Genomic DNA, 279052 nt, shown 5'->3' on the forward strand with positions numbered 1-279052 from the left:
AGGCCCTGCCATGCCACTTCATCAAAACCAGAGCTGCCAGATTTTGGCAAATTGACGCTGTTCCCAGAACTGCCTAACGCGAAGCTAATCGCTGGTGGGTACTGGGGGAAAGGCCTCTAATGTAAGGAAGAAAGGAGACCGAGGCCCCGGAAAAGAGTGTCAGCCTGGACCCCAGAGTATCCCTACGGTTTTTACAACCAACGAAGAATGAGATTTCATTCCCTTTTTGAGACACCAGCAGCCAAAGGTTCAGTGAGCAGGCCCCTGGGAGCCAGTATGGGATTCTAAATTATAGAATGAGAGAGACCCTCAAAGACTTTCAAAGAAAAGCGAAGACCGCGAATCAATGAGGATATTTGGAATAAATTTGTACTTGATGATGTGTTCATCTCTTTGGTGAAGATGAAACCCCTCTCCCATCCATATACACCAACTTACAGAAGAAAAGACCGAGAGGTTAAACAGCTTTCCCAAGACTAGAAAACTAATTCGTGGCAGAATCAAAACTCAGGTCTCTTAAACCTCTGGTGTCCCTTGTTTTGTTTTGTTTTTGTTTTTGTTTTACTAATAATCACAGCTGACTTAAGACTATAAAAGGGTTTGCACATGTAGACAAAATTTAACACTGAAGAAAAAGAAAAATATATATAAAAGTGTTAAATATGAATTCTATATTCAATCTCAGAATGGTTACAGAATCTATTTCTTCTTGTTCAGGAAATGCCACAGCCTCTTGACATTCTTTAAAAAAAAAAAAAACAGCACGTACCTCTACTGTCTGTCATGTCCAGATCCTTGCATAAAAAGCAGGACAAAATCTAAATGAAATTGATGATACAGCTTAAAGAAGTTGCCAAATTGTTGCTTTTCCACTGATTGAAACCACAAGTTGCTTTTTCCATTACTTTGTCTCAGAGAATATAGATCACTTCAGAGTATTGGCTGAGCAAGTAACTTGAATTGGAAAGGATTAGAGTTTCTGTAAATACTTTTCCTGAAACTAAAGAAGTTTTATGGGGGTAAAAAGTCCATATTCAGTGATATTATGCCTAGCAGTATTTCAAATAGCTTTTCTCTATTTGAAGAGAATATTTTTCACCACTTAGCAAAGACAGTGTGTCCTCTTCAAGCTACGAAGATATACCACTGTTATCATGGGTAAGGGTTTTAATGAATCTACTCACAGAACTATTATTGTTTATTTTAAATGAGTCAGTAGGTACTCCAAGTGATGGAAAGATAGATGATTATTGTAATTGTTATCTTATGACCAACTACAATATGCAAATCCATGAAGGATAAGATAAAGTATGTGAGAAAGCTGTCCAGTAGTTGTATGTCAAGAGAGTCTTAAAAGTACAATGAAAAGGAAAGTGTTTTGTGATGAGTATCTTGAAAATAGGGCTGCAGTGTATCTCAGGATAAGAAGTTTAAGAATTAACATAAAGCCCTGGTTGATGTGTCTCAGTGGATCGAGTGCCAGCCTGCAAATGGAAAGGACGCTGGTTTGATTCCTAGTCAGGGCACATGCCTGGGTTGCAGGCCAGGTCCCTTGTTGGGGGTGTGGGAGAGGCAACCAATCAAATGTATCTTTCACACACTGATGTTTCACCCTCTCTTTCTCCTTCCCTTCCCCTCTCTCTAAAACTAAATAAATAAAATCTAAAAAGAAAAAACAAAAGCATGAACATACAGTGAAAGTTAATACTACAGGAGTAGAAATCCTGGGATGTTGGACTGCCCAAGGAAAACAGCTTCCAGGCCTCCTTTTTTTTCTGGTGCCCCAAGAGATTTTTTTTTTTTTTTTTTTTTTTTAGTTAAACTAAATGGAAAGGTAATATATTATTCAAGAACCTGTACCGGAATTCAAATATATTTAAAAATAGAGAAATGTGGTAGTCAGCCACTAAGAAGGCCTGTAATGATTCCTGCCTCCTGGTACACAATAGTCCTTCCCATACTGAATTGTGCTGACCTGTGTAACCAGTATGTTTTGTTGTCTTTTTTTTTTTTTTTTACAAATTATGATGTGTAAATTCCAAGGCTAGGTCATTAAAGACTGCAGCTTCTGCTTTATCCTCTCTTGGATCGCTCACTTAGAAGCCAGTTGCCATGACATGAGGACACTCAAGCAGTCCATTGCAGTGGGTACCTGGCAAGGACCTTAGTCATTACACCAGTTAATCAGCACCATCTTGCCAGCCATGTTAGTAAACCATTCTTGGAAGTAGATCCTCCAGCCCTGGCCAAGCCTTCAGAAGACTGCAGGCCCAATTGGCTTCCTTTCTTTCTTTCTTCCTTTCTTTTTTTTCTTTCTTTCTTCTTTCTTCCTTTCTTTTTTTTCTTTCTTTCTTCTTTCTTTCTTTCTTTCTTTCTTTCTTTTTCTTTCTTTTGTTCTTTCTTTCTTTTTAAGGTTTTATTTATTTATTTTTAGAGAGAGGAAAAGGGAGGGAGAGAAACATCAATGTGTGAGAGATACATTGACTGCTAAAACTCAGGCATGTGCCCTGACTGGAAATCGAACAGGCAACCTTCCAGTTCGTAGGCCGGCACTCAATCCACCGAGCCACACCAGCCAGGGCCAAGTTGGCATCTTGACTGCCACCTTGTGAGAGATACCCTAAGTCAGAATCACCCAGCTAAGCCACTCCCAAAATTCAGACGGACAGAAATTACGTGATAATAAATGTGTACTCTTGCTTTAAGTGTTAAGTTTTGGGGCCAATTTGTCATGCAGCAATTGATAATAAAGTAAGATTTAAAAAGAAAATAGGGGAAGAGAGGAATGATTCAAGTCTATAGATGTGTGCCCTAGATAATTGAGTCTGAAAGAATAATACTCTGATCTTGGATCAGTCTTAGAACATATTCAAGGATAATGCGCAAAGTTCAGATTTATACTGAATTCTAACACAGGATAGAAAGCCCCTTTCAACAGCTTTTCTCCTAGCACAGAATAAAAAACATACTGGAGAATCCCTTTCTTCTTTCTCTTTTCCTCCACTTGTGGCCTCCTCCACCTATCTTTAGATCTTCCTATCTCTTTAAAAGCAAATCTTTCATGTTGTACACCTGAAACTAATATATGTTATATGTCAACTATAGCTTAATAAAAACTTTCAGAATTGCACATTATATTTTTAAGTATATTTTATTGATTGTAGTGTTACAGTAGTCCCAATTTCTTTTCCTTTTGCACCCCTCTGCCCAGTTCCCCCTGTCCCTCTAGCAATCCCACCTCCCTTAGTTCATGTCCATGGGTCATGCATATAAGTTATTTGATTTCACCTTTTCCTATATTATTCTTAACATCCCCCTGTCTATTTTGTACCAACCAATTATGCTTCTTAATCCCTGCAACATATCCCCCATTCTACACCTTCCCCCTCCCAACTGATACCCCCCCCCAAAATGTTCCCCATACCTATGATTCTGTTCCTATTCTGGTTGTTGGCTTAGTTTGTTTTTATTTTTTAGATTCTGTTGTTGATAGTTGTGAATTTTAGAATTGTACATTTTAAATGGGTGGATTGTATGGTATGTAACTTATAGATCAATAAAGCTGTTTTTAAAAACTGCACAGTCCTTTGAAACATGAAACTCAATAGTGAACTGATTCTCCAGTGCTTTCACAAACCAACAAACAACCCTGTTTTTCAACTTTTTGTCAGTCTAACCAGTTTCTGTTTGAATATTACTTAAATTACTAACCAAAAAATTTAGAACCTATAATGCCACTACTCTGCTGGACACTGGGAAAACAAATATGAATAAAGTCAGTCCCTCTGCTTAAGGGTTTTATAATAGATTAGCAAACATGTAAATCCTATTAAAATACACTGCAATAACTGCTTTAATAGAGGCATATTATGTAACATATACAGATGCTCCAGAACAGGGATCAGTAAGCTATAGCCTGTAGGCCAAATCAGTGGGTAGAGATTCTCTGAGAGTTTGACCTATTTTGACAGAAGTGCATTCACACAAGATATATTAACTACCTCAAGTGTTTGTGTGTTTTTTTTAACTTCATCCTTTATTTCCAATTAATTTCAAACAAATAAAGGAATTTCAAACAGAAAGAAGAGAAACGGGGTGGAAAGCAAAGTAATCTCAATTTGGGGTATATGAGTCTATTGTCTTTTAACGTATTGAATATCAATTTGTGTTTGATGATTATTAAAATAGAACAAAATCAAGAAGGACATTGATTAGAACTAAAATTAGAAAATAAAAGTCAGTTCAGATTGACAAAAGTAATTCTTAGTTATTTCTTGATCTAGTTCCCATTTATGCTTAACTTTTATGAAATACAAAACTATACCATTAAATGTTAAATTTTTGCAAATTTTATTCTAGCAGGACAGTGAATTCTATACATATTTGCTCAGTCTTTTAAGTTTTGTCTTTGTTTTACAAGGTCATCCATTAACATAGCATCCTTGTATACTCACAGTTTTCAAGCAGGATATTGATGAGGTGATAATGTGATTTCTGATCTGTGCCGGTGACAGTCTGGAAAAGTTCAGTGACTTTCTGGTTCAGAGATTATCTACACCAAACACTGGACATCTTAGTGATTTTCAGGCTCTACTTCCAGAAGACTAACTGGATGGCAAAGCTAATAGCACATCCTAGTGATCATAATATTCCACTGCAACTGTATTTAAATAAAACAAAATGGTCTCTTCTATTTGTCTTATTAATTAAAGTAGACTATCCAGTCATGGATTTTTAAATAATTTTGAGAGATCTGATGATAAAGATGACAAAAGAAGATCTTTAAATATTTTTTCTGGTGGTATTTGGGCAATGTATGTTCTACAAGATAAAATATATTTGCTAGCAATTAAAATTTCCAGAAATTGATCAGGTATCATATCAAGGTACTGTAGACAGTCTATGGAGGGATAAAGAAATATAGGATGTGGTCCTTATATAGGCTATTTTGAATTACAGGTTTTTTGGCATATGCCGTTTTTCTTTCTTTAAGCTATAGAGCAATTTCTTTTTATTTATTTATTTATTTTGCTGGTTTCCAAGTGGTTGTCCCACTTTATTTTTTTAAGTATCTTTTTTTTAGATTATTTATTTATTTATTTATTTTTAGAGAGAGGGGAAGAGAGGGAGAGAAACATCAGTGTGTGATTGCCTCTCTCACACCCCCAACTGGGGACCTGGCCTGTAACCTAGGCATGTACCCTAACAGGGAATCAAACCAGCGACCCTTTGGTTTGCAGGCCAGCACTCAATCCACTGAGCCACACTAGCCAGGGTCCACTTTATATTTTTTATCATTGTTCTACTACAGTTGTCCCAACTTTCCCCCATTGCTCTCGCCTGCCCTGCCCACCCAAGGGATCATTTCTTATACTGCATATTTTCTATACTTTCTTCACTCTAGAAATATTTGTTAAATACATTCAGTGTTTTAAAATACATGAATGTAAAAAGTTAAGTACTAATAAATACAAAAATACAAATGTCCTCATACTTGTATTAACTTCAAAAAGTGTTACAGAGACCTCTGAGTTTGTTTTTTTCTGCATCTTCCATATTTTTTTAAAGATTTTATTTATTTATTTTTAGAGAGAGGGGAAGGAAAAGAGAAAGAGAGGGAGAGAAACATCAACATAAGAGAAGAACATCCACTAGCTGCCTCTAAAATGCACCCCAATTGAGGACCAAACCTGCAACCTAGGCCGGGAATTAAACCAGCAATCCTTTGGTTTGTGAGATGACACCCAACCAACTAAGCCACACCAGGCTGGGCTACATCTTCCATATTAAGATGATTATATATTGCTCTCTCATTTTTTTAAATTCATACCCAGAAACATAACAAAGCGTGATTATTTTTTAAAATTACAACAAAGAAAAAAATTGCCTTGTGTGGAGGCCTAGAAGAGAGAGGAGAGAGAAAAGGTCTATTAAATATACCTTAGAAGTGGTAACAACAGTAAAAAACTAGAGACTGGAATTTTTAGTTTCCTGAGCCAATCTGTCTTATGTGCATAATTCAAGTGGAGTCCCTGTCTATCCTTAGCACTGTGTCCCATTGTATGTCATATGTTAAGCATCTCAAATAAACGGACCTTTATAGAAATTGTGTTCAGATAACCAGTTATTTGAAAAATATAATAATAAAATTGAATCACAGATAGAAGTAAATTCCAAACGGATCAGAGATCTAAATGTAAAAAATGAAACCATACAATTATTGTAAGAAAACATGGGTGAATTCCTTTAAACCTGGGTGTGAGAAGAGGCTTTCTTCTAACTCTGACCCAAAATTCAGAGATAATAAAATAATATTTTTAATTCAACTACAAAAACTTTAAAGATCTTTTCAGGGCATGAAGCACCATAAATAAGTCAAAATGACTGAAAATTATCTTGAATATATTAAAAACTTTAAAAATCAGGGGGAAAAAAAGAACAAAAAACCCAATACGAAAATGGACAAAAAACAACACACCCACAACATGGCTAAAATTAAAAAGACTGACAGTATCAAATGTTTATGATGATATGGAGCAACCAGAACTGTCATACATTGTTGGCTAGAATGTAAAGTAGTACATTCACATTGAAAAGAGATCTGAAAATACATCTACCCTATTATTTAGTAATTTCACTTCTAGATATTTACCCAAGAGAAAAAAAAATCTATGTTCAGATCCCTGGGTTTTCCATCTTCTAAAGGCTGTCCATATCCCTTGGCTCTTGGCCCCCTTTTTGCATCTTCAAATTCAGGAGCACCAGTGGGCCAAGTCCTCTGACCCATTCTTTGTCCTCCCTCTTCCAATTTTAAGGACTCATGTAATTAGATTGGTCTACCTGGGTAATCCAGGATCCTCTCCCCATTTTCAGGTCACATTTGCAAAGTCTCTTTTGCCATGTACGGTAACATATTCATATTTTCCAGGATATTTTTAACAAGGACATCTTGTGTAGGGAAGGGAATATTATTCTGCCTACCACAGGGAGAGTTAAGAAAAACTTCCAAGAAAAGTGATACTTGAGTTCACTCTCAAATTTTCTTGCACCATTTAATTGGCATTCATTATACTATTCATTTATATATTCTTGCTTTAAAATTTTTTAAAATTGTTTTTCTATTAAAGTTGTCCCACTTTCCCCCATTGCTTCCCCCTGCTCCCACAGTAAGTACCCACCCATTGTCCATGTCCAAGGGTCATTTAAACTAGTTCCTTGACTAGACCCTTCTCCTTTTTACCCCCCTTCTCTTCCTGTCCCCCTTCCCGCTTATCACTGTTAGTCTGCTCTTTGTTTACTGTATTAGTATCTGTTCATTAGTTTCCTGTATTAGGTGATATCATATGGTATTTTTCTTTCGTTGCCTGGCTTATTTTGCTATGTTCATTGTTCTCAGTTAATGTCTTGATTTCATCGCTATCAACAAAGTGGTCTGCCTGACTGTGGAGCATCATCCAACGAAAAATCTCCAGCACAAAACTTTGCAAACCACTTTTGACACATTAAATTAGTCACAGCACCTTCTCCATACACTGCATAAATCTATTTTGCATTTTGGTTGCATTTTTACCTTTCTTGAAATAATAAAGCATAACATGATGAAAATGTCACTTATTTTCTTCCATCTTCAATATTAAAATGGCTACACAAAAATTTATCAATTTTGACTTCTGGTCAAGATGGCAGCATAGATAAACATGGCTTGCCTCCTCACACAATCACTTCAAACTTCAACTAAAATATAGAACAGCCATCACTCAGAACCAACAGAAATCAAGTTCAATGGAAGTCTGACAACCATGAAATTAAAGAAACCACATCCATCAGACTGGTAGGAGGGGCAGAGACATGAAATGGACTGGTCCCACATCCATGTGTGGAGGGTAAAAAATCAGGAGGAACAGTTGGCGAAAGACAAATACTATATGACCTCACTTATAACTGGAATCTATGAACAATATAAACTAACAAGAAAAATAGAACCAGAAACATGGGACAGACTGATAGCTGTAGGAGGGGAAAATGTTGGAAGGAAGGGGAAAGGATTAGTCAAAGATCATGTATGAATGACTCATGGACATGGACAATGGAGAAGGGATTAACTGAGATGAGAGGGGTGGGCTGGGTAGAGGGTGGCAAAAGGGGAAAAAATTGTGACAATTCTAATAGAATAAACAATAAAAAATGAAGTAGAGAAAAAGAGAATGTTTTGAGACACACACCCCTCCCCAAATAAAATAACGAAATAAAGAAAATCAAACAAACAAAAAATTCAGGAAGGATATCTCAGGAGTGAGGAGTCCCAGCCCCACACCAGGCCCCCTTCCCAGTGTCCCAGTGCCAGGAAGATAAGTCCCCACAACTTCTGGCCACAAAAAAAAAAAACAAAACAAAAAAACAGGGATTGAGTTGATGGAAGAAACTTCTGGAGTCCTAGGAAGTTCCTCTTAAAGAACCCAACACTGACTTACTTAGACTCACTCCCTCTGAGCTCCAGCACTGGAGTAGCAGCTTGAAAGGTACCAGGAGAATACAGGCAGGAACTGAAGTGTTTGACATCAAGGCGAGAACTGGGGGACAGCTTTCTCCCAGATAGAATGGTGAGCAGAGGCCACTGTCCCTTTTCTGAACCAACCCCCCAAATGCCGGCAGGTCGGTGCCATATCTAAGACTCCATTAACCTGGCTAACACTGTTTGCCCCACCCCAAAGACCCCCTGAGGCTCCATCCCACCCAATTTATAGCTGTTAATAGTGGCTTTTCCATATGAATGCCTCTTCTTGGCTTATGCTTCACAACTTACTAAATTCTCTCAAACGAGCAACAACCAAGCCTCATTGAATCCCCAGACTCCCATATCTCTTACTAAGTGGTCCCAGGCCTTGCACTAGCAGCAGCCAGCCTAGATTCAGAGCTTGGCTTCACCTGGGAATCTCCAAGCCCAGCACAAGTAGCAACCATCTCAGATTGCTTTATAGTTCAGGCAGGGTGGTCTGGGGAAAAACACTTTGGCCTGCACCACCCAGGAAACCCCAGAACCACTGCAAACAGAGGACAGCTACAGACAACATCAGAGCACCACCACCCTGCCCATGTATAGCCGATCCTCGATGGAGGGTGGAGGTTGGTGGTAAGTGGTCATAGTCAATTTCCACAGCTGACTGGCTTGGGTAAATCCCTCCCATTGACCTGCCAACAGCAACCAAGGCTCAACTACAAGAGGAGGGTATACGCAACCCACACGAATGGCACACCTCGAGTACCCAGCTTGGTTACAGGGGAGGCTGTGCCACTGGACCCTACAGGACACCTACTACATTAGGCCATGCTACCAAGACAGGGAGTCATAGCAGCTCTACCTAATACATAGAAACAGACACAGGAAGGCTGCCAAAATGAGGAGACAAAAAAACATGCCCCAAATGAGAGAACAAATCAAAACTCAACAAAAAGAACTAAATAAAATGGAGATAAGCAATCTATCAGATGCAGAGTTCAAAACACTGGTTATAAGGATGCTCAAGAAACTTAGTGAGGAACTCGGAAGCATAAAAAACATCCAGTCAGAAAGGAAGGATACACTAATTGAAATAAAGAACAATTTATAGGGAAACAACAGTAGAGTGGATAAAGCCAAGAATCAAATCAATGTTTTGAAACATAAGAAACCAAAATACAACCAATCAAAACAAGAAGAAAAAGAATCCAAAAAAGGAAAAACAAACAAACAAAAAACGAGGATAGTGTAAGCAGCCTCTGGGACAACTTCAAACGTTCCAACATTCACATCATAGGAGTGCCAGAAAAAGAAGAGAAAGAGCAAGAAATTGGAAATCTATTTGAAAAAAAACAGTGAAAGAAAACTTCCCTAATTTGGTGAAGGAAATAGACATGTAAGTCCAGGAAGCACAGACAGTCCCAAACAAGTTGGAACCAAAGAGGACTAAACCAAGACACATCATAATTAAAATGCCAAAAGTTAAAGATAAAAATAAAATCTTAAAAGCAGTAAGAGAAAAGAAGAGAATTACCTACAAAGGAATTCCCCTAAGACTGTCAGCTGATTTCTCAAAAGAAACTTTGCAGGCTAGAAGGGATTGACAAGAAATACTCAAAGTCAAGAAAAGCAGGGACCTACAGCCAAGAATGCTATACCCAGCAAAGCTATCATTTAGAATTGAAGGGCAGGTAAAGAGCTTCCAAGACAAGAGAAACTAAAGGAGTTCATCATCAACAAATTGTTATTATATGAAATGTTAAAGGGACTTATTAAAAAAAAAGAAAATCAAAACTATGAACAATAAAATGGCAAAAGTACAAATCTATCAACAACTGAATCTAAAAAACAAACTAAACAAACAAGAACAGAGACAGAATCATGGATACAGAGAGCATTTTAATGATTGCCAGATGGGAGGAGAGTGTGGGGGAATGGGTGAAGAGGTGAGGGGTTTAAGAAGTACAAACAGGTTAGTCATAGGGATGTAAAGTACAGTAAAGGAAATGAAGCAGCCAAAGAACATATATGCATGTCCCATGGACATGAACAATGGTGTGGGGATTGCCTGAGGGAGAAGGGCAAATGGGGGAAAAATCAGGACAAGTGTAATAGCATAATCAATAGAATATAATTTACAGAAAAAAAGCATTAGAAGTCACAGGAAGAACTGGTCTGGATCAGAGGAGGAGTTCAATTTTAGAGTCTGTGAGTTTGAAGATCCAGGGACACTACCAGGTAAAAAGTTGGAAATGTAGGCCTGACGTCAAGGCTGGACACATAGATTTGAACATTTTCCACCTAGAGACAGGATCAAAGCTGTGGGAAATGCTAATAAGTGTGGCATTTACTAAGGAGGAAGGGAGGACTCAGGGCAAAAGGAGGGAAGACTGAAAGCAAAGGAGGCAGAATAGTAGAAAGAGGCAGTTCCAGAGCTATTGAGACTTTGGGTAAATGTGACAGCTAAGTTACCTGACTTTGTCTTTTTACTTAACTTAATTCAAGTTTTCTGCTTTCGTCACCTCCTCTCCTGCTTATAATGTCCTTTTTAGTTTCTAAATTGGTATAACCTTGCTATTTTACTATCAGCTAGTGGTAATTTACTTTTTTCAGTTCATCTATATTGCTAATCAAGAACCACATCAACTATTATTACAATTTAGTTAACCAGTTCTGAAGCTGGCCTAAAGAACTTGTTACCTGCCCTGATTGAGGCATGTTTTCATTTTATATTTTACATTGAATCCAATAGTTTTATTCGTTTTGAGTCATTTTTGTTAACAGTTTGATAACATTCATTAAAATGTTCTTTTTAGTGGTATCTTGCTTCCCTAAAGGAAATGCCTACCCTAAAAATGGCTTGAAGTGTGCATATCTTTATTGATGGGCTTACTAAAATCACACTTGATGTGGACTGAGTGAAGACAGACATATTTTGTCTTTTAAAAATCAATTATTCTCCATTCCAATTGCTACTTCCCTAGCTTAGGTCTCCACTTCTTATCTATATCACTTTAAGAGTCTTCTAATTCTAACAGGTCTTCCTTCCAGTCTTTCTTGGTGACTTTATTTTTTCCATACTGTAGCCAGAGAGCTCTTTTTAAATGCAAAGTTGACCACATTCTTCATCTGTGAAAAAATTCCTCATTGTCCTTCTTAGCATCACTTGCAAAGCTCTTTATGATCAATTTCCACTCTTGCCTTTAAACTGCCACACACTAATACTCCAACCTGTGCAGTACGAGAAGAAAAAAGGATAAAATACTGAAAGGGAAGATTTAAAAAGCTATATTTATTATCTATCTACACAGTACATCCCAAAAACATCTAAAGAAAAAATATTAAAATTAATGGGACAGTGAGCTACTGCTACACACCTACCAGAATGGCTAAAATTAAAAAGACAGACAAAAACCAAGTGTTGACCACAATACAGAGAAAGTGGAACTTTGGAAAAACATTTGACAGTTTCTTAAAAAGTTCAACATGACTCAGGCCTTCATATATATAACATATATATTCCACAATATATATACACATCCATATACACATACAGGGTGTGGCAAAAGTAGGTTTATATAGTTGTAAGTATACTAAATGCAGAGTTTATTCTTGTATTATTATTTATTATTGTATTATTTTCCATATGAACAACCCGTTCTGTATACACACATATGCAGAATCTCCAAGAGAAATAAATTCATGTCTACAATGAAACACTTGTATAAAAATGTTCTTTATTCATAAATAGCCAAACGTTAGAAACAACCCAGATGTCTATCAACAAAGGAAGGGATAAGCTTTTGTGTATTCAAAGTTGAATATTACTTAACAATAAAAGGAAATAAGTTCTGGTTCATACCACAACATGGATGAATCTCACAGGCAAAAGAAGCTGGAAATGAAGAGTACATATTGTATGATACTATGGATGGACATATTGGTATTGTGCACAAAGTGTGAAAATTTTTGCATTAGATGTTAATGCTCACCAGAAAGCATCCATTCCAGAAGAGCTACTAAATAATTAAGTAGTCAAAATAACTCAGACTTTAGTGCCCTTTGGCAACTGACACAATAGGCACACCAATGCAGAGACAGAGGTCAATCATGGGCCCAACAGCATGGACTTCCACTAACCAAGACTCTTAGAGCTGCCGCCACCTTTGAACATCCATCCTGTCAGCAACAGAATCCATTGCTCTATTAGTAGGGCTCTGTTCTTCAAGGAGATCAATCAGCTACTTGGTAGTCAGTGCTTCATTCTCACAAGATTAGACATCTGTTCGGGTATGAGTTTGCCTTTTCTGCCCACAGAGCTTAAGGTAGCACCACTGTCTGGGAGCTTAAAGAGTGCCTGTTCCACTAGAATGGAATCCCTCACAACATGGCATGCAATCAGGTAATCCACTTCCAGGCAGGAAGGTGCAGGAGTGGGCCCATGGCTATGAGATAAATGGCCGTATTGTATGCTGCACTTCTCGGGAGCAGCTGCACTGATAGAATGTTGGAATGGCCTGTATGTAGCAAGTGCAGTTGAAGTGTCAGCTTACAGGCAATGCTTTGTGAGGGTGGGGTCCTATACTCCAGGATGCAGTATATGCACTGAATCAGAAAACTTTATATGGTGTTATGTTTCCAACAGGAGAATACCTGGGCTCAGGAACCAAGAAGTAGCACTACCCATCATCACTACCAATGACTCCCTGCAGGACTCTGTACTTCCTGTTCCTGCAACTCTAGGCTCTTTAGGGTTAGAATTCATGGTCCCTAAGGGGTTCACCCTTGCCAGGGGACACAGCAAGAGTTCTACTGGCTACTATGGCTGCAGCCTGGGCTTTTGGACTGCATGTAACCAGTGCCTAGCAAGCAAGAGGTAATTTACACTGATCAGCAGAGGAGTTAAGAGCTGCTGTTAAAGAGCAGGGAGGAATGTGTGTGGAGCTTAGATGGTCTACTTCAGTACTCCAGTGCCCAGTTGTGACTGAATGGATTAGTGCAGCAACTTGTTTTTCGTGCTTCCAAAACCATCTCAGGACTCAACTAATGCACTAATTATGTTGTTTGGCTCTACTTACTATATCTTTATTAATTTTTTTCTACATTATGTATCTAGGTTTGGGAGATATTTGTTAAAGTCTCCTTTATTAATGTTTCTGTTTATCCTATAGTTTTGCCTGATGAAAGTCCTCAGTTTGTACAGTTCCTAACTCCAAGATTTTCAATTAGCATGTTTTCATTAAAGTAACACTAGTCCTTCAACAACACAGTTCAGATTTTGTTTATAGTGGTATATTAACTCAGAGTAATTGCATAAATTGTGATCTTTGCAGCTACTTCTTCAGTCTACAAATCACTAACAGAAGCAAGTCATGACCAGTGACCAATTACGTCACTTCTTTCAAAGTCTGTTGGTGATTGGACATTGCACATTGTTAATTCAGTTAAGGGACAGAGAATGTCATTGTATTGTCTCCTCTATCCCAGTGATACATCCATGTGACATTACACAAAAATGGATAATTGGTAGAGCGAATTAGCCAACAAAGATAAAAGTGCAGCAAAGAAACTAAAGTAATAATGCTGAAAGTGAAATTTGGGTCACATATATGTTACAGAAGAGACAGTTTTGGGGAACTGTGGACACCACTGCTGTTTGGGAGACTCCTGGTATACAGGCAGAGAAGCTTAGTGAAGAAAAATTTAGGAGAATAAGTAAGTGGTTATGATGAATGTCCCAGAAGAAATGACACTGGCAAAAAACTGCACATTAAAGGAACTCTTGGAAGTATTTCACAACATCAAAACACAAAGGACAAAATGTTGGAAGCTGATCCAAACTTAGAAGTATGACAATTTGCCAAGACATAGAAAAGATGCTCATTCTGTACCATAAGTTATGCAAAGAGAAGTAAGCACTCTTGACTACTTTCTTGATAATTTAAAGAAATAAAACATTTTAATTTTTAATGTTTGTTATAAGTGATATTGATACATAAATATTGGTTTTACTATTTTCATTTCCTTATTTATAACCAACAGTAAGTTTCCAACCAAAATTTTTGAAGGCCACGGAACAATAGTAATGTTTCCCGTTGATTATTAGGATTGCTTTGTACAGTTTCGGCCTGCATGGCCTCATTTGCAGTAATTCACCACTATGCAAAGTGAAGGACTGCCTGTGTTTGATTTCAATTTTCCACATCCTTACCATCACATTACTGTCTTTTTGATAATAGTTATCCTAGTAGGTAGGTGTAAAATGGTATGTCATTGTGGTTTGATTTGCATTTTGCCAATGACAAATGATGTTGAGAATCTTCTATTTGTACACCTTTTCTGGAGAAAAATTATTCAAATCTTTTGCCCTCTTTAAAATTGGGTTTAATATCTCTTTATTTTCCACCTAGGCCTATTTATTAGCTCATCTGATATTTTTTCCTAAATAGGTTAAGCCCATTTAAATTTATCAATTGGTCTAAATTTTGTTATAGTTTCACTATATAGTCTTTTTGTTGCCTTTTTCCCTCCTTTTGGTATTGTATTATATAATAGTTCTAGTTGTAAACTTTATACTAATCTTTATGCAATACTCTTAGTACCCTCTTTAAACACCATTTCTTTCCTAATATATGAGCAATTTTCTTCTCACTGGCTAGCCACTAATTTTATCCTAGTGTCAAATTGCATACTGAAGTTTTTATTTCTTGTTAGCTAGCTCGTGTTATCTTTTTAGTTCTAGCTAGTACCACTGATGCAGTGAGCTAATTTAAACTTTGTACCTACTCATCCCTTTCCTCCCATTTTTTGCTCATTGTATTAATTTTACATTATCAGAGCATCTGATTTTGTCTTCCTCTTGCAACACTTACTGTACACCAAAGCCTCCATAACCATTTTGTGATTTCTGAAAATTGTTCTCTGGTAAAATCCCTCAATTAAGGTTCATAAGAAAAAATATTTCCTGAATATTAACTTGCTTTTACCTATCTGTGTGGACTTTTATACTTGGAGAGTTTGACTGAATATACAAACCCCTGAAAATCCTTTAAGTAGCTTTAAAATGTTGCTCCCAAGAAGTCTAATGCCAATCTGACTTTATCTTATAAGTGACTTGGACTTCTTGCTGAATGTCCAAATAACTTTGTCCCTCTTGCTTTTAAGATCAAACAGCTTTACTAGGATGTGCCTTGGTGTTGCGTCTTCTGGGTTGAGTTTTACGGTGTTAACTTTCAATGTGCAAAATCAAGTTTTTCTTTTTTTCAATAGTTTTACCAAATTGTGTTCTGTTCTATTCTTTGGTTTACTTCAGGGACTCAGGTTAAAATTCATTGAATCTTTGCTTATCTTCTGTATCTATTGTTTTATTTCAAATACTTATCTTTGATTTTTCTCCTTTTGGTCTTTTCTTTCTTTACTGTGGTTTCCATAACTGACGTGCCAACTTGTATTTCTTCTAAAAATTTCCCCTAATTTTACTTGAATTTCATTCATATCCTCCTGTTTTTTGCTATATCAATTTTGACATCTTCCATTATATTTGAGTTTTTCTTCTGTCAAAGCTTTGACTTGATCATTTTCTTAATTTCTTGTAATTCATTGATTACATTATAGTTTTCATTTGCCTTGGGGCCACAATCTTTTACTATATTCTCTCATCACTTGTTACAATTTTACTCAGTTCATTTTTATTTTTTCTTGTAATAATTTGGAGCTAGATTATTGTATTTGTCAGAGTTCTCTAGAGAAACAGAATCAATAGGAAATATATTTATACTTCCACTGCACAAGTCCTGTTATAAATATTTGTTTAATTGTGGAGGCCAAGAAGTCCCACGGGCTGTAGTCTGCAAGCTGGAGAATTCAGTGGTATAATTCAGTCTGAGTCCAAATGTCTGAGAATCAGGAACTCCGAAGTCAGAGAGCAGAAGATGGACATCTTAGCTCAAGAGAGGGAGTCATGGCACAGGGAATAGTCAGTAATACTGTAATAATTATGTAGGGTGCCAGGTGGGTACTGGAAATATCAGGTGGACCACTATGCAAAGTATGTGATTGTCTAACCACTATGCTATACACCTGAAACTAATACAGAATATTAAATGTAAACTGTAATAGAAATATATTTTTAAGAAGATAGGGAAATTGTTGATCCTTCACCTTTCTGTTTCATTCCGCCTCCAATGAATTGTATAATGCTCACCCACATTGGTGAGGACAGATCTCTCTGCTCAGTCTGCTGAATCAGTCTACTCATTCAGAAATATTTAGACACATCCAGAAATTCTGTTTTACCAGCTATCTAGGCTAGTTGACATGTAAATTAACCATTAGTTATATTTCTTTTTTTTTTTTTTTTTTAGTTATATTTCTTTTTTGTATGAGACGGATTTTCTTGACCATTAGAAGGTGCTTGTCAAATGGGCAGGGATGGGTCAAGGAAACTTTCTTAGTTTCAGGGCACTAAGGCTCCCTCTTCTGTTAATGTCAAGTACTCAAATATTACTTTTACCTACATCTTTAAATGCTGCATTTTGCTAATATATTACTTTATATACCACTCACGCACACAATCTGAACTTTATCTGTTACTCACAGTATTACTGCTGTTCTCATTCTGGTTTCTGTTTTTGCAATCTTCCACAGGGTGAGGATCTTTCTTTAATGAAGCCAGTATTTATTGGTTTTTAAAAATAATATAGAGGACTTATACCACCACAGCAGTTTTTGCACCGATTTTCAATTTAAAGCATGTGAAGACTTACTATGTTGGCTGGGAATGCTCAGTTCTGATTGTCCAGGTTTCCTGTTGAGTGGGCTTCTCCCTATTTGGGGGTTGTTGGCAGCTTTTCAGTTCTGCAACTCTTACTCAGTATCCCCTTTCATTTTGCACCACTTCAACTGCACACGTCTTCCTGATATTGATGTCTTGAGTATATCTGCCCATACTTGGGAATTCATGGAGATTCCCTGTTATCTAGTTTGGTTGAACTATGGATTTTTATTTTTTATATCCTGGTCAGTGTATATGATTTTCAGGAAGTTTTGAGGGGGTTCAGAAACTATACTGTTGAATGATAACATCTAATTCTGAGTATCTTTTAACTTTATTAATGCAGTCAAGTTGTGAACAAGATGTCAGGTTATATGATTTGTTTTTCCTAGTAGTGTCCAGCTACTCTAGTACAAGCATGGATAAGACTCCTTAGTGATCTCTCCCTGCCAACTACAAGTGTCTTGCATTTTCATTTCCTCACCCCCAAACCCTTCTTTCTGTCTTTAGTTAGTGTTACCCTCCTAGAATATTTTAGTCTTAAAACTACAGCCATGGCTTAAAAAAAAAAAAAGAAAAAAAAAAACCTGCAGGTAACTTTTCCTTAAATGAAAGCTTATGTAGAAACAACCTGAAAGCACTGGGGTAAAAGGAAGTTCCAAAATTTTAAGTGAAGAGTCCTGGTTTAGAAACAGAAGGAAATCACTGAATAGCTTAAGGCTCAATCCCAGGTGACTCCGACTCAGGACCTAGGGTGAAACCAGAAATTTGTATTTTGTTAACACTCTCTTGGTGGTTCTAATGCACAGCCACGTTTGAGAACCATTACACTGGACTTACACTGTCCAACACAGAAGCCCCTAGCCATACGACTTAAATTAATTAAAATTAAGTAAAAAAAATTAAGGCCCTTAATCATACTAGCCACATTTCAAATGTCAATAGGTGCATGGGGACAGTGACCACCACACTGCAGTGCAAATACAGATCATTTCCAACACCGCATGGAGTTCTTCTGTATATAGTACTGCTTTACAAAGTTGTCTCCACATAGTGTGTGCTACCCAAAGGGGTGTAGAGATTTACCTGGAAAATATTTAATATTAATACTTAATATTTAAATAGAAATATTCTATTTTCCAACTGATTTTTTTTAAATTCCCATTTTAGGGCAATGTACTTAATGCGTTAGTGCAGTATTCCATGAATATGGAAATACATAATGCATATTTTTAAATTATTTACTGATAGAATGTATGATTAAGAAATTTGGAGACCATTACACTAAATACCTATTGTCATTTAAAGAATTTGGGCTGACGATAACTTTTAACTAGAGCTCCTTTCTAAGCATAGATTTTTAACACTTAAAACCCAATCCTCAGGATTATACCCGAAGAATCTTGAAACACCAATTCAAAAGAACTTATGCACTCCTATGTTCATTGCAGCACTGTTTACAATAGCTAAGTGCTGGAAACAACCTAAGTGCCCATCTGTAGATGAGTGGATCAAAAAACTGTGGTACATTTACACAATGGAATACTATGTAGCAGAAAGAAAGAAGGAACTCCTGCCATTTGCAACAACATGGATGGAACTAGAGAGAATTATGCTTAGTGAAATAAGCCAGGCAAAGAAAGAAAAATACCATATGATATCACCTAATACAGGAAACTAATGAACAACACAAACAAAAGAACTAAATAGAACTAAGAGCAGAATAGCAGTCAATAGGGGGGAGGGGAGAGGGAGAGAAGGGGGATAAGTAAGGGAAGGGTTTAGTCAAAGAACCTGTATAAAAGACTCATGGACAATGGGGAGGGATATGATTGCGGGAGAGGGGGTGGGTTGGGTGGGGGAGAGAAATTAGGGGAAAAGGGGACAACTGTAATTGAAAAACCAAAATTAAAAAAAAAAAAAGTCATTGATAGCTAAAAAAAAAAAAAAAAAACCCAATCCTCAAACATAAGAAGTTCTCTTTTTCTTTTAAATATACACATGTAAGATGTTTTATTTCAAAAAGCACAAGAACATTATACAAGTTTAAAATTTACATTTTGCAATAAAAGATATCAATATATGCAATATTTGTATAATCTCATCATGGATGGCATTTGAATCAGTGGTATAAACATGATGCAGTCACTAAATACAGATCATCACAGTGAACCAAATGCATAGTTGTTATGAAATGACAGATGACCTGCAAAGGGGGAACTCACAGCCCGTACACCAACATAATAAATTAATTATACAGATACATGTTTTTCTTCACCATGTCATAAAAAGTCCTGCCAGCCGCTTACCAAACACTAGAAAAACACAGTTTTGGAGCCATCCTGTTGAACTAGCTCCTCCATTTTCTACATTAAAGAAAATAAAAGTGACTTTTTGCTCATTCTGTCAGTAAACTTCATGAGCATAATTAAATTGTTTGCAATAACGCAGACAAACCACTAGGATATTTTAATATAATTAGAAATCCCTTGGCTTGGGGGCAGCACATAGACACATGCTCACCTACAGTGTAGTGATCTGAATTAACCTCAGCAAGTGGAACTCAATATGATATAGTCTTTGGCAGTAAAGGTCTGACTGGCCATTGCAGGATAGTCCCTCTGGCAGTTTGAGAGCTTAACCCCAGAATTTATGAAGTGAATAGTAAAAGACTAGAAAAAAAAAGTTTTTCTTTGCTAAGCTGGGGGCAATCAATTGCGGCATAAGTCAGTGTCTTATGTTGCCTATTCTGGCTCAGAATTCCTAGTCAGCCAATTAATCCAACAAAATCATTTAAGAAATAAAGGGAAATGTTCTAATCACTTAATCATACTGGCAAATTTGACAAACAATACTGAATTTTCTGATTCTCACCCATTTATTGTTACAAATTGTTCAGTGCAGTTGATTCTATTTCCTGATACCTTCTCAATAATTGATTCAAGTAGAAAATCATGACTGTGATTCTGATACCTCTTCACACCAATCCCTTACTGCAAAATCCACCTTTTCTTTACTTTACATAGAAATAGCAAAAAGGAAAAAAAAAAAAAAATCTAACCCCAAATGTGCATCATCAATCACTTCACAAACATATTTTTATTTGCTTGCCTTTGCTGAGCACAAAGAAGGCAGGAAAACATTTACACACATTAATGACAGTAGTCACCAAAGGCAGATGGTCTTTGAACACATCTTTCAAGTTCCTACCATTACTCCAGAGACGACAGAAGCTAAAATGGAAGATTTCAATTTATTTTGTGTCTGCTGTTTTATATCACAAGTTCTTAACAAAAGTTAAAGTTTGTACAGATTTTGGAGAGCCTGATTATTTATAAACAATATGGCTCAAGCACAGCATGTTATAACAGGACACAGACTATTGATCACATGGCTTTCTTGGTAGTTTGCACTAGTCATAAAAATCAGAGTTTGTGAAAAGGTGCACAGATAACAAATGAAGAATCAGTCTTTTACAAGGACATAGGAGGTTGCAGAAGTGGCTTAAATCTGACTGTTCTAACTTAGAGCAGTCATCCTTCATTCACTGAGGGAATTTTCTTTATTCTACAGTTTACATCAGAAGTGCATCAGGTTTCTACGAGTCAAACAGGATGGTACCACATCAAGAGATAAAGTGAACTCATTTTAGCAACTCGTTTTTGGGAAATGGAAAGTGTAACTTCAAAATTCAACAAAGCTACCTGCTTTGTCAGAGGGGAGGACTATAGGTAGACTCTCTCACGGGGGATGAATAATGAATGCACTGTCCTCACTCCCACTGAGGTCTGCAGTGGGAAAACAGCTTTTCTACACTGGTAGAAATTTGCCTTAGAAGTGGTAACTGTCCATATACAGATTTGGTTTAATTTCTGACTGGAACAGTAAGTGGCACATTAGGGATATTTCCTTAAAAGAGAAATGATTAAAAGTTTTGATAACTTCTTCAGCTACAGAACTTTCTTAATTAAAGTATACTGCATGATTTCTACAATTCTTCTTTAGCTGCAAGGAAGAACATCACAGATCTTGTCAGTGATCCAACTAATATATAAAAATGTACACAACTGCTTGATGTGACTTCATTGATCAGGGAGATGAAATGAAATGGGACAGATTAGGAAGGGAAATGAGTTTTCGGCATATATTAGCAGAATCAGACACTTGGGGTAAAGAAGCATTTCTTTAGTGTTTTAGAACATAAAACAGATTAGTCTATGTTCTTTTTTCCTTTTAAGCATATGTTCACTAATTGAAAGCAATACTCCATTAAGGAATATTTTATTGATTTTATATCAATCTGGACAACTGGACAAGAAGCAAAATACCCTCCCAACCCTTCCCCAGACCTCAGAAAAATCTCCATAATTTTGAATCAGTCTTCAATATAGCCTTCATTCGTGATTGTCCCGAGGCAGATTTGGAGCTCATCATAATGACTGCCAGTTGAATCCAAATAACATCTGATTAGTTTCCTGGCTTCTAGCAATCTCTTCTATTATGCAGTGTTGTTGCCACACCAAATGGAGCTTGCGATACCTCTCATGAGATAAATGAAGGGGGTTGCCCCTCCTTCAGGGAAAGAAAAACAACATGTAAGTTTGATCAAATAACTGCCACACTTTACTTCCTACATTAGCTTGAACTCTTGAGTTGTTACTGGAACTGGGAGGAATCACCAGGAGAGGGTTTTGAAAGGGATATTTTCCCTTCACCATTTATCACTAAGAACTTGATACACTGTTTAGCTAAATGAAGCATAAATTTACTCCTTGATTATTCAGAAAATAGGTCAAGTATAACACGAGCATTACAGGACCTCATTTAAATGGCAAGATTTATAACTTGAAGCAGCTCTATTCTTTCCTGGGTGGTTAGTCTGTTGGGAGCTCTAATGACTTTTTGGGTTCACATATTGATAGCTTACCTAGCTTTGATTTCTGACTTTTTCCTAGTAAAGTTTAGGTCTGAGATGTAACACCAAGCCCTCAAATTATATTCTGCTCCTCAGAAATATTTGGTTACAGCTTTCTTATTAATAGTGGTGTGGTACCCAGAGTTACCCTGGCTGGTTTGGCTCAGTGGATTGAGCGTCGGCCTGCGAGCTAAGTGTCGCTGGTTCGATCTTCCAGTCAGGGCACATCAGAGAAGGAAAACTCTGACTCCAAAAAACCTCCGCTGCCTTGCGGCATACCTCTTCAGGGGAAAGGCTAAGGGAGTAAACCCCGACAGAAAATCCGGAGCCGGAGTCCCTAAGGCGGTTTGACGTTGTAGTCAACACCGGCAACTCCTGCGGCGCACCTGAAGCCAAGCTGTATTGCCTCCGTCTTTCCCTTGGATCCTTCAGCTGCGAAGAGAGGGGGGGTCTGCTGCATGGGCAACAGCAGACCCTCCATATCACCCTGCCCAGGCTCTGTAGCTTCATCGCAAGATGTCGATTCAACACGGGAGGAGACAGATACCGTGTCACTCCCGAGTCGGACTGCACAGCCATTCTCGACGGTGCAGATAGACTCTTAAGAAGCTACACCATCGTCTCTCCAGACGGACGGCTGCCGACGAGGTACCCAGAGTAAGGTAAAGGGTAAGTGGCAGCTCATGTTGCCTTGACAACAAAGCTAGTGTGGTGCCAGATGATAGATTGCCCACCCCAGGGCTGAGATCCAGCAGGGGGAAGCTTTGCACAGAGAGTCCACTGATTAGCCCTCCTACCCTCTTCTGGTTCCTGACTGAAGGGGAAACTAGCCGTCAGAGAGGCACATGTACCAAAAGGTTTACCTGGCCACAGGGGAATGTGCAGACCTGCCAGTCTAACCTATGGGATTGACTGGGGTAGCTACACATTTCCAGAGCACATGGAATTTGGGGCCGGAAGATTTAAATGGAGGGAGGGCAAAATTTGCCCCTTCTCTTCCTCTGAGATCAGTACACAGATGCACGGGCCAAGGTGCTTGCTGACGCTGGGGGCTGGGGCAGCCTCTGGTGCTGGGCCCCACACAGAGCCCCTAAGTGCCCAGCTGCAGAGGGTGGCAGTGGCCCTGGGCCCTGGAGTGGGAAACTGTGGCGTGGCAAGCGTGCTGCTGGCGGCACATGCACAGACTCCAGGGAGGGAGCCTGAAGCCAGATAGCAGTACGTTGAGCAGCCTTGTGCTCCAGAAGGACAGATAAGGATGGAGTCGGATTTTTCGGTTTGGTCTTGGGTTTCAGTCTTTTTGGGATTTCTGTGTTTTGCAGAAGAGAGGAGCCTGGAATCAGGGAGTCCCCCAATCCCAGAAATTGTGCAAACTCTTAATAAACACCTTTTCCTTCCCCATTAACCTTTGTTTTATGCCTGTGCTCGGCAGCAGGCAGCCAAACCCCACTTCTGTATGGTAACACTGTGGCACAACAAATTTGGTGGTGATTAGCAAATATTTAAATCAAATTATTCCACAATAATTTTAAGACTGAACAGTTTGTAACACTGTGTAATAACTAATCCAAAATGCTCAGTTTGGCTGTTGCCATTGGTGGAAAACTGTGAAATTCTCATTGCAGAGGAACTCGAGTGTCTCAGTTAGTTGGGTATTTTTTAATTGCCTAATTAATTCTTTTAAAGATTTTATTTATTTATTTTTAAAGAGGGGAAGGGAGGGAGAAAGAGAGGGAGAGAAACATAGATGTGTGAGAGATACATCCACTGGTTGCCTCTCACACACCCCCAACTGGGGACCCAGCCTGCAACCCAGGCATGTGCCCTGACTAGGAATCAAACTGGTGACCCCTCAGCTCGAACGTCAGCACTCAATCCACTAAGCCACACCAGCAAGGGCAAACTGCCTAATTAATTTTAAATTTCTGCTTCTTTGTACCTTTTTTGGACAACTCAGACCTCTTTTCCTCAGTCATTAACAACTCTCATGACTCAGATTACTTCTCTCTAAATCCAGAGAGTATCTCTATAGGTCAAATGCTGTCACAATAAAAGCAAATCTCTGTTTGATCAAAGAGGTTTCAAGTCCCATCAAGTAAGCCTATTTATTCCAAGTAATATTTCAAAAGAACAAAATTTCAGTTAAACAAAGAAACACTTATGGTAGGAAAATCTAATCTTTATCTATATATACTTTGGGGATCATTGTGCCTTATCACCTCCTTCTCATAAGTAATAAGTAGTCTTCCAGTACCCAACACCAGGAAGGATACAGAAAAATATAGGATTATAAACATTCTGTTTTGCTAAAGCTAAGAAGGCATATATAGCTGGCTAATAAAAAGTTTCAAGTATTGCAATGGAAACAATGAATAGCAATTTTAAGCAGAAGTCCCCTCACTGGACACTACAGATTTCTTTCTTTTATGTATCAGTGTCAATTAAACCTCCCATGCATGATGAAGAACAGCTGATTAAACCAATAGAGCATGCAAACATTAGAATAGTTAGTATCTTTAAAAATTCTAGAGATGCATAAAGTTGTTGAAAATTACGTGTTACATTTAGGATGACATATTTAATATTTTAATTTGTGGCTCTTTAAAATATCTCTCAATATTTAGCATTAGTTTTTGTGTTTAAAGAACCATTACCATCTACATATAATAATGTGACTAAAATTAAAAAATAAAACAAAACAAAAAGACCTTACTTCAGGCCAGGATCTGTTTCTCCATATTCATCCAAGTAAGGAGCTGGATAGGCACAGCCTCTGGCTTTACCTTCAACTAGGACCACTCTGCATTCTCTGATTCTGGGACAAAACAACCAACAGGAAATATTATTAATGGCACATGTGCGAATAATAGGTACTGCATCAAAGTTAACCTAGAGAAAGGAGCTTAACACAAGAACAGAACCACATTTCCCAGTCTGATTACCTCAGGTTAGACAGGTCAGCTAGGGAGCCTTTCTGGTTAGAACCAGCCTCCAATAGTATAAATTATAAAGAACCACTGCCACTTTGAAGGTACTTGGGACTTTTACAGCAGAGAAACATAAGACATGAAAAAATAATGCTTGTGGCCCTGACCAGCATGGCTCACTTGACTAAGCGTCATCCTGCAGTTCGATTCCCAGTCAGGGCACATGCCTGGGTTGCGGGCCTGGTCTCCAGTGTGGGTGCATAGGAGAGGCAATTGATTGACGTTTCTCTCCCACATTGATGTTTCTCTCCCTCTTTCTCCTTCCCTTCCTCTCTCTCTAAAAATAAATATAATCTTTAAAAAACAATGCTGTGTACATAGGTGGTAAGTACTATAGAGAGAAATTATAAAATAAACAGATGGACTAGCTGTAGGTTCCCTAGAAGAAGGAAACAGGTGTTGGGGTTTGGCTTCCATAGAGTCATTCCCTTTATTATTCAAAATAATGCCTACTAACAATGATTATATATGCCATACGTAGTGAGATATTAGTGCTTAAATAGAAAGTATATTACATGGAGAGAATGGGGAAAAAAAGCACAAGCATCCTTCTGAATTTTATCTCACAAGAGCAACTTACATTGTTCTACTCTCAGTCTTGCTGAGAGACCAGGGAAAACAATGGTTGGTTGATAGGGAAAAATGAAGAAAATTAAAGTACTCAAAGGATGACTTAAAGTAACAATTTACATATACTTTTATTTTTTATTTTACTATTTTATTCTAATTCTCACCCAAGGATATGCTTATTGATTTTAGAGAGAGGGGAAGGTAAAGAGAGAAACATTGATCAGTTGCCTCCTGTATGTGCACCGACTGACAACTGAACCCTCAACCTAGGCATGTGCCCTGACCAGGAATTGAACCTATGACCCTTTGGTTTATGGACGAGGCTCCACCAACTGAGCCACACCAGCCAGGGCTTACACATACTTTTAAAATATCAGCTTTAGGACTCTAAGCTCTTTTACTATATCTGAGTTTTATACAATACCAGAGTATTCAATATAAAGTTTATTATATTTGTTTAAGATTTTCCAAAAATAATGAACATATGAGTAGAATCCTACTTTATTTTTCATTTTTTACTACTCCTTCTGTAAAATCTTCTCAAACACAATCTCAAGTGAGCAACTGGTGTCTAACATCTGCTATCATTTCCTATCAACACACTGTCCTGCCATCATGGCCTCCAGATTAAACCCAAATTCCCTAAATTTATTATGAAGCTTCCAGATCACACACTACTCACTTTAGAAAAATGCAGACTCCAGCTCCACAGTGAAGTGCATGAAAAATGCAAGCTCCGACCTCTTCCCCATTCACAGTTTCTTGGCAGCAAATGTTCTGAGAACACAGTATAGACCCACAGAAAAGACAAAGAACAGGATTCTTCCGCTCATCATCTGCAGACCGTGGACACCTCAAAAGGGAAGAAAACATTCAGTATGGTGGAGAAACCAAAAAAGCATAATATATCCAGTTGGCAATGAGACATATTTTCATTACTGGCTGCTTTGCAGCAACAAAAGCTCTTAAAACACAAGGAAACATTTAATGGATGATTCTTCTTTAATGTTTCCTCTTGGAAGACTTAACCAAAAAATATTCTGATTAATCCATAGCAAGAAAACTTATTATTAAATATAGTGTCCTGATAATTCTCATAAAATTTGGCAATTAAATATGCCTTCATTGAGATGTATTTATAGAATCCAGTCTTCGCTCTGGCTGGTGTGGCTCAGAGGATTGAGTGCCAGCCTGTGGACAAAAGGGTCACTGGTTCTATTTCCAGTCAGGGCACAGGCCTGGGTTGTGGGCCAGGTCTCCAGTTGCGGGCACATGAGAGGCAACCACACATTGATGTTTCTCTCCCCTTCTCTCTCCCTCCCTTCCCCTCTCTCTAAAAATAAATAAAATCTTTAAAAAAAGAAAATCCAGTCTTCATCTGACATAACCAATTTATAGTCAACTGCCTCCTCTTGCTTGGTTTAGTAAGGCTTGTGTCCTGTTTTGGAGGAATATAACCTTGTAGATATACAATTTTCTAAAATCACAATTTTCAGTAAGGGTTCAAACACATTTCTCCCCCCATTTCTTTGAGGTATTGAGATCTTTAGGGTTGAAATGAGAAACTGCAGTCTTTCAGCTGATGCCCCTTCCATCTGAAAACAGTAATTCTTAGGAAGGAGGAAGTGACAGAGGTGACTTACTTGAACCAAGCAGTACTTTGAGATCCAACCATTTTATATAGTGGCATGGTATAGCAGTTATAATGTCCCTCCAAAGTGGGTACTACTCTCTGAATTAAAGTGATAATGTTTATCTTTTAAAAAAGAGGCTTCCTGCTCTGACTGGTGTGGCTCAGTGGTTGGGTGTCCTGCAAACCAAAAGGTTGCCGGTTCAATTCCTGGCCAGGGCAAATGCCTGGGCTGCAGACCAGGTCCCAAGCTGGGCGCATGCAAGAGGCATCTGATCCACGTTTCTCTCACACACTGATGTTTCTTTCTCTCTCTTTCTCCCTCCCTTCCCCTCTGTCTAAAAATAAATAAATAATAAAATAGTTAAAAGAAAATAAAAAGGAGCTTCCTAATGCTCCTATCTCTGCTGCATACTGGACATAATCGAAACATCAAGAGTTCCTTAATTTGGGCAGTAAAAAGTAAATGAAACCATAGGAGATATGCAGAAAGGCCAACAATGAGATCAGACTCTCCAATAGGGTATTAACAATTTATTCCCTGACCCCCAGTTTCTTAGGCAAAATGAGATAACCACCATTGTCTACAAGGGAGTTAAGGGGCTCTATGCATAGGTATTCCATTCCTGTCTCCTGTAGATGAGTGGACTGTTTTCACTTCCAGGGGGTTGCTCCAGATTGTTAATTATAGCTTTTTTAAAAAGTTAAGTAAAGCCAACATCTTCTTTCACCTTTAGCACAGGATGGCTAAGTCTGAGTCACTCGCCATCTTAGAGAGGAAAATGGGGGTGATGCCTGAAGTATAATAACAGTGGCCACCCTACACTAGAGGTGGCTCTGCCTTAATGCAAACTGGTGGTGGAAATAAAATTGGAAGAGATCATAAGATTTATTTTCATTTTTGATTAAAACCAGTAAGTAGTAATATCATCCAGGAGGATCTTCACTGTGATTAATGACTAACACTCTTTTCAGATCCTCCTAAGAGCCAATTAGCATGATAGACACCTTTTAAAGCCTGGGAGATAACACCTATTCACTGGGCTTCTGTGGTAGCAATGCAGCCCTAAAATTAGGAAAATCACTGAATTTAGAGCTAGATGCAATCTTTGAAATAATCCAGCTAATTTTTTGAGGGCTAAGAGACAAAGTGACTCAATCGCTTCTTTAGTCAGTTGATCTTAGTATAAGACAAGCGTCAAGGAGCCAACACCAAGATCAAATTTATCTGTTAACAGAGGCTGGAATATAAGCTGACCAAGCCCTGACTGGGCCATCTAAACCCCCTGGCTTCATGGCTCAAAGCATTCCTTAGTCATTTCTGTAGGGCAGTGAGTCTCCAAGTAGGCCAAAGAAAGGCTCTTGAAGCCCTCAAAATGATCTTAAAACTGCAATCCCTTACTTTGGTTCTTTGAAATGAAAGCAGGTTATTTAACCTATGACTAAGGACTACTAATCGTCACCTTGTACAGTAACTGGTATCTTTAAAACAAAATTTAGGAGTTAGTTGCGTTTACCGGGAATTCTAATTTAATTAAGTTTTCTAAGAAGTGTGGCTATAGGACAATGCTTAGTAACATTACAAACCTCCTAACTTTGCTTTGGAATTTTTGCAATTTGGGGAAAGGATGCTTTGTTACTAGTTCATCATCAGTAAAGTGTTGAATGGGCTTTGACTTTCAGGCTGCTGAAATTCAGGCCTTTTAATTATAAGTCAGGGCTAGTTTCATGTCATCATTATCAATCTGGTGTTTGCTATGGATGGTAGTGTGGTGCCACTTGAGTGTCAAGGATACATAATTACATCAATAGTAATTTTGACTTATTTTCAAGACAGGATGCATTGTGATTCAAATATGAAACATTCACGTACCAATGGCTAATGCAGATACAAGGTATGCATATAATTTCCCCACTCAGTGATACTTCGTTGGCGGTGTTCTGCTCAAGAATTTATGCTACTCAAATACCTTACGTCATATTATAGCAAGGTAAGTGCAAAATAAAAATTATCATTAACTTTACAGGACGTTATTTTACCATAGAGAATCATGTGTTTAAGCTCATATTGTTATCTTACAAAAGTAAGAGGTAATTAATACATGGTATTAGTAATAAGTAGAACATAACTTGTTTATTTTGCTTCTTGCCAGTCCCAATTATTCAGGATTTTTTTTTTTTTTTTTAAATTTGAAAGTGGTCCATGAAAAGGAAGAGGAATTAGAGGAATGTTTGAGAAAGACTGATTGAGGTAGAGGGGACATGGTACCAAAAAAGGCCAAAAGGGTATATTCCCTCTTTCTAGTATCCAGGCTTGAATCTGAGTTTCAATGCTATAATCTGTTTTACTATTGTAATGGGAATCTATATACATTTTGTTTGGGGGAAAAAAGGGTTCCTCAGTGTTATGTCAGTGAATGCATGTGGTCACCACACTGTAATGCATGTAAAACAGTGTTTAAAGATATATAATCATTCTTAGAATTCTAGAGCAAGCAAGCGAGCGAGCGAGTGAGAGAGTTTTAGTATCTTTAAAAAAACTGAGGAAGGACATCATGTATGATGGTGAAGTAGGGAGCTCCAGGAATCAGTTCCTCTATTGAACCAACTATTAATCTGGCAAGAACTGTCTGAAGCAACTATTTTGGAACTCTGGAGTATAGATGAACACTTGCGCTGACAGCTGTCAAAAGGGAGGGGAGAAGAGGGACTGGATGAAAGAAAGGGAAGAGATTAGCCGAAGAACACACATGCATCACCCATGGACACAGACAACAGTGAGGTGATGGCCTGAGGGAAGGGGGCGCAGGGGCTGGGTGGAGGCAGGCAAAGGGGAGGAAAATGAGGACCTCTGTAATAGTGTAAATAATAAAAATAATGGAAAAAATAAAATAAGTTTGCTAGTGGTGATGTACACCAACTGCAAGCTCAAAAAAATTTAAATATATATCTTCTTACCTGAAATGAGAAGCTTGATTTAGAAGGCAGCTATAGTCATCGGGAAGCTCTATCAGTCTATTTCTTTTTCTAGGGAACCTAAAAATGTAATTTAAAAGGCAATTTTACTTAACAGAAAAAAGCCCAGATCAAAAATTGACCAATAAAAGAATGTCTAAAAAATAACAAAAGGGTCCATACTTGCAATCCATAGTAATTCACACTGTTGACTAGATTAAATCCAAATTTCTCAGCCTAGAATCCCAGATCCTTCATCAGCTAGTTCCTTTCCAAACTCAACTTCCACTATTTCCTAAGACTAAATTGTTCCAGCTAGATTTCTATATTGTCTAGGAGGGTAACAAAAAATAGTGGTTAAGAACAAAACCTTTGAAATCAGACAGATCTGGTTACAAATCGTAAATTCTCTAACACCTGGTAAGTCACTGAACCTACACCTATATTTCCTGGTCTGAAACTGAGGATGAATATATTATACTTTCTTAAACATTGGCATACCATTAATTTAATAACATATTTGAGGGGGGAATAAAAGACTCATGCTGATTTAAGAAATTCTATATGAATATCAAAGAACCTCATGGAGTTGTTGAAGGCTCAGTAAGATACTGAAGTGAAACAATATACTCAGTACTTGATGCATGTTTGCAAATGTTATCATTCATTGTCATCACACTGGATACAACAAAAGCCTTGCTTGCATGCCTTGGGTAAAGTCACCTGAATAACATAAAATTCTTTTCTCAAACCTCAAGCAATTTAAATTCTATAATGCTTTCTATGTTCAGCTAAAAATGATCTCCTCTAAGACTAACCTTGTGTCATAAGAATCTTTTACTCTTTAAATTTCTATAGCATTAACAGTGTATTCCATATATAGAGGAACACAAAATTATCAACCATTTTTACCTAGAAGATGAATCACAAGGCTACAAAATAGAAACAACAATAAAACAGATAATGCGAATAATAGAATAAAGAATAAATTGTTTCACACCCACAACTGTAAACCTACTTTTGCCCACCTCTATTACTGTACTTTATCTTATGTCTTGAATTTATGTACTTAATTTGATTGTAAACTACCCATTACCAAGAGCTGTACATGTTATGTCTTTTAACTCTCCCAGAGTATTAAGTACCATGCTGGGGAAATAGGAAATGTCTAAAAGGCAAACAATAATTAGAATAAAGGAAAATGGTATGAGATTAACAGTCCTAAAATACATACTCATCTTTTAAACTTTTCTCTCTACTCCAAGATCTTTCTTTTCTTGGTAATGTGAATACTATTGCAGCTGAGCACAGGTGCTGGATCTGTAATCTCTAAATCACTAAAGCTGGGTTAAAGCGTGAATAGCATATGTACATTTACATGGAAGGTAAAAAAATGTTCAAAGGGTGAGGAAAGATAAGAAAAGAAGGTGGCAAATGTATACTGTCTCACAATGTTTGCTTTAGCCATAGGAAAATGGTGTTAGTATTTAAGGCTCCTCTGCTTGTTTATTGATGCAATTCAATTCAATCTGGATAAAAATTAGATACTACACATAATATAAGCCAGGCTCTGGAGGGGACAGAAGATAAGCATGCACTTCTGGCCCTTGATGAATTTACTGCTTGTGATGTAGGGTGCTGGCAGATACACATGCTCACATGTCAACATGCACAGGAGATGATATATTATTAGGGCAGGCCTTCGGAGGAGGTGATATATGGATTGGTCCTTAAGGAAGAGGTGGATTTTGACTGAGCCATAACTAAAGAGAGACAGGAGGGCTAAAGGAAAGTTTTGCTGGATAGTCTTGAAGCATATAGATAGAAAGGGAAAAGGAGAGAAAATAGCTCTATTTATATCACACTGTATTCTCAAAGGAAAAAAGTAGTTTATAGCAATAATGTCAGTACCCTCTAATTTTAATATGCTAGCAACTCCAAGATGCCATCTCTTCCTTTGCCTTTTAATAGGCTTGCAATAGCTTAAGGAAGAGGAGCTGGTGGCATCAAACCATATGCGAAATGGGCAGCCCCCTCAAGAAAAAAACAAATGTAGAAGGAATCTGATTTCTGGCAAAGACCTAACAAAAATGTAGGAAACAATGTACTGAGAGAGAATGAAGAAGACAAACTAGAAAGCATGCTCAACAAGCCAACTAGTTTGGAAACACAGTTTGTTGATGGGGTGGAGGGGAGGATTGAAAAGCAAAACCAACCTGACTACGGGACTTTTTTGCTTCAAACAGTTCAGTAAGGCAGGATCTGCACACCACCTATATGAGAAGCCAAGAGAAAAGGCAAATGGGTCATCACACTTTAGTACAATATTCATCATTGAACTATTCTCTCCGAATCTTTCTGTCCCTTCTTTCCAAGTTCCTTCTTCTAGATCTCTTTTATCTTACATCTTGCCCCTTTTCTCACCTACTTTTTTTGAATCTTCCTATTTACATTCCCCCCTCTTTTTATTAATTTCTTTTTAAAAGGGTTTATCGATCACAGTCCTGCTAAAAAAATTAAAACAAACAAACAAACATTCTGAGTACTTCAACAAGAGGGACTTTAATAATAGGAATTGGTAATAAAGGTAATAGGTCTGAGAAGCCAACCTGAAGAGAAAAAGGCAAGGAAACCTAAAGAACAGCCAATAACCAGAGGCTCCCACCTCTCTTCGGCTGGAGGAAGAAAAGGAAACCAGTATCACTGAAGCCCAGGGGCTAGGGTCACCAGTGGATGCTGGGATCACAGCAGCCTTGCCTGGTGGGAAATGGAGTCAGAGAAGAGCTACAGCCACTGCCAGAGATGTCCTGCAAGACAGAGAGAGGCAGTCCAAGCACTTAGGCTTCTTCTATCCTTCCAGCTTCCAATATCCTGCCAGTGCCTCCCACTGACTGAACACAGGCAGAAGCCAACTGACAAGGGAAGGGAGGCCTGCAGGGGTTGGTCTCCTGCACTACAGGGCGTAGAATGAGGAGGAAAGGCTTGGACGCAAGCAGGGCCAGGAATGGTACAAGGGGCAAGGACTTTCTGCTTCAAAGTTTAAACTTTTACCACTTGATTATACTAGATATAGCAAGTTCAAAATGTATCAATTTCAAGAATATAAAAGTAAAATTAGTATAGCCTACTGTGATTATTATACTCAACACAAAGCATGATACTGATTCTTCTGATCCACTTTAATTCATTTTTAACACACTGGAGATCAGAACACCTCATGAGAAATGAGGAACCAGAAAAGAACCTAACAGAAGAGAGCACAGAGAAAGGGGACAGCAGACAGGCAGGCAGGCAGTCAGTCACACAAATCCTGACCTGGGCATGGAAGGGGAAAACGCACCGATTAAAGAAAAAGGCAGACAAATTGAAGAGACTAAAGGAAGCCATAGGGGAAATAAAAGAAAAGTAACAAAAAATTCATTACATAAAAATGATTGAAAATGGTGGCAGCAAAGATAAGGGTAAGGAGACTAGAGATTAGGAGGGTGAAGAGTGACCACGAAGGCCAGTAAGTAAGGGGGTAGAAAAATTTTTTCTGAAAGAAAGACACACTTCTCCCCAAGAAGTTTAACTGATACATCTTAGATCTACAAAATGACATTTTTTTCCTCCTCAGTCAACCTCCTGAAATGTGTGCCATCATGTGAGATGTGCTACTGTTTTGGATACAGACCCAAATGGGGTTCTTTTTAACACTAAGGCTGCCGACAACATGATTTTTACCAACACCCTTCACCACCACCAATTTAAAACTGGGATGATGAGACAGTAGCTATGAGGAAAGTAAGTACAACGAATGTTAGTCATGCTGGAACAAGCAGAAATTCCAGCTGCCTGTGGCTGTTAGTCTTATCCCCAATTCCTTCCCTTTCAATCAAAGCTAATCAATTTAAAAGCTAGCAAGTAATTTTAATTTAAAAATTTCAAACTGTATAAGAACTCAATAATGATACTTTGTAGCATAGTACCTCTGGAGGAGGGGCTTTACTGTATGCCAATATTCCTGGAAAAGTAGGAACAAATTTGTGGGTAAACATAGATAGCTGCAGAGTGCACTGTACTCTCCTTCTGCAGAATCTGCAAGAGAATAAAAATACATTTAATGAGCACATTATTCTTACCTGGTCAACCTGTTAACAGAGTTTCTTCACTGTTTATATTCATTTCTAAACTCTCTCTATAGAGTATATCTTATACTCTCTCTAAAACTGTGTGTGGCAAATAAGCTGAAGTGGTACTTTTTAAAAAAAGATTTTATTTATTTATTTTTAGAGAATGAAAGGGAGAGAAATATCAATGTGTGGTTGCCACTCATGTGCCCCCAGTCAGGGACCTGGCCCACAACCCAGGCATGTGCCCCAACCGGGAATTGAACCCATGACCCTTTGGTTTGCAGGCTGGCACTCAATCCACTGAGCCACGCCAGCCAGAGCTAAAGTGATCCTTTTAAAACATAAATCTGATCGAGTCATTCTCCTGATCAGATGTCTCCAATGTCAAACCACCACATGATATGAAATACAAAGTTCTTATCGTGGCATAAAGGCCCTACATGACCTGCCCCCAGATGCCTCCTGGACCTCATTTCCTACCACCCTCCCCGCATGTTCACTACGCTTCAGTCACATTCTTCTCTTTACTCTTCTTTGACTACATCAAGCAAAGCCTTAGCACTTATTGCTTCTCTTGCTTAGGAATACTGTTCCTTCAACTCCACTCAGTTCAGCCCAGTTCTCTCTTTTGACTGTCTCCTCACAGAAAACCCTTCCATGTCTATCTGTCTAAAAGAATGATGCATTCTGGCCCCATGATTCTCTATGTCCATGGTCTGCTTTATTTTTCTTTGTAGAACTTGTCACCATTTGACATAGCTATCAGAGGTGGATTTAATGGTGGGTGCACTGGGCACGCACCTTGGGCCCCGATTTCTGAAGGGTTCCGCAAAACCCCAACTTTACACTTTTTTCTAATGACACCAAGTTTGGTTTCATATGCGCAATTTTAATTATGTGTAAGTTGTAAACTTGTGGGGCCCTTCAGAATTCGGGGCCCAGGGCATGCGCCTGGAGCGCTGCTGTTAAATCTGCCTGATAGCTATTAATCTGTTTATATTCAGTCTCCTCCCAAGAAAAGAAAGGACTTTAACTGTCATATTACAGCAGCAAATAGATAATATATGATTTTTTAAAAATGCAAACAACATACCTGTAATAGTAGTAACTACTTAGAAAGTAACATCCTATTTTATATAGGGTCTGAACAAACCTAGATCCATAAACCCAACTAAAGCTGACCTGGTTGGTTTAATTGCAAAGGATAAAAGGAAGAATCTATGAGCAATTTAGGTGACTCTTCTAAAATCACATAAGTGTTTTGATTTTTACCCACACAAAGCCACAAGGAAGCCTTCTCTACTTTCATCTAGATTTAAAGCAAGTAAAGGAGAAAGAAAATGACTCTGTTAAATATGCATGGCCTTGGTTTGATACTGCAGTTCTTTCCCAGGAGCATATTAATTTTTTTAGAATTTAGACATATATTCAAAATTTAAACAACAGAGTATACAGTAAAGTTTTCCTCCTACCTAGTCAAATAGTTCTCCCTAGGGGCAACTAATGTTTCTAATTTCCTGTATATTCTACGCTATCAGTTATATTCTGCATGCAGCCATTTTATAAATTCAAGCACATTAACTACACAAAGAAAGGAGCCACAAGTACGTTTTGTAGATTAAAATCTGGTTTTTGGCCTGACATTTAACCTATACCAAGACAGGGGCACACATGTTCAGAATGAAGGAATGAAGAGTTGGTATTGTGTGCTCTCATCTTGTATTCTTGAGGCTGAAGGTAATGAAAAAAGTCTTTCATTTACTACTCTCATTTCATTTTTCTACTTACTGGTAAGCAGGTCTTCAGGTGGAGTTACTCCAAGTAAATAGTGGAAAAATAATGCAGCACAACGAAGGTAAGGGATGATGCCATTCTTCAATGAGACCCACAAATACCAGCCAGGGATCTCACACCCAGCGCAGCTAAGAGGCAATAATTCCAGAATAGAACAGAATACTGGTGAGAATAAAACCCTAGATTTTAAGCACCCTTTCAAAAACATAGCTAAGTGTTTAAATAATTTTATATCCTTTTTAATTTTTAAACATTTAAAACCAAATATTTAACTAGCTATAGCTTCAGTTTTTAAATCTCCTAAGGGTTTCCTAAAGAAAACCACAAATCTTGCATCCTTTACCATGTAGATTTTTATTTTATTTTATTTTAATTTTCATCCGAGGACCTTTTTTCATTGCTTCCAGACAGAGAGGAAGCGAGGGTGGCAGGCAGGAGGGAGGGAGTGAGGAGGAAAGAGAGAGAGAGAGAGAGAGAGAGAGAGAGAGAGAGATTAAGAGAGAAAAAGAGAAAGAGAGAGAGAGAGAGAGAGAGAGAGAGAGAGAGAGAGAGAGAGAGAGAGAACTTTCATGTGAAAGAAAGATCGATTTGTTGCTACCATATGCACCCTGAGTAGGAATCAAACCTGTAACCTGAGTTATGTACCCTCACCAGGGATCAAACTCACAGTCTTTCAGTCTATGGCATGACGCTCCAACCAACTGAGCCACATTGGCCAGTGCTTACCATGTAGATTTTTAAGACAAAAAGCTAGTTTCTTCTTTTTCCTAATCCTTATGATGAAATGGGGAGCAGATTCATTTATCAACAACTAACCAAAGTAGCTAAGTTAGCTAAAAATAATTAATATTTTCCTGATTTCTGTATTAAAATTAACTGGTAATTTTTAGGGCAGTAAAAACTATTATATATGATGATACTATAACAGTCAGATAAAAAGAGTGAACCCTAAATGTAAACTATGGACTTCAGTTAATAATAATGTATTAGTATCGTTTCATCAAATGTACCACACTGAAGTAAGATGTTAATAATAGAAGAAATTGGTAGATTGAGGGAATAAATGGGAATGCTATACTTCCTGTTCAATTTTTCTGTAAACTAAAACAGCTCTAAAAAAAGTCTATTAACATAAAACAAACAAAAACACATACACACTCAGTAGCCAAAGTAAAAAATAAAATAAAATAAAATAAAATAAAAGGACTTATGAGGCAGCAAGTGAAGCTCAGCAGATCACTCCTATTTGTACTTTTGGTTTTAACCTCTAAATTGCCAATATATTTCACATATTACTCATAACAGCCTTAAAAAAAAAACTCTTAATTAGGTAAGTGCATCAACTGTATGAGTTGCTTTAAAAAGACAACTTATTTTCTATTTTCTACACTTATTTAAATTCAAAATGCTGCCATTTATTAAAATTCTATCATCCTCTGCCATAACAGTTTACAAGAGGAAAGATGTGCCAAAACTGGTTTCAGTCTTAGAAACAAATAAATGGCTAGGTGTTATTCCAAAAGCCCTTAATTCCTTTTTATAAATTGGAATTAAAATGGTTCAGGGGGTGGGCAGAACAGGGCAGGGCAGAGCCAAAAGAGGAAAAATTGGGACAACTGTAATTGAACAACAGCAAAAAGACAAAACAAAAAACATAAATAATTAAAATAAAATGGTTCAAAGTTATAACGCCCAACAACTGAACAAAGATATGGAAATATTAAAACAATAATGAAGCAGTTTAAAAGAATAGACTGCTGCTACTCACCCACTTATATACTGAGAAAGTTCTGCCAAAAAAGAAGTTGCAGAACAAGCTTCTTCACTGTCTTCTTGAACCTGAGCAAGTGGGAGGCCTGAAAAAGAAATTCTGAAAGATAAATCTATAAACTAGCTATTCAATTTATAACTTATACCTCAAATTCATGGTTCTAGGATACTAAATAATTTCTATTCAATCAAGGCTCATTCCCTTGTTCTCAATCTAAATAGTTGATTCTGATATTAAAACTATTAGGTAAACTTTATTATTGTATTGCCCGGAGAAACAAGTAAGAGCAAAATGACAGCCTTGTTTAACATGGATATTTAATAAATATTTATTATCCTATAAGAATTTATAATTATATATATTTAAAAAGCATCCACAAAGAAACAAATGACTGATCCTTCAACAACAGACGTAATATAGAACTTAGCAATATATGATTAACCACAAGCACAAATTCTGTCAATAAATCATGGGCAAATGTTATGTATAGTTAACAAATGATGGGAGCTTTACCTGTGTCTATGCTAAGAAGTATCTGAAGCACGTGTGCCATGGTAATCAAATGGAAGAGATAGAGGTGGTTATAGGAAGAACTAATTGATGAAGGCTGCAGATCAACGGTGTCATCCCAATACAAGGATGGGAATGCTAACACAGCACCTACCTATGAGAGAAAATGGATATCAGCATGGGTAACAACAGAGACCAACACAAATTAATCTCATAATTAAATGTAAAGGGCACCAGGTGCTACACTGTGTTTCTATGGTTTTTTAAAATAACCATCATATTTTTCCAAATTATTCAAGAGAATACCTTAGAATACAATGTATCATAAACAAAAGGACAAAAGTCATCACCAAACAGGTTATCCCTTTCCTGGGCCTACTTATTCTAGTTCTAGGTAGTGGTCTCAACCCTGTGGAGTTTAAAAGATTCAACATTATAATCACTTGGGGAACTCTTAAAATAACACTGATACATAGGCCCACCTAGTCCAACCAAATCGAAATCTCAGGCATTAGGGCCTAGTTTACTAGCATTCTTTTCAATCACTGGAAGAGGCCTGGAAAATGGGGCATGAGGATACCGGCTAACACAAACTCCATGTTCCCAATCTCATCACTGTTAACCCTAGAGAACTTGTTTTGAAGAAACAAAATCATTACAAGGATAAAAAGTTCTTCAAGGAACTCACAAAACAGTTGCCACCCATCCAGAGGTGCTTATGGGAAGCCTAGTTGTGTCCTTGCCTGGTTCCTATCACCAAATAACTAATAATTTTAAGAGAGCTAATGCTGTCATTCACTGCTTATAACATAAATAAATTAGGAAAAGGGTAGAGAGAAAGCATTATATATTAGAAAAAGATTGCTTGTATAGACACCAGCTCATTATAATCATGGCAGGACCTATTATAAAGAGTAAATGTGCTTTCATTTTTAAAGTGATTTTTTTAAAAGATTTTATTTATTTATTTTTAGAGAGAGGGGAATGGAGGCAGAAAGAGAGGGGGAGAAACATCAATATGTGGTTGCCTCTTGTGCACCCGCAACTGGGGACCTGGCCTGCAACCCAGGCATGTGCCCTGACTGGGAATCAAACCAAAGACCTTTTGGTTTGCAGGCTGATGCTCAATCCGCAGAGCCATACCAACCAGGGCTAAAGTGATTTTGATGGTTTCAGTCAAATTTGTATCTTTTTATAAGCGAAATGGACAAAAGAAACAACTTCATAGTTTGAACACCAATAATTTATAATATTGAACAAAGAGCATAAATTTGAATGAGGAAAACATATAAAATTATAAACTTGAGTGACTTTTAATAAAATTTTATTGAACACTTACCAATACATGAAACAGATCTATAGATAGAAGGCAAGGTGTATCTTCTGATTTTAGATTAGGAAGAACAACTAAAATAAATAAATAAATAAATATAATCCAGTCAGTCAAATAGCAATATAGTTAAATATAACGCAAAATTTAAACGTCTAAAACAAAAATAGAATTTGGTTATACAATAAAGAAACTGACACTCTGGTACATTATGCCTTTAAGACACAGGAACCAAAATTAAATATAAACTAAACTGAGAAAAGGCACCTGGAAGGTTTTGGATTCAATTTAAGGGCTAAAAGATAAGATATAGGAAGAAAAGGTAAATAAATTAGGATAACTCAAATAGCAATTGTTCAATAAATGTTTGCTAAATGAATAAGAATTACTTTTATACAATGTTCTCTACTAATTTTTCCTCTTAACTACAGATTTCTAAATGTTCTGTGATCAAGTATGTGGATAAGTTTGAGATGGGAAGCAGGGAGAGCATGCAAAGCAGTGTAAGTGAAATGAGGATGGAGAAGACTTGCCTCAACAAAATAACAGTTTATATGAATAGAAGATTGAAAGGCAATGTAGATCTTGTCTTTCTAATTTGATTAGTTTCTAAATTCACAAGTGAGGGAAAAAGTGACAAAGAAGTAAAATCAAGAATTTAAAACAACGCTAAGGGTTGTGTATATATAAAAATGAGATTAATTATGTTTCAATAAAACTGTTATTTTTGCAAATGAAGGCAAGATGACTTTTTCCAGACTAGGTCAATTTCTTAACACCCAATCCAAGAGTCTAAATGAAAAGCATTCAAGTTAAGAGCATAGGTGTTGGAGTCAGAAATGGGTTCCAGTACTGGCTGTAATGTTTGTCATAGACAAGGGACTTTACTTCTCTAAGTTCACAGTATACACAAAATTTGGGGGAGGTTCATTAACATATGCATTTAAAGCACTTATCCCAAGCCTGGCATAGAGTAACCATTTGATAAATGTTATTAATATTGGCTTTACAAATCAAACTAAAGTGATCACAGGGCTTTGTCACTAACTAGCTGTTCTTGACAAGTCACTTGCTGTTTCTATCTCTTGCTTCCTCATATTAAAAATCTTAGTAATATTTCTGATATATCAGTTAACATGTCCATGACACTACCTGTCTTATTTCATTCTGTACTATAAACTGTTTTGTTCTTGGGACATTTTAATAACTCCTAATTCCTCCTGAATTCTATCATCTTTTCTGCCAGGGGAATACTTTATCTGTCATCAATTTTTCTTTTCTATTTTTTAAAAGATTTTATTTATTTATTTTTAGAGTGAGAGAGAAAGGGAGGGAGAAAGAGATGGATAGAAACATCGCTGTGAGAGAGAAATATCAATCGGTTGCCTCCACACACACCCCAACTGGGGACCAAACCTGTAACCCAGGCATGTACCCTGCCCAAGAACCAAACCGGAGACCCCTCACCTGAGGGTTCCCAAACAAGTGAGCCACACAGGTCAGGGCTGCCACTAATTTTTCTTACAGGCATTTGTGAAACTTCTTTCTCTGGCTGCTGAATATATCATTTTTAAACTACTTTGAAATCAGGAGTTAATTTTGGCATGCATATTTTCATTTCATCTATGCTAAAACCTTCCTTTTATAGTAAATTAAAAATCTCATCAAAGCTCATGGGATACAGCAGGAAAAGCATGGGCTTTATGATCAGGGCTGGGTTCAAATATTTGTTCTGCCTCTTACTGGTTTTATGACCTTGGTCAAGTCTTCTCAGGGCCTTAGTTTCCTCATCTGTAAATGCAGATAATGACTTCTTTGAAGGATGAAGAAATAAGATTATATAAAAAGATCCTTGTACAGTGCCTAGCACATACTTGGCTGTGAGCACTGTATGTCCTATTGCTACTGCAGAATCAGTCTATTAAAAACAATATTCATTAGCTTTCACATGAAACAGCTCTCTATTGTGGACTTCCCTATCTCTCAATCACGGTTAATTTTTAAACCATTTTAAAAGATTTTATTTACTTATCTTTAGTGAGAGGGGAAGGGAGGGAGAAAGAGAAGGAAAGAAACATTGATCGGTTGCCTCTCACATGCCCTCAACTGGGGACCTGGCCCACAACCCAGGAATATGCCCTGACTGGGAACTGAACCCCAACTGGGGACCAGGAATGGAACAAGCAACCTTTTGGTTTGCAGGATGATACTCAACTCACTAAGCTACACCAGTCAGGGCTCAATAATTGTTATTAATTTTAATTCAATATCTTGCCCCTGCACAACCCACCCCATTCCCTTCCCTAATTTCTGCTGCTACAGATATATACACACACACACACATACATATAAATATATATATAAAAGCCCTATAATTTTTCCTTTTCCAATCCAACCTATATAGTATCAAATTAACCTTAGAATACTATTGTCCAAAACATTTAAAAGATTTCTAATAAACTAAAGAATTAAGTTCAAACTTCTTACTGGGGCATGTAAGACCTTTATTATTATCCGAACAATTCCATCTTTCTCTGCCTACCAGTACTGCTACTCGTATCAAACTTGTCTATTTAAATGTACTATATACTTCTCTGCCTCCTCAATCTCTGTTCAAATTGTGCCCTGTGCTTAGGCTTCTTTCTTTGTTCCTCTCAACTTATCCGTACGAACCATCCCTGCAAGACTCAATTCAAAACCCACCCCATTAGAGAAGAGCAGAGCCTTATAGTGATCTCTTCCATGTCTCAATTCCTGATGCAAATATTTGGAACATATATCTGGTATTTAGCTACTTTATAATGTGTTTTCACAGAAGTTCTGCTTCTTAATTCAATCATGACCTTACAATGGAAGGAACCGCATCTTACACCTGTATACAGGGTGGGGCAAAATTAGGTTTACAGTTATTGGTATGGAAAATATAATAAATTAATAAAAATACAAGAATAAACTGTTTTGCATACTTCATACTTGTGAGCATGTGAAACGGTTTATTCTTGTATTACTTATTATTGAATTTCCCATATCAGCTGTAAACCTACTTTTGTGTCACCCTGTATGTAGTTTATAGTGCTATCACCTTGCAAATAAAGATGCTGCTGCTGGGTTCTGGCTGCTGTGGCTCGGTGAATTGAGCATTGGCCTGCGAGCCAAGAGTTGCTGGTTCGATTCCCAGTCAGGGTACATGCCTGGGTTGCATGCCAGGTCCCCAGTTGGGGGTGCGTGAGAGGCAACCACACATTGATGTTTCCCTCTCTTTCTCCCTCCCTTCCCCTCACTCTGAAAGTAAATAAATAAAATCTAAAAAATAATAACAATAAAAGCTAACAATAGAAAATATATTTTTAAAAAAAGGTGCTGCTGCTAACAAGTTCTCACATGACAAACTTTTATATATAGGCACATATCTATACTACAGAGCAAAAGCACATCAATTCTGTTAGTTACTACTAATTAGAGATTATGCATTACTATTATAGTCCCTGCCATCCATAACGATGTAAATTATAAATTAGTCTCCTTGTTTGCTCATTTGGAGGTATTTAAAACATCATAAATCCTATAATGTGTGATAAGTGCAAAAGCACAGAGATTATTTGGAAGTGCTAGTAAAACAAGGTATCCAAATTAAGAATGAAATGAAAAGAGATACCAAAAAATTAAAAACACACCAAAATAGTACTATGTAAATAGGACAAACTATTCAACATAGCAAAGACAGGCATATGTAACATGTGCAAAGTTCTGGACCTATCCAACTGACTAATAAGAAAAAAAGTAGGGGGCATCCAGTCAAGATGGCAGCATAGACAGACATGGCTCACCTCTTTGCACAACCACATCAAAATTACAACTAAAATATACAACAACCATCAGCCAGAACCATCAGGAATCAAGCTGAATGGAAGTCTGACAACTACAGAATTAAAGAAACCACATCCATCCAGACTGGTAGGACGGGCGCAGATGTGGAACAGGCTGGTTCCATACCCACACATGGTGGAAAAAAATTCAGGAGGGATATCTCAGGAGCAAGGAGTCCCAGTCCCACACCAGGCCCCCCAACCCAGGGTTCCAGTGCCAGGAAGATAAGTCCCCATAACTTCTGGCTGCAAAAACCAGTGGAACAAACTGCTGGAGCCCCAAGCAATTCCTCTTAAAGAACCTACACATGGACTCACCTATTCAGACTCACTCCCTCTGTGCTCCAGCACCACAGTAGCAGCTTGAGGGACACCACTGGTATACAGGGAGAAACTGCAGTGTCTGACATCAAGGCCAGCAGAGGACATTGCCTCTCTTCTAAACCCTCCCCCCCAGAGCCAGCAAGCTGGTGCCATATCTGAGACTTCATCAACCTGGCTAGCATTGATTGACCTTCCTTGGAGATCCCCAGAGATTTCACCCCACCCAATTTATGGGACCACTCAAGCTGCTTTTCTATATGAATGACTGGTCTTGGCTCATGCTTCAGAACTTCCTTAATCCTATCAAACAAGCAATTGCACTGGCTTCAATGAGCCCCAGACCCAGCACTAGCAGCAGGCAGCTTAGATTCAACAGTTTGGTTTCACCTGGGAATCTCCAAGCCCAGCTCTAGTAGCAGACAACTCAGATTGCTTTATAGATTAGATAGGGTAGCCCCAGGCAAAACACAGGTGGAGGCTGACTTTGGCCTGCACCACCTAGGAAACCCCAGGGCCAGTGCACTCAGTAAACAGCTACAGATCACACTGGAGCACCACCACTACCTGCCCCTGCACAGCTGATCCTCCACGGAGGGCAGAAGTTGGTGGTCAGTGGTCACAGCCAGTCCTTGGAGCTGACTGGCTTGGGTAAATCCCTCCCATTGACCTGCCAACAGCAACCAAGGATCAACTACAAGAGGAGGATGTACTCAGCCCACATGAAGGGTGCACCATGAGTCCCCAGCTTGGGTGAAAGGGGAGGCTGTGCCACTGGACCCTACATGACATCTATTACATTAGGTAATACTACCAAGACACGAAGTCAAAGCAAGTCTACCCAATACACAAAAACAAACACAGGGAGACTTCCAAATTGAGGAGACAAAGAAATATGGCCCAAATTAAAGAATAGATCAAAACCTCAGAAAAAGAACTAAACAAAAACAGACATAATCAACCTATCAGATGCAGAATTCAAAGCACTGGTGATCAGGATGCTCCAAGAAATGATTGAGTATGGACACAAAATAAAGGAAGAAGTGAAGGTTATCCACACTGAAACAAAGAAAAATACACAGGGAACCAACAGTGAACGAACAGAAGGAACCCAGGATTCAAATCAATGATTTGGAACAAAAGGAAGAAATAAGCATTCACCCAGAACAGAAAGAAGAAACAAGAATTGACAAGAATGAGAAGAGGCTTAGGAACCTCTAGGAAAAGTTTAAATGTACCAACATCTGAATCATAGGGGTGCCAGAAGGAGAAGAGGAAGAGCAAAAACTTGAATTTAGTTAAAAAAATAATGAAAGAAAACTTCACTAATTTGGAGAAAGAAATAGATATACAATTCCAGGAAGTACAGAGTCCCAAACAAACTGGACCCAAGAGGACCATACCAAGACACATCATGATTAAACTGCCAAAGATTAAAGATAAAGAGGGAATCTTAAAAGGAGCAAGAGAAAAGGAGAGTTACCTACAAAGGAGTTCTCTTAAGATTATCAGCTCATTTCTTAAAAAGAAACTTTGCAGGCAAGAAGGAACTAGCAAGAAGTATTCGATGTGATAAAAAGCAAGGATCTACAACCAAGGTTATTCTATCAAGCAAAACTATCATTTAGAATTAAAAGACAGATAAAGTGATTCCCAGACAAGGTAAAGCTAAAGGATTCATCATCACCAAGCCCTTATTATATGAAATGTTGAAGGGACTTAATTAAGGAAAAGAAGATCAAAACTGTGAACATTAAAATGACAACAAACTCACAAGTATCAACAACTGAATCTAAAAAATAACAATAAACCAAAACAAAAACGAACTAAGCAAACAACCAGAACAGGAACAGAATCATAGGTATGGGGATCATTTGGAGGGTTATCAGCTGGGACGGGGAGGGGGGAGAAATGGGGAAATGGTGCAGGGATTAAGAAGCATAATTGGTTGGTACAAAATAGACAGGGGGATGTTAAGAATAATATAGGAAAGGGTAAGCCAAAGAACGTATATGTACAACCCATGGACATGAACTAAGGGGGGCTGGGACTGCTGAGGAAAGGAGGGTACTGGGCAGAGGGGAGCAAAGGGGAAAAAAACTGGGATAACTGTAACAGCATAATCAATAAAATATACTTAAAAAAAGAAAAAAAAGTAAATAAAAAAAGGAAAAAATTTAAGTGTGTGGCTAGGAGAACTGCATCAATATTAGATTCTTATTAGTATGAGGTTAATTAAGGATATATAGCTGGAAGTTAATTTAAAAATATAAAAACTGGGCATGTTGGAAGTTCTAATAAAACTTAGGTGGCAGCCTTGTATGGAGCCGTGGAATCCCCATGTCATCAGAGTGAGCAGAAAGCTGCTCAGGAAGAACTGCTTACGACGCCTGTGGGCACTAACAAGGAGCAAAGTGACTTGTCTCAGCAGACATTAAATGTAAAGTAGCTGGGCAATCTTGGAAGAAAATAAAAAGCCTGCGAGATCAGCTGGAAGAAAACTATGCCTGGCTTTAAAGCTTAAACAAAGTCAGTGACTCCCTTATTTTGTGGAAATATATTTGGAAAGGGCAAGCTTACACCTCTCTACCTATGCTATTTTGAACTTATGAACCAGCAGACGTATAAACAGTTACTTTTAAACCTGACCTGTTTAGGTGCAGAGGAGCTCCTGTAATACGAATGCCCAAATGGAAATGCAGATAACCAAGAAGAAAGCCAAATCATTCTACTACTGTCTAATTTCTAATTCTTCTTTTTATTTTTATAGAGAGCATCATATGAACTTAAGTTAATTTCTAATCGTTAGAATCTAAGAAAACCAACTGTATAAAGCCTGTCTCAAAGGGCATGGATGCATAAACCTGCATTTTGAGATTATTACATTTTATTATTTTACATAACTTTGACCTAGATTCACCAACAAAATTAAACATATTTTATTTTTTCAATCATACTTTAAAATGATTTATCCATGTCATTGCTCCCCTTTTTAACCAGATTGGGATACAAGAATATTAGTGGTTGTGGATGTTGGTTCAAGAAAATCCCTAGGTGGGTATAAGGGAAATATGCTGAAAACATTTGGAAAATACCTGATACTTAAAAAACCAGGTGTTACAGGGACAATTGTATGTCTTACTTTATTTTTTGTTTTTGTGAGTATTAAAAATGAGTGCAGTATGTGGTTTCCTAACAAAATACACTCCCACAAATGCGATGGAAAAGAGATGTATATGATAAATAATAATAATAATAATAATAATAATAATAATAATAATAATAATTCAGAAAAGGCTCTACCTGATAGGAGACGGATCAGATGCTTCTGTATCAGGACCTGAGGACAGGTACTCCTCTGTGCAACGGCAAACTGCATCAATGCTTTCAGACCATTATGCTAGATTGTAAAAGAGGGGAATATAAAAAGGGAAGATAATAGACTTAAGTCATTCACTGTAAAAATAAACCCCAGTCTGCAAGAATTAGTTGCAGACTTATTATATACTGTATATTCTTGCAAATAAATTACAATATTTTTAATACTTCTAAAATGTTTTATAACCTTGCCAAATTTTTAACAGATTTCCCATGACAAAGAGTTATTAAAGCTATAATCATTTCAATTCTCATTTAAGTATTCATTTTCTCCAGTCAATTTCTTAAATGCCTGGTCTAATTTATTCTATTCAGGTCTGTACAAATAAATATATTAATAGAAATTCTAAAATTATAGGAACAGTGCTTCTATTTCCCAAACAGAAAGAATTGATCAGAAGCCCATTGTGGACTACAAGTCTCCTGTGCCAGCTGTCAGAAAAATGGGAGGGCAACTGGCTAGGAAGGTAGTGGACTAAGAAATCCTCGGTTACCCAATCTGTGTTTACAGGGCTACTGAGCACATTCCTTCAGGGCCATTTTCAGGGCCCACATGTTATGAGGCTTGGGCCTGAGGCAGAAGTAAGAGTCCTGCAGTGTCAGGATATGCCCATCCGGGAGCCTGGGCTTGGTTTTATTCCTGAATTCAGTATGACGATTTATCTAGAGCTAAGCCAGCATTAATAATTAATGTTACATGATGATGACAAGTTAGTCAGAAAGAAAAATGTAGGTTTCTATTTGGCAACAAACAGGGAAAGGGAGAAAAACTAACCAGTATCATATGAAATCTCTCTGAATTACACTGAACCCCAAGATTGAGTAAGGTCTGAAGAGTGTATAATGGCCATTCAGTCTCTATGAAACTGAAATTGCTCCTTAAAAAACAGAAAACATAGAAGTGTCTGCTGATTTTACAGAAAAGGGAATGAATAAAGAATTTTTTAAAAGATAAATCAACTGTGGACTCTCTAAAAAAGCACACCATGAGTTACATGCAGTCTGTAAGAACATACATACCTGTCTATTTTGAAGTGCTCCAAACAGAGGTTTTCCTTCATCTCCCAAGAGGTTTTCTCAAAGAGTAAGAAAAACACAAATAATAAATTCTGAATACTTGGTTTCCTTCTCTCAGATATTGTTTCACTAATTACATTTTTGATTAGATGAGGTACACTTTTCCACCTCAAAGTTTCATGTTGAAGTCTATGCCAAAATTTCTCAATTTTTGAGTGAGGGAATGTTATACAAGCCAAAGACAGATCATTTACAAATTGCAACTATATACAATAATTTCCCTGCAGCAATCTAAACATCCCATTTTGGGGAAAAAACAAAGCTTCTTGTTTCATTTTTCTCCTTTTAACGTCTCTTCTATGTAAAAATTTTTAAGTAATTTTTATATAGTCATAACCTATTTTTTTATTATAGGTGACATATAAGTCACAATCTAGTGCCCTGAAAAGTAATTCATAAAGCAGATGCAAATAACTTCATTGCTCTTATAGACAGTATTAAAAAGAATTATAAAAAATTAATAGGAAAAAGATAAAAAATACAAAAAAATGAATTCAGAAATATATTCTGCCTTGTTGGCTAGTGTATTATTTCTAAATTTTTTTTTTCACGGATTCTCAGTATCAGATACATCTATGTATGAATAGGGAAGGCTCATTTCCTTTTTTTCCATCTTTGAATGTTCCCAACTATGACAGTACAATCTATGTCTCTCCACACTCACAGGGAATGAGGTAAATTAGTTAGCAGCTTATGCACTAGGAGTAAAGCACACCATTATGCCCACTGGATGGAAAAGCACTATAGTGAAAACAAGGAAACAAACAGAGTCCAATTACTAGGTTATAGGACTATATATGAAGATTCAGCCTTGTTCTCCAGTGACTTTCTCATCTCTTTTATGACAAAACTGTGACCTTTTTTATGTTTACTGTCTAAACAGAAATTTTTTATTCCTAATGCTTATATTTTGCACTGAATGTCCTCAAGAGAGAATCAGATTTTATTCTATTTACACTTCTTGTTACTATTTCTCATTTTATTTAATCTTTGTAAATATAAACCTGTGTATTATCTTTTACTCATGATCTAAGTTTCACAGGTTTGGAAGTAACTCTTAAAATCTGTTCATAGAGACTGATGTTTAAGGGATTTCATGCTACTTAATTCAAATCATGTAAGTGTCTTGTTACAAAAATATATTTAAAAGAAGAAAATGTGGTAGACCCCATTTAAACAACTACCAAAGATATATATTATAAATAAAGACTGAAACTGGCTTAGATAAAGATGATATGGAAGAATAAATTATTATTCTTTTTCATATAGTATTATATATCTTATAACGGTAATGAGCAATAAATGCTAATTTAAAAATCTAACTGCTATACTTTTCCTTTCCCTTCCTAGCTTTACTAAGGTATAATTAATGTATAACATTGTATTAGGTTGGTCAAAAAGTCCTTTTAGTTTTTTCCATAAAAGATACATTTTTTATTTCCACGAACAACTTTATCAACTTGTATATTTTGAGTATGTCGGCTATCTCCCGCTATTGGCTTCCAGTGGACAGAGGCCAGGGTTGCTGCTAAACACCTTCCAATGCATAAGACAGCCCCACAGCAAAGAATTATTTGTCCAAAATGTCAGTAGTACCAAGACACTTCATAAACCACTTCTGACATGTTCAATCATTCACAGCACCCTCTCCAAACACTGCACAGATCTTTTTGTGTTTCAATTGCATTTTTACCTTTCTTGAAATAATAAAGCATAACATGTCAAAAAATATTGCATGTTTTCTTTCATCTTCACTAGTAAAATGGCTGCACAAAAATTCACCAATTTTGATATGTTTTTAAAAAATGCACACTGATATGACAGTTGTTACAATTCAATCTAACAAAATTGTTTTGAATGAAGTTAAAGCCAAGTAAGCACTACTAGAGCTTACCAAAAAAATGTAACAGACTTTTTTGCCAAACCAATGTAAGTTTCAGGTATACAACATGCTGCTTTGATTGCTACATTGTTCTACAGAAAGCTTTTAATATGACAAGTAATTTTACTGTAGGTTTCCTTTCAGACTTGGTTGGCTTCTGCCTGCTGATCTGTCTGTCTCTCCTGACCACCTCAGTCAGTCGTCTTTTCCAGTTATAGGTGACTTTGGTTTCCCTTTCTTTTTCTCTTAAAATATAAAAGAAATAGTAATTCCTGAACCTTTCTGCAGTGAATCTTTTCCTTTTGAGCCTTTTCTTCTTTAATTTCTAGTATTGTAAATTTGCCATTTTTTCCATCTAGCTTGCTTCATAGTGTACCTTTCGCATTTTTTTTTGCTTATGTTGCATATGGCCATTATTGTAGTTAAAAAGAGACCAACGAAAAAATTCCCAGACTAAATGGCATCAGGTTGCACTAATCTACTGAAATACTTTGTTCAAACAAGTAATTGTTTGAGGCTATCAGGGAATAAAAAAGAATAATTTTTATTCAGTCAGTGTTAATTATGTTTCTATAAAACCTCCAAACCAATTCTCTTAAAGGCTGTACCAATTGCCTGGATAGTGAAAGCACATGTGCTCCAGGTCATCATGGGGATTCGAGGATCCATTTCATCAGGAGGCACTTTCAGTCCGATTCTATAAACTGTTGTGGCAAAAAGAACAACCATTTCCTTGATGCTATTAGAATATTTTATCCTAAAAATAAAACAGGAAAAACATATAATTATTTAGTAAAAGGGACTAACTACTGAGAAGTCTCATTAGGTATTGAAACAACAAACAATTTAACCCCTTTTGACAAAATAAACTGCTCTTTGTCAAGTTAGAGATTAAAACCTCTGCAGAAAATTTATTCATTAAGAAAAAACGGGAGCCCTAGCCAGTGTGGCTCAGTTGGTTGGAACATCGTCCCATAAACCGGAAGGTCATGGGTTTGATTTCTGCTCAGGGCACATGCCTGGGTTGCAGGTTCACTCCCCAGTCAGGGTGCATATGGGAGGCAGCCCATGGATGTCTCCCTCTCGCATAGATATTTCTCTCCCTCTCTTTCCCTCCCTTCCCCTCTCTCTAAAATCAATAAGCATGTCCTCAGGTGGGGATAAAGACAACTAAAAAAAAAAAAGAAAAGAAAAAGAAATGAGAAAAGCAAAATGGTGTCTCCTATAAGTTGAAAAATATCTCTTACAAAATGGTAATGGTCCATATAACTTCACTTCCTAAAGAAAATGCAATAAATGATCCCAGCAGAAAAGGATCCAGGCCCAAATTAAGGGACAGACTAGACAGAAAAGGAATAAAATTCAGAGGAAACAGGTCTCACATAACATGTTTTAGTGTCTGGAAAGGGACTAAGAAGTACTTATGTGTTGATAAGTAGTGTGTGGGGAGGGGTGAGGGTGGACAGTGATAATACCATGTACTTGGAGGGATAACTTCTGGTTTCCTGAACTTCCATTTGTAACAAGTAACATGTATTTTCAGAAGCAGTGGGATACATAATATAAACAAGGACCACAACTAGAAAAATTTACTGCAGATCATATTCATTAAATAATACCTTATTTAGATAAATTATATTTTTCAAAATGTCTTCACATGAATATCTTTCCAATAATTTTATGAGGTAGGTCAAGAAGCCACTAGCTCAATTTTACAAACAAGAAAAATGAATTGGGGAGGGGGAAAGTTGATCTAAGGATTTTTAGGAGTTACAGAGTGAGTCAGATATGACTTTAACTGAAGTCTCTCAAATTCTGCTTTTCTGTTGGTTGGACTAAATAGAAATGGCATGTTTGTTGCTCAAAAATGGTTAATTATAGGCATGGTCCACCCTACTCTATAGTACTCCAGTATTCAAACCATTTAATTTTATTAATGTAAATAAAACTCCAGGGAGAAAGAAAAAGGATAAAAATGGGATAAGAAATAATTCTACAAATAAAGCAGGAAGGAAGGAAGTATGAAAGTAAGGAAAGATTGTTCTCCACTCTAATTTTCACAACCTTTTAAAAACTTCTCTTAATTGTTTAGATACTTACGAAGACTCAACTCCATAACTCAGGATAGAATGGAACTCAAAAGTGGAATCACCCATTCCTTGATCAAATAAGACTGGAATTGTTGGGTTTTCTCCTTATAAATTAAAAGGAAAAAGAAAAATGATGAGAGTTTAGTCTGACACAGACCTTTGCAGCTTATAAAAATTATACATGATTATTTTTAAAATTTCAGAAAATGCTAATAAGCTATAAACGATCATTCAAAATTTCTCCATACAGATAACATTGTGTGATATTCTTCTGTTTTCCCCATAGCCCTTTTACACATCAATAATTTTTTAAAAGGACATCTATAGTACTATTCTGGGTCTTGTTTTTCACCAAAAGATCAGAAATGTCTTTCCATATCAGTAACTCTACACCTATATTTATATTTTTAATGAAAGCATAGTATTCAATTAATGAGGCAGAATACACCAGTGAGTAAGAACAAAGGATTTGTAGCCAGACTGCCTGGGTTTGAATCCTAGCTCTGCCATCAACTGTAATTCAAGACCATGGGTAAATATTAAAACTTTGTGGCTCCATTTCCTCATCAAATTATAATTGTTGTTCTCCTATATGAAATACGTTTTTTTCTTCTAGTTGCTTTCAAGACTTTTTTTTTTTTTTTTTAATCTTTCGTTTTTAGCAGTTTGCATTTGATCTATCTGGGTATGTTTATCTTTAAGTTTATTTGTTTGAGGTTTATTAAACTTCTTAAATCTGTAAATTTAATGTCTTTCACCAAATTTGGTGAGTGTCCAGCCATTACTTCTTCAAATATTTTTTTTTCTTTACCAGTTTTTTGCTTTTTGGGACTTCAATGACACCAATATTCGGTTAAAGGAAAAAATTATTCCATCTGTTCCTGAAGCCATTTCTCTTTACTACATTGCTTTTTCTGTCTATTCTACAGACAGGATAATTTCCACTGATCTAATTTCACTGACTCTTGCCTCCCAATCTCCATTTTACTATTGAGCCCATCCAGTTAATTATTACTTCATATAGCATTTTTTCAATTCTATTATGTTTAATTTTTCTATAGTTTTTTTTTTTTCCCTGCTGAGAACTCTTATCTTTCCATTCATTTCAAGAGTGTTCACCTTTACCTTATGTTGGTTTTTTAAAAATCTTCACCCAAACATATGTTGACTGATTTTAGAGAGAGAGAAAGGAAGAGAGAGAGAAACATTGATCAGTTGCCTCTAGTATGCACCTGACTGGGGAGTGAACCCACAATCTTTTTTTGATGTATGGGTCCAACTAACTTAGCCACCCAGCCAGGGCTACCTTGTTTCATAATTATATGGCTGCTTGAAACTTTTTGCCTGAAAAGTTCAACATTAAAACATTTCAGGATTGGTACTTGATTGTTTTTCCCTTGAGAGCTGGTCAGATTTTCCTGGTTCTTCATATACCAGAGTTTTGGATTGTATCTTGAATATTACATGTGAGCTTCTGGTGCCAGTTAAATTCTCTGGAAAAATGTGCTTTGTTTAGGTTCAACAGATTCAGTCTCACTGCCTGTGGGCGGTTCCAACGTTTCAGTGCCTTTGCTGTTTGCGTCTGTGAGGACACAGACTACTCAGGTGTTAGTCTGGGACTTGAGTGGTGATTTAATGCAGCTTCAATCTCAAAGCTGTTGCTATGCTTCTTGGGCCCTGTTCTGCACGATGTGAAGCCTGGACGTGAGCCCAGAACTTGTACTGGTCTCAAAAATAGATTACCCTTCTACAACTCTTTCCTCTCTGGAATTCCCCCCTTGCTCTCAAGCTTCGAGGAGTCCTTTCTCCTAGCTCCTCTGGTTAAAATCACAAGTTTCTCTCAGTTTTAGCCCCTGTGCTGTTGTCAGCTACCCTTTGGGGTGAAGCTGTGAGGCATAGAATAAAATAAATGAGGATTCACTCTGCCCTCTTGGAACAGAGAGGTCCGCTTTTCCCAGTTCCTCTAACTGGAGAGATTGGTTTTCTCTTGTGATTTAGGTGTCTACACAGCTACCATGGCAGTGCAGCTCTATGACTGGGGCTAACTTGGGGAAAAGGTCAGAAGTGCAGGGGGTAGGTAGGTGGACCACAAAAGGAATCCCCTTTATATTCTCCAGCTCTGAGGGGCTTCTTTTCCTTTTCCTGGTCCTCTGGCCAGAAAGAGAACATCGCTTTCGGACTTTTTGCTGTTCCTGTCTGTTTACACAGTTCTGTGACTAAGGTACCCTGGGGTCAAAGCTGGGAAAGAAGAGGAAAAAAAGATAACCAGGAAAGTCACCATCTATACTAATCACTTTTTAAATTGTGATCTCTTTTTTCTCTTAGCATTTATTTTTTCATTATTCTTTAATTTAAATTATATTTTATTGTATACGCTATTACAGTTGTCCAAATTTTTTCCCCTTTGCCCACTCCACCCAGACCTCCCCCCACCCACATCCCTCAGGCCATCCCCACACCATTGTCCATGTTCATGGGTCATGCATATGTCAATATATTCTTTGGCTACTATACTCCCTATACTGTATTTTACATCCCCATGACTATTCTGTAGGAACCAATTTGTACTTCTTAATCCCCTCACCTTTTTCGCCCAACCCCCTGGCCCCCTCCCATCTGGCAACCATCAAAACACTCTCTGTATTCATGATTCTATTTCTGTTCTGCTTGTTTATTTTGTTTTTTAGATTCAATTATTGATAGACATGTATTTATTGCCATTTTATTCTTATTTTTTATCTTCTTAGAGAAGACCCTTTAACATTTCATATAATACTGGTTTGGTGATGATGAACTCTTTTAGCTTTTTCTCGTCTGGGAAACTCTTGTCCTTCGAGTCTAACTGATAGCTTTGCTGGGTAGACTAATCATGGTTGTAGGTCCTTGCTTTTCATCACTTTGAATACTTCTTGCCTGCAAAGTTTCTTTTGAGAAATTAGCTCACAGTTTTATAGGAGTTCCCTTGTAGGTAACTAACTGCCTTTCTCTTGCTGCTTTTATGATTCCCTCTTTGTCTTTAACCTTCTGCATTTTAATTACGATGTGTCTTAGTGTGCGTCGCTTTGCGTTCATCTTGTTTGGGTCTCTCTGCATTTCCTGGACTTGTATGTCCATTTCCTTTACCAAATTAGGGAAGTTTTCTGATTATTTTTTCAAATAGGCTTTCAATGTTTTGCTCTCTCTCTCCTCCTTGCACTCCAATGATGTGTTATTATGCTTGAAGTTGTCCCAGAGGCTCCTTTGTATTCTTTTTTTTTGCCTTGTTATGTTTGGGTGTTTTTGCTTCCTTATACTCTAAATTGCTGATTTGATTCTTGGCTTCATCCACTCTACTGTTGATTCCCTGTAAATTGTTCTTCATTTTAGTTAGTGTATCCTTTGTTTCTGACTGTATCCTTTTTATGCTATTGAGGTCCTGACTAAGTTCCTTGAGCATCCTCATAAACAAGTGTTTTGAACTCTGCATCAAGTATATTGCTTGTCTCCAACATGTTTAATTCTTTTTTTTGGAGTTTTGTTCTGTTCTTTTGGGCCATGTTTCTTTGTCTCCTCATTTGGCAGCCTCCCTGTGTTTATCTATTGGGTAGAGCTGCTATGACTCCCTGCCTTGGAAGAGTGGCCTAATATAGTAAGTGTTGTGCTGGGTATTCAAGGTGTGCCCATCGTGTGGGCTGTATACACCCTTCTCTTGTAATTGAGCCCTGATTGCTGTTAGCAGGCCACTGGGAGGGATCTACAGAGGCCGATCGGCTACAAGGACTGGATGTGACCACTTACCGCTAACCTCCAACAACTGTGCAGGATCAGCTCTGCAAGGGCCCACTCCAAAAAAGCAGGACTTACTTCAACAAGGCTCTGGTGTCTGCTGTGTGTGCACCTTGAGTGTGTGGCTTGTGGAGGCTGGTGGCGATCCAACATGGTATGTAGCTATTCATTGCATGTGCAGACCAAGGTCAGCCACTGCCAGTGTTCTGTTCCAGGCCACCTAGCATTAGCTACAAAGCAATCTGCAGTTGGCTGGTACTTGTGTTGGGCTTGGAGGTGCCTAAGCAAGTCCAAGCTGTGAACTAAGGCCAGGTGCTGCTAGTGCTTGGCCTGGGGCCACTAAACATTAGGCATGGAGGATGCTGAGGCCAGATGCTGCTTGTTTGAGAGTACAGGAAAGTATGAAGCATCAGCCAAAACAAGCCAATCCTATGGAAAAGCCACTGGAAATGGCTCGGTTAGGACAGAACCTTAGAATCACCAGGGTGGGGCAAACAGCATGAACCAGGTTGATGGAGTCTCAGATATGGTGCCCACCTGACCCTTCTGTTGGGGGAGGGTTCAGAAAAGGGACGGTGGCCTCTGTCTTAACTTCTGTCTGGGAGAAAGCTGAACCCTAGCTCTCGCCCTGATGCCAGATATTTCTGTTCCTCCCTGTATGTTTCTGGTACCTTTAATATGCTACACACCCCTTCTACCCCCGCCACTGGAGCTCAGAGGGAGTGAGTCAGAGTAAGTCTGTGTGCAGGCTCTTTAAGAGGAACTGCCTGGGATTCTCCCAGCAGTTTGTCTTCCACAGCCTCAATCCCTGCTGGTTTTTACAGCCAGAAGTTACTGTGACGTATCTTCCTGGCACTGGAACTTTGGGCTGGGGGGCCTGTTGTACGGCTGGGACCCCTTGCTCCAGAGATATCACTCCAAATTTTTATCTACCACAATGGGTATGGGACCAGCCTATTCTACATCTCTGCCCCTCCTACCAGTCTCTATGTGATTTCTTCTTTAATTCTGTAGGTGTAGGACTTCCATTCAGCTCTATTTCTGACAGTTCTGAGTAACGGTTGTTCTGTAGTTTACTTGTAATTTTGATGTGGTTATGCAAGGAGGCTAGCTGTGCTTACCTATGCTGCCATCTTGAATGAAATTCTAAAATTTTATTTCCCTCCCTAATCTGTTTGCCATTGTTTTCTTCTCAAGTCTTTAGGTAGTCTTATCTCTCAATTATAAAGAATATATAAATAAGGTAACAGTTTAAAAATGTTTGTTATTATTATTAATGACAATGTACTAATAATATTAATAATAGTAATGACGAACACATATAGTATTTACTATGTTCCATGCATGGTTCTACTTTACATAGGATAACTCAACCCTTTAATCAATGAGATAGGTACTATTATTATTCCCACTTTACAAATAAAAAAGTTGAGGCACAGAGAGGTTAAGTAACTTGTCTAAGATCGCATGAACAGTAAGTGATGGATATAAGATTTAAATCCAAGCAGTGTGACTCTGGATTAATCACTGTCTATACCGCTTCTCAGTATTAAAAAAAAAAGTACTTGGTCAAGTAAAGTGATTAAAGCCAAACTTAGCCAGGGCTTCAAAAATCGGTATTTTCCTAATATTTAAGAAATATATATTTGCAAATCATATTTTAGAATAAGTACATTTAAAACATTTTAAGATTCTGACACTTAAATCACACATAGCTAAATAAAAAATAATTTTAAGCAAACCTTTAGCATGTTTTATATTATAACCTGATATTCTGGCCAAAACAGTCGGTATCCATCGTGCCAGGGTCAAAAGTTGAGCTAGAGCTTCAGCATTCTCACTGAAAAATGATATTTAAAAATTGTTAAAGCCATTGGCACAAAGTCAAACTGAAAGTCTTAACTTGTGGAGTTCTTCCCTGGAAAAATGACTGTATGAAAAAGTCCAATTCCTCCAGATTAACTGCCGAGGGTCATAGAATACATGTGTCTAAAAAAGTAGTTTTTGGAAGGAGAGGAATTCTAAAAGTACAGGGAATAAAACTCCACCCATATTCCCAACACCTAGAAGTAATTAATGTCAGTAAATGAAATCACCTAGTCAAATACTACGTGTTGCCACTGATTTCTCTAATCTCCTCAAACCTCACATTCTAATTTCCCAGCTAGTCTCACAAGTTTTACCTTCTAAACATACCCTAAATTGATCACCTCTTTCTACCTCCATCATTATTACTCTAATCCAAGTCACATTATCCCTCACCTGGACTAATTCAATAAACTAACTGTTCTTCCTGCTTCCACAATGTAGTTTCATTATTATCTATGTATTCATCATACAGCAGAACCAAAGGGATCTTTTAAAAATGTAAATCAGATCATATCACTCCCTATTTACAATACTCTACTGGTTTCCCATCACACATAAAATACAACTCCAACTCCTAATCTTAGCTCATTCATAAGCCCTTTTATGATCTGGCTCTTTGCTCTTTCCAACCATGCTGCCTTCTTGCTGTGCCTTAAACATGGGGACTGTGTTCCTACTTCGGTGCCCTTGCTCTTGATATTGCCTGTGGATGAAATTCTCTTCCCCCAGAGAGCAGCACTGCTTGTCCTTCACTTCATTCACATCTCTACTGAAATGCCACCTTCTTGCAGAGAAGCTCCCTGACAACTTTGCCTATAAATAGTTTCACGCACTGGTCTGTCTCTAGCCCTTTACGCTGCTGCTTTAATTTTTTCATAGTATTTCTCACTCAACACACTGTATTTATGTTTACTGTTGGTCTCTTCTCTAAGTAATTAAATTCCTTAAGTGCAAGGGCTTGATTTAAACTATTAACAACCAACGGGGGCCACAAATGATGTTATTAAAAAAGACTTTAAAATAAATTTTTGCTTATTATACAGTCTTGAGAGAAGTTAAAATACATAATTAACTTTGCCCAAATTCAAGTATCTGGGCACAAACTTGACCTAAGAATTTTTTTAGTTCTCAGAAATCAAAGTGTACTGTACTGATTGTAACTAATTTTCTTTAAAAATACTAGCTTATTATTAGTTTTGATAAAGTTTCTATATGCTCATAACTTTAACATCTTAGGTTACACTGATGTTCATTTTCTAAAAAATAAAAGTGGCAAATATTATTAAATACATAGTTAAGTTCAAGTGTCTACTAAAAATTTATTTATAATTATGTATTTCAGATCCTAAGTAACAAAATTGTTACTACAGATTAAAAACATCACAGGATTCAAAGAGAATCAGTTGTAACAATCAATTTAACCTGAGAAAGAATTGCCCTGAAGCATCCTATTCTTAAAGACATCAAGGAAAGAGATGCTGAAAGAGAAGTTGGAAAATCACTATATTTTCTTATGATTTAGTTTATCTTTGTCATCATGTGTATAGTTAGATAACGGCTTTAGAATCAGGGCTAGTTTTAAATTCTTGGACTTTTTTAAAATAAGTAAAAACTACTCACAGTTTTCAATTCCTTATCTTTACCTATTTCATTCAATTATTTAACAAAATAGCATAGCAAGTGTTTAGTAGAACATATCAACTACTCAAAGAAAAAAAAGATAAATCTTTCTGACACCACCTTCTTCTAAAAAGATGACATTCTATGTTTCAATATGTTGAGTACAAGACAATTTCCAAATTGGGTTTTCTGATGACAGGGACTAGTACAAAAATAGTAAATACTTATTGACCCTACTTGCCAAACCTATCACCTTTGAATTCTTTTGGTAGAGACATGAAAAGTATTTTATCAACAAAATCATTTTCTTTAGTGCAACTTAACTCATTATTACAAATTCAATGAATTTTAAAGAAACCGAAACAGTAACAACACATAGTACTGTCATCATCATGCAGAACAGTGAGAATAAAGAAATATACAGTTGAGTGTCCTAGTTATCATTAAAAACTAATGAATTTGCTGTTAAACTGTATTTACAGATGGTCAGATTATAAACTTAATGTAAATATTCAAAAAATATCCAAAGATATATGATGACTTGGGTGTTTTTATAATTAATATTTTGCCCGTGTATCTAAAACTATAGCATTTAGATCTGCAGACAAACAGAATTAAAATTAATACTACAAAGACATTTAGAGAAACCAAACTTCAAATAGCAAATCTAATGGTGGCAAAGGACTATTTAAAAAGAATAAATCTTCTTTGCATCTTTTCTTTTCTGTGAGTGCTACAATAGAGATTAAAGTTCTATTGCTTTAATGGCAATTGAAAGATTTACACAAAGCATATACATTTGAGTAAATGAATAGTCCAGTTATTTTAGAGACTAAAAACTGGGAGTTAATTTTAATCATGTGTTTAAGTAGAATGTTACGAAATAAAAAAGTATTACTTTAATTAGCAAAAAAGAAACTAGTAATCTAACCAAAACAGGCATAATGAAAAGATTAAAGACAGGATTTTACAGAATTAACCAAAACATAAATTAAAATATACCTGTTTATCACTCGAGGTTGCAAAGGAATAATGGGGATCACAGTATTACACAAAGACTTGCAGAGGGGACAAAGATATTCTCCACTTTCTAAGTCAAAAAGGTCAACGTGAATACGCTGTTGAAAGCTCAGCTGTACAGCTTCAAAATATCTGCAAAATTCCAAGACATAGGTCCCATTCAGAACTACACATGTATCTTTGGTCTAATCCAAGTGAGAAAAATCTGAAAATTTTGTCTCAATAAATGTCTTTTAAATACACATGCAAAAATCCACAAGTTATAATTATAGAAGAAACAGGATGCCCATTCTATTGGGGTAAAACTGAAAGACTCATTAGGGTAGGAAAAAAAAATTTAAATAACTTTACTGAATCATAGCTTGTCTCCTACCTCAACAACACTGAAATACAATGTGGACTCTACTTCAGTTTCCAATGACCAACTGAAGTAGTCACTGGCTATTAAAGAAAAATCATGCATTTTATTCCAAAGCCAAATTGGCAAACCCTATACAAAAGATTTCCTAGGAATTATATTTGAGTTGTTATCTCTTCCAGAGGTACAACTAGAATTTCTTGTCCAATTCTATCTGTGAAGTACTTTTCACTCTGTTTTGAGGGGAATGAGTTTTATAAAGAGGATTGCTTCTTTTACACAAATATTGAGCAAATAACTAGTTTGTGAAGAGCAAGTAAAAGGAATAGTGAATTAAGTGAAAATTTAAGTTCATAACTTGACATACCAATTCCTAAGAGTGATAATGTAATAAGTATCATGCAAACAAAATTAGTAATTAAAACTGCTTCAATTATTCAAATAAGAAGGAAGGAAAGAAGACATTGGAAAACATGCCTTTTTGTGGCCGTTAGTGAACTTCAATATTCCTAGTTTCTTTCAAGAACATGTCAGAAGGACAACTTACTTCTGCCAGCACACTGCATGCATTACATGACCACAGCTTCCTGTATAAGTTCCATATGCCAAGTCTGAATCCATGAAAAGTGGGTCCAGTGATTCTGGTACAGGAAAACAAAAATAAGAGGTATTATATTCATCTCTCCCACAGTCATATAAAGGGAAAGAAAAAGAAAAAAAGAGGTTTTTAGGTATGCAATTCTAATCCTAAGCTTTCTAAGGAATGTCTAAGTGTCACAATATCATGATAGCAAGATTTATATTCTTAATAGTAAGTAAAAAGAGAAAAATATAAAACTAGACTTCCAGGTATCATTCTAAAATTAGTATGGATTAATGACTAGTTCTATTCTTGATTTGCATTTTAATTTTGAACACTAGGTTTAAGTCGCACTATCTTAGTTGTTGAAGTTATTTTCTATGACTCAAGCAAATTTACTTTTATAATTTTACAAGTAATTTGGGTAATTTTAAGGGATATTTAGTGGCATTATAATCCACTGGATAAAAGCAGACTACGGGATTCAAAGTCTGTTTTCATCAATTACATTCATGGTCTTGGGCAAGTTATTAATCTGTGCCTCAGTTACTTCATCTATAGAATGGAGCCAAAACTGATACCTAATTCATAGGGTTATTGTAAGGATTAAGTGAGTAAATACACAGAAGGATTTGATCTGTACCTGGCATATGGTAAACATTCAATAAATGTTACCTTTTTTAAAAATGTCAGTATTATCACTCCAAGGGTATTTTAAAAATACAGGAGCTAACTCCTGATGTGATGTAAGAAGTGCAATACATCAACTAATTAGTATTCTTGCCAAGAAAATGCTTACCATGAACCTAATCATGAGACAATCATTAGACACATCCACACTATAAGATGCTATATAAGACTACTGGCTTGCATTCTTCAAAAAAAACTTATCACAGAAAGAAAAAAAGGCAAGTGACTAGTCTAGATTTAAATATGATGGGCTAAAAGAAACACAACTGAAGTAACACATGAAACATTTCTGGATCCTAAATGATAAAAAAAGTCTACTTAACAAAAGACATTCTGAGGGTAACTGGGGAAATTCAAATATACATTTTATCAATATATGTTATTAATTTTTTAAATGTTGTATTGGTATAAGTACAATAATAGATTGTCCTTAGTTTTAGAAAATGCATGTGAAAAAATTTAGGGATGAGATGTTATGATGCCCGCATACTACTTTCAAATGGGAGAGCAATGAGAAAAGGGGAAAGTCGGGGAGAAGGGGAGACAGAGAGAGGAGAAGGAGAGAGAGAATAAGCAATGTAGCCAAGTGCTAACAAAATTAAAACAAAAAAATAAAACAAAGGAGCCAACATGGCATGTGAAAACCAAGAGTCCCTTTTACATATAGGTAAACTGTGATTTGACCAAATAAGGCTAAATACAATCTCTCCCCCAAACTTCTTTCCAACAGTATTTTTTCTAATTACGTAAGTATTAAAAGAAATGTTCAAAAGCATATTTATTAAACAATACATACCCCCTGAGAATTCTATGGGTTTTCCCCTGTGCTGGGTTAAGACGGTGGATTTCTGGACACAGGCCGATAATACCATGGCATTATTTTCTATTTTCACCTCTTGTTCTTCTTGGCAGAGGATGCATGTCAGCACCTCCTTTTCAGTAACACACGGACCCCGTTTAGGACCCAAAGCAATTCTAGAGTAGTCACTGACTGCTGGGGTTCTACCAAGAGAAATGACCAGAAATGAGGACACATGTTTTGGTCACTTGTCTTTATATTTTGGTAGATTTTAAGTAACTGTAGGGCAAGTACATAAGAATAAAAAGCAAAATAAAAATTATATTTAGCAATATTAGCTTAAAATCTCCCCCCATTTTTCTGGCTTTTATCAGTTAATTTGCTTATTAGAAAATACATTATGTGATGCTAAGTGCAAAAAAAAAAAAAAAAAAAAAAAGAAAATCAGATCACAAAGTAGAATGTATAATTACATATTGAATTTATTCTTCCAAGAAGCTGGGTTATCTGTTTTTTTTTTCCGTTTCTGACTATAAAAGTAACACATGCTTATTAAGAAACTTTAGAAAATCTAGAAAAGTATAAAAAAGAAAATAAAAAGCATTATACTCTCACAACCTAGAGATAATCACTTGTGTTTTCTTTTCAGTCTGTTTTCTATTTACAACATTTTCTACATAATTAAGATAATATTACATGTGCAGATTTGCATTCTGCTTTTATTCACTTATATTTTAGTTGTTTTCTCATGTCATTAAAAGTTTCTTTAAAAATATTATTTTAAATGGCTGCACAGTACTCTTACTATATGTGCTATAATAATTTTATCAATTCCCTCTTATTAGGCATTTAAGTTTATATTCTATTTTGGTAGCTATAAAAATTAAAAGTTACACTTTAATGATTTAGCAATTCTTAGGGTCAATGTGTGCAATAATAATAATGTAATAAACAATAAACATTTATAAAGCACTAATTGTAAGATGAGGCACTCTTTCAAATTCTTTACATTATGTTAACCCATTTAATCCTTCCAATAATCCTATGAGGTAGGTACTATTGTTACCTCCATTTGTCAGATGAAAAAAACTGAGGTTTAAGATGATAGGAAACTTACCTAATGACTTGTCACTAGGAAGTAGCAGAGCAAGGATTTCACCCAGGTGATCTGACTTCCCAGTCCATGCTCTGAACTACTCTGCAATACTGTCCCTCTGTCTATGAAAGAAGCTCCCTGAAATGTCACAGATCATTCAATAAACTGGGAATAACTTAAATGTTCATCATCAATGTAAATGGAATTACGTAAGACAGAATACTATGCAATTTTAAAGAGGTGGGTCTCAGCTAGGTGTGATACTATGTCCTAAGAGGTATCTAGCAATATGTGGGTAAGGTTTACTTTTTGGTTATCATAAGGACTAGGGGACACTATTAGAATTCAGTAGAGAAGGGGCTAGAGATGCTAAAAGGCCTGCAATTCACAGGGCATGAAAAAGAACTGCTGCTCAAATGCCAAGACTGAGACACACTGAGCTCGTCTCATATATGTAAGAACATATATATTTCTGATCAAGAAAGAGCTATAGGTAGACACGCTTCGCCACCTTGCACAACCATAGAAATTACAACCATATCTCAAAAACAAAGAACAACCAGAACCATCAGAAAATCAAGCTATATGGAAGTCCAACAACCAAGGATTTAAAGAAGCCACATTTTTCCAGATGGGTAGGAGGGGCGGAGTCACAGATACAGGGCGGAGAGTGAGTGTGGTTTGGACAAGTGGTGGCGGTGGAACAGAGGGTATCACATTCATGTGCGGCAGATGAAAAACAGGAGAGATACCTCGCGAGCCAGCAATCCAAGCCCCAGGCCAGATACACAGCCCAGGGAACCAGCACTGGAAAGATAAACCCCCAATACCTCTGGCTGTAAAAAAACTAGTGGGGGTTGGGGTGGCAAAAGAAACTGCTGGATTTTCACCATTTAAAGGACTGGCATGACCATAGAACATACACAAACCCCAGGGCAGCAGCTGGAAGGGTGCCAAATACATACGGGAAGTGGGTGAAGTGGGTGAAGTGACTGGAAAGAGGGTGAGTGCAGGGAAAATCACGAGAAGCCAGGCAGCAACACTGTTCCCGTTCAGAGGCCCCCCATCCCCACCACAAACAGAAACAGAAAGCAATGAAGTAGATGACCCCACTCTGGGAATTACCTAAGGCTCTGCCCCACACATTTTACAGGTGCCTTTGCTACACCAGCCATGCTACTAAGACAAAGAGTAAAGGCAACTCTACCTAACACACAGAAACAAACACAGGGAGGCTGCCAAATTGAGGAGACAAAGAAAGATGCCCCTAATGAAAGAACATAACAAAACCCCAGAACTAAACAAAATGGAGATAGCCAATCTATCAGATTCAGAATTCAAAACACTGCTAATAAGGATGCTCAGAGAACTCATAAGAGTACATCAAAAAAAGAAAGAAATGAAGGTCAGACAAAGTGAAATAAAGAAAAATATACAGGGAATCAACAGTAAAGGGAAGGAATCTGGGATTCAAATAGATGATTTGGAACAAAAGGAAGATATAAACATTCAACTGGAACAGAAAGAAGAAACAAGAATGCAAAAGAAGGAGGAGAGGCTTAGGAACCTCTGGGACAACTTTATTTATTTATTTTTTGGTTTTTCAATTGCACTTGTCCCATTTTTCCCCCATTGCTCCCCCCCACCCGGCCCATCCCCTCTCCCACAATCATATCCCTCCCCATTGTCCATGTCCATGAGTCATTTATACACGTTCCTTGACTAGACCCTTCCCTTACTTATCCCCCGTTTCTCCCTCCCCCCTATTGACTGCTATTCTTCTCTTTGTCCTATTTAGTTCGTTTGTTTGTATTGTTCTTTAGTTTCCTGTATTAGGTGATATCATATGGTATTTTTCTTTCTTTGCCTGGCTTATTTCACTAACCATAATTCTCTCTAGTTCCATCCATGTTGTCATAAATGGCAGGAGTTCTTTCTTTCTCTCTGCTACATAGTATTCCACTGTGTAAATGTACCACAATTTTTTGATCCACTCATCTATAGATGGGCACTTAGGCTGTTTCCAGCACTTAGCTATTGTAAACAGGGCTGCTATGAACAGAGGGGTGCATAAGTTCTTTTGAATTAGGGTTTTAGGATTTTTCGGGTATAATCCTAGGACAACTTTAAACGTACCAACATCTGAATCATATGGATGCCAGAAGGAGAAGAGGAAGAGTAAGAAATTGAAAACTTAGTTGAAAAACTAATGAAAGAAAACTCCTCAAATCTGGCAAAGGAAATAGATGTACAAGTCCAGGAAGCACAGAGAGTCCCAAACAAGTTGGATCCCAAGAGGACCACACCAAGATACATCATAATTAAAATGCCAAAGGTTAAAGATAAAGAGAGAATCTTAAAAGGAGCAAGAGAAAAGAAGAGTTACCTACAAAGAAGTTCCCATAAGACCATCAGCTGATTCCTCAAAAGAAACTTTGCAGGCAAGAAGGAACTGGCAAGGAGTAGTCAAAGTGATGAAAAGCTAGGAACTATAACCAAGATTACTCTGTCCAGCAAAGCTATCATTAGAATGGAAGGGCAGATAAAGTGCTTCCCAGACAAGATAAAGCTAAAGGAGTTTATCATCACAAAGTCATTATTACATGAAATGTTAAAGGGATTTTTTAAGACAAAGATCAAAACAGAGAAAGGACAACGAACTCACAATTATCAACAACTGAATCTAAATAAACAAAAATGAAAACAAACTAATCAAACAACTAGAACAGGAACAGAATCATAAGTATGAAGATCATTTGGAGGGTTATATCTGGGAGGGGTAGGGCAAGAATTGGGATATGGTACAGGGATTAAGAAGCATAATTGGTAGGAACAAAATAGACATGGGGATGTTAAGAATAGTATAAGAAAGGATGAAGCCAAAGAACTTACATGCATGACCTATCGACATGAACTAAGGGTGGGGATTGCTGGAGGGCAGGGGGCTACTGGGTGACGGTGGGCAAAAGGACAAAAATTGGGGCAACTGTAATAGCATAATTAATAAAAGAAACTTTAAAAAAAGAACATATATAGATTTCCAAGAAATATCATCACATGAAAATGTGAAGCTGTAGAATATGTATGTAATAACATTTATGCAAATAAACAAAAGACTGAATGACCTTGTATGATTCCTATGGCCACTGATATTTTTATGTAATAGGACAGTAAAACTTATGACATCTATATAAAATTTATATCTCTGAGAAAGGGCAGAAGGGGGCCCAGGATTTGGGTCAGTGCAGAAATAGAACTTTAGCTTATCTCCCTAACATTTGGTTTTTTAAAGAAAAATAAGTTGATATAATTGTGTAATTAGTTTTATATTGCCCTGGCTGGTGTGGCTCAGTGGATTAAGCGCCAGCCTGTGAACCAAAAGGCTATCGGTGCAATTCCCAGTCAGGGCACGTGCCTGTGTTGCAGGCCAGACATCCTGCTGGGAGAATGAGAGGCAGCCAATTGGTATTTCTCTCACACATCATTGTTTCTCTCCGTCTCCTTCTTCCTCCCTTTCCCCCTCTCTCAAAATAAATAAATAAATCTTTTAAAAAAATATGATTTTATTTTAAAAACGTAAGAATATATCTGTGACTCTGGGATAAGAAATGCCTTCTTAAACATAATACAAAATTTACAACTCAAAAAGACTAATAAATCTGTCTTTATCAACACTGAATACTTCTCATTGGCTAAACTTCATAATTAATCTTAAAGAAATACGGATATGAGAAACATATAACAAGGTTAATATCTATAATTTTCAAAGACTTCTACAATTCACTAAGACAAAAGCAAAGCACCCAATAGAATTGGACAGAGGATAATAACAGGTAATTCCCAGAAGACAAAATGGAACAGGCTAGTGAACAATGATAAGAAAAGATATTCAACCTAGTACTAACTAATAATTAGGGAAATTCAGACTGACACCAATTTATAATTTTGATTGTATCCAATATTTTTTCAAGTACTGATAATAATAAGCATTGGTGAGAATGAAGAAAATAGACACTCTCATACACTATTGGAAGTAGAAACTGGTAACATTACTTAGAAAGGCAATGTGGAAGTATCTATCAAAATTTTAAACTATTACTCAGCTCCTGCACTTACTAGATTCCACTCTTAAGAAGTACTTGTACAATTGCATTAGGGAGCACATACAAAAATGCTCTGCACACACACAATATGTGAAAATGTCCAAAATAAATAAAATATTGTATATACATCCACACTGTGGAAAACTATGCAGCAGTCATAAAGAATGATGTAGAATCTACATTACAGATCTACATATACTGAAATGAAAAAATTTGTAAGACACTGAGTTAAAAAACTGCAAAACAAAAGGTATGGTAAAGTAAAAATAAGTCACTAAAAAGCACAAAACAAGACTCATTATTTCTTTACATACACCTGTTTATAAATGCATAGGAAGAGGTCTAAAACAATAATTATACCCATGGTTATCTATGGAAAAAGATCAGAAATGTAGAGGATGGTCAAAGGGGACTTAACTGCATTAATGTGAGTTGTTTTCACACCGAACATATTCATAATTTTATGTGTGCAATCAATCAGGCAATAAAAATAAATGATGAAAGCATCAAAGCCATTAACTAACCCTGAGCATACTTTCGCTTGCATTTTCTTGTGCGGATAAATATATAGTAGTCTCTTTTCCATTACTTTATATATAGGATATTGTTAATACATATTACTGATATTAGAGGCTTGGGACTTTTTGTTTCTTGTTTAAAGTTCTGCATTACTTCCTAGTTTTGTTACCATAGTCAGCCAAGGATAGCTTACCTTCATATCTTTAAAAAAAACCTTTAAAATATATAGTTATCATTTTTTGTAGTTTTTGTTAGCATACTCAACTTCAGGATTACAGACATATTATGCAGAATATGTTTCTATTGTTACTGCAAAACCACAATTTACTAAAAATATCCACAACATTCATTGTTTTAAAGAGCCATGAAAGTTTTGTTTTTAAAACTTAAGCATAGCACCCTGACAGGTGTGGCTCAGGGGGGTTGGGTCATGTTCTCTGAACCAAAAAGTCACTGGTTCGATTCCTGGTCAGGGTGCAGGCCTGGGTTGTAGGCCAGGTCCCCAGTTCAGGGTGTGTGAGAGGCAACTGATCGATGTTTCTCTCCCTCTTTTTCTCCCTCCCTTTCCCTCTCTCTAAAAATAAATAAATCATATCTTAAAAATAAAAGCATTGGCAGTATTTTTAGTATTTTAAATGGGAACGCTTTTCAAACTACCATTATTTTGCCTCCTCCCTTTTCTTATTGCATCTATAAAACAACTGAGTTTCCCAAGAGCATACCATACTCAGGACTCAGGAATCCAAATTTACAAACTCCCATTCCAAGGACCTATCCATGTCTATAATTATATGCATTGTCTTCTTGCTTTTTAAGAAAAAAAATATATATTTAAGCCACCTTTATATGAAGAATTTTTTTCAATCTGTAATAACTGTAGTCATTTTTATCAAAATCATAACAATTATGTGGCATATATGAACTGATGTGTAAATGTGTATCTAAAAAAAGTACATGGATATAAAATAACAGGTTCAATTTTTATTTCTCCTGTTCACATCTTCATATCTTTTTGTGCAAATGTTCCCAACAAACTTTATAAGCACTTGAGCTGTTTCTCAAAATAAAATTATATTTGATACACACCTTAAAACCTTTATTGTCCCTTTTCTACCTTAAAAGTAGTATAATTTCTCTTACTATGAAATTTATTTTGGAAAAACATTATCTAAAGAGAATATGTAATATTTCCTCCAAAAAACTGAGTTGCTAATTTTGTGTTTTGCTTTGTTTTACCTCTCTTCCTCAATAATGGAGTCTTCTTTCTCAGACATTTCTGATGTACTATTATCATACATGAGTTTGTGAGTTTCAATGAAGTTTTTCTGTAAGGCAGACATCTGAGCCATAATCTTCTGGCGATGCAGCCTAGCAGCTTCAGCTTTTCTTTTTCGTTCTGCTTTTTCTTTATCATGAATAATCTGGGTAAGAAAAAACCACAAAAATTAGGTAAGAGTTATTGTTACAATTTATATATACTGTTTAGCTAGGCAAAATTTCCCAGAATAAGAGTCTGATAAAATTGATTACTCCACCCCTTATGCCTAGGTTCAATCTTAAGTCTCAAAATTAGCATACAGTCTCCATCACATTACACAACTAATTGCTCCTTTGGTATTTCAATAATTTAATATAAAGGTCAACTACTTTAAATACTTAATAAACTGCCTTTTATGCTCAATGCAGGCAAATTAAGAAAAACATTAAATGAAACAAAATTTTGAAATAATCTGTCAATCATTTAATCACTGACATTTAATCAATTTAAGCCAACGTAATATGTCCAACAGTTACTCCTAAACACGTTGCTAAGACTGAGAACTTGAACAATATTACTGAGATGTACTGGCATTGTTTTATTGTGTATTCTAATTTAAACCCCATGTCTTCCTTTTATGAAGGATAGTTAATAACTACAAGTAATAATATTCTAATAATTTTATTTTGATTAAAATAATCAAAACCTGATTCACTATATTATTTATAATCTAAATATTATTGCATTTCACTGAATCTAAGCTGTACCATTATTTTACATTCCACTAAGAGTACTGCTGCTTAAATTATAAGGATCTGTGGATTATAAGGTGTATCCCACTCTCAGATATTAAAACACTGTTTAAATTAACAATGTATTTCCAACAGAGCTCCACTGCACCTCTGTTTCCTGTGACTTTGTAAAATACACGTATTATACTGGAAACTACATGGCAAGTACCACTAACCCCTGCAACACAGAAACTTAATGAACAACAGAAGGTGGACATTTCACATATTTTACAACAAACAGGTTCTTTCTAACAAAAAGCAGCAGCTTCCTGATAACAGCAAAGTTCAAAGACAGAGAGATGAATGTCACCATTATTATAAAGTTATTACCTCATCATTCTTATTACATTCTGGTCCTGATGTAGTTGCTACACTTAAGCAAGATTTTTCTCTTAATTGCTTCACTGTGTCAAACATCTGAAAAGCAAATAAATGTTAAAAGATTTGGTTATATTAACCAGAAACAGAAAAATGCACTAATCTGATTTTGTCACCATGTCTCCAATGTCTTTGACTTTAATATTGCGTGCGCACGCGCACACACATTCACACGCATGCGCACCCACATGCACAAAGTGACTCCTGAATGACAGACACTTCCCCCAGTTGATTAGCAATCCAGCTAAGGAGGAGGCTGCAGTGCAGGTAGCAAAATCAACTGATTCAGTCTGCAAGTATGATCATAACTCTGATTTTGCCATGAAAAATAAATTTTAATTCTTTATATTTATATTCTCATAAAAAGCAATCCTGCTATATACAGGATTGCTGTTTCCTACCTTCCATTTGCACTTAATCATTTATCTTTGCAGATGTTTCCACAACAGTTATCTCATTCTTTTTACCAAATATCAAGATTTTAGCACCACAATGGTATATCCAGAAACTTACTAATATTTTGAAGGAGCCTGTTTCATGTGGAAAAATCTCCCACAAGAAACTTACAACACAACTTTCTATTAAGCAATTGGATAAAATACCTAACATTTATAAGAGCAGATACTTGGAATAAATCTTCAATTTATATAACACCTTGTCTGTAGAAGGTAAATATTGAACTAAATGACAATTTACTTCCTTTTAAATTTATTTCAAATTTTTATTTATTGATTGACTTAAGGGGGGTGGGAGACATTGACTTATTGTTCCATTTATTTATGTCATTGGTTTATTCTTGTATGTGCCCAGACCAGGGATTGAACCTGCACAGTGGTATTGTACCAGGACAACGCTCTAACCAACTTAGCTAGTTACCTGCCCAGGGCCTTCAATTTACTTTCTTAATAAAGGTAGAAATACTTAACTACTTCTTTTGTTTCTGTTTTGGTTTTACATTTTTAAATGATTATGTTGGTAAATTTAATATTAAATATTCATGAAATCTATTTCAAGAGAAATCTTAATATCATTATCTTATAGTTACATATCTGATTGTATTAAGCTTGCTTAAGGAGTGTCTCTGATTAATAAAAAGGGCTGACTTCTTGAAGTACAAATCAGTACAAAGACCTCCTTTTGATATGAATGTGGAAAACAACCATTCTATATTCTAATTACCAAAACAATTATCTAGCTGATAACATCAGAATATTTTTTAAAATACAGTGAGGAGAAACTCCACAACCTTGGCTTCATGTTTCCATGTGGAGGGTTTTCTATTAAAGCAACATTCCTGGCCTCTCTCCCTACCCCTTAACGCACTCCTCCCCAAAGGCACTGTCATCCACTCAATAGTTCAAGTTCCAGATCCAGGATCATCTCTGACTCCTTGATTGCCCTCATCCCTTTCCATCAAATCTATCAGTAAGTTCTATAGGTTCTACCATCAAATTATACCTGAATCAGTTCAGCTTCCTGTCATCTGCATCCTAGCTTAGGTCATGTTCACTTCTACTAGGAATACTGCAATAGTCTTCTAATGGTTTCCCTGATTTTACTCTTGTCCTTTATAATCCATTTATCCCATAGCAGATAGTGATGTTATAAACAGATGTTATGATCAGATATTGTCAGTTAAAATCCTTCAGTGGTTCCCACTGTACACAAAAATAAAATCCACCACTTTACCCTGACCTGTAAGGTCCTATATGACCTGGCTGCTGGCTAACCCCGACCTTGTTTGCCTACCCTTCTCTCACTCTCCCCTTCGTATGCCAGGCACACCGGCCTTCTTTCTGGCCAACTTAGAGTTTTGCTTTGCTGTTCCTTCTTTCTAGAGTACTCTTCCAGATTCTTATAAGACTGGCTTCATATCATTAAGTTCCAAAGTCACCTCCAAAGAGAGAACTTTTCTGATTACCCATCTAAAGTTACCCTCTATTCATCTGAATTATCCTGATATTTTCTTGTTCATTGTCTGTGTCTCAATTAGTATGTATACTCCATGAGAGTAAGCACCTTATCTGTCTTGTTCAGAGTCTACAAATGAGCACAGCACATAGTAAGATTCAATACATGTTAACTGAGTGACACATTTTAATATAATTCTTTTAAAAACTTCACAAAAACATAGCAAAAGTAGAATTACTAACATGAAAACATAGGAGTAATCATAAAAACAGTAGTAAATTATTTCACAAGAAAATAGTGGTTTAATTTTTGAGGAAAGCGGAGGATTCTAAAATAATTAATCCAAGATATAATCAGTTATTTTCCAGGTTTACCTGTAGTATCCATGTTATCATGTCCTTCTGGCCTTCTAACTGGGGAATTCCTTTGAGTTTTTCCAAAAGCATTTGTATGTTATGAGCATTCATGGACGAACTTCCTAATCCTTTTTTAAAACACAAAAATTACATATCATAATATATATCTTCATAATTATGTATTTATAGTTAAGGTTATTCACATTGATAGCCAAAGTCTACCATCAATCCCTTAACTACATTAAGTTTTTAATGGAAGAATCTGCAATTACACAAAGTACTAAGTACTGAAATAAACAACTTGAAATTATTTTAGGTCTCCCTTATTCATTTTCTTTTTTTTTTTTTTTTTTTGAGCAGCAAAGCGAGGCGTTTATTCACGAGTCTGTCCCTTATTCATTTTCCACTGGGGCTGCTAAGTGAAAGCTACTCTTAGTGATCTGTCTCCTATCTTTCCTCCACACAGATGTCTAATAAAAGTACTTAAATAAGAACCAAAAATATGAAAGTGGGAATGGCTATATCCATAAATGAATAGATTTATGATGTCCTCAAGGATCTAAAAAATACAGTGTGGAAATAGGAATAAGATGCTTTTCTCTTCTTGGTCTTATAATCTATATCCCTGAAATGTGCTGTGAAAAAACTGTCTTAATGAGGTAGCATTTAGGAAAAATGTAATCTAAACTTATCCTGTTCTTCCAGGTAGAAGATGGTGCAAAAAGAACACATTATCATTCACTTAGACTAAAACGTACTTGAAGCCTTATGGTAAAAGTCAAATGTCACTTCTTCTTCAGGAACTTTTTGAAGCTGCTGTTTTTCTTCTAGTAAGCCCAAGGCCAGAATATGAAATGCCTAAAGGAAAAATATATGAAAAGATCTTTAAAATTGTGCTTCTTCAGCCCTGGCTGGTGTGGGTGGCTCAGTGGATTGAGTGCCGGCCTGTGAACCAAAGGATCCCAGATTCAATTCCCAGTCAGACACATGCCTAGATTGGGGGCCAGGTTCCCAGTTGGAGGCGTGAGAGAGGCAACCACACACTGATGTTTCCCTCTTGCTACCTCCCTTTCCTTCTCTCTAAAATAAATAAATAAAAATCTTCAAAAAAAATACTGTGTAATATTTTGAAAAAAACTGTGCTTCTTCAAGTAAATATATTATAAACGAAGGTATAAAAATAAGCAATCTGATAGGTAAAAAATGGGCCGAGTTTACAAACCAGAAATTTACAGAAAGAGAAATGATAAATACACATATAAAAAATGTTTAGTTTCACTTAAAATTATAGAAGTGTGAGTTGAAGCAACATTATCCTATTTTTCACCTATTAGAGTGGCAAAAAGAAAATCAGCATTCAGTAAAATAAAAACCGATAAGGTGTCGAGAAGGTGGCATTTTTCACAACACTGCTGATGGAAAAGTAAACTGGTGTAACATTTTTGGAGGCCAATTTGACAATATCTATCAAAAAAGTAAAGATATAAACCAAGTACTAGAAAACAGTATGATAAATACATTCACTTAAGTATACAAAGACATTTGCACAAGGCTGCCCATTTTAGTGTTCTTTGTTATACAAAGACCTAAATGTCTATTAATAGGAGACTTGTTAAAGGCATTAGATACCCATACAATGGGATATGCAGCTATTAAGGTTGAGGTAGGCCTATGCACATTAATGTAGAATGATTTCCAGCAGATACAAACCTTTGACAGTGCTTATCTCCTAGGTAGAACACTGAGAAGCAGGGAGAGGAATTTTAACTTTTGATTACAAATATATCTGTATGGTATCAAAATTTTTTACTGCATTTATTTACCATTGTTGCAAAAATTAAGATACACATACAGTATGACAGCATTTAGAGCCTCCAGACTAACAACAGCCAAGGATAAAAGAAAATTTAGTTAGGTAGGTGCTAAATAAAAGTATCTAATAACAGGTACCAAAGGTGACATTTTTTGAGTAATACATAACAGTATCAAGAAAAAAATACCTGCTTTCACCTACTGAGCTAATTTTCATAACTCTATGAAATAACTATACTTATACCTATTTTACCAATGAGAAAATTAATCATTCCTCCTAAATAGGACATGGGATAACCCAAGATTCAAATCTAGACCTGTCTGCATCAAATCTTTATTATACTGTCTCTTCATAATACAAGTGAAATAAAAAATAGAGAGAATTATGATATACTAGTAACATGCCACTGTGTTATTAGCAGGAACAGGTTTAAAAATATATATATATATAAATGGTTCCCAAGAATAAGAATGTTAAAATATGAGAATGTGTCACTAAGAAAATCTGTGCCACACCTAAGCTATTTTTAATGACCTCTGGGTCTCAGGTGCACTAGTTATGGTGCTGACTCAAATTAGAAAGTTAGACCAGGAATCTTCTCCAGACCACCATGAACTCTATAAAGTAGAGAAAATAACTGAAGTAGAGAAAATATTTCAGATATACATACCATCTGGAGCATCCCTTCAGTCCACAAGTTAGAATCTGTGTCTAATGCCCGCTCAAATGTGGTCCTGAGAATGTACATCATGATATCACAATTTAGAAGGTTAACCACTTTGCTGAAAGCAGGGCAGAATTCAGGAGGTGGTGGTGGTGGTAATGCTATAGTGGGTGGGAAATGGATGACAGAAGAGACAAACAGGTACATTTTTATTTGGGCTATTCTACATGCTAAATTGCACATGTCAAAATCATATATTACATGCAAAAACAACATATGATTTTTGTTACATTTAAAGCACTAAAAACATCAATGTCAAAAAATATAAGTCACTATGTCAATTACCCAAAATAAACTCCATCTGCTATAAATTTAAAATTCTATCGCCATATCTTACTTAGTATGTGAATAAGAAACATATGATTCTTTGTATTTGCATCAACTGCCCACTCCAAATAAACAACAAAACAAAACACTGTACACTTGGCTGATAACAAAACCACAGAAAGTAGTAAAAAATGAATCAATTCAGAATCTCACTTTTTACCTTCGTCTTTGTTTTCTTGTTTTCTCTTTTTCTTCTGCATATGCTCAGCCTATATATTAAAAAAAAAAAAAAAGGTCTATCTTTAAATATCCTGCTTGTCAAGCATGAAACAAATGGAATACTGTGAAAGAGGCAGGAAAGATCCATCAACCTACCAAAATACTTTATATACTGAAGTGTATATTCAAAATGCTACCTTGTTCTGGGAACAAAATGTCTGTCTAAAGGAAGGCCACTGCAAAACAGATGTGTATCATCCCTCCTCCAGAATTTAGTGCCCACTGTTTCAGTCAACAATAATCACCTAGAGTCTATTTTTGGTATAATCATGAAAATCTGAATATTGCCTATATACTTGATATTACTGATTCAATTTTCATTTCTTGGGTGAGATAATGGTCACTATTAATTAGAACCAGTATGAAGCTCTGTGGACTCAGAAAAAACATAAAGTATTTTAGGTTTATTTTCTGAAGAGGACACCTCTTCCTACCTTGCTATGTTGTGTTTTGGTGTAATGATAAAAGTACATATTGAAGTCTTTCAATGATTCATCTTTCAGTTCATAAACTCCATGGCCTGATACACCTGGTTTCCTAAATAAATAGAAAGTACAGAGATGAACTGGAGTGTCATTGAAGTATAGAATACAGACAAAATAAGAACCTAAAAATTAAAAGTCAAAATCTAGAGGAAGAAAACATAATTATATCTCACTCAGCTTGCTTAAATTGAAATGACAAATTTCATTCCAATAGTAAAACTAGAAACTTACACTGTGTGCTCAGAGTCCTGATAACAGCTAAGCTGTGATTCATATTTATGAAATTCAAGCAAATCTGAAGTTTATTTTATACTACACAGAACTTATAACATGCCCTTCTTAAATCCCACAAAGGTTCTTTTTTAGCCTCTGAAGCCTAAAGGTTGTCTATTCAACTAAAGCACATTTTATTATCTAGGATCAAATCTAAAATGGTAGTGAGACATCATGTCCTCAGCAAATTGTAGATAAAAATATAGTGTTGAATCCTCTACACATCACTAGGAGAAGCATCTAGATCAAAAGAAGTACACCATATTTCCTCTGCACATTTAAACAGCTTTTTGTTTCTATCTAATTCTTAACTAAAATATTTCATTGAACATTTTTAGAGCACTGAAAAAGCTACATCCTATTTTTAAAGTTATTTGAAACTGGTAATTTATCTATAAATGCAATACTATAACAAGTAGAAATTCACTAACACTATCAATTTTTTTTTAATTTCAAGAATTTATCCATTTAAAATCTTATTTCCATTTTATATATCTCAAAGAATCAAAGGATTATAAAATATTGTTTTAAACCTGCTAAAGGTTTTCATGTTCAGGATAAACAATTTTTCAACCTTAGGTGAAAATATTTGCAATAGGTTAAGGTGACTGTGTTTTACCTTAAGGACAGAGATTTTCAACTTTTTTCATCTCTCATGCCACATATAAACTAATTACTAAAATTCTGCAGCACACCAAAAAAAATTTTCTTGTCCATCTGATCAAAAAATAGGTATAATTTTGACTCATTCATACCAGATGGCTCTTTTTGTGTTGCCTGTTGTCATTTGTTTATTTGACAATCTAAGGAAACAGAGGTCAGTGCCTCTAGATAGTCAGGTATTGCATGTTTTAAAAATTCTCGATGGCCGTGGTTGGGGTAGCTCAGTTGGTTAGAGCATCATTACATGCCAAGGTTGCCAGTTGGATCCTCAATCAGGGCATATACAAGGATACAAGAATCAACCAGTGAATGCACAAATAAGTGCTAGAACAAACTGATGTTTCTCTTTCTTTCTCTCTCCCCGCTTCCTCTCACTCTCTAAATAAAAAAATAAAAAATTCCTGCGACACACCAGTTGAAAATCGCAGCCTTGGGACAATTGCTGCATGCCATGTGTTTTGTGTGTGTATGAGGAAACACTTCCAAATTGAAATAAAATATGTAAATTTAAAATTGGCTGTGTATCAGATCTGCTCCAGGCTCACTAAATAAACAAGTCTTTTTAAAAACAAACAAAAAACAAAAAAGTCTAAAATTAATACATAAAATGAAAATTTATAAAATAAATTTAACAGAATAAAATTTATAGAATAAATTTATAGAATAAATAAGTCATGCCCTGAACGGGTGGCTCAGTTGGCTGGAACATCATCCTGTGCACCAGAAGGTTGTGGGTTCTATCCCTGGCCGCTGTGGCTCAGTGGATTGAGCATCGGCCTGTGAGCCAAGTGTCCCTGGTTCGATTCCCAGTCAGGGCACATTACTAGGTTGCACGTCAGGTCCCCAGTTGGGGGCGCGAGTGAGAGGCAACCACACAGTGGAAAAAAAAAAAAAAAAAAAAAGAAGGTTGTGGGTTCAATTCCTAGTCAGGGCACACACCTAGGTTGCAGGTTTGATTCCCCATTCAGGGTGTGTATGGGAGGCAACTGATCGATGTTTCTCTCTCACATCGATGTTTCTCTTTCTATCTCTCCCTTTCTCTCTCTTAAAAAAAAAAAATCAATTAAAAAAAATGCCCTCAAGTGAGGATTTTTAACAAATGAAAAGAAAAAAGAAAAAAATATATAGAATAAGTAATGGCTTAGTTATGGGAAAGGTTTCTTTATTATGTACTACATCACTTAATATACATACAAGTATTTCTCATTCACTTGCCCCAAATAATCATTTCTTCAACAAACAGGTACTAAGTGCCTACTACGTGTCCCTTGTTCTCCTAACCTGTACTCCATTCTCGTTCTTGGGAGTTTAGGCCCAAACTTCAGAACTACTACAAAGTATCCAAAGTACAAGAACAAAGATCCTCTACTCTCAAGATAAGTATAACGATTAAGTACTTACTTAAATGTGGCCACTTTGTTTATAACATTCTCTAAGCCAGTTTCATTATTTTCCTGTTGAAACAATATTTTTGTCATTTTTACCTTCATGTAATGACTTTTTCTTTTCTTACTGTGAACTAAAATACATTTTCAACAACATTCTTAAAGTACTTTACAGACAAAAAATAAAAGATCAATTTCCAATATAAAAAAAAATTAGTTCTAAACCAAATTAGCTTTGTTTGGAGAGAACAATTTCTTAAGAGAGATAAGACTTATGCATAAACTGCTTAAGAAATTTTATTTAAGTTTGCATTCATATGCATGTACACACATACACACAATCAATAACTCAAAGATAAGAACTTTTCTTTACATAGTATTTTCATCACCTGCACCATTTAAGCACATGCCCTTGACGTACTAATTCCTAAAATCAAGGTAACAAAATAAATGTGATCTATAGCAAACATTATGTAGATATTCAAATGTATTCTGGCTTCTGCGATTTTATTATTATTTTTTTTCTAATTGGCCTGAGCTTTTCTTTGAACAAATATTTTTTTATGAAGTAATTTAAAATCAGGATAAGGACCTAGTCAAAACTAAACTAAGATTATAGATTCCTATAGTCTTTCAAAATTAAGAAAGACTCCTTTAGCCCTGGCTGGGTGGTTCAGTTGGTTGGAGCATCATGCTGTACACCAAAAGATTGCAGGTTCAATTCCCAGTCAGGGCATGTATGGAGGCAAAGGATAGATGTTTCTCTTTCACATCAATGTTTCGCTCTCTCTCCCCCACTTTTCCTCTCGCTCTTAAATCCATAAACATATCCTCCAGTGAGGATTAAAAAAGAAAGAAAGAGAGACTCCCTTAAAAAAATATACTTGGGGTAAGCAGTAAAAAGTTAGGTATACCTTAAAGCTTTAAAAATTTTTTTTACAAAGTATGATATGTGTATTACTAACAGTATACAAAATTACTTTAGATGGCACACACAGTTACATATTTTTTAAATTGATTATTCACTTAGTATAATATGTATTCAAAAAAAAATCCAGAACATCAAGCCTATTTCACTGATGTTATTGCTTAGAAAGATGCTAAGGAAAATGCAAGTAAATTGATTTTAAAATGTATTTTTAATATAAAATTGGTGAATGGATATGCAATAATTACACAAGTGATATGACAAATGGTTACAGTTTAAGAATTAATTAACAATGAAACAAACTAGACTTATCATGGTGATCACTTTGTAAGGTATGTGTCTAATCACTATGTTGTATGCCTGAATTTAACACAATACTGTATGTCACTAGTAATTAAAAAATAAATTAATTTTAAAAAAAATGAAGCTGGAAAAAGTTACAAATAATTTGGAGGGAAATGACCAACAGTCAAAGCTTCTCTCTATTCTACTTCTATGGAAAGCCCTGATAGTACCAACAAGACTAATTCTCTTTTAAGAATCACTGTTCTAATGCATATTAAATCTCAGGGGGAAAAAAATGAGACTCATAATCTTTAGAACTATTACTTAAATACCAGTATATACAAAACATAAATATCACCCATGGCAGCCATGAAAATGTACCCTACAGACCTCTAATCAGAGGAAATAGAGATACTAAAACAGGCCCACTCTAGGAGAAAAAAACTAAGAGTTCATCATCACCAAACCATTATTATATGACTTACTTAAGAAAACAAAAAACATCTAAAAGATGAGAAGGGGGTGTGGGGGAATGGGTGAAGAGGTGAGGGGATTAAGAAGTACAAATAGGTAGGTAAAGAATAGCCATGGGGATGTACAGTACAGTATAGGACATGGAGTAGACAAAGAATTTATATGCATGACCCATGGACATGGACAAAGTTGTGGTGATAGCCTAAGGGAGTGTGGGGTGCTGGGTAGAGGAGGAGAAAGGAGAAAAAACTGGGACAGAAATAATAGCATAATCAATAAATATAACTAAAAAAAAACAAAAATAAAAACAGGAAAAAACCCTTCTTTAGACTACCCAGCAGTCGAGGATGCATCTACCTAACCTTCCTTACCTTCTTCCTTCACCTGGAGTCAGACGGTTCCCCTCCAGGCTTTGAACAGCTTCCTCACCACTTTCTCTCCTAAGCATTGTTGCTAATAAAATCTTAAATGTTTTGTCTTGACATCTGCTTCTCAGAAGACCTAAATAATCTCTATATTTCAGATAGCCCCCACTATCTGAAATTTATTAGTTTTTTGCTCTAAAAGGTCTCCTAAATAGCCAAAATGTTTCTGAAATGTTTCCTAATGCCCCAAAGTCCAGAGTTAAAAGTTTATACCACTAAAGAATGAATGATGATAGTTTTTCTACATAATTTGCTAAACAAATTTTCCTAAAACTTCAAAGAAAAAAAATAACTATCCCATCTTGAGTTGAAGGGAATAAAAAACAAAATTGGTCTTACATTCTCGGGTAAGTTTTTGGCAATGGCACTGTGTGGCATGGGTTCAATACAAAGCAAGTGAACAATTTCTCTCATTGTGACCTCTTCTTTGGTCACATTTCCCACTCCAGGTACATAACGCTCTCCTAATACAAACAATGAGAAAATGTAAAACAATTAATTGTTTTCTATTTAAATCTCCTCCCACCAGGAGCAATTATACACAGAACACTGCATTAAATTAAGCCTTTGAGAGACGGACTAAAAATTATTGGACATGTTCCTAAAACTGAACAACAAAAGTCTACTTGTGGGAAGAAGGAGGAAGAAAAATGAAGAGATCTAAAAAACACAGGCCTTCTCTTTCTTTTACACACACACATACGTATACATACACATACTCACACATTATAAACAAGGCCTCTCAATTAAATTAGCATGTGTTCTAATCCAGAAAACAAGGCAGATGGCATTGAATGAGCAGTGGCCATCATTGAATAATAGGTTTTCTTTCAAGATCTTCCTCAATTTTGTCTTTACTTGTTATATAAGAAAGAACAAAGTGAAAACTGAAAAACAAAATACTTTAAAATGTCTTTATGAGTTAAGTGACAAAAGACTAGTATGTATCAGGAATGACTTGGTGTTGATAAAATAGCCACATGATCAGATTTCCATTTTCCATCTCAATAAACTATCAAATGGAGAGAAAATACCTAAATTAACAACAAGAACTTCATTGATGTTAATAGCATCTAATTCTCATTGCCTCAAGGCTTAGAATATCTGGCTTTATAACACCACTATACTTTTCAATACTATAACTTGTGTACAAAATTCTATAATATATACAAGAGGTTTATTACAAAGATAGTAATCCTTTGCCTAACAGACTTGATGAATTCCACATATTAGCCAGAGAATGACTTTCTGTTAAATGATTTCCAACAGACTCATTTTTCTTTATATTTGCAAAGCATTTCGTAATTTTCTTTCATTTTATTTTTTGTTACCAAAAACAGTATCGCTTAGAACTACAGCATTAGAAGGAACCATAGATATCTCATAGATTACCTTCACAGTTTACAAATCAGGAATTTGAGGCCCAAAGAATGTAAATGGAATGCTCCTGATTGTTGATAGTAAGGCCAAGACTAGATCTTCTGATTCCTATTCTGAATCTTTTCCTATTTTTTAATGTTTCCTCCATTATAAAACCCAAAATTATATATATATTTATTTTTAAAAATTTGTTTAATGTTGACTCCTGAAATTACTGAATTTAGGCATATAGCAAGATTTAACTAAAACTCAAATTACATAGGACAAAAAATTCCAATAGAGTGAACACAATAAAAACAAAATAACAGAATAGTAAAAATATAAAATAGCAAAAATAATTATTAGAAATTTTTTCACAAAGCATTCCAAGAACAAACAAAACTTGCCCTCAAGTTTTTTAACTTCATAAAATATATCATCAACTTTTAAAAATCTTTTACACATTTTAATTCATCCATCAGTTTCTTAAGGAATATTCTGGACAAGAACAGTTAACGCCTGGAATATTTACATCTCACTTAGCAATGAAGGCTTACCACACCTGCTGAGATAAGGAGCTAGTCTGGCAACTAACTCTTGACAAACAAGTAAAATGAGCTCATGTTTTCAGACTTAGCTAATAGCTAGAATCCTCACTAAGAACTATTAATATAAAACAGAGTCTGTTGCAGTAAAGTAAGAAAGGAGAACCAGAATGAGAAGTCAAGGACTTTTACTTAGCTGGTAAAATCAATAGCGACTATAACATAGGACATACAAAAGTAAAAGTGTGGCCAGTATTTGCACAAAGTAATTTAAAAGAGTGACACAATAAAACATATTTTACTTAGACCTATGTTACATTGACATTTCACATATATAAAAAGATTTTAGTACTCAATGTGTAAGTATTTTTCATCTATATTTCTATCTATAATAATTATATCCCAGGCCTCTATAAACAAGTCCAAACAATTGCAAGTCAGATTTTGAAAAGTAAAGATGTAATAGCTGTGCTTTTTTTAACAGATGAGTTTCTAAACATATTAATCACATTAATAAAAATTCTATGCTATATTTGGGAGAACAGTAAAATGATAAATTACAGCTTTGATTAATGTTCTCTTTAAAACGTATCCCGTGTTCTATTCCAAAACATGTTTTAATCTTACCCACAATATAGATGAGGACTTGAAGCATTTCTTCTATTAATGTATTATATTGTTTAATCAAATCCTATAGAATCAATAAACAATAAATTAGTTGCATAAGAACCAAAAACCTCCATACAATATACATTTCTAGATCAGACTCATGGTCCCTCCAGTCCAATATTTTCTTTCAGACCATAGCAACAGAGAATTATGAGGTGAATAATTCCCTTTTGACATCAAAATTAAAACATGTCTTGTATATCTGGCATGCAAAAGAAATCGATAACAACTGTTAAATACTATTATTGTGTTAATTATTCCCCATATAGCCTTAAGTCAACGAACTACTTCTAATCTTTAACTTTTCCTCTACTTTGGGTTTCTTTCTTACCTGGGTTGGTGAGGCAGTGACTTCAAATAGACACCAAACATATGTAGTGAAAGTACCCTTCCCTAACACACCTCTCATTAAGCACTGCTGCAAATTAGATATTTATTTTCACTAAGTATAAACATGAATGAAAAATAAACTTTGTATTTTATATCCTATTTTTCAGCCCTTTACAAGTGACTTCTTATTTGAAAGTAGTCAAGAGCTACTTTATAAGCTAATATCAAATATTAAAATAATGAAGATGATAAAACTCCATGAGACAAATTATAAACTGTGAAAAATATAACAAATACAATAAATGAAGAATATCCTTACTAAATAAGAAACATTTAGAAAAACAGAAAAAGGGCAAAGGACAGAAACAGATAACACAGGGGGACAACTTTTAACTTAATTCCTGTTGAGTTAGACTTTTCAGCTGTTTTAGACTTAAATAGGCATGCTTATTTCAAAACTGCAGTTAGTATTCTTGTATCATGTCAAGTTTTTCTCTACAGCTTATCTTAATGTGACCACTCTAGGCTGAGAGCAAACTGCCCTCGAGTGGGGAGGGGTGGGAATGACCTTGGAGACCAGCGACAGGTTCATACTTGTCTAGGCTATTCAGTTACACATGAGGTGGTGAGAGGTTGTGTGCCGCTCTATATAGTGAATCGTATTCCGAAGTGTAGTCCGAGTTCTTGTCTGTATACAAGGAGTTAGCAGAATTTATTTTTATATTTACATACGTACTTATTTCCTTTCCTTCAGATCATGTCTGCCTCTGCTATTTCTCATCGTAAGTGCCTAAACAACCCTGATTCGTTTTGTTATAGCTGTGGCAGTTTCACCATTCCCAGTCAAAGGACAAACATCAGTGCATTTGTCAGGCAAGTCTATTTTGCATACTTTAAAGTAAAACTTGATGATCAAGATAAGTCTTAGGCCCCTCACTAGGTGTGCAAGCAGTGTGTCAAGAGTTCATGAATGTGGACAAAGAGAACACGTGATAAATTGCCATTTGGTATACCTATGGTTTGGTGAGAGCCCAGAGATCATTTCAAGCGGCTGTTACTTTTGTATAGTGAAAACATCAGGATATAACAAGAAAAATAAATGTAACATAGAGTATCCTAGTCGACCATCAGCTATACGCCCAGTGCCCCATTCAGCTGAAATCCTAGTGCAGTTTTCATTGAACTACCCTCTTTCGAAAAACAGAAGTATGGTGAAGAACTAAGTGACAGCAATGATGAAGATTTTGAAAATGAAGATGACTCAGTTCATAAGGAATTTGATCAGCACTAGTTGAATGATTTGGCACAAGATTTGGGACTATCCAAAGGGGCTTCAGAACTCCTAGCATCAAGACTGCACAAGAAAAACTTGCTTGAAAAAGGAGCGAAGGTATCCTACTTTCGATCAAGAGAAGTGCATTTCTGCAGTACTTTTGAAGTGGCGGTGGCTTTCTGTATTGCTGTTAACATACATGGTTTAATGGAGGATTTGGGAATTCCAATCTATAACACAACTGAATGATGACTGTTCATCAATAGCTCAAAGTAGAGCTGGAAGTGTGTCCTCCTCCACAATGGCAATTTATTTGGTGCAGTCCCAATTGGCCATTCAGTTAGTTTTCTGAAGATTATAAAGACATAGTCATTGATCCGTTGCAATATCACAAACACAATTGGGTCATCTGTGTTGACCTTCAAATGGTCTGCTTCCTTCTTGGTCAGCAATGCGGATACGCCAAGTGTCCCTGTTTTCTGTGTATGTGGGACAGCAGAGCTCATGAAAAGCATTGGGTGGAATCGAATTGGCCCCCAAGATCTGACCTCAAACCTGGTGATCCAAACATTCTACATGAGCCACTTGTTGACAGAAAGAACATTATATTCCCACCTCTGCACATAAAACTGGGTCTCATGAAGCAATTTGTTAAAGCTTTGCCAACTGAAGGAGACTGTTTCAAGTGTCTCATTTTGGCATTTCCTAGCCTATCATCTGAAAAGAAAAAATACCTTAATATGTATGTTTGGTAGTAGAACTTTACTACTTGTACACAGTTGGACTTACAGTAACAATATAAATATGCCTTTATATGAATAAAATGACTCTAAATAAACAGTACATTGAGGTGATTTTTTCTTAATTTTCCTTTATACGTACATTTTGTATGATTTTTGGGACAAAGGGACGGTATCCTGTACCTTAACAAGTTAATGTGATAAGAGAAAAACTGTGATCATTTTGGATTCAGATGCCAAAAGTTAGTCAAAAACAAGAGTCAGATCTATCTCAAGGAAAGTTGTGTTCCCCAGTGTAATTCACTACCAAAAAGAGTGGTAGAAAGGCCAATAATCATGACAACATGGTCAACTTCACAGATAATTGCAATTTACAGCCAGTGGGCAAAATCTAGCCAAAAGCCTGTTTTGTGTGGCACCAGTAGCTAGGAATAATTTTTACAGAAAAACATATGCCATTAATCTTATAAGAGAGAACACTAGTGCTGAGCCTCAATTAAGTAACATGTTTACAAAAACAAAAGAAATTATTATTTTCATTAGTGGACTTGCATTACAAAAACTTGAACTCAATTATTATTATATTTTTAATTTCAACAATAAAAATTGTTCAAATTTGTATATTTTTGCTATTTAAGTAACTATTACTTATTATACTCAATTTGGCCTCTTGGCCCACAAAGGTTAGTCGGTATTATTATTAAAAAGGGAACAATTATGGTTTCACTAATTCTAACTTTGTATTAATTTAAGTATGCTATTTTGTGGTATCACTTTTGAAATTTATATTTATTCACTACACACAGGTTTTCTCTTTTGTGATTGTTATTGTTTTTCATTTTCAAAGGATGCTCACGTTTTTAGGTTGTATGACAGGTTTTTTTTGGTGGGTGCCAAATTATGTGCGCCATGCTGTTAAAAGGTAATCAGATAATCTAAATATATGCTTCACACCCCACATAGGAGCACCGAAATATATAAACCAAATCTTGATGGACATAAAGGGAGAACTTGACAATAATATAGTCATAATAGGGGATTTTAACACCCTATTGACATGAATGGATAGATCTTCCAGACAGAAAATCAACAAAGAAACAGTAGCCTTAAATGACACACTAGATCAGATGGATTTTTTTGATATATTCAGAGCATTTCACCCCAAAGCAGCAGAATATACATTATGTTCAAGAGCTCATAAAACATTTTCTAGAACAGAACACAAGTTAGGACATAAAACAAGTATCAATAAATATAAAAAGACTGAAATGATATCAAGTATCTTCACCGACAACAATGGCATGAAACTAGAAATTAATCACAAGAAAAAAAGTGAAAAATACACAAAGACACAGAGGCTTAAGTAACAGGTTACTAAACAATGAATGGGTTAACAATGAGATCAAGAAAGAAACCAAAAGATAGTTTGAAACAAATGAAAATGAGAACATAACAATGCAAAACCTATGGGACACAGCAAAAGCAGTCCTAAGATGGAAATTCACAGCATTACAGGTAAACCTCAGGAAAACAGACCAAAAAAAATCTCTAATAATCTAACTTTACACTTAAAACAACTAGAAAAAGTACAAAAACCAAAGACCAAAGTGAGTAAAAGAAATGAAATAATAAAGATCAGAGCATAAATAAATGAAATAGTCTAAGAAAAAAGAACAAAAACAAAAGATCAATGAAACCAAGAGCTGTTTCTTTTAAAAGATAAACAAGATTGACAAACATTTACTTATTTATTTTATTTTTTAGAGAAAGGACAAAGGAGGAAGAAAGAGAGGGAAAGAAATATTGATGTGAGAGAGAAACATCGATCTGTTTGTTGACTGCTGCACTCATCCTGTTCTGGGACTGAATGTGCAATTGAGGCTTGTGCCCGGACTGGGAATTGAACCAGCGACCTTTCGGTTTGCAGGATGACACCCAAACAACTGAGCCACACAGGCCAGGGAAGATTAACAAACTTTAATTAGACCCATAAAGGAAAAAAAAAAGAGAGAGAGAGAGAGAAGATCCAAATAAAATCAGAAATGAAAGAGAAGTAATAACTAACACCAAAGAAATACAAAGGATTGTAAGAAAATATTATGAACAACTATATATCAACAAATTGGGCAATCTGGAAAGAATGGATGAATTCCTAGAAACATAGAATCTTCCAAAACTGAATCAGGAGGAATCAAGAATCTGGACAGATTCCAACTAGTAAAGTTGAAGTAGTAATAAAAAAACTCCCAAAAAACATGTCCTGGACTGGATGGCAGCACAAGTGAATTTTACCAAACATTCAAAGAGCTAACATTTATACTTCTCAAAGTATTAGAAAAAATTCAAGAGGAGGGAAGACTCTCAAGCTCATTTTACACAGACAGCATTATCCTACTTCCAAAACCAGATAAAGACACTACAAAGAAAAAAATTATAGGCCAGTGCACTGATACACATAGATGTTAAAATCCTCAACAAAGTATTAGCAAACTGGATCCAGCAATACATTAAATGATCTTTTATGATTAAGTGGTATTTATTCCAGGGATGCAAGGTTGTATAACAATATATGCAAATCAATAAATATGATACATCGCGTAAACAAAGTGAAGGATAAAAAGCACACAATCATATTAACAGATGCAGAAAAAAGCACTTGATAAAATCCAGCACCCATATATGGCAAAAACTCTCAGCAAAGTGGGAATAGAGGGAACATATCTCAACGTAATAAAGGCCATATGACAAACATGTGGGCAACATCGTACTAAACGGGTAAAAACTACAAGTTTCCCTTAAGATCAGGAACAAGGCAGAGATGTCTACTTTCACCTCTCTTATTCAACGTAGTACTAAAATTCCTAGCCATATCAATCAGACAAGAAGAAACAAAAGGCATCCAACTGGAAAGGAAGAAGTAAAACTCTCACTGTTCACATATGACATGATACTATAGAGAGAGAATGCTGAAGATTCCACCAAAAAAACTACTAAAACTCAAATGAATTCAGTAAAGTAGAAAAACACAAAATATCTAGAAATCAGCTGCATTTTTTACACCAATAATGAACTACCAGAAAGGGAAACTAAGAAAACAATGCCATTCACAATTGCTTAAATATATATATATATATATATATATCCAGGAATAAATTTAATCAAGGATGTAAGACCTATACTCAGAAAATTATAAGACACTAAAGAAAGAAACTGAAGATACAAATAAATGAAAGCATATACCATGTTCACGAATAGAAATAATTAACATCATGAAAATGTCTATACTGTCCCAAGAAATCTATAGATTCAATGCAGTTCCTATCAATATACCAATGAAGTATTTCACAGAACTAGAACAAATATTCCAAAAATTTATATAAACCCACAAAATGCCCTGACAGCCACGGCAATCTTTAGAAGAAAAAGACAAGTTGGAGGAATCACAATACCTGATATCAAACTATACAAGACCACAGTAATCAAAACAGCATGGTAGTGTCATAAAAACAGACATATAGATCAAGGGAACAGAATATAGACCTATGAATAAACTCATGCTTTTATGGTTAACTAATATTTGACAAAGGGGGCAAAAACATACAATACAGTAAAGATAAGTTATGCAATAAATGGTGCTGGGAAAAATGGACAGACACATGCAAAATAAATAAATAATAAAACCAGACTACCTTCTTATACTATACAAAAGAATAAACCCAAATGGAAAAAATACTTCAATGTTAGACTCAAAACCATAAAAATCCCAGAGAAAAACATAGGCAGTAAAATCTTGGACATGGCAATATTTTTTTCTGATATATTGTCTTGGACAAGGGAAACAAAAGAAAAAGTAAACAAATGGGACTACATCAAACTTAAAAGTTTTGCACAGCAAAGGAAACCATCAACAAAATAGAAAGATACCTACTGAATGGGAGAATGTATTTGCTAATGATACATCTGGTAAGGGGTTAATGTCCAAAATTTATAAGAAATTCATAAAACTCAATACAAAAAAAAAAAAAAAAAAGACACCCAAACAACATAATTAAAAAATGAGCAAAAAACCTAAAGAGACACCTCCAAGGAGGCCAACAGACATATGTAAAGATGCTCAATGTCACTAATTATCAGAGAAATGCAAATTAAAGCCACAATGAGATGTCACCTCACATAAGTCAGAATGTCTATCATCAATAAATCAACAAACAAGTGTTGGAAAGATTATGGAGAAAAGAGAACCCTTGTGCACTAAATGCAGACTGGTGCAGCCACTGTGGAAAGCAGTATGGAGTTACCTCAAAAAATTAAAAATGGAACTGCCTCATGACCCAGCGATTCTGCTTAGGGAACATATCTGAAGAAATCCTAAACACTAATTAAAAAAAAAAAAAAAGCACTATTATGTTCACTGCCGCGTTATTTACAATTGCTAAGATTGGAAGCAACCTAAGCGTCCATCATTAGATGAGAGGATAAAAATGCTGTGGTAAAGCCCTGGCCAGGTTGCTCAATTGGTTAGTGTCACCCTGATATGCCAAGGTTGTGGGTTCAATCCCTGGTCAGGGCACATACAAGAAGCAACCAATGAATGCATAAGTAAGTGAAATAACTACTAACACACTCTCTCTCACTCTCTCTCTCTCAAATCACTAAAAAACAAAACTAAAAAAATTTTTTTTAAGCTGTGGTACATTTACACAATGGAATACGACTCAGCCATGAAAAAGAGGGAAATCTTATCCTTTGCGACAGCATGATGGACCTGGAGAGCATTATGCTAAGTGAAATAAACCAGTCAGAGGAAGACAAGACCGTATCATTTCACTCATATGTGTAATCTAATAAACTAACAAAATAGTAGCAGACACCCAGATAGAGAACGGACTGACAGCTGTCAGAAAGGAAGGGAATTGCAGGACTGAGTAAAAAAAGTGAAGGAATTAAGGGAAGAAAGGAAGGAAGGGAGGGAGACAGGGAGGGATGGAGGGAGGGAGGAAACTCACCAACAGAGACAACAGTACGGTGATTAACAAGGGAAAGGGGGTTGGGGGCTTGTAGAAGAAGATTAGTGAGACTTGACTCAGGGTGGTAAACAGATAGTACAATATACAGGTGATGTATGATAGAACTGTACACCTGAAACCTATAATTTCATTAACCAATGACACCCTAACAAATTCAATTTAAAAAGTAAATAAATACTTCAATAAACACAATCTGGAAAGGAAAAAAAAAAAAAAATTTTTTTACCAGTGCCATTATGGATGTACATATACTGCTTGAGAAAGCTTAAATCAGAGTAACTTTTCTGAGAGCAATTTGACATTTAATATTAAGTCTTAGAGTCTTAAGAAAAAGCAGTTTCCTCCAGCAAATTCACTTCAAAGAATTTATCTTAACAAAATAATTAGGCAAGTGTTTAAACCTTGAGGTACAGAGATCTTTATAAGACCAAAAAGTTAAAAAACCTCTTCAGCAAATAAGGACTAAAGTACAGTATAATTCACTCATTAAGTGCAATGGTATACAGCCATTAAAAATGATGATTTAAAAAATGATGTAGCTGTATAACTATTTAGTCACAAGAAAAAACCTATCACAATATTTTACTAAACACATGAAGCAGATTACAAAATAGCACATAAAAATGATCCAATTTTTGCTTTAAAAACAAACAAGAGCCCTGGCTGGTGTGGCTCAGTGGATTGACCGCTGGCCTGAGAACCAAGAGGTTGCTGGTTCGATTCCCAGTCAGGGCACATGCCTGGGTTGCAAGGCCGGGTCCCAGTTGGGAGTGTGCAAGAGACAACTGATTGATGTATCCCTTATATATTGATGTTTCTCTCCCTTTCTTCCCCTCTTTCTAAATGTAAATAGTCTTTAAAAATTAAAAAGACACCAAAACTTTAAAAGTGACAATTTCTAGGAGGCGGTGTTTCATGTGATTTTTCTTCCTTTCTTTAATCTATGTATTCTAATTTTTACAGAGTAAAAAGAATACACATATGTACATATAAAAGTCTTAAATATGACTAAAATTGTTAACAATAACACTACTTGGAATTAAATCACATCTCAGTTTCTGTTGCTTACCTGGTCTTTTGTGGAAATAGTCTTGCTAAAAGCATCAGCAAGTTCATACCTCTGAAGTACCAGTAATAAGAACTGGTTGGGATCCATTAAAGATGCACCAATCTGTGAAAGACACACAGCGTCACAGTTTTTGTGTCTTAATTGGGAAACATTTTTGTCTCCAGTAGTACTGTCAGAAAAATTATAAACTAAGTATGCAGAAGATAATGTAGTAGACCCTTCCATTCTTATGATGCCATATTTTAACAGTGAAAAAAACATTAAGTAAATAAATTAAAAATAATTACAATATCTCTTCTTATTACAAGGAATCTAAGTAGGTTGAGACATAAATATCAAAAGTAATTCAAATAAGTACCTGAAGCATGATGATATCTTTATCATACATTTCTTCTCTGCACTTAACATCTTGGTAATAAAATACCTATAAAATAAAAGGTAGAATAGTAGCTACAAGAATGAATTTATTTCAAACAAAATTCTCAACAAAACTATTCTTAAAACTTCCTCTAAACTAGAAACTCCAAGAACTCCTTAGTGGCAAAAGAAAAACAAACAAAAAAAAACAAAAGCAAAAAAAACAGTAGGCTGTAAATATACAAATCATTTTAAGGGATTTGTGAGAACAAACTGAGAAAATGTGGTATAAAGATATTTCACAGTTAAAACTGCTCTATATTAGTTATTACTCTCAACATGCATAGTAGAAATATTTATTTTCCCTAAGTTTAAAATAACTACTTAAATAAAAGTAAACCAATTTCTACAATCAATCATAACACCAATTTTCTCCGAAGAGTTATGTATATTTATAATTTCTACTTTCCCACCTTTTAGGAAATGCACTTCTCTTTATTTGCTCTAAAACAGAAGGAAAAACCATAAGGTAGCCTTCAATTAAGACAGGGAGTGGGAAGATTACAGGTCCCCAAGTAAGGTAATCTTCAGAAAAAACATATGTTAATGGGCAGGTTTCTGGTGGTACTACTGGCTTTCACCTAATCTATCCACTCAATAGGGTAAAATGAGAAATGTTTACATGATCACTAGAACTTTCACTTCTGACTTTATACAAGAAACTAGAAAGCAAATATTTGGCAAAATCCAGGGACACAGGGTAAAATTATGTATTTTTTAAAAATGAGAAAATTAACACATTCATAAATATGAGTAACTGGCCTTGCCATACCTGGCTAATGAGAGAGAGCCCATTTCTTCGCCACATCTCAGCAACAACCTGAGCAACCAATACCAGACAACGCAATGGATATTCCACTAGAACCTCTACTTGAAAGTCCTCCTGAAACAGAGTGAGGTCAAGTTCATAATTTCTCAGAAGGCTTAGATATGTCTCAAAGTTATAGCAGTATATATTCCTCAGTATTTTCATCTGTAAAAAGGAAGGGCTTGGACTAGATGATTCTAAATCCCTGTGATTCAGATTTCAAGGTATTATATGTAGATATAAAATTACTAAGTGGGAATTATTCAGGTGGGTTTCAAAATATTATTTTTCTTCCCACTCATTAACCAAGAAGTGTTTAGAATAGGATATAAACAAATCAACACTTAGTATAGATACTTACAAAAGGCACAAATTCATGCAGTCTTGCAACAGCGCCAAGCCTGCTTAAACGCACATGAAGACCTAAATGTTAAAAAAAGGAGAAAATGAAAAAGCAATAAACCCAGCTGAATTTGTTTATTAGTCAACTCACCAAATTTAGAAACTTGTGAGATTTAAATATATATTTACTGAATTTAGAAATGACACCTCAGAATGTAAACCTTTGATTTCTAATTTTGAAATAGTATTACTGATATATTTAAGATCTTACACTGTGTAAGGTATGCTTATACATTATATAAAAATAATGCTGCCTCTCAAGATATGCTCATTTTGCTCTTAACAGAGCATCAACAGAAACAAAAAACTTATGTATTTCTTTTTATAAAAATAACAGTGACATAAAATGACATGTCAATTATACAACATATACAAGTTAACTAGAAATGAATCAAAGACCTAAACTTAGAAGTTAAATTATAAAACTATTAAAAGAAAACTCAGGGAAAGGTTTCATGACATTAGATTCGGCAATAATTTCTTAGATATGACACCAAAAGCACAGGTAACCAAAGGGAAAATAAATTAAACTATATAAAAATTAAAACCTTTTGTGTGTCAAAGGACACTATCAACAGAGTGAAAAGGCAACCCACAGAACAGGAGACAATATTTGCAAATCATGTAGCCAATAAGCAGTTAACATCCAGACCATGTAAAGAACTCCCAACAACACAATAACAACAATAAAATCTGATTAAAAAATAGATCAAGAACTTGAATAGACATTACTCCAAAGAAGATACACACATGGCCAATAAGCACAAAAACAGATGCTCAATATCATAAATCACTAGAGAACTGCAAATCAAAACCAGAGTGAGATATCATTTCATACTCATTAGTTGGCTATTTAAAAAAAAGAAAAGAAAAGAAGTGTTGATGATGATGTGGAGAAACTGGAATCTTTGTGCATTGCTGTAAAATGGTGCAGCTGCCATGAAAAACAGTATGGCAGTTCCTCAAAAAATTAAAAAGAAAAATTACCTTATAATTCAGCAATTCCACTTACAGGTATACAGGTATACCCCAAAGAATTGAAAACAGGACTCAAAGAGATATCTGTACATTCATATTCATACCAATATTATTCACAATAGCCAAAGGTGGAAAACAGTAAGAGGATCCATTGATGGATAAATGCATAAACAAAATGTGATATATACATATTATAGAACATTACTCAGCTTTAGAAAGGAAGAAGATTCTGATACACGCTACTACACAGATAAACTTCGAGAACATTCTGCTAAGTGAAAAAAGCCAATTATAAAAAGACTGTATGATGACACTCACAGGAGGTACCTAGAGTTGTCATGCCATAGAGTCAAAGTTAAATGGTGGTTGCCAGGCACTGCTGGAAGTGGAGAATGAGGAGTTATGCTGAATGGGTACAGAATTTGAGTTTAGGGAGATTAAAAACTCCTGGATATGGATGTTGGTGAAGCTACACAAAAGAATGTATTTAATAACACAGAACTGAACACTTACAAACCAGATTTCAAAAACAAAAAATAATACCCAGAACTGTCAGATAATTGAACTATATGGAAGTCCAACAACCAAGTATGTAAAGAAGCCGCATTAATCCTGATGGGTTGGAGGGCCAGAGTCGCAGAGATGGGGTGGAGAAGTGGTGATGGAACAGATGCATTCATGTATGGTGGATAAAAATCGAGAGGGATACCCTGGGAGCAAGCAATCCCAGCCCCAGGCCAGACTGTACAGCCCAGGGTTCCAAAACCAAGAAGATAAACCCCCAATACCTCTGGCTGTAAAAATAAGTGGAGGTTGGGGTGGCAGAAGAAACTGCTGGACTTTTGCTGCTCAGAGTGTATGAAAACCCTCGGGCAGCAACTGGAAGGGCACCAACTGCATATAGGAAGCGGGTGGAGTGACTGGAAATGGAATGAGTGCAGAACAAAGTGCCAGAAGTCAGGCAGCAGCACTGTCCCTTCTCCAAGCCCCCCATCACAAACACAGCCACAAAGCAGTGAAGTGGGTGGCCCCATGCTGGGAATTACCTACACAATTTACAGGTCCCTTTGCTATATAGGCCAAGCTACTAAGACAGGGAATAAAAGCAACTCTACCTAAATACAAAGAAACAAACACAGGGAGGCTACCAAATTGAGGAGAAAAAGAAATATGGTCCAAATCAAAGAACAGAACAAAACCCCCCCAAAAATTAAATGAAACAGATAGACAACCTATCAGATGCAGAGTTTAAAACACTGCTGATAAGGATGTTCAGAGAATTAATAGAGTATAGCAAAAAAAATAAAGGAAGAAATGAAGGATACACAAAGTGAAATAAAGGAAAATATACAGGGAACCAACAGTGAAAGGAAGGAAGCCAGGATTCAAATCAACAATTTGGAACATAAGGAAGAAATAAACATTCAACCAGAACAGAAAGAAGAAATAAGAATGAAAAAAAAGTAAAAGAGAGGCTTAGGAACATCTGGGACAACTTTAAATCTACCAACATCTGAATCATAGGGGTGCCAGGAGAAGAGAAAGAGCAATAATTTGATTATTTGAAAAAATAATGAAAGAAAACTTCATTAATTAGGTGAAAGAAATAGACATACAAGTTCACGAAGTACAGGGAGTCCCAAACAAGTTTGACCCAAAGAGGAGCACACTGAGACACATCATAATTAAGACTCCAAAGGTTAAAGATAAAGAGAGAATCTTAAAAGAAGCAAGAGGAAAACAGAGAATTACCTACAAAGGAGTTCCCATAAGACTATCAACTGACTTCTCAAATGAAACTTTGCAGGCAAGAACGGACTGGCAAGAAGTATTCAAAGAAACGAATAGCAAGAACTTACAGACAAGACTGATCTATCCAGCAAAGCTGTCATTTAGAATAAACGGGCAGAGGAATTCATCATCACTCAGCCATTACTACATGAAATGTTAAAGGGACTTATTTAAGAAAAAGAAGATTAAAAATATGAACATTAAAATGACAACAAACTCACAACTATCAACTGAATCTAAAAAATAAAAGCTAAAAAAAACTAAGCAAACAACCAGACCAGGAATAGAATCATAGACATGGAGCTTATCTGGAGAGTTATCAACTGGGAGGGGGAAGGGGGAAATGGTGCAGGGATTAAGAAGCATAATTGGAAGAAACAAAATAGACAGGAGGATGTGAAGAATAGTATAGGAAACGGGGAAGCCAAAGAACTTACACTCATGACTCATGGACATGAACTAAGGAGGGGATTGCTGGAGGAAAGGTGGGTAACCAGGCAAAGGAGGGTAAAAGGATAAAAACTGGGACAACTGTAACAATATAATCAATAAAATATACTTAAAAAAAGAATATCTATAATATTTTTTTTTAGTAGTGAAAGAAACAGTGATACCAACAATACACTTCAAAAATGAGGCAGAAAAGAGGTTCAAAACCAACAAGATTTTCCTATATTGAAATTTAGGCAGAAGATGAGTTATCAAGTTAGTCCTTAAGCGTCCACTATAGGACCAAGATCACATGAGGCCTACGAACATAAGCATCCTTAGATGTTGGGTGACCGCTCTTTGAAAGACAGTGACAGATATTAACTGCAGTATCTGATCTGAGTATGTCTATATATACTGAGCACAGAACAAAAATAGAAATGATTCTATTCCTCTCAATATCTAGGATATAAAGCTAATAGAAACATGCAAAAAACACTCACCAGCAAGAGTCCTAGAGAGTGGAAGATGTATGCTGATAAGATCTTCAGATACTCTGTAGGACTTAGTTTCCAAAGTATGACCACACAATTGTACTACTGTTTTGCTACTAGACATAAAACTTGTACTACACCTCATCACAGCTTTGTGACACTCTTTATAAGCCACTAGTAAGAGTTCCTCCTAAAAGAAAAATGCAAATAAGTTGACAAATTATCTACTTCACCACATTAATCAATAAACATTTACTAAGTACAAACACAAAATTTTTCTTTGTATTACTAGGGCTACCTCCACAGGATCTGCAAACCAGGAGGAAATATAAGAAAGAAACACACACATGCACAGGCACACACTTTTAATCAAAACAAAAAATTGTAACCACCATGTAAATGATAAAAACTAATTACACTAAGAGGGCAAAAAAAAGAATCAAAAACAATTGGGAAGACATATTGTGAAAACAGCTTCTTAGGGGGGCCTAAATAAAATGCAGAATTTAAGTACAGAGAAAAGGTGAGGAAACAGTGGCATTGTAAGCAGAGACAGAGAATAAATGAAGAGAAATAAGGAGGGTACACTTCCTGTTCAGGAAGTAGAGAGGAATAAAACTGGATAAGTCAAAGGGTTTATAGATGAAGTTAACGAGCAATTAAACTGAAAATATGCCTTGGCATCGGCATGTAAATACACTGATGGTGTCTGAAGTATAATAAAATAGTCCACTCATTGCTTCAAAAAGAATTAATGTATATCAAGAGAGTACAGAAAGTAATGTTGGAACCAAGGAAACCAACAGGAAGATTATTACAAAGTATAAGTATAAGGTGATTATGGTCTCAACTAGAGTTGTGGCAGTCAGGGCCAAAAAAGAATGAACCGATAAGAAATCAGTTTGGATTATAAAATAAAATTAGGATAAGGAAGATTCAAATCTGGGTGAGTATGGCAGGGAGAAAGAAGTCAAAAGTTGCTTTTTAAAGACAGTGTCCCTCATACTGATTCTATCTTGAAAAAACAAATACTATGATCAAACACATTTTGGGACTATCCCCCTACCAGCATGGCTCAGTAGGTTGGGCATCATCCTGCAAAGCAAAAGGCTGCTGGTTTGATTCCAGATCCAGGCACTTGCCTGCATTGTGGGCCCAGTCACTGGTTGGGATGCATGTGAGAGGCAACTGATTGATATTTCTCTCCCTCTCTCTCTTCCTACCTTCCCCTCCCTCTAAATAAATAAAATCTTTAAAAAATGAACTAGCACATTAATTAAAGAGTTTGAGAAGTTCAATGTCTTAAAACAAACCCTGTTTGAATTTGTTCAACTTCGCATTTCCCAATCTTATGTGAACACACAACTATTTTTCTCATCAAAAACCTGTTAACAATTTAACACAGAAAATGCAGAGGCTCTGACATTTCCTGTATGTATGAATGCATTCATTAATAGTCATTAATAGAACAAGGGCAGTCAAAAAAAGAAAATGCAAACACAAACAAAAAAATGCAAGTTGTAAGTGGAAGGAAATGATGACAAAACAATTTATTATATTCTGAGTTTGAAATATAAGTGTAAGATCTAAGCAGAAATGTCTAACACAAAAAGAGAAGTGATATTATAGCCTGGGGGAGTAATTTCTATGAAGTTTTAATTGTGGCGGCAGAAATATAAGAGCTGTAAGTAAGACTATTTGGAAATGTCTCACTTAGTAGACAGAAGAAATTGGAGAAAAGGCAACCACCGCCCTGGCCAATGTGTCTCGATTGGGTGTCATTCCCAAAACTGAAAGGTTGAGGGTTCAATTCCCGGTCAGGGCCTATGCCTGGGTCGCGGGTTTGGTCCCCAGTCGGTGCATGTGCAAAAGACAACTGATTAACGTTTCTCTCACATAGATGTTCCTCTTCCTCTCTTTCTCCGTCCCCTCCCCTCTCTCTTGAGTAAAAAAGAAAAAAAATTAAAAAGAAAAAAAGAAAGGCAACCACCAATTGAAATGGGTTGTCAACAGAAATATTAGGATAATATAGGTTTCTGAAAATTAGAGGGAAAGTTTCAAAGAGCTTAAAGTACTCAACAGAATACAAGGCTATAAACATTTTAAGGAAAACAAGGACTTAAAAAAGACCTCTGAATTTGGTTACAAAATAATTCTTTGAAATTTTTTCAAAAAGCAGTTCCTGTTAATTGGTAAGGGCAGAAGCCAGACTAAAGAGGTTTTAGAAGCTAAAGTGTGACAGCAGTAGATATAGGTGACTTCTGATGGTTTGGCAGGTGTCAAGATAAAAAACAGACACCTCATCTCCAGGAATTATACATGCCAAAAAATACATGCTGTGACCAGCTGCTGAACAATATTTCCTATCTTTACTGTTCTAAAAGCTACTGTGCTTTTAGGTCTTTTTGTGTCTGTGAGAATGTCACTAATTGCTGGTGGTGCAGCAGAAGGAAAAAGAGTTAGAATACAGTTTATAGAAGTAGCAAAAATAAGTAAGGGAACTTTTATTCTTGTCTTTCAGGATGTGTTTATAGGCAGATGAATGAAGAGTGGGAAACACCAGAGAAGACAACTGAGGAAGCAAACTCCAGAAAGAAGTAATATAGGTTGGGTCAAAGAGCCTAGATGGAGTCATCAGTTTTAGAAAGAGATGAAAGAGACCAATGATGAAGATACAAAGAATCTTAGTCAGTGAATAAACTTTGGTGGGAGGTAGAGAGAAACTGAAGAAAAGGAAAGAACTTGACTCAGATAATGTCAATTTTCTCAGAATAGAAATAAGCGAGATCTTATTCCCAAAAGAAAATCTGGGGTGGGAGTCTGTATTTTTTCTTTCTTAATTTTTTGTTATTCACTGACTTTAGAGAGAGAGAGGGGAAGGGAGTGAAAGAGAGAGACATTGATTTGTTGTTCCACTTATTTACGCATTCCTTAGTTATTTCTTGTATGTGCCCTGACTGAGGATGGAATCCACAACTTTGGCATATTGGGATGACCGACTAAGCTACCTGGCCAGGACCAGATTGTGTATTTTGGGTTATGGTCTAAAATTATTGCTTAAAAACATACATTAGTCCTATATTTTGCAATTAATTTCCCTAATGGTTTAACACATATAATAAAGCATTTAATCGAATGAATATCCATCCTCTCAATTGTTGGAATATTTAAGTCTATGTCGGCCTGGCTGGGTAGCTCAGTTGGTTAGTGTTGTCCCAATATGCCAAGTTAGAGGGTTTAATCCCCAGTCAAGGGCACATACAAGAATCAACCAATAAATGCATAAATAAGTAGGACAACATGTCAATGTTTCTCCCCTCACACACACACTCACTTAAAAAAAAAATCAATCAATAAAAAAAAACTTTAAACCTTTTTTAAAAAGTCTGTTACGTGGTCCCAATTTACACATTATTTATTTTCATGTCCAAGGAAACAAATATATACATAAATAAAAAATGTGTGTTGTTGTATTTTCTAAACCCCTCCATTCCTAAGGAAAATAAAATTATCAAGGAGAACATTTTCTAATTAAGTGTGAAAAACTGAATTTTCCTGCTAAATGTAAAAAGACAAATTCGAATATATAAGAAACTACTTAATTAATAAATCTTTATATCAAGGAAGTTGCAACATAAAACTATACTATTAATGGCCCCTGGAGCACTTAAAAAGGCACTGTTCCTACTAACAACAATTTTACTTACATCACAAGCACACCACTCTTGGAACATGAGTAAAATATTCTTCAGTTGCATCTGTATAGCAATGGCAGCCTCCCAGTCAGGATCCACTTCTATGTGTTGCCCAACCTGTCTTCTGATTTCTTCCATTCCCTGTAAGAAAAGAGTGGTTAACATATACATATATATGGGCCCTCTTTTTTGCTCCACTACTAGCAAAATATAAAATTTTCAGGATTCATATTCATATATGCATAGCTTTTTAACATGGCTATTATACTAGGTCAGAATGCATGGGTTTAAATCTCATTTCTGCCACTTTCTAGCTGTGTGACTCTTATCAAATTATTTCTAAGCTTCAATTCTCTTATATATAATAAGGGGAAAAATAAAGGAATAATTACCTCATAAAATTGCTATGAGGCTCAAAAGAGATGATGCATGTAAAGTGCTTTTACTGTATCACCTGATATAACATTAATAGCAATATAGCAATATCAGTAGTTAACTAAGGTACATAGAAATATCTAGTAAAGCAGGATCATTGACGCAGTGTTTAAATTTTATTTCTACTTTGCTAGATATATTCTCCTCAAATAAGAACCAAAATTTGCTGAAACAATATTAAAGATTGGGATTAAACTTTTTAAAAATAAATTTATCTTACTCATGTGTAGAACTGTATCATACCTGCATACAGGTAAGAATCTTCAAAAAAGATCGAAAACCTTTAAGGAACTGCATTCTTAATTTTTCTGTCCATACTGTGGGCTTGCTGATTAGGATGTACCTATAATTTTAAGAGACAAAGAAATATTTGACTTCCCTATTTTAAGGTAGTTTAAGGTACTCAGGGCTAAAAACAATGCTGATGCATCAAAATTATGACTTCTAATTTCTTACAATTAGAAGCTCTGGGCAGAGTTAGAATTATACCAGCAACATGTGAATGTTCCATAAAGGCAGATGTCAAAGCTAAGCTTGACTTCTCCCCTCTGAAATTAGTTCTTCCCTGGTTGGTATGGCCCAGTGGATTGGGTGCCAGCCTGTGAATCAAAAGGTCACTGGTTCAGTTCCAGTCAGGGCACATGCCTGGCTTGCAGGTTGGGTCCCAGTTGGGGGAGGTAACTGATCAATGTTTCTCTCGCATATCGAGGTTTCTCTCCCTCTCTTTCTCTCTCCCTTCCCCTCTCTCTAAAAAAAACCAAACAAAACAAAAACTAAACTCTTGAAAAAAAAGGAAGTTAGTTCTGATTAAATGAACCCAAAACCAACTTTGCCTATCACAGCTGGATAACCACAGTACAGATTTTCTAGGACTGCTTACTCTACCCTTCACCCGAAGGCCAGTTGAAATTGCCTTCAGAAAAAAAGTTAATAAATGGTACCATATCAAATTAAAGTTTTTGCACAGCAAAGGAAACGCTCAACACAATAAAGACACAATCCACAGAATGGGTGAATATATTTCTGATTAAGGGGTTAATATTTTAAATTCATGAAGAACTTACAAAACTCAACACCAAAAAAGCAAAAATTCTACAAAGAGGACATACATATGGCCAAAGACATACGAAAAGATGCTCAATGTCACTATCATCAGAGAAATGAAAATTAAAAGCACAATGAGATATCATCTCACCTGTCAGAATGGCTATCATCAATAAATCAACAATAAGTGCTGGTGAGGATGCAGAGAAAGGGGAATCCTTTTCCACTGTTGGTGGGAATACAGACTGGTGCACCCACTGTGTAAAGTAGTATGGAGAAGTGCCTAGGGAGCATCCCCAGCTGCAGACCAGACCCATCAGCTTGCGATTCCAACGCCAGGGAAGGCAGACCCCCATTGCCTTCGACTATGACGGCTGGAGGGGATTGAGACAGAGGAGAAGGCTCCCGGTCTTTCAGTGGAGAGTGAACAGCAGGAATCCATCTTGGACGCCTGCCCCCACACAAAACGCCACAGTGTGGTGAGAAGGGTCACCTGGTAGTGACAAGTGCACGGGGCTCTGCCCCCTATAGCATGGGAGGTGTGACAGCCCTGCCCAGAAAGCAAAGGTAAACACAAAACTGTCAGAATGGCACAGATCATGATAGAGATCCGAATCATGCAGCTGACCAGACAGCAAATATCCAATCTAACGAAGCAGCAGATAGGAAATCTTTCTGAGGCACAGTTCAGAGCTTTGGTTATAAGAATGCTTACAGACCCAACAGCAAATCTTAAACAAGACAGGGAAGGAACGAAGGCTAGTCCTGCTGAAATGAACAAAAACACGTATGAAACTAGTAGTGAGGGAAAGAAAACCAGGGATCAAATCAACAAATCGAAACATAGGGAAGGAACAAACAGTCAACCAGTGCAGAAAAAGGAAAAGAAAAGTGAGGAAAATGAGGAGAGGCTCAGAAACCTATGGGACAGCTATAAGCGGGCCAACATCTTAATTATAAGGTTCCCAGAAGGTGAAGACCAACAACTAGAAATTGAAAAATTATGTGAAAAAAACAATGAAGCAGAACTTCCCTAACTTGGGGAAGGAAATAGACTTACAAGTCCAAGAAGCATAGAGTTTTCAAAAAAAAACTGGACCCAGGGAGAACCACACCAAGACACATTATAATCAAAATGTCAAAAATTAAAGATAAAGAGAGAATCTTAAAAGCAGCAAGAGAGAAGAAGAAAATTACGTAAAAAGCGGTCTCAATAAGACTATCAGCTGATTTCTCAAAAGAAACTCTGCAGGCAAGGAGGGACTGGCAAGAAATATTCAAAGTAGTGAAAAGCAAAAACCTACAACCATGATTACTCTATTCAGCGAAGCTGTCATTCAGAATAGAAGGGCAGAGAAAGTGCTTCCAGGACAAAGTAAAACTCAAGGAGTTCATCAGATCCAAACCACTGTTATATAAGATGTTAAAGGGACTTGTTTAGGAGAAAGAGGATCAAAACTATGAACATTAAAATAAAAACTGTATCACAACAACGAACAACAGAAGCTAGGGAACTGAAACAAAGGCAAACTAAGTAGGCAACGAGAGTGGGAAAAGAATTATAGGTATGGGGAACATAATGGAGGGAGGTCAGCGGGGAGGGGGTTGGGGGGAAGGGAAGGAGATGGTACAGGAATTAAGAAGCATATTAGAAGGGAGTGGAGTAAACAGGAAGATGTTGAGGAGAACTATATGCACAACCAATGGGCATGGACTAAGGCAGGGGACATAGCTGGAGGGAGGGGGTTCACTGGGTGGAGGGGAACAAAGGGGACAAAAATTGGGACAACTGAAACAACATAATCAATAAAGCACATTAAAAAAATACTTATTGTGCACTAAAATTACACACACACACACCCAAGACATGTGGTCATGAGAATTACAGAAAATTTGCAATAAATACCACATTTTTTGTTCTATAAGACGCATTTTTCCCCCCCAAAAATGGGGAGAAAATGTCTGTGCATCTTATGGAGCAAATATTGTGTCACAGACCATGATGTCTATTACCTGACCTGTCAGCGGTGGCGACAGCTGTTAGAAGAGGAAGCGGCGGGCCCACACAAAACCCCTGGGGATACTTAAATGTCCCACTTTACTGCTGAATCTCAGGGTGTTTGGTCAGTATGAAGATAGCAAAGAAAGTGATATCAGTGATTGTGAGCAACTGAGCTTCATAAATTCTGACACTAGCGATGATGATTTCTTGGGGTTCCCAGAAAACTAAAAGAGTACTTGAACCTTAAAGTTGCTCCTCATTTGTTAATGACAGTGAGGATGGTTCTTAATACCGCTGTTGACTGCTGTTCACTTTACATGGCTGAAATATTATTCTGTTATATTTTATTAAATATTTTAGTACACCATTTGGTTCAGAATATTTTTTTTCTTGTTTTCCTCCTCTAAACCTAGGTGCATCTTATGGTCAGGTGTGTCTTATAGTGTGAAAAATACGGTATATTAGTTTGGTCTAAGAGAATTTAACAATGTTTCTGTTGCTGCTCAGTGTTTATAATGACTAGAGATTTGTGAACATCCTGATTTTAGCACCACAAGAAATATACCACTATTAGGTATGGGGCGGGGATCACCAATGAGAAATGTTTATCATGAAATGACTTCTCAGGAAGAAATCTAACAATTATTAAAAATTATTTTGATATGATTGCGGGAGAGGGGGTGGGTTGGGTGGGGGACAGAAATTAGGGGAAAAGGGGACAACTGTAATTGAAAAACCAAAATTTAAAAAAAAAAAAAAAAAAAAAGTATTTTGTACTCAGTCAATCCAAATCAATCCCCATTAAACACCAGGCACTGGGAACATAAACAGGAACAAGACACCCTGTCCCTGAGGTCTTAAGGGAAAATAGATACGTATGTTGGATGCTGCAATCCAATGTTAAGCACTAACATAAAATAAAGCAAAAAAAAAAACAAAACAAAAAACAAAGAAAGTAATGTAGGGAAATAAAAGACAAAGTGACAAAAATAGAAAAAATATTTTTATTTCTATAAAGATAGTAAGAATTGTAATTTAATTTTCCCTTTTTTTAGATATTCATTAATATGCTGAATGAATGTTAAAAATATAGTATTTCAGGACCTGATCAAAGAAATAACGTTGAAATACGCTAATTACCTTTTAACTCTTTTAAAGTAAGGGTAACAGACTAGTTTAAAACCTGTCACAATGAACAAATGGCATTCAAGTTTGCTTGTTTTCTAGGACACTTACTTAAAGTATGGCACATAAACGAGAAGCATCAGCATCCAGTCAGACCTACTGAACAATATTCTGCATTTTAACAAGCTCTCCAAATGATCTGCACTCACCATAAAATTTGAGAAGCGCTGTTCTGAGAATATGTATTTCTAGTTTTTAGTAACCTCACATAGTTTACGCCTGACCACTGCAGCAAATCCAGCAAGTAGAGACAATTTGAGGAATAAAAGAAAAGAATAATGAGGGAAAGGAAAGAAAAAGGGATCTATAGATAAATATAGGAATCAAAAGCTGTGGAAGGAAAAGAAGAAAAGCAAGGACAGGATGGGAGAGTAAGGGGGTGATTTGGTTTGAGTCTGCTATCCTTTTCAGAAATAGGAGGAACAGTTTAGAGTAATAAAAGGACAATATTCACTAAACAGAGCAAACTTCAGCTACATCTCTTTTCTAAGTTTCATTTCCACAGTGAATTAGCATCTGAGAAAAAAAGTATTCCCAACAGATACCCTCTATAGAGTGAGTGACGAGTGAAACTAAAATAATAGAGGTTTATTATTTAAACTTATCACAGTACAATAGTCCCTTCCTTCTACTAGGCAGACCTCAGAGTACTGTGCTCATTTCCTGATCTACCTTAAGTGATATACATTCAACTAAAACAGGTTCAGTAGAGGACAATGATTTAGAAGGAATTTTAAATATGAAGAGTATGGTTAAAGAAACTAATACAACTTAACCTAGTGAAGATTTGACAGATATGCCTGCTGTTTTCAACTTAAATGAGAACTGAAGTTGTTTCAAATGGACAAAAGGATACAGAACTACAGAACAAAAGCTACAAAAAGATAGTTAATATAAAACAATTTTTAACAATTGGAAGGGGCTACTCAAGGTTGGAATACACTGGTTTGAGAGAAAGAAAATTTCCTGAGGCAGAGTGAACAGAACTTCTACTAGTATCAACAAACTTATTAAATGCTGAGCTACAGTCAGGTAAGTAACTTGTAAAGTGAGATTATAGAGACCTACAGATTCTGGAAGAAGTCAGACCTTATTCTGGGAACAACTAAAAAGACATTAAGTATTTGTGGTTATTTCTAACTGATTTAAAAAGCTGGATTTAAGAAAGAAGTGGTGAATAAATAAGTATATGGAGAAAATAAAAATAAAGACTACAAAATTTCTACCATAAATGGCTGAGAAAATGAGGCTCAATTATTTGTTAAATGATGAGTATATCTGACTGGTGTTTTAGGCTAGGTTTCAGAGAAGGTTTTGTTGATGTTTATTTTGTGAGGCTACATAATGTAGTGAAAAAAATTCAGATCTTAGAGATACATAGTGCTAGGCTCAAATCCATGTTCTGCCACTTATCAGTTCTGTGACCTTAGGCAATTCAGTATAATCTACAAATAAAGATTACATCACCAACCTTATGAAAATGTTGCAAGAATAAAATAAGGTAAAATAAGTTAAGTTCCTTAACACATAACAGTTACTAAAAAAATAACACAGGACCCTAGTGAGAGTGAATTACATGAGAAACCTCGCACAGTATTTGTTGAACAGGTGCTTAAAATATGTTCGTTTTCCCTTCTTCTTGTCATCAGAGATATTTCTATTTAGGTAAGGATATTGGAGAGAAATTGTAAGCATCAGTAGAGAAGGAAAGCTTTAAAATTACCTTCCAAACAGGATCTCTAAAGCTTCACTGTATGGATAAGTATCTAGGCATGCGCTGACTCTAAATTATTCACAGTAGTCAGAGATCCATAAAATATGAAAACAATAATGAGATTATGCATCACTTCTCTAGATATAAAAATAACTCAGTTACTAGAGGACTTTACAATAATGAGAGCCACGGTAAAGAGATTTTTCCTGACAGTAGACCAAAAAATGATGAATACACTAATTTAACATTGATAACTTTAAGCACTGCCATTGGATGGTTTGTGTATTTTTTGTTTTGCATAATATATAATTTATGCATAATCTGTGAATCACAATGGCTAAATGGTGATTCACTACTGAATTCTTCCACTGTCTCTACTTATACTAAAGATGTATAATAATAATATAATAATAACATAATAATTTACTGAATTTTAAAGAAAGATTTCTATGTCACAACTGTATTTACAAACTGAAGTATTTTCCTCAGTAATATCAAGGATCAACTGCATACTTCCAGAAATCTGTCAGATGTATTTTTTAAATAGATTAAACTATTTCTAGGTTGGTTTGGAAGTCTATTTGTTTCCACCTCTCTATACCCTACATGTCACTAGAAGAAATGGACAAAATTTGGTTTTTCCCCACTAGGGACTAGAAATAATTATATCTTGGAGCCCTTCATTTTAAATAGCAAACTAGATGAAATATATTTGTCTTAATATATTCTTTAAAAAAGTTTTTGAAGTTTATGATTTACTGAATAGTTGATATCATAAACCTTATAATATTCACCATTTATTTATAAAATAAATCTCTTTTTAGGTCCAACAATCCTAAGATCTATCATGTAATCCCCAGTTTAATTTAAAAGGGAATTCTACTCTCTTCAAGGAGAAAAACTTAAAAAACCACTGATGAATATCAATAACTTGGTTATATGTATGAAAAAGGGAGTTAAAAAGAAATCGACATCAACCACATCATCTGAAACTATGACCAAAGAGACTATACAAGACGGACAGAACCAAAGTGCATGAGTGGAAGTGGAAGGCAGAGTAATGACCATGGAGACTCATTTAGTGACCCTAAGTTCCTGTGAAAGGCCCCTCCTCAGTATCTTCTATCTCTCTCTCTCTCTCTCTCTCTCTCTCTCTCTCTCTCTCTCTCTCTCTCTCTCTCTCTCTCTTTCTTTAAGACATTTATTTATTTAGAGAGAGGGTAAGGGAGAGAGAAAGAGAGGGAGAAAAACACTGATGTGCAAGACATACATTGCTCAGATGCTTCTTGCATGCCCTCAGCGTGGGGCTGGCCAGCATCACAGGCATGTGCCCTGACAGGGAATCAAACCAGCTACCTTTTGGTTTGCAGGTCGGCATTCAATCCATTGAGCCACACCAGCCAGAGATATTTATTTTTAGAGAGAGGGGAAGGGAGGGAGAAAGAGAGGGAGAGAAATATCAATGTGTGGTTGCCTCTTGATGCCCCCGACTGGGGATCTGGCCTACAACCCAGGCATGTGCCCTGACTAGGAATTGAAACAGCAACCCTTTGGTTCACAGGCCAGCACTCAATCCACTGAGCCACACCAGCCAGAGTTTAACCTGGTTTTAACTCTGTAAGATGCCTTCACTTAAAACATTTATTGACATGAGATAGTAACAGTTCTTTATACTTCTCATAATTATAAAATGAATCCTAGATAACCAAAAGCATTGGAGGTTTATTTATAAGACAACAAATAAGCACACTGTTTAATAAGTACCTTTACCTTGTGACAAATAACTTACTTTAGATCACATATTACAGCATATACTCTTCCCAGTTTGTCCTGGCTATAACCCTGGAAGTTGAATTTGTTGTTCCTATCCAAGTACTCAGGCAAAACTTCTAGCAGAGTTTCAGTAATGACAGAAATAACATTCTGCTCTTCAATAAGATGTCGAGCCTGCAGAATATTTCAAGAATATTGTTGTTAGTATTAATCCACTTGGTTGGTCAGTAAGTACTTTTCAATATGTTTACCAAGCATCAAGCACAGCCCTTAGTCTCACAGAACAGCGATTGCTAAGAAGTTATTTTCTAAGAGTAAAAATTCCCTACTCCTCAATAACTGGAAAACACCTGCCTGGACACCCCAAGCCCATTACTCAGGTTATCTATATAACGTTTACCATCAGTAATCACACAATGAGTAAAAGTACAATGACACAGATATACCTCATAACTCCTATCACATTATTATTTATTGTGGTACCTCCCCTGAGCTCCTGATCTAATACCTCTTCTCCATCTTTGGATTTTGAAATAGGAAAATAGAAATAGTTAGCCAAACTGTCCAAAAGAAATAGAAAAAGAAGTGGTACAGCCCTGGCTGCTGTGGCTCAGTGGATTGAGCATCGGCCTGCGAACTAAGTGTCGCTGGTTTGATTCCCAGTCAGGGCACATTATTAGGCTGCACGTCAGGTCCCCAGCTGGGGGCGCGTGAGAAGCAACCACACAGTGATGTTTCTCTCCCTCTCTTTCTCCTTTCCCCTCTCTCTAAAAATAAAAAAATAAATAAATAAATAGAATTTAAAAAAAAAAAAAAAAGAAGTGGTACAAAAAGGAAGCAGAAACCTCCACCCTCCTCCCTGGTCTATGCAGCACTCTATCTCACGCAATGCTGGAGTCAGGCTCTACTCTTGCTTTATCTTAATATATCCGCCACCACCCAACCCCCAAAAAACAACAGAAAAAAAAAACAGGGAAAAAAATTAGTTTGGTATTGAAAAGGCACTGCTCCTAAATTACTCTTGAAATTGAGAAACCAGCTCTGGACTTCACTTGCAGGGATCAGGGCTTTAGGAAAAGGCAGTGCTATCACTCCCACTCCAGTGATCTTGTCTTTCGATACCATTAATGTATTATTCACATGCAGATACCACTTACGTATTGTTCAATTTTCCAAATGAAATTAGCTCAACATGGTGATTCTGACATTTTTTGTTTGTTTTTTTTTGTTATTGTTTTTTAAGTATATTTTGATTATGTTCTTACAGTAGTTCCAATGTTTTCCCCTTTGCTCCTTTCCACCCAGTACTCCCCTTCCCTCCAGCAGTCCCACCCCCATTAGTTCATGTCCATGGGTTGTGCATATAAGTTCTTTGACTTCACCCTTTCCTATATTATTCTTAACATCCCCGTCTATTTTGTACCAACTGATTATGCTTCTCAATCCCTGCACCATATCCCCATTTCTCCCCCTTCCCCTTCCCATCTGATAAGCCTCCAAATGATCCCCATACCTATGATTCTGTTCCTATTCTGATTTGCTTAGTTGGATTTTGTTTTTATTTTTTAGATTCAGTTGTTGATAGTTGTTGAGTTTGTTGTCATTTTAGTGTTCATAGTTTTGATCTTATTTTCCTTAAGGAAGTCCCGTTGACATTTCATATAATAATGGCTTGGTGATGATGAGCTCCTTTAGCTTTACCTTGTCTGGGAAGCACTTCATCTGCCCTTCCATTCTAAATGATAGCTTTGCTGGAGAGAGTAATCCTGGTTGCAGGTTGCCTTTCATCACATTGAATACTGTTTGCCGGTCCCTTCCTGCCTGCAAAGTGTCCTCTGAGAAATCAGCTGACAGTCCTATAGATACCCCCCTGTAAGCAACTCTCCACCTCTCTCTTGCTGTCTCCAGGACTCTGTCTTTATCTTTCACCTTTGACATCTCAGTCATGATGTGTCCTGGTGTGGTCCCTTCTGGGTCCAGCTCGCTCGGGACCCTCCATGCTTCCCAGACCTGTATATCCATCTCCTTCGCAAAATTTTGGAAGTTTTCCTCATTTTTCTCAATTCTTGCTTACTCATTCTGCACTGGTTGATTGTTTTTTTCTTCCTTATGTTCCAAATCATGGATTTGAACCCTGGTTTCCTTCCCTTCACCATTGGTTTTGTGTGCATTTTCCTTTGTCTCACTTAGCATAGCCTTCACTTCTTCTCTTATGCGTTTGCCGTACTCAACCATAGCTGTCAAGCTTGTGAGCATCTTTATCACTAGTGTTTTGAATTCTGTGTCTGTTAGCTTGTCTATCTCCTCATCTATGAGGTTGGCTATCCACTTGTCGCTTAGTTCTCCCACTGGAACCTTGATCAGTTCCCCCTTTTGGGCCATACTGTCTCCTCATTCTGACAGGCTTCTGTGTTTGTTTGCCTCCGCATCCCAGGTAGAGCTGTCGCTCCTGTTATGTTGTAAGGGGCAGAGTCTTAGGTATTCGTCAGTACAGGGCGACCTGTTTCACCATGTTGTGGCGCTGTGTGTGGGAGAGGTCAGAGAGAGAACAATGCCGCTTGTTCAGCACTTGCCCCCTTTTCAAGCACTTATCCCACTTCCATATGGGACTGGCTCCTCTCTAGCTGTTGCCCTGGCAGTCGTTCCCAGAATGGGTGGGTCTGCGGATGTTCCAGGACCGTGGGGGCACTTTAAACAAGCGGACTCTGCTGAGAGACTGGCAGTTTCTGCCTCCACCCCAACCCCCACTGGTTTGCAGTCAGAAGCAATGAGGCTTGATTTTCCCTGGTGCTGGGACTGTGAGCTGCACAATCTGGTGAGAAGCTGGGAATGCTCCCCAGGTGTCCCTCCTGACTTTTTAAAGCGTGTGACTGTGCTTTCTGCTGGCCTGCCACTGCCACTGCTGTCACCACACTGTGTCCTCTCTGCCCCAGCTCTGCCCCTCCTACCTGTCTGGATGAGTATTCCTTCTTTGTATCTTTGTTTGCTGGACTTCCATGCAGTTTGATTATCTGGAATTTCTGTTTGTTTCTAGTTTTGAGGTAGTTGTATTCCTTCTTAATTGTCTGACATTGTTTTAACAATATGCAAAATTCTTAAAAAAAACAAGCTTCACTTAGAAATATTACAAACAAATTATTACTACCTACCAGAGTAGGAACAGTAAACATTTGAACTGACAGTGCAGTTATAGAGATACTTCTGTCATGATCATCACTGATATATTCTTTCTGCAGCTGTTTATAATACTGAAAGATATAATAAATAATAAGTGGAGAATCAATTAAAAATGACTACTGAAAACTTAAAATCCCGATTTTAACAACTGCTGCAAATTTGTTTCTATGGATAAGATGCCAAATATTACAATTCCTATTTCTTAAGGGAAGATAATATGGTAAACAAAAATATATTAGAAAGAGAATAACAAACAAAAGACCACACATGAATACAGATTCCCAATCTAGCAGAGTTAGAAATCAGATTAAAAAAAAAAAAAATACAGAACACACAAACACAGGTTAAAAAAAAAAAATCAGAGAGGACTGCAATAGTGCAGTATACTCTTTGTCCAAACAGAATCTGGGGCAACTGTTAGCAAATTCTATCTCAAGGGCATGGGCTATATTCCAAGTACTTATCAACTGTTAAGACCCAGAAAATAAACCAATCAGGTTCAATCCAGCCTTAAAAAGAATGGATGCTGGCTGTACATAACTTCTTATCCATACTGTTGCACACCAGCTGAAAATAAACCTTGATATATTGGGAGAACAAAAATAATGATACATTCAGTCACAAATCAAGTACAATGTTAGATTCTGATCTACTTATTTAATCTTAACCATTATAATTCCCACAAAGCTCTCTTGGTAACCATTGCATACCAAAAACATCACCTTAGTGAGGAGAACTGATTTTGTATAAGAAAAAATTTCATTTCAGATCATACATATAATCCAATATTGTGTCTCTAAAGACTTTCAGAGTTGACAACCTGAGTTGTCATCACCTTTTAAGAAACCAAATGTCTAAATTACTTTATCAATCTACTTCTAAAATCCAGGGCGTGAGAGATCTTACCCTACATATCATTTGCCTTTGACAATCATTATTTCACTGCTTCCAATTCTATCCTGGATCCTACTTCTGTCCTGTCTTACAGAACTGCCTGCAACTCAAAATCAGAGGAAACCAACAAGTATTTATTGGGTATCTTATATAAGGCAAAGTAGAAGATTCAAAGAAGTCTCTGTTTTGTATCACCTTGCAATGTAACTTTAGGGATAGACAAAAAGTAGATATAACAATGAAAGGGATATACAATAGATCAATACAATAATACTAAAAGGTTCTTAAGTTTAATCTTTATATTTTAGCCTCAATTAAGTATATCTCTTGCCCCATCTAATTCCGGCCTCACTTTAGCATTCATATATGTTCCTTTTCCCTGCCATGCATTTCCACTCGTCACTTCTACTCTTATTATAATTTTACTAACAGGCAAATGACAAGGAAGGATGAATGGATTTGTTCCTATTATTCTATATCGGCAAATAATAGGTGAATTTCCACCGTTCTATTCTCCTAGACTACTGTTTCCATACTATCATATGTGAAAATAAAAAAAACATCTGACAAAGAACGGAATCGTAAAATTAAATTCTTGATTTGTAATTATCCCTTGTTTCTACTACTTCATTTACAAAAATGGTTTTCTATTTCTATTTATTGATATCTATTTATAAAGAGCAATTACCTTTACAAATTCCATAGCAAAGAATTTTTTGTATTCCATCTCCATAAAAAAACTGCTGAAGATCAATTCATGAAGGATCTTACGGGCACCTATAGATCATTTTGGGGGGAAGTGGGGGAGTATCACCAAGGCAAAAAAAAATTCCAACTATTAGAAGTGGCAGAATATTATAAAAATATTTCACATGCTAGTATACCTCAAGGACTCAACTTTGAGTAGCATTTATTATACTAATATTTAATAGACAGACATTAAAATACATACATATATGGCCTTTTCCCTCTTTTTCTATACCCTTTTCACCACTTATCTTACTTCATTCTACCTCTCCCAACCTTTCTCCATTCCTTTTCACTCAAAATGACTCTTATTCTGTATTCTTCCCTTTTCCATCCCCTTTAGCCTTTCCCTTTCACATTTTTTGTTCTTTGTTTAGATTTAAAAAATGAAATATTAGCACAGCTTATTAGTGGCACTACTACATGAATATATATTTATACTCCTTTTACTGGCCCTGACTAAATGAAAAGGAACTATAATTAAAAGGTGGTATCCCTGGGTTTTAACAGAGAAGAATACATATTGATTGGTAAACCTTACCTTAATGTATAATATCTTATAAACCAAGATCACTGATATTAATAAACAAAAGGAATCAATAGTTCCATTTTAAGGTCATAATCTTCCTTTGTTTCATGGCAAGCAGCATAAGTGAAGATCCACCTACCTTTATAAAGCTTTGCATCCCAAAGCATTAACCTGCTTATGAGACAGGGATTCTCAGAGCCAGGTTCTTCTCTAAGGCATGTTTGGCAGAAGAGCTGTCTAAAATCACCTACACACACACACACACACACACACAAAAAAAAAAAAAAAAGTCATAATTTTTATTCTTATAATACTTTCCTGAAATTATGTTTCCTATAACATGAAAAAATTAATCTTTCCACACCTGATATAAAGAATAGTTCTGTCAACATCAAAGAATCAAGGGCCAATATAATATTATTTACAGTATTTAAAATGCATTCCTGAAAATTAATCAAAATGTACTTTAAAAGGAAATTTTATTTTATACTCAAAGATATTTTAAAATTTGTAGCTAAGATTTTTGAAAACCCAGAACTAGACTATATGCTTACTTGAATAGCTCATAATTTTGTTCACCCAGGAGCCAAGACGCAAAGCAAATTTCTGATGAGCCATAACCTCGGAGTGTAATACTTCTACATGAAGTGGATGCTGAGAGACATTTTCTGAATGACTCTACAAATAAAAGGAATATTAAACAATCAAACAAAAACATAGTTAAAAAACTTTTTTAACTGAGTAAGCTATTCTTTGAAAAGACAAATTACATAACTCTTGCAGTTCCAAATCTCTGGATCTAAAAGCCCCAACCTTAATTAGTATGCCAAAACACTTGTAAAATACAGTTCTTTTATGTGGGTTCTTATCATGTGCATTCCTCATAAATTCTGTTTGTCTCTAATTCAGATAATTACCTTTATATCTTCTTTTGCTTCCTGGCAAGCAGCAAAAGTACCTGCTTTAACAGCCCGACGACCCTAATTATAAACAAGAGAATTAAGCAGTAGAATGACAGTCCCAATCAGTAAGTAATATTTAGCCCAAAGACCTAATGAGCCCTTAATTAGTAATCATTTGTTGAGTGCATAAAAGTCAAAAGATGGGCAAATCCTAGAAGATAAATATAAATGTTTAACACCTTTACGTAGCTTCAGAACTTCTAATACCACTAGTAAAGAATTTCTGTACTTTAGGATTTTGGATTTCCTGCTTAGCAAAAATGTCAGTTCTTTACTTTTTATAATGTACTCTATTTCCATCTGATAATAACAACTTTGGTTTACTAAACTCCTGCTCTATGTTTTAAACACTTCTCACGAATGACCTTGAAGTTCCTCAGCATATGTTCCATAATACATTAGATTCTCTAGAGGGGCTGAGGTGTGGCCAGGATATCATTTCCTCAAGCCCTAGAATCACTACACTAATTACTAATAACTAATGCTACGCTGCGTCTTCCACCATATTACACTTGTCTCAAGGGCAGCCTTACATTAAATATTCTTTCTATATACTCAAGGAATACATTTTGCTTTGGATGGATATTAAAAGCTGAGCTATAAATCAATATTATTCTAAAAGTAGTTTCAATAAGTGTTAGAACCTCAGAAATGATCAACTTTTCATAATTCATGCATTTATTCAATCAATAATTACAGAAACATACTAAAGTTGAGCTGACATGCTTAACTACTCTTTGTCAAATACATTCAGCGGTTTTGTAATTATTTAGACTAAAAGAGGAAAGTTATAAATAGTTGTCTACAACTATGATACACATACAGAAGAACCAAATTTTAACCTGTTTATGCAGGATATAAGAAAAGAGTAAAGAAATGGTTGTACCTAACACAGTACTAAGGCACTTGGTTGGCAAGGGCTCAGTCAACACCTGACTTCCAGGAAGCTGATGCAGGACAGCACAATAATTGAAATGAAGCTCACAAACCTCTTTGTCTATAGCAGTGGTGTGCAACTGAGCCTCTACAAGCTCACAGTCAAGAGCTCTTTGTAGACTGTATATGACATGGTCATATGAGTGGTGTTCATCATTAAAAAGGACACAATAGTACCTTTCATTTTTCTCCCTGTTTTAAAAAAAAGGAAAAAAAAAATATATATATATATACATTCAGATACTGCAACAAGTAAACAAAGGTAAATGTCAAAAACAGGCTAAAATAATATATGACATGTGTACTGAAGCAGCACCACGTAACTTCTTACATGTGAGAAAGTACCACTGTAATACAGATATAGAAAATTATTTTAAGTGGAACAGTACCATGGAATTTTTAAAACCTTAATAAAAATATTGTCTTTTCCACATTTTTTCCCCCAATTTTCTTTTTTACACTTCCAGATATACGATAAATTATTATTCTCAGTTTAGTGGCAGTATGGTTTTAATACCACTCTTAGCTCTTGCTCATCTCTCATCCTGACAAAGGGAGACAGGCCCTGGACTCAGATCCTTAAAGCAGGTAATAATAGTAGGATTTTATTAACGTTTAGTTTTTAATGAATTTTTTTTTTTACCTTACATTTCTTTAACTTACATTTAAGTTATTTATTTATTTATTTATTTAAATCCTTACCCAAGGATGTTTACTGAATTAGAGGAGAAAGGGGGAAAGGAGGGAGGGTGGGAGGGGGAGAGAGGATGGGAAGGGGGGCGGTGAGAGAGGGGGGGAGAGAGAGAGAGACTGATTAATCAGTTGCCTCTTGTATGTGCCCCTAACTCCTGACTGGGGATTGCACTCACAACCTTTTAGTGTACTGGATGACCCTCCAAATAACTAAGCCACCTGGCCAGGGCACATTTAAGTTTTATTTTTTGTTTTTTTTAAGGTGTATAGATTTAAAATGTCAATACTACCATTTCACTGAGTGAGAGACTTATATAGACATGTAGGTAGCTTAAGCTTTTTAATCTTGTTCAGATGAAAATGCCTCTTCCATCTCTAAGAAGAGTATAATGTCTATATTTGAGAACGGTGTGAGGATCTTATAAAATATGTGAAAACACCTATTTTGGGCTACACAAAATTAGGTGTTATCAGTTTTAAACAGTTTACAATATGCTTTTATAATATACTCAATTATTGATTCTCATAACTCTAAAAGGCAGATTTTCTTGGGCCTCTTATAGTTTATGACATGGAAGCTCAAAACAGACGTCTTCATGGTCACAACGCCAATAAGCAGTGAGAAGGACTAGAACTCAGATCCGTGAATCTGAAGTCTAATGATGCCTATACCACACCCACACTAAAGCAACTCTCTCTTTTTAGGCAGGCAAATTGCTAACTAGTATTATGTTGACCAATACAGTTTCTTAAAGAGTTTAACTGATATTATCACATATTTGAAATTAAAACCTTTGTGGACATACATCTCTGATGACTTTTATTTCCCCTAGCAGTTTATGGCCCCACAAGATTCAAAACAATATATTCATTGTCTTCATAAACTGCAATTCTTAATTCTCTCACCTAAAATAAAACAAACCAAAAACCTAGTAAACTTAAAGAAGAAATGGTATTTAGGTTCGTGATGTAATTTTGTGAACTTGCTAAGATTACACAGATAAAAAGATTCTCACAAGGCCCGAATTATACCTTCATATCCAGTCTGGAATTCCCTTCTGCATTTGTAAGTTAAGAGCAAATATTATTGGCCCTGGCCAGGTGGCTCAATTGGTTAGTGTCGTTCTGGTCCCCAGTCAGGGCACATACAAGAAGCAACCAATGAATGCATAAGGGGAACAAACTGATGTTTCTCTCTAAATAAATAAATAAAGCAAATATTATTGTCACTGAAAGACATATTTATGACTGTGAGGAATTACTGGATTTGAGCTTAAAAGTGTTAAATATCTACAACTGAAATAATCCCAGATACCAAAGCACAGGGCAAAGGGCCATCTCCTCATTCCTGCCATCAAACTTTTTTTGTTCATAAAGGCCTGGGCTAAAGGAGGACACACTACGCTATGCTGAAGTCCCTACCCTTGTTCACAAACCTCTGAAAACCTGGAGGTTGGTTCAGGCCAGTATTAGACTAGGCAATTTACTTGCCTCCTGAAATAAATGGCTGCTAAGGACCTGTCGGCAGCCGTCCGTCTCGAGAGACGATGGTGTAGCTTCTCAAGAGTCTATCTGCACCGCCGAGAATGGCTGTGCAGTCCGACTCGGGAGTGACATGGTATCTGTCTCCTCCCGTGTTGAATCGACATCTTGTGATGACGCTGAAGCTACAGAGCCTGGGCAGGGTAATATGGAGGGTCTGCTGTTGCCCATGCAGCAGACCCCCCCTCTCTTCGCAGCTGAAGGGTCCAAGGGAAAGACGGAGTCGATACAGCTTGGCTTCAGGTGCTCAGGTGCGCCGCAGGAGTTGCCGGTGTTGACTACAACGTCAAACCGCCTTAGGGACTCTGGCTCCGGATTTTCTGTCGGGGTTTACTCCCTTAGCCTTTCCCCTGAAGAGGTATGCCGCAAGGCAGCGGAGGTTTTTTGGAGTCAGAGTTTTCCTTCTCTGATGTACCCTGACTGGAAGATCGAACCAGCGACACTTAGCTCGCAGGCCGACGCTCAATCCACTGAGCTAAACCAGCCAGGGCAAACAAGTACTACTAAGTCTATGAGAAAGGTGTCAAAATATTGCCAACATTGTACACAATAGAGCAAACTGAAGTTTAGAGAAGCTGAATGACTTATCTGAGGTCACATAGCAAGTAGCTGGCAAAACCAGAATTCAAAACTTAATCCATGTGATTCACAACTAATAATCAATTTCTGATATTTTAAGAATAAATATATTCTATGAGATTTATGTTGTTGGAGGCAATAAGTGGTATAACTAGAGATGGTTTCCATTTGTAGAGATCAGAAAAATATGTTTATGACTCAAGCACAATTCAGGTAACACTTCAGTAACAGTTTGTGTACTATTTGTCTTAAACTCTTGCTTATAAATACAGAACTCAGATTTTACATCTTTGACATCTGCAAATCATTTAGAACAAGACACCCCCCCCCCCGATTTTTTTATTTTTCCTTACAGATCAGAAGCTCCTGCCTAGGCTCTTCTTTTTGGCTTAACTTCTGTTAGTGCCTAATAGAGCATCTCATATAATAAATGGACATTTTGAAAGTATTCCCAAGAGATAATCCTCTATAAAATTTTCATAATGATAATAAATTAAGCAGTAAATAACAAAAACATTTTTCCAACACTTATTTTGCAATATAAATAACCATCGCTAAAACTTCTACCTTTTGAAAAATTTCCCCACCTTATCTGGAGTTCAGAAGGCAGTTCTTTTTCCTCTTCCCATATAGTCATCTCTACAATGTATTTTATCACTGAAGGTAATATTTTCCTGGCTTGAGCAATTACCTCTTCATTCAATGGACAACGTAAATTCTGTACGAAAGTAGAGAAAAACACACTAACAACATTGTATACAAATAAATGGATGAGGAAATAATGCTATGAATTTATAATAATTATTTTAATGAGTTAATTATACCATCCTCCAGGAATGAAATCTAGTTGTCCCCAAGAGGGTTGCTATTCCTATCACTTTATCTTAACTCCCTGTGGCCAAGCTGGTGCTACAGATAACAGAAAGGAAAGGAGGAAGAACAATGCTCCCTCTTTTAGTGATGCTCTCCCCTATGAATGTTCTCTGCCTTTCCTAGTAACCTAATTATGATAATAGTAGAGAATTATTGGTTATCGCTTACAGCTTACAAAAAATTTTGTTATAATTTATTTCAATCGATCCTCATAGCCACTCTGTAAGAACAGCAGAATTAATGACATTTAAAGAATAAAAAACTTATCCAAAGTCAAAGAACCTATAAATAGTAGAAGGAGGACTAAAACCTGGGTCCTTTTGACTCCCATAAAAAAAGTTCTTTTCCTTACAGTACATTGTCTCCTTAATAAAAAGTCTTGTTCAAACCAATCAGCTAAAAAAATGCATCCAAATGCTCTGTATCATAAGCCATTATGGAAATGCAAATCAAAACCACAATGAGATACCTCTTCACATCTGTTAGGATGACTATAATCAAAAAGGCAGATAGTAACAAGTGTTGGCCGGGATATGGAAAGCTTTGAACCCTTATACACTGCTGGTAGAAACATAAAATGGCACAGCCTATTTGGAAAACAGTCTAACAGATGCTCAGAATGTTAAGCATAGTTAACATATGACCCAGCCATTCCACTCCTAGGTATCTATCCAAGAGAAATGAAAACATATGTCTGCACAGAAGCTTATACACAAATGTTCATAGTAGCATTATTCATGATAGCTAAAGAGTGGAAACACCCAAAAATCCATCAACTGATAAATGGATAAATATGTGGTATCTATACACTGGAGTATTACTTGGTCATAAACAGGAATTAAGTACATGATACAACATGTTCCTTGAAAACATGCTAAGTGAACAAAGCCAATCACAAAAGAACACAGATTGTATGATCCCATTTACATAAAATGTCTAGAACAGGCAAATCTATAGACAAATTAGTTGCCTAAGTCTGGGGAGTTTAAAAGAAATAGTGAGTGCTAATGAGTATAGGGTTTCTTTGAGAGTGATGAAAATGTTCTATAATTAATTGTAATGATAGTTACACAACTCTGTGAATATACTTAAAAAACACACTTTAAATGGGTGAATTTTCTTATACGGTATGCAAGCAATATAACAATAAGCCATTTAAACAAAGGACTAAATGAAAAAAAAATAGCTCTTTAAAAAAAAAAAAACCCAATAGAAATTCAGTATAAACTGTGAGACACCTGGTCAGTACTGAAGAACTGAGTTCATTCTTTGGTGGTATTGGAAAAAAGCACAAAGGGCTGCCATATTAACAAACAGTAACTCTTCTGACCCAGAAATGAGATGTTTTCCCATTTATTTAGATCTTTTAAAAGTTTCTTTAAACAATGTTTTATAATTTTCAGAATATAAACTTTCTTTTCCTAAATTTATTCCTAAATATTTTATTCTGATACTATAGTAAATTGAATTTTTCATTAATTTCATCTTCAGATTATTCATTATAATGTATAGAAATGCAAACAGTTTTTGTATAATTATCTCATATCCTGTAATCATGCTGAACTTATTTATTAGTTCTAATAATTTTTTAGTGGATTCCTCAGGATTTTCTATATATAAAATCATGTCATCTGTAAATAGAGCTAGTTTAACTTCTTCCATTCTAGTATGAATGCCTTTTTTTTTTTTTCTTGCCTAACTGCTCTGGCTAGAACCTCCAGTGCAATAATGAATAGTTGTGTCAAATGCTGAACTCTGTCTTGTTCTTGATGTTAGGGAGACAGTATGCAGTTTACAGTTGTGAATTTTTTATAGATGTACTCCAGCAAGTTGAGAAAGTTGTATCTTATTAAGTTTGTAAAGTCTTTTTATTATGAAAGTATGTTGGATTTAGTCAAATGTTTTTGCTGCATATATTGTGATAATTGCATGGTTTTGGTTTTTATTCTATTCATATGGTCTATTACAATAAATGATTTTCAGATATTAAACTATGTACCACATTTTTCATCAGATGACGCTCATTATGCCACATCACTCCACTATTAGTAATGATGCCAATATTCATCACTGGATACCTCCAATTGTCAAGTTTCAATTTTTTTTCTCTTACGACTAGCAAGTAAGCTAAAAGATGAGAATTTAGAACCATGTAAATATCACTCCTCATGAACTCAAGTCTTAATAGTTTTCACATGCATTAATGATCCTAATCTATCATATATTTTCTTAGGGCTTGCTAAATGTTAATTTTTCTTATTCTATTATCCCTTCTCTATTAGCTAGTGTTAACCTATAAAGAAAGAACTTTACCTCATCAATTAGAAATACTTGATTACCATGAAACACAATTCCTACCAATTTTTAGACTAAAGAATTGATATAAAAACCACTACCATGGTGACAAACTTTTTATTTTCTATCTATCTATCTATCTATCTATCTATCTATCTATCTATTTTAGCTTTTATACAAGTATCATTAGAACTCATGGATTTTTTTTTAATCCTGACCCAAGGACGTATGTATTAATTTTTAGAGAGGAAGGGGCAGAAAGAGAAACATCAATATAAGAGAAAAACAGCAATCAGTTGCCTCCTGTATGCACTCTGACTGGGGATCAAACCCACAACCCTTTGGTGTATAGGACAATGCTCCAACCAACTGAGCCACTTGGCCAAGGCGAAACTCATGGATTTTTATATACGTATTCATTATGAGTTCATCAATTATAGTGGTTATTTGTTATTCTTTTTTTTGATGCTCCAATTATCCAACTCAGGTCAATGGGAGACCTATCAAGTTGGGTCCTAGGTTCTTTTCACACAAACCCATTCTTGCAAGCTTACCTATTCCTTGACTGAGACCCGGAATCTAGTATTTTCATAGCAATCCCTGATTTCATTGAGTGGGGAATGGTACTTAAAAATGGTATAGCCCTGGCTGCTGTGGCTCAGTGGATTGAGCTTCGGCCTGAGAGCCAAGTGTCACTGGTTCAATTCCCAGTCAGGGCACATGACTAGGTTGCACGTCAGGTCCCCAGTTGGGGGCGCAAGTGAGAGGCAACCACACAGTGATGTTTCTCTCCCTCTTTCTCCTTTCCCCTCTCTCTAAAAATAAATAAATAAACAAAACAACAAATAAATTTTTTTAAAAAAGATCAAAATCTGAACTCTAAGGATGTTCATTGCAATAGGGTGAACAATTTAAAGAGTATGAAAACTCTTTATTCTTGAAGTTCTGAAAAGAATTTCTCTGTGAAACTATTTGAACACAGCATTTTTTTAGAAAGTATTGCCTCGTGGCAATTTTATGAATTTCTTTAGTGGCTATAAACTGTTCTAGTGTTCTGTGTTTGAATAATCTATGGCACTTTATACTGTTTAACAGAATAATCCATTTTCAAATGTATTTATAGAGTCATATAGAGTCTTTTATAATCTTTTTAATACCTTCTATAGTTCTATGATTACTTTCTCCTTATCCTTTCTAATTACCTATATCTGAGCTGGCTTAATTTTTTTCCCTTGATTAGAATGTATAGTGGATAATCAATTTGTTGACTTTTTTAAAGAAAGTAATTATTAAAGTTATATGTCAGTTCTACTATTTTCTAATTTATTACATTTGGCTTCTATCAATAATTACTTCCATTTGCTCTTTTAGGCTTAAATATGTATTATTTACCCTTACTTATCAAATTGCTGAAAATATTCTGAGTTATCTTTTCATTATGAATTCATTATCAGGATTCTCAATGGAATTCAGTTTAACCCATACACATAACATTTATTTCTACCTAATTTCATCAAGCTTAAAGTAGTTAGCATTAAAAAAAAAAAAATTAATATTCTTACCTCTTTTGTAGGACCTGCTGTTCCAGGTTCATGACTTACACAGAAAGGGCCAGTTTTCCAGGCCTCTGTGTCTCCACAGTCACAAAATCCTCCTCCAGTAGAAGTATGCATCTAATGAATGAAAAACGAGTTTGTCGATGTGGGAGACCAGTATGTAGTCACTGTGTCCCACATACCATGCTGCCAGTCCCACACTCCAGGGATTTTGGAAGTAGAATAGGAATGCGATGTAGTTTTTGAAGCTAATGAAGCCTGCTTGCTCTGTGTAGCTCCAAATTCTTATCAGTAGGATGTAGAAACAAAATGTTTAAGGAAAAAGAAGCATCTGGAGTTCTATGGTATGCCTTGGCGCCTCACAGTCTTGCTGCCTATCTCCCTATGTTGATTTATGCCTTCCCTTTATTCTTACTCCCAATCATTTGGTGGAGGTCTGCATGCTTACCCAGTGCATTTCTGCACGTAGCAAACTCAATAAAAATCCTAACTGAGAAAGAAGTGATCAGTGATCTCCTATGAGACACTCACCCTCCTCTCTCCTCAGACAATAAGTTTCTGAATCAGTTCTTTCATCCGCACCGAGGGATCTGCAGGACAGGGAATCTTGCAAGTGGCACACCAAACAGGGACTGGCGAGAAGGACTCGCCGGGGAACCTAACAGTCTTGATTTCAAGACATATTACAAAGCAAGGGAGAGTGATATAGATGACTCAAATAATAAATGATCCCTAACACTTCAACCTTAATTGCATTTAATGTAATGGGAACTAGATATATCAAAAACCTAAATACTAACCACAACAGAAATGGACCTTGAAAATTGATACATTTTTGAAACATACTCTAATTTTTAAATAATATATTTTTAATTTATTGATTTGAGAGATAGAGAGGAAGGGAGCAAGGGGGGAGAGGACCTAAGTAATAGTTTTTATATTTTGTACTAATGGAGAAGAACAGACTGTGAAGTGTGCAAAAAATAATCTACACAATACCCAAAATGCTTGAGTAATGAGATTTTCTAGTTAAACATTTAAAAATCATTATAATGATACCTATATTGTACTTAAGAAATGTATAAAGTTCAACATCATTAGCCATCAGGGAGATGCAAATAAAAACCACAATGAGATACCATTTTACATCAGTCAGAATGGCCATCATCAACAAATCAACAAGCAACAAGTGCTGGCGAGGATGTGGAGAAACGGGAACCCTACTGCACTGTTGGTGGGAATGCAGACTGGTGCAACCACTATGGAGAACAGTATGGAATTACCTCAAAAGATTAAAAATGGAACTGCCTTTTGAACCAGCGACTCCACTACTAGGATTATACCCGAAGAATCTTGAAACACCAATTCAAAAGAACTTATGCACCCCTATGTTCATAGCAGCACTGTTTACAATAGCTAAGTGCTGGAAACAACCTAAGTGCCCATCTGTAGATGAGTGGATCAAAAAACTGTGGTACATTTACACAATGGAATACTATGTAGCAGAAAGAAAGAAGGAACTCCTGCCATTTGCAACAACATGGATGGAACTAGAGAGAATTATGCTTAGTGAAATAAGCCAGGCAAAGAAAGAAAAATACCATATGATATCACCTAATACAGGAAACTAAAGAACAACACAAACAAAGGAACTAAATAGAACAAAGAGCAGAATAGCAGTCAATAGGGGGGAGGGGAGAGGGAGAGAAGGGGGATAAGTAAGGGAAGGGTTTAATTAAAGAGCCTGTATGAAAGACTCATGGACATGGACAACGGGGAGGGATATGATTGTGGGAGAGGGGGTGGGTTGGGTGGGGGAGAGAAATTGGGGGAAAAGGGGACAACTGTAATTGAAAAACCAAAATAAAAAATTAAAAAAAAAAAAAAAAAAAAGAAATGTATAAAGTATTTTCATCTATTTGGTGTCCCACAGCAAATAGATAATAGATATAGATATATAACTATATCTAATAAATTATATAATTTAGGCAAATTTAACATATACAAATTTAGAAGGTCAGTAAGATAAATGATAGCATAAATCAAGTTAAAAAGGCAGAAAACAAATCTTATAAAGCCAAACATACATTTAACTTATGGTTCAGCTATCCCACTCCTAGGTTACTCGAGAGAAATGAAACATGCCCACACAAAGAATTGCACTTGAATGCTTACCGAAACTTTATGTTCATCAACTGATGACTAGATCATGAATTGGGGCATACGGATTAAAAAGGAACATACTTTTGATACATGAGAGGATCTCAAAGGCATTATGCTAAGCAAAAAAACCCCAGTTACTACAAACTACATGATTTCACTTATATGATATTCTAAAAATGCAAAACTACATAAACAGAAAACAGATCAGCAACTTCCAGAAGCAGGGAATAAGGGGAAAAAAAGAATTGCAAAAAAGAACTAGAGAAATTTGGGGGGGTAATGTAAAAGTTTTGTATATTGAGGGTAGGTTTTATTGTATATAAATTATATCTCAATAAATCTAACTTAAAATAAAAAAATTTTAAAAGACGAACACACTAAGAAAGAATATTTGTAAAATATCTAACACAGCAGTAAGGAAAAGACAATTGAAAAATAAGTAAAACTAGAAATAGGCAATATACAGAAGAAATTAAACATACAATTAAAATATGAAAAGATCTTAATTACTAGTAACAACAGAAATGTAAATTAAAATAATGAGGTTATTTCAGTAACTTAAAATCTATTTCACTAACAGATTGACAAGAAGTAAAAACACTGATTAAATAGTTTGTGGATAGGCACAGAGAAAGAACATTCTCACATCTTTTTAATGAGAATGTAAGTTGGCACAATCATTCAAGAACCACATTTATTAAAAATCAAAATTTTAAATGCACATACTGTTCAATCCAGAAAAACTACCTCAAAGAATCTAGCCTTAGGCATTGTTTAATATATACACTGAACTATATGAAAACAAAGATAGGTGTACATTCCAATATTTATTGATCGGTGAAAAACCAGAAACAATTGTACAAAAAGGGGATGGGTTAAATATATGGATTAATATAGTTCCACAAAGAAATACATGCAGCAATTAAATAAGGCAAGAGAGTTACTATGTGTATCAACATAGAATTATCCTCATGATATGCTGTTAAGTTATAAATATGTTGCAAAAGAGGAGTATACAGTAGGATCCATTTATACACACATACAAACACTCCTAACCATATAAATATATGTATGTTTGTGCACATATTTTTAATACATAAAAAAAGACTTGTAAAAATGTATATTAAAGTGTGCTTAGTTTAAAAAAGAACAATGAGGCATAAAGGCAACTATAATTTTTATTTAAAATCTTCATTATTATTATTATTATTATTGTTAATTATCCTCACCTTGAGGGCATGCTTATTGATTTCAGAGAGAGAGGAAGAGAGGGAGAGAGAGAGGAAAGAATCATGGATGTGAGAAACATTGATCTGCTGCCTTCTTGCACTCACCCTGACTGGAAACCGAACCCACAACCCAGGCATGTTCCCTAACTGGCAAGTGAATCCACGACCTTTCAGTTTGGGGGATGATGTTCCAACCAAATGAGCCACATCAGCCAGGACTTTTTCTGTATTATTTGAATTTTTAAAAGTTAAGTTTTACAGTATTGTATTGCCTGAGTAGATAAACAATTTTTTTTAATCCTCACCCAAGGATATGTTTATTGATTTTAGAGAGAGAAGAGAGAGAGAAACATCAATTGGTTGCCTCTCATGCACACTCCAACTGGGATCAAACTCGCAACCAAGGCATGTGCCCTGATAGGGGGTCAAATCCAGAACCTTCTGGTGAAGAGGATGATGTTCCAACCAACTGAACCACCCAGCCAGGGTAAATTAACATTTTTTAATGCTTTGTATTTCAAAGACAATATATGTAAATAAATTCTCATCATGTAAGATTACAACAGGCTGATATTAAAATAAACATTGATTAAGTTATTTTTTTTTATTTATTTATCTGTTTGTTTATTTTTAGAGAGAGGAGAAAGGAGAAAGAGAGGGAGAGAAACATCACTGTGTGGTTGTCTCTCACGCGCCCCCAATTGGGGACCTGATGTGCAACCTATTAATGTGCCCTGACTGGGCATCAAACCAGTGATACTTGGTTCGCAGGCCAACGCTCAATCCACTGAGCCACAGCAGCCAGGGCTGATAAGTTATTTTTATAATTAAATCTTAGATATCAGCTCTGTCTATGATTTAACGCTTTTGATCCTAACACTGTTCATTTCAACAAATGTTGAAAGCCTCTATGTCCCAGGTACTATGACAGACGAAAGAGGTATGAAGTATGTAAGACCTGAACCTTGTCCTGGAGAGCTTATAGTTAGGTAGGGATGAAAAACACAAATACAAATATATCATTGCTATTTAGTAGATAAAGATAGAGACATGCACAGGAATGGAACAGAGAAAAAGAACATTGTTAGTGAGTTTTGCTTTCTTCTCCAGATTTATTCTAACTGGCAAGATGTGTGCCAAAAAAGAGTACCAAGGTTATAAGCCAGCTTGGTTCTCAGTATCAGCTTCCAAGATACAAGAAGACCCTAGTTAGGTGAACTCAGCTACTATTTTGGTTCTACTTGATCAAAGTTGTACTATTCTGATCATCTTGGCTTCTCAGAATTTAATCTACTCTTCAAACTGAAAACCTTGGTCCTCTTTTTCATCCACCTGGTGAACGTACTAGCTGAGAAAGGGGAAGAATGAGGGAAATATCTATCAGTTGTCTCCCACAGGCACCCGGACCAGGTTCAGGGGTGAAATCAGCAACCTAGCTTGCCTGTCCCCCAGTCACCATGGGCAGTGGAAGGATGGCCACCCAGCTACTGACCAAGAAGGCCCTGGGGACAGGGCAGCTCAGGAGTGACCTGTCCTATGCTGGGGGCACTCGGGCAACATCAGTCAGCATCTAGGAAGTGGTGGCTTTAACATGTTCCATTAAGTGTGCAGTATGTGCTGGACAAGGGACCTTCAGAAGCGGGCAGATGGCACTAAATGCCCAGGGGCCAGGAGGAAGATGCCTATGGGGAGGACCCATGCAGTCCCCAGCTCTTGCCACGGTATTTTATGATGTTTAGTGAGTGGCTATTTGTGGTATTTTTCTCTAAATTTTCTTTTATGCAAGAAATATTTTACAATCAAAATATATACATGGCCTTGGCTGAGTGGCTCAGTTGAAGCATCATCTTGATATGTCAAGATTTTGAGTTCGATATCCAGTCGGGGCACATATAAGAAGCAACCAATGAATATATCAGTACATGGAACAACAAATCAAAATCAACGCCCCTCAACTCAATAAATTATATATATATGGCTGGGCATAAATCTTTTTATCCTCACCAGAGAATATATTCATTGATTTTTAGAGACAGAGGAAGAGAAAGAGAAACATAGATGTGAGAGAGAAACATCAATCAGTTGCCTCCTGCACACACCCCAACCCAGGATTGAGCATACAACTTTTTGGTGTACAGGACAACATTCCAAACAACTGAGCCACTCGGAGAGGGCATGAATCTTTCCCCTGCAAAAAAAGAAAGAGAAAAAAGAAAAAAAATACAAAACACCTTGATCCTGTCAGCAAGAATGACTACAAAATAAACTGCCAAAGACCTTGCTCCTATTATCCAGGAAGATAGCAAAGTTAAGTAGCAATGCAAGGGTATTCCATTATTCTATATTCACCATTCCAAAATAAGAAAAGAGAAACAACATTAAGAACAATTAAAATGTTCATTTTAATACTGATGGTAAATTATTTTAAAAGTCAGGTTCAGTTAAAAAGTTTGTTAAAAGGTTGCTGCATGCTCTGACTGGTTGGGTGTTCTACAAACCAAAAAGTTGCCAGTTCAATTCCCCATCAAAGCACATGACAGGGTTGCAGATTAGGTCCCTGGCTGGGAGCATGAGAGAGGCAACCGATTGATGCTTAGCTCACACATTGATGCTTTTCTCTAAAAAATAAATAAATAAATATCTTTAAAAAGGTTTCCACAGGCTCTGCAGGTTCCTGCACTGCTGCTTGTACTACATTTGGTATAATTCTTTCCTAAAGCAATTTGGCAAAATGTATTAAGAACCTTTAAATGTTCATTTTAAAAAATCAAGCAATACTTTTTTTTTTTTTAAGATTTTATTTATTCATTATCAGAGAGAGGGGAAGGACAGGAGAGAAGGAGAGAAAGATCAATGTGTGGTTGCCTCTCGCGGGCCCCCAACTGCGGACCTGGCCCGCAATCCAGGCAGGTGCCCTGACTGGGATTCAAACGGATGACCCTTTGGTTCAGAGGTTCGCGCTCAATCCACTGCACCACACCAGCCAGGCAGACTATTTTTTAGAGCAGTTTGTTTAAAGAAAAACTGAACAGAAAATATGGAGTTCAGATATACCCCTTCTTCCAGATTCTACAGTGTTTCCCATATAATTAAGATCTTGCATTAGTATGGTACATTTGTTATAATTGAGGAATATAACCAATGATCAAATATGTAAATTCCATCAGTGATTGGTTTAGTAATCATGGGAAACCATTTTAACCACACCGTATCATAGGCTTCTTAATCTGTTTTTTCTTGTGCACAATAATACCTATAACCTATATCTATAGTCCATCACTTCCATAGCTAAAAGCAATAATGTTGAGGCCAGTCTGAAAACATAAAGAGCATGCCGTGGCCAGGTATCTCAGTTGGTTTGAGTGTTGTCCCCATACCCCAAGGCTGTGGGTTTGATCCCCAGTCAGGACACATATAAGAACTGACCAATGGGTGCATAAATCAGTGGAACAAAAAGGCATGTTTCTCTCTCTCCTTACCTCACTCTTTCTAAAATCAATTAAAAAAATAAATAAAGCACACTTTCAACTCTATGGAAGATATAATCTGCATAACTCAAATATATTATTTTTATTTACATAAAACTTTAGGCATGTTATATATACAAAAAGAAACATCAATTATTATGTCTGTCTAAGACAAAGAGTACAAAACCAGTACCATTATTTGAGAAATACATTTTGGCTCAAAATAACAAGGTTGTCTAAAAATGTAACAAGAAAGGAAAAAACCCTCTAGTAATTAGGAAAATTATCAAGATCATAAGGTGATACTATTATATAACCACCAGACTGGCTAAAATAAAAAAGACACCAAATCTTGCAAAAATGTGGAACACTGGGAACTCTCACATACTGCTAGAGTCTATAAATTGGTATATCCACTTCGGAAAACAGTCTGACATTATCTACTATGACTAAAGATTCATATAATCTAGAACTAAGAAATTCTATTCCAGATATACAGCCCAGAAAAACTCTTGTACACGTGTACCGAAACACACAAATAAGAATGTTCATAGCAGAATTGTTCATAATAGCCCCAAATTGGAAGCAATCTACATTATCCACATACAGCACGATAAATAAAGACAATATGGATTACTGAGCATTATAAGGCCACTTGAAAAACTATAGCTACATATATAATGCTGAGTGAAAAAAGTTATTCAACAAGAAAAATATAGAGTATGACTCCACCTATATAAAGTTCAAAAACAGATTAAAACTTTTCAATATCATTTAAGTGATAAGCTAAAAGGAAAATCAAGGAAACCACTATCACAAAACACAGAAGAGGATATTGCAAGAGGTGAAGATTGTGATCTAGGAAGGACAAATAGGAGGCCTGAGAGATGGCGATGTCTTATTTGTTGACCTAAGTAGTGGTTACATGGGTGTTCACTTAATATTCTTTAAGTTGTCCATATGCATTACACAACCTTTTGTGTAAATTTGATATACTCAGATAAAAAAACTGTATGGGGCTACCTCTTAAGATAGATGTTTCATCACATGATACGTTTAATCAGAACTAAAGGCTCACATATCAGAACTGTAACAGCAGGAATTCAAGAATTGATCAGGAATATGAACCAGATGGCCAACAGATTCCCGCTAATCTAGATATTTTATGACTCTACTCTCATACCTTGTAACGATGATTTTTATGAACACTGTTCTGGAAGCAGTCCATACAGAGTACACATGTTGGATCAATTGCACAATCTCTGAAAAAGATTAAAAATCAGATACCAAAATTAAGATTACTCCCACTGATGCTTAAGGTATGACTACAATTTAATGTAAGTCTCCTATACTGTCCCCAAACTGAACATAAAAATGCTTCAAAAATTCAATTCAAAATAATTTTGCCCTCATTTTAGCATCTTTACCTAAGTTTGGATATTTGGTTTTGTTTTTTAAATCATCCTCATTACTTTGAGCTTGCAAGTGGTTTCAAACTGTTAAGTTACAACTCAAAATCAGTTTTGTGAAAAATGATCAACTTCACAAATTATTTACAATCATCTTATCCTCTCACACTTATAAATATACTTAATAAACACTGCTTGTTCACTGTAAATGAAGCTTGGATAAAAACAAAATTCATTAGAATGTAAGTATCATAAGGGCAGGGATTTCTATTTATTTTATATATTGATATGTCCCAAGCACCTAGAACAGTACCTGGTACATGGTAGGTATTCAACCAATACTTATTGAATGAATGAAATTAAATCTCTCTTAATCTCTTCCCTATTAACTTATAAAATGTACTATTTTATTTAACATTTTCAGGGAAACATTAAGTACAATATAGACTAAGTCCTCACTTAACATCATCTATTGGTTCTTCAACTTTAAGTGAAACAACATATAACAAAACCAATTTTATAATAGGCTAACTGATAGAAGCAGAGTTAAGTTCCTACGGCAACTCATCAACATTATAATGAACAACATTGAACAAAACATTATTTGAGGACCTGCTGTAAATTACTGCAAAATGAAAAATTAATTTTTAAAATATTTTATTTAGAAGAGTTGAAAAGATAGAATTGGAAAGTTTTAAAAATAAATCTTAAAAGACTAATAGGAAATAAAGATTGCCTAGTAACATTCTCTAAAATATATATGGTCTACTGACTTATTTAGAGCAGGATTTCTAAACTTTAGCAGTACTGACATTTGGAACTAGGTAGTTATTTTTCAGGCACAGAGGAGACTGTCCTACGCACTATAGGATGCTTAAGCAGCAACCTTGGCCTCTACCTACTAGTACCATTTCCATAGTTGAGACAATTAAAAATGTCTACATGACACTTTTGGAGAAATGAGGTTTACAAATGTCTACTATGCTTTAGTTTGATTGGGCTTAAGCTAAAAATACATAAGATAAATGAACCTCACTACGCTATATAGCAAAATAGCACACAAAATACATAAACTGCCTTTTTCCTAAGAAAAGGATTGGATAGTAAGATAGTATGTTCTGAACAACCAGTAACTATACATAAACCAATCAACCCTGGCATTATTGCAAAGCAAAAACAATTCTCTGTATTTATAAATTCTAAAAAGTCACACTCCTAAACTACCTCTAATAAACAGGAAAAAATACCTAAAAGTGCTACTAAGATCTAAAAATTGAAAATATCAGGCAGAAGTAAGGAGTAAAATAGTTTTCTGTGCTACCATGATGTTTAAGTCAACTGTTCTCACAAAAGGCAAAAAGCCTAAAGCTGCTTCCAGTTTCCATACCACTGGCCTCCTTTTCCCAACAAAATTCTAACTGTTCCTACAGGTCCACAATCTGTTGGCACCAAATCTCACTTGGTGGCAAAAAATGACTTGAAATGATATGAGACTGCAGACTTCATTTATACTAGTTGCTGTGAATATTCATACATTTCTTACAGAAACGCTGTTTGATTATAAGACCCTGCCTTGATTCTACTAGAGAGGTATTCAGAATTCTGAAATATACCTGTCCTCAAATAAGAATATGCAGACTACATAATAAGGCAACATCTATCACTTACAAACATTTTTGGAGAACATGAAGAAAAAATGAGAAAACTCAAAAACAAGCTATACTAGCAAAAACAGACTTATAAGTGCATAATAAAAGAAAGTTAAGTAGGATTAAAAATGTAATAAACCAAGAAAGCTAATAGATCATGAAACAGGTAAAAAAATACCAAGATTGTAATTTAATTCTGTAAATTTCTAATTCTTACCTACAAGAATATGTTGTCTCTCCACTTTTGAAAACCTTACCACAGAGTTGAAATGCTCCACTATGCTTTAATTTCTCTAAACAAATATCTGGATCTTCCCCAAATAAATACCATTCCAGTGGAGTGAGTATTGATGTTTGTATACTTTCCTCTTGCTTTTCCAAGTCTGGGTCCATTTCAGCAAAATAAATTTCAGGCACCAATTGGGCCAAATGGTGCAAGAAAGCAGTATGAAAGTCAACCTGCTGATCCCACCACTGAAAAAAAAGAAAATAGTAGACTTTGTTATAAGTCCCTTCTTAAAATCTAGGGGCACCAGTAATGGCACAATTCTGTAATTTCAGAGAAAGTGATTTACAATATATTCTTGTCTTATCCTTTGGAATACAAAAACGAAGCAGACAAATTAATAAAAAGCCTTGGAAATACATGATTGCCCATATATACCATAGATATCTAGAATAAAGAACAGCTAAGTAGCTATAGTGGGTGAGAATTATCCTTCCCTTCTAGAATGGCCAGCCTTTGGTGTGTGAAGGTGATTCCATTATCAGTTACAGGCTATACAGACAAAGCATTCCCCATACTCTTAGTTTGTTTTAAGGAACAATGCATTTAATGAGAGAGCAAAATGAATGAATGCCAGAGTTTTTAGAACGCAAAAAGCACTAACCATGAAAGAAAAATAGAAAAAAGAAGTAAAGCCTTCTGCTCTTCAAAAGAAAACTGTTACAGTGGCTTATGTGCCATGCTTATTTGTACATGAAAACATGCTCAACATCATTAGTCATTAAGACAATGGAAATTAAAATGACAATAAGATTACCCTACACAACCTATTCAAATGTAGACAAAAAATAAAATAAATTTAATTTAATTTAATTAAAAAACTTGCAATACCAGGTATCCACAAGAATCCAGAAAACTGGAAAAGGAAAGTGTGATAGGAATTCAGAATGGTACAACCACTTTATAGAAGAATTTAGCAGTTTCTTATAAAGTAAAACATACTTACCATATGACCCAGCAGTCAAACTACAGTGTATCTACCAAAAACTAAACTGGAAATGGTGAATTATAAAACTATAATACATCCAAACCAAGGAATACTACTCAGCAATAAAAAAAATACATGCAATACCAAAAATGCATCCAAAAAAACCAAACTCAAAATGCTATGTACTGCCTCTTAGCAGCTGGGATAAAGTTCATGTTGAAAGCATCTATGTGACTTTAGCAAAGTCCGTCTTCTGTGCCAACTATCTGACTATACACTAAGTGGGTGAACTGATACTATCTGCAGATTTCAGTAATATCAACATTCCACCTTCACCTTCAATCAAACAAAACAGCTTTCCAAATATCAAGAAATGCCCCATTAGAAAAGACATTCAGGGATTACTCTTTGGTAATTTGGGCGTAAACATGAGGTCTGACTACCCCAAACCATCCAACCAGCCCAACGTTTTCAATGCCACTCAGTAACAGCAGCGTAAGTGAACTGAAGCAGGGAAGTGGAAGAGGATTGAGGGCATAACTCTCTATCACCTAACATTGGCAATGTAGTTGTAATTAAATTAATATTGTTCATCATTTGAAACAAGTCGGCTTTCTGGTTTTATTAGTATTTCATGTTTGTTTTAGAGTTACATAAAAATTGTAAGGCATTTATACCTAGTTTTATATTTTTACACATTTAAATTATATTCTAAATTTAAAAAATTCTTTTCAAAAGGCTATGTACTATATGATATCACTTATATGACATTCTAGAAAAGACAGAACTTACTATAGGGATGGAAGACAACAGAGTAATTTCCAGAGGCTGACTACAAAAAGGCAGTGATAGAAGTTTTGAGGGCAATTAAACTGTTCTGTTATCTGTATTATGATGCTGTTTATGTTAACCATTGGTAACTGTCAAAACTGGCAGAACAGTACAATAAAGTTATTTACGTAAATTTTTAAAATCCTCACCTGAGGATATATATTTTTTATTACTGATTTTTGAGAGAGAAGGAGGGTATGGGCGGAGAAAGAGAGAGTGGGAGAAACATTGATGTGAGAAAAACATCGATCAGATGCCTCTCACACACACCCGACCAGGGATCGAAGCCACAACCCAGGCATGTGCCCCAACAGGGAATCACACCCATAACCTTTTTTGGTATACAGGAGAACACCCCAACAAACTGAGCCACTGGGCCAGGGCACTTTATGTAAATTTTTTAAGTAAATTAAAGAGGATATAGTTTAAAAGATGAAAATGAGAGCCACAGATTAAGAGAAAATACTAGCTTGAAAATAATAGTCTGAATACTTTCCCCCTAAGAGAGGATATCTATCCTCTCCTATTAAATATTGTAATAAAGATCTCAGCTAGTGTAATAAGACAAGAAGAAAGTAATAAAAAGCATGACAATTGAAAAGGAAGAAGTAAAACTGTCTCTAGTCACAAAAGATGTGATTATCTGCAGAGAAAATCCCAAGGAATTTTTAAAATACATATAAAAATAGTAAGCGAGCCCTGGTCAGGTAGCTCAGTTGGTTAGAGCATCATCCTGATATGCTAAGGTTGCAGGTTCGTCCTCCAGTCAGGGCACATAAATGAATGCATAAATAAAGTGGAAAAACAAAGCAATGTCTCTCTCTTTCTAAAAAAATTTTTAAAAAACTTGTAAGTGAATTGAGCAAGCTCACTGGATATAGGATCAATATATAAAAAGCAACTCTATTTCTATATATTAGCAACAAACAATTGGAAGATAAAAAAATTTTTTTTAACTGTCTTTTTCTTTATATTTTTTAAAATGTGTAACTTTATTTTCCAAAGATTTTATTTATTTATTTTTAGAGAGAGGGAGAGAAACATCAATGTGTGGTTGCCTCTTGCACACCCCCAACTGGGGACCTGGCCTGCAACCCAGGCATGTGGCCTGACTGGGAATTGAACCTGCGACACTTTGGTTCACAGGCCGGCGTTCAGTCCACTGAGCCACACCAGTGAGGGCAGAAAGATAAAAATTTTAAAACAGCATTTACAACAGCATCAAAAACCAAAATATTTGGGTATTAATTTAATAAAAGGTGTGTAAGACTGCTATACTGAAAACTATCAGAACACTGAAATTTCTAAAACATCCAAATAAATTCACTGATTATAAGATTCAGTATTATTAAGATGTCCATTCTTCCCAAAGTGATCTACAGATTACACACAATACTAACAAGATTTTTATAGAAATTATCAAGCTGATTCTTAAATAAATATGAAAATGTAAATGACTTTAGAAGAGACACTACCTGATTTCAGGACTTTCTATTAAGCTATACTAATTGAGACACTGTGGTATTAGCACTAAGATAAACATATTTATCAGTGAAACAGAAGAGTCCAAAAAGTAATCACACATATGAGTGGGGACCCCCCAAAAAACCCAGTTTATTTATTAAAAACTGTGTATTTATTCTTACAAGTTTAAATTCCAATCACCTCCAAAGTACCCTATATTTGATACAATTCACCTATCAAGAAGTTTTTTCCACTGCTCAAAACAGTTTTTGAACTTGTCAATTGTAATGCCTTTTAGTGCTTCTGCCATTTTTTGTTTCACCTCTTCCACATCAGCAAAATGTTTCCCTTTGAGGACGTTTTTCATCGGGGGAAACCAAAAAAAATGTTGTTTAAGGTGAGACTGGGTGAATAAGGAGGCCGAGGCAGGGGAGGGTCACGCTGCTTTTGGTCAAAAACTGCTGAACATTCAGCGAGATGTAGGCAGGTGCACTTGTAAATCACCAATCATGCAATGGGCAAATGCGCTGAAAAAGTCTTCAAAAAAAATTCACTGGAGCCAAATGCTGCCTCTCACAATGCCAGCTGGTACACTGATACAGATGGGTCCCTAGAACACTCATCTAGTGGAAGAAGCCTGTACTACAAGGGGCCTGCCCTCCAGAAGATAATTCCAGGTTTTGTTGGGTCGCCCCTCGTATATAGTCAATTGATTTTTGAAAAGAAACCAACACAAACCAAAGATGAAAAGACTATTTTCAAAAAATGATGCAGGAGCAATTAGGTATTCTTCAGAGGGGAAAATGAACTTTAACTCATACTTCACATCATACACAATAAGTTGAAATAGATCACAGACCTAAACATAAAAGCTAAACCTATGACACTTCTTGATGAAAACACAAGAGAAAACTCTTGACACCCTTGGAGCAGACCAAGATTTCTTGGACAGAACACAAAAAGCGCTAAGGATTTTTAAAAAAAGGATAATTGAACTTAATCAAAATTAAAACCTTCTGATGTTCTTTATGCTACTCCTTATGCAGCTTTCAAATTTTTCATATAACCAAATAAAGATAAATTTTGGAACATATATATTTTCAAATGAACACATCTCTGCTTCTTTAACCTATCTAGCTATGAAATTACACAGAAATAAGAGGCAACTAAGAAGCAGACTTAATCATACACCAAGCCAACTTCCCAATAGGGCACAGGGCACCAACCTACAAGCTATCTTGTAGCTAAGACACTGGTCCTTTTGGCACAGGAACACCCTCGTTCCAAGCTGTGAGAATGTTCAGACCATTCGGTAGTGTTGCCTAGGCAAAAATTTATCAAGAGAAGGAAATAACAGGGATGAAAAATTAGAACTCATCAGTCTGTAAAAACAATGGCTAGATAATGCTTATAAAATCATTCAGAATTTTAATAAGGTGAATTAATACTTGTTCACTATATCTTAAGAGTAAATTAGCAGGTGCCCTTGAAGTGTTAAAAACAATATTCAGGGCAAGAAAAGGAATTAGAATTCTATTTAGCTATGATAGACTCATAAAATTGGTCCAAGGAGTTTTATAAGGTGACATATAATTAGAATTAAGAATTTACATAAGATCCTCTGGTCTCTCGTCACATTGTATAAATCTTTTGCCTTTTACTAAAAATGTCCATGGATAGGAGCAACTCTGGAAAAAAAGAATTTACATAAGGTTCCATAACAGATAACTAAGAAAAGTTACAGATATTTGTTTATACTTAAAGCTTTCCGAGTTTATTTTTAATCTCATTTTTTAAATATTTTGTTTGTTTATTTATTTATTAGAGGGGAAGGGAGGGAGAAAGAGGGGGAGAGAAACAGCAATGTGCAAGAGATACATCGATTGGTTGCTTCTTGCATGCCCCCAAATGGGGGCCTGACCCTCAACCCACAAACATGCTCTGACTGGGAATCAAAACCATCCAGGGATGAGTTTGCTCTCTTGAAGTTCAGTATGCCTCCATAAATAAGTTCAACTTAATAAAACTTTATGTAAAGTATTATGCTAAAAGTAGGCATTATTGTAGGAATTAAATTTGACCATCCTCTCTGAAGGGCAATTTTGAGATAGTTATTAACATTTTATATTTACATATCCTTTGACCCAGAAAGAGAAAAGATAGTAAGTATAATGTAGAAAGACCCTGCAAATACCAAGTTAACCAAGTGATTAAGATAAATATCACTACTAGTAAGAAATACTGATATCAGGAATCCCTTAATATGATGCACTGAGCAAAACAAAGCACCGTTTTTATGGTATTTTTGTCCAAAATATATAGTTTCATTCCAATCATGAAAAACCATCAAACTCAAATTGAGGAACACTGTACAAAATAACTGCTCAATACTCTTCGAAAGGGTCAAGGTCATGAAAAACAAGGAAAAATCACGACACAGTTACAAACTGAATGCGACTATGAAGAAACTAAGACACTTACAGACTAGAAGAGGCAAAGGAGAAATAACTAAATGCAATGTGGGATCCTAAGTAAGATAATGGAAGCGAAAAAGACATTAGTGGGAAAACTGGCAAAATTCAAATAAGGTCTATAGTTTAGTTTTATCAATATTAATTTCCTGTCACTAATAATTTTAATAAGGTTATGTAAGATGTTAACTTTAGTGGATATAGGCGTGAAGGATATAAAAGAACTGTTTGCGCTATTTTTCCAAGTACTCTGTAAGTCTAAAATAAGTTCAAAATAAAAAGTCAGAAAAGAAACTGATACTGAAGATGTTTATCTACTAATATGTAAAGGCATTAATAATATATAGTTCAGTAAAGTAGGTTACAAAGCAATATATCAAGTCTCATTTTGTTTAACTATTACATATATTTACACAGGAGAAAAACAGAAGCAATATATACCAAAATGTTAACAGTGGTGGGTAAGTGAGACTTTAGCATATTTTCATGGAATTTGTATGTCTGCTTACCTTACAATGATTTCATATTAAGGGGATAATTTTTATTATAAAATTTAAAATATTTTACTAAAACTTAAAAAAAAAAAAAACACCTTCCAGTATACTAATAACTCCAGGGTACTCACAACTTGTTTTCTCCACAGGTCTGGCTATTACTATAACTAGGTCTTTTCTTCAAACACTACTAAACAGAAAAAAATTCTGTATATTTAGTGCTACACACAAAACAAAAAACTTCTGTCCCACCTAATTATGGAAGGCATACAACTAGTTCAAGTTTTTCAAGAACATTTCAAGAACATGAGGAACTTGAGAGTCAAAATTGAAGAGAGCCAAAAACCTAAGGGATCTTCTAATTCGAGTACCCTCATTTTACAGATGAGAAAACTGAGTCACAGGAAAGAAACTGACTTGACCAAGATCAAATACTCAATTAGTATAAGTCAAGAAGAGAACTTAGGTATCCTAACTTCTAGAGTTCAGTACTCAATCTCCTTAACCAAATATAAACATAAATTTCTTTTAAATTGCCCTTAAGACTTGCTCAATTTCACTTTACTACTAAAAACAAAACAAGCAAAGCTTGCCTTCTTTTAAATTTTTCCTCCAAATGAAGGCTCTTATGTAACAACTGCTTAACATTCCTGAATGCTACTAACTATTGTATATCTTTGTCGCTACATGTCTTAATGTGAAGAACTAACATTTTGAAATGTTATCTTTATACTGTTGGTTGATTTGGGCAGAATGTCTGGGTGTTGATATCTTACTGCCCTCTCCACTGATCTTTCCACTGGTTCTTTCCTTCCATCCTCATCCCACCTTAGCTATTCCTCAAGGTCCATTTAGCTCGAGGCCTACCTCCTGAGTATTTCACTGATTAGCCTAAGAAAATTTCTCTCCCCTGTAACTTCAAAATAGCACTTACTGAGGGAGGTACTCATTCAGTACCTATACCTATGTCAGATAACATCTGTTACTGTTACGGCTACATAGGCGAGATTGAACACTCTGAAGCGGTGTATAAAGTTAAGCAAAGGATTTTTAATATTGGCCAGGAGTTGGGCAGACCCTGAGCAGGTCTCTAACATGCTCCAACCTCCAATGGAGTCTAAACGCTGGGTTTTTATACTGGTGCAGTCTCTTTGTTTCTTCTTTGGCGGGAAACAGCCTTAGGAAGAGGGGGCTGGGCAGGACTGCAGGAATGTCTTGGCAGTAACAGGAACAGAAATTCGCAAGGCTAAAGGTTATCTTCGACGGCAGCATAGCTCTTCAGCCAGGGACGAACTCCCTGTGAGGCAATTTATTTTCAAAGGGCTAGACATTCTGCAAAGCACAACCTTCACAAATGTTATAAACCAGACACAAGCAAGCAAATGGGAGGTGATAGAGGCTGAAGTCCTTTTAGCTTGTAAATCACTAATTGCTATAACACTCCTTCTTACATTCCTTTTTCCAAGGCCTTTTAGCAAGTCCTTGCTACTTCTTACAAAGAACATTTAAAGCCCTTACATACTTACATATTGAAACTTTTTACAGGGAATATTTGGTGCCCCTACATAATCCCCCCTCTAGTCCCTGGACTAAACCTATTAGGGACGTCTAGGGACTATAAGTAGGGTTTTTAAACCCTGGTTTTCAGGAGGGGCTTAGTAACAAGGATAAGGAGTTGGGTATTTATAATGCTAGCTTTCAGGAGCTGCAAGGAAGAAATTAAGTTTTCAGAAACAAATGATAATGAGTATACAACATCCCAAAACTAAAAGGGACACAGCAAAAGCAGTCTTTAGAGGAAAGTCCATAGCAATACAGGCCTACCCAAAGAGGATAGAAGAGCTCCACACAAAAATTTAACCCCACAGCTACAAAAACTAGAAAAACAATAATAAACAAAGCCCAGAGCAAGCAGAAGGAAGGAAATTATTAAGGTTAGAGCAGAATTAAATGACACTGAGACTAAACAAACAACTTAAAAGATTAACAAAAGCAGGGGCTGGTTCTAGGCTTATAAAGAAAAAAAGAATCCAAATAAACAAAATTAGAAACAAAAGAGGAGATATTATGACCGATAACACAGAAATACAAAAAATTGTAAGAAATTACTATGAACAACTATATGGCAAGAAACTTGACAACCTAGATGAAATGGACAAATTTCTAGAAACATATAATTTTCCAAAACAGAATTAAGAAGTAGAAAGTCTTAACAGACCAATAACAAAGAAGGAAATTGAAACAGTAATCAAAAATTTCCCGGCACACAAAAGCCCTGGATGGCTTTACAGGCAAATTTTACAAAATATCTAGGGAAGAACTAACTTCTACCCTTCTCAAACTATTCCAAAAATTCAAGAAAAGGGAAAAATTCCAAACTTTTTCTATGAAGCCAGTATTACCTTAATTTCAAAACCAGGTCAAGACATAACAAAGAAAGAAAACTACAGGTCAATATCGCTAATGAACATAGATGCTAAAATTCTCAACAAAATATTGGCAAACAGGATCCAGCAATACATCAAAAAGATTATATACTACGATCAAGTGGGATTCATCCCAGGGACACAAGGATGGTTTAATATTCGCAAATCAATAAATATAATACATCACCTAAACAAAATGAATGACGAAAATTACATGATCATATCAATAGATGCAGAAAAAGCACCTGATAAAGTACAACACCCATCTATGACGAAAACCCCCAGAAAAATGGGAATAGAGGGAGCATACCTCAACACAACCAAGGCTATATATGAGAAACCTGAAGCCAACATTCCACTCAATGGACAAAAAAAAGAAAACATTCCTTCTGAGATTAGGAACAAGACAAGGATGTCCACTTTTTTCCTTTTCTTTTTAAACAGTGTTGGAAGTTCTAACTACAGCAATTAGACAAGAAGAAATTAAAGACATTCAAATTGGTAAGGAAGACAAAACTGTTACCACTTGCAGAAGACACGATAGTATACATAGAAAACCTTACAGACTTTACGAAAAAACTACTTGACCTAATAAGTGAATTTGACAAAACAGCAGGGCACGAAGTTAATATTCAGAAATTAAAAGCGTTTCTATATACCAACAAAACATTAGAGATAGAAACCAGAAAAAAATTCCATTTACTATAGCAACAAGAAAAACAACAGTATTCAGGGATAAACTTAACCAAAGAGGCAAAAGACCTGCACTCGGAAAGCTACACAACCCTGAAGAAAGAAATTAAGAAAGACACAAATAAATGGAAGCATACACCACATCCACGGATCGGAAGAATTAACATTTCCAAAATGTCCACATTATTTAAAGCAATTCATAGATTCAATGCAATTTCTATTAAAATACCAGCAACATATCTCACAAACCTAAAGCAAACACTTACAATTTAATTTAGCAGACATTTGTTAAGCACTTGCTATGTGCCATGCATTGTAGATTCAATGATTAATAAGAGCAAATGGAATGTTAGCAAGATGATGGAAAACAAATTTCCAGACCCTTATGGAAACATTAAATTAACAACTAGGAACTGACTAAAATAAGTTTTTACAGCTTTGAAAACTAGTCAAAGATTAATAGCAATTAAGGAAATGACCAACAAAGAAAGCACTACATTCAAAATGATAGAAAATTTTATGGCACTGTACTTATTTTTGCCTTACCCTTTTTTTTTTTTTCAATGTAGTGCAGTATACTTGGGAGGAATTAGCCTAATTCCCAGTTTTTTTCTTTTCTTATAAGGAATGTCTGAAGCCCCTGTATAATTCCCCTCCTTAGACTTAAGACCTTTTATTTTATAAGAGGACAATGGGCGAAGGTCTCGTGCTCTTCTAGCTGCTTCAAGCTGAACATGGTCGTCGTCCTACCTACCCTTGGGTCTAGGAATTTCTAATAAGAGTGGGGGTGGAGGGGAGTGCGGCCCTCCCTTATGGGGAAGGATTTTTGCAGAGTCCAGGTCAGTTGGCTGTCCCCGGACAGCGGCATTCTTGGTTTCCAAGGGCTGGCACTGTTGGACAAATTGACATCCTTGTCATATTCTGGAGGCAACAGACCTGGCAACAGGGTTAAAAGGCATAATTTAACCCACAACCACTAGATGACAAAAGACAGAGATTAATTCTTCAATGTCCCACATTAGGAAAAGAAATGGCTTCTTTGGAGGAAGGTGTGCAGGGCACGTCACACCTGTCCAAAATTCTTTTGCTCACTATACTTAGCTAGGGCTGAGGGAAATATTTTAGGTTTTCCCCCCTCTCAGACCTTTAGGCCCTTTTTGTCCAAGTCATTAGGATAGATAAGAGAAATAAGTTTTTAAAGTGAAGCTCACAGACTACCCCATACTTTACCAACCCAACCACTTAGTTCAGCCAAACCGTTGAGTCTTAGGAGGCGGCACTGCAGATGGGCTTCTTAAGTGAGGCCTATAAGTACAGACAATTACTCAGGTAATGAGATCATAGACTTATGCCCTATGAAAACGGAAAGAACACACATGTTAATTCACACAACACAATTCACAAACTAGTCTTTAAATTGGAGAGACTGTCTTATTGGGAAGACATCCAGTTGCAAGGCATTTGACATTCTTCTTGCCTGTAAATAAAGCATCCTTGATAATGTCACAGACTTGGTTTAACTTTCAAATGAAAAACAAACTTTATAGACAGTTAGCTGCACTGAGCATTGCAATTTTCCTTAAGTCATGATTTTTCTCCTTAAGATCACCCTCCTTGTCAGTAAAGGGCTGCATTAAGTCCAGTTTTAATTTAGCCTGTTCATTTGCATAAAAACAACAAGAGCAGTGATTGATCACATATGATCTTTAAGTCTACTATGCTGGAACTTACGCAAGGAACCTTCATGTTGACTTTTAGTTTGCCCATTAGGGCACAGAAGCTGAGCCACACACCTGCCATTCAGCCTTGCCTGTAAACACCTGCTTTTCCCAAGTCCTTTGGATTTTTCATTGTGCCTTGAGGTTCCTTCTAGCCATTTTTCAGGAAAGCAACCTTCGTTCCTTCCCTGGAAAGACTGCCATGAACCGCACAACCAACCAAGGTGTCAGGCCTTTTTTCTCATGGGCTTTTCTTAGCTTCAAAAGTTAAATCCAGTTCCTTAGGGCTTCCTGGTAACAACAACCAGAGCCTAAGCATGCCTCTTTCAGGCATATTATTCCAGTCAATGTCTTGGTTAACAATACCTTTATTAACAACTGGTCTTTTTAGTTTTATGCAAAGAAACCTAATGTCATTACTTACTTCTTTAAATTGCCAAATTCTGGAGGGATCAGGTAGGGAGAAAAATATACAGTGTGAAGGAAAATCCTTGTCCTTCTAATATTTACTAAAACTGCATTTCCATGCCTTATACTTTCTTTTGTTCACTTTCCTACATGTGAAGTTTTCTTTTTTTTTTCTTTTTAACTCTCTATGGGGAACCTCAATTTTCTTTTCAGATTATATGGCTAATACCAATACAGAGAATTCTAGACCTTTTCTAGGTCCCCAATGGCTAATGCCAATTCCAACACAGGGAATTCCAAATGACCTTTCATAGGTCCCAAGGCTAAATGCCAATACAGAGGTACAGTAACCATACAATTAGACCACAAGTAGTTGAGGTTTCCTTTCCCCAGGTTTAAAACTTTCACAACCTTTCTATACATTTTTATGACTTTCCACAGACCTTCTGCAACATTCACAAACTTTCCATATATTTACCCATTCAGATTTAACCATAATCCATTTCCAATTCTTGTTCTTTTCCACACTGTAAAGTACTCTACTCAAACTCAGTATTTAGCAGCTAAAATTTCCCTAGATTTATAGATATTCTGCAGTTTTCTGAAGCTTCCTGCTTCTTCTTCTTCTTTTCTAACATACACTTTTGAGCTTTCCTGAGAAGTTTTTCAATTGTTTTATTTGGCCTATTACTATTCTATTTAGGATTTTATTGGGAACCTTTTGTTTGGCCAGGACAATTCCCTGACCAGGAGGATGCTTGCATTTTTTTTATATTCTTATAGCAGCCCACCTGATTATTCCTCTTTCTTTCCTATTGAAGAGGATGTCTAGAATGGACATTAGTTTTATTCATGTGTAACAACACTTTTCCTTAAGATACAGGCACATTCCCCCTGCTGAAGCAGTGAGGAGATTGAAGGCTCTTTAGTTACAGCTTTAGAGGTGTTGCTGATTGGCACCCAAGCAGCTTGCACCAGTTTGAAGAAGAGCGGCCTGAGTTTTAAAAGTGTCACTTTTTTTTTTTCCTCCATGTTGGAGAGACAGACATTCTGCTCTTTCTGTAACCTGTAGCAAGGGGATTAGACGGCTGCTTCGCTAGCAAATTTAACATTGTCCCTCCTTGCAGCTCCAGCAGGGAGTATTCAGATGCAAACTGTATTGCTAGAAGTTACCTGGGGTGGAAAGAAATGCTGCAAGCAAGTTCTCTGGGGAAATTTTTAAGGAGCCTCATCCCTCTGGCCAGGGCTACAAGGCAGCAGGACACAGCACAGAGGGTCCTAGGCTTTTTTTTTTTTTTGTGACACTGCCCATATTGATAGCCTTGGTTTTCCTGTTCCCCACCCCCCTCTCCTGCGCCTGCAGCTGTTTGAGAGATAGCAATTTGATCTGGGAACCAGGGGCCTTCCCAGATTACAGAATATGTGAAACTAACCCACGTTTGTTTGGCCTTCACTAGCCATCTGCAAGATAATACCTTCTTTTTTTTTCTTAAAAAAACACTTTTCCCTTAGAAGTGCAGAGCAGGAGCCACTCTTTCAAGGCACAGCTCCCTCCTGCCTTGCTACTTCCCCCAATAACCCTCTCCTTTCTGCTTGTTGCATTTTTGCTTCCCGAGAGACACCGTTTTACACTTATAATATTTAGATTTAAAGTACTCCCAAGGGGGGGTGGGGCTATCCGACCCCAAAAGCAGACCACTCTGACCTACAGAATGTTTCCAGGGTGCCAGAGTTTATGAAGGGATTTTGTCCCCGGAACTTGGGGAAATTCTGGAGCACACAGTCAAGAACTATGGGTGCAGGCTTAGACTGGCGTCCCCTTATGTTGGCTAACGTGACTGCTACAAACATGCACTTAATTTGGATTACAATTAGGAGCTGGAACACAAGGCACAGGAGCAATTCCCCCCTCACGGCGCAGACAAACACGGGCTGGGAGCTCCCAAAGGAAGCCAAACAAATGCCCGCTTGGCCTCTCCTCCTGCGAGGCTAGAGCCCACTCAGACTCCATAGACCGAAGTTTGTGGAGGCACACAAAAAGGAGGAAATAACTTTTTTTTTACTTTAACCTTAACATTCACTCACACATTCACTCAGAGGTTAAACAATCCCACCCAAACCCCGCCTAGGCTTCTGAGATTAGATGAACAGCATCGGCTACAGGCAGCAGAACCCCAAAACCAAAAGAGCTCTATACAATCCAAATGAAGCTAGCCAAGCCGGCTTCAACAAATTCCCTGTTCGGGAATATGTACCTCTGCGTCCAGAGGACAAAAGAGACCAAGTCTCAGTGGCAGTGGCCCAAGTCCGCTGCCCAAATGGGTTGCCACTCACCTGTCGCCGAGGCTGTCCTCTGTCCTTTGCTTACTCTAGACTGGGCCGTCAGGGCTTCTAGCAGCTCCCGAGTGTCTCCTGAAGGTGCAGGGAATTGCTCCCAATCAGAGCTTGCGGCCGCTGTCCTGCCACACGTCAGCTAGACACACGGGACCGCACGAAGCCCCGGGGGCTCACCGAAGGCGGCACCGCTTTACAGAGGCATCTCGCTGGGGCCTCCAAAATGTTACGGCTACATAGGCGAGATTGAACACTCTGAAGCGGTGTATAAAGTTAAGCAAAGGATTTTTAATATTGGCCAGGAGTTGGGCAGACCCTGAGCAGGTCTCTAACATGCTCCAACCTCCAATGGAGTCTAAACGCTGGGTTTTTATACTGGTGCAGTCTCTTTGTTTCTTCTTTGGCGGGAAACAGCCTTAGGAAGAGGGGGCTGGGCAGGACTGCAGGAATGTCTTGGCAGTAACAGGAACAGAAATTCGCAAGGCTAAAGGTTATCTTCGACGGCAGCATAGCTCTTCAGCCAGGGACGAACTCCCTGTGAGGCAATTTATTTTCAAAGGGCTAGACATTCTGCAAAGCACAACCTTCACAAATGTTATAAACCAGACACAAGCAAGCAAATGGGAGGTGATAGAGGCTGAAGTCCTTTTAGCTTGTAAATCACTAATTGCTATAACACTCCTTCTTACATTCCTTTTTCCAAGGCCTTTTAGCAAGTCCTTGCTACTTCTTACAAAGAACATTTAAAGCCCTTACATACTTACATATTGAAACTTTTTACAGGGAATATTTGGTGCCCCTACATTACATTTAAATGTGTTTATCTAGCCTCTTCAACCAGATTGTCAGCTCCCTGAGGGAAGGAATTCTGACTTCCAAATCTCTGCATGCCACAGGCCTACCACAAGTATGTAACAAAAATTCTCAATCAATGCTGAATGTTGTAGACATCTAACAAGAGAGAACAAAGCAAATGCTTGACAACATTAAGCCTTCTAAAACTTTGTATATAGAATTCTTATAGGAAATAAAATAATACTCTTTCACTAAGATTTTTCCTAAATGATTGCCACAACTATGAAAAAATGTTTTCAATTAAAATTTGTTTTTGTTTTTGTTTTTTTCCCAGATAAGGAAAACCAGTATTTTACTGGATGACACGTTCAGGAATTATTGGTGATCGGAGTAGGATTGCTTTTTCTTCTGTTCGGCTGCTTTTAGTAATCTTCCCAATTTAAGACAAGAGTAAAATTTAAAAGTTTTAATTTCAATGTCTAGAAAAACGAAATACTTTTTTCAGCATTTGGGGTTAAGAAAAGGCTTTCTTACTTGTTCTCTAAAAAACAAATCCTCACAACATTTAAATTCCCAAACATTCCAAACATTTCCCTCATCCCCAGGGACTTGGATGCCTGTTTGAGAACATCATTCTGAAAAAGAAACTTACTTTAAGTATAGAGTACAATTCTTTTTTCTAATTCTTCTGTTTTGAAGTGGTAACAAAATCTGGGGGCTCTAGAATTGGTCATGTGGCAAGTACTGGATTAGTCATTGGAACATCTCTAGGCACCAAAAAATCTGTTGGCAATATAAATTTTCTTGTAACACCATTTGACAGTCATAAAGTTTAAAAATTAAAACAACAACCCTAGTTCAACTACTTATCCCATAGGAAAACCCTATCCTATCTGATAGTTAGCTTTCTAAGCCTGTCAAACACCTCCTGTCAGCCACCTTCCATTCTTACATAAGCTCACAATTAAACCAAAGTCTACCTTCCTGTAACTTTTAGCTTGTGATGCCTAAAATAATCCAATACAATTTACTCTGCTATTTCACCCAACAGCCTTTCAAATAAATTAAGATATCTATTATGTTTCTCATTAGTCTCTTCATTCTGGGACTAAACTGGGAACATAGAAACTAAAGAAACATGGCCATACCTAATGACATGGTATCCAGACCACTCCAGTTTGATTACTCTTTTATGGAACATGCACAATATGCCTGATGCCGAGGACTGGGACTATTTATTCCCTTCCTTATCTAGAACACTAAATTGCTTTAAAAGATCATGTTCTTTTTTTGGCAGCCATACCACATCATGACTTAGTGAGTTTGCAGACAACTAAATGCCTTACAGCAATCACTTATAAGAGACCTATTCCTATAATTGTGATGAAAGATGGAGTTTACTGTTAATTACTTGAAAGTAATTGACCTTATAATAGTTTACTTACTGCCATTCTTCAGAACAAAGTCTATTTGATTTGTTTGGAAGAGTGGGGCTATAACCACTTAATGTGCCTTTATGGGCTACCTTTTAAAATGCCTTTGAACTTTTGGTATTCATGGGTAAGCTAGAAATAACTTTAGTCACAGAAGGAAAAATCAATTAATTTATCCATTTGTTTCTATACTCCGCCTTATAATCTAAGAGAGGATTTTGGTCAGTTTGCAAATAAATATTGAATACAGTATGAAGAGAATATGAGGTACGGACCCCAGAGTTAGGAAAGCAAATTTCATTCATCCAAAGACTTCACGGAAAGCTTAGAAAATTGAAGCATGAACCTATCTATGATCAGAGGAGAAAAAGGAAGAGAATGGTTTCAGAGGGACAATATGTTCTGAAAGCCAGACACTGACAGGAAAGAAAAGAGAAAGGCCTTGTTTATCACATGACTCTGTATTTGACCCAGCCTATTTTATCTATGCCATTAAGACATAGTAAACTTTCTTATCATAGTTACAAATACAAGATTGGCAGGGATAAAACAAATTCTCCTTAGGCTGATATTGCATTGAAACTAATAAGGTGAAAATTAATTGTGATGAAAAGTAAACTCCATCTGGACAAGGCCTATGTAATTCCCAGAAAGCAAGTAGGCACTTTTGTAACTATTATAACTCTTCTGGAGTCTTGCAGTAACTTTTATTTAGTGCAGCATATTTCCATAAGCACTTAGCTTATTACAAGGTTGTAACTTAACATTAAAAAAAAATAAATGTTTTTTAAAAAAAGGCTCACCAAAAGCTTTAAAAAACCAAACTCATGAAATAACTATCGCTTTTGGGTTGTTGGTTTTTTTCCCAGTAAGAATCATGTTAACTCAGAATACTTTAGAAGAACACAAAGGAATTCACAGCAAACCACCTGGGACTAAAGAGGTCTTAACACGTTGTCTTAAGCCATCTGAGCCAATGGGCTAAAAGCTTAAAGAAAATTGTTCATTTCACAGAGCATAGTGTACTGAAAATCAGAATTTTCCCTAGTTATTCACAATAGAAATTGGGAGATGATAAGGAAAAAACAGGCACTAGGCCCTGTTATGATCTGGTGACAAAGCAATTTTGTTAAGACTCACAAGACCTTGGTTTTCATCCTAGTTTTCTCACTCTAAGTGTGTACTGACTGCAGAAAGCTGTTCTCTGGCCTAAAATTATATAGAATCAAATTTCTAAGGCAAATCACTTCCACTGAAAATAGCATTTAACTTCTCACTCCTTCCTCATTATCTCAATATTTTGAAGTCAACTATCAAAAGATTATGTTATCTTTTAAAGATGCCCTACAGATGAGATTGTAGATCATTTTTTCCTTGATTTTCATAATTTTGCATAAGCATAGCAATATTAAACTTTTTTGAAAAACTAAAATTCCTCCATTTGGGTACAAGATAACTTTTGGGGAGTAATGGAAATGTTCTATATCCTGATTTGGCGGTAGACATCTGTCAAAACTAATTAAAACCAAATGCTTTAAAAGGATGATTTTATTATATATAAATTATATCTCAATGTTAATTTTTAAAAAATCTTCCCTATTCAATTTTAAACTTTTTAGCTTTACTATCTCTTAACTTCCTCAACTCCTATTACCACCACCTCCACTCACCTCAGCTAATCTCTCTTCATTCATTCATTCAATAAAAATTTTGAAGCAATGTGCTAGGTAGTAAACATAGAGATGTGAACAGGAAATAGTACTATCAGGGAGTTTACTGTCTAGAAGGAAAGATAAGACAGTAAATAGGCAATGCGGAGCATGTCCTGACACATGCTATACACGAGGGTATGAAAAAGGTCCTATAGGAACACAGAGGCACATCTCATCTGGCTCTACCATCACAAACACCTGATGGGTCTAACACTCCAAAATTTCCATTCCTGACCATAACGTTCAGTCCTTCCACTTATGTGAACATCATAACTTTAATACCTCAAACCCCCAATTCCCCTGTCTTTTCTTAGCTCCCTGTTCAGTCTGGACTCCAAGGTTAACCATTACCCTAATATGCCCCCTCACTCCCTCCTTTGCTCCCTCCCTCACTACATCCATAACCTCTCTCCTTGAATCGCTAACAATCTTGCCAAAATAAATCACTAATGTTGATCCCCACTTATCCAGTAAGAGTATGTAAATGCCTACTGTATCAAGCACATACTGGGGTATATCAGTGAACAAGTCAAACATGATCTTTGCCTTCATGGAGGTTCCACTCTGGTAGGAGAGACAGACATTTAAGTAAGGAAAGACAATGCTGTAATTACAGAGTGCAGTAAGTGCAGTGGAAGAAATGAACAGAGTACTTTGACAAAGAAAAAGCAGAAAACACTCTAGGGAGAAAAGAAAAAAAAAGCAAGCAAAGGCACAGGCCCTGAGGCAAAATACAACATGGGCCTGTTTTAGAAACTAACAGGCCAGGATAGCTAAAACTGATTGAGGAGAAAGTAACAAGAAGTTAAAGAACATGTAGAAGCCAGATCAAGTGGGACCTTTAATGGCTTGTAAAGCGTTTCAATTTTATTCCAAGTACAATGAGAAACCACTGAAGAACTTAGGCAGGAAACTATCATTAGTATGATTTAGTCTTTAAAAGGATTTACTCTGGTTGATATGAGGAGAATGGACTGGAAGAGGGCAAAAATGGAAGCAGAGATCAGTTAAGAGGCCACTGCAGTTTCCTAGGCAACAGATAGTGACTAGGAACAGAGAGGTGGAATGGAGACAGAGAGTTGTTTGTACTCAAGAGCTATTATGCAAGTGACATCTACTGAAACAGGAATAACAAAACTCTTGATCTGCCTCCCTCTTTCTCCCTCCCAAAATCTAGTCCTTCCTCTCCGTATATGTCAGAACCACAGCCATGAATGCCTAAGCCAAAAACTGGGGATCCAGATGCCATCTGTCTCTCCCCTTTTCCCTCATGCCTAATCCACAAATAAATCTTTCTGTTTCTACCATACTTCCAAAATCTCTCTCAAATCCATCCTCTTTTCTTCAGTTCCAGTGATCTCACTCATACAAGCCACCATCAACTATGACTTGGGTAAGTTACTGCAGCAGCTCCTAATTGCTCTCCCTACTTGAAACACTTATCAGACAGAGACCCAAGTGGATATGTCAAGCAGGCAGTTGGATTTTTGATTCTGAACCTCAGAAGCAAGATGACCTAAATTTGAGAAATGAACACATACAGATGGTAAAGCCACAGAACTGAATGAAATCACATAAGCAAAAGTGTAGACAAGAAAAGAAAAAAAAAAGAGCTTAGTACTACACCAGGAAAAATCTTCTGAGGTAGACATAAGAAAATCCAATCAAACAAAACAGAAGGCAAAAGTTCTGTCACACCACCCTATATACTCTCTGATTTCCCAATTTTTTTCAGTCCTCATCTTCCTGGACCCAATAAACCACCCTCTCCTAGAAACTACACCCTATACGCTACACTACTTTCACCTCATACATATCTACTTGTCTACTCCCTTCCTAGTTCCCTCCCTGGTTTTCCTCCATCTTCTGCTCCTGAAATTCCCTCATTCCTGTTCCCCCTCCTTCTCTCTCTCTCCCCTCTTCTCCCTTTCTCACTCCATCTATGTGTCTCTCTCCCTCCCTCTCTCTCTCTCATATATATATGAAGAATGTTTGGAAAAAGTCCAATCATTGTTAATATAATGAGAACGATTTGCATAACATCAATGTAACCTGGTGGTCAAGGAGAGTGCACTAGAATATGCACGCGTGAACAATGATGACTTCACTGTACTAGTCAGTGGGGGTGATAGACATGTTGAGTGAATGTGTGCACTGTGTGGTTGTCACATTCAAAATGACTGAGCAAGCAGAGCAACAAACCTGCATCAAATTTTGCATTAAACTTGAACATTCCTCAACTGAAACTATTCTAATAATTCAGAAGGCCGCAGCTATGGGTAACTGGTAACTGGCAGCTTCATCACAACAACGCATCTGCTCATGCATCATGTCTTGTGCAGAGTTTTTGAAGAAACATCAAATCACCCAGGTGATTCAGCCCCGCTACAGCCTAGATTTGGCACCCTGTGACTTCTGGTTTTTCCCAAAACTAAAATCACCTTTGAAAGGGAAGAGATTTCAGACCATCAATGAGATTCAGGAAAATATGACAGGGCAGCTGATGGTGATTGAGAGAACTGTGTGAGATCCCAAGGTACCTACTTTGAAGGGGACTGAGTCATCACTGTCCTATATACAATGTTTCTTGTAACTTGTATCTTCTTCAATAAATGTCTCTATTTTTCATTTTACAGGACCTGTTACTTTCTGGACAGACCACACACACACACACACACACACACACTTTCCTCCTCAAAGTTCTTATCTATCCCCACAATGTCAACTGTCAACTTTGTACTGAGAACTTCTAAATGTCTAACTAAATCTTACTCAAAAAAGGCCCACAAAACTAGGACTTCAGAATCAGCAGGGCATGCTTGTGAAAAAACAACTTCTCGAACACCCCACCACCACCACCCCACCGCGACCTACAGAATCAATTCCCCTAATCATTCCTAAGCAACGGCTTTTATAAATGCCCAATAATTCATACCTATTATTTCACTCTAATTGTGTGTTACGTGATGTTAGGAGTTTGAGAGTCTTCATACTTGTTGATAGCAATATGACAGAAAAATGACCTAGGGACTAAGAAGGAATTTTGGTTTAAGGATAGAAGAAACTATAACCACAGAAAAGACTCTAATGGAGTTGGTCAGATTTCTTAAAGCTCTGTAACTGTCTCATATTTATTATTTGTTTTTCCTACCTCCGAATGGTGATTTGACAAATCATTCAAATGTCAAAGAATCTCTGACTTGTTTTGCTTAATAGGAAAGAAGTAATCTGGAAAGCCAGAATCTAACTCCATTGTCAGGATAATATTGAAGGCCGTAACTTTAAAAAGAAAAAAAAGTAGGATGCTCTCTAGGGTCCTCATGTAGATAGAGAAATATGAACCAAAACAGTGATCATGAGGCTTAACAGTCACAGGTCTTCATCCACCAACATCATTCTATCTTGTATTGATATTATTTGAACACTTGTCTTATCTGTGTTACTGGACTGTGAGTTCCCTGAAGCTATTACACTTCTCCTGGCATCTATCTACTACTTTGCAAAACCCAAAGCCTTGCCCAATGAAATCTAATAGTTATTGAAGTAGAGTATGCAATACAATTCTATCTCAATTCCTATACCATTATCACCAATCCCAAATAAGTGAAGTCCAAACTGATGAGGTTTTACTGTACCATCTGGAAGGAATTAATATATCAAAGCTATAAACACTAGTCATCTTTAGCAATACAACATTACAGTAACACTTCTGCCCACAGCGCAGTTTCTTAACTACTTCTAAGATGTAAAAAGCACATGCTACCATTAAGTCCAGATGTTTCCACTGCTTCTAAACTTTCCCTATCTTCTCATTTCTTCTCATCTCAAATACATGTTTCCTCCTTCAAGAATCAGCAGTGCAGTGAGATTTAATTGCTATCTAGGGTAGAGGACAGCTGCAAACACTGCCACAGCTAGTGGCCAAAGCCCTATTCCAACTCCCTTCTTACCTGTTTTCTATCTCCCAGCCTCACCAGTCCCCTGGGGCGGGGGTGTGGGGGGACTCTTATTTCTGGAGCTCACTCTGCTCTCTCATAAAACAATGCTCAAGTGTCTGCAGTGTTAAAATACTTCAAGAATGCTTTCACTAAAACTACAAACCAAAGAAACTTCAGAAAGTGGTGTACATCCCACAAGACAAACACAAAACTCAACAACATGCAGTGACTAATATTTGAATATTTCCTGTGTATCTCCGCGCATCCAGCACATGACCTAGTTTACCCTCTAACTCTTATCCTCCTCAGTCAGCTTTCCTTCTGTAGCCAGACGACTGACTCACATTTGCTCACTATCTTTGCCTTCTTCTTCTTTCAACATATAGATTCCGATATTAATTAATGGTATTGCTCTGACTTGAAATGTCTGTTAGTCTCTTTTTCACCTTTAAAAAGCAGCAACAGAAGACAGGTTTCTCCAGTGAGGATTAGGTCTAGGGTTCTCAAGCTACTGGAATGAAGAACTGCAACTGCTATAGCCCATATCTTGACATGAGCTGATAGTGGCAGCGCACCCTGACACGAGCAGACCCCACCCAGCCAGTTTTGCAATACAACACTAGGTGAGGTGTTGCATCCTGGATTCCTATCCTCAGGAGGGGTTAACGCTGCGTCGATCCGAAAATGGCTCTTCCTCCCAGCCCGCCTCGGCCCCCACACCAGACCATCTACCAACACCATCAGTCCTTTCCACTTCGGGATTGAGACAGACTTGAGCTCGCCACCACTAATAAATGACCAAGTCATTCTATTCCGTAGACTTGGCCATCAGGATTTTGAGTGATGACTAACTTTTTTGTATGGTGGTTTCCTTCCAGACCAATCCATAGGACTATCCCTCCCCAGAGCCGCCATAAAAGCCCCACATCCTCCTGAGCGCGGTAGGGAGGAACGGGGGCGGCGGGGTGCAAGAGGAACTTGCCCACAAGAACTTACAGCTGCCAGTCGCTGCGGGGTCTGGAGCAGGTCGGGGCTGACTTCCATCCTCTCGGTTACCCCGGCCTCCTCGTCCGCCATCTTGAGGGAAACTGACGCTTGCAGTTGCAGACCCCCGGCCAGAGACGAGCGGAAACCTGTGGCCAGTCCAAGAGACGAGGGACGACACTTTTACGACGGCCCCTGAAATCTCATTTGACGCAGAATCAAAGAGCGGTTTCCGGTACGCTTCCCGGAAGCTAGCGTCACGGCTGGTGGGGCTAGGAGATGTTCCTTCCCTAGTTTCTTAACGTGGTGCTCGGTGGTTGACGGCTGTGTGTCTGTTTTGGGTGCTAGGAACTGTTGCAGCTACGAGGTGAAAAACAAACTCAGCATCCGTTATGAAGGGAGAAAAACTTAGCTGGGGCTGCGTGAGAACCTGTTCTGGCGTGTCGCTGGTCTGGATGTGTTCTCTCAACTTACCTGCAGTGGCTCCCCAGAGAACACAGAATGAAAAAAGTACGCAGAGCTACTGCCTCTTTAGGAATGTACCGCGTGGGCACTTGCATGCGCACGGTAAAACTCGGGCCCCAGCTTTTTGGGGAATAGTAGTGAAGAAAGAACGAAAAATTGGAAACCTAGTCACTCGTCGGTGGAGGGGAGACAAAATAAACATGTAATCCGCATGTGGAACGCCGTACCGCTCTTAAAAAGAACAGGATAGATCTATGTGGAAAGGTAAAGAAAATTGAGGGGTTGTGGGGGAGGACAATCAAGTTTCCACAAACTGCATTTAGGCTTACATACATTTAAATGTGAAGGAAACGGGCTAAAAGGAAAGAGAACAAATAGTAGCTCCGAGAACAGGGAGAAGAGTAAGATGATCAAGAGCTACTGTAGCTTCATCTATACCGTTTTAAATTGTTTACAAAACATCACTTACAATTTTTTTAATAAAGGGATAAATAATTTTTAAAAAGCTCCTAACACTTAGGAAATACAGAGTTACCTGGGAAAAGATTAAGTCAGATCTTCAAATCGTATGTAAAAATAATTTTAATGAATTTAAGGGTTAACTATCCAAGAAAGTAAAGCAAATATTTGTATGCTGTTGGGATGAAGAAGGCTTTTTAAAGTATGATAAGCAAGGCAGGGAATATAAAAAGACTAATAATATAATTTCATTAAAAACAACACAAAGCTGAAATTAAACAAAAATTGGGAAGAAATGTCTGTAACACATGAGAGCATAAAGGATAAAACCCCAAAGAAGACAATTCCAGTAGAAAAATGGACAAAATACATAAATAATGCAACTCACCAATTTTTATAAATACATAAAAAAGTTAGCTATTAATTAGCAAAGATGCAAATTAAAAATTGGGTACCATTTATTGCCTGCAAATTTGGTAAGTTTTTCTTAAAGATAATAGCCATTATTGGTAAGCTGGAGGGATACTCATTGTTATGTAAAATGCATGTTAAATTGATAAACCTACAGAAAGGCAATGTGGCAATGATCAGAAAGTTGTTTTTTTTTAAAATGCATACTCTGGCCTAGCAATTCCATTCTTAAGACTGTATCCTGGAGAAATAATTTGTATGCAAGTGAAGTTTTAACTACATCATTGGTAATGGAGAAAAATTAAAAACAACTCAAATGTTCAACAATAAAGGACACTGGCCAAATAAACTATGGTCACTCATACAATGTAATCCTCTGCAGCCATTAAAAATGTCGTAAAATAGTGATTCTCAAAGTGTGGTCCATAGATCCTCGGTGAGTTCCCAAGACTCAGGAAGTCTGTGAGGTAAAAAGTTTTTATAGTAATACAAAGTAGTTATGTGCCTTTTTATAAAAACCACGTTGGTATTTGTACTTAATCATGCAGAAGTCATGGTGGGTGAAACTTGCTGGCCTTATAGCACAAAATCAAAGCAGTTGCATCAAACCGAACTAGTCACCAAAGTGAAACTAGTAGTAGTTTCTTTACCACCATGTTCATGAAGTTAAAAAGCCAGGGGGCTGCGGTGCAGTGGGGTGGGGAAGGTAGCCTGCTTCCCTTAAGAATGCCCTTGATGAAGCAGTAAAAAGTATTAATTTTATTAAGTATCAACCCGTGACTCTTTTAACTATTCTGTATGATGAAATGGGAAGCACACATAAAGCTGCTCTGCTGTGTGTGATGTTTGACTTGAAGCAAAGCATGTCTGTGATTGAGATGCTAGCTGAACCAGCCACTTTTTTCATATAACATCATTTTTACTTAAAAGAACAACTGACGGATACCCAAGGGTTATTCAGACAGGTATTTGGCAGGCATTTTATTAAATGTAAACAGTGATAGAATTTGAGCTTTCAAGTGAACATTTTGTAGAGAACTTTTATCTGCCATTCTGAATTTGACAAAGTCCCAATGAAATTGGTTGTGATATTGACGTGATTTTTTGGACATTGTATAATGAAATGTATTGACTCTTGGAAAAGCTATATAACTCATTAAGCCAATATTTTCCAAATAACAAATGCCAAGACGTTACAAAATCAAGCATGCGTAAAAGACCCATTCACATTGCTAAATAGCCCAACAGAATTTATGGAGTTATGGAGAACAAAAAGTTCATTGTTTTGGCATCAGCTTCCACATTGACTCACTCTATACAATTTTACCATTTGCCCAGTTTTGGTGTAGATTCAAAAAAGAATATCCATAATTAGCTGAAAATGCTATTGAAGTTCTCCTTTTCCCAACTATGTATCTGTGTGAGGTCAGATTTTCTTTATGTGCTTCAACTGAAACAATGAAACACAATAGACTGAATGCAGAAGCAGGTATGAGAACCCAACTGTCTTCTATTAAGCCAGACATTAAAGAGATTAACAAAAATCTAAAACATTGCCACACTTTTCAATATATATTTTTTTGTTTTAGAAAATACTTATTTTTTATTTAAACTTGTTATTAACATCTCTTGAGTTGATTATTATTTTAAACAAATTGATAGATTTAAATTTTTTCTGTCTTAATTTCTAATACAGTTACTATCAATGGATATTACCTCCATAAACAGAAGATCTTTAAAGTCCCCAATAATTTTTCAGGGTATAAAAGGATCCTAAGACCATACAGTTTGAAAGCCACTGTTGTAAAGGCATTCTATTTGACTTGGGAAGATACTCACTATATAATATTGGGTGGAAAAAGCAAGTTACTAAAACAGTATGGTTCTATTTTTGTAAAACAAAAATGCATCTAGATATTTTAAAATAAACTATACAAAGTTAAAAAGTAAACAGAAACTGGGAAGTAATGTCTACAACATGCATGACAGACCAAAGGATAAAATCCCAAAGACTAACCCAAGAATATTAATACCAGAATATTACTCAATTATCCCTGAGGTTGCAAAATCATGGAAATTTTTTTCTACTTTCTATTTAACTGTATTTTTTAAAATTTTTATTTACTTATTCATTTTAGAGAGGAAGAGGAGACATCAATTTGTTCCATTTACTTACACATTCATTGGTTGCTGTTTGCATGTGCCCTGACTGGGGACTAAACCCACAACCTTGGCATATCAGGATGATGCTCTGACCAAGTGAACTAACCAACTGAGCTACCCAGCCAGGGCTTGTATTTTCTAGTTTTTCTTACAATATTTATTCTTGTGTAAAAAAATTTTAATCTACCCATATTTTAAAGATAAATACCCAGTGCCCAGATAGATAGATAAATAGATAGATAGGTAGATACCCACCTAATCTATGCAGCTCAAAAAGCCTTCTTGTTACTGTCTTCTTTTACCTAGCCAAATGTGATGTGATCTTTCCCTTGTCTTAGAGGAACTATTAGCTGTATACCTACCTTCTGGAATCAAATTTTCTGGATTTGAATTTCATTTTACTACTTGCTGGTTGTGTGACCTTAGGTGAATTAATGCCACTGAGATTTGGTTTCCTAATCTATAAAATAGATGTGGTAACAAAGACTATTTTCCTCATAGAATGGTTGTGAAGATTAATGAGACACCACCTAAAGCCCTCAATGTCTGGCATTGTTCAGTACAATGCCTGCTAGTATTCAGGAGGAACACTTGGTTTTTTTCTGGCTGTACTACATCCAGTGGCAGTTTCTCAATTAAGCAGAGAAGGGAGGAGGTCTTTCTGTTGGGGAAGTCTTGTTTCCAGAGAGTGTCCCAAACATGTGGTTAGATTTCATTCCTGCTTGATATTCTCAGGCAGTATTGTCCATTCAACCTATTCTTTACTAAAAAAACATTTTTGCCTCCGGCTTCTTCGTCATCTGCAGTTCCTTGGGTTTCTAAGCCTTGCTTTCTAAAACTGTCCCCAGCCTCCTGTAGAATCTGAGTCCCTGATATCCTTTCAATAGATATACTTTTTTCTTAAGATAGCTAGAAGCAGTTTTTATTTTTTGAAACTGAAAGACTCCTAGTTGATGCACTATTAAGTTATTACTTATGAGGTCTGTCCAGAAAAAGTACAACCATTGTTACTATAACAAGAACAGTTTGTGTGACATCGATGTAACCTGGCAGCCAAGAAGGGACTAGAATGTACATGTGTGAACAATGACAGTTTCACTGTCTAGTCAGTGGGGGTGGTAGACACCATTGAGTGTGCGTGTGTACTGTGTGGCTATCGCATTCAAAATGACTGAGCAAGTAGAGCAACAATCTGCATCAAATTTTGCCTTAAGCTTGAACATTCCTCAACTGAAACTATTCTAATGATTCAGAAGGCCACAGCTATGGGCAACAGGTGACTGGCAGCTTCATCATGACAATGTTCCTGACCTGCTCATGCATCATGTCTCGTGCATGAAATGTGAAATCACCCAGGTGACTCAGCCCCCCTGCTGCTCAGATTTGGCACCCTGCAACTTCTGGCTTTTCCCCAAACTAAAATCACCTTTGAAAGGAAAGAGAGTTCAGACGGTTAATGAGATTTAGGAAAATACAACAGGGTAGATGATGGTGATTGGGAAAATTGTGTCAGGTCCCAAGGTGCCTACTTTGAAGGGGACTGAGGCATCATTGTCCTATGTACAATGTTTCTTGTATCTTCTTCAATAAATGCCTCTTTTTTATAGTATGTGGCTGGATACATTCTGGACAGACCTCATTTAACATAATACTGCCTTATATTGCAGTTTGTCATGGCCTATCTTATTTTTGTTAGTTCCTTGAGTGCAAGGATCAAGATGTATACATAGAAATGTCAACTATGTTAAGGACTTCAGGTGCATTTTAAAGTATAACTCTCAGAACAATCCTGTGATGTAGCTCCTATTATCATCATTGTCGTCGTCGTCGGCAGCCGTCCGTCTCGAGAGACGATGGTGTAGCTTCTTAAGAGTCTATCTGCACCGCCGAGAATGGCTGTGCAGTCCAACTCGGGAGTGACACGGTATCTGTCTCCTCCCGTGTTGAATCGACATCTTCCGATGACGCTGGAGTGTCCTCTCCAGTGAAGCTGAAGCTACAGAGCCTGGGCAGGGTGATATGGAGGGTCTGCTGTTGCCCATGCAGCAGACCCCCCCTCTCTTCGCAGCTGAAGGGTCCAAGGGAAAGACGGAGTCAATACAGCTTGGCTTCAGGTGCGCCGCAGGAGTTGCCGGTGTTCACTACAACGTCAAACCGCCTTAGGGACTCCGGCTCCGGATTTTCTGTCAGGGTTTACTCCCTTAGCCTTTCCCCTGAAGAGGTATGCCGCAAGGCAGCGGATTTGCAATTTCTATATTGTAGTAAAATATAACATAAAATTTACTGTTTTAACTATTTTTAAGTGTCCACTTCAGTAGCATTAAATACATTTACAATGTTGTGCAGACAAGGAAATTATAGCTTGAACAAGTGAGGATGCTTGTTCAAAGAACTGCAGTTACTAAGTGACAAAACCTAGATTCAAAGCCTAGGTCTGTGTGGCTTCCAAATGTGTGCTTTTAACCACTTCACTCTTCTACCAACTATAAAAATTTTTTTGTCTTTTTTACCACTTTGTATGTTGTAGTATAAATGTCTGTTGTTAAGTAAAAAATATATTCATCAGGTATCTGGCATACATTTAACATCATAGTACCTTTATATTAGACATTTATGGATCATGAACCAAATAAAATAGATATAAACTTATGAATTATTGCTCTTCTCTGACTTAGAGCAAGGTGTGGGCAGGCCTACTTTAGAACAGGATTATGAATTTGATTCTTAGTGCAAAGACATATTTCTGTTTTTAGTTAGCATCGGTTCACGGTAACCTTTGTGAGTAAATATAAGCTGCAAAGTCACTTTGTAGGTGCCATTTACTGTTTAAAGTATTATCAATAACTAATGTACAGTAACTGGCTTTCTCGACACCCCAGGCTGACACACTCCATTGGGACAGCCACGCTCAGAACTCTTTTCCTTAGATTCCTCATTTATGGGTTGTGCTAGAGGTTCTGAATCCTGATTACACATTAGGATCATCTGAGAACTTTCTTAAAATTCCAATGCCTGGCCTCACTCTAGTGTGTTCTGATTTAATTAGAAAGAGATAGGACCTAAGCATACTTTTTATTAAAGAAAAAATCTCTCTCAAGGGATCCTAATGAACAATCAAGAGTTGAGAACCAGTAACTGATTCCATTTCAACTGATCTCTTTCTTGGGGATATATTCTTATGTGACACTACATGATTCCTCCTGCCTGGTATAAATCCTTGATATTCATCATTTAGATTAGGGAAGAGCAACCTTTCTTACTGCTTTCTCTATTTCCACTCCTATTCTCCTGCCAGAAATATTCTTAAACATAAATTTGGTCATGTGACTCTCTTACCTGAATGTATTAGACTCATTTATAAGATAAAATTTAACCTTAAGCATGGCATTCAAAGCCCTTCTCAATCTGGTTGGAAACAATTTTTGCTATTCTAATGTCTCTTGCTACCCCTCACCTTAAACTATCCACACTGTGTCACTCACCCACACCAGTCTCACACTTCTGTGCTTTTGCATAGGTTTGTCAGTCCCCCCCCCACACCTCCTATAAGGTGATTTATGCTTATTTATTTATTTTTAATTTTAAATCCTCACCCAAGGACTTGTTTATTGGTTTTAGAGAAAGAGGAAGGGGAAGAGACGGAGAGACGTAGATCAGCTGCCTTCCATAGGCACTCTGACCAGGAATTGAACCCACAACTCTTTGTAGCACAGGACCATGCCGCAACCAACAGTGACCATGCCACAACCAACATCCACCCTGCCATGGCTCTGCTTATTCTGTTAGAGATCAGTTTATACATGACTCCCTCCAGGAAATGTTCAGGTTCTCTCATTCTCCAACAGGCAGAACTGCTCCCTCTGTGCTTTCATTGCACTTTTAATTATTTAGATGCCTGTTGAATCTCCTAGACTGTGAGCTTCATGAAAGCAGGAATTTGGTCACAGCTTTGTATTCATAGAGCATGGTGGCTGCCTACTAGATCATAGATGTTCAATATTTCTGGGAAAAACTCAAGACTCAAATACTGCACAAATACAAATTATTGTAACTGAACTTTATAAATGGTTCTTAAAATACAGTCTTAAAAAATCAACTCAAAATAGGCATTGCTCTCAAAATAATTTCCAAGCCACATTAGAAACTAGCAGTTATATTTATTTCATTGTTAGAGACTTCTTCATATGGATTGTAGAATTTTTACCTTGAGACCTTATTGTAGGAAACAAGGAAATAGTGACTCCCAAACCAGTAAAAAATCAGTAATAACAAAGGGCAAATGTAATTAAAGGGTCTCTGAGAAGGGAGTTGACAGCGTTAGCATATTTACAAATCACAATAGGGGCATTTAGATGATCGTTAGATTGTAACTCCGGAGTAACCAGTAATGGAGAAATGGGGAAGAAGGAGAGGGGTGGGGGAACTAATCGGGTTAGGGCGGGGAAGCTAATCAATTTCACTTTAGGGCCAGGAAGCTAATCAATTTCACTTTAGGGTGGGGCACTTTACTATAAAACCAGCTTTATTTGTCTATTGCACGTGCACATTCTCCTGGCTGAGGGCACACCTGGCTCTGCAGACTCGTGAATAAACGCCTCGCTTTGCTGCTCAAGTCCTGTGTCCCAGTTTTTATTGTGAGCATTTCTCACATTATTAAAATACAAGTTGTGTTTGGGGAGGATAACTTCTTATCAAGTTACCTTTTACTGGCATTAAACAGATGCTGGGATTGTACATGGTGTTAGAGGATGGGTTTCAAAAGAAGCTGACTCTGAAGTAGAGTTCAGCATACAGGCTAATTAGGGAGAATTCTTGGGATCAATACCTATAAAAGGGAAAGAAGGAGAAGGAAACATGATTGAGCTGAGGGAGAAGCTGAGCTGCAATGCATTCTGAATGAAGACCTCAACCAACTCGGGATTTCTAAGCTGGACTAGTTCCTCACAGTTGGGACCAGGATGGGTAGACCTTTATACACCCACATTGATAAATCATTAGATGTGGGCAGCCCTGGCAAGAGGGGTCACCTTGAAAGGCATCCCTCTTCTGAAGAGGCAATTCCTGCTGAGGCAATGCAGCTGGCAGCATCCCCAACACCTAGGGAAGTATGCCCTTCTCCTTGTGAGAAACGCTCACAATAAAAACCAGAACACAGGACTTGAGCAGCAAAGCGAGGCATTTATTCACGAGTCTGAAGAGTTGGGTGCACACTCAGCCAGGAGAATGTGCGCGCCAAGTAGACAAAGATGGCTGGTTTTATAGTAATGCGTTTAGCTCCCCCACCCCTCTCCTTCTCCCCCATTTCTCCATTACTGGTTAGTCTGGAGTTACAATCTAACGGGATTATCTAAATGCCCCTATTGTGATTTGTAAATATGCTAATGCTGTCAACTCCCTTCTCAGAGATCCTCTAATTACATTTGCCCTTGAGATCCTCTAATTACATTTGCCCTTAAGACACTAATTACATTTGCCCTTAAGACCCTTTAATTACATTTGCCCTTTGTTACTAATGATTTTCTACTGGTTTGGGAGTCACTATGTCCTTGTTTCCTACAATTCACCCCTGTCTCTTTTGGAAAATTGACTACCCAAACCTCTAATTTGTCCCTTCAAAACTCATGAGGATTTCTCGAATCTCTGCCTCATAGCAAGGATTTTCTTCAGCCTCCAGGAGGAGGAGACTGTTCTTTTGGTAAATCACTGGCATCTGTTTAGTTAGTGCATTCTCAATTAATCTCTGAACTAAACCTCTGATGCATGGAATAATACAGCAGCCTAAAGCGGTAAGGACACCTGCCTACCTACCCTTGGGTCTAGAAATCCCTAATAAGAGTGGGGGTGGAAGGGAGGGTGGCCTTCCCTCATGGGGAAGGATTTCGCAGAGTCCAGGTCAGTTGGCTGTCCCTGGACAGAGGCATGCTCAGTTTCCAAGGGCTGGCACTGTTAGACAAGCTGGCATCTTTGTCATATTCTGGGGGCAATAGATTTGGCAACATGGTTAAAAGGCATCATTAAAACCATAACTACTAGATGACAAAAGGCAGGGGTTAATTTTTCAATGTCCTACATTAGGAAAAGAAATGGCTTCTTTGGAGGAAGGTGTGCCAGGCCCATCTCAACTGTTCAAAACCCTTTTGCCCACTATACCTAGTTTGGGCCGGGGGGTATATTTTAGGGTTTCCTCCCTCTCAGACCTCTGGGCCCTTTTTTGTCAAAGTCACTAGGATTGAAAAGAGAGACCAGTTTTAAAGTGAGCCCACAGACCACCCCATACTTCACCAACGCAACCACTTAGTTCAGCCAAACTGTTGAGTCTCAGGAGGCGGCAATGCAGATGGGCTTCTTAAGTGAGGCCTCTATGTATAGATAATCACTCAGGTAATGAGATCATAGGCTTATGTCCTATGAAAACAGAAAGGACACACATGTTAATTCACACAACACAATTCACAAACCAGTCTCTAAATTTGCAAGACTGTCTTATTGGGAAGACATCCAGTTGCAAGGCCTTTGACATTCTTCTTGCCTGTAAATTAAGCATCTTTGATAATGTCACAGACCTGGTTTAACTTTCAAGTGAAAACAAACTTAATGAAAATAAACTTTATAGACACAGCTGCACTAGTTTATAGTCTACCACTGAGCATTGTGATTTTCCTCAAATCATGATTTTTCTCCTTAAAATTACCCTCCTTGTTATTAAAGGGACTGCATTAAGTCCAGTTTTAATTTAGCCTGTTCATTTCCATAAACACAACAAGAGCAGCAATTGATCACATAATGTTTTAAGTCTGCTTTGCTGGAACTCACACAAAGAACCTTCAGGTTGACCTTCAGTCTGCCCTCTGGGCACAGAAGCTGAGCCACACACCTGCCATCTGGCCTTGCCTGTAAAACCCATGCTTTTTACAAGTCTTTCAAGTTTTCCATTGTGCCTTAAGTTTCCTCCTAGCCATCTATCAAGGAAGCAACCTTTGTTCCTTCCCTAGAAAGATTGCCATGAATCGCACAACCAACCAAGGTGCTAGGCCTTTCCCTTATGGGCTTTCATTAGCCTTGAAAGTCAACTTCCATTCCTCAGAGCTTTCTGGTAACAACCAGAGCCTAGGCATGCCTTCTTCAAGTATGACATCCCAGTCAAAGCCTTGGCTGACAAAACCACCATTAGCAACTGGCCTTATTAGTTTTATACAAAGGAACCTTATGTCACTTATTACTTCTTTAGAATGCCAAATACTGGAGGGTTCAGGTAGGGAGAAAAATATAAAGGCATGAAGGAAAATCCTTGTCCTTCAAAACTGCATTTCCATGCATTATAACTTCCATTACTAAAACCATACAATTTCTTTTCAAAACCTTTATAAACTTCTAACCAACCTTTTCATTTACATGCCTTACACTTTCCCTGGTTCCCTTTCTTTCATGTGAAGTTTTAAATTTCCCTGGGAAACCTCAATTTTTCCTTTCAGAGCATGAACAGAGCAATAATTCAAAACACAGATAGCTAGGCCCTCTCTCTCCAGTATGTCCACTGGCCTCCAAGAGAGACGTGCCTTTGGCAGAGACGTGCTCACTTGCCCAGGCTGGAGCACCCAGCAGCCCTGAATGACCCTTCCTGGGTCCTGGGTGGCAAAAGGAATTTTTACCAACTGGTTTACAGACAACCTTTCCTAGGTCTTATTGGTCAAAAACAGATACAGAGAATTCTACAGTAGAACAGACAAAGGTACGCTTTTATAAAATTAGAACACAAGCAGCTGAGGTTTCCTTTTCCCAGGTTTAAAACTTCCATAACTTTCCTTTTTATCATTACAACTTTCCACAGACCTTCTGCAACATTCACAAACTTTCTAAGTACCCTTTACTTATTTAGATTTAACCATAACATGCTTCCAATCCTTGTTCTTTTCCACACAGTGAAGGACTGTATTCAAACTTAGTATCTGGCAGCCAAAAGTTCCTAGATTTGCAGAGATATCCTGCAGCTTTTTGACGTTCCTGCTTCTCCTTCTCTCTTCTAACATACACTTTCTGAGCTTTCCTGAGGAGTTTTTCAATTGTTCTATCTGGCCCATTCATCTACCTTCTGCAATTCCTTACAAATATCTGGCCAGTTTCTGTTACAACGGTGACTTTTAAGAGTTCCTGTCCTACAGCATTCTCTGGAGTTAGACCAGAATGCTTCCTTATCTGGTCCCTGAGCTTCTGTAGGAATGCTGCTGGAGTTGTAATGCCTTGAAGACATTCTGTGCTTGGGGAACGGACTCCTTGATTCCCCTGATGATGAGGCTCCTAAGGTCTCTCATCTGAGCCTTATCCTCCGGCCTGTTTTCCCATTCAGCGTCTATACTGGGAAACTTTTGTTAGGCTGGGACAATTCCCTGACCAGGAGGATGTCCCCTTTCCCATATCCTCATAGCAGCCCATCTGATCACTCCCTTCTCTTACCCACTGAAGATGTCTAATATAGACATTAATTTTGTCCACATATATATGCTGGGTCCAAGGAACTGATATAATTGTTCTGCCAATCCAAAGGGGTCCTTTACCAAGCGCTTCATATTGCGCTTGAAGTTTCTAACTTCAGTGCTTGTTGAAGGAGCATTTGACATATCCAATATGTCCTGGACCTATGGAGACCTCCCTAAGGGGAAACATCGGCTGCTCTTAGGGAATGGGAAAGTTCATTAGGTCTTGCTTACATTGTTCTAATTTCTTTCTTAATCTAGAATAAGTTCCCATCGGCGCCATAGGTGTCATGGGGCGGATACTGGTAGGGTATCTTCTAGGTGTTCCTGGCCTCTTCCGTCTGTACTGTCTGTCCGCAGTGCCTCTGCCCAGTTGGCCGCCAGCTAGCCAGGGCCATAAGGTACAGGAGACAGGACAGAGGGTCCCAGGCTTTATCATTTTTTTTTTTTTTTCATTTACAGGGAAGAGACCTATAGACCTGCTGGTAGGTTGCAACCAGCAGAGAGCATATTCCTTCTCTTCCTTAGAAGCTGATGCCTGATCACTCACTTATAAGACCAGGGCTTGACAAACCCAACATTCATCAGACCCAAATTGGGGCCAGAAGACAGATTTCCCCTTAATGGGTTCCTTTGGCCAAAGGAGACGACAATATTTTACCATTGCCTGTTTTTGCTAACTTTTGGTCCAGGGATCCTCTCCCCAGTGCTCTAACATTCTCCCTAATGGACTGTTGGGTGGAATGCCTGCGGGGCCTTCCTTGGCCCCACCCCTTTTAATTTCCCTAGGCCTAGAATTTCTATTTCCCATCCTCAGCTGATTCCTGTGGCTGAATCCGGTTGTGTTCTCAACTTCCTTTACCAGAGATTTATTGAACACAGTCCCTATGAGCTCAATCCCCCTATACCAGAGAAATTCTACCCACACCCTGTATACTCAACCTCCCTTACTGGAAGTTTCTTGTATATAGTCCTGTGTGCTCAACCCTCTTACCAGAGACTTTGCACACAGCCCGAGATGCTTCGTCCATCTCCGGTTGTTTCCCTCATGAGAGAACGGAACCGTGGATTGGGACTCCGCACTCGCTTCGTGTCTTGAGACACGTCCCAGTCACACATGTGAGAAACGCTCACAATAAAAACTGGGACACAGGACTTGAGCAGTAAAACGAGGCCTTTATTCACGAGTCTGCAGAGCCGGGCGCACCCTCATAGCCAGGAGAATGTGCGCGCCAAATAGACAAAGGAACCTGGTTTTATAGTCTTAGCTTCCCCACCCTAAAATTGCCATTCTAAGGTGAGAGCGATTAGCTTCCCCGCCCTAACGCAACTAGTTTCCCCTCCCCTCTCCTTCTTCCCCGTTTCTCCATGACCGGATACTCAGGAGGTACAATCTAACGCGTTCATTTAAATACCCCTATTGTGATTTGTGAATATGCTAATACTGTCCACTCCCTTCCCAGAGATCCTTTAATTACATTTGCCCTTAAGACCCTTTAATTACATTTGCCCTTTGTTACCAATGACTTTGCTACTGGTTTGGGAGTCACTATGACCTTGTTTCTAACAATTTCCCCCTGTCTCTTTTGGAAAATTGACTACTCAAACCATTCTATTTATTCCTCCAAATTTAAGGAGGATTTCTTGACTTTCTTCCTTATGGTTAGGATTCCCTTTGGTCTTTCGGAGGAGGAGATTATGAAAAGTTGCTGCATTTGTTTAGTTAGTGCAGTCTCAATTAGTCTTTGAACTAAACCTCTGATGCATGGAATACAGCAGCCTAAAGCTGTGAGGACACCTGTTACCACTATGAGGGATACCAGAGCTGATGAGATTATTCCTTTCCAGTTGCCAAACCAGTTTTCTAACCATCCTGTTATGGGATTGTCAATACCCGAGTTTTCCGCCAGCTCATTTGCTAAGGTAGTTAGTCCCTGCAGAGCCTTAGTGATAGATTCATCAGGGGCTGTATTATTAGGGATAAAGGTGCAACACTGCCCCCCAAGCATTACACATACACCTCCCTTTTCTGCCAGCATCATATTCAGTACCATCCTGTTCTCCCAAGCCACTTAACTGGTGGCATTTAATAAATAAATTAACAGAAGAGCACTGACCCAAACACTGCTGCTATTTGATTTCTAGCTTTAAACTCATTTGGAACTCCTCTGGGGACCCCAATTGCGTCAATATAGATATGAGGATCAAAGGATCCACCAGGCACCACTGACCTTTTTTCCCTAACAGGGGCAGTCTAGTCTGGACCAGTTTTGGAAATGCTAGGGTAAATGGGATAGCCACTTGAACCAGGGCACAGGTTCCACTCCACTTGTCAGGTAGGATTTTCCAGAGACTCCTTTGCCCACAATACCACCAGACATCTGCTCTGGGGACTTGGAGGGGAATATAGTCGCCGGCCCCACTGTGAAGGTGGCTTGCATTTCTGGTATGAGTGCATGTTCGGAGTTCTTCTGCAGGGGTACCTGAATTCGCTTCCCACCTAGAGAGGCAAGAAGAGTAATTCATGGGCCCCACTGAGTATGAAGGGAGGGATTGAGTCCCATTACTCCTTATAGAGGGAAGAGGAGAGACAAGCTTCTGCAAGTCCCATTTCCCCATGCATTCTCATTCTGGTAGAGAGCGAGCATACAGGCGATTCCCGAGGGGTCAGAGTCCCAGCCTAGTGGAAATGGTACAACCTGTGCCTGGGGTCTCCCTGTGGTACAAGCATAACAGTTGCTTTTATTCAGGGAATTAACAGCAAATTTGACCCATTCTACCCAAGCATTTGCGTCTCCGTACCCAGTCTCTATCTCTAAGGTTTGTCTGAGATTTAATATACCTTAAAAACTTTTACCTTGGCTGGATTATTCTGGAGTCTTTTCTGAGGTGTAGCTGAGAGAAGTTAGATTTTCTAGGGAAGGAGTAGCTGTCACTAAGTGAAGACCTAGCCACCCTACTGGATTTATGTCAGATACATTAGCTTTTAGGCCATAAACTCTGGCAGCCACATGGGGTTCCTGACTTAAGGTCTGTGGCTGGTTCAGTGTCAGAAGAAGAGGGTTGCACTGGAGAGGCTGGCAGTTTGGGGAAGGAGCTCCTTGGTGAAAGTTATTTTAAGCAAAAGAGAGACCAGTTTAAAGTGAAGCCCACTGACCAACCCATACTTTGCCAACCCAACCACTTAGTTCAGCCAAACTGTTGAGTCTCAGGGGGCGGCAGTGCAGATGGGCTTCTTAAGTGAGGCTTCTATGTACAGACAATTACTCAGGTAATGAGATTATAGGCTTATATCCTATGAAAACAGAAAGAACACACACATGTTAATTCACACAACACAATTCACAAACCAATTTCTAAATTTGCAAGACTGTCTTATTGGGAAGACATCCAGTTGCAAGGCATTTGACATTTTTCTTGCCTGTAAATTAAGCATTATTGATAATGTCACAGACCTGGTTTAACTTTTGAATGAAAACAAACTTTTAATTAAAATAAACTTTATAGACACAGCTGCACTAGTTTATAGTTTACCACTGATTATTGTGATTTTCCTTAAATCACGATTTTTCTTCTTAAGATTACCCTCCTTGTTATTAAAGGGACTGCATTAAGTCCAATGTTAATTTAGCCTATTCATTTGCATAAATACAACAAGAGCAGCGATTGATATTATAAATTTTTTAAGTCTGCTTTGCTGGAACTCACACAAAGACTCTTCAGGTTGACCTTCAGTCTGCCCCCTGGGCAAGAAGCTGAGCCACACACCTGCCATCTGGCCTTGCCTGTAAAACCCATGCTTTCCCAAATCCTTTGGGTTTTCCATTGTGCCTTAAGTTTTTTCCTAGCCATTTATTAGGGAAGCAATTTTCGTTTTTTCCCTAGAAAGATTGCCATGGACCGCACAACCAGCCAAGGTGCCAGGCCTTTCCCTCATGGGCTTTCATTAGCCTAAGCATGCCTCCTTCAGGCATGACATTCCAGTCAAAGCCTTGGCTGACATAACCACCATTAGCAACTGTCTTTTTAGTTTTATGCAAAGAAACCTAATGTAATTACTTACTTCTTTAAATTGCCAAGTTCTGGAGGGATTAGGTAGGGAGAAAAATATACAGTGTGAAGGAAAATTTTTGTCCTTCTAATATTCCCTAAAATTGCATTTCCATGCCTTATACTTTCTTTTGTTCACTTTCCTACATGTGAAGTTTTTTTAATTTTCTCTGGGAAACCTTAATTTTCCTTTCAGATTATATGGCCAGTACCAATACAGAGAATTCCAGACCCTTCCTAGGCCTCAGAGAATTCTAGGTTTCCAACAGCTAAATGCCAAACCAATACAGGGAATTCCAAATGACCTTTCATAGGTCCCCAATGGCTTAATGCCAATACAGAGGTACAGTAACCATACAATTAGACCACAAGTAGTTGAGGTTTCCCTTTTCCCAGGTTTAAAAACTTTCACAACCTTTCTATACATTTTTATGACTTTCCACAGACTTTCTGCAACATTCACAAACTTTCCATATATTTACCCATTCAGATTTAACCATAAGCCATTTCCAATTCTTTTCCACACTGTAAAGGACTCTACCCAAACTCAGTATTTAGCAGCTAAAATTTCCCTAGATTTGTAGATATTCTGCAGTTTTCTGAAGCTTAGACCTTGCAAACACCTGTCATGCAGCAATGACTTGAATGTTTAGACATATACCATTTTGCAAACAAAGCACATCACCTTAAGAGCATATCTAACCCACCATTTTGCCCACTTCAAAGATGGCTGCAGCATTACATGCAGCATCTTTGAAGACAGTGGCACCCATAAGTACCACCCACAAGATGGTGGCAAACCCACGTGACTTATTCACCATGGTGGAACATTCACGTGGCTTACCCTAAATGGCAGTATACCTATGAGGCTCAGTGTCCAAATCACAACCTTCATGCGGGCTCTGGAGGGAGAGACCCATTTCTCCTCCTGCAGAGGTGGAGTCATTGGCTTTGCAGTCACTTCAGAGGCCATAACCAAAAGGCGTGCTGAGAGGGAAGTCCCTTGAATCTGCAGACGGGTGGGCACTGCAGAAGCCACGCTCACCTGCAGAGGGGGCTGCGCCCCAGGAGCCTCCGATGCTGCCGCGGGAACCGCCCCTACCTGTGGAAGGGGTGGTGCCATGGGAGGCGCCTTTACCTGGGCGCAGTTTGGCGCCAAAACAGTTCCTTTGTCTCCCGTATTTAGAGAGTTAAAGAGGGCTACTTCCTTATTCTCCTCCTCTCTTCTAACATACACTTTTTGAGCTTCCCTGAAGAGTTTTTCAGTTGCTTTAATTGGCCCATTCACTTACTTTTTGCAATTTCTTACAAATATTTGGCCAGTTTCTGTTACAATGGTGACTTTTAAGAGTCCCTGTCCCACAGCATTCTCTGGATTTAGACCAGAATACTTCCTCATTTTGTCCCTGAGCTTCTGCAGGGATCTGATGGAGCTGTATTTCGAATGCCTTGGAGACATTCTGTGCATGGGGAACGGACTCCTTGATTTCCCTGATGACGAAGCGCCTAAGGTCTTTCATTTGAGCCCTAGCCTCCGGCCTGTTATCCCAATCAGGGTCTATACTGGGAAACTTCTGTTAGGCCAGGACAGTTTCCTGACCGGGGGGGGGGGGGGGGGGGGGGGGGGGGGGGGGAATGTTCCCTTTCCCATATCCTCATAGCAGCCTGTCTGATCACTCCCTTCTCTTCCTCACTGAAGATGTCTAGTATAGACATTAATTCTGTCCACATGTATATGCTGGGTCCGGGGAACTGGTCTAGTTGTTCCACCAGTCCAAGGGGGTCCTTTACCAAGCGCTTCATATTGCGCTTGAAGTTTCTAACTTCAGTGCTTGTTGAAGGAGCATTTGACATATCTAATATGTCCTGGACCCCTGGAGACTTCCCTAAGGGGAAACCGGCTGCTCTGAGGGAATGGGGAAGTTCTTTAGGTCTTGCTTACATTGTTTCAATTCCTTTCTTAATTTAGATAAGTTGCCATCAGCGCCTTAGGTGTCATGGGGGCGGATACTGCTGGGGTATCTGCTAGGTGTTCCTGGCCTCTTCCGTCTGTACTGTCCGTCCACGGTGCCTCTGCCCAGTTGGCCGCCGGCTGGCCAGGGCTATAAGGCACTGGGAGACAGGACAGAGGGTCCCAGGCCTTCTCTTTTTCTTTTTTACAGGGAAGAGACCTGCGGATCTGCTGGTAGGTGGTGATCAGCAGAGAGCATATTCCCTCTCTTCCTTAAAGGCTGATGCCTGGCCCTGGCTGTTGTGGCCCAGTGGACCAAGCACCAGCCCGCGAACCAAGCGTCGCCGGTTCAACTCCCAGTCAGGGCACACGACCAGGCCACACGCCAGGTCCCCAACTGGGGGCACGAGCGAGAGGCAACCACACAGCGATGCCCCTCTCTTCCTTCTCCAAAAACAAACAAACAAACAAACAATCCAAAAAAAAACTGAACACACATATAAGACCAGGGCTTGACAAACCCCACATTCATCAGACCCAAATAGGGGCTAGGAGACAGATTTCCCCTAAATGGGTTCCTTTGGCCAAAGGAAACAACAATAATTTACCATTGTCTGTTCTTCCTTACTTTTGGTCCCCACCCCTAGGCCTAAAATTTCCATTTCCCATCCTCAGCTGATTCCCGTGGCTGAATCCGGCTGTGTTCTCAACCTAACGGACCCAGCAGAGGGGCACTCCACACTCGCTTACTTGCACACAGACCGAGATGCTTCGTTCATCTCCGGCCGCTTCCCTCACAGGACAATGGACCCAGCGGATGTGCACTCCGGCCATTTCCTCACAGGACAATGGACCCAGCGGAGGTGCACTCCGGCCGTTCCCTCACGGGAGAACGGACCCAGCGGAGGTGCACTCCGGCCATTTCCTCACAGGACAACGGACCCAGCGGAGGAGCACTCCGGCCGTTCCCTCACAGGAGAACGGACCCAGCGGAGGTGCACTCCGGCCGTTTCCTTCACGGGACAACGGACCCAGCGGAGGTGCATTCCGGCCGTTCCCTAACGGGAGAACGGACCCAGCGGAGATGCACTCCGGCCGTTTCCTTCACGGGACAACGGACCCAGCGGAAGAGCACTCCGGCCGTTTCCCTCACGGGAGGACGGACCCAGCGGAGATGCACTCCGGCCGTTTCCCTCATGGGACAACGGACCCAGCGGAGGTGCACTCCGGCCGTCTCCCTCACGGGACAGCGGACCCAGCGGAGAGGCACTCCACACTCGTACCAGCCACACACACAACTCGTACCAGCCACACACACAACTCGTACCAGCCACACGCACAATCAGCTTCCCGAGGATGCCCAACCACCAAGGCAGTACTTAAGTCCAATTTTCCTACCTTGGCCCGTGCACGAGGTTGCCTGGTTGCCGCGGTGTTTGCTTTTGTTTCCCCCTGCGTCGATCCACTGCTGTCCCAACAAGAAGTCTCGGGTCGTTTCCGGACACTGAGGCGGGTGGGCCCTGGGTCAAGCGGGCCACCCAAAAGCGGGTAGGACGCGTCTCCCCACCTTGGCTCAGAGCCCTTCCCACATACAGGCGGAGGATCCCGGACGAGCCCCCAAATTGTGAGAAACGCTCACAATAAAAACTGGGACACAGGACTTGAGCAGTAAAACGAGGCCTTTATTCACGAGTCTGCAGAGCCGGGCGCACCCTCATAGCCAGGAGAATGTGCGCGCCAAATAGACAAAGGAACCTGGTTTTATAGTCTTAGCTTCCCCACCCTAAAATTGCCATTCTAAGGTGAGAGCAATTAGCTTCCCCGCCCTAACGCAACTAGTTTCCCCTCCCCTCTCCTTCTTCCCCGTTTCTCCATGACCGGATACTCAGGAGGTACAATCTAACGCGTTCATCTAAATAGCCCTATTGTGATTTGTGAATATGCTAATACTGTCCACTCCCTTCCCAGAGATCCTTTAATTACATTTGCCCTTAAGACCCTTTAATTACATTTGCCCTTTGTTACCAATGACTTTGCTACTGGTTTGGGAGTCACTATGACCTTGTTTCTAACACACACACTCAATCAGCTTCCCGAGGATGCCCAACCACCAAGGCAATACTTAAGTCCAAGTCTTACCTTGGCCCGTGCACGAGGTTGCCTGGTTGCCGCGGTGTTTGCTCTTGTTTCCCCCCTGCGTCGGTCTACTGCTGTCCCAACAAGAAGTCTCGGGTCATTTCTGGACACTATAAGGCGGGTGGGCCCTGGGTCAAGCAAGCCACCCAAAAGCGGGTAGGATGCATCTCCCCGCCTTGGCTCAAAGCCCCTTCCCGCACAAAGGCAGAGGATCCCGGATGAGCCCCCAAATTGTGGGAAATGCTCACAATAAAAACTGGGACACAGGACTTGAGCAGCAAAGTGAAGCGTTTATTCACAAGTCTGCAGAGTCGGGCACACCCTCAGCCAGGAGAATGTGTGCTCCAAATGGAAAAAGAAAACTGGTTTTATAGTAATGTGTTTAGCTCCCCCTCGTTAACGCAATTAGCTCCCACTCCCCTCTCCTTCTCCCCTGTTTCTCCATTGATGGTTACTCTGGAGTTACAGTCTAAGGCGATTATCTAAATGCTGCTTTTGTGATTTGTAAATATGTTACTATTGTCAAGTCCCTTCTCCCATTTTCCCTTTGTCTGGTGATGACTATCTTTCCCCCTTCAGGATGTCCCTTAAGACCCTCTAATTACATTTGCCTTTTGTTACTAATGATTTTCTACTGGTTTGGGAGTCACTATTTCCTTGTTTCCTACAACATCAATGTTTCTCTCTGTCTCCCTTCCTCTCTAAAAGCAATGAAAAAATGTCCTCAGACAAGGATTAAAAAAAAGAATAAACTGTTAACTATTTTTCTTCTTCTGTGTTCACTGTAGGTTTTTCCTTAATGGATATAGTAATGTTTGAATACTGATTAGGTCCCAAAATACTGCATTTCAGATATGGGCTTTATGTTTTTGAAGTTCAAAATAATTTATTTTAGAATATTATTGCCTCTATACAATAAGATACACCTTTTTGTGCACAACAGTTCATAGTAATTTGGTAAGATAAAGAGATTTGAGGCAATAATTTGCTAAAAGCTTATACTAGAGGTAAGCAAACTATGGTTGGTCCAATACTTATTTTTGTACCACCTAACCTAAGAATGGTTATAAATAAAACTAAATAATAATATCATATGAAATGGAAAAGTTATTTGAAACTCAAATTTCAGTGTTCATAAATAATATTTTTTGGAATATGGCTGCTGACTCTAGCTGCTTTTAGCTGAGTACTTGCTGCAGAGAACAGATAGCCCACAAAATCTGAAATATATACTATCAGGCCCATTATAGAAAAGGTTTTGTCTATTCTAGACTACAATACAACTCTGCTCTGAATAGATGACATAGTCACACTGAGGTCAACTCTGAATATTGTCCTAACCAAAACTGTGATACAATTGTGGGAGGATGGGGTCTCAGACTATGAATGAAGGTAAGTCTTTGAGGGCATTTCTGGTGGTTGTGAAAGAGGGCTAGTATCTTAATGGGAGTCCTAGGATATCACTTAATCGTGAAAGTCCCAAACGATCACCATTGGTATGTCAAGAGAAATATGGAGGTTAATAATGAAGAAGTGAGCTCTAGAACTGAAAGGCTCCTCTGAAACGTATGAGTGGGGAATACTTGGAACCCGACACTTTCTGGGTGGTAAACATTTTAATGGCAAATGTGTTGAAATATTTCTTCCTTAAACTGAATGCATGTATAGTTTTGAGTAAAATAAAATTTATTATTAGAAAATACAGCTATGAAGGTATCAGGATAGGCCATCCCAGAAATATACCACTGTGTCATAAAGATTATTACGAGTTGAAGGCAATAATCAACATACAGGAAGAGTTCTCTGTCCTTATCTGCCTTAAAGCAGGGCATAAATTTCTCTTCAGGAAGATCGCATATATTTCCTCCCTCCTCCTGGACCAGGAATCAAAGAGGGACCCTTAACATGGGAGTCAGGCTCCCAGAACCAAGATGAGCCTGCATAAACAAACCCACAATTGACCTCCCATTAAGCCCAAACCTTTTGTAAAGGATATATAATCTCACCAATCTAACTGCTTCTTTTAGTTACTTTTTTTTGTGAACTTCTGTGCATGTAAAAAATATTGACAAACTTGTATTCCTTTTCTCCTTGTTAATCTGTCTTTTGACAATTAAATTCAGAGTTTCCCATTCACTGAAGAGTGTAGATGAAGTTTTTCCTCCTAGTCCCTCCACACTGGATGCCTTAGTCCCATCAACAGTATTCCTGACAGAAGAGCTCAAGTCTCTCTCCACATACCTCCAGAGCCGGTTCAGTGGCAGAGGGGTGGGGGGCTATTATTTATGCAGAGCTCCTGATTCATACCTGAACAGAGACAATATGAAGATGTTGGCCTCTGCTGAGTCCTAACCAGGTCCTTGGTCCTCCCCTGTTAGCCCTGGCTCTGCCCTGTCTGCCCTACTCACCTCCCATCTCTTTCGCTAAGCATTAATGTTCAGTCCCCAAAGTCCTTGGCTCCCCAATATTTGGCTCGAGGCCATTTAATTCAGAACTCCATCTCTCTCCTGGCCACCCAGGACCATTTCCACCCCAGGCACCACCTTGGGACCCCATTGCTCAAGTACCAGTTCACCAGTACCCGCTTCTCATAACCTGACATTAATACTCAGGAGGTATCATGACATCATGGGTAAGACAGAGGGACAAAAAGAAAACATCGCTATCTACCTATGGAGACCGAGCTTCCCACCACCGACTGGGCAAGATTTTGAGAGGGGCGTGGCTAGCCACGGAGGGATGGGTTACACTCACAGACACCCCGCCCCGCTTCCAGAATATTCTTGAGCCTCTAGGGCATTGGTCCAAGGCGCTCCCCGTGGGGGCAGAGCGAGAACAAGTTGTTGAACACCGGTTAGTGTCCCTGTTCTGAACTCCAATATCACCGTGGACAAATCAGGCACTCTGGAGATCCATGTTTTCCCCTGTTTAAGAAGGGACATCTCCTGGCTCCTCAGCATAGACTGCCAGGACCTAAACGTCCCCCAAAGAGAATCATGGCCAGATCACAAATTCTTGGATGATAAGATGAATTTGTCCTCGATTATGAGAAAAAATATATTTTGTTTAAAAAATTATTTCAGAAAGTTGAGAAAAATAAAACTGCAGACAAAACTTGTATAAGTATAAAGATAAAACTTGTAGGTATATGTATGTATATATTAAGCATTTAGGTTGACCTGAAGGTTTCCATTTGTAAAAGCAGTTACATTAGCTTTTACAATTCTAGTAATTATCTAGCTTCCTATTATTCTTTTATTTTACAAGTGTGATAATTCATAGCCCTTTTTACTTTTATTTTTGGCCTTCATTGCCTACAGTTCCTGGATTGTCTCAGTTGGGCCTGGCATGTTCCTTATCAAGAAATATTTCCTTCCTTTTCAACATTAAGGACTTCTTTTTCTTAATCTTTGGTCTGTTGGATATGCAGACATTGGGAAGTCCTTGGGTATGACTTCAAAATGGCAGCAACTTGAACATTGCGGTGTTGGAATATTGGTGTAAAATTGGAACTCATGTTCATAAATAAATCCTGTGTCCCCTCTGCAAATGTAGAAGGGTATACAGAGTATGGGGAATGTTTATTGGTTTGATTGGTGAATGTTGTTTTGGGGTATTTGGTGAAAAGTTAATCCAGACTCTTCGGGGAGAAACTCCTAATTTTATGATTAGTTTTAAAAACAAGGCAATATAAACCCAAGTTTTGTGCTAACTAAAGGAAATATAAATTTTAAAGACGCAAACAGCAAAGAAAGAAAATACAGACTAGTGCCATTGTCCTCATCTTCTGTCTCTAATTCCTTCTCAGTTTCTACTCCTGCCACTTACAAGGACTCACCCCAAGAGTGCTAGTTCTGTTTCTAATTCCTTCTCAGTTTCTACTCTTGCCACTTACAAGGACCCACCCCAAGAATGCTAGTTTCTGAGCTGAGGAAGTGGGCTGGGGCTGTTTGTCCTCTCAGGGAGTCTGTGGATCATGGCGACCCCATGTGGCAGCAGATTGTACTTGAAGAAGGAGGCTCATATTGAGCAGAGAAGCAGGTCAATAGAGTCAAACCCAGGATATGCAGAGGGTGGTTCATCTCTAGACATTTTTCATCTTGCAAAATCGAAAATTTGTACCTATTAAATACTAACTCTTCATTTCGCCCTCTTCCCAGCCCCTGGCAACCACCATTCTTTTTTCTGTTTCTATGAATTTGACTACTCTCAGTACCTAATATAAGTGGAATCATAAAGTATTTGTCCTTTGTGCCTGGCTTATTTTACTTATATAGTGTCCTCGAATTTCATCCACATTGTGACAGGTGTCAGAATTTCCTTGATTGGTGATTTCTTACTAATGTAGGTGTTTTAGTTCCCATATACAGTGCAGAGTCTTAACCACTTACATGAAATTCTCCTCAAATTTCTGTTTTCCTAAGGAGTAAAAGGAATGTTCCTTAAAAAGCTTTAAAAATGTCTGATACATACTGATGTCCATAGCAGTATAATTCACAATAGCCAAAAGGTGAAAATAATCAAGAGTTGAGTGAATAAAAAAAGTGCCATACTTATATGATGAAATGTTATTCAGCCTTAAAAAGGAAGGAAATTCTGACACATGCTACAACATGGATGAAACATGGAGATATATTTTTTTAAATTTTTATTGTATTTTTAATTACCATTTAGACCCCTTATATTCTCTCCTCCTCTTCAATTACCACACTGTTGTCCATGACCATGAGTTCTTTTTCCTTTTTGCTCAGTCCCTCCACCCCTAATATCTCCTCCACCCAGCTGTCATCCTGCTCTCTATCTATGAGTTTGTCTCTATTTTGCTTGTTAGTTCATTTTGTTCATTAAATTCCACATATGAGTGAAATGATATGGTAGTTCTCTTTCTCTGACTGGCTTATTTCACTCAGCATAATGTTCTCCAGGTTCATCCATGCTGTTACAAAGGATAAAATTTTCTTCTTTTTTACAGCCGAGTAGTATTCCATTGTGTAAATGTCCCGTTGTTTTATCTACTCATCACCTGATGAACACTTGGACTGCTTCCATATCTTGGTGATTGGAAATAATTCTGCAATGGACATAAGGGTGCTTATGTTCTTTCAAATTAGTGTTTGGAGAAACATTATGTTAAGTGAAGTAAGCCAGACACAAAAGGACAACTATTGAGTGATTCCACTTACATGAGGTACCTAGAATAAAGTTAGTATAAGAAATGGTGGTCTGAAGAAAATTTCTACACTTATAGTTTATGAGAGTAACATAGGTCAATTTGTGACTATTTATGACAGTGCACTTATTTGTGAACTGTCCAGGTGATAAATTCTCCCTTGACTTTATTTCTAGGAAAAATTGCTTTCATGGTAAGTTGCTACTTGCTCTCTTTATGAGATAACAAGAAATCTACCTTTCTTTTTTGATTGTCAGGAACCGAAAGCCACCTTTTAATGCTGATTTGTAGTTATTAGCTGGTCACAAGTATTTTCCTGAGAATCATTAACCATCCTTAAATAAATAAATTCCTGTTTCTACTACTCTGAGCACTGTGAGTGAGGAAGCTTGGTTACAATTCAGGTCTTCAATTCAGACTGTTGACCTATGTGACTTTGAACCATGTTTTTCTGTCCAGAATATCTTAACAGTGTGTCTGTTTTGATCACCTATCACATAGCTTCTTGTGGCATTCCATTTCTGGCAAATGATTCTCCTGTCTTGGAGGTTCCTCAAAGGCCTCTCCAAATGCATTTTATAATATGCCACATTGCCTGTGTTTTAAACCAGATCATCTCAACTATATCTTCCAAATCTGGTTTAAAAATATTTATCCAGCTGTTTTCTAGTGGTGCAGCGTTAGACAAAACCAAAAACTTTAGATATGGACAGTGGTCTCCACACATATAACATAACTCCTAGATTTTTCATCACTAGGTTCTGAATTTTGAGGCTAACTTTTAACAGGTTTTTCTTTCTTCCCTCAACTATCCAATCAGGTGTCAAATTCTGTCGTTTCTGGCTTTACAATTTTACATCTGATTTTTCTTTTCCAATATCACTGTCACATTCTCCCACCTTCCTTCTTCTTCCATTTCCCTCCCCTCTTCCTTTCACTACCTGAATAGTTTAGTCCGTTCAGACTGCTAAAAATGTCACAGATTGGGTGGCTTGTAAACAACAGAAATTTATTTCTCACAGTTCTGGAAGCTGGAAGTCTAAGATGAGGGTGCAGCATGGTCAAAGCCCTCTTCCAGGTTGCAGACTACTGACTTGTCAGTGTCCTCAAAAGGTGGAAGGGGCAGGGGTCTCTCTAGGGTCTCTTTTATAAGGGCACTTATCCAATTAATGAGGGCTGGGTCAAAAGCCCTACCTTTAAATGCCAACCCATCAGGAATTAGGATTTCATCATATGAATTTTGTGGGGACACATTCTGACCATAGCAAGGATTATTCCAATGTCCTTCTAACAGGATTCTCTGTTACATCTCTCCTCTCCCATCAGTCTCCTGTGCTGTTGCCAGATCTATCTTCACTCTTGGCATTTATAGAGGCCTTCCATAATGTGGCTCAAACCAAGTGCCTGGTCTAATTACTATTCCTCCAGGCATAACCCAGCCAAAATGAGACACTTACTGTCTCATCATCATGTACTGCATTTTCTCACCTTCCTATTGTGAGGCGATGGTGGAAAATGCTTCCTCCCACTTCACCTCCAATCTCTGTCACTCAGAAATAGTATCCATTCTTTATATGCCACCACCTTAATTGAACTTTTCCTGATTCTCTCCAAAGATGTGATGTCTCCCAATTTTAACCTTTCTCCAGCCTTTTATGTCTCGTTGTCTCTTGTGGCAACTGACATTTCCATCTTATATTAAACTTATTTGTGTATTTCCCTCTCCTAAATAAACTTCTAATGAACCATGGCTCTTTAGCAACGTATCATTATGCTTCTTCATGCTTTCTGCTGAGATCAATGTCTTGCTTCCAAAGGTAATCAAAAAGTATTTAATGAATTGAAATTGGTATAACTCCAAGAAAATAACTCAAAGAGGGGTTTAAAAAGGATGCTGTTTGTATAAAAATGTTTATTCAGAACACTTAAAACCTAATAAACCATTTAAAAGTTCAACAATAAGGGAATGGTTAGATAAATTAATGACAGGGCCCTGTCAAATAAGAGTAAATTAATTAAGAGGCTTTGCTGCAATTAAAAATGACAAAGTTTTATTTAAGGGATTTAGGATTTGTAAATCAAAAACACAGCTAGGCAATACCCAGAGTGTTCCAATGGAGAAAGAAAAGTTGAGAGTTTTCATAGTAAAAAGTACAAGTCTGAGAAAAGTCAGTCCTGCTTTCTTAGTCCATATATTGGTTCAGGATGGTAATTTTCCATATATCCAGTGACCTGGATTATGAAACATTTTTTAAAAACATGACAAGGGGTTAACTGTAAGAAATATATACATCTCCAGCAAGTGAACATTCTTAAGTCCTTCAGGATTTATCCATAAAATTTGGGTACCTCCAGGCACTGCCACACAACTGAGAAATTCAAAAGTTTTAGTGCCCAGGCTAGTTAAAGGAAGAAGAGAATTGTTTCCTCTGCCTTAGCCTACTTGATTTTTATAATTATCAGCTTGACCATAGTGACTCCGTTTTATTTCTTCACTTCTTTCCTCAGCCCGAAATCTAATTCTTCTCCTGTGCCTGGCCCATAGGAAGTATTTAAAATGTATTAAATGAACGGTATACACTGTGTTGGAATATTATGCAAACAAGTGTAATCGGTTTAGGAAAAATTAACTTTCACAAAATACCCGTATTACACCTACCTAAAAAACCTATGGAAGCACGTTGTTAATAATCAGAAGGGGCCAGAAACAGCTAAATGTCACCTTTGAACTGCAGTTTAAAAGGCGTCCTCGTGCATACTTTGATTCTCACAATAACCCTGTGAAGTATGCCCGGAAGGTATTATTAACACAGGTTTAATGGTGAGGAAACCAACTTACAAGGTCAGAATTCTAGACTCCGCCTTCCGGAACCTGCGTTTTCGCTTCTGTCCCTCCACAGCCGTGATTGGCTTTGGGGCTCTCAGTTTGCTTTTCTTCGCCTCATTACTTTGGCAAACCGAACCCAGAGCTGCAGGCGGCCGCGAGGTGCAGGTGCCCGGGAAGGCGCAGGTGCCAGCAGCAGCGTTGCACTGCGGCGCAGTAGGCTCTGCGACCGAGAGTCCGGAAGTGCGGCCAGAGCAGCTCCTGGGTGCGCCGCGCTGCGCCGCGCCCGCCCGGGACTAGCTAGGGCTGCTCCCCGGCGGGGTATGGCCGCAGTGCTGGCTTTCAGGGTGGTCGCGGGCCTGGCGGCCGCGGCGCTCGCAACCATACTCCTGGAGCACTATGGCCTGGCGGGCCAGACCTCGCCGTGGCCCCAGCCCCGCGTTCCCCGGAGTCTGCATCCTGCGCCGGGCCCTGGAGCCACCAATATCTTCTGGGGTCTGCAGGTGACGCAGGGGAAGCCTGGCGGGGCTGGGTGTAGAGCTGGCACGACTTGATGAGACGCGGGCAGCTTCTGCCAGGGCACGATCCTTGCCTGTTTGGGGCACGACCCGTGCCTGTTCGGGCCCCAAACTCTGGGCTGGGGGTGCGGGTGGGTGTCGGTCCTTGCCTGAGGGATTCTTTAATGAACTATATCTTTGACTTTTCCTAACCCCGAGAGAGCCTCTGGGTCGCTCTGTCCATGCTGCCTCTTCCTGACTCCGACATCTCTGTTTAATACCTGCTTTCGGCAGATATCCGACATTCACCTGAGCAGGTTTCAGGATCCAGGGAGAGCTGTAGACTTAGAGAAGTTTTGTTCTGAAACTGTTGACATCCTTCAACCAGCTCTCGTCCTAGCAACAGGTAGGGAGGATTGCTGTGCTGTTGTGTTGTTCTGTGGTCCAGAAGGTACAATAGAATACTAGGCAGGGCTGCAGCTTTTCACTTTGGGGACACTGGGCCCATTATAGCCATAGCCCCAGGTGAGCCCTCCTCCTGTAGTGGAGATAACACATTTTAATTCCATTTCCCTATGGATAACTGAGTCAAGATCCAGGCTAAAAGATTTGTCAGGGCAAGGTTTTGTTAAAGCAGTAGAAGCAGGACTCAGTGTTCTCATCTTAATGTCTGCTGTGTTTGTATGTGTTTTTGTTGTTGCAGTCCTGAATTTTAGAATTAGGGAAAGCCCTTTAACCACAAAAGTTATCTTTTATTTAAAAATAAGTTTTCCTTGTTCTTACAGTTAGTTAATCTTATATTATCAATTGTTTGAGGCTCAAATGACTCAGGACACTTTTTCTCCATCCTTTGGTACTTCTGTGACTTGGGTTCCATACAGTTTTCAAACCCCTAACCATTTGCTCCCAAACTGTTGGAGAAGCTAAAGGAGCAGCTACCTTGTCTACTGGGGGATTCATTCCACCCACCTTACTAAAACACTAATAATGATATGATGGAGTAGCAGTCCTCATTTTATGATAAACTTCAATTTCAAGTGTTTAGTTTCCTAGAAATTTTGGGATTTCATTGTCTAAGTTACACCTTCCAGATTGCTTCTTGCTATGAAAATAATACTTGGTCTGATTATAATAGTTTCCATAAATATAAGGCACTTGCCCAGACTGTTGGAATTTCATAATTTTCATTAGAGTCCTATGCTCTCTTTAAAGATATATATTTTTCAAAACCCATTTCTAAAATCATAGGAGGTTAAATAGGCACTTGCTAACCTATAAGGAACAAATAAAACCCTTGATGAGAAAATTTAGATGGCTTGCTTTGGACAATAATGGACTCATAAGTGGCTATGCTTACACATGTTGAGTACTTTAAATATCTGTTCCTGTAATGTACCTTAAAATAAATTGAAACTCTGTGGGTTTCTTTTGCATTGTGATTCAAATGTTATGTAAATCTACAGGAGATCTGACAGATGCCAAAACAAAGCACCCCTGGGGATCCGAGCAGCATGAGGTAGAATGGCAAACTTACCACGGTATTCTGAAAAAGACACGGGTCATGGAAAAAACCAAGTGGCTTGATATCAAAGGAAATCATGGTAAGAGTCAAAACCCACATGTAATTAAGACTATTTTTATGTCTTCTAGGAGTCTAAATTCTCCAGTTTAGATTGTAAAATTATAATATAAGACACTGTAACATAGGTTTAGACATACCGAAGTCCACAACTCTGAAATACAACTATAATATGCAATTTAAAAACTTAAGATGCCACTGTGGGCCTTTGAGGGGAAAGTTGGTGTGGTCCTTTCTTCTTTACATGGAAGAAATCTTCTGGCAAAATCCATGCAGGTGAATGTTTAAAAAATACATATTTCTCTAAGTGAAAGAAGCCAAACCTGTCAGTCTACATACCGTATGATTCCAGTTATATGACATTCGATAAAAGGCAAAATTATAGAGAGATAACATTGCAATTGCTAGAGGTTGGGGATGGAAAGAGAGATCAATTATAAAGAGGCATCAGGAGAGAATTTTGAGGGTCATGGAACTGTTCTGTTTGTTGATTGTAGTGGTACCTACATGACTATGCATTTCTCAAAACTCATAGAACTGTATGTTACAAAGAATGAATTTTACTCTATAAAATTTAAAAATTAAAATTGCAAATTAATCTATCTGCATGGGGAGAGAAAATGGATAATCACTTCCTGTTTTTTAGATTATCATTGTTGTGTTAGTAAGGAAATGCACTCTTCTCCAAAAATATCCTTATTGTAGTATTTATTTGTTTGTTTGACTTTCTCATTGGTTAATTACTTCATTTGTCTGCTTCATTTGATTATTCATTGCTGGTAAGTACCTAATTATATATTTTATATATATTTAAAACAGATAAGTCTATCTGGTGAAATAAATAGATGTTCCTTTGATTAAAAAACGCCCCCTTACAAAGCAAGTAAGAATTATAAATTGAAAATAGAATATCTGGCTTACAACTTGTTCTGTTATATTTACATTTCTCTTTTTTCCTGATTCTAATTAGTGGTCCAAGTCAAATTCTTTTGCAATAAATAACAAATTGTGTATTTTTGAAGAAGTTTTCCAAGCCATAATGCTGACTTATTTCAAGTAAGAAATATCAAACAGACTCTTACGTTTAAATAATTTGGATAGTCCTTTGGAGTTCATAATAATCTAGTTGGACTTGTATAGGCATAAATGCTTATAGTTTAGGTATATATTTTTGCATGTTGTGCTGAGATAGGAACGGAAACTAATATTTACTAAAATTTGTAACAGGTTTCTCTGAGCAAGAGGATTACATATGCATTAATATTTCTTTTGGCATAAATTGGACTTACAGTTTAATTTCTAAGGTTATTAGAAATGTGGCAGATTCCTGGAAGTCAAACAGTTTTAGCTATTGCAACCAGTCAGTCAAGTCTATGAAATCACTGTATTTCCAGATAAGTATTGTATGATGTCCTGAACCTTAACTTTTACCATTATATAATTCCTTTCTTACTGAATCTTCTCTAATATTTAAGAAGAGAGGGGGTTTGGTTCTGTTATCAAAGTGATCTTGAAACCAGAGGGCAACCTAGTCTGGGGCTCATGCTGTCTGTCACTGCTCAGCCAAAAAGCAGAGATGGGTTAGATTATAATTGTGGTTAGATTATAATTGTGCTTTTATTAATATCAGGGGCCAGCAGTCTAAGAAGGTGGGGGGTAAAAACCCTAACACCCACCTTATCTTGAGCTTTCAGAAGCAAGTTTAATAGGGTAAACATGGGAATTTGGGAGGGGGAAATTTCTAGGGGGAGCACAAATGTGCCTCAATATTGCTTATGAAAGTATAATTTACCAGATTGCTTTAAGGAAAAACATAAGTTTTCTTATGTCTGAAAAACAAAAGATTAAAAATTAGCAATATTTTTCAACAAAAAGTTATAAAAGCCACAATTATCTTCAGTTTATTATGTCCCATAATACCATAATTAACTTTTGTTTGTCCCGATTATTTGCAAGTGTTTCTATAAATCCAGTTATTTCACAGAGCTCTAGTAATCTTCATTCAGTTCAAAGGTATGATCTGAAAATTTACTCTCAGAAATATGTAATTTAAAATAAATCAGAGTCCTTTTCATGGACCTTTAGAAAGGAGTAATATGTTTGCAAGTGCATTAGAGTAAAACAATGGCTGTCTCCAAATGACAATAAATAAATAAATAAATAACAACCCTGAAAATGACATGGTCACAGATTTGATTATAATGCAATTGACAAAGGAATTTCCTTTCCTGCAACATTTTAAGATAACAACTAAAATTACAAATGAAAGTATATTAGAACTTTGTACAATCTTGGAGACTTATACAAGTAAAACATACTTAACTATTTCTTTATTTGACAAAGCTTCCCATGTATTTTAAGCATATTAAATGCGCCTAGTTAGTTCAAAATTTCTTCTTAATAAGGAGAAAGAACAAATCCCTGAGGCATTCAAGGGACCCACTGGAATGACCCAAAGCCAATTTTAGGTCAAGAGAAGTCTCTTAAATTTTAAACCCTGGGAAAGTTTTCAAATATATCTGAACAAAAGGTTATATGTCATTATGAAACAATATTAAATTGTTTATTTACCGAAAGTGATAATAAAGGTATCAAACATAAATACAGGCTAGCAAAACTTTAGTTCTTACAATAAAGAATATGGGTTTTTGAGTAATCAAGTACTTGATTAACACAATATAACATATAACTTTAAAAAATATATAGAATCTTTGCTTTCTAGGCAAATACAGGAAACACCTTTTCCATTTTAACAGAATGAAAAAGAACCAAATTCTGTATCAGCTTACTTTTGATACTTAAATTCATTTATCCAATTAAATTTATTATTCAGCTTACCTATATAATTTTCTCTCAAGATCTGTCTTCATAAACCTTCAACTCACAGAGACCCTCTGCTACTTATGGTCTTTTAGTTTGCTTCTTCTTAACTCATTCAGAAATAACTAACTTTAGGACATACTATTTTTCCCTTTTTCTTCAACAAGAGGCTTTTTTCTTTTTTTTTAATTGTATTTTTTCCATTACCATTTAACCCTCTTAACCCCTCCCCCGGCAATCACCACTTCAACAAGTGTTTTTATACTTATACCTTCTATTACCAAACCATACAACTTTTTTCCAACTTAACTAGAGTTCTACATTCTTAGAAGCCTTGATTAGCACATTACATAACTTCTAGGGACAGGTTCTTTAGTTGGCAAACACATATTTTCAAGAGAAATACCTCAAATTAAGTACAAGATATGTTCATTAATGGATCCAAATCCATTTTCTAGCTTCTCTGTAATAAGAAGCCCAAGTAGGCAAACTCAGATCAGTTAATATTTCAGTATCCTATTATTTCAAAATATCTGGATATTTAATAATTTAACCTAGCACCAAGTCACCAAAATTCCACGTCACCAAAGACTTTGGAAAATTGTGTGTGTGTGTGTAAAATACTGAAACGTTTTATCAAAAACTCTTCATTTTAATTATGTCTATTTATTAGTTTTTAACAATCTTATGAGATTTTAAAGTCAGTTATTACTCAAGCCATTTTATTGACAAATTTTTAACAGGGATAAAGAACTTATTCCTGCAAACCCAGGGGGGAAAAATATATATTTTATGTTAATAACTTAAGCCAGCTTTAATATCAAATATTTTTCCAGACCACATGATCCTAAAAAATCAATTGAGATTGTTCTTATTTTTGTCCTTGACAACTTTAAGAAGGTTGGAGGAGCGGGGGTGGGGAGATATCAGGCTTGGGCAGGAAGTGGCTTGAGTTTAAAGTACCATTTTTTTTCTGTCCACATTGAGGAGACACTGGGCCCCTGCTGCTTCCACAACCCACACTGGAGTTTGGGGAGTGGCATTAATTGCCCTATTGTCCCCAGGACTTCAGAGGCTCCCAGGCCTCCAGAAGGATTTAGAATGTTTAAAAGACATCTTCTCGTTTTTCTTCTGAGTTTTACAGTCTGGGAGGAGTGTAAGATCTTTCCCCCCTCTTTAAACCATCTATTTAAATCCTTTCTGAGTGGAATCCTTATGATGTAACAACATGAAAGCTTGTACATAAAAGATCTTATTCTATTTACCAGACTTTCGGCAAAACAGTTCCCATTAGTCATTGACTTAAAGCTGCAAGTTGACGAGACAGCGAAAATGTGACCTAATGGACTCAGACAGAGCCACTCCTTTCCAAAAAAGAAACAAAAACAAAATCTAAAGCAAAAGATGAAGTTCAAACAAACCAGTACTCCTCTAAAAGGAGGGACTGGGACTAGCTTTAGATTCTTATTTCACACCACCTTCCATTTCAGACAGAGAAGAGAAACGGGAGAGCTCTTGAACAGAAACGGAGTTCCTCCCACAGAGGTACTGAGGAACAAAACTAACAGACAATTAAAAAACAGTATGCAACAAGGAAAGCAAACAATATACAAAATCCACATACCAAAGACAGAAGAGTGCTCCAACCAAATCCCACACTGGGGAACTGGGATTTTTCTTGTCACTGAGCCATGTCTACCACCAAGCAGCACTTATTGATTCTTACAGCATTCCAGACAGTTCAAAGAACCCACGTGGCAGGGCAAGGGCTCCTGGTCATGCACACCAAGGACTTACCCAGTTGTTTGAAGCCTGTTGACTTCCCAGAGAAACCGGTTACCAGATTATGTTACAGAAAGCCCAGTGTGAAGTTGATTTATCCCAGATTTGGTTTGTGGACCACCTGATGGCCAATGGCCATAAACCAGATGGGCTTTCTGAATGCAAATCTAATTTCTTACTAAAAGGTGAGGCGAAGGGAAGTGCTGGGGTCCCAGGACCAAAGATCTCCCTTGGCAAAATCGCCAGGCAGCTCCTGAAGATCTTGTCTCGGTCAGGGCTTCCATGTCCAGGCAGCCTCTGGACTCCCCCTGACCTGAAGGTCCTGAAGGCATCCTAGCGGCACTCCCCAGAAATTGAAACCAGAGGGCCACCAAGTCTGGGGCTCCTGCTGTCTGTCACCGCTCAGCCAAAAAGCAGAGACGGGGGTTGGATTATAATTGAACTTTTATTAATTATCAGAGGCCAACAGTCTGAGAAAGTGGCGGGTAAAAACCCTAACATCCACCTTACCTTGAGCTTTCAGAAGCAAGTTTGTATAGGGATTTGGGAGGGGGAATTTCCTAGGGGGCAGCGCAAACATTTTTTTCTAGCAAGTAAGGGAAGGGGAGCTGAAAGGGTAGTCTAACTCTCTTTGTTAGGTGTTATCTCTCAATTTGCATTAGAATTCCTCTCTTCCCTGGACACCTGTGGTTTATGGCCAGGGAGGTTTTGTATTCCCTGGTTAGGGAGGAGAGGTGTAAACCATTGACTCTCAAGTGTCCTTGCTTAGGGGAGATAAGGTCTTGTGATTCACCAGCTGGCTGTAAATTGCTCAAACTGTTTGGCCTAGTTTAATGTTCTTGTCTCAGTTTCCCCATGCACTAGCCCAGGAATTTCCTAGTTTCTTACTACCCTGTCTCAATCTGTTTCGAGGCACTCAGCATGGATCCATATATGAGGCACGAATCCAGCCCTTGCTGGCTGCCAGAATCATGTGATTAAAAAAAGCAGCAACAAGCGTCCGATCTTGTAACTTCAAATTGATGTGTATATATATATAATTTTTAATTTAATCTTTATTGTATTTTTTCCATTACCATTTAGTGTCCTTACAACCCCGTCCTGCAGCAATCGCCACACTGTTTTCCATGTCCATGAGACCTTTTTCCTTTTTGCTCAGTCCTTCTCCTCCATAACCTCCCCGGCCCCAGCTGTCATCCTGCTTTCCATCTATGAGTCTGACTCATTTTTCTTGTTGGTTTAGTTTATTCATTAGATTCCACATATGAGTGAAATCATATGGTATTTGTCTTTCTCTGACTGGTTTATTTCACTTAGCATAATGTTCTCCAGGTCCATCCATACTGTTGCAAAGGGTAAAATTTCCTTCTTTTTTATGGCCAAGTAGTATTCCGTGGTGTAAATGTCCCATAGTTGTTTTATCTACTCACCTACTGATGGACACTTGGGCTAGTTCCATATCTTGGCCATTGTAAATAATGCTGCAGTGAACATAGGGGTGCTTATGTTCTTTTGAATTAGTGTTTTGGCTTCCTTTGGATAGCCCCAGAAATGGGATAACTGGGTCAAAAGCCAGTCCATTTTTAATTTTTTTGATGTATTTCCATACTGCTTTCCATAGTGGCTGCACCAGTCTGCTTTCCCACCAACAGTACAAAAGGGTTCCCCTCTCTCCACATCCTTGCCAGCACTTGTTGTTTGTTGACTTATTGATGATGGCCATTCTGACATGTATGAGATGATATCTCATTGTGGTTTTAATTTGAATTTCTGTGATGATTAGTTACTGAGCATCTTTTCATATGTCTATTGGCCATCTATGAGTATCTATTCGGGTTCTTTTCCCATTTTTTAATTGGGTTGTTTGGTTTCTTGGTGTTGAGTTTTGTAAGTTCTTTATAGTCCCTGAGATAGCGTGGCTGGTAGAGCAGAGGACTAGTTGATTTCCAACTAGTCAAGAGTCATCCTTAGGTTGCTGGTTTGATGCTGGCTCAAAGGAGACAAGCGTATATATTTAGCCTTGGCTCGGTAGCTCAGTTGATATGTTCTTTATAAATTTAGATTTTAACCCCTTGTCAGATGTATTGGTGAATATATTCTCCCATTCTGTGGGTTGTCTTTTTATTTTGTTGATGATTTCCTTTGCTGTACAAAATCTTTTTAGTTTGATGTAGTTCCATTTATTTATTTTTCTTTTGTTTCGTTTGATTGGGGAGATATATCTGATAAAATATTGCTATGAGCAGTGTCAGAGATTTTGCTGTCTATGTTTTCTTCTATGATTTTTGTGGTTTCAGGTCTAACATTTAAGTCTTTGATCCATTTTGAATTTATTCTTATGTGTGGTGTAAGAAAGTGGTCTAGTTTCATTTTTCTACACATATCTGTCCAATTTTCCCAATACCATTTATCAAATGAACTATCTTTAGCCCATTGTATGTGTTTGCTTCCTCTGTCAAATATTAATTGACTATAAAGGTATTGGTTTATTTCTGGGCTTTCTATTCTGTTCCATTGATCTATGTGTCTCTTTTTATGCTAGCACCATGCTGTTTTGATTACTGTGGCCTCATAGTATAGTTTGATATTAGGTAGCATGATTCCTCCAACTTTGTTCTATCTCAGGATCGCTGTTGCTATGTGGGTCTTTTGTGGGTCCATATACATTTTTGAAATATTTGCTCTAGTCCTGCGAAATAAGTCATTGGAATCTTGATAGGAATTGCATTGAATGTATAGATTGCCTTGGATAGTACAGACATTTTAATAATGTTAATTCTTCCTGTCTTTCAACATGGTATGTGCTTCCACTTATTTGTATCTTCTTCAGTTACTTTCTTCAGTGTCTTACAAGTTTTCAAGTACAGGTCTTTTACATTCTTGGTTAGGTTTATTCCTAGGTATTTTATTCTTTTTGTAGCAATTGTGAATAGGATGGTTTTCTTAATTTACCTTCTTGTTAGTTCATTATTGGCATATAAAAATGCAACTGATTTCTAAATATTAATTTTGTATCCTGCTACTTTGCTGAATTCATTTATCAGTCCTGGTAGTTTCTTGGTGAAATTTTTGGAGTTCTCTGTGTTCAGTACCATGTCATCTGAAAATAAAGACAGTTTTACTTCTTCTTTCCCAATTTGAATGCCTTTTATTTCTTCTTATCTGATTGCTGTGGCTAGGACTTCCAGTACTACTTTGAATAAGAGAGATAAAAGCAGGCATCACTGTCTTGTTCCTGATCTTAAGGGGAACGCTTGTTATTTTTGCCTGTTGAGTATGATGCTGGCAGTGAGTTTGTCATATATAGTCTTTATTATGTTTAGGTGTGTTCCCTCTAATCCCACTTTGCTGGGAGTTTTTATCATAAATGGGTGCTGGATTTTATCAAATGTTTTTTCTGCATCTATGAATGTGATCATGTGGTTTTTATCCTTTATTTTGTTTATGTGGTGAATCACATTTATCGATTTGTGAATGTTGTACCAACCTTGCATTCCTGGAATAAATCCCACTTGATCATGGTGTATGATCTTTTTGATGCATTGTTGTATTCAGTTTGCTAATATTTTGTTGAGGACTTTAGCGTCTATGTTCATCAGGGATATTGGCCTATACTTTTCTTTCTTTGTAGTGTCTTTACCAAGTTTTGGAATTAGGATCATGCTGGCCTTGTAAAATGAGTTTGGGAGCCTTCTCACCTCTTGAATTTTATAAAATAGTTTGAGAAGGAGAGGTGTTAATTCTTAGAATGTTTGGTAAAACTCCTGTGAAGACATCTGATTCAGGGCTTTTGTTTGTTGGGAGTTTTTTGATTACTACTTCAATTTCTGTAGGTGCAATATGTCTATTTAGATTCTCTGATTCTTCCTGATTTAGTTTTGGGAGGTTGTATGTTTCTAGGAATTTATCCTTTTTGTCCAAATTGTCCAGTTTGTTGGCACATAATTGTTCATAATATTTTTTAAAAATCCTTTGTATTTCTTAGACATCAGTTGTTATTTCTCCTCCTTCATTTCTGATTTTATTTATTTGGGCCCTCTCTCTTGATTTCTTGATGAGTCTGGTTAAGGGTTTGTCAATCTTGTTTATCTTTTCAAGAACCAGCTCTTGGATTCATTGATCTTTGTATCATATTTTTAGACTCTATTTCTGTTTATTTTTGCTCTGATCTTTATTATTTCCCTCCTTCTACTCACTTTGGGCTTTGTTTGTTGTTCTTTTTCAAGTTCCTTTTGGTATAAATTTAGATTGTTTTTTTGAGCTTTTTCTTATGTTTTTGAGACAGGCCTGTAATGCTCTGAATTTCGCTCTTAGGATTGCTTTCCCAGTGTACCACAGATTTTGGATTGTTGTGTCTTCATTTTCATTTGTTTCAAGGTATCCTTTCATTCTTCCTTAATCTCATTGTTGACCCATTCATTGTTTAATAACATGTTTTTTAGCTTCCATGTCTTTGCATGTTTTTCAGTGTTCTTGTGATTTATTTCTAGTTTCATAGCACTGTGGTCAGAGAAGATGCTTGATATGATTTAAATCTTCTATAATTTATTGAGGCTTGTTTTGTATCCTAACATGTGGTTTATCCTAGAAAATGTTCCACATGCACTTGAAAAGTATGTATATTCTGCTGCTTCAGGGTGAAATGCTCTAAATATATCAACTAAATCCATTTGATCTAGTGTGTCGTTTAAGGCCACTGTCTCCTTGTTGATTTTCTGTTTGGAAGATCTATCCATTGAAGTCAGTTGGGTGTCTAAATCCCTGACTATAACTGTATTTCTGTCGATCTCTCCCTTTATATCCATCAAGATTTGATTCACATAGTTAGATGCTCCTGTGTTGGGTGTGTAAGTGTTTACTAGGGTTATATCCTCTTGTTGGACTGTTCCCTTTATCATTATGTAGTGTCCTTCTTTGTCTTACTATAGCCTTGGTTTTAAAGTCTATTTTGTGGGGATATAAGTACTGCTACCTCAGCTTTTTTTCCTTTCCATTTGTATGAAATATCTTTTCCATCCCTTTACTTTTAGTCTGTGTGTATCTTTTGATTGGAGATGTTTCTCTTGGATACAGCATGTATATGGGTCTTGTTTTCTTATCCATTCAGCTACCCTGTGTCTTTTGGTTGCATGATTTAAGCCATTTACATTTAAGGTGATTATTGATAAACATGTATTTAGTGCCATTTTATTGTTAGATTACTTTCCTCTCTTTATTTTTTCTTTATCTTTTTCCATTTCTTCTTAAAGCAAGCCCTTTAACTTTTGTTTTAGTACTGGTTTGGTGCTAACAAACCCCTTTAGCTTTTTCTTGTCTGGGCAGCTCTTTATTTCTCTGTCACTTTTAAGTGATAGCCTTGCTGGGCAGAGTAGCCTTGGTTGTAAATCCTTGCTTTTCATCACCTTGAATATTTCATGCCACTTCCTTCTGACTTGAAATTTTTTCATTGAGAGTCTGAAGACAGTCTAATTAGTGGCCCCTTGTATGTAACTACCTGCCTTTCTCTTGCAGCTTTTAGGATTCTTTCCTTGTCTTTAAGCTTTGTCATTTTAATTATGATGTGTCTTCATATAGGCCTCTTTGGGTCCAACTTGTTTGGGACTGAACTTTCTGAACTTGTGTGTCTTTTTCCTTCACCGGATTAGGGAAGTTTTCGGTAATTATTTCTTCAAATAGTTTCTCAGTTCCTTGCTCACTGTTCTCCTTCTGGTATTCCCATCATGCGGATGTTGTTACACTTTATGTTATCCAAAATGTTTCTTAAGGTCTCCTCATTTAAAAATTTTTTTTTCTTTTTGCTGCTCTGCCTGAGTGTTGTTTTCCTACCACATCTTCCAAATCACTGATATGATCCTTTGCTTCATCTAACCTACTGTTTTTTCTTTCTGGTGTATTATTTATTTGAGATATTGCATTCTTTATTTCTGATTGGACTTTTTTATGGTTTCTATGACTTTTTTTTAAGTATATTTCATTGATTATGCTGTTACAGTAGTTCCAATTTTTTCCCCTTTGCTCCCCTCTGCTCAGTACCCCTCTTCCCTTCAGCAGTCCCACCCCCCCCCCACCCCCATAGTTCATGTCCATAGGTTGTGCATATAAGTTCTTTGGCTTCACCCTTTCCTATATTATTCTTAATATCCCCCTATCTATTTTGTACCAACCAATTATGCTTCTTAATCCCTGCACCATTTCCCCATTTCTCCCCCTCTCCCCTCCCAGCTGATAACCCTCCAAATGATCCCCATACCTATGATTCTGTTTCTATGCTGGTTTGCTTAGTTGGATCTTGTTTTTATTTTTTAGATTCAGTTGTTGATAGTTGTGAGTTTGTTGTCATTTTAGTGTTCATAGTTTTGATCTTCTTTTTCTTAAGTAAGTCCTTTGACATTTCATATAATAATGATTTGGTGATGATAAACTCCTTTAGCTTTTACCTTGTCTGGGAAGCACTTTATCTGCCCTTCCATTCTAAATGATAGCTTTGCTGGATAGAGGAATCTTGGTCGTAGGTCTTTGCTTTTCATCACATTGAATACTGCTTGCCAGTCCCTTCCTGCCTGCAAAGTATCTTTTGAGAAATCAGCTGATAGTCTTATAGGCACCCCTTTGTAAGCAATTCTCCGCTTCTCTCTTGTTGCTTTTAGGATTCTCTCTTTATCTTTCATCTTTGGCATTTTAATCATGATGTGTTTTGGTGTGGTCCCCTCTGGGTCCAGCTCACCCAGGAGTCTCCATGCTTCCTAGACTTGTATGTCTATTTCCTTTACCAAATTTGGGAAGTTTCCCTTCATTATTTTTTCACATAACTTTTCAATTTCTTGCTCTTCCTCTTCTCTTTCTGGAACCCCCATGATTTGGATGTTGGCATGTTTAAAGTTGTCCCAGAGGATCCTAAGCCTCTCTTCATTTTTTTCAATTCTTGTTTCCTCAGTTTGTACTGGTTGACTGTTTTTTTCCTTCCTTGTGTTCCAAATCATTGATTTGAACCCTGGTTTTCTTCCCTTCACCATTGGTTTTGTGTGAATTTTCCTTCATTTCACTTAGCATAGGCTTCACTTTTTCTCTTATGTTTTTGCCATACTCAAGCATATCTGTCAAGCCCGTGAGCATCTTTATCGCCAGTGTTTTAAATTCTACATCTGTTAGGTTGGCTATCTCCTCGTTTGTTAGGTTGGCTATCTCCTTGTCGCTTAGTTCTCCCACTGGAACCTTGATCCGTTCCCTCTTTTGGGCCATACTTCTCTGTTTCCTCATCTTGACAGGCTCCTGTGTTTTTTTTCCCCTGTGTCTTAGGTAGAGCTGTCACTCCTGTTGTGTTCTAAGGGGCAGAGCTTAGGGATGTGTCAGTATAGGGTGACCTGTTTCACCATGTTGTATCACTGTATGTGGGGGAGGGGTCTGAGAGGAACAATCCCTCTTGACCAGCTCTCACCCTTTTTCCAGGCAGTTCTCCCACTTCCATATGGGACTGGCGCCCCACTAGCTGTTGCCCTGGCCGTCGTTCCCAGAGTAGGTGGGTCTGTGGATGTTCTAGGACCGTGGGGGCCCTTTAAACAAGTGGACTCTGCTGAGAGACCGGCAGCTTCTGGCTCCACCCCAACCCCACTGGTTTGTGCAGTCAGAAGCAATGAGGCTTGATTTTCCCCAGTGCTGGGACCGTGAACTGCGTAGTCTGGTGAGGAGCTGGAAACACTGCTCAGGTGTCCCTCCTGCCTTTTTAAAATGTGTAACTGTGCTTTCCACTGGCCTGCCGCTGCTGCCTCTGCTGCCACTAACACACTGCATCCTTTCCACCCGGGCTCCACCCCTTCTACCCGTCTGGATGAGTATTTTTTCTTTATATCTTTGTTTGCTGGACTTCCATGCAGTTTGATTTTCTGGAACTTCTGGCTGTTTCTAGTTTGAGGTAGTTGTATTCCTTCTTAGTTGTCGAGGGAGACGCAGCATGTCTGTGTACACCTCCATCTTGGCTGGAAGCTCTATGACTTTTTTCATGCTGTTGAGTATGCTTATAATCATTACTCTAAACAGTCTATCTGATAAATTGCTTGCCTCCATTTCATCTAATTCTTCTGGAGAATTTTCTTGTTCTTTTATTTGGCGTCTGTTTCTTTGTCTTCCCATTTTGTCTGCTTTTTTGTATTTTTTCTGCATATTAGGTAGATCAGCAAAGACTCTGATATAGGCCTTTGTCAGATGCTGCTTATGACTGGCCCTGGTCAACCTGTTTGAAGCTATCAGTGATCCACAGCATGTGACTCCCTCTGCTGGGCCTGTTTGTGTGCAGAAAGAACTAGGCTGTGCATCCAGGCCAGCTTTTCTCAGCACTGGGCCCTGGGGAGGGTCAGTTAAAGTCTCAAAGAGTTCCCAGAGATCTACCTTATTTGTTAAACTAAGCAGTGATACAGCCTGAAGCTGTAATCAGCAGCCTGGCTTAAGATCTACAAGGTGGGGCAGAGTAATTCCTGTGGGTAGGGCTATTGTCTCCCCTCAGGCTGATGCCATTCAGAGATGAATGCTCTGCCTGAGAAAGATGGCTTCTTCAGTATGGACATGACTAAGCACAGGGATCCTGGTGGCTAGTCCTTCAGTTCTCTCCTCAGAGCCTTCAACCCCAGACTCTCCTCCAGTGTCTCTAACCAACTCTGTCCTTCCTCTGCCAGAGCCCAGGATAAGTGACTGTAAACGAAATTTTGTGCAATGGCCCTTTAAGAGGCTCTCTGAGTCTCCAGTCTTCTCTTACTGGCAGACAAACCCTGTTGCTTTTCAGAGCTGGGTGTTATCTGGATTCCTTTATGATTCTGGTGCTGTCCTCTGGGGAGCCCAGCTTGGGGTTTAGATACCACTCTTCCCAGGTGGAATTCCCCCTGGCCACTGAAATATTCCTCCACTGAAATATCCCTTTGGCACTACAGCTGCTGCCCATGGGAGCCCAGCTAGCCCTTTCAGGTCTCCTCCGTACTCCCTACCAGTATCATTGTGGTGAAATGATTTCTTCTGTCTCTCCATGGTTATGAGGCTTCTCTCCAGCTAGTATTCAGTTGGTTATTCAAGCTGATTTCTCTACAATTTATTTGTAATTCCAGATTGGTCCTGAGAGGAGGTTAGTGTGGCTTCTACTTATTCCTCCACTATCTTGGATCCACTCAATGTATATTTTAAATAGTATATAATTCAAAATATTTATTATTACTAGATAAGTTTGCAGATAATCTGAATTCTATTTTCAAATTTTAAAATTATCAATCTAATTAATTGGCATTCTACCATTTAAAATATTATTGAGCCATGGCTGGTGTGGTTCAGTGGATTGAGCACCAGCCTGTGAACCAAAGGGTTGCCAGTTCGACTCCCAGTGAGGGCACATGCCCGGGTTGCAGGCCAGGTCCCTGGTTGGAGGTACACAAGAGGCAACCATACATTGATGTTTCTCTCCCCATCTTTTCCCTCCCTTCCTTCTCTCTAAAAATAGATGAAAATCTTAAAAATATACAAACTATTGTTAAAAAGTTATTTTTCTGTAGTCATTAACATGTTTGCAGTTTTCTATTTAATATACATGATGTTTGCTCTTTCTTTTTAATTAGATACATTCAACCTTCCAAGTCTGGAGAGTGTCGAGAATTATTACAGGTACTGTAATGAACAGAAGACAGAGCATGATGTATTACAAGAAGGGTACAGTCAATAAATGGGTAAAAACATTTTTTAACAGATAAAATTTCTATTTACAGAAACTGGTAATTTAGAAAAGGTTTTTTCCTTATGTATGTGATAGGTTCAGTTTTTTTGTTTTTGTTTTGGGACTTTTTCTTTTCTTTAATTGTTTTTCTGGCCAATGGTACTTCTAATATTCCACAGAGACAATTTTTGCCATTGCTGGAATACAGAAATAATTTAGATCAGACCTTGTCAGCTGGAGTACTACAGGTTTTAGGAATGCTGAGATGACTGATTTTCCCAGCCTTTGGAGTGGCTGAAAACCCCTGGCTGCTTTGTCCTTTCATTCCAGTATGTCATATGAATACTAAAATCTTCCTTATGTGCCATAAATATGAAAAAGACTGAATGTAAAGGATTTTTGAGTTAGAAAACCAGTTCTGTTATTTCATTGTGTTGAGATTTTTCTTTTGGTTGTAATTTCTTGGTATTTCTGCATTGTCAGTGAAGTAGTGAATATTTATTAAGACCCACCATTAGTTAGATAACAAAAGTTAATATTAGAAATACAGCTTCTACCTTCAAGGAAGTCTGTCTCGCTAAGGGAGATAAAAATTAGTAAAGAATTTGAAGGAAGATATGCTAGATTTTTTGTTACACATGATCATCACTATGAGAAATAAGAAAAGACAGGTTGCTTGGGGTGAATAGAGAAGACTTTAATTTTTAAAAAAATTTATGGCTTGGATATAATTGACACATAGTATTGTATAAGTTTAAGGTGTACAGCATGTTCATGTGCTACATTTATATATTATAACATATCACCACCATAGCTAATACCTCTATCACATCACATAATTGTTATTTCTTTTTTGTGCTGAGAAGAATTAAGAAGATCTAGTCTCTTTTGATCTTTGAAGTTATAATAGAGTATTGTTAACTATAATTACTATGCTGTGCATTAGGTTTTTAGAACTTACTTATCTACTAGTTCATAAAAGAAGTGAAAATTGTGTCTATTCTTGCCGTGGCTAGTGTGGCTCAGTGGATTGAGTGCGGCCTGCGAACCAAAAGGTCACTGGTTTGATTTCCTGCCAGGGCACATTCCTGGGTTGCAGTCCAGGTTGTGCAAAAGGCAGCCAATTTCTCTCACATATTGATGTTTCTCTCCCTCTTGTTCTCCCTCCCTTCCCCTCTCTCTAAAAATAAATTTTAAAAAAAATTTTCTTTTTTGAAAGGAAGAAAATTGGGTCCAGACTTAAAATATGGGTAACATTTGAGAAAGTAAGGCACTTCAAGGGGTATGTTTTAGGCAAAAACAAACAAACAAAAACAAGAAAAAAACAAAACCAGGGTTTAGAAGCCAGAGTGAACTTTTGGTGGCAATAAGGAAACTGGTTATCACCAAAATAAATGCTCATAATGAGGACTGATTTGACATTGGTAGCTTGAGGCCAATTTGTGGAGGTCTAAAGTGAGAAGCATAGAGATTTAGATGTGACAGGCAATAGTTCATAATCCACTGTAGGAATAGAAACAACATGTGAGATTATCAAATCCTAAAGAAAAACTGAAAATAAATTAAGCAGGAAAATATAAATAAAGTTTTTAATGAGGAAAAACTTTGAAATAAAAATTTAAAAAATACCAAGAAGAGTGGCAATAAAATTGACAATTAATTGTAATACCTATGATAACATTTATTTCATGATCTATTTGGTGGCTCTTATGACTTAAATATAGCTCCCTGATAGCACATTAAGTTTCAGAAGTTTATTTGTATGTTTTCATATATGCTCTTAGGTAAAAAGTCATATAAGACACTTAGATATTTTCTTACAATATTCTGACATTTGAATAATATAGGTATACGCCAATGTAATCTATACTTTCCTTCACATTTATGCAACAAATACTTAATGAATGCCTACTCTGTGTATTGTGTTACCCATCCTTTCTCCCTACTCTTCACTCTCCTACTTTATGAACATTTGAACACTGTTAGCACTTATGGCAGTGAGCACTTTCATTACTGGATGTGGACCCTGTATATGCTATTAGTGCTTTTTTAGGAACTAAAAAAGATTTACTGACCCATACCTAGACTTTCATTTTTCTCCTGGTTTGATGACTTCTTTACAAGGTTTTATTGTGAGTTGTCTATAATTCTATTCAAGAAGTAAACCATTTGTATTTTACTGCACCAAGAATTCGACTAGTTAATTAGTAGGTAGGACCTCACTATATTTTTTAATGATTGGTAAGTACCATTTCACTGGATTCTGACCGATCTCTTTTTAAATGTTTAGTGGACTGTTTAAACTTGCCCCCCTACTTCTTTGCTTTACTTGGTGATTTAATGTTTTGGTTATTGTCTCAGAGACAATGGGAGAAAAATTTTTACATTTCTTTTACCATTTATCCATCATGGATCTAGTTCAGTGTATTTCTCTATCATGTCAGGGAATTTCCTTTTCAAAGGTGGCAAAATATAATGTGATATTAGGGAGGAATTTAAACTTATTCCATCTTTTTGTGATTCCACTAAAACTCTTCTGTATTTTATTTTTTAGGAAATATTCTGCCGTACGTAGGGATGGCTCTTTCCATTATGTTCACAGTACACCCTTTGGCAACTATTCTTTCATCGCTTTGGATGCCACCTTATATCCAGGGCCAAAGAGACCCTATAATTTCTTTGGAATTTTAGATGAGGTACAGTAAAAATCTCACTTCTTGTAGCTAAGCCATTTTTCTTAGATACATGCAGCTTAAAATTATTCTAGGTAAATCTAGAAATGATTGAGAAAAATTTTTACTGTGGTTACAGGTATGGCCAGAATAAATTACAGGCCACTTCAGCACTGTTGTTGCTATCCCTATTCTTGTCACAAAATTTGGGAAAGAAGTACCTCACTTTTTATGTTTATTCAGTAAACATTTATTAAATGCATACTAAGTGCAAGATGCACTTAGCAAGGTACAGGGCATACAGTTTTGTATACGTACTATATGGTGTATTCCTAAAACCCTGCAGTTGCCATTTTTAACTAAAAGTCTATATTTTTTTAAGAGAAAGACAACCATTGAAATAAATGTTTCTTTTAAGTATTGTTTTGTAATGTAGGTGAAAACTGTTGCTGGATAAAACTGTCTGGACAGTCACATCTGAGAACCTCTGATTGCTTCTTGGTACAACAAATGTCCAACTCATTAAATGTTTAGTGAGCACATACACATATGCAAGATATATGTGCCCATGTATAAGAATACAAAGGTGATAAGGTCAAGCTCCTGACCTCTTAAGAAATTTAATCTAGTGGTAGGGCATAAGACCAGTGCAGAAATAACTATAATAAGAGGCAGCATTTGCTGAGTGCTGAATGTGATTCAAAGTGATACGAAGGTTCAGAGGGGCTTGAAATCAAGTGAACAGAATATTGTCTGATGCATTGTGTTATATTAGGCATTTTATTTAATGAAAGTGTATTTTGTTTCCTACCTACCAAGTGTCCTTAGATAGAGTTGATAACATGTTATTTTAAAACATACTCCTTAGAATAATGTTTTTTAAGGTGTAATTCAAGAATCATCTGCAAATCAGCTGGAGTCTTATAAAATGATTTCCAGGCTTTACCTGAGATGAATCAAATTAGAAAACCTGAGGGTGGGGCCTAGGAATTTATTGCTATAAGTATTTTACAGATAATATTAATTTATATTTATATATATACAAGTTATTTTTGAAATCAACTTCTTGAGGGATGATTTACATACAATAAAATGCACTCATTTCATCTGTTTGGAGAGTTTTTAGAAGTGCCTATACTGGTGTTAACTCTCAACACAGTCAAGGCAGAACATTTCCACACCCCAGAAAGTTCTCTTGTGAGTGAAGTTAGTCTCCACCCCCAGTCCCAGGGGACAACTGTTTGGCTTTCTGTCAGCATAGATTACTTTCGTTTGTTCTAGAATTTTATATAAATGAGATCATGCAGAATGTATCTTGTATCTGCCTTCTTTTGCTCAGTATAATGTTTCTGAGATTTATCCATATTGTTGTACATATCAGTAGTTATTTTTTATTGTTAAGTAGTATTCTATTGTATGGATACTGTATATGCAATTTGTTGATGGCTTCTAACTTTTTGGCTACTATGAATAGAGCTGTTAGAAACCTTCGGGTACAGGGCTTTCTGTGGACATATTTACATTTTGTTTTAGTATCAGTCCTCTTTATTAATTGCAATGTGGTATATAGGGCTGAAAAGATTAGTGGTTCTTTATTTTTATAAATAAATAAAAAATTTATGTAAGTTTAAGATTATTTGTTTCCTTATCTATCAAATGGAGATAATATTACGATACCTTCCCTACTTAGCACAGATATATTTTTAGGGTCAAGTGAATTATATTGTACGTGGAAATAGTTTGAAACTTACAAAGGTCCATACAGATCGTTAATTAGTAGGGTTTCAGCCTGAAAAATAATATACTTATTCCTATAATGCTTCAAGGGAGTTGTTTAATCTGTTGACATTAGATTTCAGCCTGAACCCTAATCAAAGATCTTCTGTTTTTCTTCCATTTCAGAAGCGGATGGAGGAGCTTTTATTACTGGCAAGGGAAAGTAGTCAGAGTAACCACAGCATTTGGTTTGGACACTATACAACATCCACTATTCTTTCTCCATCACCAGGAATTCGGTCAATAATGAGGTGATGCAGGGTTCCAAAATCAAAATTAATTGTTTTTAATTATTTTATGTTGCTCTTCCTATCTTGCCTTCCCGAAGAAATATTTTTATTCGTTTGGCATTAGAAGTTATCTTTGTTCATTATCCTATTTATTTTTCATTGTTTAGTTCAGCTACAGCTTATTTGTGTGGGCACCTCCATACACTTGGTGGGCTGATGCCTGTTTTGCACACTCGTCACTCCCAGGGCACTTTGGAACTTGAGGTGGGAGACTGGAAGAATAATAGAAGGTAAAGGAACTACCCCACAGAATAAAACTTATACATGTTACGTTTGCTAAACCTATGATAGTTTTCTTATTGTTATCATGGATGATCCCAGTCAATGAAAAACTTCTGATATCTTTTTGTTTTTGAAGTGATATATGTACCTGGCAATCTTTGTCATTATGCAGAATCCTTGTTGCAACAGTAATGTTTGCTGTTACTATGTTATGTTGGATTTTCAAGACATAACCATTAGGAAATAGTTCTCAAATTCTAGCATGCATAAAAATTATGGAGGATTTTCTTAAAAATAAAAATTTCTAGGTCCTACCTCTAGAGATTTTGAGTATGTTGGTCTGGGTTAGGACCCAAGAAACTGTGTATTTTAAAAGCACACAGGCACCCTATGGAACACACTTTGGGAAATGCTAGGACTAAAAATATGTCATTCTTTCCCCTGAATTTTATAATGACTTTTCTAGTTATTGCTACAAGATGTTAGTGATTTAAGTTCTTCAAATAGATGATAGTTGGTTTGGTTAAGGTTCAAGTCTTTCTAAGAAGAAACATAACTTATTTATCAAAAGTATACAGTATAATTAAATATATAGAGAGAATTAAATATGTTATAATTTTGATAATAACTCTTTAAGTGAATAGTTTAAGTATAGATGAGTATCATCTCATATATATTTTGAAAGAACTATTTAAGTGAAATAGTTTTAAGTATAAATGAGTGTCATTTCATTGTTTAACTATTATCAATTGCTGTTTAATTTATTAAAACTCAATGCTCTGAATATATTTAGGTACCCAATAAATATTTGCTGAGCTGAATATGCTTTCTTTCCATTTTAACTACCTCCATTAGTTAAATAGCAGCTTTACATTGTAGGTGATACTTAATCATTTCAGTTGGCGTTTCTAAAATCTGTATAAGAGCTATGCTTGAAGCCTGTAGTTGTCTACTGTAATTATGATACTTTGAGCCAAGACCTATCTATTCATGACTGTGAGGCTATGGGCTGGGTTGGGATTGCCTTTTACCAGATAGCCTTCCTAATCCTTGATCACCCTCTTTATTTCTTATAAATACTACAGTTACAAGTTAAGTGATATTAATTATTAAACCTTTTTTTTTTTTTCTTTCTCTTCCCACCTGCTCCCCTGTGTTCCAACCCTGGAGTTTTATCTGGAGGTTTACTGTAAAAACCTAGCCTTTACCTGCCCTTACTAAACATTTAAGTTGTATTAGTAAAATAGTTTTAAAAAACAGCATATTAGTAACATTAAGCTAGGCTTTGTTGTGGATGCAAATAAACCTAGAAATATCAGTGGCTTAACACAGCAGATGTCTATTTTTTCATTTATGTAAAGCTGGTATGAGTCAGGCCCACTCTCTTCCACAGGGTGACAGGGGTTCCTCCATCTTAAAAGGCCACTATTTCAACACCTCAATTCCAAGGCAGGGAAGAGAGCATGGAGAACTCATACACACTCTTAAGCACTTTGGACCAGAAGTGTGACACGTGTCACTTCTGTTCGCAGCCCATTGGCCAGAACTAGTCACATGGTCCCAACCTAATACCAGGGAGACTGGGAAATGCAGGGGAGCACGTGGAGTATTTGGTGAGCACTATTGTTTCTGCCATAGTTAATCATTTCTCAGTTCTAAAAGTTAAAAATTCAAAACTTTGGTTATTCTTTAATGAGTTTTTATATTTTTCGTTGTATATCTAGAAAATCAAGACAACTTAACTTTGGTTAATTTCTTTGAAATTATAGAAATAAAGATTTAAAAGACAACTGAAAGGTCTCTAATTGTATTTCTTTTAATATCTTATTTAACATTGTTGATGGTATGAAGAACGTCAGATATTAGGCTTACGATGAATATCTCAGGTTCAAAATAGTCTTAAAGAATAGAAATTAAATGAATTAATTCAACAAGCATTTATTTTAAAAATTAAAGAGTGCATCTATGTACCAGATATTTTTCTAGGGCACAGTTAAATTCATTGCTTCAGTCAAATCCTAGTTGTGACAAGTGTGAAGTATAAAGTGATAGGGGCAAGGGAAGAAGACAGAGAAACAATATTATTTACTCAGTATTCAAATTCATGATCTCAGAAGAGTATACTTGTATATTCTTACATTTGTTCTGTATATAATCTTCATGATATGAAGTGACTGAATTGCCTTATTTTCCTCTGGTCTCTAGGTACCGCATCTTTGCTTTTGATCATGACCTCTTTAGCTTTGCAGATTTGATCTTTGGCGAGTGGCCTGTGGTTCTTATCACCAATCCTAAGTCACTCCTCTATAGTTGTCCTAAACATGAACCACTAGAAAGACTCCTTTACTCCACACACATCAGGTATGTAAAAATTTTTCAGAATTTACTTTCAGCTTGATATTGATGGAAAATAAATCATTGTGACTGCATTCCCATGTAACAGTTATGAGATGTCCACTTTAGTTGTCTCAACAATCTAAATATCACGTAAAGATAAATTGCTTACTGTTTCATTCCAATTTGGTTTAAAAATATATTTTAAGCTACTGAAAGCTTAAAAACCATCCAGAAACCCATAATCCTACCATTATTACTTTTGTGTATATTATACCAACATTTTTTAAAAGATTTAATTTATTTATTTTTAGAGAGAGGGAAAAGGAGGGAGAGAAACATCAATGTGTGTTTGCCTCTTGGGGACCTAGCTTGCAACCCAGGCATGTGCCCTGACCAGGAATCGAACCGGTGACCCTTTGGTTCACAGGCTGGCACTCAATCCACTGAGCCACACCAGCTAGGGCTTTATCTCGTCTTTTTATTTGCATGTTGTTATACTGCTATATTCTCTTGTGTCCTATTTAAAAATATTTACTTTATATGTTAGAGATTTTTTTTTTTTCATTTGGCTACAGAGTTTTCCAAAAACGCAAAAGCTATATGAGCCTCATGGAATTGAATATTCAGTTGCCATGTGAATTTGACAGTGTGAATTAAAGAGATTTATAACCTTAAACATAAGGGCATGCTTTTTAATATATGTGTATATACTTTATAGTCTTTTAAATTTTATTTTGAAAAATAATTACAACAACCACTTTTGGAAAATATGGTGTAGGATTGTATGTCTGTCCTCCCTAATAGAAATATTATTAATTTTTTTGAGTTTTCCTTAGCAGGCATTCTCTCTCTCTCTTTTAAAGACTTTATTTATTTTTAGAGAGGGGAAGGGAGGGAGAAAGAGAGGGAAAGAAACATTGATGTGCAAGAGAAACATGGATTGGTTGCCTCCTCCTGTGTGTCCCTAACTGGGGACCAGGCCTGCAATCCAGGCATGTGCCCTGACCTGGAATCTGGAATCGAACCAGCAACCTTTCAGTTTTGGGTAAGATGCCCAACTCACTGAGTCACACTAGTCAGGGCATCAGGCATTCTCCTTTATGGCATTTTTTTTTTTTTTTTTGCATAGTTGTAATCATAAGGCACAGTCTATTTAAATTCTTACTTGTTTTTCTTTCGACAGAGAAAATGTACAATTTATCTGACCGTTTTTTATCTTTTGGTGAGCTTCTAGATTTTTTTCTAAGTTAGAGATAAGCATCTGATACATATAGAGTCTTCCCTCATTTGAGTAATTCCTTTAGATGGCCCTCTAGAAGTCGGAGTCTAAGTGAAAGAATTTGAAATCCTGTATGAATGTTGATAAAGATTGCCCAATTACCTTTTTTATAACTATCAATAAAATCATTATTCCTTTTTAAAAAATTGTAGTAAAAACATACATAAAATTTATCATTTTAACCATTTTTAGGTGTACAATTCAGTGGCATTAAGCACATTCATATTGTTGTGCAACCGTCACCAGAACTTGCATCTTTCACAACTGAAACTCTGTACCCATTCAATAAAACTTCCTTCTTCCTACCTCCCCCCAGCCCTTGGCAGTCAACATTCTCCTGTCAAGTCTATGAACTTAACTGCTCTAGGTACCTCGTATAAGTGGAATTCTTAGTCCTTTTGTGACTGACTTATTTACGTAGCATAATGTCCTCAAGGTTCATCCATGTTACAGCAAGTCAGAATTTCCTTCTTTCTAAATCCTGAATAATATTCCATTGTATGTATATGCCACATTTTGTTTATCCATTCATCTGTCAATAGTCACTTGTGCTTTCACCTTTTGACAACTGTGGACAGTGCTACTAAGAGCATGGGTGTACAAATATCTGTTCAAATTCCTGCATTCAAAATTGTGTCACTATTTTGCAAACTCTAATTCTTTTGGGTATATATCCAGAAGTGGAATTGCTGAATCATGTGGTAACTATATATTTACTTTTTTGAGGAACCACCATACTCTTTTCCATAGTGGCTTTACCATTTTACATTCCCACCATCATTACATAAGGTGCCCAATTACTTTTTAAAACAGATACTAATTTATATTTTACCAAGTAATATAAATGCCAGTTTCACAGCACCCATATTATTATTTGATATTGTACTTTTAAAAAGATTTATTACTTAATCTGGAAAAATGATAGCAAGCTGTTTTAATATATTTTTTGATCACGAGCGAAGTGAATTATATATTTCTCAGTCAGGTTTTTTGATAGGAGCTGGATATCAGATTTAGCTGTTATATTCTCCGGGGCCTGGTAGCCTTAGTCTTATTTGTGACATTGCCAAATTAGTGAATGGGAACCAAATGAGTGAATGGGAACCAAATTAGTGGATGGTAGATTTGACATTAGATTAACAAAGTGAGATGTCTAACATAAATTCTCTTCCTATGAGAAAAACCAGGACTTCAGTAGTTTCTTCAGAAAGAACTTTGAATCTACTCCAGCTTGATTTGTCAAAAGAAAATTAATTTTCCTTTCTAAAAAAGTAAAAGAATAGTTCCTAATTTCTCACCAGTTCAGGTTTGCTCCAAAAGTCACCATTCAGGATGAAACCAGATCATAAGAATAGTAGTCCCTACAGTTGCACCATTTGATTGTTCTGCCTATACTTACATCTTTTCAGGTTATTATAGGGTTATTCTTCTTTATGAAAACAAAGACAAATACTAACACCATATTTTATATATGCTCTCATTTTAGAATTTTGGCCTTCTCCTCATCTTCCATTACTTCTGTCATAGTTAAGATTGATGGAGTTCATTTAGGACAAGCTATTCATTTGTCTGGTCCTATTTTCACATTGAAGTGGAACCCAAGAAACTACAGTAATAGTACACATAACATAGAAGTAATTGTCCAGGTAAGCTAGTAATTTTCAGTTTGCTATGTGAATGATTAAGCTATAACTACACTGAACTCTGACTTGGGTGTGTTTTTCTTTTCAGTCAGTTAGTAAAGATGAAACTTAAGTTTAATTAAAAAATTGGATACATTGGATTTAGTATGTTCTGAAAATGGGCAGTCCCAAGTAATTTTACTATTAGACTAAAAACCGAGCAGAGAAAAAGAAGAGCGTGTAATTATTGGCCACAGTCCTCCCTTTTTCTAACCTCAGGGAATCATTCTTTTGTTTTTTTTTCAATTTCACCAATAAACCAAAAGGTAATAGAGTAAGTCAAAAAACATGTTATGTATCCATGCCTTTGATTGCTGTCTCCAAGTACAGGAAAATTCTGTCACTATTTTGAAAGCTCTAGGACAGGTAATTTTCTAGACATCAAAGCACTTTTTTGTTTGAAGAGTATGCATTCATAGTATTGTGTAACAGTCTGCCTGGCATTTTTCTGATTCAACCTGGGGGCATTTAATTCACTAGCACCTGCCAGAGTAGAAAGTGATCATTGTTACCAAAACGGGGCAGTTTCATCAAACTCTTTAAGGGATAGATTGTGTTCAGAAAAAACAACAACAAAAAAAACTGTCAATTTCTACAACTTTATGATTTGATAAAAATTTTGAACTATTTATTCTAATATTAAGTCAGTCTGAAACATGAAGTAATCCTTTAGAAAACACATGTAATTATTTTCATTAGGTTTTTTTGTTGTTTTTTTTTGTCACAGACAAGTATTTTGAGCAGGAAGGAGCTGTTTACTGAGTTTACTGAGCTCCCCCTAAAGAGATGCCAAGCACGTATATATTTTATTTAATCTAAATAACGATCCTGTATGATGAATAGCTTTAAGCCCAATTCATAGATGAGAAAGAAATAAGAGAAGGGACTTTGCAATGCCACCATCTTTGAAGTGTTCTGCTTAGGAGGAAGAAAAACACACAGGAAGGATATGGAAGGAGGGATGGCTGGAAATGAACTCTTAATGTCTTTCATATTAGAAGTTGGTCATTTAAAAAAGGCTTGAAGCTATAAGTGCATCTAATATTCCCTGTATTTGCAGTCTTGGGTTAGAAGTAGGAGCAAACATAGGAGATCTGCTCATTTTAAGAATGGGGAAATCCCACATCCTTGGATTGATTCAGAATCTCCGCTTCTGTAGTTTTATGAGGAAAAAAAACACTCATATTCCTTGAGACATTTCTGGCTATTTATTTGAATCTTTAGTAAAAATGTTAAATCACATATACTTTTTATATGTTTAACATTTCTTGCAACACTGTTGAGGTATAATTTACATACAAAACACTTTGTGTATTTAAAGAGAACAATTTGGTGAGTTTTCTCAATTTTTCATCAAAGGATTTCTAGCAGTTATTGATGATCTTTGCCTAGATCCATTTTTTCATTAATTATAAAATGATGATATTCAAATTGCTATTCCTTATTAATTAATTAGAATAGTCCTATAAAGAAACCATTTAGCACCCAGATGTAGAATTCATATAGGAAAGGCAGGATAAATTCTAAATTCTTCCTCCACCTTCCCTTTTCTAAAGCAATTTTCAGAATGAGTTGCTTCTCTAGCATCTGCCAAAGGTAACCAAATGAGTCTTCTAGTCTTAGTGTCATTATGAACTTAGTGTTTTAAAAAATGTGTTATGTTTCAATCCATTGCATTTATTTTTTTTTTTTTTCATTGTATTTATTCTTTTTGATGCTCAAATTGTTCCATCTTTGGCTAGTGGGATCCTCACCAAATTGGCCAATAAGTTCTTTGATACAATCCTGGTAGTCTGAGTTTTCTTGCTTTCTGGTATGACAAGATAGTCCAAGCTCTTCTTGTGCATTTCTTACTCAGGAACTGAAATCAGCCATTTTTCTAAAGAGCATTTGCTCCTTTTAGTGAAAAATGGTATTTTGAGACCACAACTGGCGCTAGCCCAGCTTCCTCACTGTTATTGCATTTGTTGTTATTTCTAGGCCTTTTCAGTGAACATGGGGCAATATAGAGTTTTTTTACAGACAAAATATATTGTGAGTGATATTTCTGATTTAAATCTAGAATTACAAGGTTTTAAAGAAGTTCTATGTAAAGTGCTTATAGGAAGAATCAAAAGTAAATGAAAAAAAAGTATGAGAGTTACTTCTCTGCTCTGCTTCTGACTAGGATTCTGCTGGAAGAAGTAAGAGTGTTCACCACATATTTTCTCTTCAAGAGGATAATCAGCTCAGATTTGACCTTCTGGCATCATTTGTTCTTCTTACTGACCACTGCATGGTGGTGAGTAAATTCAACCCAATGTTATGTGTGTTTTTACTGGATTTGGTAGGTCCAAAGTCATAAACAATCATGTAATGAGAAAGCTAAACCTTATAAAATGAAAAGTTTAGTAATTAATTTAGAAGAATAAAATGCTTTTAAAAGCATTAAAAGCAATTACAAGAAACAAAGGCATGGACAAGTAATATCTGGTTTGGGATCTGGCTCTAACCAATGTCATAAAACCAAGATAATTTAGAGAATTATAGGAACTGTGCTAAGTTGGATTATGGAGCTTTTAAAAATAGCATTTTTCCTACGTAAATAATACATGCTAAATATAGAAAACCTGGGAATTTTAAAAATAAAGTGAAACCATTCTCATGTTATTCTTTTATCACACTACCCATTATAATCATTGTATTTGTCATTATGATATTGTTTTTCCCTCATATATATTTGTACATTAGTTTTTAATATAAAATGGTAAATATACTTTTAATTCTTTTTTGCTGTCTGTTTTTTTTCATGGAGGAATTTGTTTTCACTATTGTCTTATATCCATTTATTTTATTTAATAACATGATTGTTTATAGACTGCATTTTATTGTCATAGATGCACCTTAAACACTTTCTTATTGTTGGGTGTTTGTTTCCAGTGTTTCACTTTATTATATAAATACTGCTTGTAACTAAGTTTTTGAATATAATAGTTTTGGGGAATAAATTCCTGGAACTGAATTGCTGGGTGAAAAAGTAGACACATTATTCTATACATAAAATATACCAAAGATACACACTACAAATGTTAAGAAGAAAATTTAAACCCCCTTTAATTTCACTTCCCAGAGATAGCTTTAGTGCATATCTTCACAGACTTAAAATGTGAATTGATTATTATTGTTAATTTATTAATTTATTTACTTTAATCCTCACTCTAGGACATGCCCACTGACTTTCAGAGAGAGGGCAGGGAAGGGAGAGAAACATCTATCAGTTGCCTCTCGTACACACCCGACCAGGGGCCAAACCTGCAACTCAGGCATGTGCCCTGATCAGGAATTGAACCCATGACCTTTCGGTTTATGGAACAGCGCTCCAACCAACTGAGCCACACTAGCTGGGGCATAGTGATTATTATTTTAATTTGATTTTATTACTTGTGTGATTGAGGTTTTTTTTTAATATGACTAATGGGTATTTGTATCTCATTTTTACAAATCTTTTGTGTCATTTATTTTTCTTTGGAGGATTTTTAATAACCACTTAGATCAGGCTCTGGAAACTTTGATGGTCTTATGAATTACCTGGAAATATTGGTAAAGGTATATTCTAATTCAGTAGGGCTGAGATAGAGCCTGAGATTCTGCATTCCTAACAAGCTCAAGGTAATTCCAATGATAACTGGGGGACCATACTTTGAAAAACAAGGGTCTCTTTACTGTGAGTTAGCATCCAAGTGTATGATTTCTTGATGGAGAAAGCAAAAAGAAAATTCAGTCTCTGTTCACTGAGCTGCAATGTACTGTGTACTGTTTTTCTTTACTCTTACACAACTTTAAATAAGACAAAACAAATAATGCTTTTCCTAGAACAAGGAAAGTGAACTATTTTAATCTGATCGTTTTATATAACTATAAAATTACTTAGTTTCAACATTGGTCTAAGTATCCAAATTCTGAAAGAGTAATGCTGAGGCAACTTATAATTTGTTTTTTTCTTGGTGGATCAGATGTTTGATTTTCTTTGACCATATATTTTTCTTATATAGTCATTTCTGCTAATGATGTCATTCCATTTTTGTCAATGAGGCCATTTTAAAAACCTTAACTGAAGCTGTATCCATGTATCTAGTTCACATTAACATATATTTCTCTGCAGGCCCGGGTGCTTTTTGTGATGATTGTGCTGATCCAGCTCTCCATTCTCATTATTTTTAGACATCGAGGATATCTAGAGTTTAAAGGTTAGTCATGGTTCCTTTTATTCTTAGAAGATTTTATTTTAAAGTATCACATAATGTCTTCACTATTACCAAGTGATAAATATGAATATAAATTGTCTTTGCCTGAGCTCTGTGAGGTGCACCCTTCAAATTATCATAAGTTTTCCATGGTACTCTATCTTAGAAAAACAAAAAGCGGAAAAAAAAAACCTTAATCATTTGCTGCTTCATGAGACTCAACCAAAGTCGGGGGGAAATCACAATGTAGCTCAAAATGACCAAACATCTCTGACAGACAGTAAATATCTTTCACAATCTGGTCTTATCCTACTAGTCATATTTTCAGCCAGTTACCTGTACTTCCTAGGTATGTCTTCAGTGTTCATACCATGCTCGTTTCCACTTCTGTGCTTTTGTCTGGGCTACCATTGCTAATTTAAATTACTTTTCTAAACTTGTCTAAATCTTAGCCTCCTTTAGGGCTCACCTCAAACCCACTTTTCCATACTATTTTCTCCAACCATTCTAGGTCATAATTAGCTCTTGCTTCTCTGAGGTCCTACAGTCCTTTTTTCCTGATGATTAACTGATACATAATTAGCCAATCACTTGACTTTATATAACCACTTCAAATGTATATACATTTTCTCAATATAGGAGCTTTTGTTTTCTACCTCTTGTTTGTTTGCCACAGCGCCCAGTGCTGAGTTTGTACAAAACAGACAAGTAAATACTTGTTGAATTAAATTTGCCTTATCCCTTCTTGGTACATGTCCTACTGAATGTTTTCCTCGTGTGTGTGTGTGTGTGTATGTGTGTGTGTATTTTAAACTTCTATGAAAAAGTTTAAGAAACATTATTGCACACATAATTTTCCTGCATATAATGTAAATAAATAAATGTTTGAGGGAGGGCCACAGCTTCATTATGAGGGGATACCAATATCTTTGTGTAATTCCCAGCTTAGTTAAAATTTACAACATATTTTTACCTGCATTATCTCACTTAATCCTTATAACAATCCTGTGAGGTAGGTATTATTGTTCCCGTTTTAAACATTAGAAAACTAAGGACTGGAGAGGTTATATAGGTTGTCCAAAGTCTCATAGCTAGGAAGAGACAGAAGAGAGATTCAAAACCCATGTCTTCCAACCCCAGTCAGTTCTTTTCTTTAAGCAACACTTCTCAACTTTGACTACAACTTAAAATCTCAGTATCTACACAGCATCAATTACATCAGAATCTCTATAGGGATAGGTCCTAAGCATCACTAGGTTCCAATGTGCAGTTGAGGCTGAGAAGCAATATTTCTCAGTCAGGCTGTTTAGAATCACCTGGGTTGCTGCCTAAGCTCCCTTTCTCCCCAGGCCAATTAAATCGGAATCTCTGGAGGGTGAGACCTGGGCATGAGTATTTTCTAAAAGTTTTCTGTATATCAGATTATTCTAATGCACAGCCAAAGGAGAGATTCATTGCTTAGTTTAAAGCATAGCTGCCTCTAAAGTTAAAGGATTATTTATTTATAATAAATTATTATTATTATAGGCGGATATGTAGATTAATACTTTGAGAAGTACTAAACTTGAACAAGAAAGAATTTGAGCAAGGAATGAGTAGCAAGTATGTAATAGACAAAGTGGGAAGAGTCATGCATTATCAGGCTTTGTATGAAACTGTCAGCAGGTTGAGCAATGTTACCTTCTGGCCTATGAAGAAAGACATACTAATTAACTTACATCAGGCTATTTTATCATTGGGACCAGTTCTTTAAATAGTCTTCACCTCTAGTATTACTCAGTGTGCACTAAGCTTCCTATTATATCAACCACATACATGAGTGAAGTGGCTGGCTGGGGTTGAGGATCTTTGGTACTTGGTCTGTGGCCATAGAATGGGGCTTTTTGGCATGAAATTTTAAGAGATGCTCATATGGAGAGATTTTTGGATCCTTTTCAATGGTAATAAGAAGATAGCTGTGAGTTAAGAGTTGTATCACATATGGGAAAGGAATATTTGAACAGATACTCATACTTAAGATTAGAAAGGAGAATTTTTGGTATGCCTTTGATATATTTTGATATACCTTTTGGAAGTTTGTACATTTTTATGTTAAATCCCCTAGAAAACAAAGACTTGATCACCCTTTGAGTACAACATTATATTTCAAACAGACATAACGATAAAATAGAAGGTCCTCTGACAGGTACTTCTCTATTGTTTTCAGTCATTTAAAAAAGTATTTGTGTGTGTGCACGCATGTGAGTGCATGTGCTCCTCATGACTATACCATTGCTTTGAATTTCCAACACTTTGCAATTCTAAGTGAATTGGCTTATAGGATTCCTGCCAATTTATGAATTTGAAGTGGTGTTATTTGTATAGTTACTATATAACAACAGATTTGCTGTATATATAGGATATCCATGGAAGTCTTCTAGGAAATGTTATAGAAATTGAACTTTGCATGTGTTCATTGTATTTTTCAAATTTATTCTCTTTAGGACCTCCAGGATTTATAAATTTGACTTCATTTTCCCTTCATGTCATGAGCAAAATAAACACCTTCTACTATTCTGTGTTGATGCTGACTCTATATACAGTGCTGGGTAAGTCAATTAGGAAACTTGAGATTGTAGAGAAATCTGCCAAGAAATATATTGAGAATTTAACAATAGAGTCATTAAGGCTTTTGAGAATGTAACAAATGACACATGATTCCTTCATAAGTCATCTCCTAGAATGTGGTCTTGGGAAATACAATTGCTTAACATGTTTAAAGGGCATTTAGGCCCTGGCTGGCTGGCGCAGTTGGTTGGATTATCATCTCGTACATCAAAAGGTTGTGGGTTATATTCCCAGTCAGGGCACATACCTAGGTCGTGGGTTCAATCCCTGGACAGGACATGTATGGGAACAGCCACTTGATCTTTCTTTCACATTGATGTTTCTTTCTCACTCTCTCTCCCTTCCTCTTTCTCTAAAATCACTAAACATTTTTTTTTTTTAAAGGACATTTAGTTTACATAAGAGTGCTGAGAAGACCACTGCAGAATTTGTGTAGAAACCTAACAGAAGATAGTTCCGCTTCATTACCGTCTCCTCAGAGCGGCCTTCTTTGAGTACCTTAAAGTTTTATCCTCTATTTCATCATGCTTTTCATTCCCTTCATTACTTTATCAGAATTTATTTTAATTTATCTTCTGTGTTCATCATCTCTCCCCTTGTTAGAATATCCATGGATGTCTTCTCTCTCTTGTTTACCTCTATGCCCAGCATTAAGCACAGTGCCTAGTATGTAGTTCAATGAGTAACTTATTAATGTGTAGCTCCTAAAAACTCAAGAAGGAGAGAAACTGGGATGGACAGTGAGTTCAGGCATATCTAAACTCTTCTTGTTATATTTATTATTGTACCCAATACTTACAAAGTCACTTAGCCACTTACAGAAGAAAGCAGTGTGTCTCTTTTAAAGCTTTTTACTAATGTCCCTTAGAGATTAAAAGCTAATTAGGCTATGAGTGTCCCCGGCCCTGCTGCCGACGGACGTCGCTCCAGCGCCCGGATTTAACACGGAAGCCTGGGGCGGGGGCCGCGGGGGGAGGAGGAGGAGGGAAAGCCGGTAGGTCCCGCGTCCCTGTCGGCCGGCGGCGCGGCGCCTGGGCCGGAGCCATGACCTCGCTGACCCAGCGCAGCTCGGGCCTGGTGCAGCGGCGCACCGAGGCCTCCCGCAGCGCCGCCGACAAGGAGCGGGCGGCGGGCGGCGGCGGCGGCAGCGGCGAGGACGACGCGCAGAGCCGCCGCGACGAGCAGGACGACGACGACAAGGGCGACTCCAAGGAAACGCGGCTGACACTGATGGAGGAGGTGCTCCTGCTGGGCCTCAAGGACCGAGAGGGTTATACATCATTTTGGAATGACTGTATTTCATCTGGATTACGTGGCTGTATGTTAATTGAATTAGCGTTAAGAGGAAGGTTACAACTAGAGGCTTGTGGAATGAGACGTAAAAGTCTATTAACAAGAAAGGTGATCTGTAAGTCTGATGCCCCAACAGGGGATGTCCTTCTTGATGAAGCTCTAAAGCATGTTAAGGAGACTCAGCCTCCAGAAACAGTCCAGAACTGGATTGAATTACTTAGTGGTGAAACATGGAATCCATTGAAACTGCATTATCAGTTAAGAAATGTGCGGGAACGATTAGCTAAGAACCTGGTAGAAAAGGGCGTGTTGACGACAGAGAAACAGAACTTCCTACTTTTTGACATGACGACACATCCCCTCACCAACAACAACATCAAGCAGCGCCTCATCAAGAAGGTGCAAGAGGCTGTCCTTGACAAGTGGGTGAACGACCCCCACCGCATGGACAAGCGCCTGCTGGCCCTCGTTTACCTCGCGCACGCCTCCGACGTCCTGGAGAACGCCTTCGCGCCCCTTCTGGACGAGCAGTACGACTTGGCCACCAAGCGAGTGCGGCAGCTCCTCGACTTGGACCCCGAGGTGGAGTGTCTGAAGGCCAACGCCAGCGAGGTCCTGTGGGCGGTGGTGGCTGCGTTCACCAAGTGACCCTGCTCAGAGCCACCGGCTCTCCTTTCCGTCCTGTGAACCAGTCCTTTTTCTTCTGTTGACTTCTGGTTTTCTGAAGTTTATTCTTTATCACATTATAATTGGCTTTTGTTTTATAAAATGGTAGGTGACTTTTTTTTCCCCCAGTGTATGCAGGGTTCTGCTGGTACAGGAGGCCTTCTTTCTGGTTTAAAAAGTTTTACTGCCATATTGGCATTCCATTCTCACGATGACCTGTTCTGGGTTTCTGGTGTGCTTTGACTTCAGAGTACCCCCAGTCCCTTCACACGCACACCTCGGCATTACCTCAGGTTCAGTTTTCCCACGCATGCATGCACATCCCACATTCTGCCTACGGTTCAGACAGAAGTCACAAAAAGGCCTTTAACTCACCAAAGGTAAATAACTATATGTATTAGGACATTTTATACATAGGCCTCGGTTAAGATGTATACTTAGCAAAATTATTTTTAAATCGAAACAACATAGTAAATAATATAAAAAGCCCTTTGGGTTTTTGTTCCCATAAAAATCTGTTACACCACCTGTTATAATTTTAACGATGAAATCATGCAGGTCCAATTGTTTCACAAAGCCAGTTTGGGATGGGCTGCATTCCAGTCATGCTGTGTATGTAGTTTGACTTATATATAAATTGCCCCTTCTTCTGGCCACACCTGCCTCCGTCTTAGTGTCTGCAAGATTTAATCAGTTTTACACCTGGTGCCCCTCACTTCAATTATTATTGTCTGACGGCAAAATAGGTCTCTCATCATTGAAGGAGAAAGAAGTGTGTCTGATTGGTCTCAAGATTCTTTGACCTGTGTGCCATTCATGACACTCTTTTTGCAATATTTTTTGGTCTTACTGCTTTATCATTTCTGTAGGGAAGAGGCTTGTGACCAGTACTAATCTTGAGTACAGTTTTCTTTTTTTTTTTTGATCACAAGTAAATTAATGTCTTCTCTTAAATGTCATTTATCTACTTACACTTTCTTGGAGGAAAAAGTCAAATATCAGTTATAGCAGATGTTGCATGTAAATTGTTAGCAGGTAATGACTAAGGTCAGATGATTAAGAATTTTATAACAAAGTTCTGCTATGTTTTAATTTTTATATACAATTATGACAATTAGCACATTGTAAGAATATAAACCTTTGATTTTTAAAGTTTATTTTTACTATTTCTTTATCACTTTATTATATCAGCATTGGTTTCATAATGTAAATACTATATATTGAACAAATTAAATGTCAAATTTTTTATTACCATAGTTCATGTTAATAGTGGGGCTTTCAGGTATCAGATTTTTTTTGGTTAACCTTCAATGCAAAAGTACTAGATGGTATATAACTAGATTTGAATTTTAAAGGCCTGCCTAATATGTATACTATCTTTTTATCTAAAATAAATAAACTAAGATCTTGAAAGTGCCTGAAAAAAAAAAAAAAAAAAAAAAAAAAAAGCTAATTAGGCTATTTTTTCCTTGGTCTTTGTTTTATACTTTTTTCCCACCTTTGGACTTTTCTTTGCTCATTACTAACTCCCACCAGAGAACATAAAGTATTAAAATTAAAAATATGACACTTGACCATACTATATAACAAACACTCCTTTGGAAGTCAGTTTTCTTGTCAGCAGATAGTTTGAAGCTGTTTTGGATATTTGTCTTACACTAGGAGGTAAAGCAGGCGATTTAATTCCTGGCCATCTAAGAGGGCAGGAGTTGCTTCATTTATAAAGTTGAAACTTGAAGGGAAAACACTTTTTTAGACTAATATGTATCTAATGGAGTTTATTTAATATATGACGTATGTCTGAGAAAATTACCTATGATGTTTTAAAGCTGAACTCTATTCTTATGAGCAAATGATGGTATTTGCATTTTGAGACAGGAAACCTGACTGTCCCTTAATCACACTTGACAATATAGTAGTTCCAGACACCTGCATACTGAGAGGGGGCAGTCAATAATAGTAGGGAGGAGAGAAAAGTCATTCTGGCATCACAGATGAAAAATTACAATAAAGAAGCAAGTTAAACTCTATACATGTTCCCCCTGAGTAAGCAGTTGCTGTACAAAATAATGACTATTGATCAGAAAGAAAAGGTTATAATACATTCATTAACATTAAAAACAAAGAGAAGAAGTGCATTTTAGAGAGATTAAAATGGTTGAAGTTCTATAGCTTAAAGGAGTAAACCTCAATTATTTGGAAAATTAACTTCTGAGGAATACCTCTGCTTCTTAAAGGCAATGTTAATGCATTATATTGAGGTTATTACTGCAACAGAATCTCCTGAGATTTGTGAATTTACTACTGTGTGTTTCTGGAATCTACAAGCTACATATCTATTTCAGGTATAGTGTGTACTCAGATGATTTTATGATCCAGAGAAATATGGAGCAAAGGAGAAAATCCTTGGTTAGCTAGGACATCGGGTGCAACATAGAGATTAGCAAAAAAGAAAAGCTACGCAAACAAAATGCCTATAGATGACTAGTCTCATATTTCTTTGTTATTCTTGTTAATGCATCTTGTGATGTATATCATTAGAGTCATAGTTATTTAGTCACCCCCTTTCCTCTTCATTGCCTTTTCAGGACCATGGTTCTTTGGTGAAATCACTAAAGGCAAAATGGGTTGCTGCTTTTCCTTTGGGATCTTTGTTGATGGGCACTTTCTACAAGGCAGTATAACATTTATGGTTGGACTTCTCCAGGTAAGAAATCAGAAATGCAGTTTATCTTGTCTTTGTTGGATTAATTGTATAACACTTAAGAATTAAATCCCAAATCCCAAATTAAATACCATAGATCACGTTTTCTAATTTACTGGCAGACAGCCTTTAATAGCTGGTGTTTTTGTTTGTTTGCCTTTTGAGTATTTCCTAAGCTCTTTATTCTGCCATTCTCTTGTAAACATCTAAGATATATTTTTGGCAGGCAGGGTTTATAAGAGGCAAAAGAAGTTTTGTTTTGTTTGTTTCACTGTGCTTTTCATTGACAATAAAATAAAATAAAATAAAATAAAATAAGGACTTATGGTAGAATAAATGATAGACTTCTGAGTAAACCAAAATGGATTATGATAATGGAGCAGGAAAATATCAGAAGGATGAAAGGAAAAATAGACACACAAGAAAAGTGGGTCATTTATCCAAGAGAAGCTGCCCTGGGCAAAACCAGACCTGGGCTTTCTATTAATAGTATACTTGTTTGGGAAACACTGATACATGTGGTTTATATTTTGATTGAGATGCCTTTAAAACAAACAAACACACAAATAAAACTCTGACCTATAGCAAATCTCTATAAATAGGTTTGAAAGGTAGTTACCTAACAATTTATTTTACTCACTTAATGGGACTAATGGACCATAACCTGGAGGTGATGTCCTGAAGTTTTGGAAGAGATCCAAAAACATTGTTGAAAATGAGTTCACAGCCTCATAACAGGGTAATAAAATGTGATCAGCAGGATCAGAGATCAACAAATAGGGAAGACCTCTGGAAATACTGACCATAGGCCAGACCATTCTCTGTAGAGCAGCATTTCATATGTGTGTAGGTCTGGGTCCGGTTCAGTTTTTTATTATGGAAATGGAGGCTGTCTCTCAGGAGCACTCTAATAACAAGTAAAACCTGAGCCTTACCAAAGGGTGGATATATATTCAAATCTGAATAAATGGTACACTAATAACGATCTGACCTATCATCTAGACTCACGACTCCCAAATCTATATCTCTGATCTAGACCTCTTCTCTGTGCTTTTAAGTGCCTGTATTCACATATTCCCTTAGATATCTACCAGGTATTTCAACTTAAGAGTATATAGAATCTTTAATTTCTAACCCCAAACTTGTTCCTCTCTAGTTTTTTCAATTTTAATAAATGGCTCTACAATTCACCCAGCTTCTTTAGGATGTATCCTCAAGTCTTCCCCACCCCTCATACTCTTATCTAGTTCATTAGCAAGTAATACCTTGTTTGCTCTACCTCCAGTATATATCTTGAATTCACCACTTCTCTCTATCTCATTACCACCACCCTAATCTAAGTCAGAATTATTTCTTGCCTGGACTACTGCAGGCATCCTCTAACTGGTCTCTCTCCTGCCTTTGCCTCCTTACTGTCAATTTGCCACAGAGAGTATCCACTGTAGTACTTTTAAAACCTTAATCAACCCACTCACTTCTCAGCTTAAAACCCTTTTAAGCAGAGCAGTGACATGATCTGGGTCCTGCTGACTGCCCCAGTTTCCACCTGGCTCATCATGTTCTAGGCCATTGGCCTTAATAGGCCAAGACCTCACCCACCTCTGGGCTTTTCATTTGATTCTTCTGCCTGAAATGTACTTCCTCCCACTGACTCATTTCTGTCCTTCAGGCCTCAGAGAGTTCGCCTGCTAGTGACCCTTCTGACCCAGTTATTTCCTTTATTGAATAATTCGAAATCTATAATTATCTTTTTTAAAATTTCTCCCTGTTAGAATACACTCTCTGATATGTCTGTTCTGACTTGTTCACCAGTGTAACCCAAGCCTAGAGCATAGCAGTGTCTGCCACTTAATAGGTGATGAATGAGTGAATAATACAGCAGCCTAACTTGGATTATAACTTAAATCTTCTAATTTGTATTCCAGTAATCATCATGATACTTCAAATAAAAATACAGAAATAAGAAAAAAATATTGATAGCCAAGCCCCCCTCCCCCCAACTCATCCAAAAAAGTGCGTGCGTGTGTGTGTGTGTGTGTGTGTATGCATACATATTGTTTGTTTCCACCTTAAACATTATCGAGGGCTTCAACATAAATGAAATGATATCGGCCTTTAAAATGAACAAAAGGATACAGGCCAAAGTTTACAAGTAACTACAAGTCAGTTGCTGTGTTAAAAGCAAGTGTGATTGAAGAATGAAGCAACAGAGAGTTAACCCCCAAGAGAGAAAGCAACGTATTCTTGGGAGCTCCGCAATGTATTAGTGAGACCTGGTCCTGACCCCTCTGAGGGCCTGCTAGTAAGCTAATGGTTCTGTTCTGCTCCTCTTTCCAGCTGGCGTTTTTTAACATCCCCTTGATGGCTTACCTGTGTTGGAGCTTGCTGCAGCGGTGCTTTGGTCACAACTTCAAGTCTCATTTCCATCAAGGAAAATATTTGAAAATTATACCTGTTCACCTTCTTATGTTACTACTGTACATCTGGCAGATTTGTTCCTGCTACTTTCTTCATATGACATATGGCACACTAGCTTTTTTTTTCTCCCCTTTGCGGACCTGGTTGACACTACTGACACCTCTTCTCATTTATCGTGTGTGGACACTGAACTCCAAGGAGCTTGGAACCTTTACGACACAGTTAAAAAGCCACCTGAGCTCCTGAAGGCCATGCCTCACCATCCACCTCTGTAGCCCAGACCTCTGCCCCAGCAGCAGGTTGAAGGCCAATATTGGTGGGCAAGCTTCAGAGGCTGCTGCTGCTTGGCTGCCCAGGAGTTGGGGGGATTGCCCACTACTGACTCCTGCAGAATGGACTGCAGAAAAGTCTCTCAGTAATGCCATGATTCCTTCCTTCCTCAAGAAGGCGAAGGGTTGATTTACTTTTGTGAAGAGAAAGCCCTGTATCTAGATCCACAGGATTGGGGCTGGGTGTGTATGGGCGTATCTGATGCCTAGTGTGTTTTTAGGGCTACCTCATGTAACGTACCTAGCACAGTGCAACTCAGAAGAAAAGGGGGCCACCTTAGAGGTAGGGAACTAGTATGAACTTGGGCCTGACCCTGACTACCCTTACACTTTTACGTCTCAGTACCCTTTTCTCGCAGGGTTAGGGGCTCTACTTCCTTAGTCGGGGGTATTTTCAACCAATCAAATAAATGAATGATGAATAAGCTATAACTCCGACTGGGCCTTGCGTTTGCCGCTGGGCCTCTAGCCCGGAAAGTGGGTGGGGCAGAGGAGACCTGGCTGGGACTCTGGGAGTGGGGGAGGCGTGGCCAGGCAGGAAGCGGCGGTCTTCTGGGGCGTGGTGAGGACGGTTGTTGCCGGAAAGGAACCCCCGGCCTGTGGCACCCGGAAGTGGGGCGGCTACTGTGTAGCACTGACTCCCGTGGCCGCTGGCGTCTGCAGGCCCCAGGCTACACCGGCTGGGAGATGGCGAGCGCAGCTGCACCTGCACTTCCCACCCTGACTCCGCCTTTGGAGCAGCTCGGGCACCTAGCAGGGGAGCTGCGGCTGCTCTTGCCCGGAGTGCGGGGTGAGCTGACGCTGTTGGGACGGGCGACCGCGGGGGCGGACTTGGGTCGGGAAGAGGCCAAGCTTTGGCGGGTGCGGGACGGGAACCCGGGCAGAGGAGGTGGGGGCCGGAGATGGCCCCGCTTACCTCTGCTCTTCCTTCTGCCACCACTCGGTGCGCACGCTACACCCACACAGTCGGTGAAGCCCAGGAGACCACCAAGGAGTTCAATCCAGAGATGTTTTGGAGAAGACTCAGTGAGTGCCTTTCCTGTTGAGTACTCCCACCTCTCTTCTTTCAGCGACCCGACCCCTCTCCCTCTCGCTTTCCCCCGCTGCATCCTTTCTGCGGGGGTGCCTCACCATACCCACCCTCGGCACCTCAGTGGTTGAAATAAAAACATTGATTTTTGGAGGTGTTTTTGAGACGTCTCAGCTGGTAAGAGTAGGGAGGGAACGCATTATCTTTCAAGTCCATGCAACAGCTGCAGCATTATCCTTTTGGCACTAACATTGGCTCCTGTCTCTTCCACTGTCACCCCCCAGATGAGGCAGCTGTGAAAGTGTCAAGGGAAGCCACGACTCTGACCGAAGTCTTCTCTCGACTTCCACTGCCACTGCCATCCCCACAGGTGCGCTTTTAATTTCCTGGAGTCCTTGTACTGCCTCATTATTCCTTAGGAGTCCTCTCATTTTCTTTCCACCTTTTACACTCAAGCCAGGGGATTTATTATTATTCTCATCTGTCAAATAAGACTGCAGTTCTCATCTCACAGGATTGTTGGAAAGACCACATTGCCAAGTGCAGTACCTGGCATGGAATAGGCTGGTCTTCTAAATAATATTGGTTCCGTTTAAAGTTCATTGTGGTTATTTCCTTTCTGATAATTCTTTTAAAGCACTTGCAATTTGTTTTCGTATATATTACCCCATCTGATAGATGAGTAAGCAGACACATAGGCTCGTTAAGGTAAATAAGCAGTGGAATTAGAATTTAAATTAGGATCTGATGTCAAGTATACCTTTTTTGTTATGCCACATAATACGCTTTTTATTTTGAATTATTTTTAATGCTTAATCAGTAATATAATGTATACAGTATAAAATTTAAAAACCAGCAAAGTGTACTACAAAGTTTATATCTCCCTTCAACATTATCCATAGTCTATGCATATACACATTTACATATACTAGGTCTGTCCAGAAGGTATCCAACCATGTAATATGAAAAAGAGACATTTATTGAAGATACAAGATACAAGAAACATTGTACGTAGAACAGTGACGCCTCAGTCCCCTTCAAAGTAGGCACCTTGGGACTTCACACAGTTCTCCCAATTGCCATCAGCTGCCCTGTCATATTTTCCTGAATCTCATTGACAGTCTTAAATCTCTACCCTTTCAAAGGTGATTTTAGTTTTGGGAAAAGCCAGAAATCGCAATGCACCAAATCTGGACTGTAGGGGGCCAAGTCACCTGGGTGATTTGATGTTTCACCTAAAAACTCTGCATGAGACGTGATGCATGAGTGAGTGCGTTGTCATGATGAAGCTGCCATTCAGCAGCCGCCTCTCTCTTGCTGCCCCCAGGACTCTGTCTTTATCTTTAACCTTTGGCATCTCAATCATGATGCGTCCTGGTGTGGTCCCCTCTGGGTCCAGCTCGCCCGGGACACTCCATGCTTCCTGGACCTGTATATCCATCTTCTTCACAAAATTTGGGAAGTTTACCTTATTTTTTTCAATTCTTGCTTCCTCATTCTGCACTGGTTGACTGTTTTTTTCTTCCTTATGTTCCAAATCATTGATTTGAACCCCGGTTTCCTTCCCTTCACCACTGGTTTTGTGTGGATTCTTCTTCATTTCACTTAGCACAGCCTTCACTTCTTCTCTTACGTGTTTGTGTGGATTTTTCTTCATTTCACTTAGCACAGCCTTCACTTCTTTTCTCACATGTTTGCCGTACTCAAGCATATCTATCGAGCCTGTGAGCATCTTTATCAGCAGTGTTTTGAATTTTGCGTCTGTTAGGTTAGGTTATCTATCTCCTCATCTGTGAGGTTGGCTATCTCCTTGTCGCTTAGTTCTCCCACTGGAACCTTGATCCGTTCCCCATTTTGATCCATACTTCTCTGTCTCCTCATTCTGACAGGCTCCTGTGTTTGTTTGCCTCTGTGTCCCAGGTAGAGCTGTCGTTCCTGTTATGTTGTAAGGGGCAGAGCCTTAGGGATTCTTCAGTATAGGGCAACTGTTTCACGACATTTTGGCTCTGTATGTCGGGGGAGGGGGGGAGTCTGAGAGGAAACAATGCCGTCTGCCCAGCACTCACCCCTTTCCTAGGCACCGCTCCCACTTCCACACCAGATTGGCACCCCTCTAGCTGCTGCCCTGGCCATTGTTCCCAGAGTGGGTGGGTCTGCTGATGTTCTAGGACCATGGGGGCCCTTTAAACAAGCAGACCCTGCTGAGAGACCAGCAGTTTCTGCCTCTGCCCCAATCCCCACTGGTCTGCATAGTGAGAAACAATGAGGGTTGATTTTCCCCCGTGGCTGGGACACTGAGCTGCGCAGTCCGGTGAGGAGCTGGGAATGTTCCCTAAGTGTCCCTTCTGACTTTTTTAAATGTGTGACTGTGCTTTCTGCTGTCCTGCTGCTGCTGCCACCACATCACATCCTCTCTGCCCTGGCTCCACCCCTCCTACCTGTCTGGATGAGTATTTCTTCTTTATATCTTTGTTTGCTGGACTTCTGTGCAGTTTGATTTTCTGGAACTTCTGGTCATTTCTAGTTTTGAGGTAGTCATATTCCTTCTTAGTTGTGGAGGGAGACACAGCGTGTCTGTCTATGCGTCCATCTTGGCCAAAAGTCAGAATCAGTGCATTTTTAAAAGTCTTTATTATGAAACTAATGAAAGTAAACATGTTGACTGGGACCAGCTTTGCTCTACACTAGGTTTTCTAGAGCTAGGTATACTTAATTTGGGATAAGTTTATTTTAAAATGGCATACTCATTGCCTTATTTGATTTTCTAGTCAATAGTTTGATTTTCTTTCCCAATTTATATATCCAGATGTTTTCAAATGGAAAAATATACTTTCGCTCCACCTACAATGATAAACTCTCTCTTCCTACGAAACTCAGAGATCTGTGATGAGGAAACGAGATTAGTTTTATGAGAGCACTTTAAAAGCTTTGTGGAAGAAAGTCAATATTTATTTCAAAGGGAGTAGTAACATTACCTTATTTTTGTTTATATGCCAACTCCTTTTTTTCAAATGTACTTAGGACTTGCTGCTAAAGTTCACAGCTAGTAAGACACGAGGAGGCAGCATAGAACTATTTTCTGTGCATGCTCAGGTCAATGGTTTCACTCTGATGGAAAATTAGAATTTGATTTTATTTGAATTATATTTACTTAAATTACAATTGCTTTTTAAGGATTTCAGCATGTTAGTCTTACTGAATAATGGTTTTGTTTATTTTTAATTCTAATTCCATATGGACTGGTATTTTTATAAAATCATGTGTTTGCATGTTGAAGCAATGTCAAGTTGCCATAAAAGTTTCTAAACTCTCTCAATCCATCCCAGACTGTAAACAGTTTATGGACTGGCGCCATTCTGTAGAGCACATTTTACATATACTGGCTTAGAATATAGCAGCGAAGTGAGAACAAGTAAAATAAGAGAGAGCCAGTGACTGATTAGAAGGAAAATAGTCAGCACTAATCATTATAGAGTCTATTATTACCTTTAGATATGTTGTGATCCTGCTAGAGAAACAGAGAAACCAATACCTGGTTAATGGTCTAAGTAGATTGGCAAACATTTTCTGTAAAGGACCAGATAGTAAATATTTAGGCTTTGCCGGCCAGCTACTCAATTCTGCACTTCTAGTGCAAACACAACTGTAGATGATAACGTAAACAAGGGTGTGGCTATGTCCCGGTAACACTATTTTAAAAAACTGGCAGGGTACCTGATTTGGGTTGTGGGCCATAGTTTGCCAACTCCTGGTCTCAGATAGGGTGAATATTTCACAGCAGAAATCAAGAATAAATTTTTCCAGCTGTTTCTTAATGTTTTTTTTTTTTTAATGTGTTTTATTGATTAAAATATTACATTTGTGCCAATTTCCCTTCCCTCTGCTCCCCTCCACCCGGCGGCCCCCCTCCCTCCAGTTGTCCCCCCCTTTTAGATTATGTCCATTAGTTGTGCATACAGTTCCTCCCAACCTCTCTCCGTCTATTCCATTCCCTCCTACCATGATCCCCAATTCCTATATCATCTCCCTCCCTCCCCCCACTCCCCCTCCCTGTTGACCTCCCCCCAATATGCTCCCCATACCCACAGTTCCTTTTCCACTCTCGTTGCCTGTTTAGTTTGCCCTTGCCTCATCTCCCTAGCTTCTGTTTTTTAAACCAGTCCCTTTAACGTCTCATATAACAGTGGTCTGGATCTAATGAACTCTTTCAGTTTTATTTTGTCCTGGAAACACTTTCTCTGTCCTTCTATTCTGAATGACAATTTCGCTGGATAGAGTATTCGTGGTTGTAGGTTTTGGATTTTCATTACTTTGAATATTTCTTGCCAGTCCCTTCTTGTCTGTAGGGTCTCTCTTGAGAAGTCAGCTGATAGTCTAATTGGGACCCCTTTGTACATAATTCTTTTCTTCTCTCTTGCTGCTTTTAAGATTCTCTTTATCTTTAATTTTTGACATTTTGATTATAATGTGTCTTGGAGTGGTTCTCCCTGGGTCCAGTCTCTTGGGAACTCTCCTTGCTTCCTGGACCTGCAAGTCTATTCCCTTCCCCAAGTCTGGGAAGTTCTCCTTTATTATATTTTCACTCAATTTTTCAAGTTCTAGTTCATCTTCCTCGCTCTCTGGCAAACCAATGATTCTTATGTTGGGCCTTTTATAGCTGTCCCAGAGGTTTCTGATCCTCTCATTGTTGCTTCCCATTTCCTCTCGCTGCATTGGTTGACTGCTTGTTCCTTCTCCATATTCCAGTTTGTTGAAATGAACTCTGGATTTTTTTTCCTCACCATCTGTCTCGTATGTGGTTTTGTTCCTTTCGTTATGAATGTTTTTCGTTTCTTTCTTATCTTTTTCCTGCTCTTTTGTGAATTCTGTAAGCCACCTGATAACAATGGCCCAGAACTGAGCCTCTGACAGGTTTCTTATCTGTTCATCTGTCAGGTTCTCTATCTGTTGCCTGGTGAGTTGTGCTACCGGGATTTCTATAGTTGTCTGCCTCATTTTGACAGATGCGTTTTGTTTTCTTGGGCCGGCTGTAAGGGACAGTGCCTGTGTACGCGTCACAATTCAGCGACTGGCGCCTGTCTGCAACCTATTTCGCAGCCCTGTGGTGCTTTCTTTGTGGGCGGGGGTCCAAGATGGATTCACACAGTTATTCAGCTAGGAGACCGGGATCCGTCCTCCCGCCCCCCCGGGCCTCACTGTTCAAGGCGATGCGGCGGCCGCTCTCCCCAGCGCCGCAGCCGGGATTCCTCGCCGCCCCGCGGCTCCAGGTGCGACCGCAAACAGCACTGCCCTCTTTAACTCTTACCTGCCCAAATGGCACCGCTGGTTTATAACTTCATATGTTGGGCTTCCGTGTAGTTTTATTTTCTGGAATTTCTAGTTATCCTTTGTTTTGAAGTAGTTGTATTCCTCTCTAGTTGTAGAGGGAGACCTAGCGTGTCCGTCTAAGCCTCCATCTTCTGTTTCTTAATGTTTTATTGAATTATCAGCTTAGTACTTGGCATCCAGCTAACTCCTCTCTGGTATGTGATGAGAATAGGACAAGGCCCAACTCATAATAGGACTTTAGAAAGTGTTTGTGATGCTATACAGATGTCTGCTGTCTTCCACAGTAGAAGGGTCGGCAACATTGATTAATCCATTTCCTTTTTTCATCCTGAAATTCGTCCACCTCCTCATAGGAAACCCAAAGGCTCTGTGAGCAAGTCCATTCTGCCATCAGGACAATTATTGCGGTGTACTATTCGCTTCCCAAGGATCAGGGTAAGCTGCTATCTACACAGGAACATTCAATTTATAGGGCAGATCCTTATTAATATGACAGCTTATGTCCTGAGACTTTAACTTTTCCTCAATTTGAGCATGTATTATAACTTTCTCATAAAATGCAAAGATAACTTTATAATGTAAGTAACCTGTAAAAATAAGCCTTTAGATATAGATGCTATGTGGCCATCTCCTCCACCTTGCCTGACTCTAGGTTTTTAATTCTTACTGACTCCTTTCTCTCTAACCTATTATACCACCAGAGATGCTGACCAGGTCTCAGCCCAGGCCCAGGCCCAGGCCATCCCCAGTCTCTGCCTATGTTATGTCATGCCCTGTTTCTGAGTGCCCTTCTACATCAAGTGACCTCCAGCCTTGCCTGTAGATCCATGCCTTGATTATAATCATGCCAGAATTATAAATAAATACATGTCTCATGGATCTTCAGAATTACTAAAAAATGGCTTAAACTTCAAGTGTTTTATGCACAAGTGTCAAGGGACCTCTGTCCTTGATGAATGAATACATGCTATTGTAGAAAGATTTTGTTACAGGTCTTTTTTGGAGAACAACACTCGGGAATGGTAGGAAGAGCAAGAAAATGACATGGGAACATAAGTCAGTCCAGAGTTTTGTGTGAGCACTCCCATTAAAGCATGTGGGTACATATTACCTTAGGTTCTGTAGTGCTTACTCTCAGGAAAGCAGATGGTGACTTCTGGAAAGAAGACCAGGCTGCTTAGTCTTTGGGTTTGGATACAGGAATCACCCTGAGAAAGCTGGTTCGGAGCACCACTTTGGACATTGTGGATGGCATGGCTCAGCTTCTGGAAGTGCTTTCCATCACTCCGGCCCAGAGGTACTGATGCCACAGTTGGGGTATTAGTTAATGGGGTTCCTTATTTCAAGGAGGGAAAAATCTCATTTCAACAGCAAAGTTACTGATAAATGAGAGTAATGACCAGGAGGAAGGAGCTCTTTATGAGACAGGAAACAAGATTATTGATATATCCTTGTTGATTCCTTTCCTCAGCCCTGAGAACAATGACCTTATTTCCTGCAACAACGTCTGGGTTGCGTGTCAGCAGGTGCCTCAGATACCAAGAGGTGGGTAAGAGGGGAAGCGGGCCATTGACTCTGCTGGCCAAAGCAGACAGACCTCTCATACCAGCTTCCAATTTTGTACCATGTATGTATTTTAACTTATATAAAGATTTTAGTGGAATATATATAGTTTATAACCAGCTCCAAAAGATAGGTATTACTACTTTCTGCCAGTCTTTTTAGTTCTCATACTTCTAAATTCAAACTCCCCTCAAGCTGTGCTTCTGTCTCTTGCTCAACAAATGTGGTTTGTTCTCCTGGTCCTTCCCCAGGATCATATTATGGGACACACAGAGCAGTTATGAGGTAGAACCAGCTAGGCCAAAAGCTGTGGTCATCCAAGAGGACCGTGGAAAGAAACACCTTATGACCATTTTACTTCTTGTGAATGAGAAAAAGCTTTTTAGCCCCTCTGTCTGGGTACCCAGCGGATGTATGAGAATTTTACATTAAACTACTGGTCTTCTTGACTGTCCTTGGCACTTGTTTCAAATGGGAACACTTGTTGATTGCCCTTTGCAGACTTAAGAGAATTGTTAGGTTTATCTAATTATAGTGGTTCTGATTTTTTACTTACAGACAACAAAGCTGCAGCCCTTTTAATGCTGACAAAGAGTGTGGATTTAGTGAAGGATGCACATGAGGAAATGGAGCAGGTGAGGAGACTTCCATCTTTGCTGCCCATTGGAAGGCTGCTCTGACTAGTAGAAAAATGGCTCTAAGGAGAGGAGATGTCCTGAGCATTCCTGAGCATTAGCCAGATAAGTTCCCCCCTCACTCCTGTTCTCTAACTCCCACACCCACCGCATGCTGGTTTGTGATTTAGTAGCACTCCCCTCAGGTCCTTTGCTGGACTAGGAGAGTGAGAGGGTTTATGCAGTGATCCAACTTTGTCACCATTGCTGAAATAGCTGGCAGAGGTTTTGCGACAACTCAGACATGGTGCTAAAAGTATAATAGGCTTTATTTTTTTGGCATTCACATAAATCATGGTATGTCTTAGGCTGTGGAAGAATGTGACCCTTACTGTGGCCTCTCGAATGACATTGAGGAGGACATCTCTGAACAGGGTGATGTTTTGGGGTGTCCAAACAATCAGGACTCATATTGGTCAGAGGAAGATCAAGAGCTCATAATCCCATGCCTTGCATTAGTGAGAGCATCCAAAGCCTGCCTGAAGAAAATCCGGATCTCAGTGGCAGAGAATGGAAAGAAGGACCAGGTGGCCCAGCTGGATGACATCGTGGATATTTCTGATGAGATCAGCCCTAGGTAAGTGTGAGCACCACTTGAAATATCTGAGCAGCTACATTCTGATCTCAGCTTGTGCTGTCATCCCAAGGTTTTTTTCCCCAGTTTTTTATTTTAAAAATCTTCAAGCCTACAAGAAAGTTGAGAAAGTATTGCAGCAAGCACCCACACATCCTTCATCTAGATTCACTTACTGTTCATATTATTTTCTATGTTGGTTTCTTTCTTTATAGACAGATATGCCATTTTCCCCCCTGAAACATTTGAGAGTAAATTGCAGACATCATCAATTATATTTCAGTCCTAAAAACTTTTTAATCTTATTACTCAAAGAAATTTAACATTGAGAAGTTAATATTATCTAATATTCAGATTTCCTCAGTTATCTTTAAAATGTATCCTGTAGCTTTTTTTAAAAAATGATTTTATTTACTTATTTTTAGAGCGAGGGGCAGGGAGGGAGAAGGAGTAGGAGAGAGACATTGGTGTGAGAGAAACATCGATCAGTTGCTTCCCATATGTGCCCTGACAGGCGATTGAACCCACAACCTAGTGTAGGTATGTGCCCTGGCCAGGAATCAAATCTGCAACCTTTTGGTGTATGGGAAGATGCTCCAACCAACTGAGCCACCTGGCCAGAGCCAGATCCTCAAATTTTAAGTGAATTAATCACATCTTTTCTTAGTGAAACGGGGTATGTATGTGTTTAAAAAGTATCTGTTGAGTTGATTCTTTATTGGTTGCCCAATTTAAGGAACTAATAGGCATTTCTGTGACAGTCATTTTCTTACTAGAAAATGCATCCTTAGTTGTGTACTAGAAAAGCCACCTAACTTTGCTTTGTTTCTTTTTTGTTAATGGTTATTTTTGCTTTCTGCCCTTAGTGTGGATGATTTGGCTCTGAGTATATATCCACCTATGTGCCACCTGACTGTGCGGATCAATGTAAGTACCTACACTGGTAGACCTAATTGGTAGAATTTCACCAATTACTAGTATTTCTTTTAAGTTACAGGAATATATCTGTTACATTTGGATGTAAGTACAACAGTAATATCATAGTTCTAACATGTGTTTGTGCTTGATAAATATTTGCTGAATTATAATAACCATGAGCTCTGGTAGTACTTTCTTCCATAACTACTTGGGTAATCATTTAGAAAAACTCCAAGACCTTAGAAAATGCTGCTTTGAAAAGAAAGTCTTAATTATGGCAGTGCTTTTGGATCTTGTCAACCTGAAGTCACAGGTTTCTATTTTCTACTATAGGCAGAAATAAGTGTTTCAGAAAAAAACTCTGTTCTAATATAAATACATTATATGATTTAACCATAGAGAGTCAAGTTCTTTATAAAAATCTGATTTTATTGTATTCCTTCAAGTCCTGGATTCTGTGCTGGAGAAAATTCTGTTATTTTTGTAAACTCGAGTTCTTATCTTTAGTGTTATTGGAAAGAAAAGTTAAATTGCCAAATGGCTTATATTCTACAATCAGATGAATCAATACTAATAATATGTAATAAATTAGATGGTGGAAATTAGAGTCATCAAATGTATCTTCACAATGTACAAACTCCTTGAAGGAGAATAGGATCCTTTTGGGCATTAGCTTTTAAAATTTGTATTCACGTTTTAAAAATTGACTTCCTAAGAAATAAACATCTTTAGCAGTATGCCCTCTCAGTGACCCCAAATACAATTTTAAAATATGTATTAAATATTGGTGGCATACATACACCCTCATACTTTCTTATCATTGGTGTTCATATATATATATATATATATATATATATATATATAAGGAGGGATAGGAAGGAGAAAGAGAGGGAGTAAAACATTGATGTAAGGGAGAAGCATTGATAAGTTGCCTCTGTTATGTGCCCTGACTGGGGACCGAACCTGCAACTCAGGCGTGTGCTCTGACCAGGAATCTAACAGCGACCTTTTGCTTTATGGGATGATGCTCAGCCAACTGAGCAACACTGGTCAGGGCTATATAGATTTTCAAAAAGAAGAATATTAGTTGTTTCTGCTATATGTTCTGAACTACCAGAAGTTCAGGAAAATTAAGGTTTATTCTTCCTTTTGCCGGTTTTTTAAATTAAAAATATTTTCTATAAAAAAAATCTTAGAAAAGTATTATAGCAACAATATTAATAAGATTTTGCTAGACTTCCAGTCAAGATGGAGGTGTATACATGCTTTGCCTCCTCGTGCAACCATAGAATTACAACTAAACTTCAAAACACATAACACCTAGAACTGTCAGAAAATTGAATTATATGGAAGTCTGACAACCAAGGATTTAAAAGAAGCCACATTCACCCAGACAGATAAGAAAGGCGGAGATGGATAGAGAGGTGAGGAGATATAGTATGGTGCGGAGAGGCAGCGGTGGCAGTGGAACAGATGGTCCCACATTCACATCTGGTAGGTAGAAATAAGGAGGGATACCTTGGGAGTGAGTGATCCCAGCCCCGGACGAGATTGCACAGCCCAAAGTTCCAGCACCAGAAAGATAAATACCCATAACCTCTAGCTGTAAAAACCAGTGGGGGGCCCTGGCTGGTGTGGCTTGGTGGATTGAGTGTCGCCTGTGGACAAAAAGGTTCTTAGTTCGATTCCTAGTCAGGGCACATGCCTAGGTTGCAGGCCAGGTACCCAGGTGGGGGCATGAGAGAAGCAACTGATCACTGTCTCTCTCACACATCATGTTTGTCTCCCTTTCTTTCTCCCTCCTTTCCCCTCTCTCTAAAAATAAATAAAAAAAAAAAAACAATGGGGGTTGGGGTGGTGGAAGAAGCTGCTGGATTTTCAGGAGACTCTGCTTAAAGGGCCTGCATGGTCTTAGAATGTACATAAACCCACCCCCTCTGGGATTTAGCAGTAGGGCAACAGCTGGAAGGGTGCCAGTTGCATATGGGGAGTGGGTGAAGTGACTGCAAATGGTGTGAGTGCCAGGCAAACCTCCAGAAGCTAGGCAGCATCACTGTTCCCTCTCTGAGCCCTCCCCTTACACAGAGCCACAAAACAGTGAAACAGGTTGCCCACCTCGGCGATCACCTAAGCTCTGCCCCCGCCCCCGACACACACATAATATATAGGTTCACTCCTCTACAATAGGCCATCCTACTAAGACGGAGTCAAAGCAGCTCTACCTCATACACAGAAACAAACACAAAGAGGCCTGCCAAATTAAGAAGACAAAGAAAGATGGCCCAGTTGAAAGAACAGAACAAAACTCCAGCAAAAGAATTAAACAAAATGGAGATAACCAACCTACTGGATACCAAGTTCAAAATTCAGTTGATCAGGATGCTCAGAAAACTCAGTACAGCAAGAAAAGAAGAAATGAAGGTTACACTAAGTGAAATAAAGAAAAATATACAGGGAACCAGCAGTGAAGGGGAGGAAGCCATGATTCAAATCAACAATTCGGAACATAAGAAATAAGACTTCCGGCCAAGATAGAGGCCTAGACTGACATGCTCCGTCTCCCTCCACAACTAAGAAGGAATACAACTACCACAAAACCAGAAATAACCAGAAGTTCCAGAAAATAAAGCTACATGAAAGTCCAACGTATGAAGTTATAAACAGGTAGTGCTCGTCCAGACAGGTAGGAGGGGTGAAGCCGGGGCAGAGAGATCAAGCTGTGCTGGCGGCAGCATCTTCAGCAATTAGCGGCAGGACTGAGGTAAGCACAGACACCCGTATTTAGGGGGAGGTGAGACGCACCTGGGGAGCACCCCTGGCTGCAGACCAAACCTGTCAGCTAATGATTCCAACGCCAGGGAAGGCAGACCTCCATTGTCTCAGACTGTGAGGCCCAGAGGGCGTTGGGATGGAGGAGGAGGCTCCTGGTCTCTCAGTGGGGGGTGAACAGCAGGAATCCATCTTGGACCCCTGCCCACACACAAAGCACCACAGTGTGGTGAGAAGGGTCACCTGGTAGTGATGAGTGCACAGAACTCCGCCTCCTATAGCTTAGGGGGTGTGACAGCCACACCTAGGAAACAAAGATACTGTAAACACAAACTGTCAGGGTGGCAGGGATAATGATACAGATCCCAATCACGCAGCTGACAAGAAAGCAGATACATGATTTAACAGACAGAAAATCTTTCTGAGGCTCAGTTCAGAGCTATAGTTATAAGACAACTTACAGAAGTAACAGTGGGACTTAAATCAAGATGAGGAAGGAATGAAGGCTAGTCCTGCTGAAATGAACAAAAACATATGAAACAAGTGGTGAGGGAAGGAAAATCAGGGATCAAATCAACAAATTGAAACATAGGGAAGGAACAGTCAACCAGTGCAGAAAGAGGAAACAAGAAGTGAGGAAAATGAGGAGTGGCTCAGAAACCTGTGGGATAGCTATAAGCGAGCGAACATCCGAATTATAGGGTTGCCAGAAGGTGAAGAAGAAGGACTAGAAATTGAAAAATTATGTGAAAAAATAATGAAGCAGAACTTCCCTAACTTGGAGAAGGAAATAAACTTACAGGTCCAGGAAGAACAGAGAGTTCCAAATAAACGACTCAGGGAGAACCACACTAAGACACATTATAATCAAAATGTCAGAAATTAAAGATAAAGAGAGAATCTTAAAAGCAGCAAGAGAAAAGAAGATAATTATGTACAAAGAGGTCCCAATTAGACTATCAGCTGATTTCTCAAAGGAGACTCTGCAGGCAAGAAGGGACTGGCAAGAAATATTCAAAGTAGTGAAAAGCAAAAACCTACAGCCACAATTACTCTATCCAGCGAAGCTGTCATTCAGAATAGAAGGGCAGAGAAAGTGCTTCCAGAACAAAGTAAAACTGAAGGAGTTCATTAGATCCAAACCACTGTTATATGAGATGTAAAAGGGACTTGTTTAGAAGAAGGAGGATCAAAACTATGAACATTAAAATGAAAACTGTATCACTACAACCAACAACAGAAGCTAAAAAACCGAAACAAAGGCAAACTAAGTTGGCAACACGAGTGGGAAGAGAATTATAGGTATGGGGAACATATTGGGGGGAGGTCAGCAGAGAGGGGGAAAGGGGGAAAGGGAGGGAGATGATGCAGGAATTAAGAAGCATAGTAGGAGGGAGTGGAGTAGACAGGAAGATGCTGAGAAGAACTATATGCACAACCAATGGGTATGGACTAAGGCGGGGGGACAACTGGAGGAAGGGGGGAGGTCACTGGGTGGAGGGGAGCAGAGGGAAAAGAAATTGGGACAACTGTAACAGCATAATCAATAAAACATTTTTTAAAAACTTTAAAAAAGAAATAGGCATTGAACTAGAACAGCAAGAAGAAGCAAGAATTCAAAAAAAAATGAGGAATAAACAAGAAGTATCTAGGACATCTCCAAACGTACCAAAATCTGAATCATAGGGGTGCCAGAAGGAGAAGAGGAAGAGCAAGAAACTGAAAACTTACTTGAAAAAATAATGAAATAAAACTTCTCTAATTTGGCAAAGGAAATAGACATACAAATCCAGGAAGCACAGAGAGTTCCAAGCACACTGGACCCAAAGAGGACCACACCAAGACATCATAATTAAAATGCCAAAGGTTAAAGAGAGAATCTTAAAAGCAGCAAGAGAAAAGAAGAGAGTTACCTACAAACGGGTTCCCATAAGACTATCAGCTGACTTCTGAAAAGAAACTTTGCAGGCAAGAAGGGACTGGTAAGAATTATACAAAGTGATGAAAAGCAGGAATCTACAACCATGATTACTCTATCCAGCAAAGCTATCATTTAGAATGGAAGGGCAGATAAAGTGCTTCCCAGACAAGGTAAAGCTAAAGGAGTTCATCATCACCAAGCCATTATTATATGAAATGCTAAAGGAACTTATTGAAGAAAAAGAAGATCAGAACTATGAACATTAAAATGACAACAAATTCACAACTGTCAACAACTAAAAAAATAAACTAAGCAAACAACCAGAACAGGAACAGAATCATAGACATGGAGATCATTTGGAAGGTTAGCAGCTGGGAGGGGCAAGGGGGAGAAATGGGGAAACGGTGCAGGGATTAGGAAGCATAATTGGTAGGTATGAAATAGACAAGGGGATGTTAAAAACAGTATAGGAAATGGAGAAACCAAAGAACTTATATGCACGACCCATGGACATAACTAAGGGATGATTCCTGGAGGGAAGGGGGGTTCCGGGTGGAGGGCGTCAAAGGGGGAAAAATTGGGGTAACTGTAATAGCATAATTAATAAAATAGATTTTTTAAAAAGATTTTGCTAAATAGAAAAGAATTCAAAATCAAATGAGCCATTACCATAAAAATAAAAATTTTCTGTTTCTTTTCTAGTCTGCAAAACTTGTTTCTGTCATAAAGAAGACACTTGAAATTACGAAGTGAGTATGAGGTCTTCTCCCTAGACCAATTTTTGAGAATAAACCTGTTCAGCCATTCTCACCTCCCAAACCCCCGTTTCAAGGAATGGGTGTGGAGTTTTCTTTCAATTCAGTTGTGGAGGAGCTGGGTTTCTGTAAAGAAACTTGCTTTTTCTCAATAGAGTTTACTCTGTGCTTCCTGTTGAGGATAGGTTTTCTCTTGACAGTATAATAAATTTCACTTCTCTTTTTTCCATTCCATTTACAGATCAAGTCATGTGATCCCACAGCCAGAAGATAGTTGGATCCCTTTACTCATTAATGCCGTTGATCATTGCATGAATAGAATCAAGGAACTGACTCAGAATGAACTGGAATTATGAGTTCAGGCTAATTTTTCTCTCCTCTCCTCTGTTTCTTACTGCCACAACCAGGCTTTGATGTCTGCTTTAAAATGGAGCTGGAATGCTTTCTGGTTTGAGAGAGTGTTTCAGTCCACACTTACCAAGAGATAATATTAGCAAAGATTGTTGGTTAAGCCAAAGTGTCAGTTATTTATAAAACATAAGAGTGTGATATATTTTTCTGTGCTAGATACAAATATAACGGCATGAGTTTGTATTCCTGAATCACCTTCCAGAAATTCCTGGGGAAGCTCCCTTTCGCCCTATTTGCAATGAAGTGTGTTGTTTCATTGTAAAAGATGTTGACAGTCTTAATAAAATGCTAACCTGCCAGTGGTTAAATGAGTACCCTTCCAAAGTTCCTTTCTTAGAAATACAGGTTGAGACTAGAACATTGCTTTCGTTTGCATTTATAGGTCTGAATATCTGATTCTGATCAGAAGTATACTTAGAGCACTTGACTTAAATGTAAAGATGACTCCAAGGCCCCTCTTAGTACTTGAACATGTTATATAATACCATTATTCTTATTAAGTCCTGAATATTATTTCAGGTCACTCATGCTTCTAAAGTTGTTATCTGTAATTGAGTTCATGGGTTAGTTTTGTTTACTTTATTGCACCAGATTTGTTTTTTTTAATACATACCTGTATTGTTTCTGTTATATATTACGTGTCTCCAGATAGAAATACAAAATTATTATAAATCAAAAAAATTTTAATGTATTATAGTTTATATAAAGTCTCTTCAGTGAATCCTTTTGTAAAACCATCACCACTTATTTATATTTTTGCATCAGTCTGGAAGATTATGTGTTGGAAACAAGGTAAACCTATAGCGATGTAGATTCTGGTGACTTGACTTGGACCTTATGTATGTACTTCAGGTCTCCACAACCTCAAATCCAGTCCTTTTCCTTGTATAATTGTGTGTAATTCATCACACCTTTCTGATGTCCCCATGGTCTCTTTAGGTATAAACAGCAACAGCAGCCATTCTTTTGAGCAACTAGTGTGTACTTGAGATTGAAATTCCCCAGAGTTTTAATTTACCTTTATAAAGAGCCATTCTATATTTTTAACAAATATTGTAAAGAAAAAACTAAAACTAAGCAAATGCCAAAGCAACAAAATAATGTAAACAAAAAAATCATAACTTTGTACAGAGTTCAGTTCTTTAATTCTTTCTTTTAGGGCAAATTTTCTATATACTTAATGATTTTCATATTTCCCTACTAGACCAAATTCATGATATTAACATCATACTTTAATTGTGGGATACTTAATGCACACAGAACTCTCATAAAAACTTAATCTATAGCTCAATCTAGAAGATCATTCTACTCTCAGTTCTTGTATTTTGTATTTTATAACTTTGTTCAGTTATCTTTGAACTTTAAGGGTCAGGAATAGCATCAATTGATGTAATCTTAGGATTACCTAAAAATTCAATTTTTAGCTAATATTGTCCCACTTCACCAGAAATATAAGAATAATTTAAATGTTAGGTTATTTTCCTTACCTATAAGTTAACGAATGTATTAGCACTAAAATGGTTATGAAAACCCTGAACTAGAGAAATCTGAATGTACTTATCTAAGTACCTTTTTAAAAGTTCCTTTTATCACACAAGCCCAGTAGCTTCTATTCTAAGACAATTAGTCTTCACAGCTGCCTTAAGCTGGAGTGACAGAGATGTATGTCTTTTCTTTTGATTTCTGGGAATCTGGTTCTGTTCTTGGTCACTCTTCTGCTCAGCCTAATGGAGATTTCGTCTGTCTGATAAGCAAAGTTTCCCTTCTAGCACATTTGTTTTTAGATTATAGATATAAAGGGGTGGTCAGGGCATGTGATGCTAGAGCTGGTAGTTTAAGCTGCAAGTTCAGGGGCTACCACAGTGATACTTCTGTAATTGGTTAGGTTCTGGAATGCGTTGCAGTCCATTTCCACAGTGAGCCGCTGGAGCCCCACCTTCGTCGGCGTGAACCAGAATTGGGTGCACAGGGTGTTTCCAGGCCGCACCAGACCTAATCTGAAATAAAGGAAAAGGCAGGTGCTAATTCTGTCCCAGATTCACTGCTTTGCTGACCCCAGTAATTCTTATCCTTCCCTACTTGAAGAGGTGGATCATGATGAAATAAACATCTAAGTACCTTGCTGTTGACACAGGAGGTTTTAAGGGGATAGAAGACAGGAGCCTCTCTACGGTGAATAATTTCATGACTGAGAACAGAAATCCTATTCTAAAGGCTTCTGAGCTGCATCTGTTGTTTCTTTTATCACCTGTGACTTCAGTCTGTTTCCACTCCCGGTAACAGTATTGGGGTATGTTTGGAAAAGCTATAGCTTTGGAACCCATGCACTGCTAAATGCAGTGGGTATGGTAGGTATATTGAGATGATGTCAGTATGTCAACAGGTGGTGTTTGGAGCCCTGTCAGCAGCCTCCTGGCCTGCCTGGGGACCTGCTTATGGTGACTGAGGGAATGGTGCAGGTATCCTTTGAGATCCACAATTGATCTGGGAGACCTCAAATGTCTGGTTAAATCTTGGCAGTCCCTTCTCTGAATTTATTGACAAGAATGTCTCACTAAGTTTCATGAAGCTGAGGCAGTGGCTCAACACCAGACAACCTGTCAGGGACCCCAGGGGCAGTGCAAGCAGAACTCTAAACAGTATACTGTATATTCAGTGAAGGATGCAGTGGACATAATGAGAGGAGAGATCATGAAGGAAGATACTTGCAACATTTAAAACTAACAAGGGACTAATGCCTAGGCTATGCAGGGAACTCCTACAAATGAACAAGGCAAAAAAGCAGGAACACCAAAAGAAAAGTGGTCTAAGAACTTCATAGAGAAGGAAATGGAAATGGCTAATAAACACATGAAGAGTTAAATTAAAACAATAATGAGATATTATCTTATTTCTTTTAGACTGGAAAAAAGAGAAAGTTGGGTATTGCCAAGAGTGGAGGAATATAGAAACTCATGGACTGCTGGAGGGAGGGAGGCGCCTACAGATATTGAGCAAACAAATCTGATAGGACTTGGTCAAACCAGACCCCATTCTATGACTCAGCAATTCCATTCCTGGGCATATATAGCCTTTCCTCCCCCACCAGTTTCAAACAAGTACATAAGGGGACATGTGGGGATGTTCAGTGCAGCAGTATTTGTGGTGTCTGAGACTTGGAGGCACTCGGGGTGCCTATCACTGTGAAGTGGAGGGGTAGGAAGCAGAGGATGTGCATTATGTATTATGTAGCAGAAACAATGGACTTGGTATATGTGGATGAATCTTAGCGTCGATCTGAGTGAAAAGTAAGAAAATTAGACAACATCATTTATATAAGTTAAAACTACAGGCTCATGAAGCAACAGTGGGCATTTTATACATGCTAACAAAAGGATATGAAGGCTGGTGGGAATGGAAGTAGGGAATAGGAATAAAAGAATATTTAAGTAAGCAAAATTCAATCTTGTGGTGGGCATTAATAGAATGAAGCTTCTGAGAGACAGCCTACCCTCCCCGTGATATTCTCTAGCACCCAGCCCTAATCCTCTCGCCTGTATTCACCACCAATACCGAGGCTCTTCCTGGATGATCAGGGCAGCAATCAGGGTCAGGTGGGTGCCTAAGGAGCACAGAGCCTCCCTCACCCCCGCCCCCTGTACACATGGTCCCTGGGATGAGACAGGGCCTAATCCCTTAGTTCTACTTCAGGGCATATTCACACTGTCTCCATGGACATAGCAAAAAGCCAGTTAGTTAGAATCTTGAGTCCCAGCCTTTCTGACCAGATGAGATATGTCAGGGGGATGAGAAGCTTGTGGTCTCTTACTTGTAGCTCCTCTCTCTGTGAATGAGCCCCCTTCCAAGGATGGAGATCACGCAGTCCTTCATGGGAGCTTCTAGAGAGTTATGGATGCTGACTGAAGCCGTAAGAGGTTGATACTGCTCTGCTGCCTCTGGCACCTGTGGGAAGAGATAATACCTGGAGCAGAGGCCAAGAACACAGAGCCACAGTCACTCCTTCCCCTCTCTGGCACCTGCCCTGTACCCTCCTCATTACTCTCCTATCTCTGCCATCCTAATCCAAATACCACAGCTGCTTTCTTTACCCCTCTACCTGGTCTTCCTGCATTTACTCTCACCCTTGATCCTACACAGACTGACTCTGATGGTGCCTCTCCTCCACTTAGAGACTCACTGTCTTTGAAATATAGCTTCAGTTGGCACTCAGAGCCCTTCATGGTCTGACCCCAACCCACCTCTCCAACCTCATTTGTTCTTCCCTTGATTAAACAACATCCGAGCCACACCCAGTACTATCCCATCCCCAGCACGCCCCTCAGGTTCCCTTTTTTTGGGGTCCTTTCTGCCGGCAGTGGCCTTCCCCCACCTCTGCACTGGAAGCTTACCCACTTTTCAAGGCCCAGTATAAACGCCACCTCCTCCATGAAGTCTTCCTCAAATTAATGAGATGGACTTAATCCCCTTTACAGTGATCCCTCACTTATCACGTATATTACATTCTAGACCCCCTCCCCGTGATAGGTGAAAATCCTCGAAGTAGGAACCTTACATTTATTTTAGTATTTATATATATTTTAAGGCTTTATAAACCCTCCCACACACTTATAAACTGTTCCCAATCCCTTATTAACCTTTCCCACTCCCTTATTAACCTTTTCCACACTTTTATAAACACTACTTATGTTCTTAAACATATTCTACACTCTTAAACCTATGTAACTTTAACAACATACGTAAACAGTACCACAAAATCCCGCGATATAGCAAAAAATCTGTGATAAATAAAGTTTTAAATATTTTTAAAATCCTGCAATACAGTGAGGCCGCGATAAGTGAACCGCGATATAGAGAGGGACTACTGTACTTCATGTATGCCATAGTGACTTTGTGGTTCTATTAAAGCACTGGCCTATGAAACCAAATGTTGCGTTTCTCTTACCCAATTATATAACCTCTTTCAGGGCACAGACCAAATCACATTCATTTCAGCCAAGGTAGACATGTGAAAAGATGACCAGACCAAGAGCCATAAGTCTCTAAAATGTCCCCTTTTTATGATCTTGTACATTTGCTCTCTAGGACAGTTTCCTTCTCTGGTCAATGGAAGCAGTTCCACCTCACAGGGCTTTTGAATTAAAAGAAATAAAGGAGGTGAAAGTACATTGGCCTATGAATAAAGCACTAAATAAACATACTATTATTATCCCTACATGTAGGGAGGCAGCAACTGGGGAGGCCCAACTTTAGAAACCTTTACTTAACCACCTAAGGAAGTTGAAAGATTTCAACCTGAATAGCATATGCAAGAAACATCTCTGTGAAGACGAGGAGCTCTCAATGAAACATTTTCTGGTAGTCCTGCATCAGAGTCACCTGCACCGAAGCGTGAAGGGCTCTGATTCTTTCTGAAATGGGGACCTGAGTAATAATAACAAATGAGAGTAATTTGGGGAAAGACTGGTGCCTACCTCAATGGCGAGGCATGGTCTACAAATGGCGATGTCTTCCTGAGCAAAGCAGCTGAGGCTGGACTTTGAGTGCGTTGCCAAAGTGGTAAGTCTGAGGAAGCTGTTCTCAGGCGGGCTTCGTTCAAAATAGGAGTAGGACAGGCTGGTGGTGATTCTCCTAACTGAGACACGTGACAGGAGGAATCAGTGCTGGTGTGTGTGCCCCGGAAACAAGCAATAATTACACACACAATGCAAAGAAGTCAAGATCTCACCAAAGCCAGAAAGATGCCTCATTCCTCACAGGAATTTCAAACTTGAACTCACTCGAGAACCCATTCCTCACCACCACCTCCACCTCCACTAACACTCTTAGGAGACCACCTCAGTGAGGTTGTGGAACAGTCTCTTTGAACTAGAACTAAAACCTGACCTCGGTTTTCTTTCTAATAACACTTGCCTGGCTGGTGTTAAATGAAATACCGCAAATAAAGTGATCATTTCAGACCCTGCCACACAGTTATTGCTGAATATATGCTTAGTTCCTTCCCATTCTCTGCTTCTTCTCTTTTCCCTTTCTTAGAGAAAAGAAAGCCATTCCTTATCGTTGAGGAATCCTCTCGAGCTCATAGTCCCATTCCCAACCTACAGACACAGCCATCTACCCCAGTTGTCACTACCCCTGCTTGAGTCTAGTTCTCTGCTTTATAAATCTGTGCTCCATCCTAACCTCACCAGTGCCTAGCTAGGTAACTGTGTCTTGGTCTCCTCATCTGTAAAGTGGGGGTAATAACGGTTCCTGTCTCATAGGGTTATTGTGAGGATGAATGAGACAATGCACATAGAACATTTAACACCATATTTGCTACAAATAAGTGCCCAGTAAATGTGAGCTATAACTATTCTAGTTGACTCATTTTCTCAAGGGTTGCATCATCAATTAAAACCTTTCTCTCCTGTTTGACTTGGGGTGGTGAGTACACAACATACAGATGATGTATTATAGAACTGCACACATGAAACCTATATCACCCCAAGAAATTCAATTTTAAGAAAAGGATTTTTTAAAAGCCCATCTCTCCTGAGGCTTCAGTCTTTTTTTCTCTGCTGATTTTTTTTTTCAGCATGTAAGCAGATTTCACTTTCTCTCATCTTAAAGGAAAAACAAACAAACACCCTCCCTCTACCCAGTGTCTCTGGCTGACTACCACCCAGCCTCTCTTTTTGATCCCTCCATTCTTCCAGAAAGGACTGTACACCTTGTCTCACCTTTCAACTCTCAATCCACTTAACCCCCAGGAAGCTGGCATTGCTTCTGAGTGAGACCACTCTGTCCATAGATGCTTTTCAGTCTTAACATCTCATGGCTTCTTTGTTGCCTTTGCTGGGTGCCCCCTCCTCCCTTTGACTTCTCCATCTCCCTTATTCTCTGGTCTTTCCCTGACTGCCCCCTACATGCTGCTGTCACCTGTGTTCCCTCCTCACCCTCTCTTCTTCTCACCATCCTCCTTGCTCCCTTGAGCTCATTGATGCCATGACTCTTAGCAGTCCCTTTCTGCTGGGATTCTTACATCTGGTCTCCAACCCGGGCCTTAAAGTTGAATGCCAGGTTTAGGTTTCCAGCTGCATACCACCTATCTAAAGGGCTTTCAAACCCAACATGCCACAAACAGAACGCATCATCTTTTCCTCCAAACCTTTTCTTTCCCATTTTCCCTGTTCTAGAGGCTCACCCAAACTGGAAGTACTCTCCCCACCTCCCAATACATACACATATTCACAAGTCCAATCTAGAACCTTCTTAATGTATCTTCAATTAAAGTGCTGATAGTTTAGTTTGTCCTTCATTTCTTGATTATTACAAAACCTTTCAACCGCTAATACAGGGTTCTCAACAGTGGATGCACATTAGAATCACATGGGGAGCTTTATAAAACAATCCCAATGCCAGGCCATACCTCAAGTCAGTTATATCAGATTTCAATGGTGAGGCCTGGGTATCAGTATTTTCAAAGTTCCCCAGGTGATTCAATGTGCAACCAAGTTTGAGAACCACTACTCTAATATAACCCTTTCCATTCTATTTTTCCAAAAGTTCTATTTAGAGAAATGAATTTCTGCTCTGGCCGGTGTGGTTCAGTTGGAGTGTCATCCCATAAACCAAAAGGTCACAGGTTTGATTCCTGGTCAGGGCACATGCCTAGGTTGTGGGTTTGGTCCCCCATTGGGTGTATATGAGAGGCAACCAATCAATGTTTCTCTCCCTGCCCCCCAGCCCGTTCCCCTCTCCCTAAAATCAATAAGCATGTCCTCAGGTGAGGGGAAAAAAATCTATAAAAATGAATTTCTGATTATAGTGACTCCCTGGTTAACAACTTCCAACAGTCCACTATTGCTCAGATAACAAAACTCAAACTGCTTAGCATGATCTACAAGCTTCTGCATGATGTGGCCTTATCCAGCTTTCATACCCCCCCCAACTGCTCCCCTCCCCAGCACCACCCCTTAGAAGGGGAACATGGTGGAGAGACTGGATGGAGGGTGGGGACTCGGAGGCTGTTGCAATAATATAGACAAGCTCTATTCCACACTGATTCTATCTTGCTCCAACCATGGAATTTCTGATTTAATTGGTCTGGGGTGCAGGCTGAGCATCAAATTTTCCTAGGTGATTCTGATTACAGGAAAGTTAGAGAACAACTGCTCTTGTCCAGGAAATTTCAACCCCAGAATAACGCAGGGAATTAAAAACAAAACAACACAAAAACAATGCCTGGACCCCATCCCAGACCAATTAAATGAGACTCTCTGGGAGGAGGCACCTGTGCACATGTTGTTCCTGCTTGCCTGGAACGCCTATGACTCACTTTTCTGTCCATCACTGTACTGCTCATCCTTTAAGACCCAATGCCGTTTGATTTACTTGGAGGCAGCCTGCTCCCAAGTTGCAATGCTCCCCCGCCATTGTATTCTATTTACCTTATCAAACACTTCTTGCACGGCTGCTATAGTCTATTTGTATTACTGAAATCAAAATTGTGGGGTGTTGTGTTTTGTTTTGCTTTTTTCTCTATGTAAAGTGCAATAAATATATATTGAGTGAGAGAGAGAGAGCATGCACCAGGGGCTAGAAGCCACCTATCAAGACCTGCAGGGGGGTGCCTTATGGCTGCAATCTGCCCCAAGAGGGAGCTGGGTTTTGTGGCATCTGGCAGGGCCATAGAGAGTTACCCAGGTTGGCACTGAGTGTAAGAAACAGCTTCTTTCTCCAGAGCTCAGCAGCAAGGACGCCATTGTAGTACACCGCCTGCACCCCAATTGCCAGCTGCACAGTCTTCTCCTGGTCACTGGGGTTAATCAGGGTCACAGAGAACTGGGCATCCCCTCCCAGGGGTAGGGAGCTGGGTGCCTCCAAGAACAAGTACAGAGGATCGGCCATCTCAAGACTGGGAGGACAGACGCTGTTGTCTTTCCCATGTTCCAGTTTCTCTTTCTGGACTCTCTCTAGCACCTCTTTTTCTTGAAGAGATCCTGCAGAATGGGATAAACAAAGAGGCCTCTTATCCAGGAATAAGACTCATTTACCCACTGCTGCTCAAATGCCAAAGTCACAAGAGCTTTGCAAACCTCTAAGGCCATACTTAAGCTAAAAAAAAGAGAAAAGTTCTGTGTTTCGGCACACCCACCACAGGTACAGAGTGTCCCTTCCAAGTGACTCAGAACCAAGTTCTTTTTCAAGTGCTATGAATTTGCCCCTTGAACAGCTGGGAAAGCAAGCTTTTGGACAAGTCACATGGTCTCTGACGACAATTTGGAAGGGACTTGAATATTTCTAAGCGAAGGAGTTTGAACTTATTCCAAGGATATTCTGGAGCAGGGATATAATATAATTAGATGGTGTCTTAGAAAGCTCATTCTGGAAACTGGAAGTTTGGAAAGGGAATAATGATGGAGACACTGCAGGCAGGAGGTCCAGTGAGGAGACTGTTGGAATACTGTGGACCAGAGACAGTGAGGCCCTGGGTTACCTGCAGGCAACGGGGAAGGAGATGACAAGATGAAAGTGAGAGCAATGTGGGCCAGTAAAGGGGGAGAGACGAGAGTGCCAGCCTCATATTTGGAATAAATAGGTAGAAAGTGGTGCCATAAACTAATGTGGAGGGAGGAACAGGTTGAGAAGGACTGGGTAAGATGGGGAGAGAAAGAACATTTTCTGGCACCATGACTTAATATTAAGTGTGTTGTTTTATAGCAGCAGTTCTCAACTGAGGGCAATTGGGCCCTCAGGGGACATTTGGAAATATCTGGAGACATTTTTGGTTGTCACAGCTGGTGGTTGGTGATGGTGGAGGGGTGCTGGCATCTAGTGGACAGAGGCCAGGAACACTGCTAAATGTTCTATGATGCACAACCCCCACAATGAAGAGTCACCTGACTAATGTCAATAGTGTCAAAGCAGGTTGAGAAACCCTGTTTTATATGATGGGAAAAGGACAACAGCTCTCTGTGGCCTGCATCTATCCAGCCCATCCCGACCCCTCTTATGCTGTTGGAGGAGCTGAGAAGCCTGGGGCCGTCCCCTGCCCAGTACCTTCAGGGTACTTGTAGTTCTGAGTGATGTCCTCACAGCGGTCACTGCCCACACCTTTGGTGCTGATGTTGTTGCCGACATATTTAGTGTTGGAGTTGGTCAGCTCCAGAGTCCCATCCTCACAGCACTTCCAGACCACACATGAGGCATTTACTGCGGCAAAAAGGTCCGCTACCGCAGGCGTCAGACCCAGAGTCCCCTCCTTGACTGCTCTGACGGGGACCAGATCACAGGCCTTCAAGACTGAGGCAGAGAGAGGTCAGTGAGCAAGAGGAGCCACGCCCAGACCTCTGCTTGGGCCAGAGCTCTATAACCTCATTTTCCATCCTAGACCCTATTTTCCCTCCCTGGGGATCAAGGTCAGAGGTGGGCACTAAGCCTGGTTTCTAAGAGGGCAGGCAGAGGTGAAACTCACAACATTTAGTGACAATAATTTTGGTAATGCCTTGGGGCAGAAGCCCTCTCAGAAACTCGACAGGTAGAACTTCAGAGAAACAGTACACAGGCGTTCCTAAGCCAGCTTTGCTATGGATGCCAAAAGTCACAAGAGCTTTGCAAACCTCTAAGACAATATTAGAAACAGATCACCTTTATTGAGCACTTGTATGTGCTGGGCTCTGTAACTGATCTATTCCTGGGGAAAAAGAACCGTATTTTATGGCTCCTGAAGATTACTTCTCCGAGCTTGAACCTAACTTGATACCCTCTTCATCCACATCCAGAATCTCAGGAGTCCCACATTGCAAGCTCCTGACCCAGCACAACTACCAGCTCTCTTAAGACTCTCTGCCTTTCCCTGAGGCTCAGCAATCGTGCCTGTTGCACTGAGGTGGGGCTAGTCTCCCCACAGCCTTGGGCTAACACCTTTGTTCCCTTGAGCCCACTGGCATCGGTCAGCATTCTGCCAGCCACCGGCATTTTTTCTGCTTTTCCTGTTTTAAGGGATGCAGACCCCCTTTGGACAACCTGCTGCTCCTGTTTCCTCTCCCAGGAACTCCTTCAGCCCACGCAGCTCTGTCCAACCCCAGGCTTTACCTCCACCTCCCTTAGGAGCACTTGGGTACAGAATCTGCCATCCACAATAACCCTGGGGCAAAGCAGGTCGGGTCATCCAGCACTCTGTGGAAGTCTGGAAGATCCTGAGGGTAGCAAAGGAACAATTCAAGCGTAAAAAAAAAAAAAGAAGAAAAAAGAGTCCTCAAGAGGTTCTAGAAATAGCAGTTGTTGTTGCCTTGGGTACGGGAGGATGCAGTGTAAAAGTTGCTGCAACACTCCCAGGAAGGGGCTTGCGTGCCACAACTGACCATTAGCGTCCAGGAGGAGTCTTGAAGGCCTCCTCTCAGTGTCCGGACCACTCAGGGGTGGGTTCCCATGGGGGTTACGTGACCTGAGTTTGGAGCCCTTCCAGTGGGAGACTTCATCCCTTTCGGGCTCCTCACCAGATTTTGCCTCCCTGGCTTTCTCCGTTCTGAAGCCCCTCCTCGTTGTAGTATTCATCCACAAACATGCCTCCGCTGGTGCCTTGCGCTGAGCCGAACGTGGTGACGACGCGCGCAGGGATTCCCAGACACCGCAGCACTGCGCAGAAAGGGCTGCGTAAGGGGGCGCCAGAGAGGCCTGGGGTGGGGGCGCAGCTAGTGCCTTCGGTGTCGCCTCTGGGCAGGCATTTTCTTAAATGCCAGCTGACACCATGGAAAGGGGAGGTGTACAGGCACCAGGGGGTTAGAACTGACACCAGGCACAGGACCTATAAAGGCCACGAAATGAGGTCTATGGAAGTTACACAGCAGACAGAGCAGGCAGCGCGGGGAGGCTGACTGAGCACTGGGGGCTTGCTCTAGTGGGGGAGGGCCAGGGGAAGTTTCCCAGTGAAAGTGAGTTGGGAGCAGAGTTCGCCAGATGGGCCCAACTTTGCTGAGGGGAAAAAGGAGCAGAAGCTGGTCAGGAGGAGCTGCCCTGAACAAGTAGCTGTTTTCTTGGTCAGATGGTGCCTCTGAACCTGTTCTGAGTGTGATTGATGGTGAGGAAATGCTTCGGAGTGGAGGCAGTACCCGCTTTGGGAGATGTCCCTCCCACATGGGGGACCACAGGGCAACCCAAGAGGCAGACACTGTATGGTAGCCAACGTGAGCCTGCTCTGTACCTGTGCAGGCAACAGCAGCCCACACCCAGGCCTGACCATCATGCACAGGTCGCCCTCGGCCTGTGAGCCACTGCCGCAGGATGGGCACGCTGCCCCGGCGCTTGTTCAGCAAGGCCCCTTCCTGGGCAGTCTGGGCCTGTGAGGTGGGCAGGACACTCTCCTCCTTGAGTGCATGCAGCTGTGTGGGGAAATATGTGGATGTTATGTGAGTCCCAGGGCAAGGCAGCTTTTGGGGTGGGGTGGGGGTGAGAGGGTATAGTGGGGGTTGGGGGTGAGGACGGCTTATCACACTTCTCCAAGTGTGGTGAACAGACCATCTGCATCAGATTACCTGGACCACGTTAAACCTGCATGTTCCAGGGCTCCACCTTAGCTCACTGGGTTATAATCTCTGGGGGCAAAGGGCAGGGGGCGGGGCGGGGGGAGAGTCCAGGAATCCACCTTTTTAAAAAAAATTATTTATTTGCTTGTTTATTTATTTATTTTCAGAGAGAGAGGAAAGGAGAGAGGGAGAGAAACATCACCGTGTGGTTGCCTCTCACTTGCGCCCCCTACTGGGACCTGACATGCAACCTAGCTATGTGCTCTGACTGGGAATCGAACCAGTGACACTTGGTTCACAGGCCAATCAATGCTCAATCCACTGGGCTACACCAGCCAGAGTTTGGAATTCACCTTTTTAACAAGTCCTCTGGAAGCCAGGGGTTTGTGGACCACACTGGCAAACAAAGCCACAAGGGAAGCATGAGCGTGGTCCCTCACTAGGGACTGGGTTCCCTGCTTCTTCACTTGCCTGGTCCTCATTCCTTTGAGGGTGTTTGCACCTGGGATCTGGAGGCCCACTTATCCTAAACCTCTTCCTCACAAGCTGTCTCTGTCCCTCACCACCTCTTCAGAGGAGAGTCCAGTGGCACAAGAGGAAATGGAGAACACATTACTCCTGTGAAGGATTTTTAGGAACAATGGGAAAGCACCAAGCTACCTTCATGGTTTGCATACCCTTAGGAATAATTTAGAAATAAAAACAAGTCCCTTTGAATACCTTAGCTGCAAACACTGAGTAAGGTGGACCCTACTCCCTCCCTTCCAGGGACCTAGGCCTCCAATTTGGGCTGCGGGGAAGAGGCATGTGACAGCGGAGTGCTCTGAGGGAGTCCAGGCCAGTTTTAGTCCTCACTGGCTTGAGTCTTGAAGGCTGATATCTTCCTTTGCTTTTTCTCCCCCCGCGGTTGTTGCTGTCCTACCCTCCTCATCCCTGCCCTTCTCCAGGAACTATCCCCCATGGCCTGAAGATATCCAGGGCCACGAAGGGGGAAAGCTCCATCAGAGGATTCCCCCTTTCCCTCCTCTCACTCACCAAGGCACCCATAATGCGGGCCACGTGCACAGGGTTGTCCCACTTCTCCACCTGCTTGTCCACGCTCAGCAAATCCAGGCTGAGGTCCAAGACATCCCCCTCAAACTGTAAGGACCACACAGAGCCATGATGAAGGGTTTCCATCCCACAATTGAGCCCCATCACCTTGTCCTGCTCTCAGACTCAGGCTTCCCTTCTTCTTTCCTTGCCTTCTTGTCTCCCAGTGCCCCCTGGTCCCTGTGCCTGGCAATCCAATCCCAATAAGGTATGAAATCTTGAAGACCAGGGCTGTGTTGTTTCCTTTCATTTCTATCTTTATCCATTTAGTGCATTCCTACTGCTCCTGCCAGCACTGACCCGTGTGTGGGGGATACCCAGGCAGCTCCTGCTTTTGAAGAGTCCACAGTTAGGAGTGGAGAGAGACATGTAGCCACTTAGACTACAGATCTCAGCAACATGGCCAGGGTTCTAGGAATGATGCCATCCCAGAGCAGAGAGCACAGTAGAGAGATTAGCTTTGCCTTTGGGGGCTGAGGAAGGCTTTCAGTGGGTCTTAAAAAATGGAAGGAGCTTCACAGGTGATAAAGAAGGGAAGTTATTCCAGGTGGAGGGAATATTCAGCATGCATGTCCATGGGCTGCCCAGGAACTGGAGCCTGAGTGGCTCTTGGGGAAAGGAAAGCAGTGGTCTGGCTGTAGAGGGCCTGTTTGTCATGCCTGGCATTGGTTTTTATCCTGTAGACAGTGGGGATTCTACAGTTTAAATTATATGATCTTTAAGAAGATAACTCAGAAAGCTGTAGAGGATGATCAGACATGGCCCTGAGGAGCGAGAGGTTCCATATGGCAGAAATTTGCTAAACACATTGCCTCATGACCAGGAGCTTTGGGACCTGCTAACTCTGTCTGGCCTGAACACTGAAGGTAATGGGGCAATCACTGTCCCCTTACCTTCTCTGGAGGCCCCCATACCTGGCCAAAGTCCCAGGGTTCTTCCAGGATGCAGTCAGCCGTACCTAGGTAGATGAGGCCATTCTGGTTCAACAAGTACTCCCTGCGTTGAGCCTCATTCTCCAGGAACACAGCATCCTCTGGTGAGAAGCAGGCAGGGGTGAGCACCTGTGGGGTGCTAGGCCTGCTCCTCACATTCCTGGCCTCTGCTCTCCTGCCCAGGCCAGTTTCAGTTACATGCTCCTCTTCAGCTCTGGGTCTAATGAGGACTGAAGAAGAACTTCCTCTTTTCACTGCCCTCACTGGGACCCAGCCTCTTCTCTGGTGGAGATCAGGACAGGGGTCAGAGTTTTTGCATCAGCCAAGATGGCCTTTGCGGTCAGCCAGGCAGACAGGAACAACCCAACCTTAAAAAGCCTACTGGTTCCCAAAAGACATGTATAGCCAGAGTGCTACCAACACAACAGAATATGGCAACAGCCCAGGGAGCTTCCCAGTGGCCTGTTATGTCTCTCTCATAAGTTGAATAAAAAAAAATTTTGTTAAGGTTTTTTCAGAAAAACCAATACAACATAGGTTGAGAGGGGTGAGCGGAAGGGAAGAGCAGCATTTGGCAAGACAGGGTCAGAAGGAGCAGTGGGGCTGGCGAAGTGGAAGTCAAAGCATTGGCTTTCTACTCTGAGGGTGTCCACGTGAGTCTGGGACTCCATGGTCTACTGCTGTCCTCATCCAAGGTTGGACTGGGGAGGAGGATGGGGGCTTTGAAGAGTCCATTGCCTGCTCTAGAAAACTGGGAGTGGGGGGGGGGGGGACCTGCTCTACTTGCCAAGCATCTCTCTCTGCACCTGATGCTGTGGATGGAGTGGGGCGTGATTAGACTGGTTCCTGGGGACTAGAAGGAGAAAAAGGTTTTCATACCATCTCCCCAGGCATCCCTTTGGGATGGGGGTGCTCAGGGCAACAGAAGGATAGGATATTAGAACTCAGAAAGCCCTGAAATATCTGAGGCCTAAAATCAGAGCCATATGCCCAAGGAGCCCTCGACTCTTGCCCTTCCATCCTGAGTCTTTTCTATGAAGTCAGCTAGACATCTCTCCTTTGGAAGTCACTTCAAACTGAGGTGTTTGGTCCAGGTGCTTTAGGGCTCTGAGAAGTACATTCTCAGAGCACAGGTGGCACTGTCCTCCTCTTCTCTGCTTGTCTGCAGCCCCCATTTTATAAAGTTCCCTACTGAGGGACAGAAGGCCTTCTGTATAATTTGTGGCACCAGTTTTCAGTAGTGAGAACAGAACGAATAAGGAGAGAAAAGCAGAACAGGTATACTGTGAAGCTGATGACTCTGAAGCTTAGGGGCCCCTCACCAGACCCCCTCCAGATCTTGGGAGGGGCCTTAGCAATTCAAAATTTTGTATTCTCTTTCTTTAAGAGGGTTCCCCCAAGTTAGATAAACCTCAGGTCCCGTAAAACCTGGATTCACCTGGTGATAGTCTGTGGGAGCCCAGGGAGGAAATGCTATTCCTGAAGCACTTTCTAGTTCTTGCCTCCTGTACTGCCACAATAAAGGGTAGCTCTCCCAGGGTCAGCTCTGACTCATATCTCCTGTGACCAGATGGCCTGAGCCAACAGCAGGGTTTGGTGGTGAGACAAGCCTTTGCTTTCCCTGGGAAGCCCCACACTGTTCCTGTGGGGGTCGGAGAAGCCATTCATCTAGGAAGTGGACACTGCAAGACCCAGCGCTGGTGCTGCCTTTAGAGGATGCTGTCAGGCTGCGCCGAGACCCCGGGCCCGTATTATCCTGTGCAGCCCAGGCTGACCCAAATCCAAACTCACCTCGAACCCAGGGGTTAAAGAGCAGGGTGAACTGGCCCAGGAGGCGTGGCTTCCTGCGCAAGACCTGCAGCAAGAGTGAGTAGTGGCCGATGACAGCGTCTGAGGGAGTGGTCACAGAGAGGGTCCAGGACTGGGCGTCTCTCTCCTCCACCACTGCGCTCCACCTCTTCCGGTCCCCCAGACTGGAAATCGGAAATGTGGCTTGGGTCCTGTTGGTCTCAGAAGGCTGCTCTCCTGCAGTCACACACAGATGTATTCGTCATTTGGACCTCTTGGTCACAACTGAGTAATAAAGTCAAGTATCCCGAAGTTGGAGTAGGTAAAAAACTGGCTTTGGAGGTGAATAATGGGAGTCAATAGAGGCTGATGAGCGTACACAGGTTCTCAGTGCCCATGGACCTACATCTAGACATCTCATAGTCTCTACCATGGGCAGAGTAACAATACCTGCTTCGTAGGGTCAATGAGAGGTCTTTTATTTTTTTTAATAAATTTTTTAACAAGGTTACTTTATTTTATTTTAATTTTATTTTATGTATCTGTTTTTAGAGAGAGGGGAAAGGAAAAAGGGAGAGAAACATCACTGTGCGGTTGCCTCTCACGCGCCTCCAACAGGGGATCTGGTGTGCAACCTAGTCATGTGCCCTGACTGGGAATCAAATCAGTGACACTTGGTTCACAGGCCAACGCTCAATCCGCTGAGCCACAGCAGCCAGGGATTCAATGTGAGGACTTAATGAGCTATTGCATGTAAAGGCCTTGGCCTCATAATCTGACATGTAGTTCGTTCGGCAGCCGTCCGTCTCGAGAGACGATGGTGTAGCTTCTTAAGAGTCTATCTGCACTGCTGAGAATGGCTGTGCAGTCCGACTCGGGAGTGACACGGTATCTGTCTCCTCCCGTGTTGAATCGACATCTTGTGATGACGCTGGAGTGTCCTCTCCAGTGAAGCTGAAGCTACAGAGCCTGGGCAGGGTGATATGGAGGGTCTGCTGTTGCCCATGCAGCAGACCCCCCCTCTCTTCGCAGCTGAAGGGTCCAAGGGAAAGACGGAGTCAATACAGCTTGGCTTCAGGTGCGCCGCAGGAGTTGCCGGTGTTCACTACAACGTCAAACCGCCTTAGGGACTCCGGCTCCGGATTTTCTGTCAGGGTTTACTCCCTTAGCCTTTCCCCTGAAGAGGTATGCCGCAAGGCAGCGCAGGTTTTTTGGAGTCAGAGTTTTCCTTCTCTGATGTGCCCTGACTGGAAGATCGAACCAGCGACACTTAGCTCGCAGGCCGACGCTCAATCCACTGAGCCAAACCAGCCAGGGTGTGACATGTAGTACACATTTAATAAATAGTAACAATTAAATATGATATTCAGCCTGGATTAGATCCTATTCAGGCTTTTCTACAAAACTGATCTCATTTGCGATCAAAAGGAACCCCCTAGTGATAATGCTGCTAAGCAACTTCTAAACCACAATAAATAGTGCTTATTATGCACGTTATCTTCTTTTCACAACAGCCCTGCTGGGTGGGCAAACTTCTTGAGGCCCAGGTACCATGTGGGCCATTTGTTCCCTGAGGGGGTGATGAGAAAGAACCCTCCAGTCCTGATGCCCAAGTGCTCTAGGCCTGCCCCACTTACCTGTTTGTACAATGAGAGCCACCTTCTTCAGGGCAGGCAGAAATGCACTGACGGGGGTCCTGAAATGCAGTGTGATGGTGAAGGGCTGTCCTCGCCTCACAACAAGGCGCCTGGAGCTGATGTTCTTGGTATGGTGCTCCTCATTGTTTCTTGCTGCCTGGAAGTCACAGCTCTTGATCCCCAGGGCTATGTGGGAAAGAGACAAAACATGGAGACAGAGGTAAATGTGATAAGTAAAAAAAAGCACAGATCCTGGAGTCAGAGGGACCAGTGTTCAAAATCCTTCGCTCAACTTACTTATTAGCTGTGCCACCTAAGGCAAGTAACTTAACTACTCTGACCTTCAATTTTCTCTTCCTTAGAATGACCACTCCTCCTTGCAGGGTTGTGGATATTAAAAGAAGTGATGTATATACAGTAGTCCTCCCGCCACCTCTTCTTTTCCGGGAATTCATGCCAAGACCCTAGTGGATGCCTGAAACTGATGATAGTACCAAACCCTATACTACTAGTAGTGATTTTCAACCAGTGTGTCACAAGTATTTTTTTTTTTTTTAAGATTTTATTTATTTTTAGAGAGAGGGGGAGGGAGGGAGAAAGAGAAGGAGAGAAACATCCATGTGCGGTTGCCTCTTCCATGCCTCCAACCAGAGAACCAGCCTGCAACCCAGGCATGTGCGCTGACTAGGAATCAAAGCAGGGACCCTTTGATTCACAGACTGGTGCTCAGTCCACTGAACTACACCAGCCAGGGCCACAAGAATTTTTAAAACATGCAACACCTGACTATTGAGTCAGGGGCATTGACCTCTTTTCCCTTAGATTGTCAAATAAAAAAATGACAATAGCCAATACAACAATACCCATCCAGTGTGACTGTATTAAAATTATACCTATTTTTTGTCAGATCAATATGCTATATTTTTTTGGTGTGCTGCAGAATTTTAGTTTATGTAATGAGCTTATGTGTGCCGTGAGATAAAAGAGTCAAAAATCACTGTTATGTACTATGTTTTTTTCTATACATATTTATGATAAAGTTTAATTTATAAATTTGGCACAGTTAAAAGTTAACAGCAATAACTATTAATAAAATAGAACAATTATAACAATATGCTGTAATAAAAGTTATGTGAATGGTTTTGGCATCATTATTGAATAGGATAAGCATTACTTGAATGCAAGCAGTGTGATACCTCGAAGGCATATCTGATAACTGAGAGGGCTACTAAGTGACTACAGGGCAGGTGGCATACACATCATAAATACACTGGACAAAGGGATGATTTACATCCCAGGAAGCACATGGCGTGAGATTTTATCATGCTACTCAGAACAGCCTGCAACTTAAAACTTATGAATTGTTTGCTGCAGGAATATTTCATTTACTATTTTCAGATCACAGTTGACCACAGGTAACTGAAACCACAAAAAGTGAAAACATGGAAGAGGGAGGACTGCTGTAATACACTTAACACAGGGTCAGACACATAAGTCGCGTTAAATGAAACATTATTATTAATAAGAACAATGCTTTTTCTCATCGCTGACCTCCTGTTCTGGTCCCAATCCAAGAGCAATGAATAAAATCCAGAATCTTGCTCACCCCTGCTCAGTTTTTCTTTGAACAAAATCAGATAATTTTAAGAGCTGGTTTTGTAATCACTAAGTCCAAGTCTCTTGTTTTATAAATGACAAGAATGAGGCCTGGAGAGTAGAACGAATTCACCCAAGATCATACTTGGCTGTTTTCCCTAAAGGCTCACCAAATCTATGGCACCATGCAGCCCAGAAAAACTACAAGGAGGGAGCCTGAGAGTACTAAGACAGTCTAGCAGACAATTCTCATTTATAATGAGACTTGTCAATGTGCTAACAGACCTGTGCAGAGGCCCCTGAAATTTCTACATACTCTGAGACTGCCTGTTTTCTTGCTTTATGGCTGCCTTTGCCCCTTTTAGTTGAATTCCCTGACTCCCTACTTTCTCTTCTTTTCCATTTAGCCTTGTAAGTATCACAACCCAGTGAGAACAGTCATGCTATGATGATCCTAGGACAAGAATACAAATCCATGCTAACCACCATCATCATCTTACCACCATCATCACAATTATGATCAATAACTTACCACTGAAACTTACCCTGTCACCACTCCATGGCCCCAATGCCATCACCTCTACCACTACCAGCACCCACTACCACTCCTCACCATAGTCACATCACCTCCACCACCATCCTACTTCCTTTAATGAAGACATATAATGATGGAAGGGCTGCTGACAGTCCAGCAAGCCCCACAGAGAGCTGGCTTGGCTCACCCTGTCCCATGGATGCAGGCTGCTCTTATCCAGTGGCCCACAGGAAATGCCTGTCTTGAACTGTTGCTCAGGGCTCCCTCTCTGAATCTGTTTTCCAGAAAGAAAAGGATGGAGGTAATTTTGTTAGCTTAAGAATCTTTAAATAGTGGAGTTTCCTTCCACTTCTCTTGGGAGCTCCTTGACAAATTTCTTCTCTCCTAATCCCTCCCTGCTGATATCTCTTGGACCAGCTGTTGGGAGTTACCATTTTTCATTTTATCTCTTGTGCCAGGATGCCAGGCAGGGGTATGTTTGGCAGGCTGGATTTGGGGGTGGAGTGGAAAAGGTCTACTGTCTAAAGAAACTCAGAAGAAACTTGTAAGACTTTTGCTTCAGTGGCCTCAAGACACCCTCTGAGTTGTTACCTAGATGACACTTGAAAGACTCTGGAAGAGATAACTCCACAAACAGGAGGTCCACATCTAACCCAAAATCTCAGGCCCTATACATATCATGGGCTGCAAGTTGCTAGGTGTTTGTGGGCTGTTTTGATAACACAAAGAGAGAACATGTACGTCTGGGACTCGTCTGTGTGAAAGAGATAAGGAGGTAAAATTTGTTGGCGAAAAATAAATATCCTAAGAGCAGAAGCCAGAACCCAAGCCTGCTGGCTCTGGGACACTCTATCAGAGAGGGTTTGGAACTATATTGGGACCCAGAGCCTGTGTCTTTTCTATTTTTACTTGTCTAGTCACCACGGAGATAAGACACAGGAGAGGATCTGCTATTTGGTTGTCCTTGACCTTCTAAAGGCCAGTTTTTGACTGGGCTTCTGAGGCTGTCACAGAAGCACTCTCAGGGCAGCTGTACTGGCCTGCATGTATGCGGGGTATCTGTAGGAGGACATGAAAGAAACAACAAAGAACATTGGCTGCCTGTGGGGAGGGGAGCTGAGGTGATTTTTCTGCTGTTGACCCTTTTGTACTTTTAAAATTTTCAACCATTACCTATTTGAAGAATCTTATTATATAAAAAAATGAAGCTGCTGCCTTCTCACTTCCTTCCCCCAAAGATTTTTCATGAGTAATTAAGGGGTAAATTTTTCATTATTTGATGATGATATGATCAGATATCATGAATCTAGTAAAATGATTATAAAAGATAAGATAATCTAGTAAGCTGACCTTAAGTTTAATGCATTCTCAATAAAAATGCCAAAGTGTTTTTCTCTGATACCAGAAAAGTTGATTGTAAGGTTCAGAAAGAAATTTCTAGAAGGGGAATGTAGTATGACCAGGCTTCCTAGATATTTAGACATAATATGATATCACTCTAATTGAAAAAAGTACATAGACCAAATGTATTCATTAAGTATGTGTTAAATATGGCAAATAATATCCAAGTAATATCTAGCAAAACTTTAAATGTCTATGCATCTGAATCACTTCTAGATGCATCTGAATTACTTCTAGATGTTTGGTTGCAAATAACCAAACATGTATAAAATGAAATATATACAAGTGTATCTATTGCACTGGTACTTACAATAGAAAAATATTGGAAACTGCCAAAATGTCCATAAATAAGTCACTGGACAGATAAATTGTGACACATGCCTTTAAAAGAATACAAGTATGAAAAAAAAAGTAGCTCTATATAAACTGATATGGAACAATCTCCAAGCTATATTGTCAAATGGAATAAGCAAGCTAAAGAACAGTGTGAAGAGCAAGCTACCTTTGTATACAGGATGTGTGTATGTGTGTGTGTGGGGGATAATGTATATGAATTTACTTGTGTTTATATAGACTCTTTTTGGAAAGTTGTTGGTTCTGTATCTGGAAATTCAGTGCCTGGGGTAAGGCTTTTATGTTTTCTGTATATCTTCTTGTATCTTTGCATCTCAAGCATATATTATATGTTTTTCAAAAAACAAGAACAAAAACTTGGAAAGGAAGGAAAAGTCTGACTAGAACTGTTTTCAGCACTGTAAACTCCCCACGGGAGGGCATTGAGGTGCTCATGGGCTGGCTCCCATTATGAAGGTTTGTTCTTCTGATACCAGCAAAGAGAATCTCCTGCTCCCTGATGCAGTTCCCACGGAGCTTCACAAAACCCCGTGATCTCACAGTATTTCACTTGGGGCACTTTTGGGGGAGCCTATATGAGATGGATACTGCTGTATTTTGGTTGAACTGGGGAAGGTGGGTGCAAAATGTGGGGAGGACAGAGGGAGGAGTGATCAAAAAGGTTTGTCCTACCAGCTGCACCCACATCTTTTAACTCCCCAGCCTCTGGTAGAAAAACAGTCAACTGATGTGCTCCCAAGAAGGATTCATTTATTCACCGATGACAGTGTTGTGCATCAGGAACTGTATTAGACACTGGTCATACAGTGATAGATTAGATAGACGTGTCCCTGCCACCAAGGAGCTTATGTTGCAGCAGGGGAAACAGAATGAAGTATTCACATCATTAATTATTTGCTTGTTATAAAAGTGAGGTTTCAAGTTCTAGGGCCTAGGTGTGGAGGTAAGGAAAGGCTGAGAAACTGGAAGGATAAAGAGGAGTTAGTTAGGTAATGCGGCAAAAGCTGGGGTGGAGGGGAGGAGAGAGAACAGCATGTTCAAAGGCCCTAAGGCAGGGAGCCACTGAAAGGAAGGCCATGGAACTGGAGCATAGATTGTGATGGGGAGAGGTAAAGCAAGGGCTAGATCTTGCAGAGTCAAGTTAAAGATTTTGATTTTTTTTTTTTTTCTCAGAGCACTGGGGAGAAATTGAATGATATTTTAAAAAAGATTTTATTAACTTATCTTTAGATTAGAGAGGGGAAAGGAGGGAGAGAATCATCAGGGTGTGGTTGCTTCTCATGCGTCTCCAACTGGGGACCTGGCCTGCAAGCCAGACACGTGCCCTGACTGGGAATTAACCAATGACTGTTTGGTTCACAGGCAGGCACTCAATCCACTGAGCCACACCAGCCAGAGCTGAATGGTAGTTTAAGCAGGAGAGTAACACAATCAGATTTGCATTTTAGAAATACCATGCTGAGTAAAATAGGGGAAATTATTTAGTGGGGGAAAAAGTGAGGAAAGACCAATATGAGACTACCATAATGGTTCCAGTGAGAGATGATGGTGGCCTGTTCAGAGGAGTTTTGGTGAAGATAGAGGTGAACAGATTTGACTGAAATGTAGGGGGTTAAATTGGCAAGACATGATGATAATGGACAGGATATGGAGAACACAGAAGAAAGATATTGAACATGACTCCCAGCTTCTAATAAGTTAATTATGCAAATAAGGATCATTATTTCAATTTAATTGGTGAGAAAACAGGTTCAGGGAGTAAACGTGTTTATTTTAATGAGTGAATAAATCAATTAAAATACTTCTAGAAAGAATTTAAGATAACAAGAAAACATGATGTTTCAAAAAACATATACTAAAATGATACAAAAGATGAAAGATGAATAGAAATGGAGATAAAACAGGGGCAACAATGAGGCCATAAACATACCATGGCTACCTATATACACGCTGTCACTCACTGGAAATGTTAACTCTGAGTTTCCCAGGAGTTGAGGCTTTCCCAACATCTCACAAGTTATGGTAAAGTCTGGACTCAAACTAAGGTCTTCCAGACCAAATCCCATACATTTGATTTCACATCAACCTGTAATCTAAACCACTACTGAGAAGGTCTCTCTATTCAATCTTCTAAAATTTCTCAAATATTTCTGCTTCTAGATGTAGCAGACTAGCATTACTATCTTCCCTATTGAGAATAATTAGAAAAGCTGAATAAAATATTTTAAATATCTGAAGGCATCAAGGCAGCAAGGATTTGAGGGACTGAGATCTTGGAGGGAAGCTCAGAGAGGTGAGCCTGACAGAATGTCACTTTTTCCTTTGGGGCATTTGCAGATTCATAATTAACAGATGATGGCCTGAGAATCTGAGCAGATCTGGCAGTCTCACAGGACTTAAGGATAAAAACTCAAGTTCCAGGGCCACCAAAGATGAAGGGCCTCCATAAACAGCCCAGCTCTTCAGTGGGCTCCTCAAACAACTGTACACCAAGAGTAAAGATAAGTAGGAAATAGACAAAAACTTATAAAGACTGAAACACAGTTTTGTTTGTTTTCAGGTACTCAGCCAATGGAGGGTTTTATTCCTATTGGCATTGTCATGGATGTTATCATCCTCATTATTATTTATCTAATAAAGTTGTAAACATTGGAACAGCATAGAATGGTTTTAAAAAGTCTTTTTATTGTGGTAGAAAATGTATCATCTTAACCATGTTTAAGTGTACATACAGTTCAGTAGTTTTGAGTGTATTTACATTTCTGTGAAAAAGTTCTCTAGAACCTCTTTATCTTGCAGAACTGAAACACTGTACTCATTAAATACAACTTTCCTTTGCCTTCTCTCCTCAGCCTTTAGTAACCACCATTCTATATATCTATGTATCTAGTAACATCCTTTCTGTATCTATTAATTTGACTAATTTAGATATTTCATATAAGTGGAATCATATAGTATTTATCTTTTTTGTGACAGGCTTATTTCACTTGGCATAACATCCTAAAGGTTCATCCATGTTGTAGCATGTGACAAGATTTCCCTCCTTTTTAGGTCTGCATAGTATTTCATCGTATGTATATACCACATTTGATTATCCATTCATTCATTGATAAACATTTGGTTTGTGTCTACCTCTTGGCTATTGTGAATAGTGCTATGAACATGAGTGTGCAAATATCTCTTGAAGATTCTACTTTCAATTTTTTTGGATATATACCCAGAAGTAGGATTGGTGGGTTATATGGAAGTTCTATTTTAAATTTTTTGAGAAACTGTCATACTATTTTCTGAAGTGATCACATCATTTTATAATCCACCAACAATGCACAAGAGTTCCAACTTCTCCATATCTCTACCAATACTTGTTATTTTCTTTAAAAAAAAAAATATATATATATATTAGCCATATTAGGGGGTGGGAGGTAATATCTGAATGTAGTATTGATTTACCTTTCTCTTATGATTAGTGATATTAAGAATGTTTTTATATGCTAGTTGACCATTTGTATATTATCATTGGAGAAATGTTTACTCAAATGCATTGCCTATTTTTAAATTGGATTACTTGATATTTTTCTTGTTGAGTTATGAGTCCTTTATATATTCTAAATATTAACCCCATATCAGATTTATGATTTGTAAATATTTTCTCCTATTCCATAGGTTGCCTTTACACTCTGTTGATTGTGCCCTTTGGTAAACAAAGTTTTAGAGTTTGAAGTAATCCTATTTGTCTACGTTTGCTTTGTCACCTATGCTGAAACCGCTTTTAAATCATCCTACATTATGGTTCTCTACCTTATCCCAACTTCCTGCCAGAAGGAAAATTCTCTGGAGGATACTAGGATTATCCAGACACTGATTTTTTCTCTCTGATTTTTACACAGTGTACAACATTCAACCAAAAATTACCAAGCGTGGCAACTAACAAGACCAAATGACTAAGAACCAACAGAAAAAGGGGGAAAAAAGGCAATAGAAGTAGATCCACAGGAGATCCAGATATTGGAGTTATTAATTTCAGAGTTTTTAAAAATGTGATTATATTCAATAGAACAAGTGACAACTTACAGAATTTTAGCTATTATTATTATTTTTTAAATATGTTTTCTTGATTTTGCTATTACAGTTGTCCCAATTTCCCTTCCCTCTGCTCCCCTCCACCCGGTGGCCCCCCTCCCTCCAGTTGTTCCCCCCCTTTTAGTCCATGTGCATTGGTTGTGCATATAGTTCTTCTCAGCCTCTTCCTGTCTATTCATTTCCCTCCTACCATGCTTCTTAATTCCCATACCATCTCCCTCCCTGTCCCCCTTCCCCCTCCCTGCTGACCTCCCCCCAGTATGTCCCCCATACCTATAGTTCTTTTTCCACTCTCGTTGCCTACTTTGTTTGCCTTTGTTTCAATTCCCTAGCTTCTGTTGTTGGTTGTAGTGATACAGTTTTCATTTTAATGTTCATAGTTTTGATCCTCCTTCTTCTAAACCAGTCCCTTTAACATCTCATATAACATTGGTTTGGATCTAATAAACTCCTTCAGTTTTATTTTGTCCTTGAAGCACTTTCTGTGGGGAACTAAAAAGTTCCTCAGCTGAAGTCTTACTAACTGACATCCTAAAGTTCTGCTTGACATGGCCTCGCCATCCCATAATAGTTGTTTACTCCTTACTAGGGCAACGTCCCTCTTTCTATTCCTGGGATTGCTGTCCTGCAGTTTAACTCATATCTGCCACATAACGCCCAAGCTGCAGCTGCATTCCCCCCGAATGAAAAATTCCTCTTCTCCTGAGCTATAAGAATGCTGTTTTGACTAAGAATAAATGAGACTTGATCAGAGCACTGTCTTGTCTCCTCTCTTTGTGTCTCTTGTCCCTTCTTCATCCTCTCTCCCCCTCTAGAGTCCTCGTTGCTCGACCTGCGGGACGGGTCAACTTTCTCTGCCCTTCTATTCTGAATGACAGTTTCGCTGGACAGAGTTTTTGCTTTTCATTACTTTGAATATTTCTTGCCAGTCCCTTCTTGCCTGCAGGGTCTCCCTTGAGAAATCAGCTGATAGTCTAATTGGGACCCCTTTGTACATGACTCTTTTCTTCTCTATTACTGCTTTTAAAATTCTCTCTTTATCTTTAATTTTTGACAATTTGATTATAATGTGTCTTGGAGTAGTTCTCCCTGAGTCCAGTTTTTCTGGAACTCTCTGTGCTTCCTGGACCTGTAAGTCTATTTCCTTCCCCAAGTTTGGGAAATTCTGCTTCATTATTTTTTCACATAATTTTTCAATTTCTAGTTCTTCTTCTTCTCCCTCTGGCAATCCTATAATCTGAATGTTTGGTCTCTTATAGCTGTCTCAGAGGTTTCTGATTCTCTCCTCATTTTCCTTACTTTTTATTTCCTCTTTCTGCATGGCTTGACTGTTTGTTCCTTCCCTATGTTCCGGTTTGTTGATTTGATCTCTGGATTTTATTTCCTCACCACTTGTCTCGTATGTGTTTTCATTTGTTTCAGTATGAGTGGCTTTCATTCTTTCCCTGTCTTGTTCCAAACCTTTTGTTAATTCTGTAAGCCACCTTACAACTATAGCTCTGAACTGAGCCTCTGAAAGGTTTCCTATTTTTTCATCTGTCAGGTTCCTCATCTGCTGCCTGGTGAGCTGCGTCACTGGGATTTCAATCCTTGTCTGCTTCATTTTGACAGATTTGTGTTTTGCTTTGTTTCCTGGGCAGGCTGTAGGGGGTGGGGCCCTGTGTACTCGTCACTACCCGGCGACTGGCAGCAGTCCGCAACCTTTTTCGCTACGCTGTGGCGCTTTGTGTGGGGTTGGGGGTCTAAGATGGATTCCTGCTGTTATTCTCCACTGGGAGACCGGGATCTGTCCCCCCACCCTCTGGGCCTCTCCATCCAAGGCAGTGGGGGGGGCTGCCTTTCCCAGCGTTGAGGTCGCGAGCTGCCGGGACTCAACTGCAGCCGGGATTGCTCCCCCTGCCACTATTCCCGCTGCTACCACAAACAGCGCTGCCCAACCTTTCCATTCCAGTTCCGATTTCACCCCTCCTACCCGTCCGGACAAGCACCACTGGTTTATAACTGCATACGTTGGGCTTCCATGTAGTTTTATTTTCTGGAATTTCTGGTTATCTCTTGTTTTGAGGTAATTGTATTCCTTTCTAGTTGTAGAGGGAGACCGAGCGTGTCCATCTTGGCCGGAAATCTGATTATTGTAACATGTAGAAAATAACCAAATGGAGATTCTAGTATTGAAAAATACAGTAATTTAAATTAAAAACACTATAGATAAGTTTAATAACAGATTTAACCCAGCAGAAAAGAAGATTAGTAAACTAGAAAACAGATCAGTAGATGAGATAAAATTAAGCATGGAGAGAAAAAATAATGGAAAATAAAGATTAAAGCATAAAATATTTTTAGAAATAAGTTCTCTGTGAAATTGTAGGGGAGTGGGGGGAATGGGACACAAGAAATGTTTGGGGGACTTTTGGTCAAGATGGCAGCATAAGCAGACATGGCTCACGTCTTTGCACAACCACATCAAAATTACAACTAAAATATAGAATGACTAGGACTCAGAACCATCAGAAATCAAGTTGATTTCTCAAAAGAAATGTTGTAGGCTAGAAGGGATTGGCAAGAAATATTCAAAGTCATGAAAAACAGGGACTGCCAAGATTGCTCTACCCAGCAAAGCTATCATTTAGAATTGAAGGGCAGATAAAGAACTTCCCAGACAAGAAAAAAAAAAAAGGAGTTCATCATCATGAAACCATTATTATGTGAAATGTTAAAGGAGCTATTTAAGAAAAAGGAGATCAAAACTATGAACAATAAAATGGCAAAAAATACAAATCTATCAACAATTGAATCTAAAAGAACAAACTAAACAAACAAGAAGAACAGAGACAAAACCATGGTTACAGAGAGGGTTTTGATGGTTCCAGATGGGAGGTGGGTGTGGCACAATGGGTGAAGAGGTGAGGGGACTAAGAAGTACAAATAAATAGATAGCTACAGAATAGCCCTGGGGACATAAAGTACAGTATAGTAAATGGAGTAGCCAAAGAACTTAAATGCATGACCCATGAACATGAACAATGGTGGAGGGATTGCCTGAGGGAGTGGGGGGATGCTGGGTGGAAGCGGGGAAAGGGGGGAAAAATCAGGATAACTGTAATAACATAATTAATAAAATATAATAAAAAACTAAAAAGAAGAGATATTTAGAGAAGTAATGCTAAGAATGTTCCAAAAATTAAAACCAATTCAAGAAATGCTAAAAAGACTAAGCAGGATTTTTAAATCTTAAAAGTGGTCAAAGAGCCCTGGCTAGGTGGTTCAGTTGGTTAAAGTGTCATCCTATACATTAAAAGGTTGTGGGTTTGACCCTCAGTTAGGCACATACCTAGGTTGTGGGTTCAATCCCTGGTCGGGGCATGTAAGGGAGGCAACCAATTGGTGTCTCTCTCTCTTTTTCTCCCTCTCAATTCAATAAGCATATCTTCTTCAGGTGAGGATTTAAAAAAACTTAGAGAAAAACACATATTACTTTTATTTTATTTTTTAAGATTTTATTTATTTATTTTTAAAGAGAGAAGAAGGGAGGGAGAAAGAGAGGGTGAGAAATATCAATGTGTGCTAGCCTCTCACATGCCCCCAACTGGGGATCTGGCCCGAAACCCAGGTGTGTGCTCTGACTGGGAATTGAATGGGTGACCTTTCAGTCCACAGGCAGACGCTCAATCCACTGAACCACACCAGCCAGGGCACATATTTCCTTTAAAGGAGCAAAATAAAATTAATAGATGGCATCTCAAAGAAAACAATGGAAGCCAAAAGACAAACTGTTACAGAAACAGGGGAGTCCAAAAATTCCCAGAGTTTGTGGCTGGGGGATGGAGAAAAGGAAGCAGCTTTTAGAATGCCTCCACATGCCTGAGGCTGGTGGCTAGTGTCTTTCTTTTTTTTTTTTTTTTTTTTTTTTAATTTATTTTTTTAATGTGTTTTATTGATTATAATATTACATTTGTGCCAATTTCCCTTCCCTCTGCTCCCCTCCACCTGGTGGCCCCCCTCCCTCCAGTTGTCCCCCCCTTTTAGATCATGTCCATTAGTTGTGCATACAGTTCTTCTCAACCTCTCTCTGTCTATTCCATTCCCTCCTACCATGATCCTTAATGCCTATATCATCTCCCTCCCTCTCCCCATTCCCCCTCCCTGTTGACCTCCCCCCAATATGTTCCCCGTAACTATAGTTCTTTTTCCACTCTCGTTGCCTGTTTAGTTTGCCTTTGTTTCAATTCCCTAGCTTCTGTTGTTTCTTGTGATGCAGTTTTCATTTTAGATTTCATTGTCTTGATCCTCCTTTTTCTAAACCAGTCCCTTTAACATCTCATATAATAGTGGTTTGGATCTAATGAACTCTTTCAGTTTTATTTTGTCCTGGAAACACTTTCTCTGTCCTTCTATTCTGAATGACAATTTCGCTGGATAGAGTATTCGTGGTTGTAGGTTTTGGATTTTCATTACTTTGAATATTTCTTGCCAGTCCCTTCTTGCCTGCAGGGTCTCCCTTGAGAAGTCAGCTGATAGTCTAATTGGGACCCCTTTGTACATAATTCTTTTCTTCTCTCTTGCTGCTTTTAAGATTCTCTCTTTGTCTTTAATTTTTGACATTTTGATTATAATGTGTCTTGGAGTGGTTCTCCCTGGGTCCAGTTTTTTTGGAACTCTCTGTGCTTCCTGGATCTGTAAGTCTATTTCCTTCCCCAAGTCTGGGAAGTTCTCCTTTATTATATTTTCACTCAATTTTTCAAGTTCTAGTCCATCTTCCTCGCTCTCTGGCAAACCAATGATTCTTACGTTGGGCCTTTTATAGCTGTCCCAGAGGTTTCTGATCCTCTCATCGTTGCTTCCCATTTCCTCTCGCTGCATTGTTTGACTGCTTGTTCCTTCTCCATATTCCGATTTGTTGAAATGAACTCTGGATTTTATTTCCTCACCATCTGTCTCGTATGTGGTTTTGTTCCTTTCGTTATGAGTGTTTTTCGCTTCTTTCTCATCTTTTTCCAGATCTTTTGTTAATTCTGTAAGCCACCTGATAACAATGGCCCAGAACTGAGCATCTGACAGGTTTCTTATCTGTTCATCTGTCAGGTTCTCCATCTGTTGCCTGGTGAGCTGCGCCACCGGGATTTCTATAGTTGTCTGCCTCATTTTGACAGATGCGTTTGTTTTCTTGGGCCGGCTGTAGGGGGCAATGCCTGTGTACTCGTCACAACCCAGCGACCGGCGCCTGTCCGCGACCTATTTCGCAGCGCTGTGGCGCTTTCTTTGGGGGCGGGGGTCCAAGATGGATTCACACAGTTATTCCGCTAGGAGACCGGATCCGTCCTCCCGCCCCCCTGGGCCTCACTGTTCAAGGCGATGTGGTGGCTGCTTTCCCCAGCGTTGGGGTCGCGAGCTGCCGGGGGTTCGACTGCAGCCGGGGTTGTTCTCTCCGCCGCTGTCCCTGGTGCGACCGCAAACAGCTCCGCCCCCTTTCTCTCGTCCTACCTGCCCAAAGAGCGCCGCTGGTTTATAACTTAATATGTTGGGCTTCCGTGTAGTTTTATTTTCTGGAATTTCTAGTTATCCTTTGTTTTGAAGTAGTTGTATTCCTCTCTAGTTGTAGAGGGAGACCTAGCGCGTCCGTCTAAGCCTCCATCTTGGCCGGAAGTCCGCTAGTGTCTTTCTTATGCAAAATGGCTTTAATGCATCCAAAGCCTCAGGTAGATGGGAGGAGTATTGAACCAGGGGATGGTATGGAGAAAGCACACAGAGCCTGCGTAGGTTCTGTGAATGGTCAGAACTGTTTCCAACACCCACTGCGTCAGAGGACGCAGTCAGGGATATATAAGCAGCTGAGGACATTTTAGCTCTCTCTTTCTCTCTCGCTCTCTCGCTCTCTCGCTCTCTTGCTCTCTTGTGTGCTCCCTCCACGTGGCTTGGTGAAGGGGCCTTCTCCATGTGGCTTGGAGAAGGGGTCTCCAGGCTGCTTTAAGAAGCTCTCACCATGCCGTTTTGAGGAGAGGGGATCCACGCGGTTTGCAGGAAGAAGGCAGTTTGCAAGGAGGCTGAGAATCATGGCGGTTCTGCATTGAGAGCTGGAGGGCATCACAGCACAGAAAGGACCTCCCCAATCAGAACTGAGTGATTGGCAGCTGCTGGTAAAGCTGAACTGTGTTTGGAAAGTGGGGAAACGGTTTCTTAACTTTCCTAAAACTAGCCTGGTTTGGTATGGGGGGAGGCAAGGATATGTGTTTATAGGTGTTTTAAAGAACATAAGACTTAACAACAGAAAGCTGCAAATAACTAAATCTATATAACTGTTAAATAAACTATTCTTTTTCTTTTCACTAAACTCTGGTATTGAGAGTTATAATTCTGGCGGCGGGCAATTGGGCCCCTAACTAAAGAGCCCATGGGTTTGTTTTCAATTGGAGCAGCCCAGTGGTTCTGTAACAAAACGAAATGATATCTTAAAAAATGTTGAAGGATGAAACAGCTAATCTAGAAGTATATATCTGAGAAGCTATCTTTCAACAAATGAAGGCATATACTCCCAGACAAGCAAATGTGCCTTGTTGTCCTCTTATCTGGCCACGGCAACAAACATGGGGGCTCAAGGCACATTTATGGACTGATTGACTAAATGTATGAATGAAAAATTAGAAAGCTGAGTAAGTATTCCCTAGAGTTTATAGTTTTAAATCATAGTGGTAATGCTAATATCTGCATGAGATTAATTATTGATAGCATTTTAATGGTTTTCTTGATGGAACCTATTACCCAAAGAATTGGATGGTTCTCCTATTACATAAAGGGGGGAAAGTTTAAAGATATATAAGGAAACAGAGTCCATTAATATCATCCCTGAGCTTTTATTCTGAGACCGTACAAAAACCACCTTCAATGAGCCACTTTTTTCTTAGCCAACCAGTGCTGCAGTACAGTTTAAAAGGCCTTGAAAGATCATGTGACCTTTAAAACTTTCCTAAGGATTTCTCCAACCTAAGCAATTTGTGAGTCAATGCTCAGCTATTTCTGCATTATGTAAGATGGGAAGATAATCTGTCAGCTCAGAAAGGCAAGAGGCTGAGCTGGACTTCTGGGTGGGGGCTCTTCCTTTTTCCTTATTGTGCCACAGCTGGACACCTCCCAGAGAAAGTGCCTGAGCAGCTAGCTGGGCTTCACTGTAGAACAGCAGACATACTCTGCAGTTCACTTATGTTTGCAAACCTATACTTGTTGCAAGATTTTTTTTGAGCTATAGCCCCTTTAAATTGTGAGAACCTTGACTCCCTTGTCCAGCATGCAACCCAAAGTAATGGACAATGAAGGCATTTCCAAGGCAGTTCCTGGGCGTGCTGATTGTACCACAGAGGAGGAGCTGTAGAATCTGCCATCTATAAATAAGAAATAGGTCATTTGAAATCGATTTGAATACCAATTTTTTTCAAGGTTTGAGTCACATTTATTTTTTCTTAAAGGGTGAATCTTTGATTAGAAAGTGTAGTGTGAACTGGCACCCAGACCAGCTCTGCTTCTCACACTGTTTTTTCTGAGTCGGGATTTTCCTCTTTGGGACTCACTATCTTTAAAGTCAAGAGGTTGGATTCGTTACTTCCTGTATTGGATATTTCCCATTTGCCCCTTCAGGTCTACTCCACACCCCTCTCCATCTTTGCCCTGTGCCCTGGAAGCTGACCAGTGTGGATCATACACAGGGGCCCCCTGCTCTCTAGTCCCCTCTTGTGTTCTTTGACTAATGAGGCACCGACAGAAAATCAGAGGGTAGGAGAAGAGCAAGGTTGAAGTATTAATTCTGATGCCCTTCCTGTATCATCGTCAAACTTCAGTTCTTGGCAGGCAGTCCTCTTTACATAGTTCTTTCTGTCTCCTGTTTCCAACCATCTCTCCCTCTTCCTGCTTCTTCAGGCTTAGGGATCTAAGTGCCCCACAGTTACTGTGGTTCTAGACTGCTTGCTCACCCCCATGTATATAGCCCCTCTCCTCAAAATACCCCCCATAGACAGAACTAAAAGGAGAAATAAATAAATTCACAGTTATTATGGGGGATTTTCCATATGTCACTCAGTAATTCATAGAACAAACAGAAAAATTACTGAGGATATAGATTTGAGCAACTGATTAATAAACTGACTTAATGGACATAAATAAAACAACATGTCACAAAAAGCACATGAAACATTTATCAAAATGGCCCACATGCTGACCACAGCTCAGGTCTCAACAGATTGCGAAGGATGAAAATCAGACTAAGTTCTCAGATCACATTGTAACTAGGCTAGAAATCAGTACCAAAAAGATAACTAGAAAATCCCCAAATATATGAAATGTAAGCAATGTGTTTCTAAAATCAGTCTATCATTTTCCTTCTGTTTCTAAGCTTGATCCTTCTCCCTTTACCTTAGGGAAGGGTGACAGAGCTCTTTCTCACATTCCCACAGATTCACACATTGTCCCAGCTCAAACATTTCCTGAACACTCTCTATGCCAAGCCCTTGGCTGACCTTCTGGTAGGAAGCTCCCTGCTCTTCTTGTACGATCTGAAGACAAGTCCCAATCTATGGGGCCCAACGCAAGCTGGGAGCACTCTTCAATCAAATTCTTTTTGTCTATACACCTGAAAAAGTGACAGTCCCAAAGCTGGCTTCCAAGGTGGGAAACTATTTGTCCTTTTAGCGTTTCTCAAGTCACATGTAGTCTGCTCAGTTCTGCAAAATAGAATCAACTTTAAGCACTGACATTATAGGCAATGACTGTGATCCTAGACTTAGAGGAAACAGATGCCTTAGAGGTAATAATGACTTCTTAGACTTTAGACTGCCATCTGTAGCCTTTCATCCCCTAGCTCTTGACTCATTTTTTTCTGCTACTTGCTCCCTGCTGGTCTGATCTCTCGTCGGCAGCCGTCCTTCTCGAGAGACGACGGTGTAGCTTCTTAAGAGTCTATCTGCACCGCCGAGGATGGCTGTGCAGTCCAACTCGGGAGTGACACGGTATCTGTCTCCTCCCGTGTTGAATCGAAATCTTGTGATGACGCTGGAGTGTCCTCTCCAGTGAAGCTGAAGCTACAGAGCCTGGGCAGGGTGATATGGAGGGTCTGATCTCTAGCCATTTGAATAACTTGCAGTTCCTGACTGCTTTATATCATCCCTGCCCCTTCAACCCTGAGTCCATTTGGTTAATTCTTAGTCTTTATCTTTCAGCTTAAATGCCACTCCCTCCAGAAAGCTTTCCTTGACCCACAATTCCAAGACTAGACTAGTTGCCCCTCCTCATGCTCCCACAACACTTTCCATTCACCCCAGTAGTGGTTCTCACCACTCTGTTATACCCTCCTGTTCACTTTTCATTCTCCACATACTTACACTTGAGTTACCTGAGAGCATGCCCTGGTCCTTCTTGTGTTTTTGCTTTCTAGCTGAGTGCCTGACCCCTCATAGAGAATATTTGTTGAGTGAAAGAGTTAATGAATGTGGTATTAAAATCCGGGTTTATGAAAGAGTCCAAGGGTGTGGTAGCTGAAATAATCTAAGTACTTCAGAGATTGTTGTCTCTGTAAGATGTTCCCTCCATGATGGTTTCTTTAAACCATTTTTAATTGTTGGGCAAAAATTACAGAATGAAATAATTGCAGTAGTCCCCAATTCCTCTCCTCAGCCATGCTCTCAGTAGTTTCAGTTACCCATCATAAACCACAGTTAAAAAATATTAAATGGAAAAATCCAGAAATAAGTAATTCAAAAAATATATTTAAAATTTTTTTAAGTATATTTTATTATATTGTTACAATTGTCTCAATTTCTTTTCCCTTTGCTCTCCTCTGCCCAGTACTCCACCCCTTTCATCCAGCAATCTCACCCCACTTAGTTCATGTCCATGGGTCATACGTGTAAGTTCTTCGGCTTCACCCTTTCTTATACTATTCTTAACTTCTCCTTGTTTATTTTGTACCAACCAATTATGCTTCTTAATCCCGGCACCATTTACCCTTTTTTCTTCCTTCCCCCTCCCAGCTAATAACCCTCCAAATGATCCCTAAACCTATGATTCTGTTCCTATTCTGGTTTGCTTAGTTGGATTTTGTTTTTATTTTTTAGATTCAGTTGTTGATAGTTGTGAGTTTGTTGTCATTTTAGTGTTCATAGTTTTGATCCTCTTTTTCTTAAGTAAGTCCCTTTGACATTCTATATAATAATGGCTTGGTGATGATGAGCTCCTTTAGCTTCACCTAGCCTGGGAAGCACTTCATCTGCCCTTCTGTTCCAAATGATAGCTTTGCTGGATAGAGTAATCCTGGTTGCAGGTTGCCTTTCATCACATTGAATACTGCTTGCCAGTGCCTTCCTGACTGCAAAGTGTCCTCTGAGAAATCAGCTGATAGACCTATAGGCACCCCCCTGTAGGCAACTCTCCACCTCTCTCTTGCTGCCCCCAGGACTCTGTCTTTATCTTTCAACTTTGGTATCTCAGTCATGATGCGTCCTGGTGTGGTCCCCTCTGGGTTCAGCTCGCCCGGGACCCTTTGTGCTTCCCGGACCTGTATGTCCTTCTCCTTCGCAAAATTTGGGAAGTTTTCCTCATTTTTTTCAATTCTTGCTTCCTCATTCTGCACCAGTTGGCTGTTTTTTTCTTCCTTATGTTCCAAATCATTAATTTGAACCCTGGTTTCCTTCCCTTCACCATTGGTTTTGTGCGGATTTTCCTTTGTTTCACTTAGCATAGCCTTCACTTCTTCTCTTATGCATTTGTCGTACTCAAGTATATCTGTCAAGCCTGTGAGCATCTTTATCACCAGTGTTTTGAATTCTGCGTATGTTAGGTTGTCTATCCCTTCATCTGTTAGGTTGGCTCTCTCCTTGTTGCTTAG

General features: G+C 38.3%; 5 protein-coding genes and 1 non-coding gene across 9 annotated transcripts; 4 read left to right on the forward strand and 2 right to left on the reverse strand.

Moving 5' to 3' along the window:
- Window positions 1-20311: 20311 nt before the first annotated feature.
- Window positions 20312-157536, reverse strand: UBR1 (ubiquitin protein ligase E3 component n-recognin 1). 2 transcript variants are annotated; one of them, XM_090270489.1, is made up of 47 exons: window positions 157376-157536; window positions 134666-134922; window positions 132574-132652; window positions 124538-124648; window positions 120395-120525; window positions 117047-117185; window positions 116013-116075; window positions 115650-115773; window positions 115235-115342; window positions 114508-114596; window positions 112898-112996; window positions 109765-109922; window positions 102274-102373; window positions 101608-101736; window positions 97910-98090; window positions 94168-94229; window positions 93771-93881; window positions 92940-93005; window positions 92582-92683; window positions 84101-84164; window positions 81909-82033; window positions 79474-79526; window positions 77086-77188; window positions 76593-76641; window positions 76052-76206; window positions 74327-74426; window positions 73587-73696; window positions 71254-71340; window positions 70111-70295; window positions 63154-63359; window positions 61635-61728; window positions 60712-60861; window positions 57963-58060; window positions 52466-52559; window positions 50974-51122; window positions 48427-48482; window positions 47332-47428; window positions 39851-39918; window positions 38515-38665; window positions 37999-38086; window positions 36225-36358; window positions 34293-34401; window positions 32541-32597; window positions 30328-30405; window positions 26422-26592; window positions 24896-24997; window positions 20312-21842 (listed from the first exon to the last, which is right to left on the reverse strand). In XM_090270489.1, exons 1-47 carry the CDS (start codon window positions 157454-157456, stop codon window positions 21701-21703), a joined length of 5265 nt encoding a protein of 1754 aa, XP_090126615.1. In that variant the 5' UTR covers window positions 157457-157536; the 3' UTR covers window positions 20312-21700. The 2 variants fall into 2 exon arrangements, with proteins under 2 accessions (XP_090126615.1, XP_090126616.1); XM_090270490.1 differs by lacking the exon at window positions 157376-157536 and adding an exon at window positions 150445-150491.
- Window positions 139574-139687, forward strand: LOC150016356 (U5 spliceosomal RNA). The gene has a single exon (XR_016510241.1). It is a non-coding gene; the product is annotated as a U5 spliceosomal RNA (small nuclear RNA).
- A 28183-nt stretch (window positions 157537-185719) lies between the features above and the next one.
- Window positions 185720-226570, forward strand: TMEM62 (transmembrane protein 62). 2 transcript variants are annotated; one of them, XM_090270491.1, is made up of 14 exons: window positions 185720-185966; window positions 186255-186366; window positions 187424-187561; window positions 201732-201777; window positions 204381-204522; window positions 206401-206525; window positions 206672-206794; window positions 208992-209147; window positions 211889-212048; window positions 214252-214365; window positions 216226-216310; window positions 218791-218895; window positions 223462-223580; window positions 225915-226570. In XM_090270491.1, exons 1-14 carry the CDS (start codon window positions 185787-185789, stop codon window positions 226239-226241), a joined length of 1932 nt encoding a protein of 643 aa, XP_090126617.1. In that variant the 5' UTR covers window positions 185720-185786; the 3' UTR covers window positions 226242-226570. The 2 variants fall into 2 exon arrangements, with proteins under 2 accessions (XP_090126617.1, XP_090126618.1); XM_090270492.1 differs by lacking the exon at window positions 186255-186366 and having other exon boundaries at window positions 185768-185966.
- LOC150016358 (Golgi phosphoprotein 3) lies at window positions 219811-221796 on the forward strand. The gene has a single exon (XM_090271970.1). It carries the CDS (start codon window positions 219959-219961, stop codon window positions 220853-220855), a length of 897 nt encoding a protein of 298 aa, XP_090128096.1. The 5' UTR covers window positions 219811-219958; the 3' UTR covers window positions 220856-221796.
- A 397-nt stretch (window positions 226571-226967) lies between the features above and the next one.
- CCNDBP1 (cyclin D1 binding protein 1) lies at window positions 226968-243321 on the forward strand. Of its 2 annotated transcripts, XM_090270494.1 has the most exons (12): window positions 226968-227114; window positions 227291-227350; window positions 227639-227724; window positions 233036-233117; window positions 233883-233979; window positions 234154-234227; window positions 234804-234880; window positions 235228-235294; window positions 235379-235496; window positions 236360-236420; window positions 241804-241850; window positions 242098-243321. In XM_090270494.1, exons 1-12 carry the CDS (start codon window positions 227012-227014, stop codon window positions 242210-242212), a joined length of 987 nt encoding a protein of 328 aa, XP_090126620.1. In that variant the 5' UTR covers window positions 226968-227011; the 3' UTR covers window positions 242213-243321. The 2 variants fall into 2 exon arrangements, with proteins under 2 accessions (XP_090126620.1, XP_090126619.1); XM_090270493.1 differs by having other exon boundaries at window positions 235228-235496.
- Window positions 243322-243337: 16 nt separating this feature from the next.
- EPB42 (erythrocyte membrane protein band 4.2) lies at window positions 243338-262734 on the reverse strand. The gene is made up of 13 exons (XM_090270495.1): window positions 262541-262734; window positions 260223-260408; window positions 258589-258822; window positions 256780-256898; window positions 255809-255913; window positions 254452-254629; window positions 253748-253886; window positions 253344-253447; window positions 252309-252551; window positions 250949-251248; window positions 247739-247899; window positions 246076-246209; window positions 243338-244264 (listed from the first exon to the last, which is right to left on the reverse strand). Exons 1-13 carry the CDS (start codon window positions 262548-262550, stop codon window positions 244102-244104), a joined length of 2076 nt encoding a protein of 691 aa, XP_090126621.1. The 5' UTR covers window positions 262551-262734; the 3' UTR covers window positions 243338-244101.
- Between the last annotated feature and the right edge of the window lie 16318 nt (window positions 262735-279052).

The sequence above is a fragment of the Furipterus horrens genome, unplaced genomic scaffold (genome assembly GCF_987537825.1).
Source record: "Furipterus horrens unplaced genomic scaffold, mFurHor1.1.pri manual_scaffold_3, whole genome shotgun sequence".
In the NCBI taxonomy this organism is placed as follows: Eukaryota; Metazoa; Chordata; class Mammalia; order Chiroptera; family Furipteridae; genus Furipterus; species Furipterus horrens.

Bases quoted from the DNA above. Each gene is read 5' to 3' on its own strand.
- TMEM62 (XM_090270491.1), top strand. From the start codon at position 185,787: ATGGCCGCAGTGCTGGCTTTCAGGGTGGTCGCGGGCCTGGCGGCCGCG. The intron at 206,526-206,671 runs GTGATGCAGGGT...TTCATTGTTTAG, and splicing joins GGAATTCGGTCAATAATGAG to TTCAGCTACAGCTTATTTGT. The intron at 209,148-211,888 runs GTATGTAAAAAT...CTCTCATTTTAG, and splicing joins CTTTACTCCACACACATCAG to AATTTTGGCCTTCTCCTCAT.
- LOC150016358 (XM_090271970.1), top strand. From the start codon at position 219,959: ATGACCTCGCTGACCCAGCGCAGCTCGGGCCTGGTGCAGCGGCGCACC.
- EPB42 (XM_090270495.1), bottom strand. The intron at 252,552-253,343 runs GTAAAGCCTGGG...TCTCTGCCTCAG, and splicing joins TGCTCCTAAGGGAGGTGGAG to TCTTGAAGGCCTGTGATCTG. The intron at 246,210-247,738 runs GTAGGCACCAGT...CTCTTCCCACAG, and splicing joins GACCATGCCTCGCCATTGAG to GTGCCAGAGGCAGCAGAGCA.
- UBR1 (XM_090270489.1), bottom strand. From the start codon at position 157,456: ATGGCGGACGAGGAGGCCGGGGTAACCGAGAGGATGGAAGTCAGCCCC. The intron at 73,697-74,326 runs GTACGTTTTAGT...GTTTTAAAAAAG, and splicing joins CTTTTACCATAAGGCTTCAA to GATTAGGAAGTTCGTCCATG. The intron at 38,087-38,514 runs GTAAAGCTCCCA...TTTCTTTTTCAG, and splicing joins ACTTCTTAGCATAGACACAG to GCCTCCCACTTGCTCAGGTT.
- CCNDBP1 (XM_090270493.1), top strand. From the start codon at position 227,012: ATGGCGAGCGCAGCTGCACCTGCACTTCCCACCCTGACTCCGCCTTTG. The intron at 227,115-227,290 runs GTGAGCTGACGC...ACACCCACACAG, and splicing joins GCTCTTGCCCGGAGTGCGGG to TCGGTGAAGCCCAGGAGACC. The intron at 227,351-227,638 runs GTGAGTGCCTTT...GTCACCCCCCAG, and splicing joins GATGTTTTGGAGAAGACTCA to ATGAGGCAGCTGTGAAAGTG.